The sequence below is a fragment of the Condylostylus longicornis genome, unplaced genomic scaffold (assembly GCF_029603195.1).
Source record: "Condylostylus longicornis isolate FDR11 unplaced genomic scaffold, ASM2960319v2 ptg000031l, whole genome shotgun sequence".
Classification (NCBI taxonomy): Eukaryota; Metazoa; Arthropoda; class Insecta; order Diptera; family Dolichopodidae; genus Condylostylus; species Condylostylus longicornis.
In genome coordinates this window covers 7,960,964-8,211,711 of record NW_026578000.1, presented here as the reverse complement: position 1 = coordinate 8,211,711, position 250,748 = coordinate 7,960,964, and the positions used below count along the sequence as shown (strand labels likewise).

At 27.0% G+C, this 250,748-nt stretch overlaps 25 protein-coding genes across 59 annotated transcripts in view; 13 read left to right on the top strand and 12 right to left on the bottom strand.

Moving 5' to 3' along the window:
• LOC129608251 (pH-sensitive chloride channel 2-like) overlaps nt 1–6,627 on the top strand; it is a 15,902-nt gene extending 9,275 nt beyond the window's left edge. For both annotated transcript variants that reach the window (XM_055519635.1, XM_055519637.1), the window contains exons 2-8: nt 1–174; nt 3,330–3,375; nt 3,452–3,512; nt 4,965–5,537; nt 5,600–5,755; nt 5,819–6,174; nt 6,251–6,627. The exon at nt 1–174 is cut by the window's left edge and continues 847 nt beyond it. In XM_055519635.1, the coding sequence (XP_055375610.1) occupies nt 1–174; nt 3,330–3,375; nt 3,452–3,512; nt 4,965–5,537; nt 5,600–5,755; nt 5,819–6,174; nt 6,251–6,553 (1,669 nt within the window). In that variant the 3' untranslated portion in view covers nt 6,554–6,627. The remainder of the gene's footprint in view (nt 175–3,329; nt 3,376–3,451; nt 3,513–4,964; nt 5,538–5,599; nt 5,756–5,818; nt 6,175–6,250) is intronic.
• A 5,213-nt stretch (nt 6,628–11,840) lies between these two features.
• On the top strand, nt 11,841–24,305 carry LOC129608323 (pH-sensitive chloride channel 2-like). 2 transcript variants are annotated; one of them, XM_055519777.1, is made up of 9 exons: nt 11,841–12,035; nt 15,715–16,133; nt 16,507–16,552; nt 22,335–22,395; nt 22,496–23,068; nt 23,167–23,322; nt 23,391–23,725; nt 23,822–23,915; nt 23,988–24,305. In XM_055519777.1, the coding sequence occupies exons 2-9, from the start codon at nt 15,799–15,801 to the stop codon at nt 24,143–24,145; spliced, it is 1,758 nt and encodes a 585-aa protein (XP_055375752.1). In that variant the 5' UTR covers nt 11,841–12,035; nt 15,715–15,798; the 3' UTR covers nt 24,146–24,305. The 2 variants fall into 2 exon arrangements, with proteins under 2 accessions (XP_055375752.1, XP_055375751.1); XM_055519776.1 differs by having other exon boundaries at nt 23,822–24,305.
• Nucleotides 24,306–25,892: 1,587 nt separating this feature from the next.
• On the top strand, nt 25,893–26,675 carry LOC129608444 (cytochrome P450 6a2-like). Its single transcript, XM_055519938.1, has one exon. It carries the CDS (start codon nt 25,893–25,895, stop codon nt 26,673–26,675), a length of 783 nt encoding a protein of 260 aa, XP_055375913.1.
• Nucleotides 26,676–28,642: 1,967 nt separating this feature from the next.
• LOC129608443 (probable cytochrome P450 6a20) lies at nt 28,643–33,199 on the top strand. Its single transcript, XM_055519937.1, has 4 exons — nt 28,643–29,567; nt 29,641–30,052; nt 31,359–32,512; nt 32,605–33,199. Exons 1-4 carry the CDS (start codon nt 28,643–28,645, stop codon nt 33,018–33,020), a joined length of 2,907 nt encoding a protein of 968 aa, XP_055375912.1. The 3' UTR covers nt 33,021–33,199.
• Nucleotides 33,200–33,243: 44 nt separating this feature from the next.
• LOC129608442 (probable cytochrome P450 6a21) lies at nt 33,244–44,810 on the bottom strand. Its single transcript, XM_055519936.1, has 4 exons — nt 43,648–44,810; nt 42,133–42,533; nt 34,089–35,166; nt 33,244–33,960 (listed from the first exon to the last, which is right to left on the bottom strand). The coding sequence occupies exons 1-4, from the start codon at nt 44,741–44,743 to the stop codon at nt 33,545–33,547; spliced, it is 2,991 nt and encodes a 996-aa protein (XP_055375911.1). The 5' UTR covers nt 44,744–44,810; the 3' UTR covers nt 33,244–33,544.
• Nucleotides 44,811–45,781: 971 nt separating this feature from the next.
• On the bottom strand, nt 45,782–50,265 carry LOC129608254 (putative ATP-dependent RNA helicase DHX57). Of its 2 annotated transcripts, none has more exons than XM_055519643.1 (5): nt 50,089–50,265; nt 49,916–50,027; nt 49,068–49,830; nt 47,529–49,012; nt 45,782–47,450 (listed from the first exon to the last, which is right to left on the bottom strand). In XM_055519643.1, the coding sequence occupies exons 2-5, from the start codon at nt 49,981–49,983 to the stop codon at nt 45,932–45,934; spliced, it is 3,834 nt and encodes a 1,277-aa protein (XP_055375618.1). In that variant the 5' UTR covers nt 49,984–50,027; nt 50,089–50,265; the 3' UTR covers nt 45,782–45,931. The 2 variants fall into 2 exon arrangements, with proteins under 2 accessions (XP_055375618.1, XP_055375617.1); XM_055519642.1 differs by having other exon boundaries at nt 49,916–50,014.
• Nucleotides 50,266–50,627: 362 nt separating this feature from the next.
• Nucleotides 50,628–55,122, top strand: LOC129608546 (ribosome biogenesis protein SPATA5). The gene is made up of 3 exons (XM_055520127.1): nt 50,628–51,152; nt 51,203–52,090; nt 52,153–55,122. Exons 1-3 carry the CDS (start codon nt 50,744–50,746, stop codon nt 53,262–53,264), a joined length of 2,409 nt encoding a protein of 802 aa, XP_055376102.1. The 5' UTR covers nt 50,628–50,743; the 3' UTR covers nt 53,265–55,122.
• Nucleotides 55,123–55,387: 265 nt separating this feature from the next.
• LOC129608545 (tubulin monoglutamylase TTLL4-like) lies at nt 55,388–68,433 on the bottom strand. Of its 7 annotated transcripts, none has more exons than XM_055520125.1 (10): nt 66,115–66,340; nt 64,969–65,622; nt 64,063–64,907; nt 63,806–63,992; nt 63,446–63,741; nt 62,949–63,388; nt 62,725–62,889; nt 62,381–62,659; nt 61,894–61,948; nt 55,778–55,943 (listed from the first exon to the last, which is right to left on the bottom strand). In XM_055520125.1, the coding sequence occupies exons 1-10, from the start codon at nt 66,261–66,263 to the stop codon at nt 55,930–55,932; spliced, it is 3,084 nt and encodes a 1,027-aa protein (XP_055376100.1). In that variant the 5' UTR covers nt 66,264–66,340; the 3' UTR covers nt 55,778–55,929. The 7 variants fall into 7 exon arrangements, with proteins under 7 accessions (XP_055376097.1, XP_055376095.1, XP_055376096.1 ...); XM_055520124.1 differs by having other exon boundaries at nt 55,807–55,957; XM_055520123.1 differs by lacking the exon at nt 55,778–55,943 and adding an exon at nt 60,136–60,327 and having other exon boundaries at nt 66,115–66,341.
• Nucleotides 68,434–69,368: 935 nt separating this feature from the next.
• LOC129608547 (EF-hand domain-containing protein D2 homolog) lies at nt 69,369–107,380 on the top strand. The gene is made up of 2 exons (XM_055520129.1): nt 69,369–69,917; nt 106,391–107,380. The coding sequence occupies exons 1-2, from the start codon at nt 69,742–69,744 to the stop codon at nt 106,809–106,811; spliced, it is 597 nt and encodes a 198-aa protein (XP_055376104.1). The 5' UTR covers nt 69,369–69,741; the 3' UTR covers nt 106,812–107,380.
• Nucleotides 107,381–108,959: 1,579 nt separating this feature from the next.
• Nucleotides 108,960–113,214, bottom strand: LOC129608295 (zinc finger protein 184). The gene is made up of 3 exons (XM_055519706.1): nt 113,079–113,214; nt 111,902–112,766; nt 108,960–111,194 (listed from the first exon to the last, which is right to left on the bottom strand). The coding sequence occupies exons 1-3, from the start codon at nt 113,147–113,149 to the stop codon at nt 109,149–109,151; spliced, it is 2,982 nt and encodes a 993-aa protein (XP_055375681.1). The 5' UTR covers nt 113,150–113,214; the 3' UTR covers nt 108,960–109,148.
• Nucleotides 113,215–114,207: 993 nt separating this feature from the next.
• LOC129608222 (endoplasmic reticulum lectin 1) lies at nt 114,208–116,793 on the top strand. 2 transcript variants are annotated; one of them, XM_055519581.1, is made up of 6 exons: nt 114,208–114,412; nt 114,470–114,587; nt 114,671–115,245; nt 115,641–115,700; nt 115,837–116,061; nt 116,132–116,793. In XM_055519581.1, exons 1-6 carry the CDS (start codon nt 114,242–114,244, stop codon nt 116,627–116,629), a joined length of 1,647 nt encoding a protein of 548 aa, XP_055375556.1. In that variant the 5' UTR covers nt 114,208–114,241; the 3' UTR covers nt 116,630–116,793. The 2 variants fall into 2 exon arrangements, with proteins under 2 accessions (XP_055375556.1, XP_055375557.1); XM_055519582.1 differs by lacking the exon at nt 115,641–115,700.
• On the bottom strand, nt 116,636–117,960 carry LOC129608225 (intraflagellar transport protein 43 homolog). The gene is made up of 6 exons (XM_055519584.1): nt 117,925–117,960; nt 117,762–117,809; nt 117,419–117,616; nt 117,327–117,355; nt 117,141–117,266; nt 116,636–117,068 (listed from the first exon to the last, which is right to left on the bottom strand). The coding sequence occupies exons 2-6, from the start codon at nt 117,798–117,800 to the stop codon at nt 116,777–116,779; spliced, it is 684 nt and encodes a 227-aa protein (XP_055375559.1). The 5' UTR covers nt 117,801–117,809; nt 117,925–117,960; the 3' UTR covers nt 116,636–116,776.
• A 438-nt stretch (nt 117,961–118,398) lies between these two features.
• Nucleotides 118,399–119,322, top strand: LOC129608226 (trafficking protein particle complex subunit 2-like protein). The gene is made up of 5 exons (XM_055519585.1): nt 118,399–118,555; nt 118,617–118,789; nt 118,854–118,941; nt 118,998–119,077; nt 119,131–119,322. The coding sequence occupies exons 1-5, from the start codon at nt 118,523–118,525 to the stop codon at nt 119,174–119,176; spliced, it is 420 nt and encodes a 139-aa protein (XP_055375560.1). The 5' UTR covers nt 118,399–118,522; the 3' UTR covers nt 119,177–119,322.
• A 283-nt stretch (nt 119,323–119,605) lies between these two features.
• Nucleotides 119,606–122,276, bottom strand: LOC129608223 (magnesium transporter NIPA2). The gene is made up of 3 exons (XM_055519583.1): nt 121,950–122,276; nt 121,217–121,375; nt 119,606–121,141 (listed from the first exon to the last, which is right to left on the bottom strand). The coding sequence occupies exons 1-3, from the start codon at nt 122,014–122,016 to the stop codon at nt 120,255–120,257; spliced, it is 1,113 nt and encodes a 370-aa protein (XP_055375558.1). The 5' UTR covers nt 122,017–122,276; the 3' UTR covers nt 119,606–120,254.
• Nucleotides 122,277–123,408: 1,132 nt separating this feature from the next.
• LOC129608221 (raf homolog serine/threonine-protein kinase Raf) lies at nt 123,409–126,429 on the top strand. The gene is made up of 2 exons (XM_055519580.1): nt 123,409–123,574; nt 124,060–126,429. Exon 2 carries the CDS (start codon nt 124,064–124,066, stop codon nt 126,086–126,088), a length of 2,025 nt encoding a protein of 674 aa, XP_055375555.1. The 5' UTR covers nt 123,409–123,574; nt 124,060–124,063; the 3' UTR covers nt 126,089–126,429.
• A 565-nt stretch (nt 126,430–126,994) lies between these two features.
• On the top strand, nt 126,995–148,417 carry LOC129608304 (uncharacterized). Of its 9 annotated transcripts, none has more exons than XM_055519737.1 (3): nt 127,029–127,225; nt 144,828–145,052; nt 145,173–148,417. In XM_055519737.1, the coding sequence occupies exons 2-3, from the start codon at nt 144,839–144,841 to the stop codon at nt 146,855–146,857; spliced, it is 1,899 nt and encodes a 632-aa protein (XP_055375712.1). In that variant the 5' UTR covers nt 127,029–127,225; nt 144,828–144,838; the 3' UTR covers nt 146,858–148,417. The 9 variants fall into 9 exon arrangements, with proteins under 9 accessions (XP_055375710.1, XP_055375712.1, XP_055375711.1 ...); XM_055519736.1 differs by having other exon boundaries at nt 144,779–145,052; XM_055519738.1 differs by lacking the exon at nt 127,029–127,225 and adding an exon at nt 127,456–127,485.
• On the bottom strand, nt 127,804–150,379 carry LOC129608306 (PIH1 domain-containing protein 1). The gene is made up of 5 exons (XM_055519741.1): nt 150,222–150,379; nt 150,052–150,145; nt 128,285–128,994; nt 128,059–128,202; nt 127,804–127,977 (listed from the first exon to the last, which is right to left on the bottom strand). The coding sequence occupies exons 1-5, from the start codon at nt 150,288–150,290 to the stop codon at nt 127,945–127,947; spliced, it is 1,050 nt and encodes a 349-aa protein (XP_055375716.1). The 5' UTR covers nt 150,291–150,379; the 3' UTR covers nt 127,804–127,944.
• On the top strand, nt 133,406–173,330 carry LOC129608300 (multidrug resistance-associated protein 1). Of its 17 annotated transcripts, none has more exons than XM_055519718.1 (17): nt 133,406–133,743; nt 133,861–134,095; nt 151,050–151,224; nt 151,284–151,583; nt 151,639–151,926; nt 151,992–152,924; nt 152,988–153,125; nt 153,892–154,038; nt 154,219–154,303; nt 154,358–155,361; nt 155,429–155,633; nt 166,627–166,847; nt 169,419–169,636; nt 169,697–170,200; nt 170,277–170,658; nt 170,742–170,929; nt 172,970–173,330. In XM_055519718.1, the coding sequence occupies exons 3-17, from the start codon at nt 151,195–151,197 to the stop codon at nt 173,037–173,039; spliced, it is 4,713 nt and encodes a 1,570-aa protein (XP_055375693.1). In that variant the 5' UTR covers nt 133,406–133,743; nt 133,861–134,095; nt 151,050–151,194; the 3' UTR covers nt 173,040–173,330. The 17 variants fall into 17 exon arrangements, with proteins under 17 accessions (XP_055375693.1, XP_055375696.1, XP_055375687.1 ...); XM_055519721.1 differs by lacking the exon at nt 166,627–166,847 and adding an exon at nt 163,579–163,799; XM_055519712.1 differs by lacking the exon at nt 166,627–166,847 and adding an exon at nt 160,244–160,467.
• A 107-nt stretch (nt 173,331–173,437) lies between these two features.
• LOC129608303 (structural maintenance of chromosomes protein 4) lies at nt 173,438–177,904 on the bottom strand. The gene is made up of 2 exons (XM_055519730.1): nt 175,678–177,904; nt 173,438–175,621 (listed from the first exon to the last, which is right to left on the bottom strand). The coding sequence occupies exons 1-2, from the start codon at nt 177,813–177,815 to the stop codon at nt 173,791–173,793; spliced, it is 3,969 nt and encodes a 1,322-aa protein (XP_055375705.1). The 5' UTR covers nt 177,816–177,904; the 3' UTR covers nt 173,438–173,790.
• A 1,682-nt stretch (nt 177,905–179,586) lies between these two features.
• Nucleotides 179,587–182,556, top strand: LOC129608219 (bromodomain-containing protein 7). The gene is made up of 4 exons (XM_055519578.1): nt 179,587–179,726; nt 179,777–181,453; nt 181,512–182,087; nt 182,147–182,556. Exons 1-4 carry the CDS (start codon nt 179,669–179,671, stop codon nt 182,428–182,430), a joined length of 2,595 nt encoding a protein of 864 aa, XP_055375553.1. The 5' UTR covers nt 179,587–179,668; the 3' UTR covers nt 182,431–182,556.
• LOC129608220 (zinc finger protein 329-like) lies at nt 182,490–184,734 on the bottom strand. Its single transcript, XM_055519579.1, has 5 exons — nt 184,512–184,734; nt 184,173–184,390; nt 183,639–184,106; nt 183,096–183,554; nt 182,490–183,038 (listed from the first exon to the last, which is right to left on the bottom strand). Exons 1-5 carry the CDS (start codon nt 184,653–184,655, stop codon nt 182,609–182,611), a joined length of 1,719 nt encoding a protein of 572 aa, XP_055375554.1. The 5' UTR covers nt 184,656–184,734; the 3' UTR covers nt 182,490–182,608.
• Nucleotides 184,735–185,121: 387 nt separating this feature from the next.
• LOC129608441 (uncharacterized) lies at nt 185,122–189,314 on the bottom strand. The gene is made up of 2 exons (XM_055519935.1): nt 189,186–189,314; nt 185,122–187,667 (listed from the first exon to the last, which is right to left on the bottom strand). The coding sequence occupies exons 1-2, from the start codon at nt 189,312–189,314 to the stop codon at nt 185,451–185,453; spliced, it is 2,346 nt and encodes a 781-aa protein (XP_055375910.1). The 3' UTR covers nt 185,122–185,450.
• A 418-nt stretch (nt 189,315–189,732) lies between these two features.
• LOC129608349 (uricase) lies at nt 189,733–191,712 on the bottom strand. Its single transcript, XM_055519824.1, has 3 exons — nt 191,406–191,712; nt 191,044–191,343; nt 189,733–190,859 (listed from the first exon to the last, which is right to left on the bottom strand). The coding sequence occupies exons 1-3, from the start codon at nt 191,608–191,610 to the stop codon at nt 190,378–190,380; spliced, it is 987 nt and encodes a 328-aa protein (XP_055375799.1). The 5' UTR covers nt 191,611–191,712; the 3' UTR covers nt 189,733–190,377.
• Nucleotides 191,713–195,844: 4,132 nt separating this feature from the next.
• Nucleotides 195,845–203,093, top strand: LOC129608440 (uncharacterized). The gene is made up of 14 exons (XM_055519933.1): nt 195,845–196,003; nt 196,069–196,301; nt 196,726–196,856; nt 196,922–197,250; nt 197,313–197,728; nt 197,803–197,988; nt 199,094–199,421; nt 199,515–200,066; nt 200,806–200,856; nt 201,241–201,473; nt 201,550–201,680; nt 201,747–202,075; nt 202,236–202,651; nt 202,902–203,093. Exons 1-14 carry the CDS (start codon nt 195,946–195,948, stop codon nt 203,091–203,093), a joined length of 3,585 nt encoding a protein of 1,194 aa, XP_055375908.1. The 5' UTR covers nt 195,845–195,945.
• Nucleotides 203,094–210,566: 7,473 nt separating this feature from the next.
• On the bottom strand, nt 210,567–223,951 carry LOC129608354 (uncharacterized). The gene is made up of 4 exons (XM_055519831.1): nt 223,294–223,951; nt 219,232–219,410; nt 218,108–218,292; nt 210,567–211,507 (listed from the first exon to the last, which is right to left on the bottom strand). The coding sequence occupies exons 1-4, from the start codon at nt 223,739–223,741 to the stop codon at nt 211,336–211,338; spliced, it is 984 nt and encodes a 327-aa protein (XP_055375806.1). The 5' UTR covers nt 223,742–223,951; the 3' UTR covers nt 210,567–211,335.
• Nucleotides 223,952–250,748: the final 26,797 nt, after the last annotated feature.

Below are 250,748 nucleotides of genomic sequence, written 5' to 3'. Positions count from 1 at the left end.
TAATTCAACAAGTACTACAGCAGATTCAGGTAGTGACACAACAATTGTTGTTATCAAAAGTAAAAGCACATCTACAACAGTTGCCGAAGATCTCTTAATACCACCGTCAAATGTTACACCAAATATTGGACATAAGGATGCTATTAATGATGATAAACAAATTACCGTTATTAAGTAAGTTTTTTTTAATTTCATATTTTCTTAGTTCAATATTTTTAGTAACCCAACTAAGTAAATATAAAAAGTAACAATAGTTTTGACATAAAAATTCTATCTTCTACTTCATCTATGCATTTTCAAGAATTTTTATTTTAATTAACTATTAATTGAACTTTTTATCCTAAACTATATATTAATTTATATGTGTGCACGTGTGATTTCTAATGACTGCACGAGAGTTATTGTCACATGTCTTTTATAAAATGAAAATAACATAAATTATTAAAAGAAAGACAAAAATAAGTAGAAGGTATATAAAGGTTAAAGTTGAAATTGCAACAAAAAAAAACTGCGTAGGTTGTTATAAGAAAAGTTTAAGAAAGTTTGTTGAAGAAATAAGGTAGGGTCAAACCAATGGTTTGTAATTAAGCACGTTTCCCTTCAAAAAGTGAAAATATTCTAATGAGGAAGATATTGCGTTCGCACAAAATTTCACACGTCGAGTTTCTAATCCAAATGCATTTCAACTGCTTCAAAGAAATTTAGTTGTAAAGTTTTTGCTAGGGCCTTATTTTACACCTATGTTATTATTCCATATATCAATATTATTTTGGAAATGTGCAATGTTCGGTCGATCATGTTCTTTATAAGTATCAGATCTTTTAATATAATTCTCGATATGAAAGTCAAGTACTAAAGCTGAAATCATTTAGAATTTTTGTAAAATATTTATGTATATATTTTAAGATATAAAATATGATACATAAAATATAAGATAAATTAAAATTTTTCTATGATAGCCAAAATATTATGGTCAACAGCAGCGTACAATTTAGATTTCATTTTCAATATTTGATCGGCTAAAACGTCAGCCGATCAAATTATAAAAATTATCATATCTCAGATATGATAATTTTTTTTTTTGAAATTTTTTATGAAAATATACATAAACTCTTTTTTAAGGCAATTATATAACGCTACACTCTTTTATGAACATTTTATGTTTTATGTTGCATGTTTAGTAAAGCAATTATGATTAGTTTCAAGCATATTACTAGCTTAATTTAACGGATTCACACGTCCATTATGTTCCAAGTATGTATACATAGGCCATTTAGAAGTAAACTGCAAAATTTTAGATAAGCCGTAATTGATTCCTGTGTGTATATAACAAATAAAAAACAATTTGCCCATTTCCAGGTAAAAAGCATTACAAACGATTCTGATTTCGAAATATTGAAAAATTAAAAATTTTAATATTTTGCATTTTTTTTTAAATTTTTCAAATCTGAAATTTATTATATTTTTATTTTTACTTTATTTAAGTAATTCTTTCGCAGAGTTTATTCTCAATTTATGTATACTTTTATATATTAAATAAATATTAAATTTAGCTAAAAAAAAATTGAACAATGCAAAACTCTGACAACAAAAAAAGTTTAAATGTTATATAAAAATCCAACAAAATAAAAACGTCATAAATTAATTAAACAATAAACTTCTGCTAGTTTAGTTAAAAATAATTTTAATGGTACTTTAGTTTAAAATAATATTTTTTTAAATAATTTTAATAGTACGTATATGTGTATGCATAAATTTCAACTAAAATACTAAATGACACATAGTGCAATTTATACGTTCAATACTTTAGAACGTGTGCAAGTTTAAGAAGAAGACAAATCTTTTTTTTATAAAAATTAAAAATCATTTGAATTAATTGAAAAAAAACTGTTTTTAATGTCCATATTATTAAGATAAATATTTTATTTTTAAAAGTTAAGAGATTTCTAAATTAAAATATTCACTGAGTTCTAAAATTATTATAGGTACGTGTATGATCATTGTTAGTTTTAATTTATGCTATTCATTAAAATTTTATTGTAAATTTTTTATTACAAAATAAAATATTTCAATGGAATATAGTGGTACTTATTACAAAAACTTTGTACAGTTGTATACACAATAATGTTATGGTTATTGGTAAAAAAAAGTTATTACCTTTTTTTACCTAAAATTTTATTTATTGATATAATTTTAGCAGATAAATAGTCCTTAATACACATATTTCAATTTCAAAATAAAATATTTTAATTTAATTGTTTTTTGAAAATGCGGTATAGATATATGTATATATATATATATATATATATATATATTATTACTATTTCTGTTAGCGTAACTGTTAACAAGATCCGAAAAGGATAGTTGAAAAAGTCTCAAAATAATATTTTCATGTTAGGTGAGTTTTTTTAGGGCTAACACTGTCAACACAAATCACTTTATCGCCAAACCAGTCCGCCTGAAGGACACTGTAGTGATCAGGTAAACGGAAGAAGAGCTCAACCCCCAACTGCTCAGATTAAACTTTAGGTGGAGTGCAACTCCCAACAAACACATCATTGCCCTGCTTTGCATTTGAGGTTCGCAGCTGTACAGCGTGAGCCACCACACTAACAAACCGTACATGAGGACCGTCCTCACCACTGCGGTGTACAGCCTATAAATTACGTTTGGTTTTAGGTCACTCGACTTTCCTTACTCTTTCTATAATGTTAGACCTGCAATCCAACTTTGAATCAAGAATCAGACCCCGACACCTAGCCTCCCTGTTAAAGGAAAGACGGATTTCGTTGCAATATTGTTAAGTTTTCTTATTTTCAAAACTGTAATGGTTTATTTGTTGCCAAATTTACATACCAATTTGATTTTATTCATAAATTAAAAATAATTTCTAGAAAAATATCATGTAGTTTAAACGTTTGTATTTTTATAACAAATTTAATTTTATAATTTATTGAAGTTAGGATTGAAAAAAAAAATCTTTTCTGTTTAACCTTATAGCATCTGTTTTAGAAAAGTTAATATAAACACAGAAATTTTTGTTTTTTAATATGTATGTATATATTATTATACTTTTGATTCTACATGCAAAAATAATCAATTTTGTAATTAAGGGATGCCCTTTATGCTGTATTAGTTTTTATCTATAAACATACACATAAATACATTATTAAATTAAGTACCAAAAATTAATTTTAAAGTTTAATTATTTCGAATTATTGACATATAAGCAGTAAAATATATTACATGTTCAATTTATATTGTCAATTAGTGATTGATTTGGTTTTAATAAAAAATTTTAATATTATTTTTTTAAAAATATATTTTAGAACTGCGGATTGTCCATCGCTTGAAAATGCTGATTCATTGTCACAGGTAAATCATTAGCAATAATATTAAGTAAATAATATTGATTAACAAATCTTCTTAAATACTTATATTTCAATATTAGACACAATTGATTGAAAGGCTTACACATGGTTGCAGATATGATCGTCTGGAAAGACCAATAAGTAAGATATTACATTATATTTTTATCATATTTATTGGATGAACTCTTGTTTATTGTGAAAAATACATTCAAAGTGTAAAATCAAATTTAAAAAAGAAAAATTAAAATTGAATTACAAAATACAACATTGCATTAAAAATTTTTTTTATATTAATTAACATTTTTCAATTCGTTGCAAGAGAAAACGATTTAATAACTCAATTTGCACAATTTTTTCCAAGCAATGAATCAAGAGTATTCTAAAATTCTAAAAAAAAAATTATTATATTAAATGACACCACATAAGAATTCCAAGTAGTAGTTTATATTATTAATAAATAAAATTTCAACAAAATTCTTTTTAAGTTTTCAAGTATTCATATTACATATATTGTATTATTTATAAATGAGTTATTTAAAATATTTCAAAATTTTTATTTATTTGATTTATAACTTAAATTAAATGCATGGCCATGAACATAGTTGTTTTTAATTTTGTGTATGTAAAACTAGTTAATAAACAATTGTAATTCAGAAAGGGTTAGACGTTACGGTATTAGTTAAAGTTGAACTTTAAATAATTTCCAAACCATTTGAATTTCGAATTCTCAAAATTCGGCAAAATGTTTATACATGGGTAATAATAATAACTTTCTTCAAAAAAGAAAAACTATCTGTCAGTAAAACGACTTACTGTCGAAAACTTAAAACATAATTTATTTTAATTTCGTTATCGAAATTAAAACATAATTTATTTTAACATCGTTCGTCTTATAATAGGAAATTTTATAATTTTAACATTTTAAGTATCTAAATTTCAAAAACTATTATAGCATATTTTATCGTTCCCGTATAAGATAAGATCATAATATAAGATGTTCAAATAACTAATAATTTTTCATCATAATTTCTGTCTACTTTACACAATAGTAAAATGTACTTGTTTGTACATTATTATATATCGCAAATATTTTATATGCATATATATGTATATGTATAAATATACATACTGATATAATTTGTATGACAATATTAAAAATAATCAAATAATTTTAATGTATCAATACAATCAAAATCAATTGCTTTACTTTTATGAAAACGTCTTCAGTATTATGTGTGTGTATCATTTATGATTTTGAAAAATAATATTATAGAAATCGATAAGTCATTTTGTAATATACGTAAAAAAATAGAGTTTTTTAATTGAAGAACTTAAACTGTAACGAATGAGTTAGTAACACTTGAGTAAATTTATTTATTTAGACTAATCATGGAAAAAAAATAATATTTATACGGAATATTTATTTATTTTCACATTAACTTAACAATTAAATTTTCTTTGTATACCTTCTTGATATTTTAATTTTATAATAATTAGTTATTTATAATTTATTATAGTTTATAGTTTATTAACCATAGAAATAAAAATTTTAATTATATAATTCTTTTCTTTCTTTATTTATTTATTATATAGCATATTTGGGTACTGGTGAAAATAAAACACGATTACCTGTGAATGTTTTTGCAAGAGCATACATTTATTTTATGCAAAGTTTAGAGGCTCATGATTTACAATTTAAAATTCATGCATTATTACAAATGCGTTTTGTTGATCCGCGGCTTGCATTTAGTGATATTGCACCAAGTCGAAATCAACCAATTTTAGGAGAAGCTTCACTTAGACAGGCTTTATGGATACCACATATATTTTTTGCAAATGAACGTGACTCAAGTATTTTGGGTACTGATCAAAAAGATGTTTTAACATCAATATCTGGTGATGGTACAGTTATATTATCTATACGAATTCAAGCAACATTATATTGTTGGATGAATTTACGTAAATTTCCATTTGATGAACAACATTGTGCAACAAATTTAGAAAGCTGGATGTATAATACAAGTGAACTAGTATTACATTGGGAAAAAAAATCTCCAATAACATTAGCACCAGAACTACATTTAACTGAATATGTTTTAATGAATATGTATCATAATGAAACGACTATTATAGCTGATTTATCAGATTTACGGCATGGAGCTTTTGGTACGAAAATTGTGTATAGGACTATAAAATAATTATGATTAAAAATTGTTCTATTATTGTAGCTGGAAATTACAGTTCTTTGAGTTTTACCGTGCATTTGGCTAGAGAAATGGGTTTCTATTTAATGGATTACTTTTTACCATCAATGATGATTGTTGCTATATCATGGGTATCATTTTGGTTACAAGCAGATCAGTCCGCTCCAAGAATTACATTAGGTTTTTTATATTTTTGTCATAACTGATATTAAAATACTAAATTTCTATTTATTATTTGTATAGGTACTAGCACTATGTTAACATTTATAACGTTAGCATCTGCTCAAGGAAAAACTTTACCGAAAGTTAGTTATATTAAGGTATCAGAAGTATGGTTCCTAGGATGTACAGGATTTATTTTTGGCACTTTAGTTGAATTCGCTTTTGTTAATACTATATGGAGGCGACATAAAAACGTTGAATTAAAAAAAGTAAACTCAAAATATATTTTGAAATCAACTTTAACACCAAGAGCTGCTAGAAAAGAATTGGGATTACAAAAGTCTCAATCATGTACTAGTTTAGACAGACAAGGATCAGTAAAATCTGGAAAAAGTGGTAGTACTACCGCTGCCTATAACAATTATTTAACTGTTCATGTTAGTACATATAAAAATCTTTTTCTTTATCTGTGTCATTTATGGGTTATCAATTAAATTTTATTCTTATTTTTAGAGTTTTCAAAATATGCCAACTGTACCAAGTAAAAATAATTTACCGATAATTCGCACAGAATCAGCTGATGACTTTTTAGATAATGGGCATATTAGTATTAATATGGAACCATTAAATCGATCTAATCAAAATATGATATCAAATTCAACATTAGATGGTAATGGCAATAATAATAATATAAGTTGGACAACAATGACACCACAACAAATTGCAATATGGATAGATAAAAGAGCACGTTTTGTGTTTCCTATATCATTTATTGTTTTTAATGCATTATTTTGGACATTTGTATATGTTCTTTAACAAAACTATTATAAGAAATTTGTTAATTTAGATTTAAAAGCAAAATATAATAGCAATATTAATTATAACTTAATAAAATATGAAAAATTTTTAAATTTATGGAATATAAAATTTGTATTAATGTTAATTCTAATAATTGTAATAATATTCAAATATATACATAAAGATAGAAAGAAAAAATCATTTTACAATTCATAACTATAAAAAATGTTCTAAAGTTGTATTTTAATTTATATTTATAATTTATTTAAATCTTAAATATTATAATTTGCAAAAAAAAAAAAACCAGAAATTATTTATGCTTTTATGTACAAGTATATTGATGATGACAAATGAGTTGTTTTATCTATGCACAAATAGTTTTCAAAGAATTTCGATAAAATTTATCCGTCGTGTTTTTTTTAATATTAATTTATAATATGAAATTTTATAAAAAAATGAAAATATAAAAATTTTAAATCACCTATATACTTTATAATTTTCATAAATTCTAACAATGAATATTGTGTTTTTTTAAAATAACACGATTTTTATAAACTTATATTAAATTACAAAGTTAAATAGATAATTCAATGTTAAAAATTTAATGTTGAAGCAAAATTTTAAAGAACTTCTGAAATTGATATATTTCAGAATTATTATTAGCTATTTTGAAATTGTTTTTTTTAAAGTAATTTAAAATTATAAATAATCAAAACTACAATTATAATATTTATTTTATATCCATTAGATGGATATGCATGTTGAAGAAAGAATAAAGAAATTTATTTGTATTAAAAATAATATCTAATATTTTATAGGAGTATCTTAACAATAGCATAACTGGCATTTGAAAAGTCATTAATATATTATTATTATTTTTATGATTATTATTATTATTACTTTTATTAATATTATTATTATTATTATTGTTGATATTGTATTAGTAAAATGGCTTCTATCAGGTATTGAATAAACTTGGTATTTAAGAAAAATAATTAAAAGAAAGATACATCATATCGGCAAATTCAATAGCAAATAAATTAAGGAATAAATTAGTTTAAAGAAGTTATTTAAAAGGAATAAGGCTAAGATTAAAAATTGTATAAGAGGATGACTTCTTTTCTAATGTTTGAAACTCAGTAGACGCAAAATATTTTATAATACATTATTATATAATTCAAAATTAAATTCGCAAAAAGTACCAAATAAGAAATTTATTTTATGGAAATAAAAATTTTCTAACTTTCATTATTATCTCTCCAATTCGTTTGAATTTACGTCTGTATTTTACAGAATATATTATTTCTTTCATATACATTTCTTGCGTTTCATACGTTTCAAATTAACTTTAATATTAAAAATATAATTTTTGTAAAAGATGTAAAACAAGTATTTTATCTTCAGATATGCTACTCTTATTTTAAGAAAACTTTAATATTGGGTAGATAGTCAATACTACAACAAAATTTCATTTTACTATAAAATCTTGTTTTATAACTTTTAACGTGTTGATAATATTATAAATTAGAATCTAGAAGTTGTTTTTAAATCAAAAACTATTTTAATCAGCAAGTACTTAAGTAACAAACTGACTTAATTATTTTAAAACTTTAAAAAATTAATTAACATTTTGTTTAATTATATATAATAATGAATTAGTGTCTTAATTTAATATATTGTAAAAAACTATTCACTACTTATTGAAATTAGCCCAAACGAAATATATACAATTTACAGTATTTTTATTTTATTACAAGCACATAAAATATATGCGAATTGCATAAAATATATTTATTATATAAAAAATTATTTAAATTTATGATTTAAGCATTATATACTTAAATATTAAAACATAATATAAATAATTTTAAAGTGATTATAAAATCTGTATATTTGAAAGCGAAAGTTATGTAAGTTATTATTATATGTTTGTAATTTATGTTTCAAGGTTTTTGCTTCCATAGAAAAGAATGCAATATTAAATTATTTTAAAAAATAATTTTACAAAAATTTTACTAAATAAATTTGATTTGGTATTAGTTTCTTAAAAATTTATGTATCAATTATGTATTTTCAATAAAAATGTTATCAATAAAAATGTTTAATAATTTGTATACAGAAATAAAAGAAAAATTTAATTTATAAATTTTTTTCTAAATAAAAAAAAACTTTATAAGATAGAAACAAACTTTAAAATATATAAAATTATATATATACATAAAGTAAATTATATATATAAATATATAGATATATTTATATAAATAATATATAAGTATTTTTTTATAATAAATTTGTATAAACGTGACTATTAACATAATACAAAAAGTATAAATTTTCTTTTTTTTATTAATTTAATAAAATTATTGTGAACAGTAAAAGTATTATTAGACAATAATAATTATATTTTAAGTTTTATATAAAATTAAATATATTTATTCAAAACTATTAAATTCAATTAAATTTTGTTAAATTATTTACATTATAAAAATTGTTAAATGTTGCATAAATTTAGCAAATTTTGTATTTAACGAAATACAAAAAATAATATAAAAAACTATTTAGGTATTTTTATGAATTTAAATATTTATCAGAAAAATTTATTTATTAAGTTCATATATAGTTTTTCACATAATAAATAAAATTTAATTACTATGATGTATACATTTAATATTCTTATTTCTTGCCGTAAAAGATCCGGGTTAAATTTTACCAATTTAAAATTAAATGTATTTTAAATAAAAAAACACCTTTTAATTATTAAACAAAATTTTCTTTATTTAAATAAATATTAATTAGAAACTGTATACATTTAAAAATTCGTAAATTATTTAATTTTAGATATTTACAAATATTTAATGTGTATATGCGAAAATATTATATAATCGGATCATAATAAACTGTAAGATCAAAAATAATCAAACGTTATAAATATTATTTTAAAACATTATCTTTAAACATACATATTTGTAATTTTTAAAAAATTATTAATACAAATATGTACAATAAGAATAAAGACTATAATTTATTATAAATATTAAATTATTTTAATTTTGTTTTATTTAATATTATAAATTATTTATAATGTTTTATAGCTGAAAGTTTGAGATTATGCAGTAAAATATTTGGAATCAACATTATACTATTACAAAAATTGTTGGTTGTTTTTGCTTTTTAGCTCAAAAATAAATGATGATTTATTGCAACTAATTTAAAGGTGAATTTAACAATTATTTCTGATTATAAAAAGAATCATTAAATGATCATTTCATCACCTTATAATACCGTCAAAATAAATAATATATTTAAAATAATAATAATAAAAGTATAGAGTATATGATTTTATGATATAATGATAATTATCGGTTTTCTCGAAAATTTCTTGTTCTTTTTTTGAGTGTTTGCGTACTTTCAGTAAATATTTAAAGCAAAAATTTCCCATTTAATATTGTTGTTTATATTTCTATGAAATTTGATAATTCAAAATAAATATTCAATAATTTCACAGTGTTATAATTTAATGAAAGGCATTTAAACATTTTTGTAATTTCAGTTTTTTAGTTTTATAAATAAAAGTCATTAAATATAGGATTTTCCCAGAAATATCATTCAACTATTTTTAGTTACAGAAATGTTGAAATTAGAATATTCAACCTAAAAGAGATTAGAGGAGTCATTCCATTTTCTATGAATAAAAACTTTCAATGAAAATTAAATATGCAAAAGCTATTTTTCAAAAAAGTTCATGCATATATGAATGTACCTCATGTATGTATGTGCTACAAATAACTACTATTGTTTATTAGAAAAGTTGGTTCCTATTTACAGTAATCAGTGTAAGTATAGGTAAATATAAGTATTTAAAGAAAAACCCTAATGAACCTGTTTTTGTTTTATATTTTCTGTGATGACTTTCTTGCAATAAAAACATTGGTTTATGGTCATTATTTTTAATTTTAAATTAATTTTAAATTAATTTTAATATAATATTAATTAAAACAATAAATTTTAATTCAAACAAATTACATTTCGGTTAAATTTTTAACTGAAAAAAATTTTGCTTTTCACGTAAATCAAATTTAGAATTTAATTATTGAGACAAGCTTATAAGATAAATGATTACAATTCTACATTTTTTTAGAATATTCCCTAAAACAATTGGCAAAAATTTGCTTTTTAATTTCAATTTATCTGTTCGGCATTCTGCATGGGTTTTTATTTAAAACTGTTTTAAATTAAAAGCTTTTTTTAATTTTAATATAATTTTTAAAAGTTCTAAATAAGACCTTAAGTAATGGATTTTTACCTTTAAAAGAAAATAAAAAGATTGAGAATTGAGAATATCTTCTCATCTCTTCCTACTTAATACTTACTACTTATTACTCATTACTCACAACTTACGACTTACTACTTGCTACTTATTACTTACTACTTACTACTCACTACTGACTAGTTACTATAATTTACCTTCTGTTATGTGCATATTCCTTTTTCTTCTTTTTTTTACTTTTATTTAGAATTAAATTAGATTTACTGATAATCAAGATAATTAATTGATAATTTATTAAATCTCCTACATTAAAGCTTCTTTGACTTTACATTATTAGATTAGTGCTTAAATTATAAAAAAAAACGTTAATAAATATATTTAGTTTAACCTGTATAAATTGAACTTTCATTTAGAATCATGAAGCTTTCGTGGAAAGGTTGGGATAGTGGAAAGAAACTCAATGAAATTAAGCTATATGTATATGCTCTTTTGGCATTCGAGTTGAAGACGATTAAACCATGCCTTTAATTTATTATTTATTTTTGAGATTTCGGAAAAGATTAATATTTATTTATATAAAATTATTTTAATAAAAAATACTGTAATTGAAATTCGCTCTATATTGTTAATTTAATTATTAATTTACAAATGTTTTCATTTAAAGACACTATAATTTAGAATTTATATACATATGTATTCATACAAACGTATATGTGTGTAACATCTAACAAATTTTTGTTAAAATTGTGTAGCTATATAAAACTAAAACAAAATTATTTTATTGATCTAAGTTGAAATAAGTTTAAAAAAGAAAATATATTACATACTAGCTAGACGACAAATGAAAAATAAATAAAAATTATAAGCCGATCTTAAAGTTGACAAGAAAAGCATAGTAAAAATAAAAAAAAAAAACAACAATTTCCTAACTTATGTATAAAATTTTTCAACTAAACTTTTCCTTTATATACTTTTTCTTTTATAAATTTAAGATATTTTATCTCAAAAATTAATGAAAATTGATCAGTTAATAAACGATCATTCTCCTAAGAAGAACGTAAAAATTAAAAATAAGAAAATAATTAAGAAAGTAAGAATATTAAAAAAAAGTGTATGTGCATACACACATGTACATGCGTATATATAAAATAACGGAGAAAAAAAATAAAATTGTAAATATCAACTTTAATCAAGTAAAACAACTCATTTACCCTTCTCAGTATATTTAAGTATGTACGTTAACTCTTTAGTTACGATCAACTATACCTATAATTAAATTAAAATAGTGTATATATACAATATTTATATAAATATATAAAAAAACAAAATTAAAAAAAAAGAACAGTGAAACAAAAAAAAATAAATTTAAATTTTAATTGTAAATGTGCAATTTAAAAATAAAAATAATTTATTTAAAAGTTTATAAATATTTTTTTTAAAAATTTTATGATTAAAATACGTTCAATTAATATTCTTTACTCTTTTACCTTTTTGAATATATTTGATTTTTTAATTCAGTATTGAGTGAAGGATAACAACTTTATGTCAAAACTGAGTGTTACAAAAAATTTTATTATGTACATAGTTAAAGTATAAGAGACACAATAATAATATAGATAACTACCTCTATTGACAAAAAATTAAAGTAATGAAAGTAAAAAATTTGAAATAGCATGTCAATATATTATGTAGATACATAAATTTTATAAATTTTAAAAATAATACAAAATTTCCTTTATTCGCCTGTGCTTAAATTTTTAAAATAGATTAAAAAAATTGTTTTCCAATATACAAATAATTATATTTTCATTAATTGAAATTTTATTAAACAGCAGACTTATTGCAATTTAATACATTCACAAAAAATAAAATCATACAAAAATATTATAATTTAATACAATCAAAATTGTTACTATTTGCTTCTAGATTATTTCCTAAAAATTTAAAAACATTGAAAAACGACCTTACATAATTATAATAAAACTAATTTATACTAAATTTAAATCGATAATATTATTTTTTTTTAAAAACTGCTCGAATTCAATTATAATAATAATAAAAATGCAAATAAAGTGATATATGTATTATATAGTATAAAATCGACGTCACACATACTGTTATATTGAGGTATACTTTTAAATATGTATATACTCTATATAGTATTTTTACAAAAAGTCATTTGTTTTAAGTATTTGATAAAATATTTTCATATTATACAATTATACACATTCCCCATAACTTCACAAATTATAGATTCACATACATATACATTCCAATAAATCCGGACCCCCACTTCTCTTTATCTATCTGTATGTATATATACTCTCGTCTGAATACTTAAGTGCTCAATATCTATAAGTTTATGATAGAACACTAGACACTTTAATATACTGTCGGCGATAAATAATATTTGTTTCAAATTTAATTTGATTTTATATTAATATTATGTTTTAGAAAATTCTACTGAACCTCTAGAAGTGCACGAGTCCGATGCACGTAGCGCCAATGGGGTTAATTATCACACCCTATTGGCAAAGTTTTTTTTTGAATTTGTGTAGGGTTTAAATCAAGTTTAACCTATTAAACATATTATAATTTATTAATTTATTTCAATAACCTTAAATGAATACAAAGTTTCCCATAGTTTCAAGGTGCTTTAATTTTTTTGTATTCCTGTCAATTAAACCTTTTCATCATGGCGATTAAAAAAATATGGTCACACTAAAAATTTTAAAATTGATTTTTGTATAGTATGCGCAATTTAACTTAAGATTGAGATATTCGTGGAAGTTTTAGTTAGTTGTTAAATTTATTTTCAGTGTTAAGATGAAAATTTTTTTGTTTTTCTGGCAATTGTTTTTTAATTATACAATTACTAAATAAGAAGGTGTACTAATTGAATTGAAATACAATATAGATATGTTTAAAAAATAATAATAATATTTAAAATATAAGAATTTTCAAGCTATATAATTATAAATTTAACGCTATAAGAATATGTATTGCATGTTTGAATGTTCAATTATTTGAATTGTATTTAGTTAAATTTTATTGAATGAAAAAATTTATAAATGCATATACTTGTTAATGAAATTACTTTTATTTGAAATTTCTCATGAAAAATTATTGTTTTACTGTACAAGGTTTGCACATTTTCATTAATAAAATTCACACTTGATTACAACAAGAGCTTAAATAATATATGTATATGTAAAACAAGACACAATTGTTCTCAAGATATTTTAATATTTTAACAAAATTTTATTATATAAAATATTTGAATTAAATATAAATTTTCATTTCTTATATATGTATGTGAATCTCATATACAAATATGAATAGAAAAACAAAATCCCATTTTTTTAATATTTTTATAAAAAAAATTCGCATATTGTTTTTAATTATAAAAACTTACAATTAATTTCGTGATAAAAACAAAAAATAAAATAAAATTTTTGCTTAATTGGTGTATAAAATGCTAGCAAATAAAAGCACTTGTAGAGTTTTATTGACGCTAAACAAAAATGTATTTAAAATCAATTTATAGGTGGCATCATATTTCCGCTCTAGCTAGACGAATTACTAAATCAGTAATATCGATATCTTCATACTTAATTAGAATTGAATGATTTAAATTATTTCTAATAAAAATTCCAATATTTTCAGTTGTCTTTTTCTTTTTCTATAATTTTATATATGACTTATACCTATTTATGTAAGAGGCGTTTAATGTTTAATACATAATGTAAATTTATTTAAAATATACTTTAAATTTTGAGTATTTTGAAATATAATTTTGTAGCTATTATTAGAGCAAACTAAATACATATGTATACTTTTTTTAAAACTTAAAAAAAAGAATAAAAAATGCAGTTTATTCAATTATTTTTTTTATTTTTTTATTCCTATAATAATACAGAACAAATATTTTAAATACCTACATATATATAAAATATCATGGGAAATAATATAATTACACTACATGGGTGCATATTAATATTATACACACATTTATAATTACTCTGAAGCAAATATAATATTATGAGATAAAGTTAATCGAAAATATTATTTTAAAAATAAATGTTTATCAAAAAATTCTAATTTATAGCTATGTAGAAATATGAACATACATATGTAAGAATTAATTATTATAATAAAATTTATCCTTGTTTTTACATTATTTTCGAATCTCTGATCTTTAACTAGTTTACATAAATATATTAGTTCCCTTTGTATGTATGTTCCCTTTGCACATGTATGTATATATAGACATATTGCCTAAAAGCGATTAATGTGTCTAAAACAATTATATTTCAAATAATAGTTTGGTGTTTCGCCTTGGTTTTCAATCGTTTTTTTGTAGTACTGCTTCACTAAACCTGAATGTGATTAAAGTTTTTCACTTTCAAATTACATATTTAAGTCGAAATTCACGACATCAGCATCAATTGACACATCATCCATTTCAAATGAACCATTTCATATTTAACCCCTAAAAAGAAAGAAAAAAAGAAAATATGTAAAAGAGCTTTTGTAGTACCTACTTGTTTTTAATCCGACATTGTTCAATAGAAGCCATTCCGGCACAAACTTACACGTTAAGAAATTTAACAAATTGTGGTCACCTCATTGTTATGAAAATTCGTTAGGTTTAAAGTGCTTTCTGAAACTATTATACAATTTTATTATAACTTGTTAATTTGTTCATTAATTTTGACATTACTTAATTTATTTTAAAACTTTTTATATTCCTAATAGTTAATAATTTTTTAATTATCTTCTTCTAAATTAACTTTTACACAGTTTTTTTTAAAGTTTAGAATATTTTAACTAACACATACATATAAACTATAAATATACACTAAGTGCATCCATACATATTTTATTTTATTACATTTGTGTATATTTTTAGATCAAACTAAGTAAATGCAATTTAAATTAATAAACTTTCTCAATCTAAATAATCAAAGCAAATAAATAAAATCAAATTTAAAAAATGTTTTCCACATGGAAAACTAGTTTAATTTTAATAATTCTAAACATTATTTGTAAAATATATGCTGAAAATTTTACAACAACAACAGATGTTGTGGAATTCCTAAATATAGATGATGAAAATTCAACCGAATATTTATTATTAATAAATAATAATACAGATTTGGATATTAAAAGCTCTACAGAGAATATTTTAGAAATAACCACATTACTACCGGAAGTCAATATAACTGAAGAATTATTAATTCCGCCAGCAAATGTAACACCAAATATTGAACTTAGAGAAGAAGAATCTAAGGAAGAAAGAAATCAAACAGAAGCAATAGTTATAGTAAAGTAAGTATAACTGATATTAAGTTTCCTTTATTATACATATGTATTCATTAAATAAGCCCTCACTATGTAATATGATGGGACCTTACTATGTAATTTTATTTGCATGAAACGGTTTTCGTATTCCGATCAATCAATTTGTATGGTACTACAAATTGATGGTACTACCTTTCCATTTCTGCAAATACGAAAATCGATTCACGAAAATCGAATTTCATTGTAAGGCCTGGTTGTTCATCAAGTAAAATTTTTAGCATTATCAAAAAAATGTGATTGTTTTTTGGGCTTAGGTTAGAAAAGGTTAATTCACTAATATATTGAATAAATTGAAAAAAATTGACAATTGGAAAAATTAATCTTAAGATTTCTTTTTCAGAAATGACAATTGCCCATCTTTAGAAAATGCTGATTCTTTTTCACAGGTAAGTAACTATAAATATGTCCATTATACAAAATAAATTTTTATACAAAAATTTTATATATTTATACGATTGAAATATAAGTAATTTTGAATGTCGTACTTTAAACATTAGAAATTTTTATCCGTTTTTTTTTATTATTAATTACTTAATATTATTGTAGATTGTAGATTCTAAGGGAACTGAGTGGGGACAGGAGCATCCCCCCAAGCCACCGCAGCCATTTTTGACTTATTGTAGCCACCCCACCCTTCCGTCTATAATATCCCCGTCCCAATCACAAAGCCGGAGATATCCCTAAGAGAGTTGGACAATAGTTCCCGAACACTTAGGGACCCATGTCCAAGACAATTGCGGCGCCGAACAGCCAGTGCCGGACAGTCGCAGAGAATGTGCACGGCGGTCTCATCGCCACCCCCACAAAATCTGCACAGGGGGGAGCCCGACTTCCCCAGCCTGTGCAGGTGGTATTTCACCGGGCAGTGCCCCGTGAAGAAATTCGCAATAGTGCGAACCCGGCTCCTGCTCATCCCCAGCAACTCCGCAGCGAATCCGCCGGAGCACGCCGGAACAAACACCTTCGCATGACGGCACCCTTTCGTGTCCCGCCAGTGACGACTGCATTCTGCCGCGAGTAGGCAGGCAAGCCTGGCCCCCACGGCGGAAGAAGGCAGACCACAGAAAGGCAGCGGCTGCACAAAGGCAGCCCCAGATCCCCTCCGCGCCAACTCATCGGCAACTTCGTTGCCCGCATGGCCACTATGGCCCGGCACCCAAATGAGCATCACTCTGTTTTCCGATGCCAATTCCATAAGTGCAGCAAGGCAGCTCCAGACCAGCTTGGATGTAACCTGAGCTGAACGGAGCGCCAGCAGTGCAGCCCTGCTGTCTGAGAACACATAGATGGTGCGGTTTCTATACCCCCTTTCTAAATTGACTCTCAGACAGATCTATTGCATTTATTTCGGCTTGGAACACTGTGCAATACGGGTCAAGGGTTGCATATACACGCGTGTCCGGGCGGACACAGTATACGCCCGAACTTACACCCGACTCCGTTTTGGACCCGTCCGCATACCACACGCTCGAACCCGGCCTAAGTACCTAGCCACCCCGATCCCACGTCCATCGATCGGGAAACAGAACCCTGTACCTGTGGTCGAAGTTGTACCGCGGCAGACAGGTATCCGACATGGTTATTCTTAGGATCGGATCGGTCTCAATGAAGTCTTTGTGAGTCCTGTGGGCCAACTTTAGCCCTGCCCCGTCCTCGCCAGAGAGAAGTCGATAAGTCACTAGCCGAGCTTCCTTCAAGATATGGAGGTGCAGTGGCGGCAATCCGATCATCAACTCCAATGCAGCGGTGGGAGCCGTCCGCATTGCCCCGGTCACTCCCAGGTAGGAAAGCCTCTGTAGCTTTTCAAGCTTGACCCACACACCCGCCTGCTGAGCCTTACGGCACCATACAATCGACGCATAGGTGACGATGGGCCTAGCAAGGGCCGTATATAGCCACAGTGCTATTCTGGGACCAATTCCCCAGGTCCCCCCGATGAAGCTCCTACACGTCCACAAGGCCGCTGTAGCTCTCCCGATAACTCTATCGATATGGGTATTCCAAGAGAGACGATCATCCAGGGTTACCCCCAGATACTTCACCTCCCTCGAGTAACTGATACGTTCACCAAACAGAATTGGGCTCGTTAATCTGTCCCTGCTTCTGCGTCTGGTGAAGGCGACCAAAGTGCTCTTGCTTGGATTTATATTTAACTCAACGCCTTTGCACCACCTTTCCACAACACGTAAATTTTGCTGTAGAAGATCAGAAATAGTGCTCTCAAATTTTCCCCGCACGACGAAGGCCACATCGTCAGCGTATCCCCAGACACGCGCCCCGGAGCCCCTGAGAGCAGCTATTAGATCATCCACTACAATGGACCACAGGAGGGGCGAAAGAACCCCGCCCTGCGGACATCCTTTTGCAGCGGAGATGAAGAGTATATCGTCAGCTATGGTGGACTTAATAATCCTATCCTGTAGCATCCGATTGACCCATCTGCTAGTCGTCTCATTAATCCCTCGTTTGTGCAACGACTCACAGATGACATGATATGGGGTGTTGTCAAAAGCTCCCTCTATATCAAGGAAGCAGCCAACTGCTACCTCCCGCACTTCCAGTGAGTTTTCAAGGACCCCCACCAGACTCTGCAGAGCGAGTACAGTAGACCTTCCCGACTGATAGGCGTATTGAGATTCATGCAAGGGATTGCTTCCCAGTGCACCGTCCCGTATAAATCTATCAATCACTTTTTCCATTGCTTTCAATAGAAAAGAAGTAAGGCTGATTGGACGGAAAGACCTTGGGTGGTTGCTTGGTCGCTTACCTACCTTCGGAATATACGTCACTTTAGCCACCCTCCATGCCTGAGGGATGTAACCCCACGCATAGCTGGCGCGAAAAATTCCCAACAGTGCTCTAGCGATATGTTGGAAACCCCTCTGCAAAAATGCAGGATATATCCCGTCATCACCTGGAGATTTGAAGGGCCTGAAAGAGAAAACAGCCCATCTAATCCTGCCCATCGTGAAAACCAGACGGGATCGCTGCCAGTCATCCCTCCTGGGCCAGGGTGCCCCCGGTTCGATGACTGCATTTGAGTGATTCCGAAGAATCTCCGAGTCAGGAAAGTGCGTTGACGCCATAAGCTCCAACGTCTGCCTTCCGTTCTCAGTCATGGAGCCATCAGGACGTTCCATTAGGCCCAACCTACTAGCATACTTTTTGGAAAGCACCCTGTGAAGACGCGCACTGCTGGGGAGTTCATCAATGCCCTTGCAGAACGCCCTCCACGAGATTCTCTTCGCTTTCCTAATTTCTTTATTGTATTTTGTGAGTGAGTCCTTATACTCTTCCCACGAACCTGACGCCTTGGCCTTATTGAATAGCTTTCTGGTCTTTAGTCTAAGCCTTGAAAGCTCTTCATTCCACCACGGGCACTTCCTATTGCTCCGCCTCGGCTTAGCACGGCAGCTCCCGTGATAGGCATTAGTAATAGCCGCCGTCAGGGCCTCGCTGGCCAGTTCGATATCCATCACCGTTCTGACAGAAGCAGGAACGGATCTAATCCCATTCATGAGGAGCGTTTCGAATTGACTCCAATCTGTGGATTGGGGCACCCGATATATTTCTTCTGCCAGGCCCCCGGAGACCATGATATCAAACCTAATCTGCCTATGATCGGACATGGATGTCTCATTTGAGACATGTCATCCACCAATCCTACTGCCGATAAATTCAGTGCAAAGGGTGATGTCAAGGATCTCTTCCCTAATTGCATTTATGAATGTCGGCCTATTGCCTTCATTCATAATCATTAATTTATTGCTATATATAAATTCAAGTAGGCACTCACCTCTTTTGTTTATATTGCTGCTTCCCCAGACGGTGTGGTGGGCATTGGCATCACTTCCTATTATAAGTTGGAAGTTCCTCCTTCCACAAAAGTCCACTAGATCCTTCAGTTGCTCGTCCGGGTGGGCACAGTCCCCCGGGAGGTAGGATGAGCACACAATGAACTCTGTCCAGCCCCCGCAGGACTTCACCTTCACCAACGCAGCTACCTGATCCTTAGAACAGTAATCTGGAATGGGAAAATACGTTAGCTTTTTACTAAACAAGATGCAAGCCCTAGGCCTGCCCCCAGTTGTATTATCATACAATAGCTCACCTGTTAGGCCCTTAACCTGATCCTTCACTATGTAAGGCTCTTGGATAAGGGCGATATCGAGGTGATCCTTCATAAATCTATGAGCCAGAACATCAGTAGATGCCCTAGCATGCTGTAGATTTATTTGGATGCACCTCACAGCCATATTATTTCCTCCGGCTCTTGTCTATGGGCTTTGGCCCTTTAGACAAAGGCTTTACATGAGCCTTACCTCCCATTTTCGCCTTTTTACACATCTTGGTGGGCGCCTGCCCTGCCACAGCCTCTTTTGCCGCCCCAGGTGCCACGCTGGCCCCTCCAACAGCAAATACCGAAGCATTTCCGGGCTTCCCAATGGGCTTGAGCCCTTTTGGTTCCCCCGGGACGCTTGTATTTGGCGTGCTGGTCGATGGTCCTTCCGTTTCCCTTGCCGCCATTTTCGGAGCGACTTCAGACTTTCCAATGAGTTTTGGCTCTTTTGGTTGGCCTGAAGTGCTCGTCGTTGTCGTTGTCGCGGTGGGCACTGGTTTTTTATTTTGTCCTGCCCTGCCGCCAGCACCTTGAGAGGATTTTCTTCCTTTAACCCGAACGGTAACACGGAAGAAATTCAGGAAAAGTCGGAACTCCGCTTTCCGTAGATCTTCCAATCCGGAATCATCCACGGAAAAGGTGATGGAGCAGCCCCCGTCCTTTTCCTTATCCATCCTCAGCACCCTCCAGGAACTTATCTTGAGGCTGGGATTTTGCTTCCCTATCCTACTTAGAAATTTGTCCCTGGAGAGACTGACGGTTGTCTCGTCCTTTGGTACGTAGGTGACGCAGACATGCTGTTTGGGCATGCTGCCGCCATCCAGTACCACGACATCGCAACCGTCCCAAGGCTTTATCTTCCTGCAGACACTGGTTATCCACTCCCTGGTGTCTTGATTGTTGCATGTTACGGATATCCATCCGTCCCTTTGCAACGCTACAGTGAATTGTGGATGAGAGTCCACAACCCTATCCATTTCATCCATGATGGCTACTTTGATTTTCCCCATCTGGACTTCGGATAGCCTTTCCTCTGGATGCAGTCTATGAGTGATGGCCACCTTGACCTGTGCTACTGCATCCCGATAAGAAGTCATTTTCGGGTTTTGTTGAGGAATGTTCCCAGGGACCTTTTCCTCAACATTGCCCTTCATCGACCTCTTCTTTGAGGGCCCTGCATCAGGGGTGTTGCTTTCCGACCTTTCCCTCTTTTGGGGATGGTCGGCCACAACAACCGATCCGCAGGCCTTCAGCTTTTCCAGCCTTTCCTTCTCGTATCTGCGAGCTTCCTCTGGGGACATGCCATCCCTGATATAAGCCGCGATACGCCGCTTGGATGCACCAGAGAAATATTGTTTTTTTCCCCTGATGTCCAACCTTTTCAGGTCCTCCTCAGTTTTTTGGATAATAGGTCCAAGAGGATCCTGATTATCCGTCTCCATCGGAGGCGACGCCTTTTCCTCCACTGGCGTGAGAAGGAGTTCCTCCTCTGCGTCAGTTGAGAGAAGCTCTGGTTCCGAAGACCCTTGAGCACTAAGTGGTTGTATGTTGTCCTTAGTGTCGTTGTTGTTGTTGTCACTGTTGTTATTTGTCTTGTTGTTGTTGTTGTTGTTTTCCATTTCTGTCCCACGAGTAGCGCGGGAAAGTAAAGTCACCCATGGCAGAGCCCGGCATACCATGGGAAGGCTCATTTAAACTGGAGGGCGCCTGGTATCCAGAGTCCGCATACTAACGACTAAGCTCCCCCTTAGCCACGCAGTCATCGGCATATGCTGTTCCACCTTGACTTGGGACGCCTGTCGTCAGCTGACGTATAGATATAGGGCTGAAACTCACAAAGCAAGAGGCTCGCCGCGAGACATGACCACGACACGAACGTAACTTTGATCGTTTCAATCACCCCTTTATCCTCCGCCATTACCGGGGCCCACCACTAGGAGGTGACAGTGCGGTTTTGGGCCCCTACTTAATATTATATATCAGGTTTATTAAAAGAAATACAAATTTTGAAACAAATTTTACAGAAATCTCTTAATTTAAATTCACAGACTCAACTTATTGAGAGATTAGTACATAAATGTCGATACGATCGATTGGAGAGACCGTTAAGTAAGTTAACGTATATACATAAAGTTTTTCCAAATTTAAAATATTTTTTCAAATTTAAACATATGTGTATGCATATATAAAAATATAACAATTTTTTTAGCATTTGACGGTGAAGGAAAAGATCGAAAACGGTTACCAGTAAAGGTTTATGCTAGAGCTCATATATATTTTATGCAAATTCTTGGAGCGGATAATTTACAGTTTAAAATTCATGCCCTTTTACAATTAAGATTCGTTGATCCACGTTTAGCATTTAAACAAGTCTCACCTAATCGTAATCAACCGATTTTTGGTGAAAAATCATTACGTGACGCTATTTGGAAACCGCACATATTTATATCGAATGAAAAAAATTCTGATGTTCTTGGTACTGATCAAAAAGATTATTTAACATCAATATCTGCAGATGGCACTGTAATATTATCAACAAGAATACAAGCGACATTATATTGTTGGATGAATTTGAAAAAATTTCCGTTAGATGAACAACAATGTAAGGCGACGTTTGAAAGTTGGATGTACAATACTACAGAATTGGTATTATTATGGGAAATAATGTCTCCAGTTACTTTAGCTCCAGATACACATTTAACAGAATATAAATTATTAGCTTTTAATCAAACTCAACAAACAATTGTAGCCAATTTATCAGACTTGAGACATGGAGCTTTTGGTAAATATAAGTTATATAATTAATAATATTGTAGAATAAAAAAGATATATTCTCAGTACATTAATCGAATAAATTTTTGATGGGATTTATAATTTTAGCTGGAAACTATAGTTGTTTACATTTCACAGTATATTTAGCAAGGGAAATGGGATTCTATTTGCTAAGCTATTTTTTACCATCAATCATGATTGTTGCTATATCATGGGTGTCGTTTTGGTTACAAGCGGATCAATCTGCTCCCAGGATTACGTTAGGTACTAACCTTAATAAAAAAAAATACTTTAAACGCAGCAACTTAAACTCTATATTTATTTAATTACAGGAATCAATACTATGTTAGCATTTATCACATTGGCATCAGCTCAAAGTAAAACCCTTCCAAAAGTTAGTTATATTAAAGTATCAGAAATTTGGTTCTTGGGGTGCACAGCCTTCATTTTTGGCAGTTTAGTAGAATTTGCTTTTGTTAATATAATATGGAGAAGACATAAGGAGGTTAAATTAAAAAAGGTTAATTCGAAGTATATACTTAAATCAACGTTAACACCCCGTTTAGTACGAAAAGAGTTTGGGGAATTACAAAAAGCTAAATCTTGTGCAAATTTATTTGTTGAAAACACATTAAAACCTATCGATGTAAATCAATCAATTGCAAATGTAAAAATTAAAGAAGTTCATATATATACATAAACATATATAAACATTTTGTTATTATAGTACATACCCGTTTAAAAATTTAAAATTCATTTGTAGGGTAATACACGCTTTTTAACATCATCAACAACAGTAAGACGTATACCAACAATTATTCGGACAGAATCACAAAATGATGTTCATATTGAAAATGGTAAAATATCTTATAATATAAAACCATTAAATTTGGCAAATAGAGTAAATATAATAACAAATTCAACATTAGATGGTAACAATAATGGTTTTAATGAAGCATCACTCGGTTGGACAACCATGACACCTAAAGAAGTAGCTAATTGGATAGATCGAAGATCTCGTACTTTGTTTCCTGTTGCATTTTTAATTTTTAACATTTTATTTTGGAGTTTTGTTTATTTATTATAAAAAGTATACAAAATTGTTATGTATACGCAAATTATATTTATTTTACTCTTACTAAAAAGAAATATTTTTAAAATTAGTCTTCATATATATTTATAATTCTATTATCATAGTTAATAGTAATTAAAAATAAGAGAAATAAAATTAATAATTAAATTTGGAAGTGATATTAGTTTTCTTCTCTTGCATACGTTTACAAAATTTAGATATTATTTTGAATTAAATTTTCATAATTTATATGATATACTATACAATTGATTACAATCGGTTAACCCGACTGATGCTTAAATGTAAATTTATATGAAAAATGTTTAATGTTTTGTTTTCGCTAAGTTTGTCCACTAAAACTAAGGTTGACTAAAATTAATACATGATCTACTTATATACATATATGTACTTGAAGAAATCTGCAAAACGAAACGCTTAATTATTATCCAAACGATTTGTATACACATCTACAACTTTTATAATACATTTAATACGCTAAATTTACATTGAATTTGAACAAGTGTACATATTCAGTTATTCCTTCTGCAAGCCTTGGAGATCTCACTTAGGGTAATATTAATAAGAAGATGTTCATACAGCTGAGGCAACCACCATTGACATTATGATTGAGTTACGTTGTGTTGCCTATCCTAAAAATATGTGATAGAGCCTGAAACGATATGTTTGATTTGCGTTGTAGGTGTATATACATATACTTCTTCAAATTCAAAGTAAATTCAGCGTATTAAATGCATTATGAAAGTTGTAGAAGTGTGTGCAAATCGTATATAAATAGATTTATATACTTTAAAATACTTTTAAAAACTTTTTTACAAAAGCTTACAAAGCTTTTTTTTCGAAATAAGTTATTTTTTAATTTTTCTAAAAGCTTTTACGGCAAAGAACAAATATTTTGTTACTTCTTGAATTTAAACATTGCAAAATTGCTCTCATAAGTGACTAGTTACTTCTATTACTATTATTATTTAATAAAAACAAAATTCAAAATTTTATTTAAATTTAAAACAGGATAAACGTACTTTTTTGAAGGGTAAGGAAAATTATTGAATTATTAACATACTTCATTGTTATTTTTGTAGGATTCTTTTCTTTTGTAGTAAGTTTTCGATGTCATTTTAACGTTTTTTAACTTTTTAAGTTTTTTTATGTTTTAACAAAAAATTATAATATCAAAATTACGTTTTTTTTTAAATTACATGAAAATTAAGAATATAATATGTAATATATGTAGATTGGTGTAATAAGTGTAAATCAGGATTCTGGAAGAAGGCCCTCTGAGAAATACACATGAGAAAATTTTTTAATTTAGTGATTTGTTTTTTATTTTGAATGACGAATTTACGTATTTAATTTTTATTAAATTTTAACGTTTAAATTTTGTTCCTTTTCGTTTTTTTTCTTTCAATACTTTCCCTAATATCAAGAATATTTCTTTAAAAATTAAAAAGTAAATTATGTTTGGGCACGGACTCTGACAATATTACTATTACTTACATATTATCGCCAAAGCAATAAACTATTCTATATATTAAATAACAAAATTGATACGTGCGTTCTCGAATAGAGACAGTTATTTGTTATTTTTGCAATATAGCACACAAGAAAATTTATACATATGCATATGTGCATGTGTAGATATATAACTACCCACATCCATCTGTACATACATATATTAAAATAATATCGAAAATCAAATTATAGAAATTTTTCTATTAGATTGGCAAATAATTAGAATATTAAAATGGATATCGAAAAATGCTTTAATTACACTATAATATATATTGCAACATTTTTATATGGAGTTTTTACCAACAAACGTAAATATTGGGAAAAACGTAGTACACCACATCATTATTTAGAATTTCATCGTACTATGCATCCATCACAAAAAATGAAAGAGTTTTATGATAAAGAAAAAGGAAAATTTTCTTTTGTTGGAATGTACTTTTTTACGAATCCATTTGCTTTAATATTGGATATTGATTTAGCTAAAAATATATTAGTTAAAGATTTTCAAAATTTCATTGATCGTGGAGTTTATTATAATGAAAAAGATGATCCACTATCAGCTCATTTATTTTCTTTAGATGGACAGAAGTGGAAGAAGCTACGTCACAAATTAACACCAACATTCACATCTGGTAAAATGATATTTATGTTTAGTACAATAGTCAAAGTTGGTGAAGAATTTCAAGAAACTTTACGTGAATTAATTAAAGAAAATGACATTATTGAAATGAAAGAACTTTTAGGTCGTTTTACAACAGATGTAATTGGCACTTGCGCTTTTGGAATTGAATGTAATAGCTTAAAAGATCCAAATGCAGAATTTCTTCATATGGCAAAGACTGCATTTGAAAAACCTAAAAGTACTGCTTTTGTGTTTACGTTTAAGAAACAAGCAAAATTGCTTCGAATAACAACCACCAGAAAGGATGTTGGCGATTTTTTTTTGGGTGTCGTTAGAGAAAAAATGGAGCACCGCATAAAATATAATATCAAAAGTAACGATTTTATGGGTTGATTCACTTAGGCTAATATTAATAAGAAGATATTTACACAACTGCGGCAGCACTGCTGATATTATGATTGAGTTACGTTGTGTTGCCTATCCTAAAAATATGTGACAGAGCCTGAAACGATATGTTTGATTTGCGTTGTAGGTTTATATACATATACTTCTTCAAATTCAAAGTAAATTCAGCGTATTAAATGCATTATGAAAGTTGTAGAAGTGTGTGCAAATCGTATATAAATAGATTTATATACTTTAAAATACTTTTAAAAACTTTTTTACAAAAGCTTACAAAGCTTTTTTTTCGAAATAAGTTATTTTTTAATTTTTCTAAAAGCTTTTACGGTAAAGAACAAATATTTTGTTACTTCTTGAATTTAAACATTGCAAAATTGCTCTCATAAGTGACTAGTTACTTCTATTACTATTATTATTTAATTAAAAACAAAATTCAAAATTTTATTTAAATTTAAAACAGGATAAACGTACTTTTTTGAAGGGTAAGGAAAATTATTGAATTATTAACATACTTCATTGTTATTTTTGTAGGATTCTTTTCTTTTGTAGTAAGTTTTCGATGTCATTTTAACGTTTTTTAACTTTTTAAGTTTTTTTATGTTTTAACAAAAAATTATAATATCAAAATTACGTTTTTTTTTAAATTACATGAAAATTAAGAATATAATATGTAATATATGTAGATTGGTGTAATAAGTGTAAATCAGGATTCTGGAAGAAGGCCCTCTGAGAAATACACATGAGAAAATTTTTTAATTTAGTGATTTGTTTTTTATTTTGAATGACGAATTTACGTATTTAATTTTTATTAAATTTTAACGTTTAAATTTTGTTCCTTTTCGTTTTTTTTCTTTCAATACTTTCCCTAATATCAAGAATATTTCTTTAAAAATTAAAAAGTAAATTATGTTTGGGCACGGACTCTGACAATATTACTATTACTTACATATTATCGCCAAAGCAATAAACTATTCTATATATTAAATAACAAAATTGATACGTGCGTTCTTGAATAGAGACAGTTATTTGTTATTTTTGCAATATAGCACACAAAAAAATTTATACATATGCATATGTGCATGTGTATATTTGCAATAGCTTTTAAATAAAATATTAAAAAACGTAGGTGCACACATGCTTTTTAAATTTATATTTAATTAATTTATAATATAAAAACTATATTAGAAAAACAATTAAAAAAATAAAGAAAAATTAAAAATTCGTTTTTTGCTCTCATAAGTGCTCAGTTACTTCTATTACTATTATTATTTAATTAAAAACAAAATTCAAAATTTTATTTAAATTTAAAACAGGATAAACGTACTTTTTTGAAGGGTAAGGAAAATTATTGAATTATTAACATACTTAATTGTTATTTTTGTAGGATTCTTTTCTTTTGTAGTAAGTTTTCGATGTCATTTTAACGTTAGTATGAATGTTTTTTGAATAAAAAACATTTTATTCAAAAAACATTCATACTAATTTAATTTACAATAAAACCAAATAGAGTTAGAGCACATATTAGTGCAACCATATAAATATATCTTAGAAACTACATAAATTTGTAACAAACCTTTAAAGTAAATTTTAAATCGTTCTTATTACTACCAAGTATGTATTAGCAAGAAGTTGAGAACTTTGTATTCTGTCATTGTAGAACTGTCACTCATATAGGTATATAATGTATATAATGTAAAATTAGGTATATAACTTCCCACATACATTTGTACATACATATATTAAAATAATATCGAAAACCAAATTATAGAAATTTTTCTATTAGATTGGCAAATAATTAGAATATTAAAATGGATATCGAAAAATGCATTAATTACACTATAATATATATTGCAACATTTTTATATGGAGTTTTTACCAACAAACGTAAATATTGGGAAAAACGTAGTACACCACATCATTATTTAGAATTTCATCGTACTATGCATCCATCACAAAAAATGAAAGAGTTTTATGATAAAGAAAAAGGAAAATTTTCTTTTGTTGGAATGTACTTTTTTACGAATCCATTTGCTTTAATATTGGATATTGATTTAGTTAAAAATATATTAGTTAAGGATTTTCAAAATTTCATTGATCGTGGAGTTTATTATAATGAAAAAGATGATCCACTATCAGCTCATTTATTTTCTTTAGATGGACAGAAGTGGAAGAAGCTACGTCACAAATTAACACCAACATTCACATCTGGTAAAATGAAATTTATGTTTAGTACAATAGTCAAAGTTGGTGAAGAATTTCAAGAAACTTTACGTGAATTAATTAAAGAAAATGATATTATTGAAATGAAAGAACTTTTAGGTCGTTTTACAACAGATGTAATTGGCACTTGCGCTTTTGGAATTGAATGCAATAGCTTAAAAGATCCAAATGCTGAATTTCTTCATATGGCAAAGACTGCATTTGAAAAACCTAAAAATACTGCTTTTGTGTTTACGTTTAAAAAACTGGCAAAATTGCTTCGAATAACAACAACCAGAAAGGATGTTGGCGATTTTTTTTTGGGTGTCGTTAGAGAAACAATGGAGCACCGCATAAAATATAATATCAAACGTAACGATTTTATGGATATGTTGATTCAATTAAGAAAATATGGAAAACTTGAGGAAAATGACTTCAATAACGATGAGCAATATGTTGGACATTTAACATTTGAAGAAGTTGCAGCCCAAGCATATGTATTTTTTTTGGCCGGTTTCGAGACATCATCCACTACAATGTGTTATTCAATATATGAATTGGCAATTAATCAAGAAATTCAAGACAAATTAAGAAATGAAATTAATACAATAATTGAAAAACATAATGGAAAATTTACATATGAAGCGACAATGGAAATGACTTATTTGGATCAAGTTATTAACGGTAACTATTATAATTATTGCAATTCACATTCTGATAACCAATTAACAATTTTATACGTATATGTTTATTGTAGAGTCACTTCGAAAGTATCCACCTGTTGCTATTCTTCCACGTGAGGCTCAAAGGGATTATAAAATACCAGGAACAGATAAGATTATTGAGAAAGAAACATTAGTTTGGATACCAGTCTATGCTATACATCATGATCCCGAATGGTATCCAGATCCATTAAAATTTGATCCAGAAAGATTTTCAACTGAAAATGTTCAACTGAGACCAAATCATACGTTTTTAGCATTTGGTGATGGACCACGTAATTGTCTTGGTTTAAGATTTGGAATGATGCAAGCACGTATTGGACTAATAAGTTTATTAAGAAACTTTCGATTCAAAATTTGCAAAAAAACTAATATACCAATAGATTTTGACCCAAACGGTATTATGTTAACACCAAACGGGGGAGTATGGGTGCAAATTGAGAAATTGTGAAAATGTAAATTAATATCTGTATACATACTTACATACATATTTACGAGTCTGCTGTAGGATTTCGTTTTCGTGGATGTGCGGATAATATTTTTGTTCATAAAGAAAAAGATCAAATAAAATAATTTGTATTTCGGTAAATTGAATATTTTTGGAAATTTTAATTTCATGTTGTTTCGAAAATATATTCGCTTAGAGAAAATGTTCAAGTTAACTCTTGCAATTTACGGTTAAGGTTATTAAAAATATTTGCACTACGGTTTAACCGTAGTGACTCGATTATTTTTACGAGAATAATAAAATATTCGCATATACTAAGCACAAGCTTATAAAAACAATTCTTTTTTCGTAAGAGGTAGTATTTAAATTCAATTTTAAATGTATAAGAAAATTTCATAACATTTTCGAAATAACATTTTAGCCTTTTGGAAAGGTGTGTTTCAAAGTTTTAACGGTTATATTTAGTTTTTAACAGAAAAAGTTTATAGTCAAAGCTCTTTGAAAAAAGTTTTCAGCAATTTTAGAAATACTTTCTAAAACTTTTTAATTTAATTTTTTTAAGGAACTTTTCTAAATAAAATACGAAAGTTCTGATCTTGACAAATGAAATAGAACAGGTTTGTTCAATGTTAATTGGGATCAAATTATAAATATGTACATGTATACATATATCTATCAAATTATGTCACTAGAGTCACATGTTAAGTATGTATATGATGATTTCCTATATTATTAAAATTCAATTCGAATCTCTCTTACTTTTATGACAATCAGTTGTTGAGGCATAGCATAACAGAATTGTTTTGATTGTGCACGGAATTGTTATTTAAGAAATTTTAGGTATATTGATTTAGAACTACATAATTAATTTAATATTGTGAACATGGGAAATTTTTGTAAGTATACATTTTATAAAAACATTCGGAATTTTAGGTATTAAAATTGATTATGTATATTTTAAGACAGAACTAGTTTTTAACTTAAATTTCAGTTTTACACACATAATTATGTAATTTATACATATGTATATGAGTAAAAATATGTCGTATTAGATTAAGCTTTTTGAAAAACGCATTAAGTAATTGTTCTTATGCTTAAAAAAGCGGCTAGAGAAGAACCAGGAGGCTTGAATAAAAACCTAAATTTTGCAACGGATTAATTTTTTGGTAAAAAAATTAAATTTCCGTAGTTGAGTTATGTTTTTAAATAATATGCAGCACTAAAGACAATTTACAATATACAAATATGAAAAATATCCCCTCACATAGCTATTTAAAATATTTTTAACTTTATTAATTTTTTTAGTTCAAAGAAAACTGGAACTAGGAAAATTGTCTTTTTCGTACTTAAGCTGGCAAAAATGGATATTGGATTATATTTCCTCTACATTATAATATTTATACTTACATTCATATATGGATTTTTTACCTACAAATATAGTTATTGGACAAAACGAGGTATTCCGTCTTTACAACCCCGTATACCATTTGGTAATTTACAAGGTTTTAAATATAAAATTCATTCTTCTCAACAAGCGAAAGAATGTTATGATAAAGAAAAAGGAAAATATCCATTTATTGGAATATATATTTTTACAAGTCCGCTTGCATTTATATTAGATATCGATTTAGTTAAAAATATATTGATAAAAGATTTTCACTATTTTAATGATCGTGGAGTTTATTATAATGAAAAAGATGATCCACTATCAGCTCATTTATTTGCTTTAGATGCACAAAAATGGAAAAATTTACGTCCCAAATTAACACCAACATTTACATCAGGTAAAATGAAATTTATGTTTAGTACAATAGTCAAAGTTGGTGAAGAACTTCAAGCAACTTTACGTGAATTAATTAAAGAAAATGATATTATTGAAATGAGAGAACTTTTTGGTCGTTTTACAACAGATGTAGTTGGTACATGCGCTTTCGGAATCGATTGTAATAGTTTAAAAGATCCAAGTGCAAAATTTCTTCGCATGGGAAAAACTGTATTCGAAAATCCTAAAAATACTGCAGTTGGGCAGATTTTTGTTTATACATTTAAAAAATTGGCAGCAAGATTGCGAATAACATGTACTAGAGAAGAAGTTAGTAAATTTTTTTTAGGTGTTGTTAAGCAAACCATGGATTATCGTATAAAAAATAATGTCAGAAGACGCGATTTAATGGATTTGTTAATTCAGTTAGGAAAGTATGGAAAACTTGATGATACTGAGGACAATAATCTTGATTGTTTAACATTTGAAGAAATTGCAGCCCAAGTGTTTGCTTTTTTTTTGGCCGGTTTCGAGTCATCATCCACCACAATGTCCTATTCAATACATGAATTAGCCGTCAATCAAGATATTCAAGATAAATTGAGAAATGAAATTAATACAATAATTGAAAAACATAATGGAGAATTTACATATGAAGCTATGATGGAAATGACTTATTTGGATCAAGTTATTAATGGTAAACATACGATATGTACATTTATGAACTATTTACAGCAAGAGTATATAAAATTAAATGACTAATTCTCAATGTACTTTTATCTATTGTAGAAACACTTCGAAAATATCCTCCTGTTGCTCATCTCATACGTAGAACTCAAGAAGACTATCAAGTACCTGGAACAGATAAGATTATTGAGAAAGAAACAACTGTATGGATACCAGTATATGCTATACAACATGATCCCGAATGGTATCCCGATCCGTTAAAATTTGACCCAGACAGATTTTTGCCTGAAAATGTAAAGTTAAGACCACATTGCTCATTTTTAGCGTTCGGTGATGGGCCACGGAATTGTATTGCGTTGAGATTTGGAATGATGCAAATACGTGTTGGACTTGTAACCTTGCTGAGAAACTTTCGATTCTTTATCTGTGATAAAAGCAGCGTTCCATTAGATTTCAACGCAGAAACTCTTATATTAACACCTGTTGGAGGTGTGTGGGTGGAAATTCGAAAAATATGAATCAATAAATGTTTAGTTTAACCTTATTTAAATTCAAATTATTTACATAAGTATTTTAAATGTAAATTTTTTTGACTGTAACAAAATTTATCTTACATTTGTATGTATTAATAAATTTCAGTAAAGTGAGTTTGATTTTAAATATTAAACGTGAAAAACAAATTATCAGTACAAGATAGATACAAAAATAAAATAATTTACAATGTATATGTGTGAAATTAAATAATTGAATTTACATAGAACTTTATTAACTAGGTAACAAATTATTAACCTAACAAACAATTATTAAGAATTAACTAAGTTATCAACTTCAAAATTCTCAAGTCTAATATAATAAAGTCAAGCTGAAAAGTCTAATTTGCAAATAATTCAAATCTTTCATTACTAATGGGAAATTATATAACTTTATAAATATTTATTATATGTATACCCAGAAATCGCTATTATTGAGACAAGCTTAAACATATAAATAAAAATAAAAATGAACGTATTTAGATCTATTCGGCGTATGTACACGATCTCTTTTAAACTTCTTCAACTCTTAAAACAATTTCTTCTTTTGTCGCTAGTATAAAAGATTTTGGATCATACACAATACTTTCCATTGTTTTATTGCAACAGCTAAATTTAAAATTTTGCAACAGGAAGATTAAACCAATTTTAGCTTGCATTTTACCAAATCTTAAACCGATACAATTTCTTGGGCCATCACCAAATGGTAACCATGCTTGTGGATGTCGTGTTTCTATAGCTTCCGGTGTGAATCGATCTGGATCAAATTTTTCTGGTTCTTCATAAATTTCTTCATCGTAATGTATTGATCTTACAGGTATAAAAACTAATGTTTTTTTCGGTATTACAAAATCTGAATCTGGCATTTTATAATCTATAACTGGTTTTCGAAATAAAATTGGTACTACTGGGTACTTGCGAAGTGTCTCTAGAAAATAAATCAGTAAATAAAAATCATAGTTATTATTTATAAGCGCATAACTATAAATATAAAAGCTTTGTGGAAAAAATATTTGCAAATAATTAATATTATTTTTGTTTAAAACGTAAACTTACCTGAAAGTACTTGTTCCAAATAGTGCATTTCATTCATACTTTCATAGGTAAGTTTACCGTTATACCTTTTAAGAACTTCCTGTATTTCATTTCTTAATTTATTCTGGACCTCTTGATTTTTCGCCAATTCGTAGAGACAAAATCCCATCGTTGTTGAGGAAGTTTCAAATCCAGCAATAAAAAATACAAATGCTTGAGCAGCAACTTGTTGAAATGTTAAGTTTCCATTTTTATCATCTTCAATTCCAATCGTTTTCTCATTTTTTAATTGAATCAAAAGATCCATGAAATCATTTCTTGATATTTTATTTTGTTCTCTATATTCTACAGTATCTTTAACAGCCTTCATGAAAAATGCGCTAACGTCATCACTTGTTCCTTTTATACCCAGTTTTCTTGAAAAATCTGGAAAATTAGCTGTAAATATTCGACCAAAGCGACCTTCATTAAATATTTTACGTCCCATCAAACGGAATTCAGCATTTGGATCCTTTAAACTGTTACAATCAATTCCAAATGCACATGTTCCAATAACATCAGTTGTGAATCTAGCTAATAATTCTTTAATAGCAATATCTTGCCCATTTTTTACATATGTACCAAATACATCAGCAAATCTCTCTCCAACTTCAACAACTGTTGGAAACATAAATTTCATTTTACCAGACGTGAATGTTGGTGATAATTTTTTCCTTAATGGTTGCCATTTATGACCGTCTAATGCGAATAAATGAGCTGATAATGGATCATCACGCTCATTGTAATAAATACCCCGATCAGCAAAAACATGAAAGTCTTTAATCAAAATATTTTTTACGTAATCCAAATTTAATATTGTAATCGTTGGTTTGAAAAATAAAAATAAACCAATAAAAGGAATTTTTCCTTTGAATTTGTCATAAATTTTTTGAATATTATCAAAAATATGCTTTTGAGATCCCAATTTTGGTGCATTACCAAATATTAATTTTGGCTCTACAAATGGAATGCCACGATTTTTCCAATAATCGTAATGTTTTTTCATCAAAACATACAAAATAGGTATTAAAATTAATAAAATATATAGCAAAAAAATAAAAATTCCCATATTATAATTTTAATAAAAAATTTTTGAAGTTGATTTTAAAATAATTCTCACTTTATTTTTAATGCTTCTATGCATTCCGATAAATCCAATAACAATAAAAAAATTCATTGAAATTATTTTATTTTATATACATACATAGAAGTTTTCTAATTTAATCAGCAAATTAAAATCTACAATTCATGCTTACTCTGAATAATATTAAATAATAATACGAGTATTGTGTAGACGAGTTATATTTGTAGATTAAAAATTTTTAATACCCCGATGAGACATGAATGTATGTCTCATCGGGGTTATCTAAAATTGTTTGTATTTTTTTAATAAAGCGTAATTCCAAATTAAAGTACCACCTTGTTAATACAAAATTGGTTTTTTACTACTTTATCATAAAAATTAGCAAAAACTTTTTGTAGTTATCAAAATAACCCTGTTAGTACGTGCACCTATTAAATAATCTGGACTAATTGAACTCATTATCAAATACCGGATTCCCTTCCAATAACGTATATTTTGAAATTAAAAATTCGTTGTGTTCTATTATGGTATAAGGCTTTAAAAAAAATAAGATGAAAAAAATTTATGAACTTTTACTTTGAAATATAATCGGAAAGTGAGAAATTGGTATAAAAAGTACCTAAGTGAAATAATTTAGTGAAAGGGAACATTGTAGGAGGCGAGTACGTCCAGCTTTATCATTATGTAATAATTATTTTTGTTAAATATGTGTTCATATTGTATCCCAATTCCCTAAGTACAAGAACAATACACATATTTTAAAAGTACAAATTAAAATCTTATATACATATAAGATGAAATTTTAGGTCAGGTTAGGTTGCACGGCCCCCAAAGGGTATACCTAGACCACCAAGGCCCCTTGTGATGCCACCGGATCCTCCCTCTCTCCCTCATTAGAACCAGCCAAGATCGCCAGCATTTACATCCACTAGGTCCGTAGCCCGCCCAAAAAAGTGGGACCCAAGAAACCCTCGCCTGGAGTTCGCCAACGCCGGACACGAAAACAGCGGTCACCGTTTTCTCCTCCCCCACGTCACAGTAGCTCCTACAGAGATCGTTTGCGGGGTGATTGGCATGATCGCCAATCCGACAGTGTCCAGTTAAAAACCCTGTCACCACGCCAATATCCTCCCGTCGGAGAGATATCAGATCGCTTGTGCGACGCAAGTCTAGCTTTGGCCACAACTTCCTTGCGTGTTACGCGTAGTTCCATTCGCTCATCTAAGATTGGTACGTTCTACCGCTGCACTGCGTAGAAGCAGCCTTTGAGTGCTTAGAGGCATGCCCAGGTTCTCCTTTTCGGGTAGAATTCCGAGGGTCGTTCCATGTCTCGCAAGCTGATCTGCCTTGCAATTCCCCGAAATCGCACTGTATTCGGGAACCCAAACCAAGTTCAACCCGATAACATCTCGTTAAGAGACGACCTATAATCTAGGACCGTTCTGGACGTAGAGGTCTCCGACCCCAACGCCCTTATCGCGATCTGGCTGCCCGTGAAGATGCTAACACTGCCCACGGACACCACATGGTCGCCAACCCAGCGCACAGCCTCCCCAATTGCAACCATCTCTACCCGAAAGACACTGTAGTGGTCCAGCAAGCTGAAAGAGTCCTCAACCCTTAATTGCTCCGAGTTTCCCACCTTTCCGATAAGTTTCAAGTCATCCCTGACCGCGTCCAACCAACTTTGCCTCGGCAGGATCGATGCTCCGAAATTCCTGACGAATGAAAGCACGGGAGGAACCAAATCAATTGTATGGAGACTCCGCAGCCATCTGCTTGCCCACTATATCTAATGGCAGCAGATACAAGAGAATCTCAAGAGCCTGTGTAGGGGTGGAGCGCAGAGCCACACCAACACACACCATTGCCATCCTCTGAACCCTGCTGATTAATCTCACGTTTAAGGAAGTACGGAGCGCCGGCCACCAAACCAGAACTCCGTACATCAGAACCGGTCTCACCACTGCGGTGTACAACCAATAAACTATGCTTGATTTCAGGGCCCACCTCTTCCCGATTGCCCTCTTGCACGAGTAAAGCGCAATAGTTGCTTTCTTTACTCCCTCCATGACGTTAGACTTGCAGTTCAACTTTGAATCCAGAACCAGCCCCAGAAATCCAGCCTCCCTGCTAAACGATAGGCGGATTCCGCCCAGTTTTGGAAGAATTACGCCTGGAATCCTATATCTCTTACTGAAAATCACCAGCTCCGTCTTTTGAGGGTTAATGATAGTCCGCAGCTGGCCACCCAATTTGGAACGAGGTTAAGAGCCCTCTGTATCAGCCCATTTAGAGAGTGGAGGTGTTTCCCAGATACCTCCCCATCCAGGAGTACCAGTAACCGATTGATTGCCAGGTTCCAGAGAAGAGGAGAAAGCACACCCCCCTGCGGGATTTACCTTCTAACAGAGCGCTCAACGCATGACCCGCTAAAGCTGGCTCTGATGGATGTGCCAGACAGCATATTTCCTATTAGGGCAGTCAGGGAGCCATGAATTGAGCTGCGACAGAGCTTGAGTAATCGATCGCGACTCGACATTGCTGAAAGCGCCTTCAACATCTAGGAAGGCAGCCAGTGTGTGTTCCCCGCAGTTAAGGGACCCTTCAATGTAGTGTATCAAGTACCGTTTCCGTTGACCTAACCTTCCGGTACGCATGTTGTGCAGGAGACACCCACCTCGGGTTAAGGTTGCTAATTATGTATTCGTCTATCAATTTTTCCAATATTTTTAGTAGAAATGATGTTAGACTAGGTGATCTAAAATCTTTTGGGCAGCTGTGAGAGCTCCTCCCAGTTTTAAGAATGAAGACGACCCTGGCAACATTATACAGCATTCGTAAATAATTTTAATTTAATAAATTAATAGCCAGGGCAGGATGACCTCCGTCGCATTTTGTAGTTCCGCAGGCACTATATCGTTCTAGCCCGCCGATTTGAAAGACTGAAAGCTGCGGATAGCCCAAAGAATTCCTCCCTCGGTGACCACTTCTGAGGAACAAGATTCACCGTCGTAGACATTCGAAGTAGACTGCCTCAAGGATTCCGGGAAGTGCGCATCAAGAAGGAGCCCCAAGGACTCCGAAGTCGCCAGCTGCCAGCAGATGACTCGGCACGACTGGGTCACTTGCCAGGACCTTTTTTAGTCCAGATGCCTCCGCAAACTCGCTAATCCTTCCACAAAACTCCCTCCAGGTGGATCGCTGCGCCCTTCTCCGCTGACGCTTGTATTTTCTGAGACCATCCTTGTATGCGTTCCAATCAGATGATGCTCCGCTGAATTTTGCTCTGTTGAATTGACTTTTGCATTTTTTCCGAAGAGCATTCAAATCATCGGACAACCATTGCGGATTTCTTTTGCTTCTTAACCGAGTTAGTGGACACGCTACTCTAGAGGCCACGCCATTTATGGCTTCGGTAAGTATGCAGACCATACTATCCTGTCCCCCACTCGTCCCAGGACGAGAAGGGACCCCACTATCCAAGAGATGGCTATGCGAGTCTCCGAACTTTGACCAATCAGTCCTTTTGCGGTTTCTGAAGGTCAAGGGAGCATTCCGGTTGGTTACCAATTCGAATTCTATATAGTGGTGGTCAGAAAAAGAATGATCTTCCGACACTCTTCAATTCCTGACCAGAGCAGCAAGAATGTTTGAGGCAAGGGTTATATCTATAACCTCTTGCCGATATTTATTATTAAAAGTGGGCTCTGAGCCTCTATTTCATAAAGTGAGGATAGTTTTTAAAATAAATTCTAAAAGTGACTCAGCTCTCATGTTAGTGTCGGAGCTTCCCCAGATTACATGATGCGCTTTTGCATCGCTCCCAATAATAAGGCCGGTTTGGAGAGACTGGGCCTTCTCCACCATGTCCTTCAAATTCTCGGGCTGTAGCTCCCTTTGGAAGTCGAAGGGCAGGTTTACTGACGCCCACCAAGAGATACTGCCACTAGCTTCAAGACTGACTACAGTCAAGTCTTCATTGCTGCAAAGAGGTAATAGAAAAGCATTTAAGTTACTTTTAATATGTATGCATGATCTTACCTTTGAGCTGCTGTCGCTATAAAACAGCTTGTATCCTGGCGTCCTCAGCTCGCAGGTCTTTCCCCCTGCTATCCAGGGTTCCTGGACCAGGACTATATCATCTCCAATCCTTTGTAAGCGGAGAAGGAGCGCAGCCGAGGCTGCTTTAGAGTGGTGAAGGCTGATCTCCGGAGCCCTTTTGGCGACGTCGACGACCGATGGCACACTCTCAGGGTATTCCCGTCGGTCATTCTGCTTCTGGGCCCTCTCCACCTTCGTGTTTGTTTTATACAATTTAAGGGTTATGGAGGAGAACCCATAGTAAAGGGCAAATCCCTGACTCTCCAAAGATGCCAGAGATTCCCTATTTATTATTATGAGAGCCTGCCGACAGTCGCCCTTTTTCTCTTACAACTTTGCCACCAGTTGGCTGTTGGCAAGTTGGGATTACCCAATCTGATCAACTCCAGGATGGTATCAGTGTTCGACGGCTCAGCTGGAATCCAAGCCCGAGCCCGCGGTCCGCTTGGGATATGGGCCTGGATTCTCTTCATGATTTGAAGAAAACCCACCATTAATCGGCTTTCAACTTTCCTCCAATTCTCAGCAGAGATCCTGCCATCTTCTTGCGCCTGGTCAGCCATAGCGACAACAAAATGGTCCTTCAGGATCTCACTAAAAGACCTCGTAGTGCATGCAGTCAAGGGTCTGCTCAGTGGCCTTGGCTTTTTAGCTTCCCGAGGGGCTCCTCTGTGGGGCGCTGTCGTTTTGTTGGCACAACTCTCTCGCTTAATCGGTTGTCCACAATACTCTTGGCCCAGTTGTATGTGGACCTCTCTTCTTCAGACCTGTCTTTTTTCGGAATCCGACCGATCTTTTCCAGGTTCCTAAACGCAGAACGCCGTTCCACATAAGTCTTTGCGACAGCGTTATCGTTGCTGACGGCGTTCTTTTCTTGCCCATAGCTTTGTGTGCGTTCTTTTCATGGGTCATAGCTTGTGTGCGGTAGCTCCTTATGCACCTTGGGTTTTGCACCAGTGCTTTTAGCATTCTTGGTTTCCAGAAATTGGCTTGGCCAAATTTCTTTCTGACTGTTTATGAGTGCCGGACTCATTTAAGTAATTCAAGGCTAAATAATCCGGAGGGCGCCAGGTATCTGGAAGCTCCGTTAGCGACTGGACTATTAGTCTGGGCCCCCAGCCAAACTGATTATCGGAAAGGGTCGCGTAACACCTTGACCCGGCTTAGGGGGAATCAGGAGTGAATGGATACAGTTGAGGGATAGGTGCGGAGGAAGGGTTTGATTATCTTTTGGTTTCATGCCTCATCTGGGGACGGATCCCGAGACTCCTAGATCCGAGACATCAGTATAACACTGACGATGAACGTGTTATACTGATGTTAATTAGAAATGCATCATTACTATATTGCGACATTCAAATTGAATGATTATAAATGCACAATACCTTTAAATTAAATATTGATTATTACTATAATATTCTACCACCTATTATAATGTCCTATATATTCTATAACAGACTAAATGTCAATTTGACAAATTGGCCGTTGATATTTACCGTTATTTTAAAGCCTGTTCTCCTTTTTCCCAAATATTTAAATTAATGTTCTTGTATAAACGGTAAGCTGCAAAAATTTCAATTTTTTTATAGTGTAGTCAGTTATAAATAGTAAAATATTGATACCTTTTATTTCTTGCAAACTATAATAGTATTATAAAAACAATGTAGACATAATACAAAATGCAAAAATTCCTTGAAATTACAATAAATCTAGTTAAACTAGATTGAAATTACTCATGTATTAATTTTAATTAATATGGCATATTAATATATCATAGATACTCATGATACTTTGTTTTAAATTGTACATTTGTATTGCGCAATTAATATATATGCGTTATTGTAAATGTGAAATTTGAAATTGTACTTTTCTTTATTTTTAAATTTGTATATTAAAAGTAACTCTAAATATAATATTGATATTCACTTAAATAGTAATTTGTAAAAATGCAACAAATTATAATAAATATATTCATTTATATACGACTATACATATTAACTACTACGACTATATTAATACAATTAATATATACTAAGATATTGAAGTAGTAAAACTATAGTAAATAAACAAATTAATATCTCTACTTGATGGTATTGAATTAAAAGTAGAACATAGCTAAAAACATAGATTTTTAATATTTACGTACATGATTCTTATCATGTTCTTAACATAATTTTATTTCAAATCAATTAGAACTCTTAAAAATTAATCGTTTGTCCATCCAAGAACATCAATAAACACACGAATCGTATAAAAAATTGCTAAACTTCTCCTTTCTGCTTTAACACCGTAAGACTTGTTATATAAGCATCCTAAAATGGGATGTATTCCACAGATTTACAAACAACATATTATTATGACGACCTAAAATAAAAAAAATGTTTGTTTGTTTGACTTCTATATTTCTTATTCATGTTTGCCCGTCGATTTCCCCAAAAGGATTTAATAATAAATGATACTAACATTATAGTAAACAAGTTTTATTATTGAAATTCCTAAGCTTAATAATTTATTTTATTTATCTAAAATCAATACACAACATAGAATTAAATAACATATACTTACATATTAAAAAATATTATTATACTTTTTACATAATACATTGTGCTTCATAATTATAATACTTTTTAATATTATTTAAGTATATAAAACTAAAATAGTAAAAAGTATTTCAGTAAATTAATGTCAATCATATTAGCAATAGTTTTTCTTAAGTTCTAATAAAATGAATTTAATATAAAGTTGAAAAATATTAACTATATCTATTATACAATGTGTCTGTTAACTATTATACAATAATGCTACTTTAAATGAGTGATTGTTTTAAGCTGTTTCAACTCTTAAAACAATATCTTCTTTTGTTGCTAATACAAAAGATTTTGGATTATATACAATATTTTTCATTGTCTTATCACAAAAATTAAATTTAAATTTTTGTAAAAGAAATACTAAACCGATTTTAGCTTGCATTTTACCAAATCTTAAACCGATACAATTTCTTGGGCCATCACCAAATGGTAACCATGCTTGTGGATGTCGTGTTTGTATAGCTTGCGGTGTAAATCGATCTGGATCAAATTTTTCTGGTTCTTCATAAATTTCTTCATCGTAATGTATTGATTTTACTGGTATAAAAACTAATGTTTTTTTCGGTATTACAAAATCTGAATCTGGCATTTTATAATCTACAACTGGTTTTCTAAATAGAATAGGCACAACGGGGTACTTACGAAGTGTCTCTGGAAAATAAAATAGAACATTTAAAGTAAATCTTCTGGATTTATAATAATCATATTGTAAACTTTTCACATAAGGTAGAAATATATTTTCCGGTCATTATTGTGAACACACACACATATGCATGTAATTTATAAAAACTATTTTTATATTGTAAATTTTGTATGATATTATAAATTAATTTGAAGAAAATTATTTCTCAAATATGTATGTACATTTTATTTTATTAACCTAAAATTATTATTTACATAATGTATGTAAGTATGTACTTTTATAAGTTATAATTAAATTTTGACATGCATAGTTTATCAAAGCAAATAAAAAACGGAAAAAACAATTAAATCTATAATGACTGGATTTCGAAATGATGAAGAGATTTTACAAATGGCAATACAAAATAAAAAAACAGATTGGCGCTATCATTAAGAAGGTTTAAGATAACCAATTACTAAAAACGAGTTCTATCTGGTTCTAACGCAAATACATACATACATAATAAATGATAAAATACGGTGTGCACCTGTGTTTTTGTACCCTTGTTTTTATTTATTCAAAGTTATAAAAAACAAAAATGACAAAATAGATACATACATTATGTATTATGCAGACCCTTTTGTTGATCATTGGCGCTACAATATTTAATTGATGCTACATTATTTATATCACAAGCTTGCAATATTCAAACACTTAGTTGTTTGCATGCAATCCGGAGCTCAACAACCCATTTATTTATTGTTAACTATTATCACATATACATACGTATATGCATACATATCCATATGTATCTACATACAATTTTCTAACTTTAAACACTTTGAAATAAAAAGTTTTAATTTCTATTAAACTTAAATTTAATGATAGAGTAAAAAGTGATTATATAAACTTGCAGTAGCTATGAAAATATATTTGTGTATCATAAAAAACGCATTCTATAGTAGTTTAAATTCATACTGCGATTGCATAATAGTTTCCAATGAGTTGTAATTATTATGGCTTAAGATAATTATTATGTACGTACATAGCTGCATATGAATGTGTGTATTCGTTATTTTATTTTCATACATACATACGTATGCATATCTTAGCATTTAATAAAACAAAGTCATAATATCTTACCTGAAAGTACTTGTTCCAAATAGTGCATTTCATTCATACTTTCATAGGTAAGTTTACCGTTATGCCTTTTAAGAACTTGCTGTATTTCATTTCTTAATTTATTCTGGACCTCTTGATTTTTCGCCAATTCGTAAAGACAAAATCCCATCGTTGTTGAAGAAGTTTCAAATCCAGCAATGAAAAATACAAATGCTTGAGCTGCAACCTGTTCAATTGTCAAATTTCCTTTTGCACCATCTTCAGTCCCAAGAGTTTTTTCATTTTTTAATTGAATTAATATATCCATAAAATCATTTCTTGATACATTATTTTGTTCTCGATATGCTACAGTATCTTTGACGGCCTTCATAAAGAATTCATTAACATCATCACGTGTCGTTTTAATACCAATTTTTCGCGATAACTCCGGAAAATTTGTTATAAACGCCCTCCCAAGACGACCATTTCTTGCTTCATTAAATATTTTACGTCCCATCAAACGGAATTCAGCATTTGGATCCTTTAAACTGTTACAATCAATTCCAAAGGCACATGTTCCAATAACATCAGTTGTAAATCTAGCTAATAATTCTTTAATAGCAATATCTTGCCCATTTTTTACATATGTACCAAATACATCAGCAAATCGCTCTCCAACTTCAACAACTGTTGGAAACATAAATTTCATTTTACCAGACGTGAATGTTGGTGATAATTTTTTCCTTAATGATTGCCATTTATGACCATCTAATGCGAATAAATGAGCTGATAATGGATCATCACGCTCATTGTAATAAATACCCCGATCAGTAAAACTATGAAAATCTTTAATCAAAATATTTTTTACGTAATCCAAATTTAATATTGTTATTGTTGGTTTGAAAAATAAAAACAAACCAACGAATGGAATTTTCCCTTTATATTTATCATAAATACTTTGAAGATTATCAGAAAGAAGTTTTTGAGATCGCAATTTTGGCGCACTACCATAAATGAATACTGGTTCTACATATGGAATTCCACGATCTTTCCAATATGCGTATCGCTTTTGTATTAAGCCATACAAAATGGGTATTAAAATTAATAATAAATATATGACAACATTTAAAATATCCATTTTGATTAAAGAATATTTTTTTGACTCTGAATTTGTTTTTTAAGCTTCTTTATACTGTGATAGCTCAACCTACTACTAAAAAAATTTACTCAAGTAATTTCTTTTTATATACACAATATAGAATTGTTCTCTATTTAATTAACCATTCACACAAAAAATTACAATTCATGCTTACTCTTAATAATAGAGAAGAGCAAGTATATTAAGTAAGTAATAATTGTAATATACAGATGTATAGATAGCTAAATACATACATTGTACATAATATACTTATAAAACAAAAACTTTTGATACTGATATTATTCACTAACTAACCAATCTAGTCTGTCTATAAATTTAAGGTTTTATATCTCATCGGTGCTTTGTACTTTTTTTATGTAATTTTATTATAGTTTTTAAAATTATAAACTTTTATTCGACGATAGTACGATTTTGGGATAATTAATACAGCCTACAGAGTTTACATCGTAGTAAACAGAGTTTCTATCGTAGAATTCGCCTCAATACACTATATACATAAATGTACATATATACATATATATACATACATATATATATATGTATATATATATATATATATATATATATGTATGTATGTATATAATGCGATAAATTAAAAATAAACAAAATAATAAGTATTAAGTTTTCGCCAACTTCACCTTCAGTTTCTGGACTGACCACAATCTATTCAGTAAAAATCAGAGCAGTAGGTGGGGATCTTCCAAGACATATGGTTTATTTTCTTTTAGTTTTAGTGATTTAGGAAAAAGTTTTAACCAAAAGTATAAACTTTACTTATATACTATGGGGTTTTAACTGCGATACAACTATATTTACTGTTGTATATTCTTGAAGGTGTCATATGAATCTGAACAAGGAAAACTTTGTTCATGTATCTCGCCATCAGCTGCATGATTAAAAATGAAATGATAATCTTGACACTAAATTATATATGTATGCACATACATGCAAAAAAAAGAGACTCAGTGAAAAAAATGCACGTACATTTATTTGAAATAAATAGACATCTGTATCAAAACTTATCTTATACATATGTTTGTATATACGTATGTACAACGTTTAGATATTTATAAATTTTTAATATGAACTGCATTTGAAACACATCTATGTATGTAGTTCTTAAATTTAGCTAAACAAATAAATTTTTTTCCTTAGAATTTTATATCATCAATCTTTTGTGACTAAATGAATGATTGTAGCAATGATTTTTTTCCCATTTTCATGATTTAATAAATTTAATAATGGATCTTTTATTTTTTCTTCCAGCAATTTTAATAATTCTAATCGTAAGCATTGAATCATTTCAGCCACTTTTAATGTTTGAGCCTTCAGCAAAATCCAACCTTTATCCATTATAATGACAAAGTCTCCGTCATGTAACTCAATTTTCAAGTCACTGCCCGAAAAGAACACAAGTGGTTTTAATGGAATCATTGTACATTCTCGAATAAAAATCCTAGAAGTTTTTATTTTCTCTTGGTATATCAAAAATGGAGATGTGAAATGACCACACTGTGAATTAGTGGATGAGGGATGTATAGCCACATATCCATCTTCCCTTGTCTTAAATCGTAGATCAGATGCTTGAACTACTTTAGGCAAGGCTCCACCGGAAGTCATTGTAAATATTTTCTCCGGTGTTAAAACTTTGACAATATTTGGATATAAAGCAGCACATAAAAGTGACACTAAAAGTCTATTATTATCACAATTTTCATTCAATTGAAGTCCAGTCAATTGAGCAATGTTGTCATTAGAGGTACTTTTTTTTGATGGTAAATCAATCGGCACAAAGCCAATCGACACCAACAATTCTAGGAATTGATATTTAATATCAATAATTGTTTCTAGTGTCTTTATCGATAAAAAATTTTCGTCTGCAAAGCATTTTCCAGAATAACGGCTTTTTTTACTATACTCTAACCATTTTTTATAAGCGGCTAAAATTGTCAAATGATCACTGTTGTGAATTGCAAAGCTACGTTTCTTGCGTTCAGCTTCATCTCTTTTATTGAACGGACAAACAAATGGCGATTTGAAACTTAAACAAGCCGCAATTGTTAAGACACTATCTAAACAATGAAAGATGGCTCCAAAAAGCATAAGTTTTCCAATGCGTACATCCACTGGTAACGCACTCAAATGATGTCCTAGGGCTGTTAAATTTTGGTCTTCATCAAAAGCTCCAATATCTTGCAATCTTTCTATAGCCGTTACAATGCTTTCTTCAGTTGGTGGTTCCACAATATTTCCCATAACCTCTATTACATTTCTATCAGAAAAAATTCTTAAAGTTTTCAATCTTAACAAAAGTTGTTCTAAAGGTACTCTGTGGATTTCTGGTATTGGTTGACTTAAAAGATGATTTTCATACCTATGACTGGTAAATAAGTGTATAGAAACACCAGGCATTACACGACCTGCCCTACCCTTTCTCTGTAGAGCGTTTGCTCTTGATTCCCAAACCAATTCTAATGATTCCATATTTTTATTTGAGTCAAAGTGTTTTTCTTTCATTAATCCATAATCTATAACAAATACACAATCGTCTATAGTTATTGATGTTTCAGCTACATTTGTACTGAGAACAATTTTCCGTTTCCCTTTAGGAGCCTTTTTGAAAACAAGAGATTGTTCTTCACTGGTTAATGTGGAATGCAATGGAACGATTATATATTTTCCTGACCTATAAATATTAATTAGTATTTATTATTTTAAAAATTTGTTATATTTGAGTACATGCAAATTTCATTAAAATTATTACCTAGGACTGAAATTTGGATTATCACATAATGAATCATGAATTGCTTGAATTTCTGCTAAACCAGGTAAAAATATTAAAATTGAACCTTCCCGAGGCCAATTATGATCACCATCAATTATGTAAGTTAAAACACTTTCTATAAGTTCTGGATTAATTTTCATCGGATCTGCTAGATAAATATGTTTGCAGGTAGTTCTGGAATAATCACAATACCTGGCATAAATTGCTGCTAAATTTAAATTTTCATCCTTAATGCCTTTCGGCGGGGCGACATTACTTGCTTGTATGTCAGCATATTCAATTTCATTCAATAAATCTTCTGTTTCTTTTTTTGAAATTTTCCTGCAGTATTGTGAATCTGCTTCCAAGACGAATCCAGATTTTTCAACTATTTCTTCTAGAAATATTTGTTCAACAGGAAATGTTCGACCAGGTATATCAATAACAGGAACGTTCCCAAAATATTTTGAAAAAATATTTGCATTCAGTGTAGCTGACATTAAAATTACTTTTAAATTTGGCCTCTTTGGTAAAATATCTTTCAAAATCATGAGTAAAAAATCAGTTTCTTCACTTCGTTCATGTACTTCATCGACGATTATATGACTTACTGTCTCTAAGTATGGATCTGATTGTAAACGTCTTAACAATATTCCAGTTGTGCAAAATGTCAATCGTGTAATATTAGAAATTTTATTTTCTAAACGTATTTGGTAGCCTACAGTTTTACCAACTCTTTCATTGCGCTCTTCGGCAACACGCTCCGCTACACCTATAGCTGAAAGCCGTCTTGGTTGTGTACAAAGTATTTCAACATGTTTGACGTCTTTAACATCTTGAAGTTGAGATGATTGAAATAACCAATTATCCAAAACAAATTGTGGAACTTGAGTCGATTTACCACAACCAGTTTCTCCACTTATGACTACTACTTGGGAAACCTCAATTGTATTCAGAATTTCATTCATTTTCATCCAAGCTGGAAGACTTTGTCGTACTTTCAGCATGGACTTATAGTTAGGATTTGATTGCTTGTCTAAAAATTTTTTTACTAAGTCTCTGTCATCATTAGATATTTTTGTTGGATCTTGTTTTTGGCCTTCACTTGAGTGAATACTACCAAGTTTGTAATGAGTTGGCTTCAATTTAATGTCAATTTCCAAACCACTGTCACAATTTCTTTCTTCATAAAAAAGAGATAATTTGCTATTCAAAAATTCTTCATTATCTAGTTTAAGATAAGATAATATTTCGTCTTCCATCTGCAAATGTTCCGAAATAGTGAAAACACAAGGCATTCCATCTTTAGCCAGTTCCTGAGCTTCACGATACAACTTTCGAGAAATCTTTAAAAGTATTTCTCTCGGAATGTCGTGACATGTTGTTTTTAGAAAAATTAAAGGAGCTTCATATGGATACTTCGATTTTTCCGGAAATCGTATTTCCAAAAAGAAAGTGTTATGCTCTTCATCTCTTTTGTTAATCTAAATATACAAAATTAATATCTTATTACCCTAAGCAAAAAAGAATATACTTCACCTTTTCAAGCCCTACATTATCTTGTATTTCTTCTGGATAACGATGTAAGTACCTACATCTGTGGCCAAATTTGCAGTGACCTTTTACATAATTACGACAAATATCTTTCAAGGGATCTTTCTTTTTTTCGTTTTTAAGCTTTTGTAAAACTTCTTTTTCCTTTTTCCTTACTTCAAATGGGCTAAAACATAAAAGGTAGTCCATTTTGAATTGCAAAGACCAGATACGATTTTTTTCTTTAACTTTAAACTTTTTTTCGTAAATCGATTCCAATGCCATTTTTTCATCTTCTCTTAATTCAAGCAATTCATTTTCATCAAAACTCATTTCCTCTTTTTTATTGTCTCCCGCACTTGTTTTACATTTCATATATTTCAAAAAAAGTAACTTTAATGCTTCTTCCGTGTCTCCTTTACAAAAATCTAAAGCTTCAGCACAATGACTACTTGGAAAACCAAAACTTTCTAATTTTGAAATAGCAAAAAGACGAAAACGGTCAACTTCTTGAATATCCCCGTTTGGTTCAAAATCCGCAAAATTTGTTGCACCCTGTATTACAAGAGTACCTCTGTCTTCCCAATAACTTTTTTTAAATTTCCCACCCATATCTTTATAGTGTGATGCATCATGCAATTGAAAATCTGTGCCATGAATGCTATACAAAGTATTCATAACCATTTCTTGGGACTCCTCCGACAGTCGTAGTACTTGCAATTCGGCCTTTACCATTTTTTTTGTTGAAATGGGCTCAGTAGTAGAGTTTCTACAAAAATCAATTTTCATTTATAAATTCATTTACGTAAATATGTTGATATGTATTTAAAAAAAATAATTATATATATGTATACGTTGAGCGTGCATCTGCAATAGGTCTTAAAAAACAATCATCAATAAGTTTCTTTGATTCTCCATCCATTTTGAAAATATGAGGAAGTTATCAATTAGAACTAAAACAAAAGTCTAAATATTGAATCAGCTAAGATTTTTAAAAATTTCAGTTTCGTAATCAAATAAAATTTACCTCTTTTTCTACTAAAACTTCAGAGTAATGGTGAAATTTTATATTAAAAATTTTATCAATTTTAATAAGTTGCCTTTTAAGTATATTTACTTTATTGCAAGGTCTATTGCAATTAAATGTTCGCCTAAAAATTAATTTTGAAATTAACTAGAAAAACTTAATGCAATGCTATGTAAAAATCTCCAATTGTCGTTTTGTATAAATGAGAAAACGATTATTCAAAGCATATTGATAAACAAAACTCAGCTGATTTTTGCAAGATATTGTCATGGGCCTGCCACTGTCATTTCAAGTTTTGAAATCGAGAATTCAATCAAATACAAAACTTACGGGATTACGTTTGCTACTATCCTTTGCCTTTAAGTACTCCAACTCCAACTCGTATTTATTATTGCACTTCGAGACTCAAACTGATTTTAACGCTACCCTTCAATTTGGCAGCAAATTGTTGTCAGATATATGAGAAACTATAAACATACATATTTACTATGACATATTTGTTATGTTGTTTATAATTTTGACATATCCACGTGCTTTTTTTATCAAAAAAAAATGAAAACAATCAATTTTTTTTTTAATTGTTATTTATGTTCTTATTATATTATTAAAGTTTTATGTGAAATATTAAGTTCTAACTAAAATTAGAAAGACAAAAATGTCAAGAAAATCATTACCAAAGAGAAATCAGCAATCATTATGGCTCAAGTGTGAAAACTGTTGTTGTTTATTTGGGTCAAAATATTGTGAAAATCATAAGCAATTCTGTAATTCCGATGCAACATTACTTGAGCAACCATTTGCTTTTATTAAAAATGAAAAACTAATCTCAAATAGTTGCAAAAGCCTGGAATCTGCAAAGATTGTAATTGAAGAAATAAAAGATCTGCAAGACAAACAAAAAAATTCATTAGTATTTATCAGCGAAGAAGTTATGAGATTATGTCAAATGAAGACTGGGGAAAACGTTGCATGTTACCCTCTTCCGGAAAAATCACCATATTTAATTCGAATGGTTTGGCCTATCCAAGACAAACATTTAGGACAAGTATTTTTTTCTGAAGAAGGTGAGAACCTTTCCCAAATTGTGTTTTAGTTATTGCAAAATTGATTTTAGATTTCAGCTTAAATTGGGAAAACAACGAAAATTGCAAATTACAAATAGAAAAACTGTGTGATGATCCTATACCAGTCAAGGAAATTACCTTAAAATACATAAAGAGTAGTTCTGAACATCAATTAGATTTTAAGAAATTGTCTAAAATGTTACAATTTCACATGTGGAATAGGATATACACCATAGGAAATATAATACACTATAAATTTTACAATAAACTCATAAAATTAGAAATAATAAATTATCAACCAATTTTAAATGAGGACGTGCAGTGCACATTTGCTTTAGATAATGTATTTAAAAATCTTAATATTGGAAAGCAAATTTATCTTCTTTGTACTAAGAAAACTGATATAACTATCTTAGAAAATGAGTCAGAAGATGTTGAAACAAATAATTTCAATAAATCCGTTCAAATTGAAGACATCGGCGGGCATGATGATGTTATTGAAAATTTAAAAGATATCGTATTAATAGGTTTAGGCATGCGAAGCATTCCTAGTGATTTGAAAATATCAAGAGGTGCTTTATTACATGGTCCGTCCGGATGTGGCAAAAGCATGCTAGCTGAAGCGTTTGCAAATTATTTTTCAACATTTGATGTGCAAATCATTAAAATCAAATCTAACGAGATATTTAGTAAATTCTTTGGGGAAACCGAACTTAATTTGCAAAACAAATTTGAGAAGGCTTTTAGTTATTATCCCAAACCTTCTTTGATTATACTAGAAGATATCAATAATTTATGTCCAAAATATGAAAATAATGAAATTATCAAGAGAGTATTAATAGCTTTTTTAAATTTGTTTGATAGTTTACACCTCAATCCACGGGGCAAAAAAGTTTTTGTTCTCGCCACAACTAATAATTTAGAAAATTTACATCCTGGTATAAAAATTTCTTCAAAAAAATTTTAAAACTTGTTTTAAAATTTAAAATTTTGATTTTAGGTATAAGAAGATGTGGAAGATTTGATAACGAGATTGAAATTCAAGTTCCGAATCCCGAGACAAGATATGAAATTCTTAAAAAGCATTTGGGGAAAGTTGATCACAAATTGAATGAGTTACAAATTCAAAATATAGCAAATATAACTCACGGTTTTGTGGGTTCTGATTTGGTAAATTTAGTATATAAAGCAGCAATAAACTCGCTTAATCGCCAAAATGAGGATAAATATATTTCTTCAGATGATATCAATTCTATTTTAAACCTCGTAAAACCAAGTGCAATGCGTCAAGTTTTAATAGAATGTCCCAATGTAAAATGGGATGACATAGGAGGACAGCATGACTTAAAATTAAAACTACGGCAGTCTATAGAATGGCCTTTACTTTATCCTGATAAATTTACAAAACTTGGCATAAAACCACCACGTGGAATATTGATGTTTGGACCGCCCGGTTGTTCGAAAACTATGATAGCTAAAGCATTGGCCACAGAAAGTCGTTTGAATTTTCTTTCAATTAAAGGACCGGAACTCTTTTCGATGTGGGTAGGCGAATCAGAACGCGCAGTTCGTGAAGTATTTCGTAAAGCTAAACAAGTAGCCCCTTCTATTATATTTTTCGATGAAATTGATGCGATAAGCGGAGAAAGATCATCTGACGGTCAACCATCTTCCGTTAAAGAAAGAGTTCTTACGCAATTATTAACTGAATTAGATGGTGTTGATACATTAAAGGATGTTACAATAGTTGCTGCAACTAATAGACCCGATATGATTGATAAGGCTTTGTTAAGACCAGGTCGAATTGACAGACTTGTTTATGTTGGTTTACCTGATGATAAAACTAGAGAAGAAATATTTAAAATTAAGCTTAAAATAATGCCTCTTCATGAAGATGTCATTTTAGAAGAGCTTATAAACAAAACTAATGGATATTCGGGGGCTGAAATTCAAGCGTTATGTCATGAAGCTGCTTTAAAAACCTTAGAAGAAAATTTAGAAGCAGAAAGAGTCTGTTGGAAACATTTTGAAATCGCTTTTAATCTTGTTAGACCAAGAACAAGTAAAAAATTGTTAGATTTATATGAACAGTATATAAGCGAAAAACTTTAAAATTTATCAGAAAGCAAACTAAGAAATACAAAATATATTCGAAATAGACTTATGAATTTTAACTATGTAAGTCTTAAATTAAGATTTTTCCATATTTTACCAAGCAGCATTTGATAGGTTACGATCGATATGGACGAACAGCCAGGTACCAAGTGTAAAGAATTTATAATATTCCGGTCATGTGTAAAATCGGTTCTAATATACAACGATAAAACCTGGTGACCTACTATGTAAAAATGCGAAACTGGGAAATTTGCATAATTTGATTTGCGATTCTTAAACGGTTTGGTATTATGTAACAAAATTGCATCGCAAAAAGTTAAAACTGGCAATAATGATTCGGAGAGTTTTCTCAAAATAAACATTTGAACTATTTTAAAATAGTCATACATTTGAAAGTACATTAGGGAGGCGCTTATTGTTAATTTAAAACAAAAAATACGGATTGAAAAAGTTTTTTGGCAGGTGAGTTCAGATTTAAATACTGCTCTTGCTAAGAAAACCATTTCGCTTATTATAACCGAAGTTTGAAAGGCTATAGATAAAAAGTTAGGTCCCACAAAAATAAGGCTGGAAAGAAGCAATGTCTAGAAAAAAGAAGCGAAACAAATTTGGCATAATGCATGAATTTTATCATTTTCGTAAACCAGAACGGTTTTGGAATTTATTTTGACCCATAACTATAATTATTAATTAGAACAATTTAGTTAAATGCGTAAATTTGAAATGCAAGTTCTTTCGCAATAAGATTCGTAAACAAAATGACAAGTGAATGAAAAGTATCCCAATGAAGCGTTCTATAGTAACCCTTGTGATATTTTCGCATACGCTAATTTGCGATATTCGATTAGCATAGTGTCGAAATTTTAGAGGCGAAAATCATTTAGCGAAAGTAGCGCTACGTAGTAGGCCACCTGACTTATATTAAAATAACTAATCAGAAGCTGCAAGGTCTTACTAATAAATGCCTCAGAATACCATGCTAAATGCCAAATAGTAAAACAATATGAAGTGGATTTACATTAATATCTCGAAATACAGTTTTCGCTTTTCAGCTAAAAATTAATTAGTGAATTCTAAATTTATATTTGAAGAAAAAGTTCAATATGCGGACTTCTTCAATCGCATTATATTTTTGTAAAATATATTTAAATAGAAACAAAAATGAAAATCATTTGGTTCTATGAATTAATTCATTTTTTATTATTCTAATATAACTCAATTTTGTTTAAAAATAAACTGAAAATCTCTTACTCAATTTTAAACGTATTCTGCTTTTTTTTCATTTTAATTCCAAAATAAAAAATGTTTCTCAAATTAAAAAAAAAAATAAACACATTATATAATTATTATTTTTTAAATAATAAGTATGTTACATACCTAAATTCAATAATATGATCATTCAGTCTTATTATCAGACATAAAACTGTATAAAAAAAGTTAAATAAAAAGTTCTTTTATTCCTCTTGTGTTTATTTATAGTGTTGTATATTATGGTGTTGATCCGAATCAAAATAAAATTTGAACATATTTATGTATGTATGTACATACAATGAGCTGCATTCAGGACGAAGACTGTTAAACATCTCTGATTGAATGAGTTGTGCGCCAGAAATATTTTATAATTAGTAATTGCGCATTAAACGTTAAAGTTAAAGTTTTGATTATTGCTATGATATATTAACCCCATACGATCGTCCTTAATTCTTTTAAAAACGAAATTATCAAATAAAAACTATGCACATGCAAATGTACATATTTTCTTTAGAAATATTTAAACTAATAGACCATTATTTTAATATTACACTTTGAGAAAGAACGATATCTTTCCTATTTTCAAAAGATGCAAATGCTTCAAGAACTTCTGTATAAATTAAGTCATCTGTATGCGCTTATTATTGGGTACTGGAATAAAAACTGTTAAGATATGTATATCTCAAAGAATTTGTCAGCTCACTGCTCTGATGTGTTATATTTATATAATATGTACAAAAGTTGGGATTATTGCTTTTATTTTGTTGGATTTTTAAATAACTATTCACAAATATGTACACAAAATACAATTAATTATTCAAATAAGCACAATATAATACGTTTTCATGAAAGAAAAACAAAATAACAAATAAAATTTTTAAATATATTAATATTAATAATATTAATAATGAGTTTTTTATTTTTCCTTCTCAATAATTAAGACGTTTTAGTTAATTTGCCTTTAGATATCAATGATGGTTCGCATTCGTGGTGTTGATGCTGTTGCTGTAACTGCTGTTTGCTATATAAAAAACTATAACTTTTTGGCCTCTCAATTATAGTTGGAGTTAATGATGTTAATGGTGTTGCTATTATTATTGAATTTGGTACGGTTGATGTTGTTATTTTAATAGGATTAATTACATTATTTATATTTGAATTTCGTCGAATTCTTGATTTGAATGTTGTTTGTGTTTGATGTAATCTATTGCTGAAATTCTTTGCTCTAATTGTTTCTCTTGTACTAATAATTTCTTTTTTGTTATTCTCATCTTTGCAGCTTTTGCTAATGCCCAACATGTATATTTCGTTCCCCTGCTTTTGTTGTTGCTGACCCATTTTACTATTTGGGATGTTGTCGCTGTTGCTGTTGGCAACATCATTGGCGAGGCTGATATTGTTAATATTTTTTTCATTGTTCGAGTCCTAATTTGTATGTTCTATTATTAGTAAATTTTTTTTTGTAGAGAACCGTAGAGAAATACAATATAAAAATAAAAAAAAAAAACAACAAAAAAATAGAGACAAATTTTCAAAAAAAAAAAATCAAAATTTAAAAGAAGCGATAATTGAAAAAAAATAAAATATGTATTTAAAAAATTTTAAAACATTGGCAACACTATTTCCAAACAGTGAACTTTTAATACTTGATTTAAATTTTTTTAATAATATTTGTATATAATTTTATTAAATTAATTTTTAAAATACTTAATATAACTTCAAATATTTATAGTATTCTACATGCGAAGATTAAATGCAAGTGAAATTTTGTTAAAAAAAAAAAACAAAAATAAAAATTATTACATTAAAATTTTTAAAAATTTAAATTTCTCAATTTAAATAAAATGCCGAACTTTTAAAATGTACCGAAAACAAATCTAACATTAATATCAAATTTTTTATTAATACAAAATTTAGAACGTTATTGTTGAAATTTTGCAAAACTTGATTTGTTTAAATACTCGTATATGATTTAAACTTTTCAATTTTAATTTTTATACTCCCAACATTATAAAATTGGAAAATATTAAAAAATTTTATTGTTATGAAAATTACAATTTATTTACACAATTATTTATCCCATAGATTTTTATAGAAAGTACCGCAATTAGTTCATATGCATTTAATTTAAATTTTATCTAATATTAAACTAAATAAAAAACTTAAGAATATATTTGAATAATAAAATGCATTTTCAAATGAGTAAATGTTAATGTTATTGTTTTTGTGAATAGATTTTGTTTTTTTTTGTGTTTGTTCTTGAAATTGAATATAATAATCAAATTACAAAAAAATGAGATATGGCAGTTGCAATGAGGAATAGAAAATGAACCTGTTTACACGTGTATGCATACACGTATAAAACTTCTTTTATGCTTCCCACTCCGTTTCTTTTATATACTATTTTATTTTCTGTAAAAAGAGGGTGTAACATGCATAAAAGAAGTTTTCTGCATACGGTCAATGCATCCACATCTAAAAAAGGTCAATGTATGTAAGAGTTATACATGATTTTCTTATTTTGTTTGTCGGGCTATTCTGGCTATGCACTACAAAATGATTGAAAAAGAAAAAAATATTATAAAATTTGAATATTAATTATAAATGATTATCCAAAAAGAAATAAATACTCAATTATCTATTATATAAAAATACATAACTTACAAATGTTTTGCATATGGTAGATGTAATATAAACTATTTTTTTTTTGGTGATTTCGTACATTATTAGTTATATTTTATACATATGTATGTATATGAATTTTATAGCTAGATAATTCAAACAAATTTTTTATATGAAATAGTTTTTATTCTAAAAATTATCAAATTTATTTTAGTTTTTCCACTAATTTCATAAAGTTTAAAACACATATATTATTACTTTTTTAAACAAAAAAAACCTATTTGAACAAAATAGAAAGTTTACTTGAAAATTATTGTAAACATTTTAATTTCATATTTTTATTTATATTTAGTTAAAAGTATAAAGCTAAAAAATTTATTAAAAGTGTTTTTTTTTTTTCAAAAAGTTGAGAAAACGTGTTAGAATTTACCAAAATGCAGATCTAATGACAGTTTGATTTAATCAGCAATGAAATTTCAATTGCTCAATTAAGCAAATTGACGTTAGATCTGCATTTTAGTAGACATCCTAATATTGATATTCTTAAAAAATAATTTTTTATCATAAGATTGAAAGAACAATTTTTTTTTAATTTGTAAACTTTTTACGAAAAAAAATTATTTTCGCGAAAATTATGCAAAAACATAATTTATAGCATAAATTCGCAATTATTTTCTTAATAATTACTATTACTATTTACTGGTACAAAAGTACCATTATAGAATGTAACGTAGTTTACTTGAAAAGACATAATTATTCTAAGCACATATTGACAATTAAATTATTTTTTTACTATAAACCAGACCACCCGCTTGCTCTTTTAAAAGCAATGAAAAGAACAAATTTAAGGAAATTTTTAAAAAATAAATTGTAAGAGACAAAAGCCAATATTAAATTTGTGTAGCTAAATGTTATTTATTTAAAAAGTTATTCCACTAACGAATAAAAAAAAACGAATATATTTGAAATTGATTAGTTAACTTAATTATAGAACAGAAATATTATATAGAAATAAAGGAACTATTAAAATTGCAATAAAAATTAGGAAAAAAATTAAAATTTTAAGCTGAATCGAATTTTTAAAAATTATTTTCAAGAATAAAATGTTGTTATTAAAATTTTAAAATTCTAACAATGTAAAAAAATTTTATTAATTTAATTAAAATTAATTAATCGTGTATGCCAAATGCAGGTCCCTAAATTCAAAACTTCAAAATTAATGTTATTTACTTTATAAATTTAAAAAAAAAATGTAATTTACTTTTTCAAATACCCATATCAAAATGAAAATTTATCCAAATGCTGCTGTAAGGAACATAATAAATTCTACATTGTTAAAATAATTAGAATAGCAAAATTCAGGCTAAATTCAAAAATACCATTTTTAATGCCTCAACACACTTTCAAAACATTTTAAAGTTTAAAAATTAAAATGGAAGTTTTCATTTCCAAACTAAAGAACCTTAACTAAAGATCCTGAATATTACCAGAATACTTGGAAAGCAATTTAAATTATATGGGGTGTATATGGGAGATCGGATTAACAAAAGAGTTTATATTACAATGCAACACGTTTATTCAATTTATTATTTTCATTGTGGTTAAAACAAAAAAAGGAATACGATATCCAATTAAATTTAGAAAACATTGACATGATTTATACTCAACATGTTTGTTGAGTATAAAACTTTGTTTTTTATTGTATTTTTTTTTTAAGTTGAGTTAACATGATATGAAATTTTTGAATTAATTTTGAATGACTTTTTTATAAATTAGAGTAATTTATAAAACCTGTTAAAAGAATCTTGAAATTGTTGATACTTTCATATCAACGTTTATACTTTTTTTTATAAAATATTATTTACTAACAAATTAAAATAGAAAAAAATTAACAATAACAACAAATTAGTGGAATAAAAATTAAAATTTAAGATTAATTATGACAAAACTATGAAATACTTGGCATTTGAATAATGTAGTTTAAAAATTTAGGGACTCGTTATTAATACACGTACGTATCAATATAAAATTCATGCTTTTTTAAACCGAAAAAAATCAAATTAAATTAAATTAATAGAATTATTAGAAACTAACACATAAAAAATATTTGGTAACCAAAATGTATATAAAAAAAAACAAAAAAATTATGATGTTTGTACAACTTACTGTCTTTAACATTAATTGTTTTCAACTTCTGTATGTTAGCTATATAGTTACTCTACGTTATTCATCATAATAATATATGTATACAGTTTACATATATGTATATTATCTTATGTGTATATAAAGGAAATTATAATTCTAATTAATTTTGTTTTGCGTTTTTTTCTTTATCAGTTTTATTTTCATTTTATATTTATATATTCTATTTATTTTGTACGTTATTATTAAATAATTAGCTAGTGGCATAATAATAATAATAATAATAATAACTTGAGCAAATTACTATTTTATTAATACATTATTAATATTTGTAATACAAATATATATATATACATATAAATATTGTACATAAACACTCAAATGTTCATACATCTTACTCTAAATCTTTTAATATCGAAATTATTATTTTTTTAAAAAAAACAAATTTCTAATATAAAAAGTTTTTGTGATTTTTTGTTTTGATAGTCAAAAAGATTAAAGATTTTTTGTTATTGTTGTTTTTTTTTTAGAAAAATAAATTTTTTAAGTTTTTTTGTGTTTTTAAATTTATCTATAAAATAAGTTTGTTTTGTAGTAAATTGTGTTTGATGTTTTCACATTTGTAGATAAGAAAAATATAGTAAAAAATTTTTTATTTTCAAAAAACTTAATAAAAAAATAGTCTCGGCTATCGTTTAAAATTTTGATCAAAATAATTTTACTATTTATGTATTTTTAAAATTTTTCTACAATTTTTTTTTTAATATTTAAGATTTTAGTATTTTTAAAAAGGTTAAAAATATTTAATTGATTTGATTTTTTTTTTAAATGATTGATTCAGCAAATTATTTTAATTGATTTTCGCTATATTTTTTTTATTTATAATTGTAATAAGTAATTTTGTTTTATTATTATTTCTCTTTTTTTTTTCTTTATTTTCAAAGTTTAGTAAAATTGTTTATTAAGAAAACAGTAAAAATTAATAAAGATACAGCTTCAATTATGTTTTCAAAATCCACTTCAAAAATTTGATGATGTAGAATTCCTGTAAAAATGACATGGCAAAGAATATAGAGAAGATAAAAATATGAATTTTCATATTGTAAATAATTAATTCATTTTTATAATTTATTTGCATTTTGAAAATGTAACCATTTTAACATTGACAGTTTTATTTATATTGTTATTATAAAAGCATATTTGGCTGGGAGTTTTTATTTTCTTTTATTTTCAAATTCAATATTTAATGATGTTAGTGGATCACAAAAATTTATATTTAATATAGTTAACATTTTTTTTTGTTTTTCGAAAATTCAGAAAAAATATAAAATTAGTTCAATCTGTGGTTAAAAAACAGAAAAGAAAAACAAATCAAAACTTAATTTAAAAATACATATTGAAAAGTTAAATTTTTTAATATTCTTTTAAGCCACTTTATTTTTTACGAAAAGAAAAATAAGTTAAATGATTAAATAAAATTTTCAAAAAATTTCTCCAACAAAAATTTATTAATTTTAAGTATGTAATTGTTTTATATCACAGTATTAATAAACAAGAATTTATGTTATGTTTTTTTGACTTGTTACTAAAGATGTTGATTTTTTTTAAATTGTAATGAATTTACAGTATTTAAAAAAACATAAAATTAAGGACACTAAATATTATATAACCAAGAATGTTAGTTTTTTGTTAATGTATATTTTCTCTTACTATTAGTATAAAAAACGAAAATGATATGAAATAAAGTCGGGCTGCTGTTCTGTTGATACATAATGTATTTTCAATTCAATTTCAATTAGGAAGAGTGGGAACGGAAAAAGGACATTATAATAATTATGAAAAATAAAATTTGAAATGAAAATGTTATCTTGAAATTGTTTATTAAATTTTCATACTAGTGTTTAGTTTAGTTTCTTTAAAATATTTATTTACTTTTATATGTATTATTATTATTCGATAATTATTATAAAAAAATTACAATTTACAATTTAAAAACTACATTTTATAATCATTATAACGAAATCACACATAAATTTAAAAAATAAATATGTTCTAATTGTTGAAATCACTAGAAAACACTTTCATTTTTTTATATCCATAACTAATATTGTTTTATATAAATCAAAGATAACTCTTTAAATAAAAATATTAACACACTTATTTAAATTATTTTTACTTTTCTTACTATTTCAATGTTCTATTCAAATGAAATTTACTAGCTTAATATTATATAATATACATGACCTTTCTATAACCTACCTATATACATAATACATATGTATATAGTTACACTATATATATATATATATATACATATAAGTTTATATAATTAACCTATACTCAAATAAAATTTTAAAATTTATTGATTAGTAATTTATTAATATATGTATGTAGTTCATTAATTTTTAATTCTATCTAAAACAAAATTATTTTCTAAAAAATTAGAAACATTATTATTGGATTATGTACTTTCCTAAATTATTATCAAAGCTTGTTCAATATTAATATTTTATATATAATTCATATTTATAAGAATTATTTTTATTAGGTTATTATTTCGGCATATTTTGTTTTTCAATCATAAGAGAATTTAAGAAAAAAAAAAACTTACGATAATATAAAGCACGACATCGCCAGTAAAGAGCTTGTATTGCACGCCAAAAGCCCTCAGATTATAAAGTAATTTGATATTTTTTTTTTAAACATTTTTTTACATAAAATTTTAGTTTTTTTTTTGTTTAGAAGATTTGAATATGTTTTTTTTTTGTTTACAATTGTTTTTGTAAATTAAAAAAAAAAGAAATATTATGTAAATTAAATAAAATACATATAAAAATTACGTATAAAAATTAAAATAAGTGCACTTACATAATTTTATTATTTTTAGGACATTTTTGTATATAACAAAATTAAATTAACAAAATAAAACTAAACAAAAAATTGAATAAAAAAATTAAAAATGATAAAAATTAAAAACTGTTTTCGGAAATTGACATATATTCTTTTCTAAAAGTTTTGGATTTTTTATTCTTTTTAATTATTTCACTAGTTTGTGTTTTTGTTCTACTAGACAAAATATAAGATTTAAACTGGCTTACCCTTTGGGCTGGTACGGGCGGTACTTGTAAATGATAATTTGTTTCACATAATTCGCTTAAAAGTTTGATACCAGCGTTACGATTGTTACTATAGCGATGTTCCCATGCATCTAAGAGGCGATTATAATATCTGGGACTCTCAGTATATTTTAATAATTTATAAGTTTTATTTGTTGGAAAAACTCTTTCTAATGGAAGACAACGTGCTAGTTCATCTTCAGATGTTATTAAACAACGGACATCATCTGGAGTTAAATTTTCTAAAATAGTGTCCAGGTACTGAAATATCAAACCAAATATATATTGCGTAATATAAATATGAAATTAACAGGAATTACAAATACCTCATCTCGATCTTCTAGATCTTTTCTTGTAAATTGGTTATGTTTAATTTTTTCTGTGCGAGATAAATAAGTTACATATAGTCTCTTATCGTAGCAAAGAGGTCCTTTAACTCCAGTTTTAACACAAATCTCTTTTTGTTTTTCGGAAGATAGCTTTGGGGGCACCTTTTTAAATTAAATATTTTTTAATGATTAATAGATACAAAAGAAAACAGAAAACTTACATGATATAATGCTGTATTTAAAACAGCTTGAACTAAAGGACCTTTAACATGCATATCTAATGGCAAATCCGAATGCAAAGAAGGTGAAATATTTACTTCTAATAACCAAGGTACCAAGTTTGAATCTAACAATATATCAAAACCAAACAACTCAAACGTATTATATCTACTGCCAGTATTGATTTTAACCATGTTATTGATTCCTTCTTCGCCAGCTAGTAAAGTGCGCAGAACCAAATTTTTCATTGTAACCCATAGTGTAGATATATCAGTTCCGGTATTTGATAAATATGTCATTAAAGATTTCAGTGTCCATTTATGACCGTCACATGCGTTAACATCTTCATTCTTAGCATAGTTTGTTGAATGTTTATTTATACTATAATTTGTTAAATGCATACAGCGATCATGTAAAGTTTCTGCTTTCATGCTATATTTTACTGCAAAATAATTTTAAAGCAATAAGTTTTATAATATGCTCATAAATAGTAAATTACCTGAGGCGAAACGAGCCAAACCGTCTTTGTACATATACACCCGAAGAGGATTTATTGAAGTAACTAAAACATATAATCTGATATCAAATTTGCTTCCATTAATCAATAACGGACGTTCTATATATCTTTGAACAATTAGTGGTTTTCTTTTTGGAATTTGAGACCATGCAAATACTACTCTGATGCCGGTGCCTCGAGCACTAGCTGGCGGCTTAATAATCCATCGAATATTACGCTGCTGATATTTAGGCCACGTTTTCCTTAAAATGTTTATATCGTGGGGAAAAATATATGTTCTAAAAAAAAAAAAAAAAATTAATTAAAATAGTCAAGTAGGAAATTTCGGTTAAAGACAATTACTTTGGCATGAACCCAAATTCCTTTTTTCCGTGACGGTTAACTTGTTTTTGTAAATTTTTCCAACATGAGTCCTTACGCCCAATCTTAAATGACCCAGGTAAATGATTCATTTTTTGATAAGGTCTGATTGTTCTGAAACATGGGCTTTTCATATGTTTTCCCCATGTTCCCATCCACTCATTTGTTTCTAATAAAATAATTTTCAAAAAATTAATAAATTTGTGTTTTTCTTATACAATTTATTATATATTACTTACTTTTTAAGACACGGCAGCCTGAATTAACTAATGTGTAACGAACCACTTTTGGCATAACTTTTGACAATTTCCATTTCAATACTTTATGAAGTTCTGGGGGTACAGGTGGACCTTTTTCTAAATTTGTCGCAAATGACAAATATGGTGGAATATTTGGGAATAAACTAGGCACGAGTACAGATTCTGGTACTGAAGGTATGGAAATTTGATTTTCAGGTAAAATCGGCGATTCTGATTTTTCAGATCTAGAGAAAGCATGTCCGCTATAACCATCTTCTGAATCAGATGATGATTCAATATAATCATCGTTTAATTCATATTCCTCATCTTCATAACAACTTTCGTTATCATCGTCTTCATCATTGATCTGGTGTTCATGTCCAATTTTTTTTTCCTTATCTGTTGAAGAGCTAAATCTTTCGTGTTCAAAATTTGAACAATTTTCTACAACTATTTTATTAGAAATTTTCGATTTATGTGATTTTCCTAAATTGTTATTATTAAATGGAACTATAATTTCTGATTTTGGCATAGGTAAAACAGCATTAGAAAACTGTTCAAAAGTCCTCGGTGGAGGAGTTGCTGATTTTGCTTTACGCATTGATTTGAAACCAATATTATTATCATCGCTATCAAAACGTTTTTGCACATTCCGGGTAAAGGTTGGTGATGGCGATTTAGTTCTACATCTTCTAAATTCATTGAGATTTTTCGATGAAGGTCGCGCCGTTTGTGGAACCCTGGCAGATGATCTAGAATTTATCAATGACTTCTTCGTTTTTGGTGATCTAGGGGTTTGACTATTATTATATATTAAAACTTTCGGTGGTGAAGTTCGCTTGTTACTGTAAAAAATATTAAATAAGTAAAATGAAACGTTTGCTTATTGAAAAAAATTTAACATACTCATTTTTATTATTGATTTGATTTTGATTTAACGAGTAATCTTGGGCGGCACCACGTATTCTATATTGTTGGAGAGGTGTTGGTGGAAGCTTTTTGGAGGCATTACTTCTATGTTCATTTATCAAATTATTACTAATTTTAATAGTAGATGGCGAAAATCTTAACTCACTAATATTGTTAGGTTCCGATTCACTACGCGTTTGAAATTTGTTTTCATAATTTAAATTTAGAGTTTTCTCTACAGGTCGCTGATAACAAGAATCAGAGTATTCTTGTTCGATTTTATTATGTTGCAAATAAGAAAAATTTTGAGAATTATTGTAAAATCCATTACCATTATGACAACTAATATTACTGGCAGTATTAAAATGTTGATTCTTTAATTTTTCTCTAAATATATCCACATCATATAACCAAGAATTTTCTTCATTATCAACTAGTAGTTGTGTTTTATCTTTATTTGAAATTTTTTCTCGTAATATTGAAGAAAATTGCAAATCCTTATGATGAATTTTATCGTTCATTACGCTTGCACTTGAAATTGAACCGTTCGTATCATTTCCTTTTGTTGTTGGTGATTTTTCTAATAAAGAGGCCATTTTCTCATAAGGATAAAAATAGTCTGCCGCGTATCTTTCTTCGGTTTCATAAAAACTAGAAATGAAAAAATAAAACACAAAAATTTTTTTAGAAACAGTATTGGAAATAAAAATATTATTTCAAACCAGCTTCATTTTTTTAAATTATTTGATTTGTATTAATCAATTTATATATGTATAAATCGTATATGTTTTGAAAATTAGAAAAATACTTCAGATTAAATTTGTTCAAACTTAGAATAAAATATTGATATAAAATTATTAATGGCCTTGTCAAAGTTTGATAAATATATATTAACATAATTTAAGAATAAGAATGTGAAGGGTGTTAAACAGATCTGTATTTCGTCATTTTTACTGTAGTATATGCTACAAAAGTAATTTAAAGTAACATTAAATTATAATAAATAATGTATTTAAGAGTAATTCAAAAAAAGTCTGTAAAACTAAAACATTACTTAACAAATTTGTTTAGATACAAAACTTCTTAAAATTTTAAGGGTATAAAGATAGTCTGTAAAAAATATTATATTTCTTATAAAATTACTAATTGTATTGTCTTCCAAAATTAACTGGTGCTTTTTCTTCATAACTGTATGCTCGACTCCTGGTTGTATCATAACAGTGATCAGATAAACCATATAATGATGTTGATCTAGGTCTTCTAATTGTTGGCCGAAAACTGTTATAATCCATTTTTCTGATTTTTTAATCGTTATAAGCGTCTTTTATGACTTCATGATTGTTTTAAAATTATATTTCGAATGATGTTACCCTTAAGCACTTTTCATAAAAAAAATATTGAAAAAAAGAAAAATAAGTTTGAAATCTTTTTTTCCTTTATCTTCATGAAAAACCCATATTAATATTTATGCAACATTCATAAAAGATACACATAGAAATTTCGGTTTTAAATACTTGGAAGTTTTTTTTTATTTGCTCGTTTTAGATTTAATTTCATGCTTGTTTTTTAAAAAGAATAAAATAATAACCAATTTTATAAAAAAATAAAGCATAATATTTTAATCATTATTTATTTATAAAAATTTTAATTATTTATATCGATTTTTTATTTGAATTTTAAGCTATTTTTGATTACAGTTTTATTTTACCACCCCTTTTAGAATTTTATTTAATATAAAAATAAACAAAGAATATTTGATTGACGTGTGCTTAAAACATTTGTAACAGGACGAAATCAAAAATATATGTTTAGTGATAAGAATATAAAGTTCAAGGATAAAAAATGTATATATATTATGTATCTTATTTTAATACCAAGTAGACACTAATGTGTGTACTTAAATGGTTCAAGGACATTATGTAAGTGTGAATATACTTATAAAATTGAAGGACACATCTCGCAAAAGAAAATTAATGCAGGGTTTATTATTAGAAAAATAGATTACTTTCCAAATTTTAAATAAATTTTTTCTGTATTTTTTCTGTTTATTTTTACGAAAACTGAAAATTATTTAAATTTATTCATGCATAACACAAAAAACAAAAAAAAATTTAACAAAAATTTTTAGGAATTTGTTTGTTAATTGAGTTTCTAATTAAGTAGTGAGGTAGGTAGGTAATCAATTAATTGATAAGTACTTAATCAAAATAGAAATTATGGAAATAAGTTGTTGTGCATAACTAATTACCTATATTACATAAACTAGTATTAAAAAGAAAAAATTGTTTAAAGAAAGGGAAGCTTACCAAAAAGTAAAAAAAGAAACTATTAAAAAGTAAGACTTTAATTCTGCACATGGCAGATCATTTCCAGTTATAGGTTAATTCTAAGAAAATTGCAAAACATTATAAAAAGGTTATAAAAATTATATCTTTAAACAGGAACATTTCTCCAAACGTTTTCTTTCTTGTTATTCTGTACAAGAAAATTTCACATTTCAAAACTTTTGTTTTCTCATAACACACAATTATAGATTGGTAGGCATACCTAGTTAGATACTTATTTTAAGTTTCTTTGCAGGCTTTACTTTTTAATTCTACATTTTTTTTTGTTCTTTTCTTTTTCTAAGAAAATTCATGTCAAGGATCTTCTGAATTAAAATACCTCTGATTGTATTTAATTGTTATAAGGGTATATATATATATATATACCCTTATAAAACATGTGCAGATACTTTCAGTAACCTCTTGAAGTTTTAAATCTAATCAACGAAAATTCCACTAACTTATTACACGCAGTCCCTAAAAATATCTACAAGACATGTGCATAAATAATATGTATGACGATATGTGAATAAAAATAAAAAAATATTCTAAAAACATAATAGTCATCAAAGAATTAATATTGAAATAATTTTATTAATAATATTTTCTATCATCACTAACCTAAAGTAGAAAAAAATTCTATAACTTATTTTATTACAATTTGTCATAGAATTTTTATTAATATTTAGGCATAATATTACAAAAGTTCATACATTAATTTTCAACAAAAATAAATTTGTTTTACTGACAGGAAATTATATGGAAATAAAAATTGGGTTTGACCTACAAAACACGTTTTTTCTTTTTTTTTTAAACAGAGATGAAAAATTACATATTTGAATAGAAATTATAACTGAATTGATTTTCACAGAACATGCTAAAATCAATAACTCATTACAGATATAACATAAAATTATACGTATGTATGTATAACTTGGTACTCACATTTAAAAAATATATACGACGAAAAAAATACAATATGTAGACTATAGTAAAAATAAATAACTTTAAACAATTAGATTTTTATTAAAAATTCTAGTTATTTATTAACTTTTTAAATAAATATGTATACTATTCCACCATCTACAAACTACAAGTAAACTCCAAAAATCCGTACCGAACACCAACTAAAAATATATCCTTCTGATTTCTTTCTATTATAATACATTACCTACCCAGGCTTGACATTATTGGCGCAAAAATGATTGACATTTCACGAGAATCGAATAATTTTTTATATGTATAACATACTGATGTCAAACCCGTGGGTTGCCTGTTACCACATTGCCATACAAACTTTTTCTAAAATTAATATTATGTTAATGTAGTTAAGTATTTAGCAAAAATTTGTATATATTGAATTTTTTAAAATTGCAATTGCGTAAATTTTATCAAATGTTTACTAAATTTTCAAAACCAACTTAAATTTTAATTATGCAAAAGAAAATCATATTATTTAAATATACGAATTATTATAAAAGGGATTATAACGGCAAATGCATTAATACTAATTATGCAGTTTACTATGAAATTCGTTCTTATATATTAGTGATTGTCCAATTATAAAATAATTTGATGCTTTCTATATATTTAATAATACAAGATTGTTATTTTGAGTTTTTTTTTATTTAAAATAAAACAAATGAGTGTACTTGAAACTAAAATTCTTTTTAGGACCATCGCAAACATGCAAATTATGGTTTGGCAATTGTTTGATAGCTTATTCTTGTTCCATTAGTTTATATTAAAACGTGTAGACGTGCAATTTTTATGATTTTCATCAAACTCAATTAATCATAAATTACAAAACTTTGCATTCCAACAAAAGATGTAATATACAGTTTTGCACTATTACCAGTAGATGGATTGTCAAAATATTTAATTTTATTGTTGCCTGATGAATTTACGAGACGATTGACGAATAAATAAAAAAAAACAAAACATTGAAAACGGAATGTCAAAAATAGAAAAATAAAAATTAAAATGAAAACAAATAAAATTTTCTTTCATAAACTCAACTCAACACAAAATTTTGAATCTAAAGAAAAAACACTAGTATAAATTTAGCCGTTGAAAAGTGAATAATATTAGTGTGGTTACTACGGTTGTTTTGTAAAAATAGTGCAAGTGAATTATTGTTATTTTACTTGAATGTTCAAAATTTTACTATTGTCCTTATTTGTTAATCTTTTTTTTTTAAATTTTAAAAGTTCAATGCACCTGTAAATAATTGTAAAAAACCAATAAACAAATATATACTAATAAGTAATAAGTAAATATTGTGAATAAAAAATATACTCAAAAGGTAGAAAAATTCCTTACGGAGATAATTCTGATATACAGAAAGATTTTTATCGATTGATTTTAGAGAGAAATTTTTTTCAATACTTCTCAGTTCAACTCCCTTTTTTTTTGAAAATTAATAAAACAAATAATTAATAAAATAATGTCTGCGGATTCAGAATTAAGTAATATTTTAAATCGGCGCCAAAAAATAAATGAAGCTTTAGAGAACGGAGAGGAAGTTAAACCTCAACAAAAGTTCAAAGTTGTTAATGTTTATACAGAATTTCATGAATTTAGCCGAAAACAAATAAAGGATTACCAGGCAACATTTAATAAGTAAGTTACAATAAATTAATTTAAATTTTTATAAATACATAATATGTAATTTTATCCATTTTCTTTTATGTTTTATAAAATCTCAATCAACAATAACATCCTTTTTTAAGCCTTGAACTTTTAAATACATTGGCAAAGGTCATAAATTTTTGTTGGTTAAGGTTCAAATTGCATATAATGTGATATTTTTGCAAGTAGGTGGAACATAGTTTGGGTGTCCACTTTACATCAACATAGTATGTACATATGTATGTATATACTTGTATTAGAAAATTGTTTTTATTTGTTCGACATGATCGATTTTGTCCTTTTAAAAAAAGTTAAAAATTAATGCTTATTATTATAGTCATTAAAAAATAATTCGAATAAATTACAGCTGTTACGTGTTTGTATGCAAACTTAAAAATTTCCAAATTATTTTGGTGGTTCAAAGTTTTATTGAAATCAGTCAGTATATAAAAATATTTTTCCTTGCAATTTAAGTCTCCATATGAAAATGTACATACATACAACATGCCGGTTAAAAATAACAATCGTTAACTACTTATTTGGAAAAAAGCCATGAAACCGGTTATATTTTTTTTCACTTGCAATTGATTTTTGTGTGAAAGTGAATCTTATTTCATTTCAATTAGTATTTTCCTTTTTTTATTTAATGTTTTTGAGTATATCAAGTTTATTGCATATATGATTATGATTAGTTGAATTTAGATGCATAAGTTAGTCCTTAAACTTACACTTATTATTCATTATGTGCGTTTTTAAATATGTACCCACGTTCATATGTAACATTAAACATTTTAACCAACTCTACTAATTAAGCAGGTTAATTATATAAATTTTAAAATCTTTATGAGAATCTTTGAGAACTTATAGACTGAAATTTATAGACTGAATTGCAAGAAAAAAAGAACACCGTTAGACGAATAAAATTTCATAGCACAAGAAAAGAGCTTCGTTGCAATTTATAGTTTGATTAAAAATTAAAATTATTGAAAATTAAAATTATTTGAAATTTATCAATTAAATAGAGGTATAAAAAATCAAGACCTAGGCTGATTAAGTGTTTTAATGAATAGGTAGTAAGAAGCTTACTTAGTTCCTATGAGATTTCTAAATATTTTGAATAAATAAGCATTTAATTAGATACGTTTGTGTTTACACATATTAAATATACTCATTATTAAGTAAGCCTAGAAATATTTTTTTATTTTCTTCCACTATTTGCGATTTTTGAACAAGTTTTTAATTAAATAATCTTCAAGGTGGTTTAAAGTCACATGATATTTTCGTTTTTTTTTCATAGGTAGCTTTTATAATAATTTTTGTTTAGAACTTTAATTTACATATTTAAAAAATAAATTTTTTAATTTGAATTCCGAGTAAAATATATGTACTTATATGTGTATCCGAATAAAAATTATGAATCACTTTTTAAATGTAAAATTTATATGAGATTGTATATGAATCAATCAATATAATATATGTATATATATCAAGTCTTACTTATTCTAAAATATTTAATTAGGCTAAATAACTTAAACTGGAACTTTTATTAGAATTTCAAAATGGTATAAAAAAGTTTTAAGAATCTCATAGCCATTTTATTTATAAAATCTAATTTTAATAAAATTATATTTTAAACTATGAAACAAGAATAAATAGGTAAATTAAAATAAACAGTAAAATAGAATCACCAAATATATTTTTAGCTAAGAAAACCACAAATCCGCCTGAAACATAAGACAATATAAAAATTTTCTACGACACATTTTATAAATTCCAAAAGAAAAAATATTTTTAAACTTATGGGCTAAGTATGTAGCTTTTTTTGAGGGTTACCTTTCAAATATAAAAATCTTTCGAAAAAAAAAGTTAAGTACATAAAGGGCGAATTTTAATTGTATTTATAGAAATTGAGTAAAATATTGTGTAATAAATATTACAGTTAAATTGTAAAATGAATTTCAGTTCAATAAACTGACTGCTATGTGGCAAAACAATTATGCTTACAAAAATGAAATAATCAAAAAATGTGCTTCGTATGGCAGTATTTTATTGTAGAATTATAAAGACACTTATTTGATCGATTTTGCGAATCAGTTTACTTAAGAATTTAATTGAAATATTAATAAGTTTATTTTGATGAATGTATTTTAAAAATATTAGTAATAAGATTTTCTAACTCCAATTACACCAAAAGTTTTTAAGCAATAATACTAATTGTGTGATCAGCACGCATAAATTAAATAATTGTACGACCTTAAATTATACAATTATTGTTTAATATGAAGGTGACTGCAAATATAATAGGTAATACCTTTAAGGTTTCAGTAATTAAATAATAAAAATTGAAATTGATAAAAATTTTAGTTTGTACGCTTTGCGCAATGTGATTGATTGCTAATTCATAATGGGTTTCAACAATATATAATCACTAGCCCGGTACTGTTATGTTATTTGTGCTATGCAAAAAAATTCTCAAAAATTAATTTCATATGTATATATAAGTAGATATGTATATTACGTTGCTCTAATTAGTAAAAAGAATTTAGAAAAACTAATTACTTGCTTGTTTTACAAATTTACTTACAAATTTACATATGTGAATTGTTGATAATACAATGCAATCATATTTTAAAAAAGAAACAATTTCGTCCCTAATCAATTTGAATAAATATAATAAAAATATTAAATTACAATTAAGTATAAAGAACTTAAGTAGTTTCCAAAACTATCTTTGTTTATCATTAAATTACTATTTTCATATATGAGTTTAACAATATCCTTTATTTACTTAAAATTATCTAAAACTTTAGATATTTTTAAGTAAACTGATAACGATCTAAGTATGAAGTATCATTGTCAATGCAAATTTTTCATTTTATAAAATTTTTAGTTTTAATAGTAAGTATAATATAAAAATATATTTATTATATTTCCTTAAATAATATATACTTAATTTTTTTATGTATACAGACATGTATTAATAAGTACTCACTCACATACATATATACTGTGTGTATTATACAGTTGCCATTATGATTTATGCTGATTCCAATTCTCGCATACATTTTTTATTATCATATTTGCACGTTGATTATAAATTTGTAATACCATACTCCATGTTCCTATGTCGGAATATAACAAAATAAAAGTAAAGTGAACAAATAAAGAACAATAATATTTTATTTATACTTAATAGGTTGAAAAACAAATTCATTTAAAAATTTTTATTACCAATTTTAAAAGTTCATAAAATTGTTGGTTTATATTGTCAGATTTATATTAAACTTATAGGTTATAGATATATTATACGTGTATGAATATAGTATATGAGATGTGCATGAAGGGGCAAAATTACAATCCCAATATTAACTATATTACTATTGTAATAAATTTATTATTTTATAATGTATCCAAATCAGGAAATGTGAAAAAGAGAAGAATTGCGATTGAAAATTAAAAGAAAAACAAAAACATAAAGATGGAAGTGGTTAGTCAATTTAATTTTATTGCTTTTGTACAAATAAAAATTAAATTACTTAATTTGAATGTGTGAGTTTGTAATGTTTTAATAGTATATTATAAACAAATAAAATAAGCTATTAAATTATTTTTATGAGAATAGTCTTTGATTATAATTCTCCTTTTTTCATCTCAGTTCATTAAAGAGCTTAAACTGAACCTGAGCTCTTATATGTACGAAATCAATGTTTTCATTCTATTATATATACATATACTGGGTGAGTCAAAAAGATATACAACAACATATACCATTGGTTAGAGGGTCGAAAATAGGTAAAACTTTTGTTCCGGGCTAAATGCGAAATCTCAAAGGTTTCCGAGATAAGTACAGGGATTTTAGCGAATTTTCTAAAAACAAAATTTCCACTTATCCAAGTGTTTTTGATTATAACGTGCGTTCCGAAAAAGATAGGAGCTTCAACCAAACAGTTTCTAAAAGGCCTAGTAAAGGGCTTAAAATAATCGAATTTTGGGCAAAATCCTTCTTTTATTTTTTGAAATATCGACATTTTTTTTACATAATTTTGGCCACTCTCCCCAGCTTTAATTTAAGTCACTAAATGTTGGAAAATCTTTTATGGCACAGAAGATTTAGCACGAAAACCATTTCTATGTCAAGATTTTAAAGGCCTTAAAATCCAAAAAAAATTGTCATTATTTTTGATTTTTATTGATTTTAAAAGCTATATTTATCGCCTACTATTAATTTTTTATCGCAATATCATTCTAAAAAACAGTTGACATTTTTAAGAATCGTTATTTTGATAAAAAATCAGAATTTTAATATTTTTATTACAATATACTCGTACAATAAACCGGCTGGGCTGTAAACATTGTCTCCATACAAAAGTTTTTTCTACTCATTAAGGACCATACAATGGTATATAGCAACGCACTTTGATACGAGACACCCTGTACATGTACATAAAACATTAAAGTACTCCAGAGTAGTTTTTTAAATATGAGGCCTCTTATGTGGAAACCATTCTAAGCATACATAGGAGCTAAAAATAAATTTATAAGCCTAAATATTGAAAATTTCACGTTTATTTTTATTTAAACCATATAAAATCATTTACGGGAATAAATGTAAAATTTGCGTAAATGCTGTCCTAAATCACTTTCTTTACATACAAGGTTTGCATAAAACGTGAAGTTTTTGACATTTCCGACTATACAAATATTATAAAACACCCTAAAAATACTAAAAGTTTATGATTTTACATAATTTCAAAAATAACGTAAATTTTAATGAACTAAAGGTTATTACTGAAAATTGAAATCGAAATGAAATTGAATAAAATTTTTTAATTACGTATACGAGTATTTAATATTAAAGCCAATAAAATTATAATAAGTTTGTGGTTTAAAAGCAAGACTTTTCATTAGTACGTTACAAGTTACTTACATGCATTTTCTAGTTTTATTACATTTGATCTTATAATCTTAAATTTGAGGTTAATCTAAGTTCTCGTGTATAAAGATTATCAATATTATAATGTGGTTTCATTATTAATTCTTTTTTTCAATCATGTTTAAGTGTGAAAAAAGTATTACTATAAAAGTAAATGCTTAATCTTAGTATATTTAAGACAGATAAAATACGTATCTTACAAAAGTAATTGTTCTGTAATAGTTTTATAATTTAGTATTTTTTGTTATTTAAGTACAATAATTAATTTTATTTAATAAATAATTATGAATAATTAAATTTTGTTAAAAGTTTTTGTTAAAAAGGTACTATTTTTGAATTATTCTAGAGCTAAGTGTTCAATTATATTCATAAATAAGATCTTATATATCACTTTAAGATTTGCCCATAATTTTATTAACGAATTTTAGATTTTGTTATAAAAGAAGTTTGTAATAAAATTCAATTTTTGATATTATCAAATTAATAAAAGCAAGAACTTTTAGCTGAAAAGAAAAAAGAAAACCAATCGGTGCAAAATTATGAGAAAAATATAAGAAAAAATTTTTTATTAGTTTTATTTAGTTTGTTAAATCTTTGGTTATATATTATATAAAAGTTAACAATTAAATGAACAGCCCAAATGATAGGACTCAACGATGTTATTTTGAAAATTAATTTTCAACTTATTTGAGCTTTATATAAAAAATGTATTTTTAATTATTAATATGATATATGAAAGTATTCTATTACTTCCATATGCTAACTAAATACAATTAATTACTGTAACTAAGTACTATTAAGTTCGGGCACATTATTTACAATTCTATTAACAAGTTAATTATTCACTTTAATATTTTATACTAATAATATTATTATAATTTTATCAACTGTAAATAAATTCAATGTTGTTGACTACTCTTAAGTCTTATATAAAATCATTTACTTACATATATACATATTTATTCACGTATGTTATATGTATACAAAAATATTCGTGCATTGCCTATTTTAAATAGCATGTAAGTTTACTTTACATAAAGTGAACACCTAATGAAAAAAAAGGTCACTGACATTTATTATGTACTTAAGGAACTTTTGTCTGCATAGTAGACAAATGTAAAATGTAAAAATGGACATGTACATGAGTTATAAGCAGAATTTATTAAATTAACAATGAAAATATTGTGTGTAAACGCAAAAGAAGTGACCCAAATTTGAGACCTTAGTCAATAAATAAAAAAAAAATTTTTTTTGGATTAATATATGTAATATTTTTTTTTCAAAATAAAATAAAGGGTTTGGTAACTCATACAATCATATTAGTATTAAAAATATTATTATAGAAGTACTCGTATAGAATTTATAATTCAATGTAAAATATTTAAGTAGGTACGTTAACTTTTATTTGGAAATTATATAAGAACTTTCAAATTAACTTATATAACATGTATGTATTTATGTAAATAGTGCTACTTAAGAGACATACATATATATATATGTATATATATGTAGGTACGTCAATTTTGTAAGTTACAAATCAAGCACGCGAGACTTGGTGCTTTGTATTTTGCCGTATATTAAATTTTTTTCCTCTTGACCGGGAAGGTCAGATTTAATTTTAATTTTGTTTTTTGTTGATTTTTTATAGTTATGGTTGATTAATTGGTTATTTCGTAGTTGAAAATCAAATATATACATGCATATGTATATATATGTACATATTATTTATATATTCAATGAAACCTTGGAAATTTTCTACTCACTTACTATATATACATATAAATTAATTTATGATAAAACTTAAACCGATTTTTAAAATATCTGAATAATTTTTCAATTATGTTTTATTTTTTTTTTTCGTAAATATGTGCATACTAAATTACGCATTCATTTAGTTTTGTTAAATTCAAAGAGTGACGGAAAATGCTTATTAGGAGTTCAAATTGAATTTAATTTAATTGAATTTTATTAGATTTTATATAAAATTTAATTTAATGGAATGTTTTTTTTTTTAGTTAGCGAAATTTGATTTATTTATACTTAGTTGTCCATCATGTGTATGTTAACAATAATAATGACTAGCTGTCCAATGTAAAACAATATCAAATTATTGTCATTCTATACCGTAAGAAATTTCGGTTCTTTTAATAACTCAATTTATAATATAGCAAATTAATGTACTTAATAGTTTGAGGGTTTTCTACTCAAAATTTTGAAAATTCTACAACAAATAGTGAGAAGGGCTTTAAATCAGGTTTTTATGCCTAAATTTTAAATTTAACTTAGTCATCTTGAAATTTGATAGTTGACATAACAATATTATTTTAAGTATTGCAACCGTATAATTAGGTGTAAACGCTAATGGTATGCAAATTTCTTTAATCAATAGTTTAATGTAAATGTGATGCAAGAAATTTTAATGTAAATGTGAATACAAAATTTTTTCTACCTCATTTTCTTAATCGTATAAATAAGTTCAATTACGCATTTGAAAAAAAGTGCCTAAAAACAAAAATTGAATGAAATTTATTCATCAAAAAAAATTCATTTTATTACTTAATCACATGACACCATAATTTAAAATTGACGTATCATTCATTCATTCACTTGAAAATAAAGCGTTGTGCAAAAAATAAAAGTGGTATAGGTATACAATGCATTAGAGACGAATATTTTATTTTTTTTTCATTTCTCTTTTTTTCATAATTAGGTAATTTCATTAAAACAAAAACAAAAATTATGCAATACAACGTTGTTTTGCTCGCAAAAATTAAAGTAAATCTAGAAAAACTAAGAAATTTTTTTTCTGCAAAAAATTTTAATTTTATTATTAAGGTTTAATAACCCTTCATCACGCTGAAAAGTCATTGACAAATTATTAAATTTAAATTTTTAGAAAATGAACAGATTAAAAACTCAATTAGTTGCTTAACTATTTTAAAAATGTTTTCTTATAAGTACTAAGTTAATTACTTTGAATGATTAACAAATGATTATTTACCCAAATGATTACTTTTATAAGAAACTAAATTCCCTTCAAATTGGATTATTTTCTGCAACAGCAATACTTCTTATTTTTTATACTAATTTTATTTCCAATTTTTTGATATCTTATAGTTCAGTTACGTTAACTTCTTATTCCAATCTTCAAATTCATATACATATGTAATTAACTATTTCATAGTAAATGTGGTTTTTTTACTGAACATTTTTTGCGCACTAAACTAAAAGTGGATTAATTTGGTTTGCAAGTATTCTGTAACTTGGTGTTTCATTTGACCATGCCTGTACATTAAATTTACCATTTTTTTATACCCTGCACTTCGTGAAGGGTATATTAACTTTGGTATGGAGTTTGTAACTACTTGAAGGAGTCATCTGCGGTATGGACATATATATATATTCTTGCTCAGCGTAAAATTCTGCGTTGATTTAGACATGTCCGTCCGTCCGTCCGTCCGTCCGTCCGTCCGTCCGTCCGATCGCACGATAACTCAAAAACGAATAATGCAATCGACACCAAACTTTCACAAGTTGCTTCTTTTGTGCCAAGGACGAACCCTATTGTTATTGGACCAATTCGGACAACGGGTTCGGGTAGCTGCCATACAACTCAAAGAGTTTATTTTAATTATTTCAAAAACTAATAAAGCTATAAATATGAAATTTTGTATACATGTGTCCAATTATATTCTACACATGCTCTAAAAATGATAATGGGATAGCTGCACCGGTTCGGGTGGCTGCCATACAACTCCAACAGCAAATTTTTTATATTCGGCAAAATAATAAAGTCAGATTCATGAAACTTGGCAGTCATGTGTCCAATTATAGGTCAAAGATATTTCTGAAGTTTTGGTGGAATTGCTTGACAGGTTCGAGTGGCTCCCATACAAGTCCAAAAGCTTATTTTAAATATTTGGAAAAATAATAAAGTCAGATTCATGAAACTTGGCAGTTGTGTGTCCAATTATAGGTCAAAGATATTTTTGAAGTTTTGGCGGAATTGCTTGACAGGTTCGAGTAGCTCCCATACAAGTCCAAAAGCTTACTTTAAATAATTGAAAAAATAAAAAAGTTAGATTCATAAAACTTGGCAGTTGTGTGTCCAATTATAGATCAGATATACATGAGAAGTTTTAGTGGAATTGCTTGACAGGTTCGGGTACCTGCCATACAACTCCAAAAGATAATTTTAAATATTTGGAAAAACAATAAAGTCAAATTCATGAAACTAGGCAGTTGAGTGTCCAATTATAGATCAGATATATTTGCGAAGTTTTAGTGGAATTGCTTGGCAGGTTCGGGTACCTGCCATACAACTCCAAAAGCTAATTTTAAATATTTGGAAAAATAATAAAGTCAGATTCATGAAACTTGGCAGTTGTGTGTCCAATTATAGATCAAAGATATTTCTGAAGTTTTTCTGGAATTGCTTGACAGGTTCGAGTGGCTCCCATACAAGTCCAAAAGCTTATTTTAAATATTTGGAAAAGTAATAAAGTTAGATTCATGAAACTTGGCAGTTGTGTGTCCAATTATAGATCAGATATATTAGCGAAGTTTTAGTGGAATTGCTTGGCAGGTTCGTGTACCTGCCATACAACTCCAAAAGCTAATTTTAAATATTTGGAAAAATAATTAAGTCAGATTCATGAAACTTGGTAGTTGTGTGTTCAGTTATAGGTCAGACATATCCATGAAGTTTCTATAGAATGGTTTCACAGGTTTGAGTAATTGCTATACAACAATGAAAGGTGCAGGGTATAATTCAATCGGTTCATACCGACTGAAACGTTTTTACTTGTTCTATATTTTTTCATGCACAAAAATGAATTTCTGTCAGTCACCAATATATTTATCTCATTTCCATTAAAAATATTAATGTTGAAAAATTTTTGAAAGTCATTAAATGCCAACAAAACTAAAATAAAATCAACATACTTACATATTTTTTACTGAATAACGGTGATAGTAAGAAAGTTGTAAAACATCAAAAAAATTACAAAACTCTATTTATTAATCTTCAATTAAAATCATTGAGTTCAGAAGGTATATTTCGAAGTTTGAATCTAAAATAATATCAAAGCATAAGTTTGAGTTGATTTCGATACATCGAGTTGAACTTGTATATTTGAGGTATAAGGTAGGATTTGTTATCTCAAAACAAATTAATATACTTATTCGTTTTTTATATTTAAAATATGCTTATTGCAGAATGTTAAATTGCTTCTTATTACTTCTGTAGTTACACACATTAACAATTTTGCCCAACAGCAAAGATATTATAAAAATAGTAAAATGAAAATTGAATTGAATTGCGAAAATTAAATTATTAGCCTTTTCTTTTTTGTTTGATAAATTTTATCTTACAATTTAAGAGAACATCAAATTTTATATAAGGGAAGTTAAAAGTAAAATAAAAATACAAAGAAAAAAAAATAATTTCGAAATTGGCCAATAAAATTATTGGTTCTGGTAAATGCGTGTTAAAATTTTTGTTAAGTTGCAGTAAATGACACATATGTAAATTTTTTAAACAAATGAAATTTTTAAAAATCACTCTGAAGGGGAAAAAATTGTGCGAATACGAAATGCGTAAAAGAATCTGCTTGTGGTATTTTTATTATTTTGTTCTTATATCGCAAATAATTTTTTCACTGAGGAAATTAAAAGTGATATTTGCACTACATAGTGTGGTGACTTGTGAGCAAATACTGGTTTTCATCGATTCGAATGATTTAGTTCGTAATAATTTGAAAAATCATTTACCAATTTAAAATGGAAGTAAACCGAAAATGGATAGGTAATATAATTTTTATTATAAGATTTTAGAACTTACAAAAATAATGGTATGTTATGTAACTAAACATTGTACACTCTATACGAGCAGACCTTGCTCTTCAGAGAAATAAATAAATAAATAAATAAAGAACTGTAACGCAAGAGAATTTTTTTATAGGCAATTACTTTATATCTTAGCACGTACTCAAATTAAAAAAAAACTACATAACCTTTTGAAATTAGTTGAAAAATAAAAATCTTGAATTTTCGATTATAGATATGTGAGTAAGTATGTGTAGATTATAATTTGTTTTATCCTTTTACTCGTAACTTGCCCATAATAATTGGTTTTCTCTTAAATAATAATCACGCACATAGATATATTGTATGCACGTGTATACTTTTCTCCAAAATTATTCTTTATTTTTTGGAAAGTATCCTAAAAAATAAAACAACTAAGTCATTAATAAGAGTACAAATGAGTCTATAGTGTTTCAACAAAATATATATATACATATGTATGAAAAAACTGGAGTAGGGATTTAAAATATTATTAATTTATTACGTCAATTGTTGCCGTCGTTACTCATGCATATGCATGTACATATACATACTCGTATAAATATAAGGCTTGTTTGTTTTATTTTAAAATTTATTTGATCACTTCCATTTTAAAATGAAGTGGGCTAATAAAACAGAAATTACACTTTTAACGTTTAACGGGTGAAATGTGTTGTTTTGGTTTAATGTTGAAAGGAACAAAAAATCCTCTCGCTCAGAGGTTAAATCTCTCGTATTTTAATTTTCATATTTGCATTCCATTTATATCACTATCACCTTCATAGATCTTATTTAATAAAAAAAAGTTCACAGTTAAAATAAGAATAGTTTTGCACAATCATTTTCGTTGATGGCTTCCTATACAAAATTGTGTAGAAAATCAGACGTTGATCCTAAACATTCTTATTGATAGGTTAGTTTTTGTCTCCCGATGTAACTCGATTTCGAAACAGATTAATAACGCAACTTCGGCGAGGTTTAATTTAGAGTTTTAACAAAACCTTAATAAGCTAATAAAACAAAAAAATAAAATCAAAGAACAAAACGTGAAGGTATTTATTTTTTGTTACTTAAGTTCCTTTTATTTTGTATTTCTGGGTAGCTCGTTACTACAAAACGTATAAATTCTTTACTGAGTATTTGTTTTTCAATTCCTAAATTGTTTTTTTTTTTTTTTAAATAAAAGAAAAATATTTTTTTGTTTTGTTTAAGTAACTTAATATCTCAAAAACAAACATTGTATATGCATGTAAGTTGTATGTGCAAACAGCAAATAAAAAAAATTCTTCCTAAATACGTGGAGAAAAAAGAATTGAACACAATTCTTTACAAAAAAAAAATATTAATAAAAAAGGTGTTTCTTAATTTATGACAAAATAAAAAAAAGTGCTTTTTACCCCCGTATTTGGCAAAAGGTAATACGGATGACTAACCGATGAGTATTAAAAGGCTTATTTGGTTATGTTTTTTGGACGTTTACTCAAGGCAAATGAAAAGAACAAAATTTTGTTATTTTTTTATTGTCAATTACGTTTATATGATACTTTTGTAGTAAAAGTCTGGTAAAGCTTAAATGATAAATGGTTATTTTGTATTCCAGGTACAATTACAAAATAAAAAAAAATTTTTTTAAATTTTAAGAATTTTTATTTACTTTTTGATTAGTAAAATTGGATGATAATAAATATGATAAATATCAAAAATAAAATTTTGAGTACCACACATACTTGAGTAATAGAGACTAACTACATATTTTGACATACTTATACATATATTAAGAAAAATAAGAGAACTAGAATTTATACGAAAAATATAAATTTTAATTTGACTTGAAAATGTTTGACTACAAAATTTATGCCAATTAATACTTATCTGATTTTAGACCAGTACTTCTTGTAACATTTATGAACATTATTAAAATTTAAGCTAAGAAAACACAAACGAAAATGCAAAATTGAATGAGCGTATCTACATATTTTGAAAATTAATATAATTTTAGAATTAAAAATTTTACTTTTTTCTTTAGTAATGAGATTTACGTCATACTTACGGGTCAGTTCAAAAACTGATATTCTGATTGCGTTAAAATGATTACAATGCGTGAATTACGTAATTTTTGAGGTTAAAATATTTTGTCCTCACATTTTAATTGATTCACTAAAAAATTTTTAACAAGTTCATTCCGTCAATTCTGCTTTTCTTTTTTTAATTAGAATTTATTATTTAGTATTAGGAAATTCCTAATGATTGTTACAATTTTACAATTTATTTTTAAAAAATTTTCTGTGTCAGACTCATAAAATCGAAGAATTTATTTTATACAGCTTTGGAAAAGCAAAATTTCCTATTGATGTTATGGTTTTATTTTTATTAATAATTTTAAATTCATATCTTGTACTTATATAAAATAAAAAATTAATTATGCGTAATCATACATAATTATTGTATAAATTCTTAACTTTTATGTTATTTTTTTTTTTATTTTTGATAAGAAATAAATTATGATTCAAATAATTTTAATTGGCGTTGTAGAAATAAGTTTGATTATAAAAATAGAAAACATAAAAATGATAAAAATGAAAATTATGTTTTAAAATTTAAACATAGGAAAATTAAGAAAAAAAAATAATTATTTTTAGACCTTAAAACGACCTAATTGAAGGAAAATATAATTTTGTAGTACTTATGCGTTGACATTATTATGCATGTTGGATTTTAAAAATGTATTATGAGTTCGTGTTTAAATTCGTTTATCTCAAATATGAAAAATGCCATTGATATGATAGTTATCATGTGGTTAGATCTACAAATGTATAAATTATAAATTATTTTTAAACCTATATAAGTATATCAATATTTTCATACTAAATTAATATAATGTATGTGTGTACATGGAACATTTGAACATGGAATAAATTAAAAATAAAAATTTTTGATAAGAATTCCAAAAAAAAAATCGTTACGTACTTAGCACACATACTGTACAAACTATATCTAAATTGTTTTGAAGGAGTGCCGTTAAGAAAAGAGGAACAATAAAAGTTAATGATTAGAAATTTGTGTTTTTAGAATTTGTCAAGTTACGAAATTAAAATTAATTTATAATTTTTAACTTGTGTGTACATTTTAAGTATATGAGGACCCAGTATATATTAGGAAAAGTTTTATAATGTACAACGTGTTTACATCTTAAATCTCATGTAATACCTAATAACACAAGTATGTATGCATTTGTACATAAATTTACATTGTACATTAAATAATTTTAAATGTTTAAATACCAACCAAACTTTAGTTCAATATTGTAGAAATTATTTTTTTCATTTAATTCTAAAATTTCCTTCCCTATTTATTTTGTGTCGCCAAAAGTACTAGAATAATAAATAAATTTCAAGTTCGAAATACATATACATAACTATATACATGTACGTATGCATGTAACTTAATTTTTAGAGAAACAAAAGAAATCAATTGACTTTTAAGAAAACAAGGACTTATGTCAGAATTTTGTAAATTTTTTCATACCATTGGATCGCACGCGTAATGTAAAATTCAAACATTAAAATTTATTGCAGTTTAAAAAAAATTCAAAAAGCAAAGCAGAAAAATCTCAAAAGAAAAAAACAGCCTCAAGGGCAAGAATTTCTCTGTTATGCCCAAATATTTTTATGAAACAGAATTTTTAAAAATAACTACAGCTTTTGAAGTTTTCATAAGCCTTAGTAATTTTTGTTTGTTTGTACGGCTAATTTTCGTTTTTTATTGCAAAAACAAAAGCAGAAATATACGAAAATTAAATTTTTTTTGGCTTTCAATATTAATTTTATTTTACCAATCTTACAGAGAAACTCATTTCACTTATGTATATAAAACATATAAAAATGCATGCAATGTAACGTATGAGTTTTTATGAAAGCTAAAATTGCATGTTCACGAAAGTATTATGTCGGTTTAGATTTTTTTCTTTATTTTTCTGTATGCCCCCAATTCAATTATGTATTTTGTTTTTTTAAATCACCATACCAAACTTATTTGGTGAATAAGCGGTTGTGTGTATAAATATGTTCGAATTTATAACTGATTTATTGTTTTGGTAGCTACTCATATGACACACATGAATTCGATCGATAATCTGCAGAAAGAAAAACAATGAAAAATTAAAAAAATACATGTTAATTAAAATTTTTATGACTGAAAATTTTTTTTGTAAATTTTATTGCTCAAAAGCAATTTTGGTTAGTCTCTTGAATTTCATGATGTAGTAGATTTTCATGATTAGTAGATGGCAACATTTTAATTTTTTTTAACTTTATTGTTTGCCTTTGCTCTAACAATCTTAAGGACAGGGCCTAAAGTAATAGTAAAATATCATACCAATAATAAGAATAAAAATCGTGCCAGTAGTAACGCCAACAATCTAATATTTTCGTTTTTAATTAAATTAATATGCGCAATGCCTTATTTACCTTTAATAACTTATATAACATCGATGCATCACTTTAAAACTTGCACTCTATGCAACACAAAAAAAACCAAATGTTGGAAAAAACTATACAAATTCCTGTTATGGAAAACTAGTAGCATAATTCAAAAAAGGTTTTTTTTTTTCTTTTACATAATTTACGGAATTTCTTGTTCTTAAAAAAAGCATAAGTAATTCAACTGGAAAAGCCTGAACTGATATGACCATTTGGAATAAGAATCAACCTAGTTTCACTTTTTACTTTCCTTCCTCTTTATTTTTCTATTTTTATGCTTTTATTCTATTAATAACATTACTTACTCGTGTTTTTGAATAGAATGAAACTAGTACAATAGTAGTGCACTATACACACCGCCATCGTTATTAAAGAATGAATGATTTGTCTTGCATTCATTTTAAAAGTTTAAAATAATGAAATGAGAAAAGGAAAAACCACACCATTCTTATAATTATTATAGATTTTCATGTATGTAATTTACATAACAGAACATGTGCCAATTTTTAGTTAGAGAAACCGCATTTTTTTTATGTAAGTACATATATGTATGCATATGCATGTATATGCAAGGAAACAAAATTATATAAAATTTGTCAATTATTTATTTATTATTTAAATTCTAACTACATACTTTAGATTTCAACTAGGTTTTTATCGCGTGTTGTAATATTTTTTCAAGAAACTGCAAAAATTAAATAATCTTTATATATATATGTATATGTGAATCTTTATATAAACAATAATAAAACATTGAAAAATAAGTGTAATGAAATTTTAATTAAAAAATTTACGATTATGTAACTTCTTAATGTTCTAATAGCTCATTATGCTGCATAAGCTTATTATATTGCGTTTCAACCGTCATTGGGCATAATCTTATGCAACACTTGCCAATTAGGTTTACATGGCTTTCATATTTGTATCTTAAGTTTTATATTTCCTTATTTATTTGTCTTCTATATTAAGTATTTTCCTGTTTACAAAAAATCAAGGAATAACTAGCATTTTTACGAAAAATCAAATTTTTCCATTTTATAAAAATATTAAACATTTTTAGAAAAACGATTACCCTTACATTTTTCGCTTTACGGGATAAAATTTTGATATAAAAACCATTATTACACTATTTGACCTTAGAATGTTGATATATATTATGTATTCCAAAAATATAACAATTCCCTTCATTTTTACTCATTAGTTGATGTCATTTAAAATGCGGACTAATTGAATTTCAGATTAAATTAAATAAAGGTAACCTACGCCATTTATTTTCCAAGTATCTTCCTAATAAATTTTGATTTTAATTCTTCTTAATAATAAATTGCTTTAGTCATCGTGACATCGACTATCAATAAAATGTCTGTTTTTTTGTACTCAGTGAATCTTGCAACGTTATACCATTTTATTAAAAAAAACTTGGTATTTAAAAAAATGGAACCATTTTTTTTTTACTAAACTAATCATTTAATTTCCATTTCAAGAAACATTTAAATGCTTAAAATTTATAGGGAAATTATGACTTTATGGAATTATAACTAGTGTAATAGCAATTCACTGTTAATTTCAATTAAATTACATGTGTAAGATATGTGAAGTAAAACCCCTACTTTAAAATCTACTTTATTAAATTTAAAAAATTTTATGCAGAATTATGCTTACTTACATACATAAATGTAAGTAGATTTATAACTCATAATTATATTTACGAGCCTTTACCCAAAAAAAAAAAAATGGATAACGAATTACTAATTTCCTATCTCTTTTTTTGTGTTAAATTTTTAACAGTTGTTATGTAAATATTTTAACAGTAAAAATTTTCCTTTTAAAATTACCGTTATATGTAATAATATCACTTTTGTGCATTCATACACCACTTATATTTTATTAGTCATAAGCATTTTTATTAATTTTTTTTTTTAACTTTTACTTATTTACCCTGTAATGGGAAAGGAAGTTATAAAATGTAGATAATATATGTAACGTATTGTATCGTGTAAGTGAGAAAAAAAATTAATAAATAAATGCTCGTCAAAATGTAATTACCCTGAAAAAGCAAAGAAAAGTATATATACGATATATACACCATTATTTATGCATATAAGTATGAATTAAAACATTGCAAATGCGAGAATAAATATTATAAAAACAAAAACTCATAACATGTGATTGAAAGAAAAAAAAGTAGCATATTTTTTCATTCACCTCAATATAATAGTTACCATATGTGCGAAACTGTAATAATTTATCAAAAAAAAAATAGTTATTATGCAAATTGCGACCATTATAACACTTTACAGTAAAACCCCTCTAAGTATAATGGTAGTTAATTTTTTAAATTCAGTATAAGTTTCAACAGTATGTACGAGTATATGTACGTACATGTAATATATGAATTTAAGGCTTAATCTAATATATATATATATATACCTATCCCTTAAAAGTTCTATTTAATATTTTAATCCGTTAACTACCCCGTTATTATTGTCTTCAGATATCTTCTTTGGATTGTCTCAAATAATTTAAAAATTAAAACAACTTGCAGCCCTAATAAGTAAATTTTTATATTTCTTGATTTTACTGTTAAAATCATGTATAGTTTTCTATCTTACGTAATACAATAAAATACATATAAAATATATATTATACGAATGCTGCGAAAAACTAACATTTCAAAATTTGAATTTCAGAATTAATGTAAGTAACAGATCAAAATGAGTAATAAAAAAACAAATAAGACAAGTAAACTGCAACATATTACCAGCTCTCCTTCGGTTAATTTTTTCTAAATTTAATTCTTTCGGTTATACAGTTTATGTTAGTACAGTTTTTCGATATTTATGTGTCATTAAACAAGGTGGGACGATTGTTTCTCAAAATTGCTTAAAATCAAATATAACATCATTTAAACATTTAAGCATTCACCAAAATTACACAAGCAGAAGAAAAAAGCTCATCACGTTGGATATTCAGCAAAATTTCTCTTTTTAATAATAAGTAAATTATTGAAAGAAAAGGGAAATTTTATATAATAATTTTGTTAATTTTACAATTATCTCAAAATTTGTTCATTTTTGAAATGGACTAAATTAGTCTCATTATACTTTTACTTTTTAAATAAATTTTTTTTTTAATTTTATTTTAATAATCAGTTTCTTTTTTTAGTAATTCAACCTATTTTTGAATGCACATTCAATTTAAAAATTAAATCGATTTCATATATTTTTTTTCCAATGAGGATTAATTAAATAATAAAACAGAGTTTTTATATACAATAAAAATGTAATTAAGTATTAACATTAAATACGGTTTAAATAAATATATATGTACATACATATATAACATTAAAAATCAAAATTTAATTTAAAATTTAATTTATTGGAAAAAAGTTAAATTTTATCATAAATTAATTCGAGTCTATTATATTTTAATTACTAATTTAATTTATTTCAATTATTTATTTAAATTTTTAATAAAAATTATGGTGTATAAAAAAGAGCTTTAAAATTTGTAAAATACAATTTTATATTTGCATTTTGTTAATTTAAAAAATTATAATTGCAAATTAAGTTATTAAGTTTATCTGAGACACTCTGTGGTAAACCAGAACCTAGAATACATCAATAGGATGCATTAGAATGCACTCATTATTTTGACAAGGTAACAAGTTACCACTGCATCAAGCTCTATCCTTCCATGAATTTCAGCTGTTGTCTTTTGTTTAAGTGAAATGTTTTTGTTTTTTATACTCTTTGCTTAAACGTCGAATATTAAGTGAAAACTTAAACGTCTGATAGTGAATATCAAAATAAAAGACGCTGTTTAAGAATACGTTATTTGTGCGGCAAAAAGTTATGAACCTTTTCAGAAAAGTGGTAATTACTGTTATAATATAGATAAGTAATAACATGTAATAAGTACTAACTAAATGATGTGATTTTTTTCCTAATGCCAGTCTGTACCCGTTTGTATGCTCTCAATTCAATATAATTATGTACATAAAATTATTACACACAATAAATTTCTTAATTTTTTAAACATTTTAACATTTATACATATATTTTTTGTATTCTTAAGGAAAATGAAAAAAAAAACTAAATGATGCGTAAATTTTGTTTTTCAGATGTGTGATTTTTTAGTAATTTGAGGTCTACACATTTTGATTAAAAAGACCCACGCCATGAATTTTATTTTATACTTTGTTCTCTTTACATGTTTTTTTTTTCGATCTTTTCATCTTGCAATATATACATATGTATGGGTATATATTTTTTATTTATTTTACTAATTTGGAGTTTCTATTTTCAATTTATATAAGATTTAATGTTTTTTTTTGTGTTTTCTGCATTATCGTTCTCTCACTATAATCATTTCGGAACAATTTTAAAATTTCAAAAAAAAAAAGTTTAAAAATAACATGACTTGCACTTCGAATTTGGACCACTTGAAACCAATATAAAATATTTACTTTTGGAATGTTTAAAAATTGTTTTAAAATATTTTAAGATTTAGATGAATCCCAATTGGTACAAAACTCAAATGAAGTGATTCTTCCTTTTTTTGTTATTTAAGCTTTTAATTAGGGTAAACATAACACCACTAATCACAGAAGTCCATTAAACTTCTATACTCTGAATGCTATGTATGTCGTACATTACCTTTGCAGATCTATTAACGTAATGAATTTTAGTAAATTAAATTGCCCTTCACACTCAAAAAAAAGCTTATTTAAAAAAAACCAAAAAAATACAAACATATACACACATAAGATATACACAAATATATACACAAACAAGTATATAATTATATACACACATATAACGAAAGTAGATAAAACATACATTTAGGATGAGCAACGTATGCAATTTTTGAAATAAGCAAAAAAATTTAAGGGGGAATTAACATAATGTTCGAAGTTAAGGGTTAATTGCGCGAGTTAAGAAAAATAGTTATATTTTTTGATGATATGAAATTTACCGTTAGGTTGCTGCATTTATAGAAATTTTGGTAAAGCTTACAGTTTCGGAAATATTAAGCGCCGAAAATTTCGATTTATTTTCTGTTTATTAGTATCTGAAAGCTTGTAAAATTTCAGACACCGAAAATTTGAAAAAAACGTGTTTTAGACAATGGTAAATTTTAACGAACATTTTTTTTTAAAGTTAAAATATAACATGCCACGGTAGAAGAAGCCAGCGACTACTTTACAGCGTTCTTCTACGGAAATATGTTTCTATTAAAAATTTATGTACATATTTCAGCTTCCAATCTTTAACGATTTAGATGTTTTGTAAACATGTCCACCGTTCCTTCCGTTCACGGACCCGGACGGACAGAGTGAAACTACTAAAAGCACTTTCTTTCAAAATTTTTTTTTATAATTTTTGAAATAAGATAAAAATTTTCGAATAAAGAAAATAATAAAAAGCGAGCTAAATAGTAGCGATCTTTTTTCCTCAGTTATATTGCAATCTGTACCAAATTCTTAAAAATGTTAAAATAACAAACGATGTACAATATAATTAACATAATATTAAGTGAATAATTTTAACTTGAATTAGCTAGGCTAGACCGACTACCAAAAATGAAAGATATTTATTTTTTAAATCTGTTTTGTGCTCTTTTTCGCACAGAGTTGTTTATCTTGTTTCTTACGTTATGCTATGTTATTTGTAAACGATATACTCTATTTAAGATAAGATCATGTGTAGCAACTGGATTCAATTGTGAATGTAAACAATTTTTGAAAATGTATAGAAATTTTGAAAATATAGATTTACATAAATAAAAATTCAAAATCAAAGCAAAGAATTTTTATCCATATTTAAACAGATGTGTTAAAAGATTTTTGATACATTCGATATAATGGACAAAAGAAAAAATATCGAAATCTATACGATATATGTATGCAATAAATTATTCATTACAATTTCATATATTCGATTTTTTCTACACAGAGGTGAGTTTTCAAAGTTCACAATCCACTTAACAATACAAGTAGATATAGAGAGCTAAAAATAAATATACGCATAAAATTTGAAAGTGTGTATATGCTTCTTATTATATTAAAGGGTAAATATTTACATACATACGTTATGTGTGGAAAATTATATTTTATTTTTGAATTATAAAAGTGCAAGTAACATGTAAATAAGTTCTAAGTAAAATATCAAAAGAAAAGTTAATTATAAAAATAAACAGATTCTTTAATATTAGGTTTACCGCCCAGGAACGAATCTGTTTCTTATTTTATTTGCATCTTATGTGTATGTATATTTATATTTAGGTCACTCACTTATGATATCTTCACATTAAACACAATTTTTTTTTTTAATTTTGTGACTATTTCGAAAGTACAAAATCTCATTTTTAAAATAAAACTGAAAAAATATCGAGAGAAATTTTTATAAATTTTATTTTTAGAGTGATCTATACACTATATACATATATACTATAAAAAATTATTTAATTTTTTGAGCTAATTTGAATTGAAACATAAAATTAATTACTCAAGACACAAAGTTACAAAAATTGTATTTAAGGCAACTATGCAGGTCAGTTATTTTTGGCACATCCACTTATTTGAAATATTTTTCCAATTTAAAAGCGTTCGTACAATTTTGGAAGAAACACAATGATTATTGAAAATTCTAGTTGTCATCATTTGACAGTTGATTATTGTTACTTTTTATTTTAAATTTTCTAAAAGGATTTTAATACGTGTTGCAATTAATTAATTAAATCAATAAAGTAAATAAAATGTTTTTGAAACGGGAAACATAAAAATTTTAATTTTGAATAGAAAAATGTCAAACAAATGGTTTCTATTTCTGTTTTTATGTACGATTTGAAACTCACTTTGTTCATTTTATCACCAAATTAAACGGATAAATTGACATTTATTCGTACATACGATACACACATTTTTCGATATTTATATAAAAACGAACGCGTGTAGTAGTAGTTTTATTCTTTAAATTCACCCTTTTCTTAAGAATTTAATTTTTTTTATGAATGTTCTCATTATGTTAACATAAATTTCATATTCAACAGTTTTCACTTATATGCTTACAACAAAAATAAAGATAAAAATTTTCCTGATTTTATATCCTGTATCATTGCACATTTTATAGAAAAAAAATAATTAATAAAAAAGGAAATAGAAAAAAATAATGTGTATGAAAACAGAAACAGGTACAAGTACATTTTGCTGCCATGAGTACATACACAAGTCGTCGTACGTATGTAAGTACAAAAGTTGTACACATTATGTCTAGCTATATTACGGAAGTAAAGACTAAATAACAAGAAATTTACCTCAGGAAACAAAAAATTCTATAAACTAAGTACACACTTCATCATACTATTTTGAGAATTTTATATGAATCCTGGCACTCTTAACTAACTAAATTTAACAAGCTAAAAAGAATAATATATAGACGAAAAACAAAGAAAGGAAAGACTCTTTTGATATTAAAATGAAAAAAAAAAGTTTGTTTTTGAATACTGAAGCTGGAATGTAAAAAAAAGTCCTTTTCTTCCTTTCTTATATATGCAATAACACCTCGTTTAAATATGTACATAATATTCTCTTCGCTCTTTTTAGCTCTATAAGCAAATAAAGAAACAACACAGTGTTTGGTTTCCTCATTCCCATAACCTAAAAGGCAAAAGGAAGCTTGTTGATAAAATTTGAAAAAAAAGTAAAAAAAAAATGTGTTTAAAAAAATGATCTTCACCACTTCTTTTTATTTGGTTTTCCTCCTTTGTTTTGTTATTTTTCCCTTCTATTCTTTTTAGAATAAAATTTATAACGAATCTTATGTGTACTTTTGTAATTCAATGCATCAAGAAACGGCATGAAGTGCTACAGTAGTGTCCTCCTTTTCCTCCTCAGTACTTTTCGAACAAAAAAAAAAATGGAAAAAAAGTGCTATATTAAAGGTGGTGTATATACAAGAGTTTTTGTGACACGAATATAAAATTAATCATCATTTGGTTTGTTTTACTTAAAGCGCGCGAGCACTAAATTTCCTGACATTAATTTTATTCAATTGATGTGCAATATGGGTACAATCCCGTCAGCATAAATTAAAAAATACCAAGAGTAGATCAAAATAAAATTACGAGTACTTATTTAACCAAATATTGTTGCCGCAATTTTTGTTTAAAACAAAGACTATACATTTAAAAAGATTACGTTAATTAGAATGTGGAATACAATTAAAGATTACTTTAATTATAAAGTGAGTAAATTTGACAGTAACTGCCTTCACTTCCTACTTATGTACGTATCTCGAATTTAAATGGGTTCAACCTCATTCAAACACTTATCCGGTCGACTCACTCGAAAGTGGATTGGGCAAAATGTAAGAATAATTTTTGACATATTGTGATCCCTTATCATAATTATCTTTATGTCAAATTTTACGTAGCTCATACAAAAATAATCTGCATTTAATTTTGATTCACTTGTTTACAGTGAGTCATATCAAAAGTCAATATTTTTCTTGCTTTAGTTCTTCTACTTTGTTGTTTAAAAAAAAATTAGTTTTAAAACTTCTCTTTATGCATTCGAAACAAATTTTAAGATAAAAACGAATTGTACTCTTTTTGACAAAGTCAACTTATTTTATTTTTAATATTTTCTTGTTTTTTTTTATGTGTGTTATCTTTTTCAACAGTTTATTTGTCATTCTTTGAATAATTTATCTTTATGTGTTTAAAAACTTCTACTTATTTTTTCTTATAGCCATTTCGCTGCCTTTACAACTAACAATATAATGATATATCCGTACATACTTATGTACATATACACAAACTTTTATCTATTTTTATTTTAACGGGTATGCAAGGGCATTGAATTTAAAGTTTGAATTTACATATATGTACATATGTATGTATGTATATGCATATATATAAATACTGATTTCAGATTAAAAAGTTGTTTAAAATGTCGTAAGGGCTGGTAGAAATTGATACACAATTACAATCTCATCTACATATCCGATTAAGTACACATAACAAAACATACATATATATGCATATATACATACATATGTATATATGTATGTATATGTTTTTGTTAGCTCTTGCTAGGTTGCAGTATTCATTGTAATACAAAAACGTTGATGGTATATTAAAGTTATTTATTCTTAAAAGGAGAGAGAAGTTTGCTTTTTTTATTAAAATAGGTCCTTATGAATTAAGAGAACAATCATTTTGTGATACATAATATAAAATTATATTTGTCTAAAAATGGTTTTAAAACTGTCTAAAAGTGGTTTGAAAAGTGTTTTTAAAACTTTAATATATTTAAACATGTTATTCTAAGAAATGTCAAAAAAGGAAATACATAATATTTATGTAATGCCTTTATAAAAATTTCTTCTAGAATGACAAGAAATTTTCCCTATGTACGGTCTATTGCACTTATAATTGTTTTTATGTAAGATGGTTTTAAAAAACTGTGTGTGATAATAATGTAACACCACGTTATTTCTGATAGTAATTTGGAAATTCGTACTATTGAATTCACTGATTCGCCCTCTCTCGTACTATTGAACTGAACTGACCAAGCCGAACTGAATATTCTCATTTTTTCGCTACGAATTTTTTTAGATGTACACATAAAGTTATTTTTTTTTTTGGAGCTCGTGTGTAGTCCCCCACCTTATTTATACAAAGAAGAAATGTATAAATTGTCGCCCTGATAATGAAATCGTCTTATATTATACAGCACGCTTTAATCGTATATAAAAAAATTGTAAATTTTTTAATTATTTTCCATGAAAATAAAATTACACATTTAATAACAAAAATTCCAAGTTCTTTGCACTTTTTAATATTAATTTTTACAATAAAATTTTCTTACTGCACTTCTTGTACTTTTATCTGATATTGACCGACCACCATAATAGCAAATACCAAAATATACAATTACTTATATAATTTAAGTATGTACATATCTATGTACGATTGTAAATAGATGTTTTATAATAGTAAATTAAATATTAAATTAAAAAGTACGTACGTCGTATCAGTTCTTTGTTTAATAATAACTTGTATACTTTAACAGTCACTTGCGGGGTTGTGATCTTTCGTGTTGCATTTGTGTGTGTACAAGCACACATTATGTACTTTATGCATAATAAACTTCCGTACTTTTGAACATGGGTGATAAAAATTTTGCTTTTGGATTCAGATATATTTATATTTTTTATGCTTACATAAAATTTCATTCAAATTTATTTTTCAATCTCAATTAATTCAGTAATAATAAAATATTGTGTACTTGTGTCTCTATTATCTACTTTTACTTATTGTATAAAAAGAAAAGAAAAAATAATTTTGTAAAACTAGGGGCAGAATTTTTCGCATAAAAAAAAAATAAGGGTATTTTAAGTGCCCATTATACTATCTATGACAGTCGTTCTTCAATTACGCCGGCAAATTTTATATTTAATTTGGATTTTACTTCGGAATATGAACACTGTAAAAAAATATTTTTGCCACACCTTATTATAGTATATTTATTGGTGGAATCTGTAACATGAAAAGGCTCAGTTTGGTTTGCTATTTCACTATAGGCGGACTGGCGTCAAAACAATGCTTTCAAGTATACTAATATTGAAGAAATATAAATTATGACAACATGCCATAGAAATTTAAATAATTTTGAGCTCCAGCCGAATGACTTTTGTAAATTTTAGCGCCAAACCTATGCAGCTCCTTTTACTATAAAGGCGTTCTATGTCATAAAATTTCCGATCTTTTCATCTTCAAGTGGTTTTCCTGTTGTCACTGTTATACGAAAAATAAAAAATTTAATATAATTTCAATTACAAAAAACACCGCTTCACTACACCATATGTCACATCTGACAAGTGGAATATGGGTGAAACTAATGTCCTCGATGTTCCCCGACAGGTGCAACTGCGATCGCCACTTGGAATATTTAACTCAAATCGTAACGAGATTTTTCGACCTACTTCGAAAACTAGAATGAGGTTCAATATTTCAGGGTTACTGCACCAACATATGTAATATGTAAATATGTGCATTTATACTAAAAAAATTTATATTCACTTTATAGAAACTACATTTATTTAAATATTTCATGAAATCCGTATATGGATAAATAACATGAATTTGATTTGTTTGACATGAACTGTGATGAATCACTTTCTTTCGACACATCAAGTACACATTTCTTTGTCTGATAATATTTTAGTTACATTATTATAATAATAAAATAATTTATGTGGATATTCTTTTATGACAATATAAATATTTCCTTCATTATTTTATAAGAGTATGTAATTGCGTATTTTTAGTACAGTACTCTAATTTATGACATTTTAAGGTGATTTTTTTTTCTCTTAACATTCACTGTTTTATTATATTTTATCCACGAGTTTCTTCCTTTGTTTAAATATATGAATCATATATAAATATAATAATATTCATGTAAATTCTAGTATTACACTTTAATTTTTAAATTCACTTTTATACAAACTTTAATAATGATTTCTTCATTGTAAAATTTTATTCTAATTTCTGTTGTGTCGTTTACACAAATTTTATTGGTTCCATATTGTTGATGTTTTTTAAATCTTATATTATATAAATCAATGTGTTTACCATACATCAACGTTTTCTTCTTTGATATACTTGAAGGCCATAAAAGAGTATGCTAAAAGAGAAGTGCCAAGAGAATAGAAAAACATAGAAAATATTTATGAAACAGGGAAAGAAAGTCTGTTTAATATCAATGATTGCAAAATTATAAAAAAAAAATCGGAAAATTTTTAAAAAATTAAAGTGTTGCACAAAATTATGAAAATGCCTTTTAAACACATATTCCAAAGTTTAGGAACGCTACAATATGATTTTTGTTATAGCATATATACTTTACCAATGGCAAAAACTCAAATATTGGATTCCTACAAATTCGGTCTTTAGATATGGTGAAAAAAGTGTAAAAAATGTAAAATCAACCCAAAGTTCGGTTTCCGAGCCCTGACTTTGCCAAAAAATTTATAAATTCATTATAGCCAAAAAAAATCGTTTATAAGTTTTCTTATTACAGCCGAACTTGAAATACACGAATGCACACACAGATCGACGTCTCTCTAAAAGTAGTTTATTTACGCTTCCCTTTTATGAAGAAGCGCGTTTCCGGAGAAAACTCGGCATACAAAATTCGATTAGGTTACAACAAGATTGAGTTTCTTGAATACCTGAAGATATTGCTTGTATTCTCAAATTTTTTTTGGAATTTCATGAATTCTAAAAGAAAGTTAGCCTAGCTTTCTTAATTTGTAGGACATATTTAGTAGTGAACCAGTTTGACGCGAATTTTCCACAATATCCTTTGCTAATTTATATACATCTTCGTTTTTCGCGGCAAATCCTAACAATTTCTATTATAATACTTATTTATTCCTGGCTTTTCTGCTTTTCTACAAAATGTTTATTTATTCTTGGATATTCTCCGCTCATGTTTGCTGCCGGACCCAGATGGCATTAAATAACATTCATGGGTTTTCCATCGGTTTGCGTCAGAAACTGAGGTGAAAAACTAAAGGCCAATAGCTAAATTGCCTGCCATTTCTATAATTGATGTTGTTTGATTCCGTATACGACCATTGTACGCAATTTGTTATCAAAAATTAATACGGTTTTCTGAAAAAGAATTCCACGGTTATCAATCTGGTTGAGATAACTTCAATTTTTAACGAGAACATGGAAGGTAAGTTGCAGACTGACGTCTGATATGTACTGATTTCAGTATAAATAATGAAGGCTTTTGATGTTCTTCCTCACGAAATAATTATTTCGAAATTGAGACTACTAGGCTTTCCTGCCAACTTTATAAATTAGATAAAATCATATTTTGTGCTGGGGTCTTATGGGATCATTTTTAGTTTATATGTCTCGTCACCACTTATGACAAGTTCGGTGGTGTCACAGGGCTGCCAACTAGGACCATTGTTATTGACCATCACTCATGTCGAAGGCACCATTTTTGGGCAGATTATTCTTTCAATGGTGATGGTCTGAAGAAGCTTTTTGCAAATTTGGTATGTACAAGCCGATAAACAGAATGTTGCGTTTTGGGAATAAATATGAAGACAATTTAGATTTGGAAATAACAAAGGACACTTTTAAAAAGCGTCTTTATAAACTTGACAACTATAGGTTAAGCTTTTTTTTCATATCGTTCTCTAATTTTACTGTAAATTATAAGTGGAAATTATAAATTCTTTTTGAAAATTTTATAAGAATAATAAGTATTATAGATCTGTCAATTTCTTATAATAGTTAATTCTTAATTTTTAATCATACAGGTAAATAAAAAATTAATATTAAATACATAAAATATGACAAACAAATTTATGAATGAGTCGCTTAACTGTGTTATTAAGTTACACACACTTGCATGTTATTTACATTTCTCTTTGCATCAGTGTCTCAGTATCAGTTTAACTTTGAAAAAGTTGCAATAAATATCAAACAGTGATATTGATTAATCAACAATGATATTGATAAATTCAATAACATTTTTGATTAATTATGCCTACATTCGTACATACTTACATACTCGTGCTTAAATATTTCCTTAAAAATGATTTTCAAATGTTTGAATTTTTACTCATAACTGTTTACGTAACTGATTCATTGATGTTTTGTTGAGTTAATGAAATACAAAATAAAAAAAAAACTACTCTGATGATTAATTAAAGTTTGCTTAAAAGATAAGAATAAACAAAATAAAAAGTTAGAAAGAAAAACAAGAGTCTCTGGTTTTTGTTTTTTTTTCTAACTCAAAAAACAATTACAGTAAAAAGTAGCTTGTTTTTTGTGACTTGTTTAACATTTAAACTCTATAGGTGATTTTTTTTACTTTTTCTTTCTATTTATTTTATAAAAACAATTTATACAGTGTCAAAGGTGAGAGGGAATTAAAAAACAAGAAGAAAAAAATTATATTATTAGCATTAAGTTAGTATTACGTGTGTCTTAAGTATTTTAAATATATGCGAGTTGAATTTGATGAATTTCTATTAAATACTGTTTTTCTCTTGAAGTGCTTAAATTTAAGTATTATTATTTATTATAAATTATTAATTACTAAAATTAGAAAAAATTCTGGAGCCACAAAAAATGGAACTTCAAACCGTATGAGTTTCATTTCAAATATTACATCACTTGCATAGCATGGGTAAATCTACATTTATATACATACATATGTAGCATTATCTTAGTGCTCTATACAATATTCTATTAGACTAACAAAAATAAATATACACATTAGCAACATTATACTCGTACATAATTTACAAACAATATTGTTGTCGGCGTTTAACATTGATTTTAATAGCGATCTTTTCAGGAAATTTTTTTTATATGAACTTGATGGCATTGTTATCTTAATTTTTATAAAAAAATCATTCACAAAATTATTTATAAATTATTTATAATTTAAGGCTTTTTATTTTTTGCACTATATGTAGCTATGTGTATACGAAAAAATTGTGTGTATGAAAAATGTTTAAAATAAAATTTTAACACTCATTTTTTTTGTAAACATTAACTATTTTTAATTTCCTGTATTTTTTTTCTAACAATTTTAAACTGTTTTTACTTATATTCTAGTTATAAAATATGTCTTATTCGACTGTTAAAATTTTTTTCATTTAAAAATAAAATTGCATAAATTAAGGCAGAAAAAAATTTCAAAAGACTACATTTTAACGCATTCAATCACTTACGACTTACGTTGTTACGTTGAAGTGTGCCATTTTACATATTTGCCTCATAAATGTTCTTCGATTTGGTGTGATTCAAAGATTTACTTGAAATTATGTAAATAAAATTTTTACAAATTTAATTAGTACGTTATTTGTGAAACAAAGGCTATAAATATTATCACGATTTAAAAACTAAATATTGTTTTTGTGAAAGAAAAATCGTTTAAATCAACATCATATTCTTTTACGAGCTTCTAATTTTTTCAAGAGCACCCTTTTTTGAATTTGTCACATACATATATGGCGATAAAAGTTTTCAATTTATTTAAACACTTACTTTACAATAGAATTTTTTTTGTTGATATAAGTTGAGTTTATATTTGATCGTATTTCAAAGTCAAATACAGTAATTTATTTGTTCATTCGCACCTTTTTAATTACTATTACATTTTCTTTTCATATTTCGTTTAGTTTGGTTTTCTACTTAAGTATGTTTATTCAACTGTATGCGCAATATGTAACTATATGTTTATGTATACTATATATTTAATGAATAGTAAAAAGAGGTAGTATATAAGGCGGAATATTAGTTTTGAAAATAAAAATTTTTTCTTTTCTACAATTTCTTCTGGTTAATTTTTTTTAGCAATATTTTATCGCTTTCACACTTTGCTTATTGAAACGAAAATCTTTCCGAAAAATTAAGTCAATTTTCAAATTAAAATATAAATATAGATTGGTAGACATGTGAGATTTTTCATATTTAAAATTAAATATTAATGAAGCGTTAAATGCATAATGAACCTGAAAATAAATAATACTTAAATATTCGAAAGAAATAAAAATTCTCTTTCTGCTTATTTTTTATAATTTTTGTTAATGAAATTTTCAGTTTTCAAAATTTAATCAGTTTCTTTAAATTAGTAAGCATTTTTCTTTTATATTACTTATTTTGATTGTTGTTATTCGTGTTGAGGAAATGTACATATAAACGCTTTGGTTGAATGAAAATTCATTAATTTTTTTTACGTGTTTTATAGTTACACTTTGATTTCAGAAAAGGTGTTACGAATTTTCTTATTTTTTATGAAATAAAAAAAAACTATATACCATTACACACTGTTTTTATATTATATTTTGGCAGATAATAAGATCCACATTTAGATTACACATAACGCATATGTTAAATTTGAGTTTTCTGCTATAGAAGAGCAATGAAGTAAAATTTAGTTTAATATACTTGGATAATTTTACAAATTTGTTAAAATATTCTGAAATATTTGATTGATAAGTTAAATTTAAAAGTAAATCTTTCACAGAATGTGCAATGTGTTTAGAGATTCATTAAATATAAGACTATACTATAAGTATACTCATAAAATAACTTCTTAACAACAACATGACATTTCCACCTATAATTAATTTTGAGTGGCCGGGAGTAATATTATTAAAATTTAATGATTGAAACAAATTCCTTCAATAATATTCAATTAAAACAATATAGTCATAATTCAAAAAACAAATTATTCTTAATTTTTATTTATTTAAATTGTTAAATAATTATAAAATTGCATTTATATTCAATTACAAAACAATGGTATATCAATATAAGAAGCAAGTGCAGGGAGAATAACATTATTTGTCACATTTTATAATTATCGTTAATTAACTTGCAATATCGAAGTTGAAACAGGTTTTTTCTGTTAATTGAGAGCGTATGTTAATGAAATTGCTGCAAATAAAAAAAGAAAAACTCAAAATTATATAGTATTGCAAAGTTTTATATATTACCAGCAATATGTCGCTTTGGGAGTTTAGTAATAGCTTTTAAAAAACCTTTGTTAGTCAAAATAATAAAATAAACAATAAAATCGTTGTTCTATTCAGGATATTTTGTGATATAATTAGATGAAAATAATAAAAAAAATTCACTTAAAATAATTAGGCAAACTCCAGATAGTTTAATTTATAAATTTTTTCAATGGTTACTTTAAAGGCAAACAAAAAAGTGATAAAATTTTTGTTTATTCTTTAATAGAACACAAAATTTTCGACACAAACTCAGACTTTTTGTAATAAAAAAAGATTCAAAGATTTTTTTCTACAATTGAATTTTTTATATTTTTAATCTGCACTTGACCTTTTTTTCCCTTACCTCGTACGCCATATGAAAATACGTTCATAATTGCATTATATGTATCTTTTGCAATAAACACTTGTAAGAAACACTTACATGCTTCATGTAAACGATTGATAAGACAACATTCCAATACAGTATACATACAATAACTGTACATTTATCCGTATATATAGAACCTCGTATTTTTATGCTTTAAGAAATTATACATATACATATATTGATTTCTTGTAACTATAAAAAGATTTAATAATAGTAGCAATATTGTGTAATGCTGCTATCATTATTACAGATATGCATTTATATATATCTGTATATAAATTGTTATTAATATAGTTAAGAGCAAAAAAATTGATTTTTTTGCACTCTGAAATATTTTATAGAACAATGTGCACATGTATGGAAAATTATAATCCTAAATAATTTCTATATGGGGTGGAAATTTTTTTTTTGAAGAAAAATTTATTGTTTGGAAACTATAAAAACTATTCAAGTATGCACTAAACTTAAATTGTTTGAAGAATTACTTTAAAGGAACCTTGTATTTTTGCTATTTACATAACCTTTCTAATTTTGCTTTAATAGTTTGCTAGAATTTTGCATAAACGGATTTATAGTCGACGGCTATATAGTCGCTGTGATCAAAACAATTATCAAAATGACTATTAATTATTAAGTACTAGTAGTAGATATTTTAATGAATCCAATTGTCCTTACGTCATGCAATTTAAATAATTTGTAAGCGAATATTGTTTTGATATTGTGAACACTCTTTCTGTACTCGTTTTTTTCATTCATTTCCAAATTTACTAAGCATGTGCATGTACGATTAAGTAACGGTCAGAAAATCATTTTTAATTTTCCTTTTCAAAATTTTCCAATTCATTATTCTATTATTGTAAAGATTATATAACATATTTTAATATATCATTGCTTAAATTCATGAATATCTCCTCTTTTCATAGTTTTTATAGTTAAAACAATATATTTTCAAATAAATTAACTTATTTATGTTGCTATATGCACGTAAGATCTTGTATACATGCAATAAACATTAAAAATACAACTTGCACATTTGGATTCAATTAGAGTATATTTAAAAATGTGACATGTGATATGATTGGAATATTAAAATTTTAAAAATTTTGAAATTATTTTTTAAGTAAAACACTTTAACTATAAAATGATCATCTATTACTTAGTACAAATAGTGAAAGTTAATTTTTTTCGTTTAGCTATTGATAATTTGCAATAATGAAATTGTATAATAGTTATAAAATGTAAACATTTATATTAGTATAAAATGTTTTATAACCGTAAGCCGTATTCAGTGAACAAGAAGAGTCTTTTCAAAAAATATTAACTTGTTGACACAGGAAATCTGCATTGTTAATCATAATGTTAAGCAATAAACAATATATTAAATCATAATTAATTTAAAACATGTTTATTCATCATAATTAACAGTATTACCTTACATGTAACCTAGCTGAATATCAAGTTTTTATGCTTACACTACTACATATTATATGCATATATACAGTGTAATTTTGTTAATGAAAATGAAGTTGTGATCGATTATGACTATTAATCGTTTTGAAATTTTATGAAACAAATTGGATAGTTGAAGAGATCAATCATTATAAAATTTATACAGAATTTATTTTAAAAGAAAAGAACAGAGCGTAAGTATAAATTTGCGATCAATAAAGACATGCATATGTCAAAAACGTTCAAAAATTATCTTTTATTATATTGCGATAACCGTGTAATTTTAATGTTTGCATAAGATGTTCTTGGTGTCGAAATTTTCTCTCTTCCATTAAAACCTCCATTAAACGTGTGAAATTATGACTTGCGATCGTACACTGATAATTTTTTTTGTGTAAAAAAAATTTCATCTCGGTTTTGACCCAACAGAAATTTGGCGGTATGTTTCCGTTATAAATTAAAATTCCGAACGAAAGTCTCAGAGTTCCGACAAACATTTACATAGTTGCAATTTCGAAAATGAAATTGGAAAATTATCAAAATATTCTTAAGTTTTTTTTAAATTTTCGTAAAAAATATTCTTCCCGTTTCTTTACTTTTTCAATTAACTTAATTTCATTCATAATATTTTATACCTAATTTCCGCTATAATGAATTTCTTTGGAAAGAAAATTTTTCAGGAAAGAAAAGATAAAAAAAAATTATTCTTTTTTTCTATTTAATCAATTTATTTGTCACAGGCAACTTGATAAGCAACCTTATAACTTTTAATTTCATTGCAGCTCTCTTCTTTTACAATATTTACAAACTACAATAATAAAAAAAACAAAGCATATAGTAGTAAAATAACGTAGTAGTGCGGTATTAAAAAACTAAAAATAATCATAAAAGCTATATAACTGTGTCAAACCTGTTTACTCATTCACCTGTAAGTACTTAATTCCTTTATATTATTTTTCTCTTCTTTTCTTTGACATAAATGTATGTACACACACCGTACATACTGTATATTAAGTTCGTTCTTTCATATATGCATGCAAGCATGATAGGTATACTAAACAGTAGTCACATATAATGTATTTTATTATCGTTTCACTTTCAATTTTACTTTATTTTTTGAACGAGAGCTTCTACGGAACTTTTGTCTGATTAATTCATTTTTTTTTTGTTTTGCTATATGCAATTTATCACTTGCAAGAAAACTCTTTTCTTGTTTTAATCAGTCTTGTAGGCTCTGGAAATTTTTGATATCTTAGCTTAATGAAAATTTGCACTTGCCCCATGCATATGTATATAAAAAAATTTTCGATATAAATAAAAAGTAGCAAATTGACATTTACATCAATTGGAAATTGTATGTAGATTCAAGACGCACAATTTTCTTTTTCGCACTCAATCCTAATAGTGACAACAATTAGGTCTTTAATAAATTTTAAAAATGAGAAGAAAAAAAAAACTGAATTTTAAAATAAATGCAGTTAGTTTGAAAAAATCTCTCAATAGAGAGTAAATATTATTTATTAATGTTTAGTTGAAATTATAAAATATTCATGCACATGTTTTATGCATTCGAATTCAACGTTACTTTAGCTAGTCAACGACATAATAGGAAGATAAAATAATGATTTTGTAATGTGAAATGAATAAAAAAACGATAATTCATTTTAAGTTTAAGTTTAATGGCTTGAGAGTATTGAAACATCTTAATTATTTTTAGCATGATTCTTATATTATAAAATAAAAAATACATTTATGCATATCTACATGTATTTCTATAGTAACAATTTTATTTTTTGTTTAAGGAACAATCAAATAAATTTTTAGTATAGCTACAATTATTTTACAAAAAATTTTAAAAAATTTTGCAAGATTCAAAAAATTCTGAATAATTCAAAATTTAATTGTACCTGAATTATCTCTTACATTTCTCAAAATTAGCAGAATAAACTTTAATTAATTCTGTTGAAAGAGTAATGGCTTAGTAACAATACTGGAATTTTAAATGGTGTTGCTGAACAACAATTTTGTTTTTGCTTTCGTATTAAAATGTAGGAGCCTTGGTAGGGTACTCCCTTTGTAATTAATATAGTAGCGTTTGTAAACAATAAATAATTAATATTTTTGTATGAATGTGTGTGGGTACTTGAATGCAATAAAATAATTTGTTTGTAATGTAATTATTGAAATTTTATGTGAAACCTAAATAAGTACCATTATACATGCTTCAATTTCTGTTTTTGTTTTAATAAATTTTTTAGAAAATTGCCAAATACTGCACTAATTTTTGCGAAATAATATTTTCAAACATAGTTTTTTCAAGAAAATTTATTTTTTTTTACAAATTCCACGTGTTGCAATAGAGAAATTTCGCTTTCTGCCAAGTAAAAGTAATCGTTATTATTAGAAAGTCGAGTTTAATTATAATTTTTCTTGCGTTTTTTGATGCACTATACTAATATTTACGTATTCTTTAATGGTAAAATATAAGAATATTATATAAGGTGTCACAATTTTTATTTCAAAATTTCATTTTAAAAGAAATCTTTTATATGTTAAGTACCTACAATGGATTGTTGTCGATTTTGCAATAAGTACTTCAAATTTTTTGTTATTAATTTACACACAACATTCTCGCGCTTTTTGTCTATGAAATTAAAGTACAAAAGTATGAGATTTCGTAATTAAAAATTTGAAATAATTTTAAATAATTTTTTTTGTTACCTATATTATTTAAATATAATGCCTATGTATGCTCATATGTTTCTAAATAAATTTCTTTTTAGACTTTAGTTACTAAATTTTTTTTTTTTTTTTTTTTGTTGTAGATATGATATTGGTCATGACGGATTCTTGGATTTATCAGAATTAAAAGTTATGATGGAAAAACTTGGTGCACCACAAACGCATTTGGGTTTAAAAGCAATGATATCAGAGGTTGATGAAGATCATGATGGTAAAATATCATTTAGAGAGTTTTTGCTAATTTATCGTAAGGCACAAGCTGGTGAATTGGAAAATGATTCAGGTTTAGGTCAATTGGCCCGTTTAACTGAAATAAATGTCGATGAAGTTGGTGTTAATGGTGCTAAAAATTTTTTCGAAGCCAAAATTGAAGAATTATCAAAAACCAATAAATTTCATGATGAAATCCGACAAGAACAAGAGGAAAGAAGACGAGCTGAAGAAGAAAAAGTTGTACGAAGAGCACAATTTCAACAAAGAGCTGCAATATTTCAACAAAATTAAATATTAAAAAAAAAATATTATATTAAGCTAAAAACGGATAAAATAACTACTATTATACCAAAATTAAAGCTCGTTTATCATGCACATAAAAACACTACAAATTCCATACTATTCATTAAATTATCATTAAATCTCACCATAACCCCTACGAATGATATTAATTAAATGCCTAAAATATTAATAAAAAAACTAACATTTAAATAGCATTTATATTTTATCATGTCCTTTACCATAATAATAACAATGACTGCTGTTTCTTTTTTGTAATAGAAATAGAATCGTGGAAAATTTATTAAAAAATTATTATTGAACGCCGAAAAAATACTTTCAAGAACATTTTTAAAAATTTTAATTTTTATACAGATATAACATTACTTTCAATATAAATTGAATGCGACATACATGCATACGTAATATTATATAAAGAACATATAAACAAATTATACAATACCAATTACATTAAAAAATTATATAAAATCAATATTAGTAAATGTTTCTTAAAAGTTATGTAAAATATTTATAAAAAAAATATATTAACTCGATCATTTGTAACTTGTTTAATTTTGTATATTTAATTAAATTTCACCAAAAGTTATAGTGTAAACCTTTTAATTATAAAGTAGAGTGTTTTTGTAAATTTTAACAAATTTGACTTCAAAAATTATATATTAAATACCTAAAAAAAAAAAACTTGTAACATTTGTCAGTGCCATTAAATACTTTATGTAAATTTCAGTTACTTTAATGCAAAACAATAATTTTTCAATTAAATTGAAATAAATATAATTTTAAATTATTTCATTAAAATGTTGATATATGTATATTATATAGTGTATATATTTTATTTTGGTTAAATTGTATCAATGTTGAATCTTTCTATTATTTTTTAAAATAAAATTTTGAAATACATATTATATTTTTAAATGCAATTAAGAAATCGTTTCGATAATTATTAAAAATTTTTACCTGCATTTTAAATTAATTAATTTTAATAAAATTTACATAGCATCATACGGACTAATTAAAAATAAAAAATATTGAGAATTTATTTTCGGAAAATATCATGCACATTAAAAATCTTCGAAATTTTGACATTTAAATTATTTATAATATGTATTTTTGAATTTCTTTTATAACTTGTATTTACAAAACCAAAAAAAAATTCTCATTATTTACTTCTACAAATTTTTATTTCTACAATATTAATTTTTACAAAAAATTAATAGTACTTATTACAAATTTTTATATTTTATTTGTTTTTAAAGTGTTAAATAGACTTTTATCAAAAACTAATTAATTTAAAATTGAATGCGTTCGGCGAATAAGAGCACTAGTGACAAAAAATTAAATGTTAATTTAGACGTAATTTTGATAGGTACTGAAATTCTTCATCTTAAGCAACCTTTCAAAGCGCTTCTACAAAACCCCTTCGGGGAGTTTTACCCAAAGGTTTAACTTCGACCTCCCTTTCTCTAACCATCAAAGGCAGGTCTTGTCATAGCGTCTTGTGCCTTACTTTCGAACTACATTAACGCGGTTTAGGTTAACTTCACAGTAAATTTTGGGATGAACTTTTCCTAATTAGATTTTCCTTTTCATGTTTTTTATAATATTTGCTAAATGTAGATAACTTTTTTTTAATAAAAAAAATAATTGAACAAAATATTATTTTTTTGCTTTATGTATTTATTTAGTTAAGTTACAATTAAATATAGAAAGAATATTCTAACAATTTTAATTAATTTTATTATATGCAATATTATTTTTAAAAGTTATGTAACTATTAGATATAAGCTAAATATAAAACATTGTTTCGTTTTCTTTTATTTTTAATGTAAATATATTAAAATTTTCTTTTTCTTCTTTTATAATAATAATATACTGGAAAAAATACATATATTATGAAAAATTATAACCAGAAATGAAAAAAAATTAAAATTATAAAATTAAAGTATATTAATATACATCGAAATTTTTTATTTTTTTATTAAAACAGAGATGAATGATACCCCTAATAAGTATTCAAGTTTATTATAATTTACTAAATTTTATTTGGGAACTAGAAGTGTGCAAAAGATTAACTGAGTTAGAAAATATAACTGACAAGAAAGTTACAAAAAATAAGTTAACGATTTTGTTTTTAAATTTGTAATGAAGAGCTATTACAACTATTAAAAAATTTTCAACCTTTCTCAAAAATTAGAAAAGTAGTACATAGTTACAATTTTGATAGTTTAATTAGATTTATTATCATATACTTTAAGACTTCTTAGGGCAAATTTGACTAGTACAAAAAAAAAATTGCCACTGACTAGCTATTGAAAAAAGTGTATTAACTTATTCTACATTTAAATATTTATGCTTACATCGAAGCATATCTCCTTTTAATGAATATGCATGCTTGCAAACTCCGCAAACATGAGGTTTTATTTTTAAATGAAAACCTCTTTTATGCTGTAGTAAACCATTCAATCTTTTAAACGTTTTGTCACATAAATCGCATTGAACCGTTTTTGCACTGGTATGAGTAATTTTATGTTGTCTTAAATTTCGTAAGGCCTTAAAGCTTTTGTTACATATTTGGCAAACGTATGAAAACATATCTGAATGTGTTACACCATGCTCTTTGAGAATTTGCAATGTTTTAAATTTTTTGCCACATATTTGACAAACAAAAAATATTGTATCTGGCTTTGATGGTACACATGGACATTCTGCAGATTTTAAATGTATTTTTAAATCATACATGCGATCAAAGCGTTTCTCGCAACTACCACATTTATAATTCCATTCCTCTTTAGGTCTGTGAATTTTTTTATGACGAATTAAATTTTGATACCTGTCATAAGACCTGTTGCATGTTTCACAACAATATCGACTTTTGCAGGTTTCTTGTTCTTTGCAATTTAAAATTTTTTTTTTCTCATTACTTGGCGCTTTTAGTTTTCCATTATCTTCTTTTCTTTTTGTCTTAGTTAAATCTTCTTTTTTGTTAATTATTGTAAGGTGGGAAATCCGGCAAATTTTTTCATGACGTCTGCATAATATCCACTTTTTAAAATTATCTCCGCAATATTTACAAATAAATTTGTGTCCACTCGGATACTTGCAAATATATTTTCGGTGATTATTCAAGGCTAATTTTGATATAAAAGTTTTTGAGCACATTGGACAATTATAAACGTTTTTTAAATTCTTATTAGGTTTTTTAGTAGAAAACGAATTTTGAATACGACATTTGCTGCGATGCTTAAGCAAATCGTAAAAAGAATCAAAATTTGTTTCGCATAAAACACAAAAATGTGTGCATATGGGCTCAGAAGTCTTTATTTCGTTAAATGACGATGCAGAATGATGAAATTTTTGATGCTCCTTAAAGTTATCAACTGAGAAAAATTGGATGCTGCATTCCAGGCACTTGTATAATTCAAAATGTTGTGTATCACCAGGTTTAAGTATGCTTTCATTTATTACAACTATATTTGATTTATTCGAGTTTTTTAATTTTGTAATATTTGATATTAATAAATTATTTTCAGGAGTATTTAAACAATCTGTAGACTCAGGAGCAATATTAATGTTTTCCATTTCTCTCATTGTACTTAAAGACTCATTGTTATAATTAGTGGGACTAATTTTTGGAATTTTTATGTATATTTGCATGGGATTTGTTTTTTTATCACAAGATGTCTTATTTTCAATACATTTCAGAGCTGGATTTGATTTTTCTGAAAATTTTTCTTTTTTAGGAATAGTCTTTTTTGGTGAATTTGTTGCTTCAATTTTATGTAAAACATAGTTAGATGTTAATTGATCGTGACTTTCTCCACAACTGTTATTATTTGTTGTGTTGATTTCGTTATTATTCATTTGGTCTTCTGGTTCTTCCTGCTTATATTCATTAGCTTTTAAAATTAGATCAAATTCGACATCACAATTTCTGGTATAATTATGCTCCCCTATAACATTTTGGACTACACGTGGCCGAACTATGTTTTCCTTAGAAAAAGATTCTACATCTTCAGTTATCTTCTTTTTTATTCTTATTTCTTTATTGTCTATTACTTTTGGATGATTTTCGTTTGTATTTATTTGTTCAATGCCATTTTGTGGATCATCTATTTCATCATCAGGTATGTCTATATAACCGTCTTCCAAATTTATTATTTCAATTATATCACAGTTTTTTACGATTTCTCGAGTAGTTAAAGAACTACTTTCTCGTAAGAATTTTTGTTCTTTAGGTTCTGGTTCAATTGGAAATGGTTCATCTTGATCTTGAATATTAAACTGTACAGAATTCAAATGATTGTCACGGTCATCTATAGTCCCTTCATTATGTTGGGAAATTTGTGTATCTAAAATTTCTTGTTTTATGTTCATCTTGTATAGAAAGAGACAATAAAAAAATTTTAAATTCTTTACATTTTGTTTAAGGTTTTAAGGTAAGGTTGGCGTCCTAACTAGGCACAACAAATTAATCTTGATGTGGGTGCCAGGACACTACGGACTGGAGGAAATGAGAGAGCTGATGGTTTTGCCAGGGAGGGAGCGGCGGCTACCTCAATTGGGCCGGAGCCATGCTTTGGGGTGCCCAAGACAACGGTCTTGCGTGGCCTTAGTGAATCGGAGGAGCGGGCCAGAGTTGAACACTGTAGTAGCTGCCTGGGCCTGTCGCACTCTAGGAAATTTGTGCCTCCCCTGGGACTGGTGGGACGGGGTCTGACCATGCTCAGTCGTCCACATTTGAGGACATTAGTGGGGGTTCTCACTAGACACTGCCTCTCAAGGGTCAACCTGAAAAGGATGGGCAGGGTGGCGGATGAGGTCTACCGTTTATGCCTGGAGGAGGACAAAACCATGGAGCATTTACGAGGCGGTTGCTCGCCTGCGACTGAGATGGCTCGGGGGAGAGGGGCTTTGTGACCCCGAGGAGGATCTCGCAGCTTGATGTGGCTGCCATACTGCGGTTTGTCAGGGGCCTAGGTATAGGGCTAATGTAAGGGGGATGGGAATCACAAAAGATCTTATGGGTCGACGTGAGGGGGGCCTAAGGGGAACAACAAAAAAAAAAGGTTTTAACGACATACCTTCATATTATTAACTGGCTCTTGTTTTATTTTCACTGATGAAATAACTGTGGAATGTTTCCCTAATTGCTTAACAGCTTGTACATTTTCCATTAAATTCTTCTGATGTAAAATTACTTGATCTACAAAAGCGTTAAAGTTTTCCAGTTGCTCTAAACAGTTAGAACAAACTTCTTTGGAAAACATATCATCTTGTCGTATATTTAAAGTTGGCATACATTTTTGAATCATTCCGAAAATTTCAAAGTCATTCAGAAAAGAATTCGTTATATGGTCTTCTTGGCCACATAATCTACAAGGCGCTGTGGATGATTCATAAAAATTTAAAAAACTTGAATTTACGCTTAAATTTATGTCGTATTGTTGAGTATCGTTATTGGCAATATCCTGTTGGGATATGTTGCATTGCTCTAAGTTTTGTGACTCAATACATAAAGGCATCTCTAATGGTATACTTAAAATTTCTGAAACATTATTTAAGGCATTCTCCGTTTCGGAAGTGGTTACTGTGTTTGAATCTCTGGATTGCAGATGATGTTCGAAAGAAATTATCTTTGATTCTTTGGTGTCAGTTCCGAAAATTTTATTTTCGTAAGTTTCAGAATCATTTATTACTTTTACGTTTTCTTTTGAAATAGATTGGCTAAGGTTTCCATTTGTTGCAAGAATATTGGATCCCACATTTCGACAGCTCGTAATCGTTGGAATTGCATTTTTTTTGAGTATTTTTCTTGTCGCATATTTTCGAAAGTCACTGTCTTTGAAGTGTCTGCTACATATGGCTGACCATCTTGACGGATGCCAATCATCGCATCTTCCCGTGAAATTCTTCCACTGGTTCGACAATTCTTCTTCTTTTGGAAATCTGAAAGATTTTATTGCTTGGTTTAATATAATACGTACATACATATATTTTTACTTATGTAGGTATACAATCAACGAATTCTTTGCAATATTAACTAAAAATGGCTATTTGACTAGATAATATTATTTACTTTTATAGTCACACGGCTAGAATACTGCATAATAAAAGAAATATGAATTACATGGAAAGATATATGTTTAAAATAAGGTCTTTGAGCTAATACTTGTACACATATGGCTAATTTATGCAGTTTTGTAACAAATAATAGATTTCTGTAATTTATAACAATTGATACTAGACAGATTAAATTACCTGTGAAATGAGACATCATCAGTATGAGCATATTTTTGTTCACAATCCAATACAACACAAAAAGAAGGCATTTTGATTTAGAAATTATAAAAAGAGTAATGAAATTAAAAATATAAATAAACAAGTTGAAAACGTCAATTACTGGAGTGATAGAAAATGAAACGTCAATGTGACGCGTTAAACAAAACGGAACCTAGTAATAGATAATTAAACCTAAGCTGGCAGTACAAAAAATACTTTCGGTCCAAAATAAAAAAAATAGCTGAGTTCCCATTTTTACATTCTCTTACAATAATAATTTACTCCTAAAAAAAGGCTTTTCAATGTTTGCGTAACTCATATTCACAATCCAATTTTTGATTTCACTTAGGAATTTAGGTATTGCTCTAATTTTCGTCACATAGTTTTTACTAATGCCATATATATCTATCAGGTCACCAAGGAGTGTCGGAATTTATTTGTGTGAAGGAAATTGAAGTAAAAATTTTACTTTTGAATTGTTTGAATTGTTTGAGTAAAAATTGGAATATAAACAAAAAGTGATAGTTGATTTTTTTTTTAAATGTCAGTTTTAATATTATTTTAATGTGCTACTGCAATTACATGCAATTTTTATCAAAAAAACGTCAAACAGCATATCAAGAAAAGGTTTTGTTCGTTTTGAAATGACTCAGCTTGATGGCAAGAAAATGAAACCGCCTTAAGCTGTACTTTTTTTTTAAGTGAGTATTTACAAATCAAGCAGATATAATCATATAACACATCGAATTATAGTTCACAAATCAAATTTGATTTTGTCAAAGTTTTTGACACTTTCGTCGTTATTTTTTTTATTCATCGAAAATTTTAGTACTCACACTTTTTAGTACATTTTTAATTGTTTTAGTTGTCAAAAAATTGGATGAAAAATAAGTACGATTCTATATTTCCATACGATTTAGTATATTTTATTGGATTGGGTTTTTACAAATCAAATATGTTTTCAAATATTGTTTGTTTCAGACTAAATCGTACGATTTTGCTTAATTCAAAAATAATACATAAGTTCCAAATCACTTTTCAAACATTATTCATATGGCAGCACTCGCCATTATCAGACGGTGTATGTTTGAGTAATACTGGTTAGACTTAATATCCAAATGTAAATTATATATAACTCTGCTATGATCATTAATTTATATGTTAGTTACTTACTTTTTAAAATTTCTAAAATGAAATCTATCCTGATTATATTACCACTTTTTTGTGGTGTCTTAATGGGTCAAGACCTAAAGGATTTCGACGAAACAGTTTTATACGGGATTGATTTTCCAGGGGGAGATTTCCTTTTCAAAGTAAGTATAAGCCTGTGTATATCGTATTTTCCAATTAATGATATAAATTTTTTAAAGGACGATTATAATTATGAGGAATTGATTGTGACTACAAAACATCAAGAGAGATATAAGTGTATGATACCGATAACCGAAACGAAATCTGAAGCGGAGAAAAAATTTGATATGAGTAAATGTAAGTTTTAAACTAAGATTTAAGTATATAAAATTATAAATATACTTTAAGAAATCATAAAAGAAAAACAATTGGTTTTTTAGCCCCATTGCAATATCTAAGTATTATGTATTCAAAACAGAGTTGTTCTTACCGTGTGGAAGCGTACTGGACATATGAAATCTGTCATGGATATCACATTAAGCAATATCATGAGGAAAGAGATGGCAAACAGTTAAAATCTCAAGAGTACTTTTTAGGTAAATGGGATGATGTTAAAAACGATGAGCTAAAGCAAAAAATACAAATTGATATTGAGAGTGGGAAAAAATTTAAAACAACGAAAATTGATAACATTAATTATCCTTATTTGGAGGTTGAAATGACTGATGGTACAGTTTGTGATTTGAATAATGAACCACGTAAAACAAAAATTCGTTACGTTTGCTATCCACATCGAAAAGTCGAAGTATATTCGATTAAAGAGACATCGTCATGTAATTATGAGGCCGTAGTTTTAACCACTACTTTATGTATGCATCCGGCGTTTGTACCAGAAGAGTCCAAAGAAAACTCAATAAATTGTTTACCCTTAGAAGATGCACCTGATAAGCCGCTTAGTTGGTTGTACAATGAAATTGATAATTTGAAGTACCGTCCCAAACAACTCTCTACAACAGTAAGAAAACACAAATATTTTAATACTAATGAATAGAAAATTTTGCTAAATACTTCTTTAATAATATGATATTCCTTAATAACATTCTGTATTGAAAATTGTTATTGTTATTATCACCAACATTTATTTTGTAGAAAAGCAATATACATAACGTGTAGAATTTTCAAATTTTTCATAAAATCATAATTTTGCATGATTATAATTTTAATGTTTTTTTTTATAATATTCATTAGCTTATAATTTGTAATTACTCACCTATTCTTAAATTTGAAATGCATTCATAATTGTAGAAAAAAAAACTAAAAATAGCTAGTAGTAAAGAGGCAAAATGATATATTTTAGTGCTTTGTAACTTTACTTTTATTTTATTTTCTTTTATGTATAAAAACATTAAGGAAACATCCTCTCCAACAAAGCCTGTGAGAAGTGTTGCTATAATCAAATTTAATGAGAAGGTTTGTGCTAAATTTATACCATTCTTTTTTGGTTATTTTTGCTTGATTGAATGAATTTTTTTGATGTTCTTCTATTTGCTTGATTTTGATTAAGGTTTTAATAAATAACTATAATTTTTCATTGTTTATATTCCAGGGTGAAATGAGTATCGATGTAGTAGAAAACAATTTTGAACAACTTGGCTTATTGGAAATGGATTTCAATACTGAACAGTCGTCACGCGCAATTCCAAACGAAGAAATCACTAGTATTAAGGCTAAAGCTCCTGCAACAACAGCCTCAGATAGCAATATAAGACTTACAGACAATCCTAAACAAAAAACTTTTGATTTTTTGACCGGAAAATCATGTTTAACTGGCGTAATTTTATAAAAGCTTATTTTCTTAAATCAATAATATTTTTTATCTAAATATAATTTTAACTGCATAGGGAACCGGCTGGTGGAAATTTGAATTCTGTTTTGGAAAATTTGTAAGACAATACCATGTAGACAAAAATGGCGAAACTTCGCTAACTTTGGGAATATTTGATAAAGATTCACATATTAATTGGATCAAAAACAATCCTGAAAAACGTCCAAAACCGAAAAACATAAGGACAGAGTTATCACATTTTTACCATAGTGGTACCACGTGTGAAAAAACTGGTGAAAAACGACAAACAGAAGTTAAATTACGCTGTCATGAAAATAGTCCAAGCCCAACATCAGTGTCTATGTACTTATTGGAGCCAAAGATATGCCAATACACTTTAGTGGTAGAATCAGAAATTTTTTGTGAAATATTCGAAATGGTAGACGACGATTTTGGATTAATTCAATTTGATAAAATAATTCCAATAGATAAATGGCGCAATTTCATTTCAAGTCCCAATTATATAGGGAATGTGCCTGTCCACAATTTCGAAGTCAGAAATCAAAACGATTAATTTTTAGTTTTTCTAGATTAATTGTTAAAAAAACTAGTTTTTGTTTGAAATATATTTGTTTACTTTCACTTTTTTCAAATATTGTACTTTTATTTGTGAATGTGGACGGAATTTTATATTGTATGTGATGAAAATAAAAATATTGATCTAACTTAAAAACTGTATATGACCGCCGTTAACATCATCATTTGTAACACTGTTTTTTGTATTTGAATCTTTTTTTTCTGCTGAAAGAGGTTTTTGCGAGTGAATTTCTGCCGTTATTTCTGTGAACAATTTTTCCCATTCCCAAACTATATCTTCATCTTCTAATAATGATTGTGATTGCAAACACTTTGTAAGAACACTTAAGTCAACGTCCTCCAAAGAAGAAAATGCCTTCTGATTTAATAAGTCTGAATTCAGCTCTTTTAGAGTTACAACTCTATTGACAGTTACCCTTAGCAGCAAACATTGAAATATAAATTAATTATATACCTATATTTAAAAAAAATTTAGTATTTTCACTTACGATGGGGGCTCAATAATTTCACTCATAAGCAATTCGTCTTGTATATCATCTAAGTCAGGTATTACAGGAATGTCATCGTCCGACGTTGTTTTTTCCAAAGAATTAGTTTTAGAAATAAATCTTTCGCTAAAATTTTCAAATGAGGATTCAGTTCATGTTAAATTTATTTTTAGACTACATACTTACTCTTCAGAAGTGCTCTTGGAGAGACTCCTAAAATTAAAATATCTTTTTAGAATTGTATAAGCTTACATTAATGTTAAATATGAAACTTCCCTGGCTTTAGAAGCGCTTTCCGCCCAACCGCCTGATATACGTCTAGGTGGCCCATTTCTGGCTAATTTTTCGCTTGTTTCCAAACTGAGATCCAAATTCAATTCAGGCGAACTAACTCCCTCTTGATTATTTGTTGATTGATTTGATGTTTGAGCATCATTTGAACTATTTGCAGCCCTTCTTCCCATTTTGGCTGTCGTCTTTTATAAATAAAAAAGAAAGAATTTTTACTTAAAGAACTTGTTTAATTTTTTCATTCATTTAAAATTGAATACAATTCATTTAAATTTGAATACAATTCATTTAAATTTGAATGACTCTGAAAATTTCCGGCACTTCGCTTACTTTTCTAATTGAAAATTTCAAATCCTCTGCCCAGTCCATACCTTGAAACTAAATTAAGTTAAAATATAAAAACAAAATTTCTATTAATCAAATTTTAATTGTTCCCTTAAGATGTATAAAAATAGTAATATTAATATACGATATTTATTTACTAAGTAAATACCACGTAAGTACAATGTAAAAACAATTCGTTACTATGGCAGCACAGTATTTCTCAAACTGTTTCCGTTTTGAAATTATTATGGATTGCCGGTTGCTTTGAGGGTTAACTGGAAGGCACTTCTAAAAAGCTCATTTGATTTTAATGACCTGAATGGTTTTTTTCTTTGAGTGACGGTTAACCTGGCCGTCAAATGAACGAGAAATAAACAGGTTTTTTAATATCGATATTTTTTTTTTCTTTATTTTTCTTTGTTTGTTGCTATCTAGCATATAATTCTTTCACTTCCATACTTCTTTAGAATAGATTAGGGAAATCAAATTCACATTTTGACATATTGCAAAATTGCGTTTGTCAAATTCTTTATAAAATTCCAGCTAAACTTTTGAAAGAATGTATTTTGACGCGTTCATTTTTTGATTTATACGTTGTGTATATTCTGAAATTTTTAAATGTCAAAATTTAACATTTGTTTTCTTATTGACTGTAAAGTGTTGTAAACAATAAAATCGTTTTGTAAAATGAACAATTTTCTCAAAAATTTTAAACATTAATATTTAAAAGCTTTTAAATTATACCCATACTAAATAGGAAATAAACTATGGCAGTTTGCATTGCAATTATTGGAAAGGATGTAAGTTTTTTTAATGAAAAATGCGTATGGGAAAATAAAACTAAATTGGACCCTATTTTAGAATTCTCCATTGTACATTGGAACCACGGATTTAGATAAGGAATTGGAACTACAATATCGTGTTCATGCTGCCCTTGATGTTGTCGAAGAAAAATGTATGCCGGGAACTAAGGCTTTACAGGAATCTAAAGATTTATATTTAGGATTATTATATTCAACCGAAAACCATAAAATGTAAAATATTTTTTAAAAAAGATAATACCTACCTGTGTAAATCAATTATGCTTCTTTTTTTTAGCTATGGGTACGTCACGAATACTAAAATTAAATTTATTATTGTTGTTGATTCTGGAAATATTGCTTTAAGAGAAAATGAAGTTCGATCGGTAAAACATTTATCAAACTTAACTTTTACTCATTTTAAGTAAGCATTCCCTTTTAGATGTTTCGTAACTTACATATTCTTTACACTGACGCAGTTTGCAATCCATTTTATTTACCAGGAGAACAATTAACTTCGCTGTAAGAAAATCCCTTCAATTACGATTTTTGTAAATATAATTTTTTTATTCCAGAAAATTTGACAAGTGTATTAGAAATATTATGGGAGGAAACCAATAAAAGAATTTTTGGGATATTCTACAAAATTATATTTAATAAATTAATTTTTTATTTCTTACAATTAAAATAATTTAATCATCAATAAAATAAAAGTAAAATTATTAGATATAAGAAAAATAATTCTGCCGTTTTTTTTTTCAAAGTAATGATGGAAGTTCTAATTAATTTAATTGCTTTTTTTTCTATAACTTACTTTCGTAATGTTTAAACTTTTATAAATTTATTCTTAAATGTAGATATTTTTAATTGGTTGATTTATTAAACTAGTATTTTGAAAATGAATAAATAGGTAGTGCAATTTTGATTATAAAAAGGATTTAAATATTTTGCAATATGTGTTGAATTTTTGTATATAAGGAATACAGTTATAAGTATTATCTTAAATTTTAGTCAATAAAGATAATATAATTTAATTTATAAAATTACCTAAAAGTAGTTGTTTTTTATAGTCAATTTCCGTTTCCGATACATATTTTCGATTTTATATAGAATATTTGAAAATTTTAGATAAGCATTCATAAAAATGTGGTTAAATATTTAAAATAATATTTGTAAATTAGGTATTTTTGTTAACCTGAACTCTATTTTTATGAAATTTGTTGAAATATTTTGGAATGATGTTAACTGTGACAAAAAGATTGAAATTATTTTGATTTTCAACTGGCCCTAAACCTAAGCACCATTACATTTTTTGATTTTTACACATTAAATATTTGCGTAAAACTATTCTTCCTTTTTTAAAATCATCATTTTTTGCCTCTGAAAAGAATAATGCGTGTGATTTAAATCTCAAGTAATTATATAAAACCTAACATGGTTATATAATAAAGATAATTACGTACTTATACATAATCTATTAGTATTACAGTTCCAATATATATTTTACAAGAAATCACTACCTTTCCAAAACTCCTAATCATGTCTTTTAAAAAAAATTATACCGATTTGATAAAACTAATTTAAACAAAATATCTTTGGTTGTAATATTAAATAATTTTGCTTAATATACATATGTATGTTTTGTATATCTATGCATTTAGTTCTTTTCATTCGATCTTTTTTAAACAAAATTTTCCAGTCAAACTTTGCGAGTTAAATCATTTGTTCCATAACCATTGTTATATATTTTTTCTTTTGAGCCATGTCGAATTAAAACTGGTTCATCGTATTGTATTTGTTCATAGCTTGTACCACTTCCAGATCGATGCATTCGAGGTCTCATAATTCCACGAACATCGCTTAAAGAAATATCCAAATCTTTGAAAGCGTTTAACATGAATACAGCTATTATTACAATAAAGAAACCACAAAAATCTCCAAGAATATCTTCTGGTTTCATGTGTTTCCATTCTTTAAATAATATGGCTGATGCTATTATTACTAATGTTGTAAAAATCACATAATAAATCGGTGTTACTATACTCGTATTAAATATATCAAGAGCTTTATTTAAATAATTCATCTGTATAGCTATGAAAACTACAGACAATATTATCAAGAACCATGGTAGCCATGTACCAAAATCATTATTTTTACCAGAAAATGTATCTCTCATTGCTAACCCTAAAGCCTTACAACTCATCACAGTTAAACTACCAATTGTTGAGCATAAATATATATAAACACAAACATTAGTATTGCCGTATCTTGGTGCGATTAAAAAGGCTACAAAAATTGTACTTCCTAAAATAAAGATGACAAATAATATAAATCCTGGATCTTGTAATTTTTCAAATAGAACATCTAAATTTTCGACTTCTTTTTCTTTTGGAGAGTGGATAACAATTATTGTAGATCCAAGAATGCATAATAAACAACCAAGCTTTCCGAGCAAATTTAATCTTTCTTTAAGGTATTTTGATGCCATCACAGCACTAACAATAACACTCAATGCACCAAGTGGAGTCACTAGAGATGCAGGAGCAAATGCATACGCCGCAAAATTTGCGATCTCCCCAACTCCCACTAGAAGGAGAATAAAAGTATTAAATAAAGCATTTAATATCAAATAGATAATTAGAATTTATATTTAAAACCAACTTGTAATTAAGCCAGCCCACCATATCCATTCCTTAAGGTAACCAAAACCACCTGCTCCAGCACGAATTTCTCCCCCACGACTCAAACGAATTAATGCTATTTTTTTTATTATAAAACTAGATCCAATAAACACACATGAGGATATTGCTAAGCATAGACCTGAAAAAGAATAAAATTTTACAGAAATGAAAATTTTTTCTTTTATATATACATATACATATATTTCTATTTATAGAAAAATATATTGTATATTTATCTATAAAAAATTTAAAGACCTCTTTTATATACTTTCATTACATTATTAAGCATTTCATTATCTCTTAATTAGAGAATAAAAGGTTGCATTGTTTCATTAAATATCTATGTGAAGATTTACATTAATTGTTCATCTTAATACGCTTAAGTTTTGAATACTGAATTTTACTTTCTTTCAAATTCGCATCTTTTTTTCAAATTAGCATCTTAATTTGCATTTTAAGTTAAGCTTTGCAACTTTGTTTATAACTGTTTCCTACTTCTTTTTTAAGTAGCCATTCATTTTTTCAGAACTTTTGAATGCAGACTTAAAAACTAAGATTTTAGTATAATATACATATAATTTGTATACGTACATATATAGGTGTGTACATATTACGTATAAAAATTATACATAATACAAAATGTGCGTCATAAATATAATAAAAAATAAAATGGACCTTTAACTTTTTCTATTTACTTTTTTTAACCATCTTACCTAAATAGAATTCTTGTTGAGTATAAACCTCTTCTAATGTAGCTGGAGATGCAGTTGGTAAAGACATTTTCCAGTACAAATTATATTACAAATTAACTAGAAGCCGTGGAATGTTTTAGAAATCAATAACAAAAAAATTTTTATTTTATAAACATAGGATAATGGTTATATTATTTTTTTAATTAAACATATTAGAAATATTGCAATGACAATAAATTTTAATTAAAAAATAGTTTTTGCACTTTAATATTATATTATAAATAACTTTAAGCTAAACACAAATTATGTATTTGGAAACATTTCTGATATTTGGTTGGATGTAATCCTGATATTTGAAAGGTTTCCTATTCCGTCTATAATTTACCCTACAAACCAATTAATTTCATTTCCTAGCATTTTTACGCTAATGTCAAATATTAAGAACAAGATAATGAATGTTAGAATAAACAAGTTTAATAATAATTTTAGGTTAAACAATACCTTAGCAAGCTTTAAAGAAAACTTCCTTTTATTCGGAATAAAATACTTTTTTTATTTTTTTGCTAATATATTTCGTGCGCTACATACGCACTTTATCAAATTTGATTTTCTTCTTTTCATACCAATAAAAAAAAAAAGAATTATATTTCGGAAAAATTATCAACCATTAAAAAAATTTAAATTTTCAGAACGAGTAAGGTTTTTATTAATAACAAGATCCAGGGTAAGATTTACTTATACAACAAAATCTACGATTTTATCTGAGTATGGTGAAAGTCGTATATGCAACCTGTAAGCCTGTTTGACTTCAAATTTTGTAAGTCGGAAAATAACAGAAATTAATTTATTTTCATCATATTTTTTGTCAGATTTTTTAAGAATAAAATGTCGACAATTGATTTTATGTGAGAATTTTGAACACTGATCGGCTAATTTTTATTTAGGTTGTAATTTTCGTAACAAAAGTTTTAGATTTGATTGTATACGTAAACGTGCTGAAGGCTTGTATTTTTCTTATGAGTTTGGTGTAAAAATAAACTCTATTAATTTAACAGGTCAATAATGACGGTCCATAAAATCAATTTTCATCGGTATCTAATCATTTTTGAACAAAACTTTCCTGTTGTAAACTAAAAGTAATTGGTTTTTTAATTTTTTTTTCAAATATTCCTTTTTAATTTTAATTCTCAATGTATAATGTTAAATATACAACATTTTTATATTCAAATAAAATACTTTTTTGCTATATATGTACCTATAAATCTAATTTTTAAATTTCAATGTAACAAGTCGTTTTCAGTCCATATCACAGAAGCGCAACGAACAAAAATGTTGGTCTTCACTTCAGACATACATATTATTATTATGACTGTTAACGTAATGCTTGCGTTGTGTTTATAGCACTCAAAAAGTCAAACAAATTTTCAAAGTGACAATTATAAAACTTTTGCAAAATTCTTTTAATTGTTTACAAAAAAATATTTGAGTGGATGTTTTGTACTTAAATTCAAAATTGTGAATGTATAAAAAATAAATTGCATTTAAAACAACTTAATTGGAAGTTTGTCAAAAATTTTTGCAACCAAATCATTGAAATTTTTAAATTAGATTTATAAATTTTACGTATAGTAAAAATAAGACTCTGAGTAAGTGTTCTTAGAATATTATTTTATCCTACCCGCAATATCTAATTTTTGTTGGCAAGGATATTTTTGCTCTCCGATTTTTAATATATTAAGAAAAGAATAAAATTTAATAATTATGTGATCTTACTTTCAATATTTATGGAAAACTTAACTATTTATCAATTAAACTTATAATTTAATTCAAATTTTTGTGTATTATGGATGTACATATGTAGATTTTGGGTAGGTAGGCACCTATACAATTCAAAATTTCAATAAAATTTAGGTACCTACCTGGCTATCTACTTAAACAAAAAACTGCTAATTTTTATGATTTTATTAAAATTTAAATGATGTGAGCAAAGTTAATTATCATTAGAATATTATTTTCACAAACATGAAAAATTTACATCATGATTGAATATTTCTATAAAAATAATTTTAGTATGAAATCAAATATTATCGATTTTGTTATTATCTAATTACATGGAACATTTTCTTTTTAGAAATATGTCTGGTGAAGGTGATGAAGAAGAATTGATATCAAAAACCGAAGAAGAGTTACGAAATATTCAACTAGTGATACATGTAACAAGAGAAAATATTGATGCTCTGAATGCAACTTTTGCAAATTTACAGGAACCGCCGCCTATGTATATAACAGAATATCAAGAGCTTACTTCAAAGTTGCACGAGTTAGAAGTGAAGGAGCAAGATTTAGTTGACAAATTAGCAAGCTTAGAATCGCAATATGTTCAGTATCAAAAAGAACCGGTAGAAACTGAAATTGATATAGGAATAGTGAATCAACAGCAAAAAAAATTGTTTTTAAGAGCTCATTTACCTAATCAACAAAGAACTTCTGTACAAGTTATACCTGGAATACGTTTACGTGATGCATTAATGAAAGCACTAAAACGACGCAATCTAAATCCTGGAATGTGTGAGCTTTCTACGACTTCGAATGGGAAACCAATTTCGTGGGATACAGACATAAGTAATATTCAAGCGGATGAAGTTTATGTTAAAGTTCTGGATAAATGTCCTATTATGACTCATATATCACATCAGTTTATTAGAAAAACTTTTTTCAGCTTAGCATTTTGTGAAGCATGTCGGCGTTTATTATTTACAGGGTTTTATTGTAACCAATGCAACTTTCGGTTTCATCAACGTTGTGCTGATATGGTACCTACTTTATGCCAGCAACTTCCAATGGACAATTACTATCAGAGATTACTAGCACAAAACCCAGAGAGCACCTTAGGCTATATGAATGCAAATAGAGATTCTCAAAATTTTCAGGGACGACAACCACGTTTGATAAGTCAGCACGATAGATCAAATTCTGCTCCAAATGTATGTATGTATATTGTTAAACCCTTATCAGCTGAGGCTCAAAGAACATTAATGCAAACAAAAGTACCATTTCAAGAACAAAATTCAGAACATTCTCATTCGACGCAAGCTTCACCCACAAATACACTTAAACATCCTAAAAGGCAAAGAGCTCGCTCTGCTGATGAAAGCAATAAAAATCTTTTAACTCCAAGAGATTCTAAATTGTCTGAAGAAAATTGGAATATTCAAGCGGAAGAAATATTGATCGGTCCGCGTATAGGTTCTGGTTCATTTGGAACAGTTTACAAAGCACATTGGCATGGACCTGTTGCCGTTAAAACTTTAAATGTCAAAACACCAAGTGCTGCTCAGCTGCAAGCATTTAAAAACGAGGTAGCTATGTTAAAAAAAACCAGACACTGCAATATTCTGTTATTTATGGGGTGTGTGTATAAACCCTCGTTAGCAATAGTAACGCAATGGTGTGAAGGGAGTAGTTTGTACAAACATATTCATGTGAACGAAACGAAATTTAAATTAAATACTTTGATTGAAATTGCAAGGCAAGTTGCACAAGGAATGGATTATCTTCATGCAAAATATATTATACATAGAGATTTGAAGTCGAATAATATTTTTTTACATGAAGATTTATCTGTTAAAATTGGAGATTTCGGTTTAGCAACCGCAAAGACAAGATGGTCTGGTGAAAAACAGACAAAACAACCAACCGGTAGCATTTTATGGATGGCGCCAGAAGTAATTAGAATGCAAGAACAAAATCCATATTCTTTCCAATCTGATGTGTACGCATTTGGTATAGTTTTGTATGAGTTACTGGCCGAACAACTACCTTACAATCATATTAATAATAAAGACCAAATTTTATTTATGGTTGGACGAGGTTTATTACGTCCAGATATGTCTTCTATCCGTTTGGACTGCCCACAAGCATTAAAACGTTTAGCTGAAGATAGTATAAAATATGATCGAAATGAAAGACCATTGTTTAGATTAATTTTAAATATGATAGAAAATATGTTGAGAACGCTACCCAAAATTCATCGAAGTGCAAGCGAGCCTAATTTGACCCAAACTCAATTACAAAATGATGAATTGATGTTTTGTTCAAGTCCGAAAACACCAGTCCATTTTCATAACTTTCAATTCTATAGTGGGCCCAATAATATTTAGCATTGTTTTTCTTATTTCTGTTATTATTCAACTATTTTTATTGATTATAATATGTTATTAAAGTGCCAATTTTTTATATTTATTATACAAGCCAAAAGTATTTAATTGCCCGTAAAGTATATTTTTCTTTATTTTCTGTATCGAAAATTTACGCATGTAATTTCTTGTTTTAGTATTAAAATTTAATTTATTATATTTTAAGAAATTTTTGTTTTAAGTGAAAATTTTTAAATAGTCTTTTTTAAACTTTAAGTAAAATACATAAATGATTATAACTGAATAATGTAGAAAGTTAATGTATATGTTTTATTTATCTGAACTATAAATTATTTATTATCAAAGCTTTGCAATTCCTTTTTTATTGAATGAACTTTGAAAAAACCTGAAATTATAGGTATCGAAAACCCCAGTTTGCTGCAATCTTTCTACATACATATCTGTGCTGTTTATATTGAACATTAACTAAATTAGTTCTAAGCCTCAATATATACGGTATGTGATATACGAGAATTGACATGTCCCTAATTGGCCGTGTTTCATACCTCAATTTTACCGCGCGGCAGTGTACCTTTATTACTATAAAAATATGTTTTTTATAAAGTGTCAAAAATAATGAAAATAATTTTTAGTTCTATCGTCGCACGCTTGGATTTGTAAACTCATTGAAATTTTGATAATGAATATTAACATAAAAAATAACATAAAGTATCAAATAATGTGCAATCTACACAGATGCAGGTAAAAAATTTATAAATAATATTTTGATTCAGCAAATTTTGCTACATTTTTGCAAAGTCTAAAATATTCTTTTTATTCACAACTCTAACTGACAAAAAGTTGTCAAATTTTGAAAGTCAAAAATATATTTCATAAATTGACATGTGACAGTTCTTGTACATTTATATTTTTATAAAAAAGATTTTTTTTTGTTGTTTATCAATCTTTGTTAAAATTAAATAAAATATATGTTTGGGTGGAGAAATTGTTTCATTGGTTAGTTGAAAATTTAATGGAGACTTTAACCAAAAGAATTTTTTAACAATTTTGCTTTAAATGTTTAATATTTATTTGTTGTTTGTTCTAACAAATCAGTCATAAAAAAATCCAAAGATATTCAATAAGGGAGTAAGAAATTAGGTACATAATTAACATTTTTAATTTTTTTTATTAAATGATAATAAAACAATACAAAATTAAAATATTTGCCTATATTGTTAAAATAATAACTACTGTCTAGTGTCTTGTTATTGATAAATTTTTGGCTATTATATGAAATGCCAAAAGAAAACACCTAAGTACATAATTATATACATATATAATTTCATACGTCGGTAGAATAATTGTAATAATTTAATACAGGGACAACTCAAATTCGTGTTAAAAATCAAGCATTGTAGGTAAGTAGTTACCTACTAACTTTACTTTCTACGAGAAGTTTAAAAAAAGTTAGTAAAGTATCGTAGATAAGTACTTACATTTAATGATTTTATTATTTTAATAATTTGAAACAAGAATACCAAAAACTTTAATATTATCTCTTTGAACTTATTAGAAGGCTAATTGAGTACACATTTGTATAATTATATCACTTGCTAAGTTTTCAATTTGAATTGAAATGATTTAATTTTATGCCATTGCCGAAATAGCGACAATTTTGAAAGATTAAAAATCAAATCTTACAAGAGATTTTTTTTCAATCAGTAAAATTCTTTTCAATAATAAAACTGATATATATATATATTTTAAAAGTTTTATATTTACAGAAGAATAATAATTTTGATAGTTTGTATTATTTAAACTTATTTCCTCTTCTTCGATCTTCAATTTATAGAGGATGCTTTTGTTTATTTCTTTATTTAAATCATCAAACCCATTTTAACTCGAAGCATCTGAAAGACAAAGGGAACAAAATTTTTAAATTATATAATTATTAAATTCCTAATCTTAATTGAAATTTTTTAAGTAATTACTTTATCTTTGGTATCAAAGACTGCATCAATTTTCTCTTGATTTATTTTATATTCGGTAAATTTTTCAAAAAGGTAACCTCGTTTCATTGATTCTAAAAGAATTCGATCTTCTCCGATGTCCAAATGAATTTCATTGATTGAAAACTGAAAATATATAATAAACGATATTTAAAATAAACTTTCATTTTATAAAATCTTCGAAAATTTTCATTTTATTTGTATTTACACATTCTGGTAACCAAAATTCAGCTAAAAGTTCAGAAACGATTCCGTTCTTTTTGATTGAAAATACTTTGTATTCAGGTATTTTAGAATTTGCTAATGCGATTGACTCTTTAATTTTTCTTAAATTATCTCCAGGAGCATTTTTCATGTTTTTTTCGTTATTTGTACTCATTACTTTTTTGCCATAGTTGGCAGAATTTTTGAAATTCGTTATTGCTGAATCATTTTCTGACTCTTTTATTTCTTCAATCAATTTTTTTTCATTTACTGCTGTTCCCATTCCATAAGAATTTAATACAGTTTCGACATCCGAATTTTTAACACGATGTGATACTAATGTTCCAATGAATTTGCGATTTTTTAATATTAACCAATTCTCACTTTTTAATTGAATATTGTATTTTTCATCCAATGCTTCCAAAATTAATGCAATCAAGAAGTCTCGGAATAATATAATTTTAGAGCATTTATCAAAAAATTTCGTATTAATTGCAATGTCGCATACTTCAACGGAATTGCCAGAATTATCTTTTGTTTCATGTTTTTGACTAATACTCATAGGTATACGAAAAGAGCTTGGTGTATCAGATTGTAATATTTCGGTTAAATCATTTTCAGATATTTCCTTTGGGGGCGGAATACCATCAGTTTGGCATAAATTTATAAAAAATTTCTCTTCCGAATTAACTTTAAAAGCTTTGATGCACATTCCTGAAAACAAAAGATTATATCTTAAGTTATTGAGATGATTTCAAAAGGTATTTCTAAGTAGAGAATATTAGATTGTATATAAATTTATATTTGATTAAAACAGTTATGTAAACAATATAGTAATTTCGTTCCTATTAACTTAGTTATTAAAAGTTCAGTTGTATTAGTATTTTCTTTAAATACTGTAAATTCAGGTTGTGTAATTTAAATATTATTTCCGTAGATTCACCCACTATTTATGGATACTGTAGATAAAGAATTCTGCAACTTTTGTTCCATAACATTCTAGCTTTCATTAGATATTTTTTTCATTCATAAACTTCAAAACCCAAGTTTTTTTACTTCTCAAACTTGGTGAGTATCCATTTAAAAAAAATTAATACAAAACTAAAAGTTGTGATTTTTTTTAACAAAGAGCTGGTTTTAGGATTCAATTTTTAATTAATACTATGAGACAAATTATTAAAGTGACACAACTATAATTTAATTCATGTTTCAAATATTGGAAACATGAATTAAAAAAATATGATAAGTTCATAAGCTTTATCGTTTCCTAATATACTTACATATATAAATATAATTTACTAGATGATAGAATGGTGACTTTCATTGTTGTAATCTGATGTAACTTTCAAAGTGGTTTGTAGTTTTAGAACTTTGTTAAATGATAAAATGTAACGCTCATTGTAACATACATACATATACATATGTATGTATATGCTGGTGAATATTTTATCAGCTTAAAAATTACATTGTGCACAATTAACATTGTTTGATAACTTTATAAAAAGTGGACCTTTTTATAAACCGTTACTTTAATGCCAACATTTTAATGGTTGTCTCATAAGCGAACAATGTGTTAAAATTTGTAAAAGTTTCACAATATAAAATTATAACGGTTTCTTTTTGTTATAATATGAATTCCTCCAATAAAATATATGAATGCATTTCTTATAAAGATATTGGTATTTATTTACGCATATGTATGTATATATGTAAGTATATATTATATACATACTATTGTATATACATATTATATAATTAGTTTATATTCGTGTTATGGAGCATTGAACTTGATATACCTACATATAAGTAGAAGCAAATGCGTATTCAATACATTCTTTTTTTGAAACGTATTTAATGCATTCACTTTATCCTTGCAAGTAAAACGGTAAATTTTTACTGTTCAGCTTAAATTATAATTAATGTAATTATGTGTGTATGTATGCGTATGCTTTATGCTAATATTTATATTTATTACTTAACCACTAAATTCTTTATATGTATACGTATGTACATTCTATTAAAATGTACATATTATTCTACAAATTAAACTTGCAAAACCGGTTAAAAATGTATTTAAAAAAAAACAACTCCAAAAAAAAAATTAAATTAATACCATTAAAACAAAGTCCGTTATCATATACGTATGTCTATATCAGGTACGTATGTATGTATAGTTAGAACAAATTCACCTATATTTTTTGTAGTTGCGAAATTATTATTGTAAATATGAGCTGCACTAACTTAGGCATAAGTAATATAACATAAAAATATTTATATAGCTACATAAAATGTACACATACATGCATAAAAATTCTTATTTACGTTTCTCTTATAGGTATTTTTTATTTTTTCTTCACTCTTGTAATTTTTATTTACTCAAATTTGTTTTCTCCAACTATAATCTAATTATACGTTTATACGATAAAAAAAGGTAAATGTTAATCCTCCGAGAAAGTGGCTTGTTGTCAAAAATATTTTAGCGTGCAATGTAATTGAAAACTTCTTTTTTTTTTTAAATAACACTCACTTAAGTACCTTGTAAGTGTGTTGTCTGACATTAAACATATTATAGTGAAAATAGTTTTAGGCATAGTCAAAAACAAATATATAAGTAGATTTTGCGCAGAATTATCAAATCGCCTCTTGTGAAACAGAACTATCTTAAGTCAAAATTTGCAAATTGTTCAAAATAGCCTATTGAAGGTCGAAATTTAATTCCTATTCAAATTCCCAGAAATCAGCTTTAAACGATAAAAAAAAACACTTGTATTAATTTGAGATGACAATGATATATCCACAAAAGTAAAATTTATGTGGAGATAAGATTATTACGCGTGTATAATTTTTAAGCTAAATTAATTATATGTAGTGTATCGACGAGTGCGCATCAAAATAATCACACTCGCGTTCAGTGAGCTATTAACATGATATTGCTTAAAAATTTTTTTTTGAAAAAAAAAAAAATGGACTTAAGATAGTTTTGCTCTTATTAGACACATACATACTTAATGTTCATAAGATACAATTTTATTTCATCTCAATTCGCTGATTCCCAACAACCTTGACCCAATCTTGGATTATTCAATTAGTTTGCTAAAAATTAAATATGAACTACATTTATAATGTAAAATGTAAATTCACATTAATTCAATTTATATTATTTCATACATACAAGTAAATAAATGTTATAACGAATTTGCGATATAAAATAAAGTAAATACAATTTTGCTTCTAATTACATACATGATATGCAGAAGATTTTTTATAGTATTTGATAAGTAGCTTCTGTTACTCTTTATTATTCTATAAAAATACTTATTTTTAGATTTTATTTTATTTGTTCATAAATTTTAGTTTCAAATGAATTTTGTATACAAGAGCTAAAATTCCTTGTGTGTCTTGTGTAAATTTATTATTAAAACCATCCTACTGTTGCGGTTAAATAGAGAAATTTACATAAATTATGAAATTCAATTTTTTTATACTATCCTTTGGTTAATAGTTAATTTTCCATTAAGCTGACCATTCGTTCCCTTTTAGAAAGGACAAAATGTAAATGTTGCTGTGTTTTTCAAAGTGTTTCTTTTTTTGTTAGTAGATTGGTAAGAAAAAAATTTAGTTATGAAAAAATTTTTATTTTACTTAACAATTAATCCAATTTTTGGTATTTCATAGTATTTAATTATAATTAAGTTATTTGAAATAATAATTACACAAATTCAGTTTTGAATAGTTTAGGTAGATTTGGTAACCTTCTTCATAAGATTTTTGCTTTAAAAATTGCGAAAAAAGAAAGTAAATAATTGTGAAGCCTTTTTAAATGCAGATTTTATTTGAATAAATTTTAATTTTTAACCGCAAAAAATCAAAAATAAAAACTATTATTATTAATTAATTATCTATTGTTTATTTATGACAACTTATTGATCTCTAGTTTGAATAAAATTTCAAATAGAATTGTTAGAATACTTATAAATAGAATTTATTGATAAAAATTTATTTTGTTTTTTATCTTTTTGTTTCGGATTGTATTAAAAAAATGCCACCAAAAGCATCAAATCAAATACTATTATGTAAATAACATTTATAAAGAAAAAAAATTTGATGTGATCAGCGCATAAGCGATTGCGTCGCTGGTATTTATTAGTGATGTAGTAAGCGTATCGCACAAGAACCAGAAAATTTTCTTTATAACTTAGAATAGTTTAGAATTTTATGAAAACAAGTGTAATTTTCTACTTAACATAGTTGAAATGCAAATTTACCTTATTGTAGTGCGAATTCGGTTTTAGATTTTCTGTTTTTTTTCCAAAATGAGTCAGTTAGTTTTGTTAATAAAAAGAATTCAAATATTAAATTTTAAGACATTCCTATTTAGTATTCGTTATTTAGTATTTTAAATTAGTTACTTACATATTGTATCGGCTGATTAAGCCGTAATGGTAAGGTTGCAGACGCAATATATGTACATAAGTACATACTGCAAAAGTTACTCTACATATTTATCATATTTCTAAATGAACATAGATATAAATTTGTATTATATTTATTTCAATTGGGCGCCGATTAACAGACAGATATCTGTCTAACAAAAAAGAAAATTATTTGCTTATACACTGTTCTCGCATGGAGAAATTTAATTATATTGATACCACAATATATGAAATTTGATACAATCACAATACCTCTCTTGTTGTATGTCATAAGTGCAAATATAGAAAATATTAAAAAATAAACAAAAAATTGCAAAATCATTCTTATAAACAAAAATTTTCAATTCCTACATGCTTAGGTGCCTACTTATATACTTACTTACATCACATATAACGTAAAGATATGTATGTATTTTATATATTTTTATACCACATTACAAAGTATTTATTATCATTTTTATATTATTTGATTGCAAACATATCACATTATTTGAGAAATGAATGAGCGACTAGCGAGTATAAAAATTTTTTTTAGTTTTTGTTTTTCATGAGATTTTATCAATTTGTGTACATACATACACATTATATGTACATTTAAGTAAATATAGAGTAAAACTTTTCGTCATAACCACTTCAACTAAATAAAATTCATTCATATTCAGTCAGTTTATGTTTAGTAAGCGGTTGTGACGGTCATTTCAAATATTATAGTTTCTCTTCTCTATAACATTTTCAATTTTTTTTGTAATAGAAATATTCAAGTTTAAAATTTTTGGTTTTTTTTTTGTTATTTTTAATTTTTTTGGTTTTATAATTTTATGCAAAAATAATTTTGTATAACTTTTTGTGCACTTAATTTTGATATTTGAATAAAAATTAATGGAGAATTGAAAAAAAATAAATAATGCTATAGGTTTTTAAATCAAAAATTATAAATTAAAAAAATTGTGTAAGTGGAAGTAGCAAACAGAAAAAAAGCAAAATAGAAAAAAAAATAGTGAAACGAAAGTGAATTGAAAAGTGAGAGAAAGTGAGTTAAATAACGTTTTTTTTACGGTACATATGCTCTACGTCATAACACACTAATTTTGTTAATTTCTATACCAGAATCTTTTATATTGTGTAATAGAATTTTTTTTTCTTTCAGTATATTTGTGTTTGGGCGAATTAATTTTTTTTTGGAAAAATTCTCTAATTTATTAAAAACAAATTAAGTTTTTATAAATAATCTACAATTATAAAGCATAATAAAAGAAGATACATACTTGTGTATATAAAAGTATATAAAGTATGAATTTATAAGTATGTGAATGGCATTTTATTAATTGAACATTAATAAATAAAAAGGGAAGAAAAAAAATAAGAAAACCGAAAATTTGGCGGTGCGTATTTCTAGATTTTAAAGTTTTTAAATTTTTATTCATTCTCAATGTAAAATAAATTAATATGGAAAAATTAACTAAATAAGTTTTAGTTATTTAGTCATTTGCAATTAGATTATGGTGTCGAAGTTTAATTAATTACAAATTGAAAAAAAAATCAAAAAATATAAGTAAAAAAAATCAAAAAATATTTTGATATCAACCAAATTTCGTTCTTCGTACATACATTATGTACATGTATGTAGTTTATTCAAATATAATTGCATGGGTTGTGTGAAGTTGTAAATTTACTATTGTGACATAAACTGACAATTGACAATCTTAAAAAATGAGAAAATTTGTGTTATAAAATATTACTTTGTACCATTTTCTTTCATGATTCGAATGCATAATTTTTTTTATAACTGCAGTCATAAGATTTATCATAATTTGCTGCTACCTAGGTATATAATTTTAATTTTTTCACTGAAATTATATGTTTAGATCCCAGAATTACCCTTTCTTTTGGACAGGTTTTAATTAACAAATTTAATTTTATAAGCGAAAAAATACTAGCCTAAACAACAGGTTATCGGAATAAAATCTTAGGGTTTTAATATTTTTTTTATAAGAGTCTACATACCTACAACACTTAGGTACGCACACTCTAGTTGAAATATCAAATTGAACATAACCCTAAATTTTTGATCTTGAATTCTGTGAAGTATTAGCAGACAAAATATGTGTTGATATTAAAAATAATTGTTTATTGAATAAAATAAATTATTTTACTATTAAAATGAATGATTTGCATTCAAAAATAAAAGTTGCTATTAAAAGTATTGAAAAATTAATATTTTTATTAAATAATAGTGTTTACTTTTCTAGTAATTGCACTACAATAAGTAATTTTAATATCACTTTAAAATTGAAAATTACTAAAATTTTTTTTTTCGTAAATTAAAAATAAAACCGAAAATTATTTTCAATGAAGGCCAACATGCGTGATTCAATGTTTTTTATTTTTTTTTTTATTTTTTTTTTTACTATCGAACATATGTTTATTTATCTCTGAATTACGTAGTAAATTTTTATAGGCTTGTACGTTTATGACCAGCTATTTTTTTATTTCTGTCGGTACTTTAGTGGAGAATATTTGAACTTGAAATAAAATTATAATTATAGCAATTATTATATTGCAACTTTCGGACTAAAGTCACTAAAAATTTTAAAAATTTGATATTAATGCTTAATAAATGATTTTTTTAATTCTTAGTAATAAAATTTCATATGCGTAAATATATGTACATATATGTGTTTCCATTACATGTATACGAAATAAATTTTAATTTTAAAATAATTGCTAATAAAATTGTAGAGGAAACGATAAAAGTTTTATAAAATTCTATTGATTTAGTATACGTACTACGTTGTTCACGAAGTGAAGATTATGATTCTATCATTTTTATGTATGCGTGCTATTCATATGAAACTTTAAAAATCAATATTTGAATTTCTTGTCAATTAAAATATAATATTTTAGTACTTACTTATATTTAAGAAAATCAAATTTAAATTCAATAGTATGGTAGTTACTTAGTTCGATATATTATTAATAAATGTACAAGGATGAAAGCAATATGAATAATTAATTATGGAAATATTTACCCATCGTGTTATTTTATTCTTGTTTTTTCTTATTAATTTTATTTAAATTACATATTACATTTAGGGTATTTAAAAAAAAAATAAACTTACTTAATTTAATTTAAATTAAATTTCTATGTTTAAATTCAAGTAAGTATCTACTTTCATTTTATCAATCTAAAAAGGGGTAAAAAATTTGTAAATTATACAATATTTTGTTATCGATGACATTTTGACCGAAAAATCTGCCTTAGATATGAAAATAAAAATGTTTAAAGCCAAATATTCTCTTCTTTTGCTATGCAAAAATGTACCTAACATGACAACACCGTTAGGCATCATAAATTACCTATACCCACAATCGGGCAACATTAGTTAAACGAATTTAAATGTTCGAAACTTTTGGTACTTGAATGTTGAATGAAGAATATTTATGAGTTTTCGAAATTTTAAGAAAAAAAAATTGCAAATTTCATTGCAAACTAACACAAAATACAAGCAATTTATAATGACTATAAAATAATGCTTGCGACAGTTGTTGTATTTACGTAAATTAGCAAAAAAAAAATTATTTAGATCAAGTAATTTTTTAATTTGTGAAATATTTTTCTAAATTAATAGTCAAGATATTGTAAGGGTTTTGTCACTGGGAAATACGGGTTATTAATTTTTCCTTGAATTTTTAATATTCACAATTATTTAAATCAAAATATCAAAAATAGTTTAATAAAAAAAACAAAGAGGTTTCTTTTTTACCTGGAAATTGTTTTAACATTTACTAAAAATAACCTATTTTGTTTAATTTCTAGAAAATAATATGAAATTCGATCAATAAATTTTAAACCATAGTTACGAATATTTCAAAATTATTTCATAATATTTTGAAATTCAATGTGGCATTTACTTTACGCATGATTTGAATATGGGTTAGTAAACGCAAAATTATTTATTTCTCGATCACTTTATGTTTTTAAGATTATGTATGTATATTTAGTTATTATAATTTGAATATTTGTTATACATGTATAAAATAAAATAAATTTGGACATGTAACTAACAGAGACAACATTTAAACGCAATTTAAATAACCCAAAAAATTTAATAATCGCGGTCCTAAATAAAAAAAATTAAGTATGTATGTATGTTTACGAGTATTTCAACATTCGAAAAAAAAGGTTCATTATACAAAAACCCTATAAAAATAATTTTTTTTTATAATTTTAATTTCGCATATTAATTTAATAATAATTATGATGATGATGAAAAAATTTATTATTATATAATGTTATACATACGTACATACACATATATGATATTTATTATTATACCTTCATAATTTCAATTTTTTAGACAAAATGAGAGAGCAAGAGATTGCTGGTGTAATACGGCAATTATTTTGAATGAAATTTATAATTAGCAAGTGAATCCCCTAGTAATAAATGTGAATAGTGTAATGAATTGAGTGAAGTACTTTTAAAGTAATTACTTAAATACATATACATATATATATATACATATATACATATACAAAAAATGGTATTCATTTGGAAACAGGGGATTTCTCTTAATTATGAAATTATTATTTAATATTATAGACCGAGATCTGTGAATTTTTAATTTTGTTTTTTCTTCTTTGGATAAAAGTTTTTAGTTATACATATAATATGTACATATGATTATAAACTTACGCATAACTAATTTTAAAGGGTGTAAGAGGGAAAAATTTGTAGATATACTTTTTCGTTTTTTTTTTTTTTTGGTTACATATGTACTTGATTATTAAATTACAAAATGAAGGACGATAGACGATTAAAATTTATTTTTTAATTTCATGTTAGTATTTGTAAATTACTTTTCAATAAATATTCCATTTTTTTGCATATCTAAACTAAAATTGTAAATGACATAAACGGTCAAGTTTTTTGTTCAATTTTAATTTATTTATTAAAATTATACGTTTTTTCCTGTCTATTGTTGTTTGATCTACATTAATTGTAGTATTTTTTGATAAGAACTCATGTGTACTTAAAGTAAGCACACTACAAAAAATCTTGAAAATAAGTTGATGATAAGATAAAAAAATTTTTTTTTTTTGTAATCCCATACTGTTAATTGTTGTACGAATTGCAAATTCCTTTGAAAATAAATTAAAATGCAATAATTTGAATAAAATTATTTCTCTGATATTTGTAATACATATTGTATTAGAAAATACTAAATTTTGATTATTACGGAAACTATGGCACTTACAATTCTGGCAAGGTTTTGTAATGGTTTCATTCTTTAAATATCGTCAACAGTTTGTTTACCAATAATTCTATAAAATAAAAGTTATAAGTCAAACATAAAAGTTTATTCAACTTAAATTTTACAAATTCGCATTAAAGAATTTTCATTTGAACTTGGAGCGATTTAAATACAAAACTTTTCGCATTAAATTACATCAAATTATGAAAAAATTATTATGAAATAATGTTAAAAAAAACTTAAATTTCCTTTTGTATTTAATTGAATTTTCAACTTTAAATTCATTCAACTATATTAGGATCAAGTTTGTCAATTTTCTATATAAAAATTTTAGGTGTATATATACACTAAATAAATTCACAAATAAATAATGGATATGTAAGATATATGAGAAGTGTTTATAAAATATCTAATTAACTTATTAATTTGGACAAAAGATACTAATTAATACGATATTTTATTTATTCGATACTCTTTCATATCGTAAATATAATTTTAGATCTACTTATGTATAAAACTAAATTCGTTAATTTTGTCACTTACTTTGCATTTTTTTAAAATTTAATCATTTTAAATAACTTTTATGAATTTTTTTTAATAATTTCTATCTAAAAGCCTTTCAGAAGTTTTATCAATTTACAACATATGATATTACACTTAATAAGTTTTTTAAAATTTTTTATTTCAATTGTTATATAAAAATAGTAATTGTATAATATATTTTGTAGATAACGGTAAACTATTAATTATTTTTAACGTATAATATAAATTTTTTTTTTGAGTTCTTTTTCAAAAAATTACAAAAATAAAGTAGTTTTTCTTAAATTACTTTACTTAAGTATACTAAAATTGAATTGATTCATATAAGTATATGTATGTCATTTCAAGTATACATACATATATATTGCTAACTATGTAAGTACTTAATACGCTAATGTACTATTCAAACAAAAATAATGAAAATCATCCTATTGTTGTTACTGTCATGCATTAGTTATTGATTATGTCATACAAAATTAATTAGAAAATCTAAAAAAACTTTGATAATATTTGTATTATACAAAAAGTAAGAGAATCCAAGTAATTTTCAAAGTAATAATAAAATATTTTTTCAAAGTTAAGAATTTTCTTAATTTTTTCTGTATATCTACATATATTTAAGAAAAATAAAATTCTGTTTTAATGAATGTTAATGAAAATTAAAAAAAGCGATTAGTAAAGATGACTTTTATTTTATCTTATTTATTTTTTACTTTAAATATTGGTCAACAAAACTTGGTTTAGCAAACAAGTATTGTGTTTTCGCATTTAAGCATAAAATAATTGTCAAAATTTTAATATTCATGTAAGAGTATGTACGTATGTATGTATATAAGAGTTAAAAATTGTAAAAAATTATATTTAGTACACCCATTATAAAAATTTACATATTTTAATTTGAATATTTTATTGAATTTAAAGGGCTAGTTATTGTAAATAAATTCTATGAATTTAAAAATATTTTATGTAATCGGTATTCAATCTAATATTATACAATCTTTTATATAATTTTACGAAATTCTATACATATATTTTCGACATAACCTTCAAAATTGGGTACTAATGAATAAAAATATGGCTATTAAACTACCGGTTTGTTATGTTTCAACAATCTTTCTACAAACAAAAATCAAAAAAAATTAACCTTGAATTTTTAAAAATTTATGTTTTATCGAAAATGGGAATTTCTTTCTTATTTTATTAAATAAAAAAATTTGATTAGTTTCTTTTATTTTTCAAAAATTCTAGTATCCTATTAATCATTGATACTAACTATATACAAAGTTAATAAGAATTTTATATTATAATTAAAATGTTTGTTGAAAAAGAAAAACTTGAATGAAAAAAGAAAAAAATTTTAAATTCCAAAATATTTCGAAAATAAAAAAATATCTTGTTTTGTATGCGCTTACATAATATCAAAACGTTTATATAAAACTACACCTTCTCTCTAAAAATTAAAACAAACAAATAAAGAAAAAGATGAAAAAATAATTTGACCGGATCTGATGGTCCATGATAAATTTTATTGTAAAAACAAAACAAAAACAAAAAAAATCAAAGTTAATTTAATGCTCTACCGGTAAAAATGGATTACCAACCGTTTGAGATTAGAAAAACACAGTGAGCTCAAATAAAAATACAATAATTAAGATTTTAATCAAATTTTTTTATAAAATATAAATCTAAGATAGTGAAACCATGTTCTTTTTTAACTATCTTTTCTCAAAGTGCACAACTGTATCATTTACTTTTTTTTTTAAGGATGATATCAAAAATGAAAGATAAATTCACAAAAATGTGAATGATGAAGACAATGATTATCGGGACATTGTCAAACTACTGATATTGAATAATTTTTTTTTGAGTTCAAAAATAACCGTAAATTTATTTTTTTTAAATTTTCTCAACCAACAATATGGTTACGCTTCGAAACTTTCATAAATTTCACTAACAAAAAATATTTATTTTGGTGCTATTTTAAAAACTGAAAACTTTAATCAATTGAAACATTAGATTACATGTTGGATTGAATTTCCATGAATCCTAACCAATTAATTATTGAAGTGGATTAGAAGCTGAGCAGAGCTGTTTTTTGAATATTATTTTTAGAAAAAATTTTGCTCAATGAAAATTTTCAATCTATCTCAGCATAAATACACTGTAAAAAAATTTCTTAATAGCTTAAGACTTACATTATTGCATTGTAAATTTTGCGTTGAGATAAGAAAGAAGTCGATTTTTTTGCAGTAAGGAGAAAAAAAGAATGCAAATTTTAATGGCTTGCACATTTTTTTTTCTTTGTTTTATAAGTACTTCAATCTGTTGTTAATCATTTGATTTATTTAGAAAACAATTAAATGAAGTAACAAAAGCAGGTCACAAAACAATCTACATTTTTCTCTTAATTTATTTTTGAAAAAGAAAAGACAAAAACAATAGAGTTGACACTTGACATGAGAAGTTTTTATTTTATTTCTTCTTAATTAATTTTTCGCTGCATAAATTTTTAAAGGGAACATCGCAAATCTTATACAAGCTATTTTATTTCTTAAATAATTGTTTTAAATATTCGTAAATATCGTCTGTATGAATGTGCATATTAAATACATTTGAATGTGTTTTATCGTTTATTTTTAGAATTTAAGAATTATATAAGTTTTGAAAGGTGTACACACAAATATACTTATGTGTCGGTATACGAGCTTTCGTAACTATTATATGACTTTGACGCAAATAAATAAATAAATAAGAAAAGAAATCTTTCAAATCTTTTATTAAATAATTTTTTCATTCTAGTTTTAAAACAAGTTATTTTAAGCGATTTAAAGAATGCATGTTACTTTTAAACATAGTTATTCTTATTGAGTCTATTTTTGTTTTTATTTTGTTTCAAGTAATGTGAAAATTAATTGTATGTTATATTAAAGTTATGGGAATTAAGAAAATATACATAGTTATTTAGATAAATAACATAGTAAACACAAATTAAATATAATTACTTATATCCGTTGATAAATTTTTTGTTTTACATCATTACATAATATTTTTCCTTCAAAATATTTCTAATTTGATTTAACAAGTCATCGGGTGTGATATTTTAGGAGGAATATCAGCAATATTCCTCATTAGGAAGAGAAATATTACCAACATTTTTACTTAACAAATCATATTGCAAATTTCGACAATGAAGTGAATTGCATGGTTTTTATAAATTTTCCACATACATGGGTGCAAATTTTGCCAATATAAATATATTCCATGAAATAAATGCAATGTACGGGTAATAATTGATTTTCAATCAAATGAGTTAAAAGACAATTAAAATAAAGAGTCACTCCCTGTGCTTACTTAAAGGATTTTCAAGAATTTTATGTCAAACTTTATTTTCGAAATAGAAAACTACTAATATTGTCAAATACTGTCAAATGTATAACGAATGAAAGCAATTTTTAATAAACTTGAGTAGGTATGATAAATATTTTATATTCTTAGTATTTTTGACCTCTTTTTGAACTTAGAAATCACATATACTTGGTTTTCTAAATATATATATGTAGATTCACATGAACGAAATAAATGTTTCTTGACACGATTAGCTCCCTTTAAGTAAAACTTAAAAAACACGTTGAATTTTTTATTGATTCTTCTGTAACTGGTGTATGTGGTAGGACATAATTAGTTCTTAAAATAAAATTAACATTATATTATTATACGACATAACCAGTTTTTTTTTTATATTTTATACTTATGCAAAATTCTTTGTTCTTGAAGTTCTTAAAGAAAAATACACGTTTTAGAGTGTCTATATTTTTAATGTATATGTTATTTTAAAAAAATTTTTGGTTATTAAATATTTATTCATTTTATACTCGCCAATGCCCATAACACAAGAAAAACAAAAAATTAATATTTTTTTTAATACAAAGTATTTGAAAATTAGTTAATAACTTTCAAAACCGGATTAGTAAAAACTTTTTTATAAAAAATGAAAAATTTTTTTTTATTCTTAAATATCAATAAAAAGATGATCTAAAATTAATTTTTTCGTTCTAAGAGGAAAAAACAAGTTTTTCTGCTTCAATATTTTTAAAAATTTTCTTAATATTAAGAATTAAATTTTAGAAGGAACTTGCATGTGTGTGTATTTTTTTAAATAATTAAAATGTAATTTTGTAAAAAAAAACACACAAATTTCCTTAATTGATTTTTTTACATTTTTATTACTCAATCTGATTGACTCTTTTAAATTTTTTTGCAATCTTGTAATGTAAACAAAGTATTTTTATTTAATAAAGATGGCAAATCAAAAGTTTCTGTAGTAGTAGTAGTAGCTACTTTTTAACCCAATAATGAAATAAATCTTAAATTTTTCAATAAGTATCTTATAGAAGGAATGTTATTTTGCACACATTAATATTTTTCTAGAAACCTTATAAATTTTTACAAATAATTATATGAAATTGGTACAGTCTGTGGTACCAATAAGAATTTCATAATTAGAAATTCTCCAATAGTATTGATAGGTATTGTTTTAGGTTAGGCATTACTGTAAAATTATTAAGAATAGTAAATAGAAGAAATACATTCTAGAATAAAAAAATAAAAAAAGTTTACTTTAAAGCAATGATTTTAAAAAATAAAATATTAATTGCCTACATTTTAATTTATTCGCTACTGACTTTACAATTTGTTTATTAAATAGCCTTATTTTATTCATTTTAAAGTATTTAATCAAATTATTATTATTTACAGATAACTTCTATTAAATATTTTTTTCTTGCTTGAATAAGTACCCTCAAATTGCTAGTACATACATATAAATTAGTTACAATAGAATGTTACTAAATATATTTATATGTTATTATAAATGTAAGATTGATTGATTATCTATGTAACATAAGTATATGTATATTTTTAAATACAATATAAGTATATGAAATATATGTATTTATATTATTATTTTGATAAAATGAAATCAGTAAAATTTTACGTTATTTTGTTATTATTAATTGTTATAAATGAGAACATTACACATTTAGAGTAGGCACATTATACATAAAAATTTAAATTACATGCGTCTTTACATAAACATGTATAAATTAATTTAAAAGTAATAATACTATATTTTATTCCATTACAATTTTAGTTATTGCACATACGTATGTATTTTGCAAAGGCTTTTATTGTCAAATGTAAAAAAATCGTAAACATTTGTGCTGCATTCTATTTTTTCGTCCGATTTTAGTTTGAATCAATTCGAAAGATGAATACATTTAATCAAATACACTCAAAAAAAGTGGAATTTTAAGTTTTCAGCTTTTCGTTATAATTGTTAAAGTGAAGAAAATTATTAATTCCCGTTCAACCATTAGCTATACCCACATTAAAGTTACTGAACGCTTATTTCTAAGAGGTAAAGTAAATGAGTTTATAATGTACTTATAGATAATGTGTCTGATTGCATTTAGTTTAAACAAAGCAAAGTGAAAATTAAAAAAAAAATAAAATGTAATTTTTTTTTAAAACTTTTGACTCATACAATTAAACTACTGCAACTTTTATTTTAGTTATTTGAAGTTGACGTTAAAAAAATTTGATTACACATTTCCTATGCTTTTTTATGTATATTATATTTTTTCCAATATTCAGATACCGTATTGGTATGGATTTCAGTTTAAGATGAACTTTCTTTTTCGCTTTGAAAAAATTTTGGAAAGAAATTACCAAACATATTTTCCATTGTTTTTATTTTCACTAAAAAAGCATTTAATGCTTATCCAAAAATATTTTGAAGTGGACAAAATTTAGTTTTTAAAAATATGAATGGCGCTTCAGTTAAAGAGTTTGAGTTTTACTTATTTGTTTAGATTGAAATTCGTCGTAAAAATGCGTTATGTAACTAAAAATCAATTTGAAATGCTAGGGGTCAAAAGTTACCAACATTTGTTACACAATTGTTCAACCAAGTGAGAATATAAGGTAAATTTTGATTTTGAATTACTCTTCAATTCATGTAAAAACATGACCAAAGCAGTAGTTGTAATTTTAACAAATGAAATTGGCAAATTCATAAAATATTTTGATATTTTATAAATTTTATTTATTATTTTAATTTTTCCTTTTTTTATTTTTGTTTTGCATTTTTTTTTTACTTTGTATGCGTAATACTAAAACAAAATTATGACGATTTTTTTTGTTTTAACATCTGCTTGAAAATAATTTTAATAATTTTGTGCCTGCTAAATGTTTTAAACTAATGAAATTAAGCTCGAAATAGAATCGAATACGATGTTTAATAACGACGATCTGTATTTAGATAATTTATCAATGGAACAAAGAAGAAAAGTCCTGCGGCAACCAAGAGCAGAGCCGCAAGGGCAAGAAAATCTTCAAGAAAATGGTACAACAAAATTAAAAAATGAAAATCATCATGTTAATCGACCGACTGGTAAACAACGTTCAAATGATCATGCAAAGCAATACGCTAGCCGTAGTCTTTCTGAAGCTAGAAATCCAGTTTTGATACAATCTAGTCCGACAGGTACTGCTAATCGTAATTCATTAAAAAAAATCAATTCTAATCGCTCTCTCATGGATATTTCACCGACATCATATAACACATTAATTATACATAATGATGATTCATTAAATACTTTATCAGGTAGAGTGGATTTACAATCGAATGCAGCACAAAAAGAGCGGCCACGTCCATATGGTGAACCTGGTTTACAAGAAATTACTGAAATTCCAGATGATTATTTAAAACAGAGTCATGTTTTAAAGCATTTAGCAAAAGAAATCAAAGCTCCTTCAACAATTAAAAATTCAAAATATAACACGACTACTCGAGATAATATGGTAACTGGAAAACTTGAAATAAATATTGGTAGAAATTTAATTGATTGGCAACATCATCATCATCATCTTCAATACCATTCACATCAATATCAATTGAGTAATTTACAAAAACTAAAACGAAGTCGAAGTTATCCTGAAATGACAAAATTATCGTGGAATGCTGAAATTGAAAATTTATCAAAAGAAAATATTGAACTAAAAGAACAATTATTTCAATGTCGTATGAAAGTTGCAAAAACACAAAAACTCGAAGAAGAAGTCTCGAATATATACGAAGCTTATAATGATTTGGTAATATCCTGTGAAAGAAGAGAAAAATTAGAGAATATGGCTAGAATTAAATTACAAGATAATCTTGAAAAGGTGAACGCCATGAATAGGGCACTTAAAGATCAGGTAGATGTTCTAAAAACTCAATTATTAGCCCCGGCCGAAAATCAAATTTTAATAGCACAACTGTTTTCACAAAATAAAGAACTTCTAGCAGCGAAAGAACGGCAAGATATTGAATTAGCTGCACAAGCAGCAACTCTTCAAGAACAAAGAACTCATATCGGTATATTGGATACTGCTTTGAATAATGCCCAAAGAAATATTCGACGACTTGAAGATGAAATGCGAAAAAAACAAATGCATATTGAACGTTTAATACAAATACAAAATCTTGACACCAAAGATATTAAAAATAGCAGCGGTAGCAGTACTGCAACAAGAGAAACACCAAAATGGCAATTTTCAGAAAATGCTAATCAATTATTACGACTCGGAAGTGAACAACGTAATTTTAGTGAACAAAGAAGTTTTGGTGATCAATCATCTGTTGTTGTTAGACCAAATACATCAAAATTGTCATTAGAACGTAATCATCAAAAAACTGAAACTGAACGTATTATTGCTGAAGCAAAACAAGACAAACAATTTCTGGAAGAAGTACATTCAGCTCAACGTAAAGTTGGTGATTTGCAGGCACATTTAAAAGGATTAGAAAATAAGTTGGCTGAAAAAAATATTTGTGGTTCATCATTTGATTCGTATAATTTAAATGCTGATGGTTATCCATTAAGACCAATGTGCTTTAATAATACATCATTTAAAGGTTCAAATGCATCATTTAATGCATCATCTGAATCCCATACACCAACATTGTTAGACTCTTCCCCAACAACTTCTTATCCACCAACATCAAGTTTAACTACAAATAATAATAATTATAGTCCAAGTTTATTAAATGATGTTGTTAATGTCGTAACAACGTCATCAAATTATCAAAATAAAAGTCCAAATTCATCATTTAATCATCAAAATTCAGTTAATCGTAAAATAAATGTTGTAGGTGGAAATCTTGTTGGTAGTAATTATCCACCAAAAAGTCCATCAAATTTTTCAACAAGTTTTGATGCAAACTTTTCACAAATTTCTCCAAATTATAAAACATCGTTATCACCATATGATTATAATACTTTTGACGAACGATTAAGAAAAAAATAAACTTTTATATTCGAAACGAAATTATTCAGAGAAAACAAAAATAATCAATCCAAAAAAAATCAATCCAAATTTAAATTTATACAAAAAAATACATACATACATTTGCGGCGTAACGTGTAACAATAACTTTCCAAAAATATATTGTAAAATTTTGAAATGACGTGCCTTCATATAAGAATAAAAAAATTTTTGTACTTTTGATACATGTTGTATTATAGCGAGTGATTTGAATAAAATAAATAGTCCTTTTAGCTCTTTGAACAGGGCAAGTTTTTTTAAGAACAGGGTATTAAAAAAAATTTACTTTTGGACCGTTACTATTATGTACGTAATAACACGATAGGTTTATTTAAATGCAACCCATTGGATTAAAAGCTTTCATTTTTTTGAGTACCATATGACAGAGTGAAAAACAGGTATAACAAACCAAATGATGAAAATCAGTTAAATTTACTTCACAGAAGTTTATTAATTTATGTAATGAATTCAACGTAGAGATTTAAACAATATAATACCAACTTAGAAATTGATTGGTCCAAAATAATTGTCGAATTTAAATTTTTTTTACTAATTTTATAGTACAAACATCTTTAAAATACTTTAAAAATAACAGCAAAACAATAGCAAAACTTGAAAACAGTTTAAAAATTTCGGCTAAAATATTTCTATACAAAATGTGAATGTGATTTTAAGGAAAAGTTATTTTTTCGTCACTCATTCTGGCATTTCCAAGCTAATGTATTAGATCAATTTGTATATTTTTGTAAATAAAAATATTTTGAAAATAATTGATTCTCGTACATTTTTCATATAAGTATATGTATGTGCATAAGTATACATGAAAAATATTTTAAAATAAAATTTTACATTTTATTTTTAGTTTAGTGTGAATTTAAAATAATTTGTAAGATTTAATTTAATAATCAAACTTTTGGACACGATATGGAAGATTACAATGGATATTTATAAATTGATAAAAAATATCTATAAATATTTAAAAAAAATTAATAAAATTAAATAAGTATAAATTTTAATTGTAAAATTCAATTTTTGCTATGTATTCTGTTATTTAGGTCTTATTATTTTCTACACATTGGTCACAAAGTATATTAATAGCTAATTATTACTAGTTTTATGAGTATAAAATTTTATGAATGTTATAAGAAATAGTTATGCCTTCCACGTATTCTGCATATTACACTCCTTTATATGAGATATGTAGAAAAATTTCATAAAACATAATCATAAAACTAAGTAAAGGAAATGTAAGTCTTTATAAATTGATTGCAGATTTAAAGGCCGGATACATTTTTACTTTTTTGGTATTATAGATATATATAAATATAACTGTTATTTAACTATTAATTTATAATTAATAATTATATTTACAATTTCATAAGAAAATATATATATTTGGATTGATATTTTCATTATTATACACAAAACAATTATTTTGTAAAATAAAACTGTCAATAAATAAACCATTGTTGATATTGTACTCCCGAATTTAAATGAAAAATCTGCTATAATTTGAAATTAGTAATTCAATAAAATGCCTTAATATAAATACTTCATATTTGTATTTTTATATTAAAAAATGCCTTAAAAATATATAAAAAAGTATTAACATATCATTCAGTAGAAAGACCAAAATTAACTTCAGTTGTTAAATTTAAATATTATTTAACATTTTACGTATTTAATTAATATAAAATGGAACGAGACAAAAGATATATTGGTTCATGTTTAAACTTATTATGAGATTAATATTGTGAAATAAAATTAATTTATTACATTAACAAAATACAAACATATATCAAAATAAAGGACTTAGAATTATAGATTTTAAGAATATTTTATATTACTATATCCAGTGTAAAAATTTAATTAACGATAGAACGAAATCGATTCATGTGTCTAATAAGAAAATAAAACAATTAATAAAAAACCAAAAAAATTTTTAAAATTGTTTAAACATTTACAAAAAATCTATGTATATAAGATTCTGTTGTTCTTGAAGCATCGAAAATACTGAAATATCAGCAATATTTACATTATTTAGATGAATACTACTATATAAAGTTTTATCATAAAATTAAATATAATTTTGCAAAAACACATAAGCTTCAGCAAATATTAATCAAAGTTATTGTACTCTACTAAATATAATCTTTTTTAAAATACCGAATAGTCTTCTTTTCCTTATTTGAATGCTTGTTTAAAGGAAAAAAAATAATCTAGATAACCTAATATGCCTACATAATAAGGGGTAATCTTATAAAGTTGTAAAGATCTTGTTAATTTTCATTTAACAAAAATTAAATAATTTAATTTCATTTTCTGATGCTGATAAAATATATATTCATTTTTTTTAAATGAACTTCACAATTGCGCGTTTGAATGAGTGCATTATATAATGTAAGTACCCATGTAATACTTTTAACTCTTTATCTTGTTAAAAATAAATATTTTTTTAAGGATTGTGACCTTCTGATAATGATTTATGCATATTAAAAATATACATTTAAATTCTTTTGTTATATTTTGCAAAATAACTGAAAACAAGATTTTGAGGCTTTTAATTATTTTTCTACTATGATTCAAAATTCATTTCAATTTTAACTTGTAAATGGTAAAGTAAACTAATATAAAGAATGAAGAGAGAATAAAAATTTAAAAATTGGAAAGGATTTTTTTTTTGAAATTTTAATTTTCTCAAAGTTTAAAGAAAAATAAAATTTTAAACAACTACCAAATACATATAATATACACAGTATTGATTTAACAATACACATACGTAGTTCAGAAGTTAAAGGATAAGTTATTATTTATTGTAAGTGTACATACTGTAAAATAATATAACGAAGTTCTTTATTTTTCGCGTTAAGAATAAAAAATTATATTTTTTTATCGTTGAAATTTAAAAAAAAAATATTCGAAACCTTTGCCATATTTCCAAGACTATGGAAACGGACTTTTAAAACTAAAATTGATATTAATAATGCATTTATATTAATATTACGAATTAAAATTGTAAACTTAAAGAATATGTGCGTGATTTATTTTTAATTATGCATATAGAGTATTTTAGTTTTTAATATGTATGTATGCTTTTATGTACGATATCGGGAAATTTATTGACATGTTAGTAATTTGATTCATAAACTGATTTATTGTAAATTTTGTAAAATTACCTGGAGTGGGTTTTATTATCTTAGAATTGGCCGATTCTGATGGAAAGTTGTCTGAATTACCAAAGATTTCTTCAAATTCATTTTCGTATTCACTCTAAAAATATAAACAAATCTTCAAAAACATGCATACATATTTTTAAACAGAAATTAATTTTCATATTTGTTATTACCTTTATGAATTTTAAATTACTTTCCAAAATTGATGCGTCACATTCTAAAAAGTTTGGTTTTTTATCCATTTCCAATTTGTTATTTTTTACAACAAGAAAAATTCTAGAAAACTTTTTGTTGTTCAAAAAAATAAGTCTGCAGTAACAACTAATCTCTATGATTTCTCAAATACGAATACGAACAAAATAAAATAACTTAATATTATGACACTGACAGATTACCGCTGTCAAAATAGTTAAAAAAAAATGAGCTTTTTGCCATATGATAATTTGGTATGTGTTTGAATATATGGTATTGCCAGTATAAAAATATAAAAGCGTTATCTTGCGGCTACGAATTACTATACAAATATTACGAGTACTAGCACTTGCTGTAAAAACTTTCCAAGTTCTTTTAATGTTTATGAAAGGTTAAGAAGTGTATACAAAGTATGTATTGAAAATGACTAAATTGACATTATGTTCGAAGTATGTATGTGTTTGATTTAGTGGCAACTGGCAGCAAGAAAATAGAAATTTAAAAATCAGAATAAAGCCCGCAATTAATGCAATTAAATGTTTTTAAATTGTATTGATTAATACTTGTTTAAGTTTAGGTTTAGAACTTTTTATTAACGTTTATTTGGGAAATGAATCTAGAAAAAATCCGATAAAAAAAATATGTCAGCACTAAAACGGTTTTTAATATATGTACATAATGTATGAACTTTCTCGTTTGCTTTTACATTGTGTTTTAAACATAAAACAGCTGATAAGCTACAAGCATGCGATTTTTCCATAAATTATTGCAGTCATATTGATATTTAACATTTGTTTTTCATGTTTTAGGAATCAGTCAGTTTGTATACTGTGAGCAGGATTATTCAATTGGTAAAGGATTAATATTGTAAAGGAGGTTGAAAGTAATATTCTATTTTTTGAAAGAGTTTTTTGTGCTTAATAATTGGAAATAAGCATATAAAAATCTCTTAATATGGAAGAATATTGTGGATCTACTTTTTGGGTAAATTTTTTTTAATTTAGGTGAATAATTTAAATACAAAACTAAGAAATTAATTGAAGGATTATGATAAAGTGTGGAATTCTGATAATCCCGATTTTACACCTTGTTTTGAACAGACAGTTTTATTGTGGGGACCTTGCATATTCCTCTACGTGTTTGCTTTACTGGATTTCTTTTATATTAGAAGCAGCTTAGATAAAGATATTCCATGGAATATTCTGAATACTTCAAAAATAGTAATCAATGCGATTTTAATATTAATTAGCGCTATAGACTTTATATATGCACTTGCAAATAAAGAAAAATACCCAGTTCATCCAGTTGATATCTATAGTCCTTTAATAAAAATCGCAGCCTTTGTAAGATTTAAAAACAGGTTATGTAATTTTTAAACTATTAGAAATTTTATTTTAGATATTAGCTGGGGTACTATGTGTCCTGAACAAGAAACATGGAGTTCGTACGTCTGGACTGCTATTTTTATTTTGGTTTTTGTTGACAGTTTTTAGTATTCCCAGATGTAGGACGGAGGTATTTGCGAAACAATTGAGGGATAAAGAAAGTAGTTATCCAGCAGCAAACGAATATGATGACTACAAATATGTAACATTCATGATATTCTTTGCGTGCTCCATAGCCATGCTAATACTTAATTGCTTTGGCGATCAAAAACCAAACCAAACGAAATACCCAAAATCTGAGGTAGGTATAATTTTTAATATATTTACCTGCGAATTAAAATTGAAAGAAAATGTGTCAAATTTTAGAAAGAGTGCCCAGAACTTGCTGCTAGTTTCCTTTCAAAAGTAACTTATCAATGGTTTGATAGAATGGCTTGGCATGGCTTTCGTAAGCCTCTTGAGTTAGAAGATTTATGGGATCTTCGACCGGTTGATTCATCTAAAGAAGTTATGCCAGTTTTTGCCAAACACTGGAACAAATCAGTTCAGAAAAAGTTAGAAAGAAATCAAGCAATAGAAAATGGATTCACAATGCCCTCCTCTGAAACTAAGGCAACATTTAATAAAAATTCTGCAAGTGTTACTTTCCAGAATCCCAATGTCGGTTCTACAAAACAACAAGCATCAATTATGCCGCCAATTATAAAATCTTTTGGGGGAATTTTTCTTTTCGGATCTGCTCTAAAGTTGATTAATGACATTTTGACTTTTGTGTCACCACAGCTTCTTCGTTTAATTATTAATTTCGTGGATAATGATGGTAAAGAGCCAGAACCACAATGGAAAGGAGCATTATATGCTGTATCGCTATTTGTTGTCGCTTCGTTTCAAACTCTTGTATTAGGTCAATACTTTCATAGAATGTTTATTGTGGGTTTGAGAATTCGTACAGCTCTCATAAATGCAATATATAGAAAAGCTTTAGTCATATCAAATAGTGCAAAAAAAGAGTCAACAGTTGGAGAAATTGTTAATTTAATGGCTGTGGATGCACAACGCTTTATGGATTTGACGACGTACTTAAATATGATTTGGTCCGCACCATTACAAATTGGTGCTGCTTTGTACTTTTTATATGATATTTTGGGTCCATCTGTTTTTGCTGGTCTCGCCGTTATGATAATTTTAATTCCAATTAATGGCGTAATTGCTAATAAAATTAAAGATTTACAAATTAGGCAAATGAAAAACAAGGATGATAGAGTTAAGTTAATGAATGAAGTATTGAGTGGCATTAAGGTAAGGATTATGATAAATTTACTTGTTAGTAAAATTTTAAACTGTAATGTAAAAAAAATTTAGGTACTTAAATTGTATGCTTGGGAACCTAGCTTCGAAGAACAGGTACTGGAAATTCGTAATAAAGAGATAGACGTTTTGAAAAAGACTGCATACTTAAATGCTGGTACATCATTCTTGTGGTCGTGTGCACCTTTCTTGGTAACTTACAATTTCTTAAAATTAATTAAAATTTTATATCAGAATTCTCCTTGAAATAATGCTAAAATCAAATTGGTTCCAGAATAATTTTTATAAAATAAATTTACCAAAATTTTCTAACTTTAAGTTTAATAAGTAATACTTAAAAATATTTTCTAGTGAAATATCTCAAATAATAAAAATAAATCTTTTCAAACTGAAAAAATTCAGGTTGCAATAGTCACTTTTACAACTTACGTATACAGTGGAGATGATCATGTTTTGACGCCAGAAAAAGCATTTGTTTGCATAGCTCTTTTTGATATTTTAAAACTTCCACTGGCAGTTTTGCCTCTATTAATTGTCTATATTGTTGAGGTAACATAAAACATTATGTATAAAGTAAAATATTTCAAGCTTCCACTTTCATATTTTTGGAATTTGGATAAGAAACAGTCTATTCTTTTTCTTCCACTCTTCCTTTTTACTAAGGAATATTTAATAATTTCATTTTAGCAACAAATATAATAGATTAAGTGCTCTTCGGGGAAATAACTTTCATATAATGTACATACATACATACTTTAATGCCTGGTGTGTTCTTAAGGAAAATTGTTTTTGAAAAATATAAAACAAAAATACGATTTCTCATACAAAGATAATTTAGATCAATATCATGATATAAAATCAAAACACTTTCACAGCCATTTATTTATTCTTTTTAAATAATAACATTTAAATTTAAGATTCTATCTTCTATCTATACTTCTTTACAAACTTTTTAAAGGTTTCTTTGGTTACATTTGCGGTGTATGTTTTAGTTGATGAAAATCATGTTTTAAATGCAACAACGGCTTTTGTTTCATTATCTCTTTTTAATATTCTTCGTTTTCCTTTATCTATGCTACCGATGTTAATATCAAACATGGTTCAAGTAAGTGCTAAATCTTTTTTAATTCTTCAAATGACATTTTAACAATAAGACGATAATTCATATTTGCGATGACTTGATTATATAAAATTCTTGCAAAAAGTCTTTTTGTTAAAATCATTTAAATGCATATAAAATAAAATACACTTAAATATTTAAATTAATTTATGATTATAATTTTAGACACAAGTCTCTGTAACTCGTATTAATAAATTCATGAATAGCGAAGAGTTGGATCCAAATAATGTATCACATGACAATTCTGAACGTAAGTATTGTGCCTACATTGTGTATATAAATTTTAATTATTTCAACTCAATAGCGAACCCTTTAATAATTGAAAGCGGAAACTTCTCTTGGGGAGATGAAGATTTAATCTTGAGGGATATTAATATGAAAGTCGCAAAACATCAGCTAGTTGCTGTTGTTGGTACTGTCGGTTCTGGAAAAAGTTCTCTGATAAATGCTTTCCTTGGTGAAATGGACAAAAAATTGGGGCGTGTAAATACAGTTGGAAAAGTGGCGTATGTTCCACAACAGGCGTGGATTCAAAATGCGACAGTACGTGAAAATATTCTTTTTGGAAAACCTTTCGATAGAAAAAAATATGAACGTGTAATTGAAGCTTGTGCCTTAAAAGCTGATATTGAAATGTTATCAGCTGGTGATAGTACCGAAATTGGTGAGAAAGGTATTAATTTGTCTGGAGGTCAAAAACAAAGAGTATCATTGGCCCGAGCAGTTTATAGCGACTCAGATATATATTTATTGGATGATCCATTAAGCGCTGTAGATTCCCATGTTGGTAAACATATTTTCGAAGAAGTAATAGGACCAAAAGGATTATTATCAAAAAAAACAACAGTTTTAGTAACTCACGGTTTGACTTTTTTACCAATAGTTGATAACATATTTGTGTTAAAAGATGGTCAAATCAGTGAAAGTGGTACTTACCAAGAACTTCTAAATAAAAAAGGTGCTTTTTCAGAATTTTTAATACAACATTTGCAAGAAGCAAACGTTGAAGATGATTTAGAAGAAATCCAACAGCAATTAGAGGGCTCAATTCAAAGTAAAGAATTATTGCAACAGTTAAATCGTGCTATAAGTAGGCAACGAAGTGAAAGTCAATCATCAGATACGGTATCTCTTAATTCTGATGAAGGAGGATCTGGTGATCATAAAGGTTTACGTAAACGAAAATCTATAGATAGGCAAAATTCTAAAACCTCCGATTCATCAAGTGCATTGGAAAAACCAGAAAAAAAACTTTCTAAGGAAGACGACGGCAAACTGATAGAAAAAGAGACATCTCAAACTGGAAGTGTATGTTTTTAATTAAAACTTTCTTTCTAAATATTATCAATTCTCATTACTTTTCTGGAAATTTTAGGTAAAATTCGCAGTTTATAAACATTATTTAAAGAGTATCGGTTTGAGAATTACAATAGCAACAATATTATTAAATGCAACATTCCAAGGCTTCGCGATCGGCTCTAATTTATGGCTAAGTACGTGGTCGAGTGATAAAGAAGCTGCTAAGCCAGAAGTACGTGACATGTATTTGGGTGTATATGGTGCCTTTGGTGTGGGACAAGGTAAGTCACTTTAATTTAAAAATTTACCTTAAGCGACAAAATTTTTTGCTATAACAAATGTTTTTTTGTGTTCTTTTTTTATATTACGTAATTATAATAAAAAGATAAAATGCATGCAATTTATGTTGATTTGTGGTTTTATTAAATTTTATTTGCTACCAAAGAAGCTTCCTTGTATAACGTGAAGCCATTTCGGTATTTTATAATAAACAGTAATAGTAAAAATTGTTGATATTTTAGATTTTAATAATCACTAATTTATATTAAATAGATTAGATTGATAAGTATATTTTGTTGAACAATAGTATTATTTATTAAAACACATTTTGTTAGAAGTTACAATTGAAAAATTAAACACATTTTGTTGTTATATTATAAAAACATATTATGATACACTCATTGCAAACAATTTTCTTTTACTAAATTGCGTATGTAATATATAATATGTAATTTAGTAAAAGAAAAATTGTAAAATACCTAAAATACATAATGTACAATATAATACAATATTCCATAAAAGAAATTTACTAAACCCTGCATATCACCGCATTTTGAATATGCATTTTTTAATAGATAAATCAGTAAAGATTAGGAAACATGTACATATTATGAGCTAAAAATTTCTAAAAATATATTTTCGTTCAATATTAAACTATTTACGTATGCATTGTATTGTTTTAGAAAGTAAATGAGAATTAAACGGCTTTCTTATTATTTAAAAAAATATTTACTCCCACATTTTCAACTTTTTTTATATAAATATTTTTTTTTAAATTTAATACAAAAATTTAAAAATTACTACTATAACCAAATAAACTTTTACAGAAGCTTTTTATGTTATAATTCTTTTGGAGTTTGCATGTTCAATTTTGATTTTATTTTTCAATGTTTGATCATAGAAAAATAAAAAGAAAATAATAATTTTAAACTGCAAACTTTATACAGGCATGTCGATCTATCTAGGGGTTGCATTACAGTTTTTGGGTTGTTTAAAAAGTGCAATACAAATGCATGATACTCTTCTAAATAACATATTAAAACTTCCAATGCTCTATTTTGATACAACACCTAAAGGTCGGGTATTAAATATATTTTCAAAGGATGTGCATGTTGTTGATTATCAAATTGGATGGAGTATAAGAGCTGTACTTCGAACTAGTTTTATGGTAATCATTTGACTAATTGAAATAATATTAACCATTCATTTTTATTCATATACTATTATAATCATAATAATTAGAAGATAAATTAAATAACAAAATTCCATTATATAATTTATTTGGTTCTATCACTGAATTCTATTATAAAGTTTAGTTAGGTAAAAATAATTTAATTTTAATTTTGTAATATTATAAGTTTCCACAACCTAACAAAAGAAGCTATCATTAGAAATTTAATTTTTTAGATATTTATTTTTCTAATTTTCTTTCATTATTTACTAATAAATTTCAAGCAATGAGTGTTATCAAGATATTTTTATGGAAGTTCTCTAAAAATATTTTATTATTTCATTTTTACTGTTATGGAGAATTTTAATTTTTATTTTTTTTAAACATTTTATTTAATAAATTAACTATTTTTGAATCAGATTAAGTTAATTTGGTTTTTCGTTAAAATTGGTATAGTTCAGTGAATCTTTAAAATTATAGGTAAATTTAAAAACTTACATTTGATTTGGACTTACATTTAAATTCTTTATAAAAAATTAAATGTACTTAAGAGGGTGAAAAAATATTTTGTTTTAAATAAATTGAATAGTATTTTTATTTACTAAATAATATTATTTTTCTTTTAGTTAAAAAGAATTGTAAAAAGTTTTACTTAGGTTATTAAAAATATTGTTTTTTATTTTTATTATGTGTGCTTCATATATTTGTATTTAAAATATTATTTATTTTTATATGCATGTGGCTTTGTTTTAATATTTATGTGGCATGTGGCTTTGTTTTAAAATTAGTTAAAAAATTGCATTTGTATTAAAGTCTGCTTAATTCTCTTGTTTTGTTAATAATTGCATTGTAAATAAAATCAATTCACTGTGTTTTTTTTTTATTTTATTGAAAATTAACATTTACTAATTACATGTTTTCAAACATATTTACATTCTTACATTAACAAATCAAACACATTTTTAATTCTTCACACTTATACTTTTTTCTGTTTTATTTTAAAATTAAATAAAAACAAAATACAAAAATTAAATACATTCAAAATTTACTTTTTTTTTTCTTCTCTACTACTAAAAAATTTATGAAATTCAAAAACGATTTTTTTATATTCAAAAAAGTTTTGGCAAGTTTTATTAGCACATTATTATTGAGTCTTGGTTGCTTATATTGTGCAAGAGAAATGCATTCACTTCTAATGAAAAATACTGTAAGAATGCCAATGGAATTTTTCGATACAACTCCTGTTGGTAGAATTGTAAATCGTTTCTCTAAGGATGTGGATACAATTGATAATACAATACCAATGAATATAAGATCAATGCTGATGACAGCATTCTCGGTAAAATGATAAAATATAATAAAAATACTTTTTTCTTTTAATATTATAATACCTACATAAAAATTGTAATTGTTTTTAGATGATAGGTGCAAAAAATAGGAATATATATTAAAAAAGAAACTAAATAAAAAATGTGTATTAAGCCAGCATTCATAAATTAATAAATATTATTATCAATAATGAAGTAATAGCCTACGAAATTTGAAATATATTAATATTTTATTATTTAAATTCAACAATATAAACAAAATATTAATAGGCATGCAATGATTGAATTCGAATTGATTTTTTTTTTTTTTTGTAAAATGTTCGAAACTTAACTAAGTATAATTGCTATAAAAATATAAATTCATTAATTGTTAATATAATCTTGCATGTATATCGAACATTGTTATGTGATGTTTGCTCTAATTGAATTGTTAGTAGAAATCGCAGAAAATGTATTATTAATTCTGATAATTGTGTTGCTGATTTTAATTGTTTTTCTACAAAATTCATAGTAGTTTTTGTTTGCAAGGTAAATTAAAGCATGGCACAGTATAGTATTTGCAAGAGATTAATGGTCGATATCATTAATTATTACTGTATAGGATTTGTCGTTTGTTTTTTATATATATGTATATGAGCCAATTTTAAATTAAGAAAAAGAGGAAAATTCAATTTAATAGTGACTAATTTTTAGTTTGCTTTCGTGAGAAAACGTTTTTCATACTAAAAAGCTTTAACGCGTTGAAAAATTCAATAATTGCCATGGGTTTCCAATAGAAAAATCAATTCGTTCAACTACTTTAAGAATGATTAAAATTTTCGCGAATGATATCAAGTTCCTTCGACATTATTTACTTGATTCATCGAAATTGAAATTCTGATTTAATTTCAGTACTTAACGAATATATTAGCTAGTATTCTTATAAACTAAGTGAACTGCTTAATTTAATGGCTCCTTTTTGGTTATGATGACCTATTTTAGACATTTAAAAATTTAGTTTATCACATAAGATCTCCACTATCAGATTAATATTAGAAAATAATTATTTGTACATAATATTTTTTTATATATTGTTTGATATAATTAACTTAAAAATACGGTAATTGGACAGTATGTTTGTATTTAATTTTATGATTGTTGCTCTGTACTTTTTTTTCTTTTGTTGTAAAATGGAAAAGGATTAAAGTATGCCAATTCTGTATTTATGTGCAAGTTTAACATATTTACAAGGAAGGAAACAAAATCAAATAAATTCCATTTAACTATTAGTTTTTCAAAAAAAAAAAATTAAGGGAATTTAAAAATTTTTAAATTATATGAAATATTCCTTTCAGTGTTTTCTCACTTTTTATGTTCATTATTATTGGCTTTGGGTTGTTTACGTTGCTCCATTATTTTACACGAAGGTATTCTAAATAATGTTTTTAGAATGCCAATGGAATTTTTTGATACAACTCCGACAGGTCGTACAATAAATCGTTTTTCTAAAGATGTGGATACAATTGACAATGTATTGCCATTTGGAATAAGATTTATATTATCTCAAACATTTGCGGTAATCATAAAAATTTTTAATTTTTCTTTAAATCTTTTTCATGAAAATATTTAATATAAGCATGTACATACATTCATAGTTATTTTTTTATTACTATAGTTTCTATTTTTTTTTGATTTCAAAATCCATAAAATTAACAATATTTCAATCAGTTATAATGGTTGATTTCTATTATCTTATTTTCTACTCATTCTTTTCTAAATTAAATTTAAAATTGAATTTTAATATTATTTTAAATTATAAATAAGTTGATCTCAACATTAAAATTTCCATTAATTTATCATTTTTTTTTTATATATTTAAGAAGGTGAATTTGAAATAAAAAAAAAAATAATTTATTTTCAAGCTACTTTCATAAAATTATTTTTTTTAAACTTATAGAAATAATAATAATTTTAAAATGATTAAAGGTGTAATGGTCATTTATAATAGTTAAGGAAACAATATATTTTACATATTCAAATAAAAATTAGTTATAATATTTGTACTCGTAATATTCAATTTTAATTTTGCTTCTATTTATTTTGTTATATTTTTTTTTTTTGAAACAATTATTAGCGATTTTTATATTTTTCGCTGTGTTATCCTTGTACATTGGAGCATTTTATGCTGCACGAAAATTACATAATTCAATGTTAAGACGTGTTATGCGGGCACCGACAACAACATTTTTTGATATAACACCACTTGGAAGAATAATTAATCGTTTTAATAAAGATATTGATGAAATCGACAACGAATTACCAGCCACATTACATGCAATGTATTCATGTTTGTTTTCGGTTTGTAAAATGTGAAAACAATGAATTTTAAATTTTCTCTTACATTCAAACTAGCTTTGAAAATAATTTTCTTTTTCAATATTCTTGGAAAAAATACAAATTATTTCTAATTATTCAAATGGTTTTATTGGTAATTTCTAACTATTTTTTCTTTTTTATAATGGTGTTTCGGTTAAACGAAAACAATTCGAATTTTCATCATTAAAAAAATTCAAATATATTTTAAATGCATTTTTTTCTTCCTTTATTTTAATCGAATTTCATTTTTATTTAATTTTCATCTTTTTTCAAAATGCCCTTTTCATTTTCCACATCTTTTGGCTTTATTTACAATTATGCTTAAATACAAATTTTATTAAAATATATAAAAATATTAATTTGTTTATTTTAAAAAAAATTTTCATCTCTGCCATATTAAGATTGTCTTTTTAATATGAATTTTTTACTTCTTGTACATAAAATTCTATTATTTTATGTTAATTCTTACGCCGATTACAAATTGAAATTATATTATTATAAATAATATAAATTAAAAAATAATTAATTTTATTTGAAAAATCTTCATAACTCATGGATATTAAATTGTAATAGACGCAAAATTATTGCACATTTATTGATACATTTTAAGCATAAGAAATTAATTTTAAATTTATATTAAGTATTGAAAATAAATAAAGATCTAGGTTTTAATATATTTAATATATTAAATAATCGGTAATAAAATAGAAAATAATACTGTATTAAATACTCACACCCTAAATCATAAAATTTTAAGTACTCTTTTGAACAAAACTTGTTATTTTCGCCAACTTGGAAAAATAAGAATATTTTAGTATGGTCTTTGCTTCTAATTTGAAGAATATAGTTCTAGGTTTGTTTAATTAAAAATACAATAATTATTGCAGGCATTATGCAGGCATAACTTCCTTTATTTTAAAATCTATTCTTTATAAAATTGAATTGATAAGTTAAATTGAACATATAGGAATAATAAACACTCCATACACAAATTTCAATTTTGAACACTTACACAGTGGAATTGATAATTTTTTTTCATAAAAATTGTATTTCATTTTGGAAATGGTTTTTAAAAAATATTATAAAAACAATGAAATTTTTAATAAAGCTTAAGAAAATGGAAAAAAAAATAATTATTTCTTCGTTGGGATACAGGATTTTAAATAAGTGAGTCGAAAAACATTATTTTGCAATGAGTTTCATTCTGTCAACAAAAATCTCATACTATTTTTTATTCATATTTCAAACAAAAAAAAAAATATATTTAGACATATTTTTAATAATTTTTATTTTTCTTATTATATATTAAAATTTTAAATGATCAAAATAAATTCTGTAATAAATATTAAAATTAAATATGCTCTGGTATATTTAAATTTATACATATACGTTTGGGTAAATATTTACCGTATTATGTATGTATGTACTATGACATCAATGTTAAAAATTAAATACTAAAAGTTCTTACAATGTATAGTGGAACTTATTTAATTTCACTTGGTTGCGTACTAGCATCAAAATATTTATTTGAATTTATTTATGATCGTATCCTGCATGCACCATTACACTTTTTTGATACGAAACCAGTTGGAAGAATATTAGATCGTTTTGTTAACGATATTGAAAAATTAGACCTAATTATGCCAATGTGTTTTAAACAATTTATTAAATATTCATTTCAGGTATGTTTGTCTGTTTGTTTTTTTTTTATTTTTTTTTTGTTAATATTTTGTCCATTCGCTTTTAAAATAAAATATAAAATATTACAGAAATTAATGTATTAAAAAATTATTTTGAAATGACACATTAATCGTCTTCTTAAGAGCAATAAGGATGTTTCCTTAGTTTTCTCAAAAATAATTATTTTTTTTGTTAATATTAATTCATATATTCGGATATAATCTTATATCTGATTGGGGCTTATAATTACATGCAACATATTTGTTTAAGAACACAAATAATACTTCAAAATAACGGTAGTAGTATGTTATTGATACACAACATACTGCTGCATTATGAGCTGCAATTGTATAGCTGTAGAGTATTACTCGATTTTTGAAGTCACGGTTTCGATTAAATCGTAATGCAATATTCATTAATTTCTTATTGAATTGAATTTAAGCAAAAAAAATAAATTAACTGCAAAACGTAACAATAATTTTGTTAGTAAATAAATATTATTCGTAAGTGATCGATTCATCATTAATTTTTGTTTGCCTTTTTTTTGCCGAATTGAATTAACTTTGAGTTTAAATTTGAGTTCAAAAACCATTAGTTTGTAAGAGCGTTGTTTAAAGTTTCTACAATAAATTTAAGTGTTTTCAAGGTAAAATTTTTTGAAATTAGTGTTAATTTTCTTAAAAACTACCGTTTTGACACAATTAATATTCAAAAAGTCGAATGATTTTGCAGCAAGATTTTGTGACTAGTGTTTGGATTTATTTTTTAATCTTTTTTTTAATTTTTAATTATTTTATAAATTATAAAACAGTAAATTTACGATTATAAACTTACAAAATTTTTGTTATAGAAAAAAAAGAATAATCAAATTGTAATTTTTAAGTATTTGAAATTTTGAAATGAGGTGCCAGATGGGTACTTTTAAAAAATTATTAAACGAATCTTATTCTCGAATTTTATCTACTTAAGTAAATGTTTTAGATTTTTTAAGAAAATGAATAACTATTGAGATCACTCCCTATTTTGTACACTGGCAAATATTTTTAATGAAATACATAAAAATAAACATTTATTCTTTTTTTTCATTCAACAAAAATTAAATTAAATAGAAAATTTTACAAAATTTTTGACTAATTTTTAATATATTTAACATTATATTAAATAATTCAATTAAAATAATAATATTTACTATAGTTAAAATTGTTAAACTTTAAATACAGTAAAATATGTTTATAATTACAAAATTTTTCTTTTAATTTAATTACAATTAATTAAAAAATAATGTACGAAAAGTTTAAAGACGAGATTTCACTGTTCTTAATTATAGATAAAAAATAATTTAATAAATGTTTATTAATTTATATTTTTATAATATTTGTATATATACAACTGAAAATTTTAAAACATGTATAGCTCTAGTGGTATGGGTAACAGCTTTAGTACCAATGTATGGATTTATTCGTGCAGCATTATTGTTGCATCATAATTTATTAAAAAATACATTAAAATTGAAATTATCACATTTCGATATAACACCAACTGGTCGAATATTATCACGTTTTTCAAAAGATGTTGAAATTATTGATTCTTTAATACCAGAAGTTATAAAAACTTGCTTATATTGTTTATTTCAGGTAATTTTTTTTTTTACAGCAATTAGTTTACCATAGTTTGATTCATATAATTTGACCATAAAATTATTATTTTCACCGTAGATATTAATATTACATAAATGTACGTACATAATATATTAAATGTGTATACAATTGCATAAATTTTATGTTTTGCCATTATTTTAAAAACTAATTTTTTTTTACCATTACCACCTTTAAAATGAAATGCGACAACAAAATATTTTAACAAAATGAATGCTGATAAAATTTTGACATTTACGATCACATTGTGTGAAATTTTAAATGCATGTCAATTTTTGTTCTAGATTTTCTTACTTACAATGCACATTACGCAATATTTCAAATTAACATTTATTTTTTTGAATTGTATACGAGGAGTTGCTTCTGTTTTTTTTTTTTTTAAATTATAACATATTTTTGTATTAATTATTTAATAGAAATATTATGGTATGCTTATAAAAAAGTAATGTTTTGTGTTCCATTTAGGAGTATATAACTCTTTTAATAACATTCCTACATTTGTGTAGTTCAAAATGAGTTTACAAGGAACGCGAGAATCCATTTTAAAAATGTTCTTTGAAATTGTAATAAAAAAGATTCGTTATTAGTAGCATTTCGCTTAATAAATACTTCTACCTATACGGAATTCATTACCAAGTATAAATTTTAATGAATTAATTTGTAATGAAATGCCAGGTAGAACTTTTCTATTTATGCAGGTAAATATTGCCAATTACTTTCACACAATATAAAAGTAAGGATTGAACATTTTTTTTTTAATAAACTTCTTTATTGGAAAAAATACATTAATAATAATTTAATTTAATTTGGAATTGTAGGCGAATAACAAAAAAAAATACAAGATGCACCCACCTGAACATACCGAAAAACAATCAAAATTGTTTTTTTGTATAGAAAAAAGTATGATATTTACATAATATATTTAAATAATTATCATGAAAAAGTAAATTGAAAAGTATTTAGAAACAAAATGGTTGTGGTGTATTTAAAATTTTCTTCAAATAAATAATTTAAAGTGTGCACTTATGGTGGACTAATATTTAAAAAATGTTAATTTGTAGAAAAGATTAAAAAAGGGTTAGTAACACAAAAATTAATCTTTATCACAACAGAAGCTATATTATAGAAAGTACGAGTAAAATAAGGTTATAGGAAATGGTTTCTAAAACGTTATGGACGTAGTTTTATGTTTCGTATTTAATTGAGTTAACTTATAAAACTTAAAATATGGATGAGGAAATATAAAATATTTATTAAATTTACACGATCATAATATAAAGTTTTTTATAACTTGAATTTATATAAAATAAAAGATCATATATAAAGGTCTAAGTTAAGTTAAATTTCTACAAAATACAATGGAATTTAGTTTTAACTATTTTTTAATTTACAACTGTGAAATAAAATTAAATTCAAGTTAAAAATAATTTTATATTATATTTAAGAGTAATATATATTTATTTTACAATATGTGAAAGTTTTGTATTTTGTTTTTAAAATTTAATCAAAAAAAGTTGCTAATTTTTTATTTTGTACACAAAAGACAAAAATCAAATTTAATGTTTTATGCAAATGAATTTAAAACATAATTAGAAAAATTAAATTTAAATTTTTTCTAAAATGTAAATTCTTAATGAAAATTCATATATGTAAAGCAAGAAGTTCAAAAATTATATTATTTTTTTTAGCTAGAAAGATGTCTTCTCCTCATTTAGAAAGGGAGACTAAAAATATTCCTTGACTTTGACTTCAAAGTTTTTATACAAAATTCAGCTTATAGGTTTTGAAGTCATGGATTGTAAATAATTTATTAGTGTAAATGAATTTTTTTAAGATTTTATAAGAAATTTTTTTGTTTCTAATTATGTATTCCTGTTCATTGCATATAAAATTAAATTTTTATTTTTGTTAACCTTATTTTAAGTTTTTTTTTTTTTGTTTAATAATCACTTGTAATATTATTTGGACGGGTCGCTTCTAAAAGATGTTCGTATTCATATATTAATTATATCGTCCGATGTCTTCCTCTTTATAATGTACAAGTTATTTATTAAGATTTTAAATTATACAAGGAGTTTAATAATACTTTAATTTTAAAATTATGATTAAGTGCAATATAAATATTTCATTTCTTCCATTTCTTTTATTATAAAAAAATAGCAAGAAAATGCAAGTCTCTCTATTTTATTGTTTCTTTTTTGTTTTACTCTTCTATCGTGCACGTTTTAAATTTATGATTTTATTATTGGAATTTAATTTTATAAAAATTTTTATAAATAGCAATTACATCTTTTGGTGCTGATATTACACCAGCATACGGTTATATACATGCTGCCAAAATATTACATTTAATTTTATTAAATAATATTCTTAAATTACCAATGATATTTTATGATACAACACCAATTGGTAGAGTTTTATCACGTTTTTCAAAAGATCTTGAATCTCTTGATCGTACATTGCCAGATTTATTACTTGGATGTCTTTGGTGTATATGTGAGGTAAATTTCAAAAATTATTGTCTAAAATAAAACTGAAATTAAAATTTGAAAAATAATTAGAAATAAAAAATAATAAAAAATTATGGAAATATTTACCAATACCCCTTTCTGAAGTGACCCAAATATAGCTGATTTACGCATAAGTAGATTTATAATTTTGTAGATTTTTTAGTTTTTTATTCTTGTATTAATTATAATTTACTAAAATCAAAATAATATACTTAATTTGTATCAATATTATTTAAAAAACAAATTATAAAAAATATAATATAAAAAACAAAAAAAAATACCATATAAATTCATAGCAATTACGTCTTTTGGAGCGGATATTATTCCAGCACTTGGTTATATACATGCTGCCAGTATTTTACATGCCATAATTTTAAATAATATTGTTAGGCAACCAATGACATTTTTTGATACAACACCAGTTGGTAGAATTATATCACGTTTTTCAAAAGATGTTGAATCACTTGATTCTGTTTTACCAGAATTATTATCTGTTGGTATGTGGTGCTTACTTGAGGTAAATTTTTCTTTATTATTTTTTTCAATTCAAGTTATCCAATTAATATAGATTTTTTGCTTGTTTGCCTTGATTAATAATGAGAAATGGGTGTCAAAAATATTAACATAAAAGTAAATTCTTTAATTAAAAGATTATAATAAAAGTAAAAAAAATATTTTTTATACGTACTCACATATCTATATACACAGTTTTTATTGTACTTTTTCATGCTTGCACATGATTAAGCCAAATTTCTTTACAAAGCCAAAGATCTACGAATTATTACATTTTTGATTGAAAATAGTTTTGAATGAGGAAAAAATTTATGAGCATAAGAAATAAATAGACGTAAGAATTTAAAAAACTTTTTCTAAAAATCTGAAAAATTCGCAATTTGTATTTAAAATTTGAGATGTTTTGATTAGTGTGAGAGCGTATAAGTGTGTTCAGTTAACGAATCGTTTGTTTTCAAATCAACTTAATACTGAAGCACTTTGACTTTCGATTTTTATTTTCAATTCTTTTATGTAATCGATTGTTTGTAATTAATCTCCATAAAAAAAATTTATTTATTTCCAATTTATTTTTTTCTTATTTAATTTGAAAATAATATAAATATCAATTTTCGTATAATATTAAATTAAAATAATTTTATTTATTCAAAATTAAAAAAAAATCAGTAATTGTTTTTATTTTAATATCATAAATTTAATTAAATTATTTACTAGCAATATTTAATGAGAGGCATGATTATTTTTTTGTACTTAAATTTAAAAATTTTCACTTATATTTTTCATATATAGGTAGATTAACTTGTAATGTAATATTGTTAAAATATAATATATATATATATATAGGTAAAAAAAATTTTGTAACTTATAATTTTAGTTTAAAAATCGAAATTTTTACCTTTTTTTTTTAGATATTTTCAAAAAATTTTTGTTTGCTAACATTTGGAAACACTATTGAATTTCTTGTTGCAAAATCTTTTCAATATAAAATTCTCGGTATTTTATTTTGAATACTTAAAAACCCTTTAAAATATTTCATTATATTTTGCTACTTTCTTGAAATTTATTTGTGATTAATAGTATTGAATTTGTTAACATTTTTAATGGAATATAATCATTATTAATGTTTAATTAGTAGCGAATAATAAAAAATTGTTTTTAAAGAATGTGTTCATCAAAATATAATTAATATGAAATCATTTTTATGTGATCACACAAATTTTATAATTATCTATCTACATAATACTCGTATTCAAACAAATTTTTTTATGTTGATTTTTAAATTAATGTCTTAATATTCTTATAATGCATAATACATAAATAGGTCATATTTTAATATTTAAATTTTTTTTTTGTTTTTTTTATACTACATATATAGTTGAATATAAAACAAAAATACCAAATATTTTTGAATATAAAAAAAAATGCTGGTTAAGAACATTTTAAAAATAATTTTACATCGCAATCCCTTTTTTTAAAACCCTGCTCATTTTTTTTTTACATATATTAAAATAAAAACATATGTAGATTTGATTCAAACAATTTAAAAACAAAAATTTACATTTTATATTTTTTTTTCCCTTAAATAGATGATATCATTTCCTTTAATAGATTGTTAAAAATTTTTTGAATACGTGCATTTTGAATACCCCTATGTTATTATGATAGTTTGATTGTTAACTGTTCAATTAATGCTATTTCTCTCGACTGCCAATTTTTAGTTACATTTGTTGAATATAATAAATAGTTTGAAATTGTTGATCGAGCGTCGTTGCGGTTAAGTTGAACAAAAATTCAAACAGTAAAAAAAAAAATACTAAAAATATTTAAGATATTAAAATTGTAAATGATAAAGATATTATGATATCATCAATTTATATTGATATTTTACCAATCCAGAGTTAGGTGATAGAAACGTTAAATATTAAATTTATAAAATTTATAAAAATTGATTTCAATTATTAAAGTAAAAATTTGTTCTTTTCGAAATTTAATTGATTTTAATTAATGTTATTTGAAAATAAATTGAAATTGAAGTTTTTAAAATTTTTTATAAAGATTTATTAAAAAATATATTTTAGTTTTTATATGAAAAACAAAATATGGATAATTTTTTTAAGAAGACTGCAAATGGGAACAATATGATGATTGAAATATTTCTATACTATTTTTACTTCGAACTTGCCGAAGTAAAGAAGATTTCCTCAAAGAACACAAATTTAAAATAAAAAAATTATCCATTTTTAATAAGTAGAAAAAAATTAATTTAATTTTAAAAATTAATGAAATTTATACAAAACTACATTCATAAACAAAAAAAAAATATGAATTTTTTTTTTTAAGGAGTTGATTAAGAATGTTAAAAACAGTCTAATACTCTTACTCAATGATCAAAGCCTGAACAGTTAAATTTCAATTACTTCAAAACTACTTCTTTTCTCTCATCATTTTAAAAAGAAAAATAAATTACATTCAATTTCTTCCTTTTCTTTTTATTTAAAATATAATATTAATGTTTTTTTTTTTGTTTAATTTACATTTTTTTTTCTAAAATTTTTATATAATTTATACGGTGTAGGTTTTATCTACATTAGTAGTAATTAGCATTTCAACTCCGATATTCATTGCTGTGATTATTCCAATTGCTGCCTTATATTATTTTGCTCAACGTTTTTATGTTGCAACTTCACGTCAATTAATGCGTTTGGAATCAGTTTCTAGATCACCGATTTATTCGCATTTTGGTGAAACGATAACTGGCACACAAACAATTCGGGCATATAGCGTTCAACAAAGGTTTGTACGACCTGTTTTTTTTCCTTTTGTTTTTCTAACAATTCAAATTAATATTTTTAGATTTATTGATGAATCTGATGAACGTGTTGATAAGAATCAGGTTTGTAAATATCCAAGTGTAATTGCAAATCGATGGTTAGCGATTCGTTTGGAAATGGTTGGTAATTTAATTATATTGTTTGCTTCATTATTTGCTGTTTTGGGTGGACAAACAAATGCTGGGTTAGTTGGTTTAAGTGTAACATATTCACTACAAGTAACACAAACACTTAATTGGTTAGTACGTATGACATCAGATATCGAAACTAATATTGTTGCTGTTGAACGTATTAAAGAATATTCGGAAACAAAACAAGAAGCACCATGGAATTTACCAAGTGAAAATATATCTAAAGAATGGCCAGTTAAAGGAAAAGTTGATTTTGTTGATTTTGAAGTTCGATATCGTGAAGGTTTAGATTTAGTTTTGAAAGGAATTACGTTTACTGTTCAAGGTGGTGAAAAAGTTGGTATTGTTGGTAGAACAGGAGCTGGAAAATCTAGTTTGACTTTAGCCTTATTTAGGTTTGTATATATTTCTTATTTTTTTTTGATTATATTTTATTAAGAAACTATAAAATTTGAATGTTTGAATTTTTAGAATTATTGAATCAGCTGGTGGAAAAATTTTAATTGATGATGTTGATATTTCGACTTTGGGATTACATTCATTGCGTTCAAGATTAACAATAATACCACAAGATCCTGTCCTTTTTTCTGGGTCTTTACGTATTAATTTGGATCCATTTAATAAAAATTCTGACGACGAATTATGGAAAGCTTTAGAATTAGCACATTTAAAATCTTTTGTAAAGGGTTTATCTGCCGGTCTAATGCATGAAATATCCGAAGGTGGTGAAAATTTATCAATAGGTCAAAGACAGTTGGTTTGCTTAGCTCGCGCTGTTTTGAGAAAAACTAAAGTTTTGATATTAGATGAAGCCACTGCCGCTGTTGATCTAGAAACAGATGACTTAATTCAAGTAAGTTAAAATAACTAATTTTTTATTTTATTTGAAGTTTGTAATATAATTTTATCAATTTTATTTTTTTTTTATTTTTATAGAAAACTATTCGGTCTGAGTTCAAAGATTGTACTGTTTTAACTATTGCCCATCGTTTGAATACTATTTTAGATTCCGATAAGGTAATAGTATTAGATAAAGGAAAGGTTGTAGAATTTGCAAGTCCTGGAGAACTTTTACAAAATAAAAAAACAATTTTTTATGGAATGGCAAAAGATGCGAATTTGGTGTAATTATCACTATTTTACCAGTCACTGTTGTGTTAATAATTTGAGCATATATAAGTTTTTCATTAGGAGTTTTTAGTTTTTAAATTTTTTCATGAATTTTTTTTTCTCATTTCGAATTTAAAGCCAGTTTTTTTACAAAAAAAAAATTGTTTATTATCTCAATTAAATTATTTACCTTGTTTTGTTGTATTTTGAAATCGTTGTCATATTTTTCTATACTTCGAGTTTAGAAATTAGAATCTTTTTAATTTTCACTTATTTTAAATTAACTTGATTAAAGAATTTAAGTTTTCTGTTTAAAATAACGAAAGATTTTATCTATTTAAAATCACTTTTTGTTTTGATGAATTTTTTAATAGAACGCATTTAAAATTTTAGATATTTCACAATGTAGTTTTTTTTTTTGAATGCCAATAATACAATAAAATACAATTTTTTGACCATAATTTAAAAAAGTATGGCCGCGATTTCGGATTCAACTTTCTTTCTTTTTGTTCTTTTTCGTTAAACAATATTTTTTTTACTGTTCAATTTAATTTCGATGGCTTATAGGTAGACACTTTATTTATGAAGTTAAAATAATAATTGTTTTTCTTAGTCAATTTAGTTTATTTTGTTTTGTTTTTAAATCAGTATTTGTACTTAAGATTTTTTTTATCACAATTGCAAATTGTTCACATCTGAAAATGTTTACTTAAAATTCACAAAAAGATTATTTTAGATTTTAAGTTAATTTTATAGTACTTATATTAATCAAAATGTATTTAAATACTTACATTAATATTAATTATAAGCTTGAGTAATAGGTTAATAAGACTATTAATATGTTTGGCATAGTTATGCAAATAGTTTTTTATTACTGTACAGTTTTGATCCCTCTACATTATAGTATAAACCATAAAAAAAAATTATATATTATAAAATTAATATATTATGTATGAATAATAAAACCGTTTAGGACCACACAGTTTTTGTTACTTTCAATCGAAAATACATTGATAATAATATATCATAATATCATGAGATCAATAATATATTTCTTGAATAAATAATTATAAACTTTAAAGATTAATTTTGTTAATTGACTTTTCAATATTGTAGTTGCAATATACTCTGATTTACTCTTAGATTTAATTACAATGTTACTATTAAATAAAAGAAGTATTTGTATGAATATGCTAAACCTATGAATAGTTAATTAAAAAAAAAATGAATAGTTTTTAGTTAATGTAAATCTTTTATATATTATTAGCACTGTCATAGTTAAAACATTTTTGATTTTCCCCTGAATTAATTGTTGCCCAAGTTAAATAAAAAAGTTATGTGACCAAAAATTTTTATTTATTAAAAATTCTTAACTCTTTAATTGCGTAAATTATTAGCTATGAGATAAAAAATATAATTACTTATATATGTACATAAATGTATATTGAATGTTTCATTTTATTTCGAAGTTAAATTCATTTTTCTATAATAAAATACTTAATTTTGCGTTTTAATAATTTTTGTTAATTTATAAATTATTAAAATTAGTTAAAATATTCTTATAATAAATTAAGATTAGTAAAATTTAATTATATATGTATGTATATCTAAATTAATAAGTTTTAGATACGATCAATTTTTTTTGTACTAGTGTTAACATGATTTTAATATTTTCTAATTTTTAATTAACAAAAAAAATTTGAATAATTTTTATTTTAAAAAAAATATTCTTGTTTAATGTAATAAAACTATAGCCATTAGTTACTGCCCGACTTAGCCTTTTTTCTTAAAATTATATGTAATTATTTTGTTTATAGAACCTATCGCAGATAGTTTTTTTCATAATCAAAAATAAAACAAATATTTTGTTCATACTCTACTTTTTGTTATATTTTAGAGTACTTAAATTTAAAAATTTTGTTAATTATTTTTTATTGTAGAAATATTTGCAATATTATTACGAAGGTACCTAAAAAAGTTTTTACTATTTTTAATTTGAATTTTTGTATGCAATTTTCATAAACAGTTTATGTTTTTTATGATTTTCCAAATAGGAGGGAAACTATTAGTTCATTTAACAGAAGAGAAGAGTTACTTAATAAAACAGAAAATATAAATAGGTAATTAACTAAAAAACGAAATTTTTAAACAGTAAAAAATAGTTGTACAACAGTAAAAGCAAAGTTTTTGAAGATTAAAATATATAAACTAAAATTATATTTGAAATTCTAAGCAATAAATTTTAATGCAAATTAAAAGCGGGTGCAATAGATATTAAATAACAAATTGATTGATAATTAAAATTATGCAAATGTTACTTAACTATTTTAATACTACTTAAATAAAACGATAAATTTGTACCTCTTTTGTATGTTCAAAATATTTTTTAATAAAAAAGAATTATTTTTCTATGTATTTTTGTTTTTTTTAGTGTTACAGAAATTTTTAATTTCACTTTTTCATTCACTGTTTTCAATTTCAGTTCAACATGATTTTTTTTTTCAACATATGAACCTCCTATGAAGTTTGTTTTACGCCTAAGACGTCTACAGCAATGATGTATAAAAATTAAAGAGCTTCGGTTTGTTTTAAATGCTATTTTTTTATTTTACGATTAGTTTTTATTGCTACAAAAATATTTTAAATAATTCCACATTCGAGACACTTATAATGTTTTTATACTATATTACATTACTTAAATTTAAACAACTTAAATATGTATATACTTAATATACATATTTAATATGTTTAAATATGTATAATATTTAAAATTTTAGTTTTAAAAAATTTTAGTACATATTAATTTAATATATACTAAATTTATAAAAAAAACAATTAAAGGAAATCATATTGAAACTCTTATTATGAGCGCATACTATAATGAACTGGCTGTTATGTCTAATGAGGCATTTAAACAAGTCACTTCATTTTGAATTCCATCATTTGATTTTGTTGGTTCAATTTCTGTTTCTTCTATATAATGTTCTTGGATGTTTTGTACTTGTTCTTCTATATTTGGTGTGCTAAAATCTGGTGGAATATTTTTTATACAAATCGCATCAGTACAGTCTGAAACTTTATAAATTCCAACTGTGTAATTTGATAATTCGAACATGTTAGATCTCAATGATATTATAATAAATTGAGCATTTTTTGTTCTTTCTTTAATATAATGGGCAACAATTGAAATATTTTTGAAGTCTAATGCAGCATCGATTTCATCCATAAAATATAAAGGTGATGGCTTATAATAATGTAATGCAAATACTAAAGCTAAAGAGGATAAAGTTTTTTCCCCACCAGATAAATTTGAAATATTTTTCCATGTCTTTTTTGGAGGTCGCACACTAAATGACACACCTTCAGTAAATGGATCCATTGAATCAACAAGTTCTAGCTCAGCATCACCTCCTTGTGTTATCATTTGGTACATCTCTTTTAATTTACGCGTAATAATGTGAAAACCTTTCATAAACTCTGTATATCGTCTTTTTCTAACTTCATCATATAGTTGCCTCATTTCATTTCTTTTATTTGTTATATCTTCCAAAATTTGAACACGCTGTAAATATATGTCTTTCTTATTTGTATATTCTTGAATTACTCCAAGATTTGGTTTTTTTTGATTAAGTTTTTCTTCTTGTATAGAATATTGGTACTGAAGCTCTTGCAATTTATAAGTATCTAGTTCTTCTTCAGTATATGTCTTTAATGGCTCCGGAGGCTCAGTTTCCCCAGGTATTTGATGAAGTTTCAAGGGCTTTAATTTATTTCTCCAATGTGGCATTTGACTTTTTAGGTCCGATATTTTCTTCTCAAGTACTTGCATTTTTTGGTCGATTTCAACTCTTTTTAAATTACCCTCTGTTTCTTGTTTTTGAAATTCAACTATTTCTTTTTTAAGGTGTGATGAATCTTTATTAGCATTTTCAATTTGTTCTTTGGCTTCTTCAATTTTCTTAGTCCACTCAACTCCTTCATTATCATATTCCGTTCTTTTTTCGTTTAGTCTCTTAATTTCATTTTCAGCATTTGTAATATCTTGCTTCAAGTCTTCGATTTCTTTTTCCGTCTTTTTGTAATTACGTTCGGATGTTGTTATGTCCACTTTTAATTTTGAAATATTTGCGTTAAGACTTTTAATTTGCTTTGCAAGACTGTCGATTTTCTTCTGTAATACTTTGATTTTTTCGTTATGAATTTCACCTATTTTGTCATTAAGGTCTTGAATTTTATTTTCAATTTTTTTTGCAGTATTATCAACTTTTTCAAAATGGGTCCGCTTTGTATCAATTTCTGCTTCCAATTTATCTACCTTATTTTTGTCTGAAATAGTTTTCTCCATTCTAATTTTTTGACTTTTTAATTGAGCTTCAATACGAGGTAATTGCTCTGACAAACTTTCAATAGTAACCGACATCTTTCTTATTTCAACTTCTTTTTTTTGTAAAGAAATTTTTAAATTATTGATATCTTTTTCAAGATGCCCTTGTTGCTCTTGACAATAATTGATTTTTGATTGCATATTTTCCGCACTTGTTTGCATGTCCTCTAGTGCTTTTTGAGATATTAGGGATGATCTTGGATTTTCTTTTGTTTTGGTAGTTACCTTTTGCCCCATTTTACCACGAATTTGTGTTCTACCCCCACCAGACATTGTTCCTGAGGTTTCAATCACGTCTCCTTTCAGTGTTACAACACGAAATCTAAAAAAAAAGATAAATATTAAAGATTATATAAAACTTCCTAAATAGAAATCTACCTTTGAGGCCCGTAAGCAATTTTGGTACCTTGGTCCAAGTTATCTGCCACAAGAGTGTTTCTTAAAGCAAAATAAAAGGCTGGCACAACACGGTTATCTTCAACTCGCACCAAATCAAATAATCTTGGTACATTTTCCGGAGTATTTATTTTGGTTTCACAATACCTTTGTAAATGCTGCACTTTTTCCAAAGCAATAAATGAAGCTCTCCCTATGTCATACTTTTTCAGGTGCTCTATACAGGTTTGAGCAGTATTTACCGTATCTACGACTATATTATCTAGTCTCCCACAAGCTGTAGAAATAGCGACATCATATTTGGCATCTATGCCTCCCAAATCACCTAAACGACCAAGAATTCCTGGAATCTTACCCTCAACTTTTTGACGCATTAAAGAATCGAGTACCTTGTTGTTAGATTTTGCTATTTGCATACTATTTTTTTTTTCAGTTATTTCAGACATAACATTTCTTAAGTCCAATCTTGTTTTTTCTTCTTCATCTCTTAATTTTTCCACCTCGACTGTTTTATTTTCGATTTCCTTGCGAATTGTTGGTATAAGGTTTTGATATTCTTTAACTTTCTCAGTTTTCTCATCTAACGCAATTTTAGATTCTTCAAATGAACTTTTCATTGATTCATATTTTCGTTTTTCAGTTGTTTCATCATGTTTTAAAATTTTTAATTCCTGCTCCAAAACAGTTAAGGCTGCTTTAGCTTCGTTAACATTTTTTTGTAAATCTATTAGTTCCCCTTCAAGTGATTCACGTTTTTCTATTAATGGTTGAGTTTGGTCCTTAATTTCTGCGTAATTCTTTTGAAGTTCCGTCTCTAAAGTATTCTTTTGACTGCTTAGTTTATCAATTCTAGTTTTGCATTCTTCAATTTCTTTTTCGTTTTTTTCAGGTAGTTTCTGTAATTCAATCAATTTCTCTTCATTTTTCTGCAATTGCTGTTTATTTTGCTTTCTTCTTTTATTTGTTGCAGCCATTGTTGTTTGTACTTCGGTAAAGTTATTTAGTGCTTTTTTTAATTTAGTTTCCATTTCTTCTTTTAATTTACACATCTTTTCGAAATTTGCAATTTCTTCCTTAATTTGACTTTCTTTTTCCAATCTTTGTCTCTTTATTTCTTCATATTTCTCATCATGTTGCTTCAATTCTTCCCCGACTTTTTCTTTTTCAACATTCACTTCCAGTAATTTCTTATTCTGCTCTGACAAGTATTTTTGTATTTGCAAATTTTGTGTCCTTGTCAGTGTATTTTCTAGTTTAAGATATTCAACAGCTTCGTTATAAGGCTGTTCTAAATCTTTCATATCTCTTTCAGCGAGCTTACATCTATTATGTTTTTCAGTGCGCTCTTCAGTAAGGAGTTCCACTTTCGTATTAATTTGAATTAACGGTTTTTTATATCGTGTTGTACCAACAATATCTTCTAAATACTCCAACATCCCACACTCATTTTCTGAATGAGCTTTTGATTTCATCATAGCGATTGATTCAACTTCTCCTTGTAAAATTAAGAATCTATTATGGTCTAAGTCCACGCCGTGTTGCTTTAACAAAGTGGCAACTTCTTTAAATTGAACACGTCTTTTATTAATTGTGTAAAATGATGAATTATCTTTGAATGCGGTTCGGGATATTACGATATTAGAGTTTTCTACAGGTAAACATTCGCCTCCTTCTTTATCGATTATTTGTTGAAAATGAACCGAAACGGTACAACTTTGAGTATTGGGAAACCGAGCTGAATTATGTAGTAAAACTGATAGCTTTTTACTTCGTATTTTTTGAGCTCTATATCCGAACACAAATAACATGGAATCAATTACGTTACTTTTCCCGCTTCCGTTAGGTCCTATTATAGCTGTAAAACAATGGTGAAAAGGCCCCAGTGTTACTTTACCAGCGTAGCTTTTGAAATTTTCGTTTTCTATTTGCGTTATGATTAATCTGGGTCCTTTGCTTTCTGTTGAACAATGTGGCTGCGCTGGTGGTGGTATATAAATATCCCCAATTCTTGTCCCGCCTTCTTCATCGTCAGAAATGTTCATATCTTCAGCACTTTTATCTAATTCTTTTTCTTCATTTTGGCTTTGTTGGACGAGCATTGATTTACGTTTACTCGCCATAATTTTAGTACATTAAGTTGTTTTTTTTTTTAAAATAAGAACAATTGTTTACGTTTATCAATAAGCTTGCTTCAAAACAAGCGTCTTATTTTAATTTTATACGGCGAGAAATGTCAAATTCAAATTTTCATTGTGACGGTTTTATTGAAACTTTGTTTTGACTTTTCGTAAAAGTTGAATACTTATAATTTCTTAAAGGGCAGTGCAAACATTTAACCACTTATTCCATATTTTGCTCCATTTTTCCCTTACAGTAGAGAAAAGCTTAGTTTTTTAATTATTTTCCCTTTTAGTGAAAAATCCACTAATAATATTCAATATATAAATTAATAAAAAGGAATTTTACCTTCTCTATGATATTATAAAGATGCAATTAAAAGCACAACAATGATATGCAAATTTACAAAAAAAGAAAATATGAAAAAATTGATTTTAAAGTTGTGTGTATAGAGTCCATTAACAACTGAAAAAGTATTTTTGTTTAAAAAATATTGTAATTGCATACTAAAGTTTGACTTAATCAAAAGTTCTATTTCATTCATAAATAAATTTTTTAATATCCAACTTTATTAGAAAATATGTATAATTTTTATAAGATAACGTAATGTTCATGAATATTATTTAATATACCTTCTACAGTGCTTTTTATAAAAACCCTTATGATTCTATATTACAACATTGTATTTATTTCCACAAAAAATTACTTCTTATTGTATGAATACTAAATTTTTCAGTAGATAAATTTTTTTGTTTTGACGGTAAGTACATTAGATGAATAAAAAAATTTAAGCTCAGCTGTTTTTCAATTTTGAACGGAAAATATTTTTTGTTGAATTTTGTTTTTATATTGGCCTGTTTAGCCATCGAAATTAAAATTTTAAAGTTAAATAACTTTTCGGCGTGGATCTGAAAAAAATACAGTATTCAAAATCAGTGAAACAAATCCATACGTCTTCTTCTTCCCTTTACTTTTTTTTCATTATTTTTTATTTGTAACAATAAAACGAATGGATAAAAAACGATTTTATTTGATAAAAATTTGATGTGTAAACGTCAATAAAATGAAGCCAAATCGAACTATAAAAATAAAGTCTTGGCCGTTTTATCCAATTTTTGAAAGAAATGAAAAAAGAAAATTGCGATAAATTTTTCTCGTGGTGTTCGTGATCAACTGTTTATGGTGGTCCGCAAAGTTTAGTATTTTAAAATTTATTTTTTAAAGTTAGTTAAATTATTTTCTATAACGTTGAAAATAACGTTGAAAATTTATGCCAAAAATATTTCAAAACAATATTAGTTGGCGACAATTTAATTCAATTTATTATTACATTCAGAAAAAGGAATACTTATGGGAACATTAAATCTAAAGATTAAAGCATATGAGCAGTTGGGAAAAGAGTAGTTTGTTTTAACAGTAAAAAATAAAAAATTTTAAATGTCTTCGATAATTTTTAGGATTTAAATTATTTATTTTTCGCTTATTTTTCCTTTGTCAATAAATCACTCATACTTTTACATGTACATAGATATACCTCGATATGAATTAAAAAAATTATTTTGACAATTAATTAAGCACAAATGTTTGATCAAATAAAAGTTTGAAGGGTGACAGAATTTCTCATCCAATTTTATAGTTGTTAAACTTAATCGTCACACTTTGTTGTCTAAATTTACGTAACATGTCAAATATTTACTGGTTTATAAACAGGAGCGGCAATTCTGTTCATATTAAATTTGTTAAATGATTACAATTTTGACACAAACAAAAAATAATCAAGTCGGCATTTACCAGCACAGAATTTTAGTTTATATTAAAAAAAAAAAATAGGGATACTTTAAAAAAAAAATATTAAATGGGGTCTAAGAAGCATAAGAAAAGTAATAAATCTGAAAGACGAGAACGATATGAAGGTACTGTTTATTTTCTAAAACCTAAAATATTTTCAAACATAATTTTTCAGAATTTAGTTCAGATCACCGTCCCAGTAGTTTAAAATTAATTCTCAAAGTTGGAAATAACTCTACACCTGAATATGGGGATGATTCTCCAGCATATAATATGCAAGTAGAGAGTAATGTACCTGGGAATGAATTGAATGCTAGTACATCTTGCACTCAACGCAATATTTTTGGATCTGAAGATTGTCCGGAAAAACATAAAAAGTCAAAAAAAAAGAAAAAGAAAAAAGATCGTGAAAAGCGTCATAAACATCACAAAGAGAAAAGACATAGACGTAGAAGTAGTCACCGTGAACCAGAAAATAACGTGATTGAGGACGTCCCAATGGTTACTGACGCAGGTAATAGCAGCACATTCGGATTAGGTGATGAATCTAGTCGGGGAGAAGAAGATTTGGATTTTAATGAAGAAGATAGTAGTTGTACGCAACAGTTACAAGAAAATATACTGAGGTATTCAGGAATCTCAGCAGAAAATAGCCCTGCTAATCAGCCTATTACAAAGGCGATAATTCCACATCCTATTGAAATCGAAAAATCTCCATCTGTTAGTCCTGTAAAAGATTATGCAACTCCTGCAATACCTTTAGGAAGCCCCGGTTCGGTTTCTACGACAGTTTCTACGCCAGGAAGTATGACACCAGCACAATTATCGAACTTTACGGGACCCTCAACACCTAAATTATTAGATAATCCGAAAACTCCAAGTTCATGTTCTGATTCTGGAAGAGAACTACGTACATGTGTAATGAAACTCAAACAAATAAAAACTCCGCTAACAAAACTTTTAGATCATTTACTACGAGTGATAGAAAAACGAGATCCACATCAATTTTTCGCATGGCCAGTGACTGATGATATTGCTCCAGGTTACTCCTCTATAATAGATCAGCCAATGGATTTTTTAACAATGCGGCAAAAAATAGAAAATAACGAATATTCTACACTCTTAGAGTTTACTGAAGATTTTCGATTAATGTGCGAAAATGCCATTAGGTACAATCATGTAGAAACAGTTTATCATAAAGCTGCTAAAAAACTTTTGCATGTTGGGCTGAAAATTTTGCATCCTGAAAGCTTAATGAGAAGTTTGAAACCGGCTTCAGGTTACATGAGAGAGTTAACTGCTAAAGAACTTGGTTTTGAGTTCCGATATGGTGAGGACAACACATTAGTTATTGATTCAGCTGATGAATGTGCTTCAACGGGAGCTGACGAAAACTCTCAAGTTCAAACTGAAGAGGACGAAAAGCGAAAATTAATAAGATTGGAAAATGAACCTAAATCTAAATTTGAAGCATATGTTGATGATTTAACATCTGAAGAAATATTAGCTCAAGTACAAAGTGCCGCTCAATTTGCAAAAAATAAGCTTTCTAATAGACAAAAAGCTAATCAAATGGGCTTTTTGAGACAAAATAAGGATGGTACAACTTCGCTGAAAATCTTGCTAGGAAATGACATAGAAGGTTCCGAAAGGATTATAAAATTGGGAGAAATCGTTGGAAGACTTAAAGAAGGTACTGGAAGTTTACAGTGTTTTCGAGAAGATCGTCGAAATCAAGCAAAACTGGTAAAACCATTGGCATACGGTGCTTTTGGATCTTTTGCTCCCATATTCGATTCTAGATTCTCAAATTTAAGTAAAGAGGAAACAGAATTAGTCTTGTCCACGTATGGTAATTGCGTTAGATACTTATTTAAAATTTAATTGGATTAATGAAGTATATATTTTAGGTGATGCTACCTCTGCTGAATACGCAGAAAGCATATCTGAATTTACAAAAGATAGTTGTTATGCGAGCATTTTAGCAAATAGTCTTCTTGATTACTTGACTCAAGGTGAGCACAGTAAGACTATTGCGCATTTGTATGAAAATCAATACCAGCGTTTTGAAAATAATGAAATTGAAAAAACTTTTCCGGATTCAATTTCCAAAGATGAAGAAGAGTATGAAAAATATAAAAATGTTAAAATTGAGTTTGATAAGTTAAAAGGACTAAATGATCTCGGAATTGATATGTCTTTCCTTGATGGTTTGAAAGAAGAATTGCTTGAATTGGAAATACAAAACTCTGTAAATGATCAAATAACAGCTAATATTAAACTGATTGAAAAGCTGCATAATACTCAGCATGATCGCTTATCTCAGCCATTACCACAGCATTTATCTAATATTCAACATCCAAGTAACGAAGAAAACCAGTTGGCGCAACAAATTACACAAAATTTTGTTGACATTGCAAAAAAGTTACCTCCCTCCGCCATTACTGAGCCACATGCATTAAGGAAAGCTATGGGAATGTCAAATGGTAATTATAGACATTAATATATGCATATATTAATATGAATATTAAATATAAATTTGTAGTTGGACTTCCACCAATATCTCAGCCAACTTTGAATATTCCTCCTTTGCTACAAGATCGTGCTCAAACGCAACCTCAACAAGCACAGGCCGTACTTACTGCTTGCCCAAATGAATCATCTCAGATAGCGATGGAAATAGATGATGTAGTACAAGCAACCAATTCAGATAATCATAATAGCGCTGTTGATTTAGAAAGCGAATTGCGGGAATTTTTAGAGCAAGGTGGAAGTAATTTAACCGCACACAACATTGACAATAGCATCGAACAAATGTTATTGAATTAGGGTTAGCTCTTAAAAAAATTTTATTTTAAGTATTTTAAATCATTTTTTCGATTAAATTTGAAACAAAAAAAAGAAAAATAAAAATACATACATATTTATTTTTAATACTGGCTTAACCAAATATTTTAGGACCGGTTGTTACTTATTAATTATAGTTAGGAAAAAATATTAATCATTATTATTCGAATGAGCGGTGTAAATTTTTGTAATTAATGTCTTTGGGGAAATCATAATTTGGTTGATATAATTGTTCTGTCATAAGAGGCCTGTGCATCGAATGAGGATGATGGTAAGTGTTCACAATACTATTGAGATCATTTGTTTGCATTTCTGGAAAACCTGTTGAATATGATGGTAATATGGTTGAGGAACTATTTAAAATATCATTATTGTTTATGTATTGAATATGCTTGTATGGCGAAATAATGGATGGCTCATGAGTAGTAATCTCGTTTGGTAAATAATCTGGAAGATTGATTTTAAAATTCTCTTTTTGATAATCAGGAACTCCTATGTCATGATGACCTTCCGATTGTGATTTTTCAATGTCGATATTGTTTTCTTCGATTTCTGCTGAAATTCCCTGTGTCTCCAAGTTACCAGTTTCACTAAAAATTGTTCAATAAATTTAATAAGTTAACAAAAATGTCATGTTATGCAATTACCTATTGTCATGAAGTTTCTCATGACGGGTTAGAGCTTGTGATTGATTGAATTTGGCGTTACATATTTTGCATTTAAAAGGTTTTAAACCACTATGTATCCTCTGATGCACAATTAAATTTGAACTAGATGCAAATCGCTTGTTGCATTCCGCACAACTATATTTCTTCTTATTTTCGTGCACAGAACTTATATGTGATTTTAGATAAGATTTATTAAGAAAACCTTTGTTACATATGTTACAAAAAAAATTTTTCGTATCTTTATGAGTTTGCGAATGACGTTTTAGTTCTATTTCAGCTTTGAAGCTTTTTTGGCAAGTAGCGCATTTAAAGTTTCGATGATTAGAATGTGACCGAATATGACTTTTTAAATTGCTTGACGTACTGAATAATCGGGAACATATTTCGCATTGGAATCGGCGATCATTTATGTGAATACGTCGATGTAAATTGAAATTCCTAAAATAAAAATATTTTATTATATATATCTATATGTTCATAATACATAAAATGCTGAGTTGGTTTAAAATTGTAGATTATTACCCAATTTGCCGAAAAGATTTATTGCAGACTTCACAAGTATATGGTTTTATGTCTTTGTGAATTCTCATATGGATATCCAACAAAATATTTGATTTAAATATCTTAAGGCATTCGGAACATTTATAAGGCTTTGGCGTGTCTTTAAAATCAGATTTCCTTAATTTGCCTTTTGAAGATCCTTTTGCTGAACTTGGATCGTTGAAATTTTCATTTTCCTGATTTTTAGTTGGAGATTCAAAATAAATTTGGTCTTTCATATCATTAATTTTAAAAACAAGGGATTCGCCAACAACATCAACAAACGATTCATCAACTTCATTAAGAACATCATCAGCTACTTCTATGTCTTCAGAGTTATTTGTTTCAAAAATATCACAATTAAGTGTGTTAAATATTGGAGGTGAAATCGAAGAAGTAGAAGTAATTGTTATTTGATTACCAGCTTGATAGTTTATTTTGGGAAAGTTGCTATAATTCGAAATAAAAACTGAACTTAAAATAAAAGCAAAACAATTTGTACAAATAAGTGCCTACTTTTCTTCTTCAAAACGCGTATCAGGAAATTCCGGAAAGGAAATATAATTTTTGGTGCCCATATATGAGAATTGAGCTGAATTTTGCGCACTTAAACCCAAATATTCTTTCAAATGGGTTTCAGTTGCTTCACATTGTTGTTTCAGAGTAAAAGCATCCATTAATCGATAGACACATGACTGACATATAGAGGAAGGCATATTATCGTCAATTTCAAACTGGAAAGTGCAATTCGAATTTTAATAATTTATTGAATACTGTTAAAATTGAACAACATTTATATTTGAAATAATTAACAATTTTTCCTAATTTAATTAATAAAGTAAAAAACATCATTACCTTAAAAAGATCTAGCTTCATAATCATGTCGATGGGACGCAAGAATTGACTATATGGAATGCCACTGTATAAGGAAATTAGCATTTCACTTTGTAGACAAACTCTGCAAATTTGTTTAAGGTCTATCAACTGAAGAGTCTCCATATTTCTTTCAATAATAACATTTTATTTTAAAATTAAAAACATATGAATAAAGCATAAATGTTTACTATTTATGTTTAAGTCTTTTGGTTTGAATTTGTAAATAGACAGTAAATGTCAGCTGTCAAGTATGTTTAGATTTTTCCGCGACATCTACTAGAATAGAAGGGTTCATATTTTTAATGGCATGTATTTTTGAGCATTAACCGCTTAGTTCCTAAATTCTTAAAAACCGTATTGGAACTTTTTATATGCACCAATAGGATTAGACATGGTTTTCAACGTTTATAGAATAGAAATAAAGATCTACATACAGTTCTACAAATTTTATTATTTATGCAAAAATAACTATGTATATATTCAACGCGTTTGACAATTGAACGACATCTCTCATCAAACACAAATCGAAAAAACTTCAAATTAAAAAAACGATATAACAACAAATAAACGGTAACATTTTGATTAACTAGTTTTTTTCAAAGATGCCTGTGATGTAGATTGTAGATCACAATGCCTGCTTATTAAATGGGTAAAATTCCAATTTAACATAACTTTTTATATGTATGTATGTTGGTGATATGTATTGTAGAAATTAAATATGTAAAATGTACATTGGGTAAGGATGTGTGTGTGTAATGTTTGTAATACAGTGTATGTGTGTAATACATAAGTATAACATTTTATTCCTTAAAATTGTAACATGATATTTTCTTAAACTACTGTACAGAAATTTATATTTGCTAATTTTAAAAATACTGATGCTTGAAGAATACAATTAAAGTATCCGAGTTAGGTCAATTATACCTGAACAATTGCTTGCCCTACGCCTATACATTGCGGTCGATTTATCCAAGGTAATTCAATAATTAATTTAAAAAAATCTGCTGCAGTAAATGAGCATTGGTTTTGTTTGTTTTGAAACGCAAAAAATTGTGAACTGGAACCTGTCGGGTTATCAAATGAAATTTGTCTCTTAATGCGAAAGTTAGTTCTGCTTAGATTTTCTAATTTATCTGTTTCGTGGGAAGATGTATTTTTCGAATTCAAATTATTATTATCTGAGGAGTGGATAAGAAGGTCTCTTCTTAATATTTGTGGTTGACCATCGTTGACAATATTTTTTCGGAAACGGTTTGAACATTCTTCTTGCAAAATATCCAAAATAAAACCATTCTTCTGGCTATTGTTGGCTTTACCAAATAACTTTAATCGAATAATTTTATCCTCTAATCCCCATTCTGATATATATTCAATTCCGGTTTTGCAGCCACATATTCTTTGACCATCAATTTCAATAAAATCATCCAAACAAATTTCTGGAGCTATATTATTTAATTGTCTATAATAATTATATGTTGCAGTGTTACCCAGAACGAAAAACTTAAGGTTTATTCTCAAACGGCAAATATTTTGAGAATTTTTTCTTATATAATAAAGGCAGTCTGTGAAATAATTTGAACTATAGGGAAATCCAGGGGATGATAGATAAAATCGTTGCTGTGTAAATATATTTGCGCAACATGGGGGCAGTGTTCCAGATGGTATAATTCCCAATATTTGTGACTGTGACCGAATTGTACCAATTTGGTTTTGTATTGTTTTAAGAGGAAGTTCATTTGCATTTTCTGGATAACGATTAGAATTAACAATCAAAGGAATATTATTTCTTTGATTTTGTGTTTGGTAATTTGAGTTAATCGGTGGATACCAAGGAATTGTTGTCATTTGAAAGAAATTCGGTGTTTTGGAATTATAACTTCCCAGTGTTACAATAGGTAAAGTTGGTGAATGACAGCAAACAACAGGATTTTGTGTTAAAATCGAATTTGGAATTTCATTTAAAGCCGGAAATTGTGGTTTAGTTTCATAAATTTGATTAGGATAGGAATGGCACCTTGGATAATTTGGTAAATTTATTTTAGCGTCGTCTGTGCCTGATATAACAGTTGAAATAGGTTTGTCTATAGCAATACTATTATCAATTTGTGGTTGAGGATAATTTGCTGGTGGTGGTAAATATTCATTTCTATTGTTTTTGGGTGGTACCAGCGGATTGTTATTTGGAAACGGTGCAACATGATTAGAATAAAGTGAGGAAACTGGATTTATATGTGGATTTGAATAATCGATATTGTTATTATTATAATTTGAAATTGATTCTGGTACATTTTTTTGATTAATATATTTTTGAGCTTTTTCTTCTTGAAATTTAAAATTATAATTGTTATCTGAAGTTGATAAAATATTATTAGATCCTTCTACATTGCTTTTCGTTTTTTCAGGTGGTAACAAATGATTTGCAATACCTTTTACATTTAACGATTTACCATTTCTATTATCATTTAAAATTTGAAAATTATTTTGTCTAAGCTTACGAATTGTATAATCTTCATTACAAGGCTGACGAGTTACTAATAATTTAAATCCTTTACCTTCAATTGTTCCATCAGATTGAAAATTAATTACCAAAACGCCATCTTCAGTTTTATAATTTTTTATACCAACAATTTGACCGCATATTCTTGGCTCAATACCGATTTCTAAATAATCTTTTGTACAATTTTCAGAATATTCTATTTCGAAATCTAAAAATTGTATGTGAAATTCATTTGGACATCGATATGGTGAAAAAATTATGTATTCACAATTTAATCCCGGTTCATAATTTTTTATTCCGAAATTTGGTGTCAAAAGTAAAGTTGAAAAATTTCGATATAAGCCACCACATTCATTAGTATCCTCATCAAATGGATGTTGATTATTTTCGCTTTCAAAAACTTCAGGTGAAAAAATTGAATCAAATATTGGTAAATCTTTTTTATTACGTTTTTGTAGAAAACCATTTTCTAAAGCATGTTCCCCAGCTAATGTTAAGCTAACTCCAGTGTTCTCATTTCTTTCGAATGGTATAAAATGGATATTTTCGTAACAATTAACACTGAAAGGACCTAATATTAAAAAAACCAATAATATCAGGGAATAAGTAAAAGTATTATAAGAAGACACCATTGTAATCTTTATGTTAATTAAATGTTTATATATTTTTTATTATAAAAACGAAAAATGTTCTAATTAAGGATTTTTAATTGATTTTGTAATTAAACTTTGCACAATTTATGTATTTTCTCTTTACATCTCTTTAATGTAATTCATTGTATTTTTTTTAACTTTTTATTGATAACCCGAATGATGGTAGAAAATGTATATCATGAAACAACGTTTAAGGTGGACTAAACTCTTGCAGTTGTCGTATATAACATTTAAAGGTTTAAACAAGAGTCAACATTGTCTTATCTTGTGTACTTTTTTATTTAACTTTAGTTATGCTTGGATATTCTTTAAAATTTCTTAACATATTGTATATATTTACTTATACACGTATATACATATACATATACGTATGGTATAAATTTTCACAGTTTTGCCTTTTTTTTTTAATGTGGTCAGGTGCGGCAAATTAAATTTGAATATTCATTCAAAAACGCATAGCCCATTTTGTATTTTTTATTGTACGTTTTTATGTTTCTGTGCTTATATGTAGCCACATTATGTATGTATGTGTATTGGCGGGATAAACTTTGTGTTTGAGATGTATCACACCAAATAACGCATAAAAGTTTTTATGAATTAACAAAAAATAAATATTTTGGAATTCAATCATTTTGTAAAAATAAAAGTGTTTAAACAGAAAATCCAAGTGGAAAATTATGCGAATAGACATGACTTTTAAATTCAGTTTATAATATCGTTTGTTATTTATTTGAATAATTTTTGCTTTTTATGTGGTAGTACAATACTACACCATATTTGAATTTCGTAGCGCAATGATGTGCTTGCTATATTTATGCTTACTTCTAAATAATGTACAAAATTATGTTTGAATTTTTTACTACATATATGAGGAAACTAATTAATGGATCGTCGAAGTTTGTACCGGTTGAAGCTTGTTATACAATAAGAAAGAAATGTAAGGCTACTACCCATTGATTAATAATTTAACAATGTAAAATTACAGTTTTTATGTAATTTCACTTAATAAAGTGAAATCTTGTATAAAATTGTATAAATTTTTTACTGCAAACATTATGTTCGAAAGTCAATTTTTTTCATACATATCTTACAATTAGCATTTCAAACTATTAGAAATATATAAATTTTTTTTTCAAAATTTTAATGTGAATTAAATTTTCATTCGAGACTTTCATCGGAACTACATAAGTAAATTATTTATTCAAGATTTAGTCAGATTGTTTTAGTTTGCACTATTCTATTGATATAGTAAATATTTACTTGTATAGATGGCGTACAATGTATATACTATGATATATATGAAAATCATCACATGATATTCATATATGTACATATGTATATACCTAATTGTTAGATAATAATGTAAGTGGGTACCTAAATGTATTATGGATGTATATTCAAGTATTATATGCGCCAATAACTATCAATATAAGAAAGCCTATTCTTGTACCTATCATACAAATATAAAATAGTATTTGAATTACGTTTACATATAATATATACCTGTTGATCATCTAGTTGATGACAATTCCATGTAGTTTCCGGTCGGTTATTGTCAACTTTTGGTCTCGGTTTTGCTCTGTATTTTTTTTTTTGGTTTCTTTTTTTGGGTTTGTAGGCTTTTGTTAACATATTAACTTAATATAAATATATGCATATATAGATAAAAAGTTTTTAATGAATGCACATAAAATATGTAACATATAAGAAAAATAAAAAAAATATCCACATACATATGTATATGTTAGACATACATACATAATATGTATATGAAGTACTTTTGATTTCATTTTCTTAATATGTAGACTAGGGAGTGTGGGATTTTGATAATTTTTTCTCTAACTATGTGCAGTTATACATGTATATATACATATGTATACTTTTTTTTAATTTGAATGAATTAACACACAAATTAGAGAGTGAATGAATTAACACACGTATGTTTATCGTTTTTGGTAAAGGAAATTTTATTAAATATATAACGTGTATAAAAAACGTATAGGTATATAGTAGTTCTGAATGTCATAATATTTTTTTAAGGAAAGGGAAATCTCACTTAGTATTGTATGCAAATATATAATCACTCAAGTAATTATGTATGCAAATATTAATATAAATTTTGTCTCATAAATAAGTATTTGAATAGTTTAATTATTTCAAATATACAAAAACATGTTAAACGCATATGAACTGAGTCCGAATAACACCTAACTTGATTAGATTGACTATAGAGTTTTGAATCTAATAATGCACTCATAAGATAATCAAATAATATTAACTATTAAAAGTATAAGGATGTTGAAGGACTGCTTTATTATTATTAATCTTCAAAATACAATGAGAAACTATTTCAAAATAATTGTTTTCCAATATAATCGCACAGTTGGTGAAATAGATTAAGAAATATGTACATACATAAGTGTTTTCCGGGTAATATGTTAAATTTTTATATTAAATGTAGGTATATGTATGTAGACATGTTTTTAAAATGTTAATTGATTATAAATATTTTAAAGATAATTTGCAAATAAAACTTTCAATATTTAGATAATAATGCTTTTATAAAATTTTATATCTACTTTTTTTTGCTACTTTTTTTTGACATTGTTAAATCGTTGAATTTTTTCCCATTGTTTTCGAGTTGTTGAATTTCTATTTCATTGTAGGTGAACTGTGGCAATAATATCATTTTCTCTTATAATTTATTCATATTTTTACGATCCAATTGAGCATAAATAATGCCAAATGGCTTATCGGTTGGTATAAAAACTTCATTATTGTCTCCTGGTGTAACACTTTGGAATTTTGATGTATCAAAATTGAAATAATGACAATTCGGCATTTGCATTTTAATAGCGGTAACTTGTGGTAAATTATCTAAAATTTCTTTTTCCGTCAAATATAATGTATGTTGCACGCTCGGTGATGAAATTCCAATCGCATAATCGCCAGCAAAATTTTTCAATATGATTTCTTTAACTTTATCAAATGCAGCACAAAAATTGACATTATCTGTTTGAGAATATTCCCATCTTGATTCAACAATTGTACTAAAAATACGATCATATTGATCGGGTAATGAACGATATTCATCATTGACAAAATTAACAAATGACGATTTTGTTGTTTTTATAACACGTAAATCTTTCACTCCGCTAATAACAGTTGGTTTATTACCTAAAATGTTTGAAAAGTTAAAAAAATGGTAAAATATTTTTAATATTAATTAATTTACGAACATTTATATGTTTTATTTTCTTTTGAATAATTATGACAATTGATTTTATGGAATTAATTGCGTTACTTTTATTTTACATACAATTTTTTGGATAAATTTTGTGGGAAATTAAAATATACTTACTTTGACGAGTTTGGATTACATCACAATAACGGCGAGCAACCGGTGTTAAAATAAATGCATGATTATGTTTTGATGAATTGTTGTAGCCGCCAGCGACACTGGTAGCACAATCATCACCAATTCTTTTCCATGGGTATTCCTCAACATGAATGTGCACTTCACTGACATGACGGTATTTATTTAAAAAATGTTGACATAACATCATACCAAATTCCTCAGGCGAATTAACACCATATTTTTTCGCTAACAAATAAACGGTATTCTTTTGGGAATCAGTTGCAATTATATCAGAATTGTCACCTGAATTGTATTAAAAAGTCATTGAAATTTTACTTTTTTCATATTTAATTTAAAATACATACCGACAATATAATCTTTGTCTGAGTATAATTTTAAATGAGTATCAACTTCAAATTCACGTATTGAATGAACCGGTCCATTACGTACGACATGCATAATTTTAACACTATTTTTACCATAACCAGTATCAGTAATACGGTAATTTACATCCTTTTGTTCAGGAAAAGGATATTTTCCGGAATCGTGGCGTATTTTTGTTGCGAACATTTTTTATTAAATTATAATTAAAACTGAAACCGGTTGCCGACTTACGGGGTAAAAATATGTATATTAAAAAAAATGATTAAAGAAGAAAATGTTCTGAATTTAACTGGCAGTTTTAGGAGGAAAAGCAGTCTTATTTATAATAATAGTAGGAAAACAATTAAAATAAGTTTTATAAAAAAATATTGTTGACATTTATAATCATATTATGAAGATGAATGATTATATATAATGTTGATGAATGCCATTCTCTAAACTGATAAGATAAATCTTTTGACTTCTTCCATGTGATATACATACAAACATATAAATTATATTTGTTTATATTCATACTTTAGAAGACCTTAGTACCTGCTTATTTGTGTTTATACACATATGGGTTTATTATATTTTTCTAAATTTAATATATTATTTATTTGTGCTTTTCCTTATATGAGTACATAAAAATGCTCACACTTGACTACAAAATTGTGCAACGCAAATATTTCTAAGTTAATATACTTTTTTTTTATTTTCTGAAAATATAACGTTTACTAAAATCTGTTTAAATAGAAGGATGTCTTAAATTCAGTGGCGTATAATAAACTTTGAACGGATATCAAAATTCATGCAAATGTCCAAAATGCAATGAACTCAAGTGCTGGCCTTTATCCTGAAACTACTAACATGTAATGTTTGTCGTTAACGTTATGTAGGCCGTACGACAAAATTTGAAAGAACTGATTATGTTAATAACGTCCTTTCACTATCAATAATTATTCATCATAATGACGTTAATCTTTCGTACTGACATTTTAAATCAAGTATACTATCTTCAGTTATATTAGTATTCATCATCACTGTTTCAGTTATTTGAAAATTCATTTTTGATGGAAAATTTAAGTATTTTTTACCTGTTATTTTAGAAAATATTTTCGAGAAATATTTACTTGTGTACATACGTATATTTAGGTATCGACATACATAAGTATATTATGTATATTTTATATGCTAATTTTAATATTTATTTTTCACAAAATATATGATAACGAAAACAAAGTAATACTTTTATTAATAATTTATTTTAAAGAATTCTTTATTCATTCTCTTTTTCAAAATGAAATTATAAGTTTTAAAAGTATTAAAATATTGTGTTAAAATTCAACCTTCATTAATAGTAATTACTTGAAGAACTTTCATTTTCAGCGAATGCAATCTACGATGCTTATTCTGGCCTTACAATAATAATTATTAGTTTTCTTTGATGTGGCAGTTGTTTTCTAGGGAGGTTGGTTTGGAGAAATCTTTGAATAACGTTCTAAAAGCAGGATGAAAGATGAGCGATGTGGGAGGACTCTCCGAAGGATATGAAATACCTGCTGAGGAAGCATAACTAATAATGAAGGCGAGATAGTTGAAGATTTGGAGCTGAACCTCTTTGGTCTGAAGGAGCCATCTCAAGAGAAGGACAACGAAAATCCCTCTCTCGGCAGCCAGATGAAATGAAAGACGAGGGCACCAGGAGGGTCAGGTGAACGTCCATGTCAAAACGGTATTTACTGCCCCTACTGGGCGCAGCTATGGTACAAGACCCCTGGGTATACAGACATCAAATCAATGAAATGTCAATCAGAGATGTTTGGGTATTATGGGCCTACTAATATAAGACCTATGAGAGGCCTTTCTTCAGGAATCCCAGAAGGACTGATTGGGGAAAATACAGAGAGGTCCTGAGTGCCGAACTTGCACCGGTCTCGGACGTGGAGATGGCAGTGCATGAGCAGGCTTTTTAATAAGGTAAAGTGGTCCTGGCAACGGTATAGGGGAAAAATTGGCGACAGAAAGATCTGACATGAGAATATTGGACACCATGGGCGGCATGTATTTTTATGTACCAGGGGGTTATTTGTGGTGTTGGACCTTTGAACATTTTAAGGTTCTACGAACATTTTAAGGCTTTAAGAAGGGGATGAGTTTTCCCCAGCACCTGTTCTTAGCCTTCTTAGAAGGAGTTCTTACCCTTATTAATAAGAATTTTCAGAAGAAGCTTGGCTCTCGGGTACATCCCTAGACTCTGGGATAGATTTTATTCACAAGATGGGCGGAAGAGACATGATGTCCTAGTTATTCAGACCAATCAGGCTCTCGTCATTTTTACTGAATACGATGGAGAAGGTGATTGGAATAAACGGAGACCAGCTGATGGGCACCATAAACAAGATTATAAAGAAGTGGCGTTTTGTGCGTTTCAAGATGGATGTTTAAAATGTTGATTACAAAGGTTGCGGAAACTGCAGTCGGCAGAGCACTTATTCCAAAGGCGCAATGGATGCCTTACACTGTCTAGGGAAGATATAATTAGGGAAGATATAATAGCTTCACCTCGCTGCTGATCGACCGGAGGAACTCGCGTGGCAAGTTTCCGGATTGCCCACTTGGGTTACTAACCTAAAAAAAATCTGTGTGAAGACGAGTGCGAGGTATTTGAAATAAGAACCATGTAGCATGTGAATATTGAGGCCCCTTGACTTATAGAGAAGAGTGTAAGAACAAAATTTCTGTTTTCCCTTCCCGGAATATAGCAACAAAAACATCTCAGTCAGTTTGATTAGTTTAAGGAAGTTATGGCCATATTAGGTGTATTTTAGGTTGAAATAAATTCCCCATTATTGATAAATCTGACGACGATTTCAGTTCTTATAATTTTGAGATGATGTTTAACATTAGTGCAAAAAAAAAAAAAAATTGAACAAAAAAAAATTCAAAATTATCGAAAATAGGTAGACGTTATTATATTTTTATTATACGAGTAATTTATATTGCATGATTTTATTTTTATTACCTTACAACCAATCACTAATATTGTGAACTGCTTAAAAGTTGTGCATTTCATACGCACGTCTTTGTTTTTTATTTACTTTTCGTGTATGTATATAAAATGTAAATTTATTTAAAAATTAAAAAAATTTAGATAATAAAACAATTTCTCATTTTTATTTGAAAATTCAATAAGAAAATGAGAAATAAAAAAAACAGTAGTATTAAATTTTTACGGCACTTTTTTGAATGATAAGAGACGAAGATAACTGTAATCTTTACAGCCAGATCTGTCAGTGTTAACATCGCTAATAACTGCTAAGCTAAATTTTATAAACTTTCTATACATACATATATATTTTTGTATATTACATACAAATTTTTGTAAAATTTATTTAGCATATTTTTTGTATGAAATGCATGAAATGTATGAATTTTTTTAGTATGAAGAAAGCATGTTTTTGAACACATTTAACACGTTTAACTGGCAAAATTATGAGAGATAGAGGAAAATGTCATTCGAGTTAACTTTAGATCTCATCGTACCGCATTGGAAAAAACAAAAAAATTTTCGAAAAATTTCGAGTTTTTTAAAAACAAATTCAAAAAAAAACAAACATTCTGACTTTGACGAACTGTATCTCGAAAACTATCACTCAAATCAAATTAATTTCAAGACCAAACATAAAGATCAATCGTGTATATAACAAGCGCCTAATGATAACTCGTACGTTGTATTGTTGAACTTATAAGCATTTATTTATGTACAGGAAAAGACCGGTATCTGTAGAAAACGAGTATATTTGCATCTACCCTCCACTCATACAATTTTTTGCTGGAAATTGATCAAAGAATCATTCCTGAAATTATTCGCCACCTTATGCGAACTACCCTGCATAATGACCGTAAATATGAAAAATATTATTGCTAACTTTCTTTACTTTTCATTAATTTCAATATTTAAAAAAGATTATAATGTTTATGATTAAGCAAAACTTAATATTAAGTTGGTTTTTTGAGATTTTCGTTCGTCTGTCACTTAAATTGTACAATGTAAAAGATGTAAAAGTGTTTCAATATAGTTATTAATTTTTTGAACAAATTACATGGGGAATACTTAAAAGTGTTTTAAGCAACACTTTATGTATATGTACGTATGTATAAAATTATAGCTTATGTTTGGTAAATATATTATTATTTTGATTTTAGGCAACTGAAGTTTTATCGAGAATTTATCCATTTAAAATGAAGTACAAACGTTTTTAGATTAAATGGGAAGTTGTTTAATTTTTTCCTTATTTCTAATAGGACTGCTTTATTTTATTCTTGTAATTTTATCATTTTATTTTTATAATTTATTTTGCAATTGTGACACAACTATGGATATATGAAAGAAAGTTTAAATAATTCAGTCATTGTCTTAAAGTTAACTAATTCGCAAAAAGCGTATGAACGTTTTTAAATTTGAAACTTCATAAATTAAATATTAATTAAATAATTTCAATATTGTGTTATTAATGCATACTTGTATACCATATAAGTATGTTTAAGTTTAATAAATTTTTCAATTATAAAAACCAAATTTTAGCCACATTAGCAGGTGAGAAATGTTTAAAGAGAAAGTTATTTAAGAGAGGCCGCAATGTTGTTTTTTTTTATCAAAAGTTTGCATAACGGCTTTTCTTCATGGAGTTGGATTGGGATGGTTATCACCAGCGATCATATATTTACAATCAAATAATTCAATATTAGTTACTGGTCCAATTACAAATGATGAAATTTCATGGTTAAGTAGTGTACTTCCAATCGGTTCAACAATTGGAAGTTTTTTGTTTGGTTACATTGGCAATGCATATGGTAGAAAGAAGGCCTTAATATGCTTGATTGTACCACAATTGGTAAGTTCAATCAAATGTATAAAAAGTTTTCATGTTTAGTTATATTAAAAAATTGCATATGTACATATTTATGTATGTATTCAAAAAAAATTTAAAAATTCAGGAAACAAAGAAAATCTTTGATTACAACTTTGTAAAGTTACTACAATTTTAATATTTTAAAACAATGGTGAATTAAAAACATGTGAAATAAATAGCAATAAAAAATTTTATATGTTGATTGATGACATATAAAACTGTATACATACATTTCAATTTCAGGTGACAATAAAATTGTTTAAAATTAAATGGTAGTGTGTATAGTCCTATAGAAAAACTAATAAATCTCGTATTTTGAAATATATTATAACTAAAATAGGAAAATTTTCAATAAAATATTTTTCGGATTTGTTTTTAAATAATAAAATAATTAATTTATTTTAAGATATTTTGGTCAACAATACTATTTGCGGAACATATTGAAACTCTCTATTTTGCTCGTATAATGACTGGTGTAAATGCTGGTTCATCGTTTATTACAATTCCAATTTATATTACAGAAATTTCCAGCAAAGAGTACCATTATTAATCGCAAGTGATATTTAGTGCACATAAATCCAAGAATTTAAACTTATTTTCAGAATTCGTGGAAGTCTTGGTTCAGTATTTACATTGGCAATTAGTATTGGAATCACAGTTGGCTATATAATTGGAGCTTATTTGCCATATGAAGTTATGCCGAAAATTTTTATTGGTTTTCCAATAATATATTTTATAAGCATATATAAATTGCCAGAAACACCACAATTTCTGTTTTTGAAAGGAAAACAAGATGATTCAAAAAATTCATTGAAATTTTATCGTAGTGCCAAGCAATTAGATAATTCTGGTTTTGAAGTTGTATATACGGAATTCAAAGAGAATTGTCAAAATACTCAGAGCGGTTCAAAAATAATTTTATCGGATTACAGTAATTTTTTATTTATCACAAAGAATTTATAGTTGTAATTTAAAGTTATATTTCTTTTGTAGCTAATAAATCAACTTTAATAATATTTGGTCATTGTTTTGTTTTGGGATGCATGTATCTGCTAACTGGCGGATATGTAATTATTAATTTAGCTGGGAGTGTGTTCAAAGAAACTGGTGCTGATTTAGATCCAAACACAAGTGCTATTATTATGGGTTTTTGTCATATTGCTGGAAATTATTTGTCAACGGTGATTGCTAATCGAATGACAAGAAAAAATTTATTAGCTTTATCTTCTGGTTTTTCATTATTGGGTTATACGGCAACAATCATTTTTGTTATGCTATTCAATCAATATGAAACCTTAAAAAATCATAGTTGGATACCAATATTAACTTTATCATTTACAATATTATCAAATTCTTTTGGTATAATGTCACTTGTATTTCATGTTATAGCTGAACTTGTACCACAAAAGGTTAGAAATTTTGAAATAACAGGAAAAGTATATTTAATGTAAATATTATATAAATGTTTTTTTATCAATTTTAGATTAAATCACATGCCTTCGCCTTTGTAAATATTGTTCTTAACTTCGTTAGCATCTTTAATTTTCAAATATTTTCAATATTAATGTTTTATTTTGGATTAGGTAGTGCTTTGGCACTTTGTGGTGTGTCATGCCTTTTATCAGTTATTTATGCTCTATTAGTTTTGCCAGAAACTAGCCAAAAATTTGTATGATTAAAAGTTATTTTTAATTATATATTTTCCTTTATGAGTAACGTACAACTATTTTATTTGGAGATTACGTAATTGTTTTTTGTTAAATGGCTAAATATTAAAGTCTCTTATGTACATACATATGTATGTAATTTATTTACATTAATATCTTCAATGAATTTCAAACAATGTTACAGTTTTGGCGATAAAAGTTAAGTTGAGTAGCAGCAAGTAATTTACTAATAATGTAATTAATATATTTCTAGTACCTACAATACCTTATTTTATTTATTGTTAGAATATTATGAAAAATTTGTCAAAAATTTGATTTAAAATAAAAAAAAATGAAAAATTAAGCGCACACATTTTTTTCTTCATTTCGAGATTTTTAAAATTTAAAATTCTTAAGTCATTTATTAATTTAGATAAAAACAAAAATTAAAGAAGAAATTTTAAATTTATACCTTCAGATGTTAGCAGAGAAATTGGAAATTTAAAAGAACAACTAGAATTTTTCAACAATCTAACCTAATTCAACAAAATAATCTACTCGTACAAAAAACTTAAATGCCGAAAGCAACTTCGTTATTTTGTTCGATTAAATAAATGCGAAGAAGTATTAATGGAAATGAAAACCTTACAGAAGGAAAATGCTATTTTAAATAAGAAATTAAAGCATTTACGAAATGAAATTAATCATAAAAACTCAACTGAAATTGGTAAGGTTTTATTTGAATTTTTAATTTACGTTCTAAAATAAAATACATATAATTCCATTACATTTTTGGAAAATTCTGAAGTAGGAAAGAAAATTAAATCTTTAGAATTTAAAAAAAATGAGCTTAATCAAGAAACACTAGAACTTCATTCTCAAGAAAACATGATGGAAAATTTTGAAAACTCAAAATTTTTTTATTTGGAAAACGAAATCCACTACCTAAAGGAACAAATTAATATCTTAAAAACAAAGTTTAGTCAGAAAAAAGAATGCTCCAAAGGCCAAAATAAACGACTAAAAAAAACTCAACTTAATAACTTTTACAACACAAATTCAGGGAGATCAGCAAGCAATTGCAACAATAAATATTTAAGAAATTATAAATTATATGAATGTGAAAAGGGAGAAAAGACAAAACACATACGTCCACAATCAGTACCTTTAAAATCGAAACCGTTGTGTACTTCAAAATTGCAGAAAACAAATGAACAAAGTAAAAGCTGTTGCTCTATATATCCTATAGAAAAACACAATTTATTATCAAATATTAAAGACATTCGGATTGATATCGTTGAGAATACTGAAAAGTCTTTGCCTCAATTTAATGTTTATTTATATGGAAAAAAATCTGCTCTTTCCAATTCAAATTCATCTAAAGTTCTTAAAAAATGGGTCTCCGAAATTATTAAGTTCGATGGAAAACAACATGTCAAACTTAACATAACACAAAGTAATGAATATAAAACTTCTGAGTTTAAATTTACTAAGGTGAAATCATTTAATGAATTTTCTAACAAACATTCAGAAGACAAAAAAATTTTAGGGAATACGAATTCGATCTTAAAGAAAGATGTGAAATTGGATAAAATCTCAAAATTAACTCAAACAAGGTTATCGAATATTAGCATTAGTGACAATTCAACCACAATAAAATCAGGAAATAACGTGGTTTCAAAAAGCTATTCTTCAAATGTTAATCAAGTGAAGAAGTCATTGCATTTATTTAGAGGTGATGAAATTACATTTAATAAGTTTTGTATGAAAGAAATGCGTTCTCTTGCAGTAGGTTCTTTACCAGAAAACGAAAGATATATTCCCACAGTTTCGAAATTAGATTTAATTTTAATTAATAATATCGGCAAACAACTTGTGTTCAACGATCAATTTACTCTCAAAAATTTATTAAAAATTAAGATTGAAAGTTTTATTCCAAGACCACTTAATATTCTTGAAGATATAAAATATATATGTAAATATTTTCCAATTAGGGAAACGACTAATATTACTGTTAAACACGGTAACTTAATTTCAAGTACAAACAGAATTTTGAATAAGAATAAAAATGGAGCTATACGAGTATTAAACAACAATATAGGTAAATGATAAAGGAGAACAAAAATTTGTTAAATGCAAGGACGTCCGTTATTTCACATATTTACAAATTTTGCTGGAATTTTGCCAGAATATCTGAAATTCACCTTTTTTAAAAGATTTTCTTAATTATTTTAATAATTTAATTGGAAATTATACGTTTATTATAAAAATGCAACAAAGATCCTTTTGAGAACATCGAATTCACTTTACTAACTTAATCTGACTTAAAAATTGCAGTAGTACTGAATAAATGGACAACTTAGCTTATAGTATGTGATTGCCAAATTGTGTTACAATACAGTATTACTGTTTTTTTGAAGTCATGGAAAGTTGCGATTTATGGACGCTTTCAAAGAGTTTTTGAATAAGGTTTTTTCTTTAATATTAAAGTAATTTTGTTGAGGTGGTAATTTTTTCAAACCCTTTTGAATATTTTGAAGCAGTAGTGAATTAACAAATTTAGATGCAAATAAGGTTTTTTATATTTTTAAATAAAGATAATGTAGAATTCAAGCTTTATGAAGAATTTTTGTTTCGGCAAATGTTGTATTTATTTACAAAATTTGTAGTTATCAGTTTATCTCTTATTTATTTTGCAAATATTCACTTTTATATATGTATAAATAAAGAAAAAGAATTGATAAATCTGTTTTTGTTAGCTTATCTTGCATAAACATTTAATAAAAACTTTTTTTATTTGAAAATATTACTTTCGTTTTAGTTCTAATTAAAAATGTTAACCTTTAAGAGCTTTTTTAAATACAAAAAACAAATTATAGCCACATTGGCCGGTAAGAAACATGAAGCTACTGGGAAATTTTAAGATTAAATTGATTTCAATGTATGTTGTGGTATTATAATCAGTGTAAACTCTATACTACGCAAGCAACATCTCAACTTCGAAAATATATAAATGTTTTTACAACATTTCGGTTTCTTATATAGAAAATTATATATAAATATAAATATATGTAAATCGTCACAACCGAAAAAAAGCAACTGTACAATACAAACTGTTCGCTAACTTAAAGTTTTAGTTTTATGCATTGTTTGTTAACGATGTACAGATTCCACTGCAACATTATATACATACGTCTCATACATATGCCTATATTCTAAAAATGTAACTATATATTAAATTTTCTATTTCACTTTGATATTTTATATTTTAAAAGTTTGTATAACGGCATTTCTCCATGGAGTTGGATTAGGATGGTTATCGCCAGCTATCATCTATTTGCAATCAAATAATTCAACTTTAGTTACAGGCTCAATCACTAATGATGAAATTTCATGGTTAACTAGTGTATTTCCTATTGGCTCGGCGAGTGGAAGCTTTTCGTTCGGCTATATTTGTAATTCATATGGAAGAAAGAAGGGTTTAATGTATCTGGTAGTGCCACAATTGGTAAGTTTATTCAAGGTTATTTTGTTTTCGATAAGAATAATATGTTCTACCTTAACTTTTTCCTCATAATTTCTAGATATTTTGGATCGCAATAATGTTTGCAAAAAATATCGAAACCCTCTATTTTGCGCGTATAATGTCTGGTATAAATTCTGGCTCATCATTTGTTACGATTCCAATTTATATAACTGAAATATCTAGTAAAGAGTATAAAATGAAAAGAACATAAGAGTATATATATTTTTAAATTTAAAAACTTAAAATTAATTGTAGAATACGTGGCAGTCTTGGCTCATTATTCGCACTGGCAATAAGTACTGGAATTACAGTTGGTTATATAATTGGAGCTTATTTACAATATGAAGTTATGCCGAAAATTTTTATTGGTTTTCCAATAATTTATTTTATATGTATATACAAATTACCAGAAACACCTCAATTCCTACTTTTGAAAGGGAAGGAAGATGATTCGAGAAATTCTTTAAAATTTTATCATAGCGCAAAACAAGTAGACACTTTCGTTTTTCAGGCTTTGTTTACAAATTTTAAAGAGAATTTTCGAAATTCTCAAAACAATTCAAAAACGATGTTTTCGGATTATGGTAAGTATTTTTGTAAAGAATGTAAACTTAAAGTGTTCATGGAGCACATGTCAGAGCGACGAATCGTGTTCAATCAACTCTGCAAAGTAAAATGTTAATAAATAAAATTGATAGATGTTTACTTACCAAAAAAAATGTTGCTCCTTTGTGTTTTTCGTAGTTAACAAATCAACTTTAATCACATTGGGGCATTGTTTTGTCTTGGGCTGCATGTATCTATTAACCGGCGGATACGTAATTATCAATTTAGCTGGAAGTATTTTTAAGGAAACTGGTGCCAATTTGGATCCGAACACAGCCGCGATTACTATTGGTATTTCTAACATTGCTGGCAATTATGTTTCAATAGTGGTTGCGAATCGAATAACAAGGAAAAATTTAATTGCTTTATCCGCCGGTTTTTCATTATTGGGTTATATAGCAACAATTGCTTATACAATGCTATTCAATCAATATGAAATCTTAAAAAATCATAGTTGGATACCAATATTAACTTTATCATTTACAATATTTTCAAATTCTTTTGGTATAATGTCACTTGCTTTCCATGTTATAGCTGAACTCGTACCATCAAAAGTAAGAAATTGGAAAATTAAAAGTGCAAGTCAGATACGGATCTAAATGGTGAAATATTTGATTAAAAATTGCTGTGCTTCTCTTGAACTCAAAAATATGTTGAAAATTATAGAGAGAAATAATATTGTTTCAGTTTATGTTGATATGTGAATTTTTTTCCTTTGGATCCTTATTTGCCTTATATGTACATATTCAACGATAAAAATGATCAATTTTTTATACAAATAATGCAAAATTTTTAAAATTTTAGATTAAATCACATGCGTTTGCTTTTATACATGTTGCCATTAACGTCGTCAGTATCGTTAACTTTAAAGGATTTTCAGTTTTGATGTTTAATTCCGGATTAACAAGTGCTTTATCATTTTGTGGTATATCTTGCCTTATATCTTTAATATATGCGTTAGTAGTATTACCGGAAACTAGTGAAAAATTTGTATGATATTAAAATATATTTAACAAAACAAAAGTTTTAAAATTCTATTTTTTAATTTAAAATTAAGTTAAAAAGTAATTTTTGTTTTCTGTATCCTGATACCGTTCGCTCAATTTAAACGCTTTTGGAAGACTGCGGCCTTTTACAGGAACTTGAGCCTTATGAGGAACTTATAGTCGAAAACTCAAGAACAAGAGTTGTAAAACTTCTTATATTTTAATTCATACATTGCATATAAATTGTATTGTGAGACGTGGTATTTGTGATTAATGTGGTATCACTAACTGTTACGGTTCGCAAATCAAGTTTTTTATATGTTATAATAAATAACACACCTTAATTAATATTGCTAAGTCAACTGAACAATACGCTTCAACAGATAATGAAAACATAATTTATTAAGTTGCAAATTTTATTGAAGTAATATTTTAATTTTCAAGTAATATTCGATCCTTTTGAAAAATTTTTTCTTTGAACACTTTCTTCTTGTTACTTCTCGTTTCGAGTAATAATACAAAATTCTTTAATAAAATCACACATAAACATATGTATGTGTGAAAACGATTGCTTTTATAAACCTTTGTTCATTAAAGTACTCCGCAAATGTACGTTCCCATGTATATTATGGGAAAATGATTGAAAGTTGACGCTGCGTAGTGTTTTTAAAATAGCCTGAAGTTAAATTTTGATGATTACAAAAGATTTTCAATTAATTTAAATTAATAAAATACTATTTTATTAAAATTATTATGTAAAAACTTTTTTTTTGTGCTCTTATGAATTTTTAAAGGTGGTTAAAAATTTTACGATATTTAAAGCTTAGTGGGGTTTATAAATTCTTTTTGTATCCTTTTTGTTCTTTAACGCAGAGTTTTTTTAATCAAATGATGAAAGTTGAAAAGATTTTTTTTAAATCTGTATTCTTTGCAAATTTTGTACGAAACTTTATGAATGTGCACAAGTTCCATTTAGTTTTATAATGCTGCGTGATTTTACCTTACGGAAACAGGTAAAAATATTTTGTGATTTTAAGGTAATGAAGCGTAAAAATAGGTTTCTCGTATACATATGCATTTGAAAGTGGGAATTCACTTATAGTGATAAGTGAATTTTTTTATTGATAGTTGATTTTCGGCATATTTTTATAATTATGATTATAATATAATCATAACCAAGTCTTTATGAATATGCTCATATTTTAGGTCATCCAAAAAATCTGTCGTCGATTCGTATATTTTATTGATTTATTGATGACATTCATTTTATTGTAAATTTCGTTAATTTTTACCTTAAGTTTGTTAGTTATCCGCATGGAGCGTACATACACAAAGTAGCGCCTGAAGAAGTTACTTTATAGTTTAAATATTTGATATATATGTATACCTATTTGATGGGGCTCAAAACCGCACTGTCACCTCCTAGTGGTGGGCCCCGGTAATGGCGGAGGGTAAAGGGGTGATTGAAACGATCAAAGTTACGTTCGTGTCGTTGTCATGTCTCGCTGCGAGCCTTTTGCTTTGTGAGTTTCAGCCCTGTCAGCTGACGACAGGCGTCCCAAGTCAAGGTGGAACAGCATATGCCAATGACTGCGTGGCTAAGTGGGAGCTTAGTCGTTAGTATGCGGACTCTGGATACCAGGCGCCCTCCAGTTTAAACGAGCCTTCCCATGGTATGCCGGGCTCTGCCATGGGTGACTTTACTTTCCCGCGCTATTCGTGAGACCAAGAATGGAAAAAATTTAAACAACAATAACAGCAAAAACAACAACAACAAGAACAACTGTGACAAACACGACAACTGCAACAACAATAACAACAGTGACAATTACAACAACAACAACAATACTAAGGACAACATAAACCCAGTTAGTGCTCAAGGGCCTGCGGAACCAGAGCTTCTCTCGACTGACGCAGAGGGGGAACTCCTTCTCACGCCAGTAGAGGAAAAGGCGGCGCCTCCGATGGAAACGAATAATCAGAATCCTCTTGGACCTATTATCCAACAAACTGAGGAGAACCTGAAAAGGTTGGATATCAGGGGAAAAAAACAATATTTCTCTGGTGCATCCGTATCGCGGCTTATATCAGGAATGGAATGTCCCCAGAGGAAGTTCGCAGATATGAGAAGGAAAGGCTAGAAAAGCTGAAGGCCTGCGGATCGGGTGTTGTGGCCGATCATCCCCAGAAGAGGGAAAGGTCAGAAAGCAACACCCCTGAAGCAACCCCCTCAAAAAAGAAGTCGATAAAGGGCAATGTTGAGGGAAAGGTCCCTGGGAACATTCGCCAACAAAACCCGCAAACGATTTCTTATGGGGATGCAGTAGCACAGGTCAAGGTGGCCATCACTCATAAACTGCATCCAGAGGAAAGGCTATCCGAAGTCCAGATGGGAAAAATCAAGGTAGCCATCATGGATGTAATGGATTAAGTTGTGGATTATCATCCACAATTCACTGCAGCGTTGCAAAGGAATGGATGGATATCCGTAATATGAAACAATCAAAACACCAGGGAGTGGATAACCAGTGTCTGCAGGAAGATAAAGCCTTGACGGTTGCAATGTCGTGGTACTGGATGGCGACGACATGCCCAAACAGCATGCCTGCGTCACCTACGTGTCAAAGGACGAGACAGCTGTCAGTCTCTCCAAGGACAAATTCTTAAGTAGGATAGGGAAGCAAAATCCCAGCCTCAAGATGAGTTCCTGGAGGGTGCTGAGGATGGATAAGGAAAAGGATGGGGGCTGCTCCATCACCTTTTCCGTGGATGATTCCGGATTGGAAGATCTACGGAAAACGGAGTTCCGACTTTTCCTGAACTTCTTCTGTGTTACCGTTCGAGTTAATGGAAGAAAATCCTCCCAAAGTGCTGGCGCCAGGGCAGGACGAAACAAAAAACCAATGCCCACCGCGACAACGACCAGCATTTCAGGCCAACCACAAGAGCCAAAGCTCATTGGAAAGTCTGAAGTCGCTCCGAAAATGGCGGCAAGGGAAACGGAAGGACCATCGAGATGCATCCAAATAAATCTACAGCATGCTAGGCCATCTACTGATGTTCTAGCTCATAAATTTATGAAGGATCACCTCGATATTGCCCTTATTCAAGAGCCTTACATAGTGAAGGATCGGGTTAAGGGCCTAACAGGTGAGCTATTGTATGATAATACAATTGGGGGCAGGCCTAGGGCTTGCATTCTGTTTAGTAAAAGGCTAACGTATTTTCCCATTCCAGATTACTGTTCTAAGGATCAGGTAGCTGCGTTGGTGAAGGTGAAGTCCTCCGGGGGCTGGACAGAGTTCATTGTGTGCTCATCCTACCTCCCGGAGGACTGTGCCCATCCGGACGAGCAACTGAGGGATCTAGTGGACTTTTGTGGAAAGAGAAACTTTCAACTAATAATAGGAAGTGATGCCAATGCCCACCACACCGTCGGGGGAAGCAGTAATATAAACAAAAGAGGTGAGTGCCTACTTGAATTTATATATAGCAATAAATTAATGGTTATGAATGAGGGCAATAGGCCGACATTCATAAATGCAATTAGAGAAGAGGTCCTTGACATCACCCTTTGCATTGAGTTTATCGGCAGTAGGGTTGGTGGATATGTCAAATATGTTGGATGTCAAATGAGACATCCATGTCCGACCATGGGCAGATTAGGTTTGATATCATGGTCTCCGGGGGCCTGACAGAAGAAATGTATCGGGTACCCCAATCCACAGATTCGAGTCAACTCGAAACGCTCCTTATGGATGGGATTGGATCCATTCCTGCTTCTCTCAGAACGGTGATGGATATCGAACTGGCCAGCGAGGCCCTGACGGCGGCTATTACTAATGCCTATCACGGGAGCTGCCGTGCTAAGCCGAGGCGGAGCAATAGGAAGTGCCCGTGGTGGAATGAGGAGCTTTCAAGGCTTAGACTAAAGACCAGAAAGCTATTCAATAAGGCCAAGGCGTCGGGTTCATGGGAAGAGTATAAAAACTCACTCACCAAAAAATAAAGAAATTAGAAAGGCGAAGAGAATTTCGTGGAGGGCGTTTTGTAGGGGCATTGATGAACTCTCCAGCAGTGCGTGTCTTCACAGGGTGCTTTCCAAAAAGTATGCTAGCGGGTTGGGCCTAATGGAACGGCCTGATGGCTCCATGACTGAGAACAGAAAGCAGACGTTGGAGCTTATGGCGTCAACGCACTTTCCTGACTCGGAAATTCTTCGGAATCACTCAAATGCGGTCGTTGAAGCGAGGGCATCCTGGCTCAGGAGGGATGACTGGCAACGATCCCGTCTGGTCTTCCCGATGGGCAGGATTAGATGGGCTGTTTTCTCTTTCAGGCCCTTCAAATCTCCAGGTGATGACGGGATATATCCTGCATTTTTGCAGAGGGGTTTCCAACATATCGCCAGAGCACTGTTGGAAATTTTTCGTGCCAGCTATGCGTGGGGTTACATCCCTCAGGCATGGAGGGTGGCTAAATTGACGTATATTCCGAAGGCGGGTAAGCGACCAAGCAACCACACAAGGTCTTTCCGTCCAATCAGCCTTACTTCTTTTCTATTGAAAGCAATGGAAAAAGTGATTGATAGATTTATACGGGACGATGCACTGGGAAGCAATCCCTTGCATGAATCTCAGTACCCCTATCAGTCGGGAAGGGCTACTGTACTCGCTCTGCAGAGTCTGGTGGGGGTCCTTGAAAACTCACTGGAGGTGCGGGAGGTGGCAGTAGGTTGCTTCCTTGATATAGAGGAGCTTTTGACAACACCCCATATCATGTCATCTGTGAGCCGTTGCACAAACGAGAGATTGATGCGACGACTAGCAGATGGGTTAATCGGGTGCTACAGGATAGGATTATTAAGTCCACCATAGTTGGCGATATACTCTTCATTTCCGATGCAAAAGGGTGTCCGCAGGGCGGGGTTCTTTCGCCCCTCCTGTAGTCCATTGTATGTGATGATCTAATCGCTGCTCTCAGGCGCTCTGGGACACGTGTCTGGGGATACGCCGACGATGTGGCCTTCGTCGTACGGGGAAAATTTGACAGCACTATTTCTGGTCTTCTACAGCAAAATTTACGTGTTGTGGAGAGGTGGTGCGAAGGCGTTGGGTTAAATATAAATCCAAGCAAGAGCACTTTGGTCGTCTTCACCATACATAGAAGCAGGGACAGATTAACGAGACAGATTAACGGAGTGACCAGGGCAATGCGGACGGCTCCTAACGCTGCATTGGAGGTGATGATCGGGTTGCCGCCATTGCACCTCCATATATTGAAGGAAGCTCGGCTAGTGACTTACCGACTTCTTTCTGGCGAGGACAGGGCAGGGGTAAAGTTAACCCACAGGACTCACAGAGACTTCATTGAGAGCGATCCGATTCTAAGAATAACCATGCCGGTACAACTTCGACCATAAATACAGGGTTATGTTTCGCGATCGATGGTCGTGGGATCGGGTGGTCCGGTACTTGAGTTGGGTTCGAGCGTGTGGTATGCGGACCGGTCCAAAACGGAGTCGGGTGTTGGTTCGGGTGTGTACGGTGTCCGCCCGGACACGCGTTAATATGCAACCCTTGACCCGTATTGCACGGTGTTCCAGGCCGAAATACATGCAATAGAGATCTGTCTGAGAATCAATCTAGAAAGGGGGTATAGAAACCGCACCATCTATGTGTTCTCGGACAGCAGGGCTGCACTGCTGGCGTTTCGTTCAGCTCAGGTTACATCCAAGCTGGTCTGGGGCTGCCTTGCTGCACTTATGGAATTGGCATCGGAGAACAGAGTCATTTCGCTCATTTGGGTGCCGGGCCATAGTGGCCATGCGGGCAACGAAATTGCCGATGAGCTGGCACGGAGGGGATCTGGGGCTGACTTTGTGCAGCCACTGCCTTTCTGCGGTCTGTCTTTTTTCTCCGTGGGGGCCAGGCTTGCCTGCCTGCTCGCGGCGGAATGCGGCCGTCACTGGCGGGACACGAAAGGGTGCCGTCATGCGATGGTGCTTCTCTCGGCGTGTTCCAGCGGATTCACCGCAGAGTTGCTGGGGATGAGCAGGAGCCGGGTTCGCACTATTGCGAATTTCTTCACGGGGCACTGCCCAGTGAAGTACCACCTGCATAGGCTGGGGAAGTCGGGCTTCCCCCTGTGCAGATTTTGTGGGGGTGGCGATGATACCGCCGTGCACATTCTCTGCGACTGTCCGGCACTGGCTGTTCGGCGCCGCAATTGTCTTGGACATGGGTCTCTAAGTGTTCGGGAACTGTTGTCTAACTCCCTTAGGGATATCTCCGGCTTTGTGGTTGGGACGAGGATATTATAGGCGGGAGCGTGTGGAGGCTACAATAAGTCAAGAATGGCTGCGGTGGCTTAGGGGGTTTCTTCTGTCCCACTCGGTTCCCTTAAAATCTACAATCTACAAATCTACAATACCTATTTGATGTATATGTACCGGTTTTCGAAAATTTTGGAAAGTACGGAAATAAAAAGTATAAAGTAGTTTTTTTTCAATAAAACATTTTATAATAAAAACTCATTTATTTTTAGGTTTTCATAAAGTTTCATATCTTTTATATATATGTATATATGTATGTATTTTTTTTAAATCTCAGCATATAATACACATGTTTTGTATTTTACTATAAATTTATGCATATAAATGCGTGTATATAATATATAATTATGTATGTAACTGTTTATTATTTATATGAGAATATAAGATTAAGAATACAATTTTATTTTCAATACATTTACTTACAGTTCTTCAAATAACATCAGTTTTATTTTTTTTTTCATTAATTTTATTATTTAATTAAAATTGTTAATTTTATGATATGGTATGTTTTTGTTAATTCTTTTGTTTTTCAAAATATAATATTTTTGTTATTTACTAATTTTTTTAAAGTTATTTTTGATTTCAAATACAATTTAATTGAAGTAATATAAAGTTAAAATGGAAATTATATTATACTCGTATGTATATAATTTTGATTTTGTAATAATTATGCTGCAATATACGCACATACATACATATACGCATTTAGTATTTATGTATGGATGCGTGTGTACCTAATTTTCCTTGAATTCTCTTTTATTCTTTATTCATGCACATGTCTTCTTTTTCTATATAACGGTATTTATTAGGTATAATTTATTTTATTTACAACTAATAACTATGTGTGTTTATGCAACTTTTTAATAATTATATATAAATGTACAATGTTTATGTTAATTTTTTTTTTGGTTTTTTATATATATATATATATATATATATATATACATACATAGGTTATGTATATATTTTATTAGCTGCCTATTTATGGCGTAAAATTGCAATTTTTGTAATTTTTTTTTGTTTTTTTTTTTTTTGAAAGGGCTGGAACTTTCTTTAATTAATTTTTGTTTTTCTTATTTTATGGTTTTTTTCTTACTTGAGCTTAAAATAAAATTTTTAATTTCTAAGATTAGGGATAATAATTTTAGTTTATATATTTAAAAAGGTTTTCTTTTTTTATTTTGTAAGTTTTGTAGCAATTTTCATTCATTTAAAATAATAATAAAATAAATGAAAAAAGTTGAACAATATAGAGAAATTTAGGACTGCGGATTAATAAATTTTTTACAAAATTCATACATATTTGATTTTAAGAAAATTTTACATATTACATGCATACTTAGGTATTTCATTTTATTGTAAACAATTATATTTTAAACACAAACCACATTCATGTGTTAATAATTTTTACGAAAAATATTCATATAAGTGGCTGAGTTTTCTCGTCAGATAAACCCAGTATTACTTAGTGATGCGCTCTTTTAAGAATAATCCACCTATACACATGATGTTTTGCAATTATACTGTATAGAAGTACTACAATTTTTTTTCCTTCTACTTTTCGCATCCTAATAAAGAGTGCTTTAAATTTAATATTTTGATCCTAAATTGTGTTGCTGGAGAGAATGTTTAATTAAATTTCTTTAATGTGTTAATAAAGATTGTTATAATTTTACTTTTAATATGTATGCATATCTAAGAATTATTCATGCTTAAGAATTTAAAAATTATGTAAAATTTTCCCAAAATAATAAAATAAGTAGAGATTTGTTTGCAAAAGTAGCTCTATATGATTTTATAATAAGTCCCATTATATTTTTACAAGTTAAGAATAAGAATTTTTTTAATATTAAAAACTTTTATATATGTTTGTTTTATATATAGATGCAATGTATATGTATAGATGTCATGAAACTATTTAACCCAAAAATCTAATATTTGTAAATATGGTTTTAGCAGGACGTTTTCGATTACAGAAATTTACAGTTTTATGTTGATTTCCGTTGCGGTTTTCATGCAATCCTACCAAAAGTTTAAATACATCTTCTTTACTAGGTACACATAAATAACGAGCATCAGCTTCGTAAGTTCTGAAAATATAATAAAAATAATTTTAATAGTTTATTTTACAAAAATTTGGTATTTATTATAACAATATTATAAATGTTGAGGGTACGGAATATATTCTAGTTATGTGCTATAAAAAAAATAAGTTTCTTAAAGAATAAGAGAAATTCAATATGTAGAATACTATGGATATTAAGCAATAAGCATTGCATTAATTAACATAAAGTATAAGTTAATTTAATAGCTATTCTATCTATAGGGTTATGATGTGTGTGAGACAATATGATAACTTTTTATGAAAAATTTCCTGGTAACTTTAACTTGAAACACTTTTTAATCTTTGAATAAATTTTATGGAAGATTTTTAAATATTTTAATAAAACAATTACGAGTACAATTTTCTGAGAAAAACTTTTAAAAGTTTGTATGAATTGCTATATGACTGTTAAAACAAGTCAATTTGCAAACATGCATATGTGTGTATTGTGAAAATTTTGTGTTAAACATTTTTATTGAAGAAATTTTCTTTCCTTTACCATTAATATTCAATGGTTTTTATTAATTATCAGAATTTCACATTGCAAATTAATTTTACTATTTAATAAAATAGAAACCAATTGTAAAGTGTACAAATTTCCATGTTTTAGATTTTTTATTAAATGAAATCAAAATAAATTTATAAAGACTTTTTTTACTTCGTTGTATTTATTTTCTTATGTATAGCCTAATTAAAGGATAGCTTTTTCTTTACTTCTTCTAATTAATTTTTTAATACGATTAGCAAAAGGGATAATCTAATTAAGTATAGTAAAAATGTTTGTAATTATTTCTTTGTATTAAGAGATTTTATTAAGAGATTTTTTTAGGATTATAAAAGGTGTCCCAATCCGCACATACACACACATATGTGCACTTATATTTTTAAAGGTAAATTAACCTTAATTTTTTTCTTATTTAAAAAATATAAATTTAAGAATAAATATCCTTAAACTTTACTTATTTTTGTTTCTGTTACAAGGGATGATTTGGTGGCAAGGGATAAACATTTTATATAAATTTATTTATTAAAAATAACTATGTATGTATATGTTAATATTATTATTTTTCAAACATTTGCCTACGTGAAAAATTATGCGAAATATTAATTATATAATTGCAAATGGAGACTTTCTTGGACATTTTTTCCTAAATGAAATTCACGTATAAGTAAATAAATTGTTATTTCAGTTTATAAAAGTTACAAAGAGCGTTCTGTAAAGCAAAATTTTTAGTAGTCTTCATATTATTGGTTTATATAGTGCAAATTGTTCTCAAATGTAACAGAGTTCTTTTTTGTTCATGTGTATCATCATTACTTTCTGAGTCAAATTCTGAGGTTCCATAGGGCAGCCATCAAGGGCAATTGCTCTTTATTATCACTGTTAATAATGTTGTGTCCATTTTGAATTACAATAATTCTTCATTGTAATTTGTGCTGATGATACGAAAATTTTTAAAAAATTCCGTTCTGCAAATGATGCAGTTCCTCTTCCGATGATCTTCGTAACTTTTACAGATGGGGCACTTTTTTTTTTTTTTAAATTGGCAATTATTTTATTGGCAAGGCAAGCTCTATGTTGGGATTTATTAAGCACTGGTTTAAGGGATTTAAAGATCCCTACATTTTGTAGTCGACATTTTTTAACAAGATTCTTCTTTGGTTTGCCTCCATCTAGAATATGCCTCAAAGATTTGGTCACCAAAAAATATTAATAGAATAACCACAATATTAAAATGAATATTAAAATTAATAGGATTGAGTCTATTAAAAATTTTTTGTATGATCTGTGCATCGTCCCTTTTCTTGGAAAAGTCCTATTTTTTCGCTGTGAAAACAGGCTCAAATTAATTATCTTAAGCAAAAGACGTGATGTCGCGGACGTAATTCTCATTTTGCCACTTATGAAATCTGATTTGATCCTCGACTCCCGATATTTTTAAGAAGATCGATATCAATTTTAATATTTCGTCTCTTTCTCCTGACCTATTCCTAGTTCTTTTTCATAGAACTAATTATGAGAAATCACTAGAATGTGGAATTTGTGTAACAAGTTGAAGAACACACTTGATTTCACTCCTGTATGCACAAAGATCCTGTATGCATAAACGCGGTTTGTAATAGGCCTATTGTTATAATAGAGTCTTGTTGTTTTCTGCCGTGCAACTCCAGGCACAATTTAGTCATACGTCGGAAACTAAAAAGGCCTTAGTGTTTAAATTTTGCATAAAAAAAAAATTAAAGTACCAAAACTTGGAAAGTTTAAATAATGTGGTACCAAAATCCCGTCATATCTTTGTGTTATAAATGAAAAGACACGTTTAAAAAGTCTTAATTTTTTTTTGTTTTCTTAATGGTTATATCAATTAGTATGTAAGGTGAAAAAATAATTGAGAGGAAAAATTATCTAAAAGGTCCTTTAATATTTTTGTAAATATTTGATTTTTATCCTTAAATAAAGTAAAAGCAATATAAAAATTATAAGCTACACATTGTCATTGAAATTAATTGAAATTTCATAAAGTTTGTTTTTCAGTCGGAAGATTAAATTAAATATAAAAATAGAATCTATTTATAGCAATGTTTAAATTAAATTTGAAATAAAAAAGAAAAAAAAAAGAAAAATCGAAAAATAATATGTACAAAAAAATTTGTTATTCAAACTGATTAAAATGAGAAGCATTTTTGTTAAGTCAAAGACCTGTCAAGGTAAGCAATCAATTTGCAATAAAATTTTATAAAAATTTTTGAAATATTTAAAAGGAAAGAGGGAAAAGGTGGCTTTTTTTCCAGTTTAATCATTCTGCAGTCACATTATGTTATGATAAATATTTTGTAAACGATAAAATTTTTATTTATTTGTGTGCATTCAATTTATTCGGCCTCATTTTTTTTTATTATGATAACTTTTAAAATTAAAATTTTTCTGACACATTTCTAATAAGGTAAAAAGAGAATACATACTTATTTTGAAAGAGTATGTATTCATAAAAACAATACGTTAATAAATTTCACTAAAGCAAGTGGTTTGTTGAGTATAGCACATTTCCCATGAACAAGTGAAAATTTTTTAAAATGATTATATTCAACTCCTGCTTTACAAATTTTTTTTACGCTACTTTGAAATAACGCGGTTCACGTTATTGGTGTTGATGTTTTACACCTAGCAGTTATTTTACTATTAGTTTTTTCGCCGGATTTTTTTGGGAAATATTTAGGGTTTTTTCAACTTAAACAATTTTTTTAGGTTGTTCTATGACCGAGTTGTTGCAGGATTTTGTTTATTTTTAGTTGTTGCAGGTGCTTTAGGAACGTATCTGTCGTGTAAAAAGAGAGTTGGGTGAATACCACAATTATTATATTTTTTTCGGATTGGTTGCTTGGTTGTATTTTTTAACTTGGTTGCTAACGCTTGGCTGATTGGTTTATGTGGCCGCGGCCTATTTGCCGCCAATCTTTGATATTTTGTGAAGCCTGGTCATACTGCTCTGCCCCACGGGACCAGTCTGGCCTTGCCCAGTTTGCATATTGATGAAAAAGACTCTCTTTCTCCATCTTCTATCTTCCAGTAGCTGCAACAAGTTGCATTAGCGACACTCCTAGCCTGGGGCACATGCTCCGCCCAACGGAAAAAATTCCGTGTACCCCACAAGACTGCCGTCAAACTGACAATGCTTCTTGGAAATAACATCGCGAGAAGCCCACTGGATTTCCCAAGATCGTATTTTGAACACATTTTTTTTTTGCCGTCAGTTTTTTTGTCGTATAAAATATCAACTTTCTAAAACGTGTTGACAAACGGAGGAATAAACAGAGTAAAGGTTTTTTGCAATTTTGCTGCAATAAAGTGCTATTTTATTTGACATTAGTGTGGTAGAATTTACCACAAATTTGATTGATATAGGTATCCAAAAAAGTTGATAAATAAAATTGATCTTTCCTGTTGAAAATCTTTCACAAATTTTGATAAAACTATATTACGTAATTTTACCACGTAATATAGACCAAATTTTTGTCATTTATTTATGGCATATGAACAAGAAAATAAGACTAAAATAATTGGAAAAAAATTTTAATTAGAGTTTTTCGTACAATATTTAAATTAAAGATTCTATGTCGTAAAAGACCTACATATAGTATGTTTTTTATTGCAAAATAAAAACAGAAATTTTTTGCATAAATTTCTATGGTTGGTTTTATATTAATTGTATGGATTAAATTTGCATATTTTACAATTTAAAATGTAGATTCCAAAAAAAAAGAAAGAAGAATTCCGCAGTTTGCATAAACATTGAAATTTTTTTTTATTTGTTTAAAATTTAATTTTTTGTTCAAAGCCAAAGGAAAGTATAAAAATAATAACATTATTATTTAAGATAACATAATCCTTTAAGAAAAACAATTATAAAATTTTTTTAAGGATATCAAATACATTTTTTTACACAGAAGAAGTACGTTAGACTACAGAGTATAATTTTTATTGCATCATTATGATAAAATTAAAAGTAGATCTGAATACTCTTTTAAATTCAAGGATTAATTTTTATTTAATAGAAAAGTTTGCATTTTATACTCTAAAAGATAAAATAAATATGTGGCAGAAAAGCTTTCTCAGAAGTAAGATTTGCAAATTATTGTTGAAAATTTTTAAATAATGGGCGTGTGTATGTTTTGTGAATGTGCACTTTTGTATAACGAAATCATTAAAAGGTTAAAGTTGTTAAATACTTTCGAACATTAGTGATAAAAATTTATAATAAAAGTCCGATAACACACTGTACTGTAAAATACATTTATGCAGATTTTAGAGTTTTTATATTTACTACATTATGTATTTACACTTCATGCAGTTGAGAACTATAGGCTTGCGTAAAATCCACATAAATGTATTCCGGATTTCTTAAACAGAAGTGAAATGTTAAATTTCACTAGTTTCATTGAGATAATTAGACGGTGACCAATCTGCCGTAATTTTGTTTTTTATATACATATATATTAATGTTGAAGGTTATTGATATTTATTATTTATATTTGTTGGTATTCAATATCGAATGTATAGTCAATTTATTAGTAATTACTTTTTATATAAATATTTTACTTTATAATATAATATATTAAGTTATGTAATATTAACCAATTTATAGTGAGCTGACCAAGACTGAAACCCAAAACCCTTCAGTTAATGGACTGGTATCAAAACTACTCACAATTGAGCAGATATATTGCACTGCATTTTTAGCCAGGATATTTTCTAAGGTATGTCAAAAATGTGAAATGAGCTTCAGTTATTAAGAATTAAAAAACACAAATTCTGATCAGTTCACCTACTTCTAATGTAAAGTGAGATATTTAATTGTCATGGTAATCTGGTTAGCGGAAATATGATTATACAGAAGTACGCTAGCAGATCAACTGACAAATAAGCGCAGTTAAACAAACCAACATATCTTTAAAACTTGTTTATTTACGTTTTAACAAGGAAGAATGCATTAGATGTGAAAACTCGACATGTAAAATTTGATAAGATGAAGAGTGCCGAGACTACACAAGTAAAAAATTAAAAAATTGCATATTACTAGGATTTGTTTTTTTTTTAAATATTTTAAAATTTTCAAGTATGATTTTTATTTTGCACAATATTACTTAAATTTTTCCAATAATTAGATCTATAAAGATCTAAAGATAAGTATTAGAATTCTTATATTCAAGTCGGTTAACGTGATTTATCTATTTATAAACTATCTATTATATCTATTAAAGATTTATCTATTATATAAACTATTTTACTAATGGCAATAAATTTTAATATGTTCGTTAATATATTGCTAAAATGTTTTTAACAAAATGAGGAAATTGTTACTAATTAGAGCGCAAAAGTATACTAATATGGGTAAATAATTACTACCATTTATTAAAAGTGCCATCACCACTTCATTTCATGTATATTTAACAATACAGAAATGTAGTCATTGAAATTCTTTAAGAGCTTGCAATAATATGAAAGTTATTTTCAAAATTTAATTTTATTTTATTCTTGTAATACAAAAGTGCTTGGAAATTTTTATTGTGCTTAATTACATCACATTTTAAAAATAATTTTTAATTTTTTAAGAGAACGTCATGGTGGAGCCTTTTTCCTTTTCTTACATGTGACTAATGAGTTATGTGACAATTCAATGAACAATTATAATAACAATTTTTGTTTGCCTGCTTACATACTATGCAATGTATATATGCTATGCGATAAATTCGAGCAGAATTTACCCCTTTCATAGTAACAAGACCCACATATATTATTATATTATATTCAGATGTAGAAACACACATACATGTATATATTTCGTTCTCCTTTAAATACTTAAGTTCATTACAAACATACGAGAACGAGACCAAGAGACGAAAAGCAATAAATTCTTTTTTTTAATATTATCTTGTATTTTTCTTTTCTCAGTCGCGTAATGTTAACTTTTGTGTTAACTTGTTGCTATAAGATAATTTCGCAAGGGTTAATGATGTATCATTGCTCTTTTTTTTATAATATTTTTCACTTTTTCATATGTACCCACTCATGTTTATGTATACTTACCCTCTATTTCTGCTGCTATGTCTTTTCCAAGGATATCTTCTATAATATCTTGAACGCTTTTCTAGGCCAACATTGCTACCCTGAAGAAAATTATTTACTTCAAGACTTGAATCAATTTGTTGTGATGGTGTTGTTATAGACGGTTCTTCTACGTATACTATAGGTAATGTCTCAATTGATGGGTCCTTTTAAAAGATGAGAATGAAAAAAATTTAAACATACAATTTATTTATAGAAGTATTTTAAAATTACAAGGTTTTTAAAATAAATTTATCACATGTTATAATTAAAATGTTGAATTTATAATAGTAACTTGTGATAATGTGAAAGTCACTGTAGGAATATTTTCTAAAATAAGATTAATATTAGTTTGACAAGTTGAAAAGTTACGTTATAAAAGTTGAATTTTTATAGAATAAATTGCTCTCTTTTAAGGAAGATAGAATATATGTACATACAAAATTTTAGCAATAAATCAAATTTTGAATTTTTAAATTTAAGATCACATCTTTAACAGCTAAATTGTTCGTAATTTATTGAGACACTCAAAAAGTTCATGAAAATCCAGTTTGAAAAAGATGGCTTTATCTCTTTTAAATTACGTGGCGTTCGCATCTCAACTTTCCTATTAGAGTTATCATTATAGAATTTCAAATGAAATGCCACATATGTTATGGAATGTAGTGTTAATTCAATTTTCAAACTATTAGGACCCTTATTACCATTAATGGTATTTTATTGAATTTTAAATGCACCTACACACATATACATTATCTTTCAATTGTATAGAAAACAAAAGCATAAAAATTTTGCATCGCATTAATTGAAAGTTCTGAAGTGCGTGCCAATAATATTTCAACATTTTTTTTTGCGAGTATAAAGTGGCCATCCACTACATTTTATTTATGCTCGTTTTTATTTTAACAACGTATGACACCTGCGTTGTATATCAAAAATAATTGCAATGTGCTGTCACGTAACTACAATAAAAAATTATCAGTCTTATTTTTTTAATTCAAAAGCGTATTGTTATGGTTAAAAAGTGTGTAGGTAACCAAAAACCAAAATCATGAAACCTATACATAATTTGCTATGCATGTAGATACGTATGTGATTTTATTTACCTCAAGCATTTGCATCATAAGGGACGTTTTACTAATAATATCCTGTTCATCTCGGATGTCTTCTTCTATTCTTCTAAGAACACCAATTTTATCATTGATGTCGATATCATTGTTAACCAAACCGCTATTTAGGTCCATATAGTCATCACGTTCATCAGAATTGTAATTTTTTATGAATTCTGTAAATTAGAAACAATTAAAAATTTATGGGAACATGAAAGATAGGTAAATATAATGTAAAATTTTTATAGAGGATAGACATTGAATATTGCCTTGATTATTAAATTCATGAAATAAATACATACATATTGAGAATGAAAGCTTTTCCACTGCTGCTGACAGGACATTGAAAATATTTATTTAAATTTATAATTTAAGATGTCTTTTAAAATTATTAGAAATTGGAGGCCTATTTAAAGGAACCAGCAAATCCAGAATCTTGGACAAAAGGGAAAAGAGTTCACAGTCCACAGAAAAACAATGAGTGGTTGAATAGCAACTGATAACAATATTCAATGCAGTATTTTACTTTTACATATTTTTATAATATCCATATAATATACAATATAATTCGATACCATAGTGGATTATTTTGCCAAAAATTCCTTGAACTTTTAAAAAAAAGAACCAAAGCAATAATAAAATTATTGTTCTCCTTACAGACATAGGTTTTAAAAAAAAGTTTACTTTTAATATAATGTGCGACTTCATCATTAAATTATAAGAACAATGGAACTTGTGTTTGACATAGATTTCTAACAATAAATTTTATTTTAAAAGTATTTAAAAAGTCATACATGTATTATGTTTCTATTCTTCTATGGGTATTGTGTATAATTTCATAAACAAATATAACAAAAGGATTTTGTATAAAAAAAAATATGATATTATATAACAAAACATCTGATACCTCAGTTATCTTCTTTCTTCTGTCTATTTTTGTAGATTCTATTATGTTAAAAAAAACAACAGATTTTTCGCCTGTTATTCTTATTGAGACTGTATATTTGGGTGAGAACGTGTACGTTAATTGAATAAGTAATAAGGAATATAGAGAGTACTTTTTATTACGTTTAAATATGTGTAAACTCGTAACGGTTCTTCATCCTAACTGCATAATCTGACGTGGTTTTGTAATAATTATGGTTGGTGGTAGTTGAAATTGAGTAAAAAACTGTCTTTTAAAAATATTCTCTTGAAAATTTAATTTAAACATGTTTTTTGGTTAAACTAGGACAGATAGAACAATTCTAGGTGTTTTTCGTGAGTTCACCATGAACTCACAGAATCCGCAAATATTTAATAATATGTTGTAGCAAAAACATTTTTGCAGATATTTGAAAAGCTATAAGTCCACTCTCGTTCAATTGCATCTCAGAATTTTGCTACTCTTTTCCCTATAGGTGTGTAAATGATTGACTAAAATTCTTTTAAATAAGAAGAATTTAATAGTTTCGTGTATCATACCTTAATTAATGCATCATTAACACTTAAAACATTGTGTATATTCTACACTTAGCTGCTTTTATGAATAAATAATGAATACAGAGGACAGAAAACGTGTCTTGAAGGAAAAATAAACTGTTGAATGAGATGAATTTCAAAGAAATTTACCTTACCGAAATTTTATATTCTTAGTTTGTGTCCTAAATTTGTATGCGTACTCTTATTTGTCCCAGTTTTTTCATTCGTATGTTTGCGTTTATTATTATTATATTTTTATTTCTTTGGTGACATCTTAGTTGATTACTTAATTATATTTGATGGGTTTTCATATATTTCAAAGGAATTTTTTTTTTGTGTTTTGAAGTATAACGTAATATACGCCGTCCAGAAAGGACAAAGGACTGCGAAAAAAATAAAGAAATTTGTTGGCTCATTATATGTACATATATACACTGATTCTAGTTTCCTTTTGTTCATATTGAAATTTAGTTCATGTTTTACATATTCTTTGATAAATTATTTGGGATGAGGTCACAGTAGAATTTTAATAAATATTTTAATAAAAATTTTGTTTATCATTTTATTTTTCTTTTTTCGGTATTAAATTTAGTAGCATATAGAGTAAGGCACAAGTGCAATATATACGCGCGTTTTCTAAAATGAAAACGAAAGAACTAAAAAATTCTTATTATACGGTTGGGAGAATATCAAATTTCCTTAAAGTTAAAGGTAATATATCAAAAATGACTGATTATAATATATTTGAAATAATGACATATTATGTTCTAAAATAAAGCAGAAAATATTCATTTGTACGTTTGTTTAAAAAATTCATAAATAATTATATAACATAAGTCTGGGACTTATTTATACGTGCCTATCTGTTCTTCTTTTTTTCCTATAAATATGGGAGGAAAATTTGAATAAAAATTGTTTTTTTTTTTGTCACACATATGTAGTGTTTATGTGACGTTTTGATATTTCGAATTCTCTGATTGGAATATAAAAATAACAAATTTTAAATGGCGCCCGACAGAGAGGTAAAAAGAAAATTGTAACAAAGGCAGGAACAGTAGAGTTTACAGTTAACATTGTACAATTAGTGAAATGAAATATTAACGGTATAGGTATAATTTTGACAATTTTCAAAAATGTTCGGCAACGACGGAAAGGTAGGTTTTTGGAAGATGTCAAATAACTATGATCTGCAAAATAGTTTTTAAAGGGTATGGTTAATACAAACTGATTCGAGAATATTCTACTTCTACAAGTTGCGCGTTCTACGTTTCTGTCATACATAATTCAAAATTATATGACGTTATTTGTATCACATTCCCTCTCTGTTTCTCTCTATGTTTTTAACTAAAATACTTTTATACATATTATACGGATACACATTGTAGCAAATTTATTATACGCTCCACCTAAGTTTTACAGTTATATGCCTCAAAAAAAATTATCAAAATTGCGTGGTAGATCGTTAACCCACATATCTTTTTGAGTGTACATATATGGTATTCGATGAATAAAGTCCGCCTTAAAAAGTATTTTTAATATTGAACATGCCGTATACATAGTTATATTCAAAAGTTTAAGGATACAATTTATGATTCTTATTAAAATATCTACTTAAGATGTGCTAGTGAAAATAGAAAATAGTAGGAGTAAAAGATAAGGATTTATTGTTCTAAATCAGTAAAAATTAACTACTTTATTTTTGAAAATGTCAATACATACATGAATCTTCTATTTTAGATATTAATTAAATATCTTAAGTATGTAATCTCCATTAATCACTTCTAATTTTATTAGAAGTGGGATAGTTGTCAATTCCATGCTATTTCAATGTGGACGAGGCCTGCTGTCTCTGCGTGGAAGAGGCCGTTTTGTATAAATATGTATGGCGGCAGCTCAGTTACTGCCGAGATACTTTGTGACCCCGATAGAAGTCTCGGGGTTTGGAGTGGGTATAATACAGAAATTTTTCAAGGACTTAGATATAGCGCGAATGTAGATGGAGACGGGATCCTATGTGAGTGTCAATGAACAAAAAATCCTGTGTCAATGAGAGAACGGCCTAAGAGTCTTGGTTTTCTACAAGAAAAAAAATAATCATGGTTAAAAAAATAATAAAAAAAGGTGTTTAGCATCGACCGAATCGTCAGTATTGATCAGCGGTCAGGATTGCATATAACCTGATCAAAATTAAAAATAATTTTCGAATAGCTTTTATGAATTTGCAAACTGTACCCCATTATTGGTCAAATCTACTATCTGTCTTAATTTTAAATTTACGAGTACAAAGATCTGTCGTGCTAGAAAAATTTTAGTAATAAAATACTTAGTATTAAAAAAGTTAAACGCATTTATTACACAATAATGCGAAAAAGGGTATTTAAAATTAATTTCCTTTTAAAGAGTACTATTCAAAAAACCCACACGTAAATACCTTCATATAGACACTTAAAGTTTAAAACATTGTAGCAATGGGAAAAAAGAAATTTTTACATTTTATTGTTTCTAAAGAGATGAAAAAATCTATGAAATTTTTCTCTTTAAATAACCATAAAATATTATAATAAGGACTTTTGTTTTAAAATGTTTTTTGTTTCTTACCATCACCGGGATCATAAATAGAACGATCTTTATCGTCTGGTAATATTTGTGTTTGTGGCAAATAGTCATCATGGTGTAGTGATGCTTTTAGAGATGATGATGATGATGGAGATTTTTTACCAAATAGTGTTGTTGATAGTGGTGATATCATTGAATGTTCCATTAATTGTTGTAATTGATGATTTGCTGCTGCTGCTGCTGCAGATGATGATTTTAGTTCATTACCATCTGATGATGATGATTGTAGTTGTTGTTGTAATAGAGAAATACCACTTAAATTTTCTGATTGTCCATCTGAATTATCGCTTGCTAATAATGATTGTAAATTATCTGTTGGTGATAATGATCCAGATACTGATGGATTTGTTCTTAATGATGAAAAACCAAATACACAATTATACGATAAATAAGTTATTGCTAATATCCAATAGAAATTTGTATGCGACATCTTTTCATATATAGTTTTATAGTGTATATAAATTTTATTTCTATTGTATATGGTATATGTGAATTACGAAAGGTAAAATTATTGTTTCAGGTGTAAAAATTTATATACTGCAGAAAATCAGTAAGTTATTTCAAATGGCATTCTTTTTCTTTTTTTTTGTTTATTTTTCAAACCAATAATTGATTGTTAGTATTGTATACTGCAAATTGTTTCAAAACATTTAGATACTGAAGGTTTCTATTAAAATTTTTCTCGTGTAAGAATATTTGCAAAATATCATCACAAATGAAGAAGTCTAAATCTGAAATAAAAATAAAAATCATTAAACCTAATTATATTGTAATGTCCCAGACAAAGATGGAATTAATTTGAACTGTATGGAAGAAGAAGTAAAGAGAAAGATTAGAAATTGATTGACCGTTATTTGAAAATAAAATAATCTTTAAGGAGAGAAGAAAACACAAAACAAAAGAGGAAACATAATATAAGAGCAGAAGTTGGAAGTCCATTATATAGATGTAGGTTGGATCTATTTAATTACGGTAATGGACAAAATTATAGGTCCTTCACTACAATCGTATATTATAAAACAAAATTAATGTAGCATTTTGCGTTAATCTTAAGACCATTGTTTGTGGGTATATAGAGCAAATATAAAAAAATATTCTTGAAATAATTTGATGACCAATAAAAAATAAATGAAAATTATATAAACTTTAATTGAGTGTTAAAATTAAGTAATTTTGTTGTCCTTTCGAGATGATTGCGTTCCCCGAAATAGAGAGAAAAAAAAAATATTTATTAAATTTATTTTTGGTTTTCCTAATTTCGTTGTTCTTTTTGGTTAAAAGAAGAACGTAAATTAAAAACGCGGATAAAAATATTTATGATGGTAATTATTTTTCATTACGTAGAACAATAAACTTATAAAGTGAAGATTTACAGGTTCATTAAAATAAATTTTAATAATCAGTACATATGGAACTCATTTTTAAGTACTTGAGTTTTAAGTACAGTTTCACTTACACTCGATACACTTCATAGTTGCCTGCCACTGATATTTAGCAATTCACTTTAGAGTGTTGATCAATTGATTTTTCATAGGGTTTATAGATCATGGTCGTTAAAAGATGATCGAAGCCGAAAGCCAGAGAAATGTTGTTTTTATAAATTCATTGTATGTGTCCAGTTGAGGAAAAGAGATAGAATTTGGCAGATTGGATAGTGAATAGTTTTGCGGCTGAAGTCAACGACCATAGATGCTGTGAAATACTTTGTCAATTGTTTCTAGTGAAATTTCTATTAGGAATCGGTCGCGGCCATTAGTACCGTTGGTTTTAGAGAATTAACTTAAAAAGCCTCTATGGCTACGGACCAAACGGGAATATATAAGACTGAACGACGTTTTATGGCAGTTGCCATATAACTTTAAATAAAAAATTATCATGTTCCGGAAACTGTTTAAGTTACGCATTTTTTTTTATAAAAAAATTATTCAAAAAACAATATTCAAGATGGTATCAACTTTTATTATTTTTTGCGTAGAATCTTTTAGCATTATCTGCCTTATAGAATTATGTATTTTTTCACAAGTATCATATAATTGACAGAGTCAGTTCTAACTGTTTTATATTTCTATTTTGTTATAAAAGTTTTTGCTAATTTTAATTTTAAAAGAAGTTTTGAATCTTTTTCGCTCAAAGTTTCAATTTCATTGTAGAGAACGAACACTTCATTTTTTCATAAAAAAAATTGTATAAATAATTTTCTTTTATCCTTGAAACAATTTATAATTACTAATATAATTTCTTCTCAGTTGGTAAAGAGGTTAATTCTGATCACCGCATTATTAAAGTCAAAAACGTGTTCTTTATCCTTTCTCTTAATTATTTTCGATGAAGTTTAAGAATTTTTTTTTTGATTTTTTCTTTTTTAAATAGTTTGTAGAATTTTTTTCCAATTTTTGTAAAAATAATTTGAATTTTGAATAAATTAAAAAACAAAATCAAAATTATTTGTGGCGAAGGAATTTTATACTTGAATAGCGTTAATTTTAATTACTTTTTCAAGGAAGATATAAATTACCATTCAATTCAAGGAAACCATTTTCATTTTAAAGAAGATTTTCAAAATCTTAAATTTTTAAATTAATATCAAAAACCGCAAATTAAAATAATTTTTAAATAAATTATTTGGATGTGGCTTTTAATTTATAAAATTTATTTAATTGAAATTTATGACAATTTTCAATGTAATGTTAAATTGAATATTTTATTAAAAAAAATCCAAATGGAATTTTAAAATCAAAAATGTATTTTGGTGTATTTCGGAAAAAATTTCATTCATGTGGAAATTTTACAAAATTTTATAAAAATAACGTTAAATAAATCCAATTCAAATCAATGGTTTGTAAAGTAGCACGTTTTCACTGAATTTCCTGATTTTGAAACTCGATAACTGTTCCACAATATATTGCAGATTCCAGGAACAGGGTAACAATAAATCGTGAAGCATAATTAGTTAGATCTATGTTGTGACCCGTTCAAGTAAAGTCTTGGCGCATAAAGTAATTGCCTGAGACCTTCCTTTCCAATAATACTGAGCACCATGTGGCGAGCAAGTCACCACAACCCCTCCGCTGCCAAAGTAGAGCACCCAGTAACTTCCTTCTTCTGCAGACTACCAAAGCTTCACACTTAAGGAAAAGGTCTTCATCTCTTCCACACAAAACCTACGGGTACCGTTGCTTTACAGACCCAGCTTTTAAAGGTGACCCGTGAGTCGACAATATCTACTTAAGAGGATACTCCTCTGCTTCCTGGACATCCCGCCTGTTTCGTAGAAGAACAAGCAATTAATTAGCTATTTTTTTGCATTTGCGGAATTTGAAATATTCTTTTTGTTTCGATAAAAAAATAGTTTGGACCTTTTTGAGCCATATTTTTTATGAGTAGGCCAGGTAGGTAAAATTATAGTTCCATACAAACAAGAAGTGTGCTAAAATGGAAATTTAACTGAAAATTTAAAAAAAAAAATCATATAAAAGTTTTGGAATCTTTAAAAAAAATGGCACAAGCCAAATAGTAAGAAAGAAAAAAAGGTAATGCAATACGTTCTCTTTAAGGGATTTTTTCTATCAAATTTACAAAAAGGTCCTTGTAAAATTTTTAACAATATATTGCAAACACAATATTATTTAAAGTACCATAAATGTAACCACAAATTTTCATTTTTTTAATCCTTTTTTCATATCTTAAAGTTAATAGTGTATGTAAGTGTGTGGCGAAACATTATATAACAGGTAATTATAATACAATTACAGCACAGGAAATAAAAGGGAAAAACACAAGGAATTGTAAAAAGGGAACCCCGTGGGTCGGGCAGACTTTATTGTATGCTCATCCTACCTTCCGGGAGACCGTGCCCATCCAGACGAACAATTGAAGGACCTAGTGGACTTCTGTAGAAGGAGGAACTTCCAGTTGATAATATTTAGTGTTGCCAATGACCACCACACCGTCTGGGGAAGCAGCAATATAAATAAAAGAGGTGAGTGCCTACATGAATTTATATATAGCAATAAATTAACGGCTATGAATGAGGACAATTATAGGCCAATATTCGGCATGGATGTGAACAAAATTAGGCCAATATTCATAAATGCAATTAGGGAAGAGGTTTCTGACATCACCCTTTGTATTGAGTTGATCGGTAGTAGGATTGGTGGATGGCATGTCATCAAATGAGACATCCATATCCGACCATAGGCAGATTAGATTTGGTATCCTGGTCTTCGGGGGCGTGGCAGAAGAATTGTATCGGGTTCTTCAACAGTGGCGGATATCGAGCATATCATCAAAGCAGCCTCACTAAGCCAAGGCAGAGCAATAGGAAGCTTTCAATTCTTCACTGAGAAGCAATCCCAGCATGAGTCTCAGTACGCCTATCAATCAGGAAGGTCTAGATCTAGTACACTCATTTTGAAGAGTCTAGTTGGGGTCTTCGAAAAATCACTGGAAGTGCCGGAGGAGTTAGCTGCTTCCTTGATATTGAGGGTGCTTTTGATAACATTCCATATCACATTATCCGTGAGTAGTTGCACAAACATGGAATTGATGCGACGACAGGCAGATTAGACAGGATTAATCGGGTGTTGCAGGATAGAAATGTTCAGTCCATTATAGCTGATGATACACTCTTCATCTCCCCTTCTGTTGTACATTGTAATGGATGACCTAATCGCTGCTCTACAGAGATCCTTGGCGGATGTCTGAGGCTATGCAGACGACGTGGCTTTCGTTATACGGGGAAATTTTGAGAGTACTATTTCTGACCTTCTACACCAAAATTTACATGCTGCGGATGCGTTGGGTTAAATATAAATTCCAGCAAAAGCATTTTACTTGCCTTCACCAAATGCAGAAAAAGGTATAAATTAACGAACCCAATTCTGTCTGGTGAACGTATTGATTGCTCTAGATGTAATCTAGAGTAATCAATAACCTTGGATATCGTCGCTTCTGGAATACTCACAAAGATAGTCATCGAGAGGGTGTAGGAGCCTCATTGGTGGGACTTTGGGCATCAGTCCCATATCACTGTGGCTTTATACAGTCCTTGCTAGCCCCATCGTCACCTATGCGTCGATTGTATGTTGCCGTAGAGCTTAGCAAGCGGGTGTGCGAACCAAGCTGGAAAAGCTACAAAGGTTGGTCTGCCTGGGATTGACCGTGGCAATGCAGATCGCTCCCATCGCTGAAATGGAGATAGTGATTGGATTGCTACCATTGAACCTGCACACAGTGAAGCGAGCTCGGCTAGTGACTCACTGAATTTTCTTTGGCGAGGACGTGGCAGGGCGAAAGTTGGTCCACAGGACTCACAGAGACTTTATTGAGAGCGATCCGATTCTGAGAATAACCATGTCGGATGCCTATCTGCCGCGATACAATTTCGACTGCAGGTACAGGGTTTTGTTTCTGCTGTGGGATCGAAGCGGCCCAACAAATGAACAGGAACCGGGTTTGCGCTATTGCGAATTTCTTTACGGCGTTCTGACCAGGAAATCGGCCTTCTCCCTGTACAGATTTTGTAGAGACGGTGACGAAACCGCAACCGCAATTGCTTTGGACAGGCTTTCCTAAGGGTGGGAAGGCTATAATAAGTCAAGAATAGGTGCGGTGGCATGGGGGAGTGTCTTCTTGCCCTACTCGGTTCCCTTAAAAATTTACAATCTACAATCAATCTACGGATACAACAGATGTTGAAAGAAGAAAATTTATTAAAGGTTTTAAACTCATTCGCGGTGATTAAAACACCTTGTAGGGAATTATATTTTCTATTTGTTTTGAGTCAATTTCTTTTTTTAAAAACATCACAAAGTTGGCAACAATTTTATTTGAAATTTAATATTCATTTTCACTTTCATTTTAATTAAAAGGCCTTGGAATAGTTTCAATATGTTTGCATATAAAAAATTTTTATATATGGATGTATAAATTATGTATGCATGGCTGTAGATATTTTAGTGCATAGAAGAATAAAAATTATTGCGTCATAAGATTTGAATTTTCTATTATAACCTACTATTGTACACACATAAAAAACATATGTATGTGTCAATTTATTTTTGAGAAATGTGTCGTAAGGATATCAACAAATACCGCCAATAACTGACATGTAAAATAAAATTGATTCAAGGAGATAATATTAGAAATAAATTTAAATTCAAATAAGGGTGTCAACGAACATAACGACCATATTATAAAGAACTTTATATGTATGTAGGAGATAATTATAAAAATATAAGTTGTTTTCTATGTTTTTAAACATATTTTCGTAAACATATGCAAAAATATTACATATGCATCACACACGTGTATATGAAGATGTATATACCTTCGTATGTAAATTTCAAAATTTATTCATAACATTTACTTTGTTATTCTTTACGAATTAAATTTTTCGATAAATTTTGACATTAGAGAAAACCAATTTCTAAATTAAAGTAAACAAACTTCCATCAATGTCTATATATGTATTTATACATGTATTTAATCGGTTAGATGTAAATTTTTATCTGTGGTGTAGGTTAAGTTTTTGTTTTTTATGTTTCTATGTACGTATATAAATTTTATTTTCTAATTCTTTATTAATGAGGTTGAAAATTATGTAAAATATGCGCATTTAAAAACTTTTAAACTTTACAAAGTCTGGCACATTAATTAACACTTATAAAGACTCAAAATAAATTAATGGTTACTTACAGTTTATACATATGTATGTGTACAATAAAATCTACTACCTAATCTGAGTTCGATGAACACTGTTTGACATTAAATTTTGTCTTATGGAAAATATTAGAAATTACTCTAACATTTTTGTGTAGGTTGGAGCTGTAAATGCTAAAAATGTAATTATTTTAATTTTAATTGTAGTTCTAATATTTATTCTGCATTATGTGAAACTTCATAAATTTTAGGCAAGTAGTAATGCTGTATGAATTTCTATTTTAAATAAATATGTATACATAAGATGTTTGTATGTATTTGTGCCCAGCTTAAAATGAAGTGACATAATATCTTTAAGTCATTTATAGTGGTATACAATATAAATATAAAATGTAAATTTTACCCTAAAAATAGATGATTTTGTCCTAAATTATGACACAATTGTGTCCATGAAAGAAAATATTCAATATTATTATTAAATTGTTATACGCATAATAATATTATAAAGAAATAGAATAACTTTTGATGAGGCTTTTTAAAGGAGGTAGTATGGTATGCTTTTTTGAAAAAATTCTTAAGAAAAGTTGAAAATTCTTTTAATCCTTTCATAATTCAATAGAAATTAGACTCAACTGTATATAAGTATTACATATAAAAAATGTCTTAAATAAAATACTTTTGTTTTTGATTATATAAAGTGAATATCCGAGCACACAGCCATACATATCCATTTTAACAAATTTTTTTTTGATAACATAATTATTCATAAGCATACAAATATTTTGATCCCAGAAAAATATAGAATGTAAGATGGGGAATGATTTATCCCTACGGCAATTATTCATCTTCAATTTTTTCCCTTTCGATGAAATTAACATTGAATTTCCATAGCATTTTATTAAAGTTTTCTTTTATAATATATTTGTTAATATTGTTTTTTGTTATTTATTAAAAAGATATTTTGAACATCAAATTGATATTCTTGACATTTTCAGTGAGTCAAGTTGTTTTTTTAAACTTAAAATATTCTCTTGGATATTGTACACTTGAACCAAACTTGAACATTATTAAATTTAATTTTTTTTTGTAGAAAATGTGGGTTGAAAATTAATTCAAAAAGAAAATAATTTTTCTAAGACGAAAATGATACTTAAATGGTTTTTGAAACAAAAAACAAAATAAAGAGAGAAAAAAATTTCAATTTTCATAGTACGAATTTAATTGTAATCTGAAAAATAGACTCTAACGTGGATAAAAAATTTTATTATTGAGTTATTTATATAAATTTGGGTTGCCACTTGTACAAATTGAGACAATCTGCTAAAAAATGAATCTCTGCCAATCTGCATATAAATTTCATACAAGTATAAATGTAAAATGTGTTAAAGTGTACCAATATTTTCAATTCTATTTATGCCTATTAGGAACTTTTTCCATAGATTTCTCGAAATAACGTTTTTGTATGCGTTTTTGTTTTTAATTTTGTCAGTCAATATTGAAATAATCAGTTTTTTATTGGTTTTTTATTTACGACAATACAGTAATGTCGTAATAAATTTGCTATAACGCTTAATATTCTCGGGATAACAAATTTTTACACATTTGTTGTACGGTTATGAGGTGTCCAGTTTTATTAGAGTTTTTCTAATCAAAAATAGTATTTTATTAGGAATTAAAGACCAAACTTGTTTTTCATTTTGAACACAAATTTATTTTTTAAATATAAATTTTATCGGAATATTTTTTTGTTTTAATTTACAAAATTTGTTTTTTTGTCCATCGAATCGTGAAATTTTTTATTTAAATGAAAAGGTTTTCGATTAATTTTTAATTAAAAGGTAAACTTCTCAACATTTTATATTTATATTTTCTAAGAATTTGGTTTCCGATTTTTTGAATTTGGTTTTGGATTTTGGGTAATTAAAAAAAAACTACACAATTATTTATTTCTGCCGATGATAACAATTTTTAATTAAGTATGCGAACTTTAAATGTTTTGGTGTAATGCTTATAATGTTTTTTAAAAAATTGTCTATAATTTAAAATTTAAATGTTAAATTAATTAAGCGATTTCAATTTGGTGGTGTGTAATGTTTATTTCAATGGTTAACAAATATTTCAGTAACTTACAAAACATATTTTAATATTCAAAAGGAAAAATATTAAGATATTGCAATTGGTATCGGGACTGGTAATGAAACAGGTTTTTAAAATTGCAATAACAATGATTTAACGCTATAATATATGGTGAATTAGACAGAATTTATGCTAAGGTTTCGAATTGCCTTATATAGCAGGCTTAAAATTTTTTAAGGATATATGAGGACAATAAGGAAAGGAAAAAATAAATTAAAATAGCCCTGCTGAAGATATAAAATTAAATCGAAACGTTAAAATTAATCATTTCGGTTAAAGAAATACTCTTAATATATCTACCTAGATCTAGAATATTCCATTCGAATATTACAAATCAAGCTAATTAAGCTAATCTAGTTAATCTTAAGAAAATTTGATAATTAACAACAATTGTTGAATTAAAAATTTTAAGTTGCCAAACTAAACAAATAAAGATCTTAGATCAAAATTTACTACATATTTTTAAAAAAATATAGCTTTCAATCCTCTACAGAACTTATTTACAGCTTAGTCTTTCACTATACTCATATATCTTATTGACATGTAACAATTGTCGCTTTTGACATTAATTAATAAATTTTTATGTTATTTTCTTTTACAAATAACCTAATTGTCAACATGATTACTAATTTTCCTTTAAGTGTTCTCGCTCTACACACAAAAGATACATGAACTTTAAAGAAAAGGTTAAAAATTTTGGAAATAATTGAATTTTAATTTTAGAATAATATTAGAATAGAAAACGTGTATTTTTATTCTAACCTCAAAATGTTATTTTAGTAAATATTTGGAAAAATACTTGTTATACATTAGATAATATTTTTATAAATATACAAACATATAATAATGATATAGATGCCACTCAAAATAACAATATTGAAAAACAATTTTCTATAAAAAAGCAAAAATTAATACTTGAAATTGAAAAGTTTTATTTAAAAAACAAAAAAGTTTATTTTTCAATCATGTACACGTCATATACGTGAATATCTATTAGCTATTATAATAAGTTTGATTGCTTTTATGTATACATAATGTACATACACACAAATAACCATGCTACAAACAGTATTTTTAGCACTTTTCCAAAAAATTTTTGGAAAAGTGCTTATTAGTTTCACTCTGTCCGTCCGTCTGTCCGTGTGTCTGTTTACAAAACTTCTACACCCTTGAAGATAGAAAGCTGAAATTTTGTACGTATATAGATCTTTACTAGAAACTTATTTCCGTAGAACAAAATTTTTACCTATCTCCCCCCCTCTAGAAGTTATACCCCCCCAAAACCCTAAAAATGGCCTTTTTTAACTATTTGTTGCAATGAAACCATAAGTATTTTTGAAATTTTGCAAACGCAGAAGGGCAGCGGCTTGCTTCCACTAGCGCGATATACTGTAGTTAAACTTTAAAAAACCAAAATGGCCGTTCAAACAAAATTTACCGTTATATAAAGTCTTTTTTTTTCAAATTTTTGATTTCGTTTTTCTTCTAAACCCCAGCCTGTAGAAGCTTGAAATTTAAGTGGCTTTTAGACATTAATAAATAGTTCATTTTGTTAGAAGAAAATTTTTTTCCATCTCCACCCCCTGTCAAGTTATCGCCTCTTAAAATTTCTAAAATTTGAATTTTTGACATCTTATATTTCCGAAACCGCAAGCTTTTTCAAATTTCTATAAACACAAAAAGCTAACGGTAAATTCCATGACATTAAAATATATAATTATTTTTCTTAACTCACACAATTAACTCTTAAAATCGAGCATTATGTTAACCCCACTTTGTATTAATTTTTGCTTTATTTCAAAGACTGAATAGATCGTTCATCCTAAATATATGCAATGCTAGAAATAATTTTGTATATGAATGAAAATAATTTTAATAGTGTGATAGGTATACATAGACTGTATTTAAAAGCAGAATTTTCACTTGTTGAAGCGAAAAGTGCTACAATACAAACCATTGGTTTGACCCAACTTTATTTATCTATATTTTATGTTGGGGTGAAGATTATCTCCTCACATATAACTGCTCACGATGGAGGAGCATTTTTTCAATAATATTTGAATTGTTAAAATATTTTTTATTTTATGTGACGTCCAAATTTATATTAAATATTAAAAAGAAGGCTAAAAACCAAAAGAAATAATAATAAAATGTTAAAACTTTGATTTTGGGGTAAATTTTTTAGATTTTTTTCTACAATAAATATTGTACAACAATAAATATTGTAGGAGAAACGGAAATGGAAAAAGTTTTAAAAAATTTAAAATTTATGAATTTTTGAATTTAAATAAACAGATTTAAATTTAGGTGGGTAATTTTAGTATTATTGATATTAATTTATAATAATATTTTGTATGACTTTTTAGAGAGAAAAAATTAAGACAGGAAAATTTACTGCAGTAGTGGCAAATTTATAAAATAAAATGAAAATTTTGATCGTTTAATAACTTCGGATGAAATCGGAGAAATGATTAAAATATTTGATGTGCGTTTCAAAAATTACTCTTGCACACATTTTATGCACATATTATAATTAATACGGTTGTAATATTGATTAGCTTTTTAATATTAATTTCATATGAAATTTATGTTCAAATCGTTTTAAATTTTAAAATTTAATTTATTTACAAGCTGTAATCCAAATTTGCAGTCATGTCATAATAGTACCAATTTATCAATATACTGGATACCTTTATAAAAGTATAGTTATTCTGCAGTTTAGCTGATGCCTGGGCTCCATATTATTAAAATTAATTTTTAATTGTTTCCATAATTTGAAAAAGCAGATATTTAAAAAAAACCTGAAGACGAAAATTGAAGTTCTCATAAAAACCTGAAGTTCTCATATGTGCGAACAAAATAAAAAATTATATATGGTCCTGTTTCTATGTTACAGCATAGAAATCAAGTTGTCAGTATACCCACATTTTACATATTCAGTAAAACCACGTTGATATCAAATTAGTTTACTTGTCTTCGGAATAAGAATGATGTTGAATTCATTTTTTTTAAGATAAATAAAAGATAATAAAAGAATTTCTAATTACTCGTAACTCTTTCGCATTCAAGTTTTTCGCAGCTGCAGTAATATTTTTTCCCATAAAGATTCTAAAAATAGTGAAAGAACAATGTTTTCGGTTTTTTTTTTCGTATATAGTGAATAAAGAGAATATAGAGTTTTTTTGAAAAAAAAAAGTGGACGAAAATTTTAAAAAATTTTATTATGTTTTTCCAAGAGATAAAAAATTATTTTTCTCTACGAAATTAAGTATAATTTTAAATAAATTTTATCGCTTCATTTGATTTTGCTCGTTTCAGTGAAAAAAATTCAAATTTTTTTTGCTTTGTTTTACATTGTGTTATCACACACACACAGACACACTCACAATAGAAGGAATGTCCTTGATGAAATTTTTTTTATACTTTTTATTTTTTGATTTTAAACAAAAAGAAAAATAGCCATGATGTAGGAAATACAATAAAAGAAAAAGAAATGAAAAGCACAGAAAATTCATTGGAAAGTCACAAAAGTGAAATGACTATGTACAAGAATAAGTTGACAAAGAATTTCGAAACAAAACTTTAAAAAATTCACAATAGTACCAAAAGAAAAAAATTATGAATGAGAAGAATTTTAAAATTCTATTTTTAAATGAAAAAATTCTAAAAATAAAATTCTGATTTTAATGAAAATGAAAATGTATGTAAGTAAAGTAAGTATGTAATTATATTAAGTAAAGAAGCCTTTGCTATACAAATTCTGTTACTATTAAAAATCTAAATTTGCTGTTTTCGTTAATGAAAATTACAAATTTTGCTTTCGTCATTTAAATTTTGAATATTATTGTGCAAATGAAAATTCTGTTATACAGAAATTTGAGTATGTATTCTAAAGCCAACTACTATTAGTAGTTGGCTTTAGAATACATAATAGTTAGAGTATATATAGAGCAAGTATTCTAAAGCCTGAATCAAAGTATGTGCAATGGTTTTTCCCGACTACATCGTTATAATAATAAGTTGCTGAAGTTAATTGTGTTATACGTTTACGGTGTTATATTTTTGGAGTGTCATATAACGGCAGCAGACGCGAGTGTATTAATGTCCGGTTTCATTTCTATTTTTAGTGTTAGGACACTTTTGATGTTGGATATTTTACAGCAATTTTTTGTGAATTTAATTTTGAATGTTGAAATGTATTTTCCCCATTGGACTATTAATTTTCATATAGTTGACTACTCGTATAAAGAATTTCTTGTTTTCTCTTGATATGTGCATAATAGACAAAATGTTTCGTATATACAGATTTATTATTTATAGTCTCATTTCAAATTACATTAAGAATTAAATTATGTCTTTGAAATTCTTTGGAAAATTAAATTTATATTCAATTAACTATTTGCATAATTTTCTTTATCAGACAACTGATAGATTCCAGTTTATAAAAAAAACTGCTATATGTGTATGAGATAATTGCAATTACTATGTTCATATTAAGAAATGTAAAAAATTTGTTATCTTGTATGGAACTAGTGTAAAAGGCAGGCAAAAATATTAATGAAGTCTTTAAAAAGTGCATGACAGGGATGAATAATGATTTGCATCTTTCATATTTCCTATATTACGTGAGAATCAAGCGAAGTTGTTTAAAAATGTTAAATTTAGCTTAAGTATAAAATATTTGATTTGGTTGATGTCGCGGGACCAATATACTCGTATTGTCAGACCTTCATATAAATTGAGTTGTCTTCAAACTATTTTTTTAAAATAAGGGTTACCACTCAATGAATCGGTTGAGAAAAGTTTGGGTTATCGCTAATTGAGTAGGGCCAATATGCAGTGAAAGGGATCTTTAAAAAGTCTATTATATGGAGAGATGTATTATTAAAATTTGTTTGAATACGGTAACTGCAGCCCTCGATTTGTTAACGGAATTAAACTTTGGTGACGAATTTATTTTAAAACAAAGCTTGAATAGTTTTCTAAAGCATAATGTGATTCGATATATCTGGATTTTTTTTCGTGTATGTCTATTGGACGTTACCTTGCTATTGGTGAACAAGCTGTCAATTACTTGAGCCCGTGTCATTCATTACATAGGTGTAGTATTCGAATAAATTTTCTAGCATAGAGTAGGAAACATTGCTATAGTAACATTAAAAAGTTGTAATTAAGATTCAATTTTTAATGTAATTTTTTACGTTCTAAACTTCTACTGTGTTTGAAAAAACATCCTTATTGAATATACATATTTGTCTGGAATTGGTCTTAAATAATGTTGTGTACAATGTACATTGAAATTTTCATTAATTTTTGGTTCAATAGGCATATGTAATTACAATATCCAGATCAAATATTCATGAACATATTCGTATATGCTTAACTATGCATCTACATTAAATAATTTAATGGAAATATACGTACGTACACACGTCAGTACGTATAACATATTATTTGACTCGGAGCTAATCACAGAATTCCATATGCACTACATTGAAAATTAATGAGCATGTTTAATTAATTAGTGGGTTTGATTACTTTAGAATTAAAGCATTGAAATTTGTGGGATAAATCAATATTTTAATTAAAAATAATAAAATTACGATTTATAAATTAATATTCAATTGTATTGCAAAGAAAAACGGGCGTCTTAACTTAATTAGTTAGTGTAGTTGGTTGTGTTTGTATGCCCTTTTTTTGATCTATGTGTTTGGTTTCTAAAAATATATGTATATATGTTCGACCTGTAAATGATGGTAATTAAGATAAGTGAATTATCATGAGTTTGTGGTTATTCATAGTGGTTAATAATCATTATTTTATTTTCTATCTATAATTAACATCCCAACGCTATGAATAGAATATGCGGTTAGATTTCTTAAAGGTGGAGGACAAAAGTGGTTAAATGATTTAAATTTTTTGTTTTTTGAACCTGAAATTAAATAAATATAAAAGATCGGTTATCTGATGGCACTCAAACTTCATGTTAATTCGACTGTTTGCTGCAGTGGTCTACATTTTAATTGCTCTTTTACAACTACTGTTGCAGGATATTGTATATTATAAGAAGGAATAATGTGTACATTTCTGATTATTGTATACTTAACACATGTCGCTTTTTAATTGATTTAAGATTCTTTTAATGTGATTGGAGGTTGCGTTTGGCGTGTTCGCCAATCAGACAGTGCCCAGTTATAACTCTTATCACAGAGTTCGCGCCGAGAGAGGGACAACAGTCGTGCGACGCAAATCCAGCCTAGGCCAAAACTGCCTGCTCGCCCGGCATGACACTCCATCCTCCAACCTGCCATTGGCTTGCTTTATTGTCGTATTCCATAGCCCCAGCGTGCACGTACTCAGAGGCATCTCCCAGTCCTCCTTTTCAGGTAGTCGTTCTATGCCTCGCAGTTCATCCGCTCTGCAGTAACCTTGAGTTCCACTATGACCCTGAACCAAGACCAGGTTGTTTTCGAACGATAGCGCCATCTCGTTAAGAAATTTTCATACAGTTTCTTTATAAAATTTTTTTTGTCATCATCGCACATAACTTTAATGTAATTATTTTTTGTTTCCCATCCAATTTTCTTAAATCTTACCAAACGTTATTAGCAAGAAGATTAAAAATTTTGTAAGATATGATAACGATTTCAGGTTAACGATCTGCAATAATTTTTTTGTGGTTTCTCACTCCATGAGAACTCGTATAAGATTTGCAAGAGTTTGAAATATTGTTTTTTCCTTTGTATTTCCATCACATCTCTTCACCATTTATATGAAATTTCTTTTTTCGAATTTTCGAATTAGTAAATCATCTCTTAATTTATTTCCAGAAATATCATATTTCCAAATTTAAAATTATAGTCATTATTTTAAGGATCTTCTCTTCTGTTTTGTTTGTATATGTAGTATAGCTTTCACTCAAAAAATTCATTTTGTTTTTTTAATATGCCGCGGTTTTATTATTATTTGTAAGATTTTTTATGTTTTTTCTTTTAGCGAATGTGAAGAATAACAATAGTAAAAATATGCGAAAGTTGTTTAGAAGAGATTTTTAAAGGAAAGGTAGGGAAATTTTGGTTTACTTTATATTTAACATGAAATGAGAACTTCTTTATACACTAAAAGTGTCTAAGGCATTGGTATAATATATTAAAATTATTACATCATTTGTATGAAACTGTTTTGGTATTTTTGTGAATGTGAAGAGCTTACTTAGTATCAAGGATATTATTATTCTTGTAATTTCTTTAATAGGTACGAGAAAATCAATCCACACCTTTAATTGAAAATATTTCAAGGAACTGATGCGAAATAAACAATGTGAATTCTTGGTCTAACAGTTGATTATAATTTTCTTATCCTATAGATTTCACTACTTTACATAATTCTCCAAATAAAATTTCATACAAACTAAATCCGTACAGATCTGCTAAATTCATATTTGCCAAACTTTTTCGCCAATTTTTAGTTAGTAATGAAATTTGAATGAAAACTAATATATTTTTTAGGGCATAACTTAAATATTTGCCGAAAATCCAGTATCCTCAAAATTGCATCTTTTAAGGTGTTCCCTTTCTTGATTCGTTTTAAGTAATCTCACCGGGTTTTAACACAATACAGATTTATTATTGTCCAAATATAGTGTTACCAAGCTTAATTGAAGTATAAAAATTAACAATTTTATTTAATAGAATTGACTAATATCAACGTTTCATTTGAAATTACAATAAAATTTGTGTTAGTAAACGTGTTTGTAACATTATCAGAATAATAGCATATTGCAGAAATATATTAACATCTCATCTCCACCCCATCTCTGTTAGAACTAAATAATATCGAAATTTTTTTAAACAAAATAATTGTTTTCTTATTAAATTTTCGAATTATTTGCACCCTGTATATTTTTTTGCTGGTTTATTATTTTTATATAGGGCTACATACAATTTGAACATTTATACACACATGTACACGAATATATACAGGAATTACGGTGTATGTAACATTGTAGTTATTGTTAAATTTTTCTTAATAATTTTTTGTTTTCTGCTCGTAAGAGAAAATTCTTTTATTTTTCTATTAAAATCCTACGCGTGACTTAAAGGGACTCTTCAGATAAAAAAAAAAACAAAAATATATGGAAAATATAAAAAATCGTGAAAATAGAGTAAATCATAATTAAGGTAACAATGGCGAGCCGTTTATATATCGTAGTGACCATTTAATAAAAATGGAAGGGAAGAGAGGGAAAAAGAGGGAGAATCAAATTTTGAAGGCGGCTATAATATTTTTTTTCGTTATAATTAATTATAAATTTTTGGTTATTAAACATTGAAATGCTTTCTGACATTCAAAAAAAAAAAAGTTTAAAATTTTCTTTTTACTTTTTAACTTTTGTAAAGGTAAAAAATGTCCTTGGTTATTAAAAATACCGAATATCAAATTTGAATCATTCATAATTAATTGAATGGTTCCTTTTTTTAAGTGATACTTTATTTTCTCGTTTTTACACGCTATATTGAATTCCTTTTGCTTTTGATTACCTACCTTCCAAATAAAATGTGATAAAAGGTACATTGATGATTCTCCTTACAGTATGCAATATTTAAAAAGGAGTGGACAATAATTGTAAAGTCATAATGTGAAAATTTATTTAGACCTTTTGAGTCATAACAAGACATAAATTTTAAATTATAATTTTTTTTTGATTCATTTGATTAAATTAAAGTTAATTACAGCGAATTTGTTAATGCAGAATATAAAGAATATGGCAGTTAAATTAACGTATGCGGACGCTTCTCTCTTCAATATTTCACAAAAAGTTTGGAGGGAAATCTCTTTTTAACAGATTGCATTAAAAATGTTATGATAACATTATACAGAGAAATATTATAAAAAATTAATTAAATAAGTAAAGGTTAAACGTAAATTTTGATTAGAGAATTGCTAAGGATGTTAAATGCGGATATTAAAGAAAAAAAAAACTTTCAGTCGATTATTGCTTAAGAAGTACACCGGAAATGTTAATGTAATTATATTGCAATATTAATGAAATTTTATGTTATTGAAATTGTAATTTTTAATGTAAGAGGGTGTATTCGTAAAACAAAGTGAAATTTTTTTCAACATCAAGGAGGAAATGGGAATTAAAATTGTTAAATATTAAATTTTTAATAAATTCTGTTTAATTTATTGTATTTTCTTTACGTATGTAAGTGCACCATGCTGCCTCCGCATAATTTGCTACTGTATAATTGTCATACACCCCTTGTCATGCTAGCGGTGCTTAACTAGGATCAATGAACTCGAGAGCGATGTCAGCGTACACTGTAGCTCCTGCTGTAGTTTAGGGCAGATTCAAACATGCAAATAACATCGAGAGGGAGGTCCGAAAACAAAGAGGGTTATTCACACCTTTTATGGAAATGTCGTCCAGGAAAGCAAAGTATTGTTTACTGGGATATCAGCAAAAGTGTCGTCTGGTACGGTCGGTTAAATAAAACATAGATAATTTAAAATATGTGAAATTAAATGACATTTCCTTTTTTTTAGGAGCATATCACTGGAGGTCTTGTATGAAAACGGTGAGGAACTTTATCAACAGATAAATTTTAAATGTTACTTAATTAGAACAAACTTCTTGTTAATATAAAACTTGATCACTCTCCCCACCTCCTTTCCTCCTTTTTAAAAATTATCAAATAAATATCCGCAATATTCTCTTTAATTGCGTATAAAATAAAATGATATATGTATGTACTTTCACATTACAAATTAATTTGTTTAGTCGATTATTTAGTTGATTAGGAAAGAAAGACAAAAAAACAAAGTAGGTCAATTTCTAAAAGTATAAATTACATAAGCGTGTAAAAAAATCGTATATAAGAAATGTGCCAGGTGTAAGCATAATAAAAATTAAATCAACAATAAAATTGTTCTACATGCTCACTCAAGAAAATTGTGGTTTTAATATTTTTATGGTAGGAAACGTTTTACCAGTATTTTGAAAGCACTAAAGTCTAGAAAGCGACAAATAAATTTTAGTAAAAAAGAAGACACTCAAGAAATTTGTTCTCCATAAAAATGAAAAAGCGTCTAGTAGTTTCCAAATGTTGCTGGTAACCAGTTTCGCTTTGTTACAAATATATAAAGTATAAACAACGATCGTCGTGGAAGGTGGCAACTTTACACTGTTTTTAACATTAACGTATTTGTATATCATTGAAAAATATATTAGGAAGTTTCGATACTTCTGAGAATAACGGACATAAGTCATGTAGAAATAGAGCACTCAAAGTATTTCTTCACAGGTCTGGTAAAAGACAAGAGTTACTTTTATACACATTTGTTTTATTTATTGGAACAATTAGAAATTAACTACAATTTCTTATGAGTGTAGCTAGTCACATACAAAAAATATTTTGTTGATAACATATTATTGACCTTATTATTTTTGTCATTTTACCCTTTGGATTTTTATTAAACAATATTATATTTGAATTAAATTCTTTATTACTTAGCAGGTTTTATTTTTGTAAAGAAATTTTAGGTCTTATACTCGAACTATAACTAAAATTCTTATTTATTTTATAAATATGTATAAATAACAATTTTCATACTTTGGGTTTATAATTGTTAAATATTTTTAATAACCTATGGAATTATGAAGATTATTTTGGGTCAATGTTTAAATGGTTGTCCTATATATTAATTCAATATACAAGATAAAAATTTAAAATGTCATACCAAATTACGAGTATAAAGGAATAGGAACTATTATTTGCCCTTAAAAAATTGTTGTTGAAATTTTCATTTTCATAATTATATTTGTGATTAATAGCTCCTAATTTTGTTTTGTCTCAAAGTTATAACCGCATAAGTAGACTTTGCATAAAATCGCAACATTGTAATGTTTTGAATTTTTCGCTCGGAGTTCATAATGTTGTCAAATCAAGGTGAGAAAAACACGCTTCGGATTATTTATTTAATCTACCTCAGCTCCAAAAAATTTTGTTAAAGATGAGATAACGGAATTTTTAATCCAAAGTGACAGACATAAATTAGAGACAAATTTAGCATTTTATTGAGGCAATCAATAGAATTTATTTTTTCTGTATAAATTCCATAAATTTAGAATTTTATTTAATTTATGTGAATTATTTTTCAATTTGAATAACTTTTGGGTTTGCTTCATTTTATTGTTATTAATATTTAAAAAAAAATGAGGGAAAAGGTCAACAATATTTTAAATGTCGTATAATCCTTTATTAATTAATAAACAATCATATTTCTAAGGCTAATAAAAGGATAAATAAATTGGATGTGGGCTTAAGTTTGTGAGGAAATTTATTTATTCAAAGGTAAAAATTTTGGGTTTTTTTTTTCTTTTTGGACGTTCTTATTAAAAATTACACCAAATCTATTAAAGGGACAATGAATTTTGATACGTAAGAAAAAAAATTAAATATAATTTAATAAGCCTTTATTAAATTTGGTTTAAAAATTAAAAAAATCTACATTCTATTTTTAAAAATTTATAAAACATTAATAACAAAAATAGATGAATTTGTTTAGTTTTTAGCAATTTTGAATTTTTGATTTTAAAGACAGCCCAGTCTGACTTACAACTACCATTGATAAGGCGATTTTGATTTTCTATAACAAAAGTACAAAGAAACTAAATTTTTTTTATCCGATTGTAGAACAGATTGAGTAAACGTATATAGGTGACTCGAGATAGTAAAAAAAGTAAATATTCTTTTCTTGGAAAGGAAACCTTCTCTTGAGCTAGTGAGATATGACTGCTTTCTAAAATTGTCCATATTTTTTAGTAAATTTTTTACTATAAAATCTGAAACATAATTTATATTGTTGTTAACCCTTTTAATTTGGTAATTTATTAAAACCTTATTGAAATTAGGGGTATTATGACCTTCTCCTAGACTTTAAAGTCAAATATCATAGCCATTGTCGAGTCATTCATAAGCCATTATTGAGTTAACTAAACGGTGACCAGCCTATCATATAACGTTTTTTTTATTTTATATTCAATATTGAATACTATGGATTTATTGGTAAATTACGTTTATAATATTAACATTATAATGTTAAGTATAATTTTTATACTGATCTGACTATAAGGTTTGAGTCCGAGAACCTTTTATTAACTTATGTATTTAATTTGAATTTTCATTGGATTACAGCTCATATATAAAAACAATAATGTTTTTTTAATTATTGAACAATTTTAATTTTTTTTTTATTAAAAAACAGTATTTTGTATTTTATAAAATTTCAATAGAATTAATTAATAATCCGGAAATATAATTGCAAATTTTTCTCCATGATTTTTAAAAATTGTTGTAAATCTTTTAAAATGAACGTAATTTTTTTGGTATCCTAGAATTCGTTCCCAACTATAAGGACAAGGCAGTAAATTTTGCTTTTGTCTTATTAAAAAAATTCAATTTGAAATTTGAAATTGGAAATTAAAATTTTTCAATTTTAATTTCCAATTTCAAATTTATAAAATTTTTCATACATAAGTATGTAGTTCGAAATTTCCAAAATTTTTGTATAAAGTACAGTTATTTGGATATTTTAATGGAAGTTGTAAGTAAATAATAAAATAAAATTGTAGAAAAAGAATGGCGTGATAATGGAATTTTTAGGTACGTGCAATAAATTAAATTTCTTTTGTTTTCTTATTGCTCTTGTTTTTTTTTCACAAGAAATGTGGCACAAATGCGCTTAATTTTGGTGGCATTTTTTTAATATCGAAAAAAAAGATTTAAATGTATATTTTGCATGCTATTCAATAAATATTTTACAATTCAAAAAGGAAAATAAAAATTGAAATATTAAAAATTTTAAGAAAATAATTTAAAAAGTTGGAAAACTTTTGAAAAAGTGAACGATCCAAGATAATGAAGGAAACTTGTTCTTTGATATAAGAAATTCCATATTTGGTAAAAAAAGAAAATATTCAAAATTTATATATTTTTTTGATTATTAAACTTACAAATATTTGCACTATTAAATTTTTTTTCTTGAATTTTCAGAATTCAAAGTGAGGTTAAGTGTTATCATTTAATCAAAATCCTGAGAGGAAGAATCAATTATTTGTGAAAAAAGTTTTTCTTTCTGCCCTAGAATCACTGTTAGAAATCAAATTTCATACACTTTTCACTTTTCAGTTTTGAAAATTTTAAAATGCACTTAAAATATTTTTCACTTGTTTTTTTTACAAAATTTGTTATCCGGTTGTAATAACTTGTTGCAATTTTCAAACGGTAATCTCTTTTTTCTCTTTTTTTTTTTAATACCCTTTTCTTTTAATGTGATCTTTATTAAAATCGTTATAATTTTTATTTATTTGATAAAATTATAGTTTTTTTATTTTGAATCTTCTTTTTTTTCCTTTTTTACTTTATTCCGTGATATCCGACCACTTGTTGAACAATGTGTTCTTAGTTCCAATTAGATTATCTATTTATATAAGTCCACTATGGTGAATCTTCTCTCTGTTTTTCTTTATGTTTTCCTTTTTATTTTTTTTTTGTTTTGTTCTTTAACAATAAATTATTGTAGTAGATTAACATATACATACATACATGTGTACAAAAATAAATAATTACATCTATATATGTATGTATATCTAAATTTACCTCTATTTATTTAATATTCCCTCTAATATGTTATCTAGCAGAAAGCAACAGGCATATGAGGGTGTATTAAATTGGGTGAAGTGAAAATATGATAACAAGTTCAAACAAGACAGGAATAGGAAGAAAAAGAAGAAAGAAGAAATTTTTTTTGCTAGTGATAAGAAATTCACCACACTTTTTTTAACCTTTTAGTTTGTTTGCTTGTTTTTTTTTGTGTTTTTTTTTTGTGTGTTTAATAAAAAGAATAACAATTTTTATAACTGCTTATGAGAAAAACAAATAAATAAGAGTAAATTACAAAGCATATTTGAAATATGTACATATGTACATATGTATGTCAGTATGTTAAAATGGGATGATTTTAAAGCGCATGTCAAAAATTTTGAAAAGATGTATAAGTATAGCAGTATTTTATTAATAGTGGTGAATAATTTTTGAATTTGGAAAAAGCGTTGTTTCCTTTTTTTTTTAATTTTTTAGTAACTTTTTCAAACTGGTTCATTTAACTTTTAAGTTCTTTTCAAAATTTCATTAAAAAGAAATCTCACCAGGTGGTGTAATATAGTATTTTGAATTAGGAAAATCTTTTCTAATTTATAAATAAATTAATAATAAATTGTCTAAATTTTTAAAATTAATAAACTTACACTTTAACCATGGTTTCACCTTTATAAATATTTTACCACAGTTGTGTTAAATAGAACATTGTGTGTATGTGTAACAATAGACACATGCATGAAAATGGGTATAATAAAAATGATTATAACTGTTAAACTTTTCACAAAAGTTTTACTAATATTTGTGTCATGAAATGAAAATTTTCATTTGTATTTGTGATAAAAAACATAACGGTATTTCAATTAAAAAAATGTTCTCGTTAATTGTATTTTTGTTTTTGAACTGTACAGGTAGGTAAACTTGGTTATTTTGAATTAAAAATATATTTTGAATGAAATATTTTTTGTTGTCGTAAAACGTTACGAGGTTTTGAAGTGTTTGATGTTTACATGTAGGTGATATAAATATGTAGTTTAGACAATAGTGTTTTATAAGTTTTTTTCTGTTTCGTTTATTATTCAGAATCGGAATTAGCTGAATAAATATTTTGTTTAATTTCATAAGAATAATATTAAAATTGCGAGTTAATAATTTGCGTATCTACATATAACAATCATAAATAAAGTGACTTAACAATATTTTCTTTTTTTTTGGTGGAGGCGGTGGAGGAGGGAGGGGGGGGGGGGGGGGTTATTTAAAGAAATATTCAAGGAATAGTTCAAAGGACTTAATGTTTATATTTTTATAATAGATATGAAAGCGGAATGATTCATAACAATAGGCTTCATACCAGAATATTTAACATGGAATAAAAAATTTCCATTTAAAAGAAAAATTTTCTGAAAATGATAATTTTGAAAAAAATTGTTCATAATTGTTTACATAAAGGTCAGAAGAATAATATGCCTTTTATATCCGAAACTTAACATTTTTTATGCCACCCTTTTAATATAAAGTGGGAAAAATTTTCTTCTCTCTTATTGATTTCATTCAGTCTGCCCATCCATCAGTCTAAAGTGAAAAGTTAAAAATTATAAAATCTTTGGAATCAGGAGTAAGTGTTACAATAATAGCTAAAGAATTTGATATTACAAAATCATCTGTATGCGAGATTAATAATTGGAAACTGTAGTCAAAGAGCTAAATTTGGAATATGTTCAAAATTAAATTATTTCACATTAAATAAAGTGAACTTGTTCAATAGATTATCTGTGTTTGTATTTGTTTCCAATGGAGCAGATTTTCATTCATTCAAGAAAAATGTGCTAATTTGAAAACCATTGATGTGATTTGAATTTATTATAAAATAAATTTAAAAATTATTTAATTATTATAGCCGAACAATAAATTTCATTTTAATGGCATGGTCAATTTAATTTTATATAAAGCCTTAGTCATTCAACTGTGAAAACATAATTTTATGTTACGCGTCTTTAATATTCTTGGGCTTCGCTTCGCTTGTATGATATGCAAATGCTTTTATATGTTACTTAATATGCAAATGGTAAAAATTCTATTGTCACGATATAGAAACTTCGTTTATCGACATAGGAACTTCGGAAATTTAATTGTTTTTGTGATTTTCGAATGAGTGTTTAGTTAACAAATCTACAGCCATATTATTCTGGCCATAGATTAAAAATTTTATGACTTTCGTATCCTATAAAATTGAAAATGCTGATTTGAGTTCATCATACCAGAATAATTGTCCACCTCTTCTTATTCTTGTTTAAGAACTTTTCTAATTTAATTTCCTTTACACTTTTTACAAAACCTAATTTTAAATTTTTTTAAAGCTTTTTACAATCTTAAATTTATTTTTTTTATGCGTATAGTTTTTATAAGAAATTATAATGTTATATAATAATAGAGAGTGTACACAATATATACATATTCATATTAAAGAAAAGGAAAATTTAAAAAGGATCTCATTTTAATGAAGCTTTTTTTTCAAAATAAGAAAGACTAGGGAAAAATTCGTACTTTTTATCGTTTGTGTTGTTTGATATTTCGACGTCATTTCTTTAATTCAAAGGATGTTTTAATGAATAAAAAGCAAAAACTAAAAAAAGCAGAGCAATCGACACACACAAACATCTTTTTAATTATAGTCAGAAATCTCTGAATAAAGTCAGAAACTCTATTAATTTAAAATCTTAAAAGATTTGTGTAAACCTATATACATAATGTATGGATGTGATTTAAAGATTTCAGAGAAGCATCAGGTAAAATCGTACATTTTCTTAATTATATGGCTGTATACATACTATGTTGATGAAATACGAAAATAATTTATGGTTAAATAATAAATTCCTGGAATTTTCCTTTTATTTTTAAAAATATTATGCAATTTAATTGCAAGATCTAATTTGAAACATGATTTTCCATTTATTATTGAAAACGAGGAACAAATATAGATTCTTCAAATTCTTGATAGAATAACTAATTACGATTTTGGAATATCGGAATTTTTTTCTTAGTTGTGATGCTTAATGGCCTATTAATGAGTTTGAATATTTCATAAATTTTTAAAATTTAATAGGATTTTTTCTGGCAATTTCTTTTTGGGATATTTAATTTAAACGTAATTTAAAAAAAAATGGAGATCTGTGATTTAAAAAAAATTATTAACTAGAAACCAAACGTTTGCTTTAAGAAATATTTAGCATTTTAATCAACAACACAATTGAACCCTGCCTATATCAAGCGATCCATATAAGAAGTGAAAGCACATAAGAACTATAAAAAAGTTAAGAAATCAAACCCGCCATGTTCCATGTATTAGCCTTAAAATTTTGTAAAATGTCCCTCGATTCAGGGGCCTGTAATTAAATTCAACAATTCTGTTAGACCGTGTGAAGGTTTTACATTATAATTAAAGTGGATACTAGTCTCGTACATGACAAAAGTTTTAAAAATGACAAAGAAATTTCACCCCAGATTGAGTGTCATCGCAGTTTATAAAATTGTCAATTTTCCTTTTCAAAATTATTTTGCCAAAATTACCTTAATACAAATATAAATTGTGCATTTCAAATGCTTCTGTTGATGGTATAGAAAAAACCAAATAATTGCGGAAAATTAATCAATAAATTTATCGTTTCCAATAATTTTATCATTAAACTTTTATTCAGTTATCTTTAATGATTTATAAGCCATATTCAAACATTTGCACATTTATTAAAGCGATAGTATAAAAATTAATTAATTTTAATCAATATTTACTGAAGTTATGAGTGTGCACACATACGGTATGTATGCCTGTACCCATTTATTGCTACTTTAAATTATTATTTTTGTATAGATAAAATATAATTTATTTGGGTTTATTTTCTTTTAGAATTTTTTTTCGGGGAAAATTGAAAAAAGTAACAGGGAATTCATTAAAACCTTAATATTAAATTGGTTTGAATAATTTAATTATTAAATTTGCCATTTTAGTATTTTTAAAGTTTAGTAAATCTTTTGAACAAAATTCACAATTATTTTATACGTAATTATCTGGATTGAATAATCAAATTTAGTTGTTAGACATTTTTACTTTATCTTATTAATCGGCAATATTTTGTCTGCATAACATTTACAAAATTAAAGAATTGCTTTTTTTATATTTCAAATTTAGTATTGCCAGTTCTTAGAAATATCTCACTATTCACAAATGTCAAATTTCTCTTATTTTCGTCAACCTTAATATTATGTGGTGTGTGATATTACAAAAATCGTATATAGAATTCACATGTAATTTTTATACTTGTACGAACATGTATTCGGGGGGTATTAAAAATATGCCTTACCGTTTGAAAGATATAATAGTCTGCGATTAAGATATAAGTGTATGCTTTTAATTAGCTACTAATTTTGAGTCGATTTTTGAGTTTTCAAAAATGATTTATAATAGTATAAACAGTGGTTTGGGTAGCAGCCATACAACTTCTTAAATCATTTCTTCCAGAAACTATGGAAATTAAACATTAAACCATTTAGTAATATGGCCACTATTTTCAATAAAAATCTTTAAGAATGAATATGAGTTTTTGTGGTAACTGCCATATATGTAAAAAATAAAATTATTCATAAAAAAACCAAGGTCGTGTGAAACAGTGTATTAATTACAATACAACTCTTAAAATCATTCATTCGTATGCATATCACATAGTTGATACGGTCAACTCTACCTATTCTCGTTACTCTTAAAATTCTTTTTTGTAAATCATTGTGATTTATTTTATTGCTATAATGGCGTTATGTGATGCGTCTTTCTTAATAAAGTACATGATTTGAATTTATTTTTATGTGTGTTTTACAAACGTCATGAGCATATTCCGGATTATTTTATTAACTTGTTTTCATACTATCCTACATATGTACATGTGAAATTATGCAAATTTCAAAGATTGTTGAATGGAAAATTATGTACGT

Coding starts and splice junctions, on each gene's coding strand:
- LOC129608444 (XM_055519938.1), top strand. CDS start 25,893: ATGGATATCGAAAAATGCTTTAATTACACTATAATATATATTGCAACA.
- LOC129608441 (XM_055519935.1), bottom strand. CDS start 189,314: ATGTTAACAAAAGCCTACAAACCCAAAAAAAGAAACCAAAAAAAAAAA. Junction 187,668..189,185: donor ATCAACTAGATGATCAACAG/GTATATATTATA, acceptor ATTAACATAAAG/ATTACAATGGTGTCTTCTTA.
- LOC129608254 (XM_055519643.1), bottom strand. CDS start 49,983: ATGGATGGAGAATCAAAGAAACTTATTGATGATTGTTTTTTAAGACCT. Junction 49,831..49,915: donor ATTGCAGATGCACGCTCAAC/GTATACATATAT, acceptor TGATTTTTGTAG/AAACTCTACTACTGAGCCCA. Junction 47,451..47,528: donor AATCCAAATTTCAGTCCTAG/GTAATAATTTTA, acceptor TAATATTTATAG/GTCAGGAAAATATATAATCG.
- LOC129608221 (XM_055519580.1), top strand. CDS start 124,064: ATGTCTGGTGAAGGTGATGAAGAAGAATTGATATCAAAAACCGAAGAA.
- LOC129608440 (XM_055519933.1), top strand. CDS start 195,946: ATGTTTAAGTTTAATAAATTTTTCAATTATAAAAACCAAATTTTAGCC. Junction 197,729..197,802: donor CTGAACTTGTACCACAAAAG/GTTAGAAATTTT, acceptor TATCAATTTTAG/ATTAAATCACATGCCTTCGC. Junction 200,067..200,805: donor AGTATTAAACAACAATATAG/GTAAATGATAAA, acceptor TAAAAATGTTAA/CCTTTAAGAGCTTTTTTAAA.
- LOC129608443 (XM_055519937.1), top strand. CDS start 28,643: ATGAAAGAGTTTTATGATAAAGAAAAAGGAAAATTTTCTTTTGTTGGA. Junction 30,053..31,358: donor TGGGTGCAAATTGAGAAATT/GTGAAAATGTAA, acceptor TAATTTTTTTAG/TTCAAAGAAAACTGGAACTA. Junction 32,513..32,604: donor TTTGGATCAAGTTATTAATG/GTAAACATACGA, acceptor TATCTATTGTAG/AAACACTTCGAAAATATCCT.
- LOC129608349 (XM_055519824.1), bottom strand. CDS start 191,610: ATGTTCGCAACAAAAATACGCCACGATTCCGGAAAATATCCTTTTCCT. Junction 191,344..191,405: donor AGACAAAGATTATATTGTCG/GTATGTATTTTA, acceptor AATACAATTCAG/GTGACAATTCTGATATAATT. Junction 190,860..191,043: donor TGTAATCCAAACTCGTCAAA/GTAAGTATATTT, acceptor CAAACATTTTAG/GTAATAAACCAACTGTTATT.
- LOC129608354 (XM_055519831.1), bottom strand. CDS start 223,741: ATGTCGCATACAAATTTCTATTGGATATTAGCAATAACTTATTTATCG. Junction 219,411..223,293: donor TATTTATGATCCCGGTGATG/GTAAGAAACAAA, acceptor TCTAATTTACAG/AATTCATAAAAAATTACAAT. Junction 218,293..219,231: donor TTATGATGCAAATGCTTGAG/GTAAATAAAATC, acceptor ATCTTTTAAAAG/GACCCATCAATTGAGACATT.
- LOC129608295 (XM_055519706.1), bottom strand. CDS start 113,149: ATGCCTTCTTTTTGTGTTGTATTGGATTGTGAACAAAAATATGCTCAT. Junction 112,767..113,078: donor GATGATGTCTCATTTCACAG/GTAATTTAATCT, acceptor AAAATCTTTCAG/ATTTCCAAAAGAAGAAGAAT. Junction 111,195..111,901: donor AGCCAGTTAATAATATGAAG/GTATGTCGTTAA, acceptor TTTCTATACAAG/ATGAACATAAAACAAGAAAT.
- LOC129608219 (XM_055519578.1), top strand. CDS start 179,669: ATGGGGTCTAAGAAGCATAAGAAAAGTAATAAATCTGAAAGACGAGAA. Junction 179,727..179,776: donor AAGACGAGAACGATATGAAG/GTACTGTTTATT, acceptor ATAATTTTTCAG/AATTTAGTTCAGATCACCGT. Junction 182,088..182,146: donor AGCTATGGGAATGTCAAATG/GTAATTATAGAC, acceptor ATAAATTTGTAG/TTGGACTTCCACCAATATCT.
- LOC129608222 (XM_055519581.1), top strand. CDS start 114,242: ATGATCATTAATTTATATGTTAGTTACTTACTTTTTAAAATTTCTAAA. Junction 114,413..114,469: donor GGGGAGATTTCCTTTTCAAA/GTAAGTATAAGC, acceptor AATTTTTTAAAG/GACGATTATAATTATGAGGA. Junction 115,701..115,836: donor TAATCAAATTTAATGAGAAG/GTTTGTGCTAAA, acceptor TTTATATTCCAG/GGTGAAATGAGTATCGATGT.
- LOC129608306 (XM_055519741.1), bottom strand. CDS start 150,290: ATGGATAAAAAACCAAACTTTTTAGAATGTGACGCATCAATTTTGGAA. Junction 150,146..150,221: donor GTAATTTAAAATTCATAAAG/GTAATAACAAAT, acceptor TTATATTTTTAG/AGTGAATACGAAAATGAATT. Junction 127,978..128,058: donor TCTTTGATACCAAAGATAAA/GTAATTACTTAA, acceptor TTTGTCTTTCAG/ATGCTTCGAGTTAAAATGGG.
- LOC129608442 (XM_055519936.1), bottom strand. CDS start 44,743: ATGGATATTTTAAATGTTGTCATATATTTATTATTAATTTTAATACCC. Junction 42,534..43,647: donor TTTGGAACAAGTACTTTCAG/GTAAGATATTAT, acceptor TTTATTTTCCAG/AGACACTTCGTAAGTACCCC. Junction 33,961..34,088: donor TTTGGAACAAGTACTTTCAG/GTAAGTTTACGT, acceptor TTTATTTTCTAG/AGACACTTCGCAAGTACCCA.
- LOC129608226 (XM_055519585.1), top strand. CDS start 118,523: ATGGCAGTTTGCATTGCAATTATTGGAAAGGAT. Junction 118,942..118,997: donor GAGAAAATGAAGTTCGATCG/GTAAAACATTTA, acceptor ATTCCCTTTTAG/ATGTTTCGTAACTTACATAT. Junction 119,078..119,130: donor GGAGAACAATTAACTTCGCT/GTAAGAAAATCC, acceptor TTTTTATTCCAG/AAAATTTGACAAGTGTATTA.
- LOC129608225 (XM_055519584.1), bottom strand. CDS start 117,800: ATGGACTGGGCAGAGGATTTGAAATTTTCAATTAGAAAA. Junction 117,617..117,761: donor TGAAATTTTCAATTAGAAAA/GTAAGCGAAGTG, acceptor TATTTATAAAAG/ACGACAGCCAAAATGGGAAG. Junction 117,069..117,140: donor GAAATTATTGAGCCCCCATC/GTAAGTGAAAAT, acceptor TTTGCTGCTAAG/GGTAACTGTCAATAGAGTTG.
- LOC129608547 (XM_055520129.1), top strand. CDS start 69,742: ATGTCTGCGGATTCAGAATTAAGTAATATTTTAAATCGGCGCCAAAAA. Junction 69,918..106,390: donor TACCAGGCAACATTTAATAA/GTAAGTTACAAT, acceptor TTTTTGTTGTAG/ATATGATATTGGTCATGACG.
- LOC129608223 (XM_055519583.1), bottom strand. CDS start 122,016: ATGTCTTTACCAACTGCATCTCCAGCTACATTAGAAGAGGTTTATACT. Junction 121,376..121,949: donor TCAACAAGAATTCTATTTAG/GTAAGATGGTTA, acceptor ATTCTTTTTCAG/GTCTATGCTTAGCAATATCC. Junction 121,142..121,216: donor GTGGGCTGGCTTAATTACAA/GTTGGTTTTAAA, acceptor TTCTCCTTCTAG/TGGGAGTTGGGGAGATCGCA.
- LOC129608220 (XM_055519579.1), bottom strand. CDS start 184,655: ATGGAGACTCTTCAGTTGATAGACCTTAAACAAATTTGCAGAGTTTGT. Junction 184,107..184,172: donor ACGCGTTTTGAAGAAGAAAA/GTAGGCACTTAT, acceptor TTCGAATTATAG/CAACTTTCCCAAAATAAACT. Junction 183,555..183,638: donor AAATCTTTTCGGCAAATTGG/GTAATAATCTAC, acceptor TTTTTATTTTAG/GAATTTCAATTTACATCGAC.
- LOC129608546 (XM_055520127.1), top strand. CDS start 50,744: ATGTCAAGAAAATCATTACCAAAGAGAAATCAGCAATCATTATGGCTC. Junction 51,153..51,202: donor AGTATTTTTTTCTGAAGAAG/GTGAGAACCTTT, acceptor AATTGATTTTAG/ATTTCAGCTTAAATTGGGAA. Junction 52,091..52,152: donor TTTAGAAAATTTACATCCTG/GTATAAAAATTT, acceptor TTTTGATTTTAG/GTATAAGAAGATGTGGAAGA.
- LOC129608545 (XM_055520120.1), bottom strand. CDS start 66,263: ATGGATTATAACAGTTTTCGGCCAACAATTAGAAGACCTAGATCAACA. Junction 64,908..64,968: donor CAAATCAATAATAAAAATGA/GTATGTTAAATT, acceptor TATTTTTTACAG/TAACAAGCGAACTTCACCAC. Junction 63,993..64,062: donor AGGCTGCCGTGTCTTAAAAA/GTAAGTAATATA, acceptor TTATTTTATTAG/AAACAAATGAGTGGATGGGA.
- LOC129608303 (XM_055519730.1), bottom strand. CDS start 177,815: ATGGCGAGTAAACGTAAATCAATGCTCGTCCAACAAAGCCAAAATGAA. Junction 175,622..175,677: donor ATTGCTTACGGGCCTCAAAG/GTAGATTTCTAT, acceptor CTTTTTTTTTAG/ATTTCGTGTTGTAACACTGA.
- LOC129608304 (XM_055519735.1), top strand. CDS start 127,054: ATGTTTGGGTGGAGAAATTGTTTCATTG. Junction 127,082..144,827: donor GTGGAGAAATTGTTTCATTG/GTTAGTTGAAAA, acceptor ATCTGTATTTAG/ATAATTTATCAATGGAACAA.
- LOC129608300 (XM_055519716.1), top strand. CDS start 151,195: ATGGAAGAATATTGTGGATCTACTTTTTGG. Junction 155,634..160,243: donor TGCCTTTGGTGTGGGACAAG/GTAAGTCACTTT, acceptor AACAATTATTAG/CGATTTTTATATTTTTCGCT. Junction 170,201..170,276: donor TTGACTTTAGCCTTATTTAG/GTTTGTATATAT, acceptor TTGAATTTTTAG/AATTATTGAATCAGCTGGTG.
- LOC129608323 (XM_055519776.1), top strand. CDS start 15,799: ATGTTTTCCACATGGAAAACTAGTTTAATTTTAATAATTCTAAACATT. Junction 16,553..22,334: donor ATGCTGATTCTTTTTCACAG/GTAAGTAACTAT, acceptor TTAAATTCACAG/ACTCAACTTATTGAGAGATT. Junction 23,323..23,390: donor TGCTCCCAGGATTACGTTAG/GTACTAACCTTA, acceptor ATTTAATTACAG/GAATCAATACTATGTTAGCA.